General features: G+C 33.6%; 1 pseudogene; it reads right to left on the bottom strand.

The window, feature by feature from the left end:
• Positions 1-77733: 77733 nt before the first annotated feature.
• LOC122907479 lies at positions 77734-266755 on the bottom strand (annotated as a pseudogene).
• Positions 266756-288358: the final 21603 nt, after the last annotated feature.

Raw genomic sequence — 288358 nt, 5'->3', positions numbered from 1 at the left:
GGATCATAACACCCCACCAAGAATCTCCCAACTATCTTGATGTTAATGGCTGACCTAAAGACGACAATAATCAAGCCACAAGGGCAAGGCCTCCTCCCGCACCTTGTAGGCCCTCTTTAATATATGAAAACTCCGTTGAAACCTCCCTTCCCCTCACCTTCCCCCAACCGCAAGGTACATAACCTGCCATCCCTCACAACCCTGGGCAGCAGCTCTTCCTGCCCACGGATCCTGTCCCCGTGCTTTAATAAACCACCATTTTGCACCAAAGGTGTCTCAAGAATTCTTTCTTGGTCATCGGCTCCAGACCTCAGCCCACTGAACCTCACCTAGGTTCTAGAACTTCATCAGTAGTATCTTATGTCCAACATATATTATATGTATGTAGTACACTATAGTACATATACATATATATGTGGGTGTATACACACACACACACACACACACACACACACAAAACACGACTTGCTCGTATATGAGCAAATCTGTTGTTGGAGCAGTTGATGAGCATTAAAAAGTCATAAAAATTGAGAAAATATAGTTACTACATTTTTGATGGATAAGTCTTAAAAACATGTTCACTGAGTAAATCAGCTTCTGACTGGTTGATTTCTAAGTGGGAGCCTGACATTAATTGGTTGGTTTCATAGATTTAATAAATACTCCATTTATCTCCTCAATATTTATACTAATTTTTATGAAATCTCTCAAAGCTGCAATGTTTAATTTTTCAAAGTATTTTCACCATTATTGCTTCTTATTTTGAAAGAATACTAACTTTTATCTTATTATTCAGCCCCACTTTCAGGAAGCTAAAGAGAGGAGGACCATGACAAATTATTTCACTTTATACTATTCCCCCAACATTACTCACATAGGGAGTTTTTTAACAGTTGAAATCCTTTCTATTACATCATTAATCATAACTTAAGTTAAAGGAATTGGAAGAAACTGGGTGTTATACTGCCCATCCAAAGTTGCCTAAATTCTTAACATTCAGCGATCTCAGAAGTAGGATTCCATTTGAAATTTAAAGGTGGAGTATTACAATTGTCCTTTTCAGGTTTATGTTACACATTTTTGCCTTTATTCAGAGAGGACGTTTGAGAGATCATATATTTATCCACACTTCTTCAAAGCTGCAGTATCTAGTGTCTTAGGTAATACTAAACATGCCTTTCCATCCACAGTTTTAATGCAAAACAAAGAGGTCCTTAATATCCCATGAGTAAAATTCACTTTAGTACCTGCTCTGTAAGAGATCACCAATATGATATTTAACAAGGCTCCTGATTCTCTCCCACTGAAGCTGTGTAATTCTTTTTGCCAATTATCCACAGGAAGGAGATAGTCTAGTCACAGCATATCTTCCCAACCACCTTTTGGCTTTACAGTCTTCCCTTTTGACCATTTTATCTATACGTATAACTTGGTAATTTGGCAGCCTCAGGTTAGTCCCTAGTTACTTTCAGTTTTGACTAAATTTCTCACTGCCTATATTTTCCTTTTAGAACCATTAAATTTCCACTGATCTTCGACCTGTTATCTCCAAGTCATTTATGTGATTTTTCTCTTGTAAGTGATCACCCTGCTTGAGTGACCTCTCACTAGCCATGGTTTAGAAGCAACTCTGTCAACATAAGATTCTATCACCATTTTTCTCAGCCTCACACAGCAAAAATAAATAAGTAAATAAATAATCAATACTCTAACTATAATGTCTAGGTTTGGTTTAATTATTCTGTTCATAAATATACACATAAAAGGCTCAATAAAGAAAAAGGATAGAGCAGAAATATAGGAAAACAGCACAAGCAATCTTAAAACAGTTCCCAAAACTTTCAGGCAACCAAGTTGTATAATCAGATAAAACAAGCACATATCATCAATGTTTTCATCTGTAAACAAGAAGACAGACTTGTACTGGGTGCTGCCAGAGGGTTTCAAACTTTAAATACTTTCAACCACTAAGAACATTTAAGAAAGAGATCCATTCAAACCACACAAGTATATCAAGATAAGATTCTAAAAACTATACAAGTAACCCACAGGGAGACAAGAAAAGAGAAATGGATTAGAAAAGTAGAATGAACAAACAGAAACACAACTACATAAAATGGCAGATTTAATCTCTAACATAAAAATATCACCTTAAATGTAAACAGTTATACCAACTAAAAGGTAGAAAATGGCAGAATGGATTTAAAAACAAAACCAAACCAAAACCAAAAAACATGGTCCAAATACAAGCTGTTTACAAGAAACTCATTTCAAATTCAACACAGGTAAGCTGAAAGTATAAGATGAGAATTAAAAAGATATGCCATGCAAACTTTAATAAAAAACAAATAAGCAAAGCAGGAGTGGTTGCAATATTATTAGAACAGAATTTAGAGCAAAGAAAATCACTCCAGAAAAAAAGGGCATAATGTACTGAGATCCATTTGTCAGGAAAACTTAAGAATCAAGCATTATTTTTTTAAGACAGAAAATAGCTTGTTTTAAAACTTACATTTAGCTAGCATGGCTAATATATTCTTATCAAAGCATAAAATGAAGAAATTATTCAATATTGAAGAGTTAGGTAAAGACAGAAGAAGAGACACATTGAACATGAATAGAACAGAGACTTCAAAAACAGACCCACATTACTTTTCTTTTCTTTTCTTTTTTTTTTTTTTTTTTTTGACAAAGATCCAAAAGTATTTGAATTGAGAAAGAACGGCTTTTTCAACAAATACTGTTAGGGAAACTGGGCATCCAGAGGCCAAATAATAAATAAATAAATAAAAAGGGATAAAAGGAAAGTTATCTTTAACTAAACCATGCAACTTCTACAAAGTTAAATTAAAAGGGTCATGGAAATCTTCAGGATCTGGGATGAGGAAAAGAGTTTTAGAACTTGATACAACAAGCATGATACATCAAAGAAAATATAAACTGGACCTTATCAAAATTTAAAACTTTTGCTCTGCCAAAGATCCTGTTAAGAGTATAAAACAACATGTTAAAGACTGGCATAATGTATTTTCAAACCAACTGTCTGACAAATGACTAGTTTCAGATACATTAAGAAGTTTCAACTCAAGAAAAACAATAAAATCAGAAAATTTTAAGACACACAAATGGTCATCTCAAAATAGAGGATTTAGAGCTGGCAAGTAAGTACATGAAACAATGTTCAAGATTATTACCCATCACAGAAGTAGAAATTAAAACCAGAATGACCAAAAAAAAACAAAAACAAAAAAATAGTAATAATATCCAATGTTGAGGAAGCAGAGGCACTGGATCATATTGTTGGGAAAGTAAAACAGCACACTCTATAAAATGGTATTGAGACTCTTATAGAATTTCCATATATCCCAGTATATGTATAATTCATAATCTCAAACTAGAAATGCACCAAATATTATTTGAATGCTGAGTGGTTAAACAAACTAGGACTTCATATCATGAAATACTAAACAATAAAAAGGAACAAACTAGTGCTAATACACGGGAGCTTGCGTGAATCTGAGGAAATTATGATGAGTAAAGAAAACCAAAGTCAAAAACTTACTGTATGATTCCATTTATATGACATTCTTGGAACTACAAAATTATAGAAATACAGAGCAGATTAGTGTTGTTAGGGGTGAGCAGTGGGATAAGGGAGGGGAATGAGAGTAGATATGAAAGCTCAACAGTAGGAATCTGGGTAGTGGCTACATTTTATATTGAGTATGATGGTGGATACATGAACTATGCATGAGCTGAAAAAGCACAGATCTCAATACAAATGAACACACACATATGCACATAGGAGTACTAATAAAACTGGGAGATCTGAATAATAGATCGTATCAATGTCAATTACCTGGTTGCAACATTACACTATAGTTTTACAAAATGGTACCACTGGTAGAACAGGTAGAGCATGTACAATACATGATACTCTTGTATTACTTGTAACAACTGCATGTGAATCTACAAATATTATCTCAAAATTTTAAAAGTTTAAAAACTGTGGTTGTTAGAAATATTTTAAAGCTTAATATAATGGTATATTCCTTCATAGAGGACTTTCAATCTTTTTTCTGCTGTTTGCCTTTTAGCACTAGACATCTCAGAATACTTCAAACAAGTAAGGCATTGAAAAGATTTGGACTTGAAGGAACTCTACAAGTTATGTGTATTTCCAGTTCTCCTTCCTCATGGAGTAGAATTCTTTACCTTCCTAACCCAAACCAGGAACTTTACACTAGTGACCCTTCTTTTGTCAGACTGGACACCAACACCTTTTCCTGTAGGTTAGTGGTTCTAATGAGCAAGGGGCTAGGGAGAGGGAATGGTTTTTTGCTCCCACTACACAAACCTAGGGAACATTTGACAGTGTGTGTCCGCAGTTTGGTTACCACAGTTGGGATGACTACTGTCATCTAGTGGATAGTGAACAGGTTTTGGTACTAAACACCCTGCAAATCACAAGACATTCCTCACAACAAAGAATCATCTGGCCCAAATTATAAATAGTGCTGAGGTTCAGAAAACCTGAACTAGCCTCAGGAGGCTGATGTAAGGGATGCTAAGCCTTTCAGCCATATATTATAAAATTGGATAGTCTAGAGGGTATAAACCACTCTAAATATTACCCTCATCTGTTTAGACTCTATCATCTCTTAACTACTAGCCAGGTAAATAAATCTTCACTGTGTTGTTAACTCCCTGATGCCATGAAGCAGATGCAATTAGTCCAGAGTTTCTAGTTTTCTTTTTAGCATAGTTTCAAATTTTTCTCTACATTAATTCTAAGGTATCTGATACACTATCATGAGAACTGAAATCTATAAATACATTTTTTTATTTTAAAAGATCTTTTTTAGTCTTTATCAAGTCCTTATTGTTCATTTTAGAAAGTCTGTTTTATGTTGTGTCAAGTCTGTTCATTCTGTATATTGACTGTTATAAAATGCTTTACACTCAAAATATTCTAGAGTTTGCCTCTTATTCTTCAAATACATGTATTTGACATATTGTATTTATTATGTCCAATATCTAGAAGCTTTTGCTGATCCATCACAATTTTCCATTTCTTCTGTTGATTCTTACCCATGGTTACTTTTTTTGTTTGAGTACTTTCTTGATTGAAAACTGCCTACTTAACTTATAAATGATATGTAAAAATCCCAGAGGTTTAAAATAAAATGAATTTTTCAAAAAAGGATTAGTGCAAACATTTATCAAAGGCTATAGACACTATTGTTCTGTAACACTGCAAGTTAAATCTAAGCAGGAAGCTCAGAAATATACTACATGGATTTTAGTCTGTAAACAGTGGTCTTTATCATTGCTATAACTCAGACTGTGTGTGTGTGTGTGTGTGTGTGTGTGTGTGTGTGTGTATATATTCACACATAACACATACACTGCAAGAAGTTTAATTTGTATCTGGTTATCTTGTTTTCTAGATTTTATGGATATTTTATTTAGAACATTTAATATCAAGTGGGGATAAAATTATGAAACATTTCTTTTTGAGCTTGGACTCCACCTGAAAAATCATTCAAAATCTTTTAAAAAAAAAAAGTTATTATCAAGTGATCATAATTCACAAATGAAATGAAAACCATTTCCTTTGCTGAAAATATTTTAATTTTTTCTTTTCAAAATGGGTGTTAGAGAAGTTGTCATTTAGAGAAGAATAAAACAAAAGAACAAAAATATATTTCCTGAAAATTAGGTTACCATGAAATACCACCTTTGGATCTATTTTTGAGTAATTTGGAAACATACAATCTCAGAATTAACTGTTTGATTATAAGCAAAAGAAAAGTCCATTAACAAAAATTTATATATACATGAATATAAACAATATATATCCATACTCAACAAGAATTATGACTTTCCTCCTTTAAAATTATAACATGTTAGCATAATTTCAGTTCTGCACAGGTATGACCTGTGAGAGCTATTAATATTTAATTATGAAGGCTTTGTGGTTAACAACCTTTTTTTTTCTTTAATATTTATGTATTTGAGAGAGAAAGAGAGACCAAGTGAGAGAGAGAGCACGAAGAGGAGAGGGAGAAGCAGAGCCCCCCCCCCAGGAGGGAGCCTGATATGGGGTTCTAATCCAGGACCCTGGGATCATGACTTGAGCTGAAGGCAGACCCTTACTTCACTGAGCCACCCAGTTGCCCTGTGGCTAACAACTCTTAGTTATAATTTAAATAATGTGTATGGTTGATAGCTATACTTATGGTGAGCATAGCACAAAACACAAACTTGTTAAATCACTATGTTTATGTGTGAAATTATGTAAGGTAACATCGAAAAGGGAGGCTGGAAAGAGGTGGAATAGTAGGAGGACCCTAGGCTTGCCTTGTCACTAAAGCACAGCTAAATATGTATCAAATCATTCTGAGTAAACAAGAAAATATCTGAGGACTGATAGATGAACTGCACATCTAGAGGGAGAGAAGAGGCCACATTGTGGAAGGAAGGAAGTAAAGACATGATTTGGGGTAGAAAAGGATTCTAGGTCCTGAGGAGGGAAGGGAGTCCTAACCAGAGAGAAAGGAGAGAGGTGAGAGAACAGAGATGGGGAGCACACAGGGGATCGCACAAGAAAAACACTTCCTCAAAGCCACTGCATTGATTAGGAAAATGAGAAGGACTGATCATCGAGAGTTTTTACAACCAGTAGGACTCAAAGACTGGCGTTTAGAGGTCTGGGCTATAGCCGGAATTGAGCCTGGCAGGCACTGCAGTACTCTGCAGTACTCTGTAGAAGCCAAGGAGCAGGTGGCACAATTTAAGGATCCCTTGGGATCAGGGAAGAGGGTGCCCCCTTCTTGGAATGCATCCAGGAAAGGTGGCATTGCCTCTCTGGGGACAAGAGATGGTGGGTGCCATTTTTTTTCCCCATAGCTGCTGAGGGCAGCTACCAGGACACCAACTTATTGTTGAACTTTAAACCAAACTCCAAACTCCTGCAATGGTGTGATTGCCCTTCTGGGAAAAACCTGCACCAGCCACAGCATGGCAACACTCTCCCCGAGAGAACCATCATGGGTCTGCACCATACCAGGTACCTATATCTACAGTTTAAAAACTCAGCTTGCCTGCCTGGGATAAAACACAGGTGTACTCAGGACACCCCCTGTGGCTCCATGGATTAAAGCCTCTGCCTTCGGCTCAGGTCATGATCCCAGGGTCTTGGGATCAAGCCCTACATTAGGTTCCTTCCTCAACAGGGAGCCTGCTTCTCTCTTTGCCTCTGCCTGCCACTCTGCATGCTTGTGCTCGCTCTCTCTCTCTCACTCTCTCGGACAAATAAATAAAATCTTTAAAACGAAACAAAACAAAACACAGGTGTACTGCACTGCCAGGGCAGATAGGCCTGATACAGACAGGACAAAGGCAAGGATCTGAAGGACTCTTGGACACAGGAGGAGAGACCGTTCACCTTTCTGGGAGGGTTTCCCAGATAGAGGTATGAACTTCCCTCTTTGAAAATGAGGGAGATGGCTGGCAGCATTTCTCTACCCCCACACTCAGGATAAACTAACTTTAGTAAGCAGCACAGTACCAACAGTGGCAGCCCAAGCCACTTACACCAAACTCTCACCCGCACTCCTCAGATTCTTCTTTATTAGGGCAAGTGTGCCTGAGAGAACCAGAGCGGTGGACCCCTCCCCTATAAAACCAACATAAATGCTCCACATGCACCAAGGTTACTGACCATAGAGTGCTGCAAGGCTTTGGCTCTAGTGAAAAAGCAACAGGTCTCTTTTAACAAGCCGACCAAAGCACACCTCGTTAAAACTACACTCTGGCCAAGGTCCAGACACTCCCCATTACAGGCAACAAAAAACTCTGCAGACAACAGACTTGAGAGAAGGAGCAGACAAAACACAGTAGAAGAGTGCACAGAGAAAACACCAGAAACACTTCTTGAAGCAACAAGTCCTGGAGAGTACATGACCTCTTCTTAATAAAACCATTATATAACAGGAGCAGGAAATATAACAGATTTTCCTAATACAAAGAAGAAGACACAGTCCTAGAAAAAATGCCAAGACAGAGGAATTCATCCCAAATGAAAGGTCAGGGATCCTCTGAAAACATATATAAGTAATATGACTGATCAGAATTTAAAGCAACAATCATAAGGATACTAACTGGGATCCAGCAGAGCATAGAAGACACCAGGGAATCCCTTACCACTCAAAAAAATAACACCTAAAAACTAGCTAAGCCAAACAGAAAAACACTACAACTGAGATGCAAAACCAACTGGATATATGACTTCAGAAGAAGAGGGACAAGTAAGTAATACAGAAAATTAAATCATGGAAAATAATGAAGATGAAAAGGAGAGGGAAAGAAAAATCTTGGATCATGAATGTAGACTTAGGGAACTCATCAACTCCACAAAGCATAGTAACATTCATATCATAGGAGTCCCATAGGAAGAGAAGAAAAGATGGTTTATTTTAGCAAATTACAGCAGAAAACTTCAGTAATCTTGGGGGAAGAAAACAGACCTCCAAATCCAGAGGAACAGAAAAATCCCATCAAAATCAACAAACGCAGGACAACAACAAAACATACATCACAATAAAAGATGCAGCATATAGGGATAAGAAAAAAATCAGCAGCAAAAAAGAAGATATTCCTAAATTATAAGGGAAGACAAATAGGGTTAGCAACAGACCTGTCCACAGAAACTTGGTACGCCAGAAGAGAGTAGCGTGTTATATTCAAGATGCTGAATGGGAAAAAGATGCTGCCAGGTATACTTTATCCAGTAAGCTTTTCATTTAGAATGGAAGGAAAGATAGAGTTTCCCAGACAAACAGAAACTAAAAGAGTATGTGACCACTAAACTAGCCCTGAAAAAAATATTAAACAGGACTGAGTGCAAAAGACCAAAAGTGACAAAGATGAGAAAGGAACAGAGAATATTTCCATCCAGACATCTTACCAAATTCATATCTATTAACCCATACTATCAATGTAAATGGACTAAAAAAAAAAAACAAAACAAAAAAAAACAACCCATTCATATACTGCCTCTAAGACTCATTTGAGACCTAAGGACACCTGCAGATTGAAAGTGAGGGAATGGAGAACTATTGATCATGCTAATGAATGTCAAAAGAAAGCCAAAGTAGCCATAATTGTATCAGAGAAACTAGATTTGAAACCAAAGACTGTAACAAGAGAAGAGGATACTATGTCATAATAAAGGGGTCTATTCAACAAGAAGATATAACAATTAGGAATATATATGCCCCCAACTTAGAAGCACCCAAATATATAAAATAACAACAAACATAAATTCATTGATAAATAGGTAATAACAGTATGGGACTTTAACACACCAATTATAGCAATAGGTCATCGAAACAAAAAAATCAACAAGGAAAGAATGGCTTTGAATGATGCAGTGGACCAGATGGACTTAACAGAGAGATTCTGAACATTTCATCCTAAGACAGCAAAATAAACATTCTTTTCCAGTACACACGGGACATTTTCCAGAAGAGATCACATACTGGATCACATATCAGGCCTCAATAAGTACAAAATGACTGAGATCATACCATGCATATTTTCTGACCACAACACTATGAAACCTGAAGTCAACCACAAGAAAAAACTTGGAAAGACCATGAATACAGAGAGGTTAAAGAACACCCTACTAAGGAATGAATGAGTCATTCAGGAAATTAAAAAATAAACAAATAAATAAATAAAAACATGGAAACAAATAAAAAAAAAATGATGGTCCAAAACTTTTGAGATGCAGCAAAAGCAGTTTTAAGAAGGAAGTATATAGCAATAGAGGCCTACATCAAGATGCAAGGAAAGTCTCAGGCAGAGCACCTGGGTGGCTCAGTCAGTAAAGCGTCTGCCTTTGGCTCAGGTCATGAGCCCAGGGTCCTGAGACTGAGTCCCACACTGGGCTCCCTGCTCAGCAGGTAGCCTGCTTCTCCCTCTCTCTCTGCTACTCCCCCCTGCTTGTGCTCAAACTCTTTTTCTCTCAAATAAAATCTTCTTTAAAAAAGAGAAATAAGAAAAGTCTCAAATACACAACGTGAACATTACACCTAAAGGAGCTAGAAAAAATCAACAAGTGAAACCTAAAACCACCGTACGAAGAGAAATTATAAAGATTAGAGCAGAAATAGGGGCACCTGGGTGACTCAGTGGGTTGGGCCTCTGTTTTCAGCCCAGGTCATGATTTCAGAGTCCTGGTATCAAGCGCCGCGTCAGGCTCTCTGCTCAGTGGGGAGCCTTCTTCCTTCTCTCTCTCTGCCTACTTGTGATCTCTGTCTGTCAAATAAATAAATAAATAAAATCGTAAAAAAAAATTAGAGCAGAAATAAATGATACAGAAACAAACAAACATTAGAAGAGATCAATGAAACCCAGGAGCTGGTTCCTTGAAAAAATTTTAGAAATTGATAAATCCCTAGCCAGACTTAACAAAAAGAAAAAAGAAAGAACCCAAATAAATAAAATCATTAATGATAGAGGAGAGATCACAACCAACACCACAGAAATACAATTATCCAAGAATATTGTGAAAAATTATATGCTAACAAATTGGATATTTTGGAAGAAATGCATAAATTCCTAGAAACATATAAACTATCAAAACTGAAACAGGAAATATCAGGAAACTTGAACAGACTGATAACTACCAAAGAAATTGAATCAGTAATCAAAGACCTCCGAACAAACAAAAGTCCAAGGTCAGATGGCATTCCAGAGGAACTCTACCAAACATTTAAAAAAAGGTTAATACCTATTCTTCTCAAACTGTTCCAAAAAACAGAAATGGAAACAATATTTCAAAACTCATTCTACAAGGCCAGCATTATCTTAATTCTAATACCAAAGATCCCATATTAAAAAAGAGAACTTCAGGCCAATAACCCTGATGAACATGGATGCAAAAATTTTCAACAAAATACTAGCAAATCAAACAGTACATTAGAAGAATTATTCACAAAGACCAAGTGGGATTTATTCTTGTGTTGCAAAGGTTGTAGGGATTCACGATGCCTGGAGAGACAAAATCTGACTTGTATATATACCAACCCTGGATGGGACTAATAGAAAAGCAAAGGAGAAGTGCCCAGAATGATGGGCCTCTTTTGAAGTTTCTTGGCCGAAAGTGGCCAGACTCAACCCACTGAGCCACTCAGGCACCCCAAAAGTGGGCAGATTCTTACTGCGGCTCAAGGTTCTCATCTAGAGGGTAAACATTTAAATTTTGAAGAAAAACAGGCACCTGTGGTACTTCACAAACTCCTTGCCTTCTTGCCCTTATCACAGGCTGCCCCACATATTGTTGTCTTGATCATTAAGTTTACACATTCCTCCCTGTTTTGTGCTTGCATTTTGTTTATTGATAAGACCCTAACAAAGTGGAGACAAAGCTTGGCTCAAGGAATTTTGCCACTAGAGTGTCTGGTCTCTCTTTTCTCATACTAAATGTCTGGAGTGATCTTTTTATTCACCATCTCAAGGTTTGCTGACAAACCCGACAAAAGTGATTTAATATTCACAAATCAATAAATGTGATATACCACATTAATAAAACAAAGGATAAGAACCATATTCTCTATAGATGTAGAAAAATATTTGACAATGTATAGCACACATTCTTGATAAAAATTCTCAACAAGGTAATGATGGAGGGAACATATCTCAACATCATAAAGACCACATATGGAAGATCCACAGCTAATACAATCCTTAAAGGGGAAAAACTGAGAGCTTTTCCTCTATAGTCAGCAACAACACAAGGATGTCCACCCTCACCACCATTATTTAAGACAGTTCTGTAAGTCTTAGCCAAAGCAGTAAGACATCTTAATCAGGATGGCTCAGCTGGTTAAGTGTCTCCCTTTGGCTCAGGTCATGATCCCAGGGTTCTGGGATCATGTGGGAGCTCCACATCAGGCTCCATTCTCAGCAGGGAGCCTACTTCTCCCTCTCTCCCTCTGCTGCCCCCCCACCCCGCTTGTGCTCTCACTCTTTCTCCCTCTCTCTCTCTCAAATAAATCTATAAAAATAAAACCTTTAGAAACATTTTAATCTTAATGTGTGACAAGAAATCTCATATGTCTTATCCATGAAAGTTCTTTTTGCTTTCCCCCCAAAAGGTATTTGTTAAGGGTAGGTTTTAGAGTTGCAAGATATTTTAAGTTGTTTCATTAACTTAAAAATTCAAATTATAGCTCTAGGAATTTCACAGCAAATTATCAGTGCAACCTGAAGCCTCTGACTTTATGTGCAAAATATTCACACAAAACCTCTGAACATTCTTAAATACATTATTTCCGTAACGGTGCACTTACAAAAATTAAAATATATTTCAAAGAATTTTTTCAAAATATATTCTTCATATGTTAAATTATAAAAAAAAAAATTCTCTACCTCTCTGTCTTATTCATGTATCATAGTACATGAGTATTAAGTTTTAAAATTGTTAACTCAGTGATTTAGGTATCAAGACATACAAACATGTCCTTGTGCCCAGGAAAGAAAAAGGGCCTTCCTAGGATTTTTCCAATATACTGCTTTTAAGCATCACAATAGATTCCATCACCCTGACAGGTCTCTTCTACCTTGAGTGGAAGAGAGAGAACTAAGTGAGATAAGGGCGGGGGTGGGGGCGGCAAGCAGGGCACATATTCCTTTACGTGGTCACTGGAATGAATCATTAAGATAGTGTCAGAAACAACTTCACTCTCCAAGAACTAATGTTCAGAACTGGATGCTATTCAAGTTATTTAACATTGATTATAATTCCTTTGTTGACTCTGATGATGTCTAGAATAGTGACTTAAATCCTCTTGTTTCTCTGATTCTCAAGTTTATTTCATTCATGATATGGCATTTGAGCAATTCAAGGCAATCATTTTTTTTTTAAGATTTATTTATTTATTTGAAAGACACAGCACCCAAGCAGGGGGAGGAGAAGAGGAAGAGGATTTCTAGCAGGCTCCAATTACCTTCTGAGCACAGAGACTGATGGCAGGGTTTAATCTCACCACCCTACACTTAAAGAGATGAACAATTATCCAATGCAGCATATGATAAAGTAAATGTATAAACTACAAGTGCTAGAGATATTGTGGAAATTTGAGAAGTTGAGAATTGATCACTAGAGCATGCCAGGGAAGCAAGTCCTTAACCAGGTCTTGACAGACAGGAAGAATTCTGATAAGCGAAAAAACAAAACACAATTAAAAAAAAAAACTACAGAACGTTGTGGAAAAATGCTGAGCAGAAATAAATAGAAAATGAGAAAAGCAATTTGGTTAGAATTAAGGGACTTAGGGAAAATATAGTGTGAAATATATTAGGAAATGTGTAATGTAGTAGATTGTAATGGATTATCACCTTAACTTTATTTTTTTTTAATTTTATGCTATATGCAATAAAAACAGCTATTCTCCAGGGGTAAGAAAGATAAAACACTAAGAGGACTTATTGCAATAATTATGGGTACATAGTAATAAAAACTTGAACTGATTCTGGCATCAAAAGTTAGTGATAAAAACTTCTTTTAAAAAAAAAAGTAGAAATCATGGGAGGTCTCATTCCAACCTACTATTTATTCCTTTTAGATGATTCATTTAGGTAAATACATCTAAAAATACTATAAACATTGCAGTACACTATAAATACTGCAGGTTGTTCTATGCACTGAGTATATAATGACACACAGAGGGGGCATGGCTTCTGCACTTAAAAAATCCAGAAGAACAGACAGTTTGAAAACAAGCAAATAGATAGATGTTCAAATCATTTGTGCCTGCCATAGAGAAAATTTCCTGATTGACCCCCAGAAGAGATCTGAACCTTCCTGACATTAAAATAGAACACTGAACATATTTTGTTAACACATTTATCTCAAGGGTTTTTTTATTTATATTTCTGCCTGTCCAGCAAATGTGACCCCTTTATATAGAGAGATCTTACCACGGTGAATACAACAGAACTTAGCTCCATGTTTAATATTTTGATATGCATGAGTGGATGTGGGTATATGTACACATACTTACTTATATACATTGACATCCTTTTATTTTCATCGCTATCCTTATTCCCTTGAATAATGAAGTAGAAGTCAAAGTAATCAAGGATTACTTCTCAATTGTCCAATAAAGTTTCAAGTGTTCATGGGCATATGAATGGGTCTTTAAGTATCCTATTCAAGAAAGGACTCCCTATGGTATTCAAAGATTCTTCATAGTTCACTAAGAGCCATTCATTTATAGATTGTATTATGCCTACAGTTATTTTTTCTCCTATAATATGGCATACAAACAGAAAACACATTTCCAAAGATACCTCTTTTTCATATTTTCAACACAGAATGAACATAAAACCGTATCAGTCAACTTTCAGCTTCCATACTAATAGTATCTTTTTCTGGTCAGCATTCTTGCATCTCGATTTTACTCACAGGTCCTGTAACACTGTCCCCATTTCCATTTAGTTTTTTAAATTCACCTCAATCAATTTTACCTAATGATGATTTTTCTTATATAACCAAGAAAATGTGAGTAACTTGGCATTATCTCTATTAGCACTCCTTTCTACTTATTGAATTAACTAAATTCAAAACCACTTTCTCTTATCCTTTGGAGTATAAATTGTCAACTGTCAGACTCAAATGCTTCTTCTTGACTCTTCTTCCCTGGATTTTTTTATAACAAAGTACTGTACTTTATTTTTTAAAACCAAAGAAACCGTTGCTGCAAAAGTAATACCACTGAGTGGTTCAGAAGTTCCAGCTGAGTAGCAGTCTGGCTTGTTCTCGTGTTTTTTTCTTCTCCAGCTTCATACTGTCCATGGCACAGGGGAACCCACAATCACCATGAGGATACACAAGGAGCTATAGGCACTGAGAAGAAATTCTGAGAAGGCCACCACGGTGTCTTACTTCTCAGTGAGGGGAGCTGTGAATGGATTCTCCTCAGCCATAGGTTTGCTCTGGAATTGTACAGCCAACCTTCAGGGAATTTCTAAAATCTTGTGAAGTGCTCAGGAGGAACTTTCCCCTTCCAAAAATTGCCTTCTCTCCATCTCTACTTGGAGGCACAACCCAGGACTCCCTTTTTGTTGGGATCTGGAAAAAACCTGCACACCAGCTCAGAACGGCTTCAAGCAAGGCACACAGTTCCCTGAACTTCTTGGGCAGAGTGCTCTGTTGGTCCTTCCTTGTCTTAGCTTCTGATGGTTGCTGGCAATCCTTGACATCCCTTGGCTCATAGCTACAGACCTACAATTTCTGCCACTTCTTTCACATGGCCATCTTCCCTCAGTTTATGTGGGTGTCACTGCAGGTGCAAATCCCTCCTCATAAGAACACCAGTCACTAGAGGCACTAGTGGCTCAGTCAGTTAAGCACCTGACTTTGGCTCAGGTCATGATCCCAGGGTCCTCGGATTGAGCCCCAGACGGGGCTCCCTGCTCCTTGAGGAACCTGCTTCTCCCTCTCTCTCTGTCTGCTGCCCTCCCTGCTTATACGTCCTCTATCTCAAAATAAATAAATAAATAAATAAATAAAATCTTAAGGGGGGGGGGATGACACCAGCCACTAGATTCAAAGCCCACAACCATATTACTTTAAGTTAACAATATTTACAAAGACTTTGAATTTTGTCACTGTCATTTAAGTGTAAAACCTTTGTTGCCTCAGTGTCCTTCCACTACCCACTTCTCTTTGACTCTACCTAATTTCTCTGAGTCTGCTGCACACTCAACAGATTAAACATTTGCACCAAGAGGTAAGCCTCATGATGACATCTCCATTTTGCTCCAAGATAGCCCCTTCCTGTTGACCAACAACCAAACTATAATTTAAAGTGTGACCACATGCTACAATGCCATTCTGTCCTGACACCCAATGACAGCTGCTCCCTACCAGCTTTTTAACTCTCTCATGTGCACTCTGTGTGTGTGTGTTTGTGTGTATTTAGCTTGGGATACTACATGCTTTGAGGTTTAGGGTACCCAGTATTTGGTCCTCTGGGAATGCAGTACCTCCCTCATCCAGGACATGTGAGTATAAAACATCTTTTTTACTTTATACATCTCTCTGTGCTGTTCCTAGGTGTCTATACCAGGCTCAATTAAAAAAAAAATACACACACACACACACACATATATGTGTGTGTGTATATATATATATATATGTATATAAAATATATGTATGTAATATAATCATTCCTTACAAAATAGTCATCATCAGATAGTTGTCAGCCTTCCTATAAATTATGTTTATAATAAAAGCAGAGAGTAAATCAGAACTTATTAGATACAAATTATTATTGTATGTAATATAATCATTCCTTACAAAATAGTCATCATCAGATAGTTGTCAGCCTTCCTATAAATTATGTTTATAATAAAAGCAGAGAGTAAATCAGAACTTATTAGATACAAATTATTATTGACAATGTGGAGCAACATATCTGAAGAACGCTTTTCAGAGATCTAACATAAAATTTGAAGCAGAAAGAACTTGTATTTGAAGATCAGAATTCTCCGAATACAGACACATAACCCAAATAAGTTTCGAAAAATACCAAAAAACATAAATGAGAAGATACAGAAAATAAGCAAGAAAATCTAGAAGCCCAATAATGCTTAGTAATAAAAACAAATCTGATATAAAAGTTTCATGACTTCTTTAAAGGCATGCAGAGGCAGAGTGTTTTAAAACATCTTGCCACTTAATAAGAAATAATAATGTAGGTAATTTTAGTGTGGCAGCAAAATTAGTACAACACAAAGGGGTCTAATTAGAGGAAATAAATAAATAATTGGCTTAAATGTCAATATTTATGACATCATTAACATAGTCTGCTTAAATTGAAAAATGTAGAGGCCCACATTTTATTTACATGAATATGTCAACACTGTGAAAGACTTTCTTTCAGGAAAATAACAAATTCTCCCCTATCAATTAAATATTTGCACAATTCCACCGTTTGCTAGGAGTACTTAATAAAACATCAAGTCAATCAACATTACTTTCATTCTTGAAACTGTAAAAGAAAACTGTGCTCCTTTAATTACACTTAGCAAAAAGTTATTTCAAAAATATAATTTAGGGGCACCTGGGTGGCTCAGTCAGTTAAGCATCTGCCTTTGGATCAGGTCATGAGGGTCCTGGACTAAGCCCCTCAGTATCTCCTCTCTCTGTCATTCCCCCTGCTTGTACTCTTTCTATTTCAAAAAAATAAGTTTTTAAAAATGAATAAAATAATTCAAAAATCCATACATACAGTTTTGTTTGCAAGGGCATCCTTAACAAGGTAACATGGCGCAAACATCAGAAATTAATTGTTTCAAAGTTCTGAAAGGTAGAAATCAGAGATAAAGAAGGTTTATTTCTTCTGAGAATGGTGAACAACCTATTTTTTTTTTTTTTTTTACCTCACTTTTTTTCAGGTAACTAGCTGGTCATTTTTTGCTTTCCTTGGCTTGCAGATGCAACACCCCTATCTCTGCCTTTAGCTTCACATAGCATTCTCACTATGTATGTTGTCTTCCAACTTTCCATTTATAACAGATTTGTTTAATTATATGCATCCTAATGCACTCATTTTAACTTGTTTACATATGCAAAGACCATGCCTCCAACTAACATCTAATTCAGAGGTACAAAAGAGAGTGGTTAGGATTTCAACATATGAATTTGGGTTGGGCATAATTCAATCCATAACAAATATATTGTGTTAAATTTAATTAATCAAATTCACTTTAGATCTTTCAGGAATCATTCTTCATATGGCATTTTCCCTGCTATATTCTCACTAACTATTCTATCAATAACATTCCTTTAAAAATATTATTGCTTGAAATGCTGGAACACTGAAAAGAAATAAAATAAAATAAAATGGAAAAAAATATTATTGCTTGAATAATGTATCAATCAGGATTCACCACAGAAACAGAGCCAGGAGATTTTATCAATAAATGTATATCTAGATACCTATGTATGTGTGTGTGTGTGTGTATGTATCATTTACATATCTTTTATGGGAACTGCCTAATGAAACTTGAGATATGGTTCAGCAGAGTCTGTAGGCTACTGTCTTTTGTCTGATAATGTTGCCTGAGGTCCACAGCCATGTAGTTAGAAAGAGGAGATCATAGCAAGCTGCAGCCCTAAGTATAAGCTGTGTGAGGGTAGACAGAAACCTATGTCTGCACTTAATTGCCTGTGACCTTTATAAGAATAGTGTCTTGCAAAAGCAAGGGAATTTCCTAATGAATCTAAACCCACATACCCAACCCAGGAGTCAGGAAGTTGAAGGAGGACCCAGAGGAAGATAGAGTAACTACAAGCCGTACTGAGACTATGTCAGGGATAACTGACTAACCACGTATTATTTGTTTGTATAACAAAAGAACTTAAACATTTAAGGTACCAATTTTAATTTGGCAAACTTTCAATGCTCTGGACTACCTGCATTTTACTTAAAATCCTGCCCTTAGAAATTACTCTTCTATTTAATATTTCCAGAGCTCTAGTTGTCTTGGTCATTGTGTGATGTATTAGAGGCCACAGTGGTACTGTGGGTTATTTTATCACCAACTCATCCAGAAAAATTGGTCTGTTTCCAGCTGCAGCTCTGTACCCTGAACCTGTGGACACCAACTGTATAGATGAAATTGTATCTTAGGAAATTAGTGTTACCTTTTATCATCTTTTAATTTTGTTATTACCATAATAAATTTCTTTTTTTTTTAAAGATTTTATTTATTTATTTGACAGATCACAAGTAGGCAGAGAGGCAGGCAGAGAGAGAGAGGAGGAAGCGGGCTCCCTGCTCAGCAGAGAGCCCGATGTGGGGTTTGATCCCAGGACCCTGGGATCATGACCTGAGCCGAAGGCAGAGGCTTGAACCCACTGAGCCACCCAGGTGCCCCACCATAATAAATTTCTTATAACAGATTTAATTATAATTTTTAATAATTCTGGTTAATTTAATGTATTATAAAGTATTTTACATATATCCTGATTTTACCCTGATCTGGATTTTGAAGCAACTTAAGAATTAAGATAAAATGTTTAATTCCTAAAAAGATATTTGTGACCCCAGGTATGTTTCATACCAAGCAGCTGATCAGCAACAAAGTATGTGTGTGCTATAAAATGAGTGCTTCTCTTCTACCTTCCAAAATTCTGTGAGAATCTCCTTTGTGTCCCATTCTCACGAGAAACATGAAAAAAAGAAATGTAATAATTCATCCTTGCTAAACTGACATAGTAACAAAACCATCATACAGAATATTCTTTTGTATGTTAAGCTTTCCCTAGAGTTTGATTTTCAGTTTTTAAAAAATTTTCTACTCTAAATAATACTAATACAAGTTTAGTGATGTACAATTATTTCTAAGAATTCCTTAGAACTGCTTACAAAAAGAATTGTAGAATCAATTGATCCGCATAGTTTTTTTAAAAAGTCTTTTACATGTATTTTCAATATAAGAGCTCCCATTTTCAAAAACTATGAAGTATTTCAATATTTATATTTGCATAGGTGAAAATAAGGTTTTAATTTCAATTTTATTTTTATAAATATTTAATAACAGTTTTTCAAATATTTACTGGCATTTTGTATCAGTTCTATGATTAAGTTTTTCTTATTGGTTCAATAAGCTTATTGTTAAAAGTATCAATAAATTCCCAACATGTTTTTAAAATGTTTTAATTCATATTTTAATATTTTAACTAAACTGACAGGGGAAAAAAAAGAGAAGATCCATTTTACCTAACTCAGGAATGAAATCTGGAGCATTGTAATTCACTCCTCAGACATAGAAAGTATAATAAGGGAATAATAAAAACAAATTTATGCTCATGAATTGAACAACTGAGGTGAAATGAAAAAATTCTCTGAGATACATATTATCAAAATATATTAAAAAAGAAATATGGTTTGTAAATAGTCCTCCTTATTTAAAAAAATAGATCAGTAGTTTCAAATCACTGGTGACTTCCACTAAGCATTTATAAGGATGAAATACTATAATCTATTAAAAAAAATAGGAAGATAAAAACTTCCAACTTAGTTTAACTATCCTGAAATAAGACAAAGATAACACAAGAAAATAAAACTAATATCCAACAGAAACAAGGATGCAAAAATCCTCAAAAAATGTATCAATAATTTGAACCCTACAATATATAATAATACATCACAATCACGTATAATCTATCTCACAAATGCAAAGGTGATCCAACACTCAAAAATCAATGTATTTCATGTCACATGTTAAAAAAGGAAACATTATATTAATAAATGAAGAATATATATTTGATAAATATAATATTCTTTGATGTTAAAAACACCATGTAAGAAGTAGAAAGAAACCAATTCAATTTTATAAAAAAAATAGCTACATGGGGCGCCTGGGTGGCTCAATGGGTTAAAGCCTCTACCTTCAGCTCAGGTCATGATCCCAGGGTCCTGGGATTGAGCCCCGCATCGGGCTCTCTGCTCAGCGGGGAGCCTGCTTCCCCTCCTCCTCTCTCTGCCTGCCTCTCTGCCCACTTGCGATCTCTTGTCTGTCAAATAAATAAATAAAATCTTAAAAAAATAAAAATAAATAAATAAATAAATACAATAGCTACAAATGATCTGTACCAAACACCATACACAATATTAATAAATAATTTTCCTCCACTAGGCAAGGATGTTAACTCTCACCAGCCTTATTTATTGTCATATTGAAAGTTCTAGCATTTACAATAAGTCAAGAAGAATAATTCAATAGTGTTCACATTTTAAAGGAATAAATAAAATGCCTATTCAGACAACATGATTGTCAATATAGAAAATCCCAAGGCACCTATTAAAACAACAAACTCAGAATTAGTAAAGGAGTTGAACAATGTCACAAGACATAAGATCAATTTAGAAAAATCTATCATACTTTTGTTCATTAGCAGTGAAGATTGAAAACTAAAAGTATCATCATTTACCTGAGTTTCCCTCCAAAAGAAAAGTTTTAAATCAAATAAAATATGTGCAAAATATGTACACTGAAATCTGCAAATTACTGTTATAATACCTAATCAAGAGAAATAAATATAAGGACATATCATGTTAATGAATTAGAAAGACTCATTATAGTTAAGATGTCAAATATTCAAATCGATCTATAGACAATGTAATTCTAATCAAAATCATAGTATGATTCTTTGTAGAAATACATGCTAATCCTAAAATGTATATGGGAAGTAAATATAAGTAGATTATCCATAAAAGTTGTATGAAAGAACAGAGTTGGTGTACTCAAAGTGTTATAGGTGGAATACTATTTCCCTCACCTTCAAAAAAAAGACAAAAAATCTGAAATCATAACCCCTTCAGTACCTCAGAATATGACCATATCTGGAAATGCAGTCTTTACAAAAGTAACCAAGTTAAAATGAGGTCATTAGGTTGGTCCCAAGACAGTATGACTGGTGTCCTTATATAAAGAAGAAATATGGACATAAAGAAATACATAAAAGGAAGGTGATGTGAAGAGACACCAGGAGATGGCCATCTACAAGGCAAGGAAAGAGACCTGTAACAGAACCTGTCCTCATAGCCCTCATAAGGAAACAGCCCTGCTTTGATTTCAGATTTCTAGCCTCCAAAACTTGAGACAATAAATTTCTTTTGTTTTAGCTCCACAGTTTGTGGTACATAATTAAGACAGCTCTAGCAAATTACTGCACACAGTAACTGATTTTAAGAGTTTTTATAAAGTTATATCACTCATGATAGTATAATATTATTTAAAAAAAAACATGAAAAAAAATGAATTCAAAGGAAACAGAACAGAAAATACAGAAATAACCCACACAAATAGGCCTAATTTTTGACAAAAAAAGCAAGGGTAACCTAATGGAGAAAGGATGGTCTTCCATTAAATGGTGTTAGAAGAAAAGGACCAGTATATTTAAAAAGAAGATGAAGATTAAGACAGAAATAATAATGATAATGAAAGGAATTAGAAGAAGAAAGAGGAAGTGGAGGAGGAGAAGGAGAAACAGCTTGACTAACACTTCACACTATAGAAAATAACTTATAATGTGTCATATACATAAATATAAAACACTTAGGGGAAAATTTTTGTGATCTTGGATAGGACATAGTGTTCTTAGAATTAATATAAAAAAATCTTGCATTAAATGAAAAATAGGATAAATTTAACTTCATCAAAATTAAAAACATTTTCAGTAAAGAACAAAGTTAAGATATTTTAAAGACAACCCAGGGACTGGGGGGAAGAAAAAAAAAAAAAAAAAAAGAAAAAAAACTAACTTGCACACCACACAGCAAAGAACTTGTTTTCAGAATGGATAAAGAATTATCAAAACTCAACAGTAAGTAAACAAGCAATCCTACAAAAATTTGCAAATGATGGAACTAGAACACTCCACCACAGAAAATATGTGTATTACAGATATGCGCATGAAAAGACGCTAAACAGGGATGCCTGGAGTGGCTTGGTGAGTTAAAGCCTCTGCTTTGGCCCCAGTCATGATCCCAGAGTCCTGGGATCAAGCCCCGAATTGGGCTCTCTACTCGGCGGGGAGCCTGCTTCCTCCTCTCTCTCTGCCTACGTCTCTACCTACTTGTGAACTCTGTCTGTCAAATAAATAAATAACATCTTAAAAAAAAAGAAGCTAAACATTATTTGTCATTAGGTAAATAAAAATCAAAACCATGGTGGGACGCCTGGGTGGCTCAGTTGGTTGGACGACTGCCTCCGGCTCAGGGCGTGATCCTGGAGTCCCGGGATCGAGTCCCACATCAGGCTCCCAGCTCCATGGGGAGTCTGCTTTGCTCTCTGACCTTCTCCTCGCTCATGCTCTCTCTCACTGTCTCTCTCTCAAATAAATAAATAAAATCTTAAAAAAAAAAAAAAAAAAAAAAAAAAAAAACCATGGTGAGAGACCAGTAAACACCTATTAAAATAAGTAAAATAAAAAATACTGAGAAAACCAACTGTGGGCTAGCCCATGAAGTGATGAGATCACACAGATATTGCTGTAGAGGGTACAAATTGTATAGCCACATTGGAAAACTGAAACATACACTTACTTTTTGTCCCAACGATCATGCTTCTAAGTGATTATACCACACAAATAAAAACTCAGATTCAAATAAAAGCTTGTATACAAATGTATAATTTGCCATTAATTGTACTTTCCCTGAAAACAACCCAGTGACTAAATGGATAAACTATGATATGTTCACACAATGGAATACTACCCAGCAATAAAGAGAAACAACCTAATGTTTTATGCAACAACTGACAGATGACAAATAAATTATGCTAAGTAAAAGAACTAAGTCTCAAAAGATTGATTAACTGCCTGATCCCGTATCTGTGACATTCTGGAAAAGTCAAAAATAGGGAAACTATGAACAGATTAGTTCCATGGATTAAGAGTGGAAAAAAGATTTGACTATAAAGGAAAAACATGACAGAATTCTTTGGAGTGCTGGAATTATTCTGTATCGTTTTTGTAGTGTTTATTATAATATAATTATATGTACAAACTCATAGACCTACATACCAAAAACAAGAACTTATTTTAAGAAAATTGAAAATTTTAGTATTTTACTAATGAAAAAAATAATAGCAGAAGTCAAAAACATTTGAAATGTTCAAAATTAATCTTAATAAATAAGTAACATTAAATAATTTTTGACATTGTAGTCAATGTTTCTTTGTGCTGCTTGTAGGCTAGAATGTGTTTAAAATTAGGAAATCTCACAAACTTCGTGTGGATAACTATACATTCTTTAAAAATTTTTTTTGCAGCATCACTGTATTTAACATGACAAAAGAAATTACCTGTTGCCTGTTTCTCAGGAATACAGGATTGATACATAGTGTACTTTTATTATTTTCCTGCAAAGGGGCTCCACAATCTATTTAAGGGATTAAGAAAGTACTTATTAAAGTTAAATAAGAATTACTACAAAAGCACAAGCACCAATGAAACAGTCATTCCTAATGTACCTGTTGTGAGGTCAAATAATGTCACTTCACTTCACAATAACTACAGTCTAATACCAAACTAACAAATAAATTATATTTATTTCCTCAGAATATGATGCTTTGGCTGAACTATCAAATCATTTTAATATAGAGTTAAGCCCAGGAGAGCCATTTTTACATTGCTAAATCTAAAACTTAGAAACTATCATCATGTATTTATTTTTGCTGTGATTTAGTTTGCATATTGAAGTAAATAATACCAGATTGTTGAGCAAAAAGAAAATGTATTATGTTGTTCATCTTTTAAATACTAATGAATGTCAACTTGTGTTCTAATGATCCCTCTAAGGGAAGCCTATTGATCAAGAAAAGGCTGGCTAAAAGAAAAAAGAATCCCAAGGCAACAATTCTATGCTACTCATAAAGCAAATTATAATCAAACAGGTGATAGTTTGTTCCTTTTACAGAACACAGTTTTAATATATTGAACTTCATAACAATGGATTTATTTTTAAGAAAGTTCTGTTTATAGTGCTGTTTAATTTGGGGGACAGCACATAGTAAGAAATAACAAGTTTGGGGCAAAAGTCTATACAATGACATACTACTAGCTTAATGGGGCTAATTTTTGACGGCATTTCAATGTTTGTTACATTGTTCTAAAAATGAATAGAGTTAGCTGCTATATGAATGAAAAATTATAAAACTCAAGATCTAGGAAGAGACTATCTGTTTTTATTCAATTCATTTAAAAAAAATTCTTGATAACTTACAATAAGCCAGATGCTGACCAAGGAAGTTGGCATATATCAAAAACAAAAGCAATATAAACACCTACGACCATCTTACATTCTAGCACAGGTCAATAGACAATTAAAAATTAACCTAATAACTAAGAATATATTCTAAATACTAAGAAATAATACGAGCTAACAGGGAAAAAAAGGAAATTACAACAAAGTAAGGGAACTGAGAGGAATAAGTTTATTCTCTTTAAAAAGAGAGGTCATTATCAATATCATTAGCAAGGTATCTGAGCAAATATGTGAAGAATGTGATAAAGATGTAGGGAAAATAAACTTGATTTATTTATTTATTTACTAATTCCTAAGCCACAAATTCCTTTATAAATCTGGGGCCCCAAACAGTGATTTGACACATGGAAGAAAGTAAATAAATAAATAAATAAAAGATTGAAACAAACAGAAATTGAATCCTAGTAAATTGTTAAGACAAACTAATATTTTTTCAGAAACCACAGAATTAGAGATGAAACTCACTTATAAATTTTAAGAGTCTCATTTCTATGAGTCTTTCCATATGTAAGAAAGTGTCCTAGGGAATCACACTGTAAATGTTCTTAGTTACCAAAGTTGTGCAACATTCAAGGAAAGTCACACCAAGAAGTCCTATGAGGTGGGACTATATTGACCAGGGTGTTGGTAAAATGTTAATGAAATTCCTCTCTGATATTCCTTCTTCTGACAACAAATCTCAACAAGAAAAAGCCCAGGGAACATATAAGGGAATGATGCAGAGTAACTATTGGGACAAAAGAAAGGAGGGGATAGACAAAGTGATAAATAGATTTTTTCCAAAGAGCATCCTTGATTCATTCATAAGACAGAAGCATCTAGAACAACATCATTCTACACAGCATTCTATTTTAGACAGCATAAGAATTTTGTCAAAAAAAGAAACAATAGGGCGCCTGGGTGGCTCAGTGGGTTAAGCCACTGCCTTCAGCTCAGGTCATGATCTCAGGGTCCTGGGATCGAGTCCCGCATCGGGCTCTCTGCTCGGCAGGGAGCCTGCTTCCTCCTCTCTCTCTCTGCCTGCCTCTCTGCCCACTTGTGATCTCTTTCTGTCAAATAAATAAATAAAAATCTTAAAAAAAAAAAAAAAAAGAAACAATAACTAAATCAATATCACCAGTTCCTTCATCATTACTCAAAGCCCCAGATCACTACACAATCATTCAGATTTTCAGTTAATATATGAAGGAAGAATTTACAGCACCCAGGTAGAAATTGAAACTATGAAAGAATACATATTTTATTTATGTATTTATTTATTTGAGATAGCCTATGAGTTGGGGGTAGGGGACAGAAGGAGACAGAGAGAGAGAGAATATTAAGCTGAGCATGGCGCCCAATGCAGGGCTCAATCTCATGACCTTGAGATCATGACTTGAGCCAAAATCAAGAGTGAGACACTTAAGTGACTGAGCTATCCAACTCTGACAGAATACGTATGTTGGTTGGGGACAAATAGAAGAAGCCCATTTATTTAAGGATAAATATTACCCAATAAACGTGCTAAAAATATAACGAAGTATAGATAATAAAAGAATAACTAATAATAAAAAACATATAACACTCAGGTATTAGATAAGAAGAAATTATTTAAGGAAAATCATTTAAATTATTCCATGATTCAATCTGTAATTCCGGATATTCCTCTGATCTCTCTCACCCTTCTTATTCTTCTTCTTTTGTGAAGGCATCAACAATGCTTGAAGTATGTAGGTTATCAGAAAGTGCCTTTCCCTTCTACATATAACCTCTGAAATATGCTTCCAGGCTTGTGTGTCCTTTCTTTGCTTCTGGAACCCACTGGGGAAGAGTGTTGGGTAGATTTTCCTCGACACTGACACACTATCCCTTCTGTTTCCAAAGCATTAACGCAGCAGGTAAGTTAAGCACATACAAATTTATTTCTTTTATTTATTATTTGTAGGTAATCAAGGTGAGAAATTACAAAATAAAGAATCCAACTTTGGACTTCTCAGCCAATTTAAATTTGCATTTAATTCCATGGTACAGGGACTTAAAACTTGTAGGTTCCTCTAACCCTACGCTTCTCTAATCATTAATAGAGACAGATTCAGATATAGATATAGATAGATAGATAGATAGGTATAGATATGTACACACACATATATGGCATATGTTACCACGTAAGTGAGTGAAGTTGTCTTTTGTGCAAAATCAGAAATCTATATAATTTTCTGCATGTGGTAGTTTGAGCCTAAATAAGACCTAAATCAATCCTACTGAAAGAAAAACTCAGTTCAAATACTAAAAAGGAACTGAGCATTTTCTCTTTCACATTTCCTTTTAAGTTTTCACTTAAATTAAATAGTAGGACTGCTGTTTTCTTTTCTTTTTGACATAAGTAATGAGAACATAACTCAAGATACATATAATTAAGTTGTTGTTCCAAAAGAGTACAATTATAAAGCATATGAAGTAAAAACAATTCTATCAGGAAGGATGTGGAATTGCCCTTGGAAACATGAATTATGTTAAAAAGATTCTGCCAATTATCTGATAAACCCATGCAAATACGGGCATCACAATGAGTCACACTTACTTTATTTACTTTTCATAAGTGCCGATGCATGTGTGCCTATGTGATTTTAAATGTTTACAATAATTTAAAATTTATAAAACAACTATCTGTGTAAGCATTTTTGAATTAAGAAATTTAAAGGCCACTTGTAGACTCATAAAGCTCATAAACATTATTTTTGTGATAAATCCTTCTGATTGTTTCATAGTACCTTAACTATATCTTTAATTGTCAATGTGCTGTTATTATTGTACATATGACATATTATTATATGTAATGGATAGCTTTATCAAGTGCCTTTAGTGTCACTCATTAGAGTAAGTGGAATCACTTCACCAGAGTAAGGGCAGTGACAAAAGAAGAGGCACTCTGTGTTATTCTCAGGCACAAAATATAACAGGGAGCCAAACCCTCAGTAATAAGGTAACGAGTTTAATATGATATTTGAAAAATAACTGAATTTAATGCAAGAAAAGTTAATGATTTAAAAATATCAAAATTCTAGGGACACTTCGGTGGCTCAGTCAGTTAAGCATCTGCCTTTGGCTTGGATCATGTTTTCAGGGTCCTGGGATCATACCCTACACTGGCCTGCTGCTCAGTGGGGAGTCTGCTTTCTTCATCTCCCTCTGCCCCTTCCCTGCTCTCCCCACCCCCATGATCTCTCTTGCTCTCTCCCTCTCAAATAAATTTTTAAAAAAAATCTTTAAAAAAACTATCAAAAGTCTAAATAAACACAAATAATACCTTCAGTTGTACAACTTTTTCTCAATAGCTCCACCTTCATCTTGGCCCTAGGTAGGACACATTTTTCTTCCTCACTGACACTGGGATTGTCTATGACATCTGCTCTGTTAAGTGGGATGTTGGCATATGTGAAGTAAAGAGAGTATTTCAGTATGCCTGTATAATTTGGCTTGACCTCTTGCACTGGATGAGAAAAACACGCTCTGGAGAACTGGTGGTCTACAGGACAAATGGATAAAGATGACCTACTGGTTGGGATCAACATCAGTCAAACTGGGCCAAAATCAATTAAACCCTAATGGAATGTGAACTGACCTTAAGACAGCTGAATATGAATCACACAAAAATAACCTAGTTGTAAAGGCACATGAAAGTTGTACTTTATTGAACTTTCTTATCATTTAATAGTTGCAATATATACATGCATTTTTTATTACAATGCATTAATGGAGACAGGATTTACACCATGAGAAGATAGGTTAAGAATGGAGTAGGAGGGGGCACCTGGGTGGCTCAGTGGGTTAAGCCTCTGCCTTCAGCTCAGGTCATGATTTCAGGGTCCTGGGATGGAGCCCCGAATCAGGCTCTCTGCCAGAAGGGAGCCTGCTTCCCCCTCTCTGTCTACTTGTGATCTCTGTCAAATAAATAAATAGAACCTTTAAAAAAAGAAAAAGAATGGAGTAGGAGTAATACACTGAAAACTAAACAACCATACAAAGAGAGAAAATCAAAGTGAAAGAACAAGTCATCATAAGGTCTTGCAATTCTCAGCTGTCAACAGCATTTAAACAAGCAGAAAACGTCAAAACATTTGGTTTAATGAAAGATTTAATAGAATCACTTGAATATAAAAAGAAATATATGATCACAAGTGTGTACCTTCACAATTACTCAAAAAGCACATTTGTGTACCTGCCATCCAGGTCAAGACACAGAACATTATCAGCAGCTCAAAAGCTACTCTTCTTCTCAATCGTTAATATCTACCTCTTCACATAAAGTTCATAATACCACTTTCTATCATAATTTAGTAGTTTTGATCATTTGTGAACTTTATATCAGAGGACCAATACAGAGATCTTTTTTTTAATCCAACATTCACCCACATTTTTGGTTTTAGCATTATCTTGTACATATTTATTATTATTGTACATGTTATTATTACTCTATATATGTACTGCTACATAAGTTTATTCATTCATTTGTTACTGATAGACTTCTAGAATTTTTTTTCTATTCTGGTGCTATTCTCAACATTGGCATTAATACTGTTGTGCATGTCTTCTGTTCACACATGCATACATTTCTATGGATATTAACACAGGACAGAATGTGGTAGTGCATAAGGTATTTGTTTAAGCAACTGGAGTAGATATTGCCAAAACCACACTCAACAGTGTTGGATATGATCAACTAGAACATGAAAACATATGTATTAACAAATGCTTCCAACTTAATATGTACCAACATTTTAATTCCTAATTTCCTCTGACCCTATAATTTTAAATTGGGAATATTTTTGTAAGGAAATAAAAAGACAACTCTGCATAAAATAAATATGTGAATATATTTACATATCTATAATCTGCATATATAAATATGTTCAGGATATATTATGATAATAGAATATTAGAACAATTAAATAAACTATTAAATTTTATTATTCAATAATGAATTACTAAATTATTAAAAGATTAATTAAATAATTCTGTCTGCATGTGGAAGAAAAATGTCAAAAGTTTATTATCAATGAAAATGTTATAATTATAAAATAAAGGAAATTTTTATTTTTTTAAAGATTTTATTTATTTATTTGACAGAGAAAGACACAGTGAGAGAGGGAACACAAGCAGGTGGAGCAGGAGAGGGAAAAGCAGGCTTTCCACAGAAGGGAGCCCAAAGTGGGGCTCGATGTGGGCTCAATCCCAGGACCCTGGGATGATGACCTGAGCCAAAGGCAAGGCAGAGGCTTAACGACTGAGCCACACACCAAAAATGGGAATTTTTTTTTTCTTTTTCCAATTTATTTATTTTCAGAAAAACAGTATTCATTATTTTTTCACCACACCCAGTGCTCCATGCAAGCCGTGCCCTCTATAATACCCACCACCTGGTACCCCAACCTCCCACCCCTCCGCCACTTCAAACCCCTCAGATTGTTTTTCAGAGTCCATAGTCGTGTCCGAAATCTATAAAGAACTTAACAAACTCAACACCCAAAGAACAAATAATCCAATCAAGAAATGGGCAGAGGACATGAACAGACGTTTCTGCAAAGAAGACATCCAGATGGCCAACAGACACATGAAAAAGTGCTCCACATCACTCAGCATCAGGGAAATACAAATCAAAACCACAATGAGATATCACCTCACACTAGTCAGAATGGCTAAAATCAACAAGTCAGGAAATGACAGATGCTGGCGAGGATGCGGAGAAAGGGGAACCCTCCTACACTGTTGGTGGGAATGCAAGCTGGTGCAACCACTCTGGAAAACAGCATGGAGGTTCCTCAAAATGTTGAAAATAGAACTGCCCTATGACCCAGCAATTGCACTACTGGGTATTTACCCTAAAGATACAAATGTAGTAATCCAAAGGGGCACGTGCACCCGAATGTTTATAGCAGCAATGTCCACAATAGCCAAACTATGGAAAGAACCTAGATGTCCATCAACAGATGAATGGATAAAGAAGATGTGGTATATATACACAAAAATGGAATTTTTAAAGAAAACATACTAAGTGGCTTACTTTTGGTAAGTGCATGTATCACACATTTTCTGATAGTAAGATATTTGGGAAGATATACCTCTGATTTTTAAGAATCTTGAAAAAAGAAAGTGGGAGATTTAGAATAATTGTTTTAATTCTACGTTCTGTGCCATTTTATAATACTATATTTCAGTTATTTTTTTTTTTAAGATTTTATTTATTTATTTGACAGACAGAGATCACAAGTAGGCAGAGAGGCAGGCAGAGAGAGAGGAGGAAGCAGGCTCCCTGCTAAGCAGAAAGCCTGATGTGGGGCTCGATCCCAGGACCCTGCGATCATGACCTGAGCTGAAGGCAGAGGCTTTAACCCACTGAGCCACCCAGGTGCCCCTTCAGTTATATTATTACATATAACATTTACAACAGCTTAAATGTAAAGACATAATGTTTCTCATTGTTTTTTAAATGGTTTTTTAAAAATCTTTAAAATATCCTCTAATTTTTATTACATTTTATTACATTTCTTTTATACATTTCTTTTACACATTTATTACATTTCCTATCCAATATGAGTTTTTTAGAGATAAGGGATTCGTTCTTTTATCTACAATCCCTGGCAAGTATAAGGAGACTGAGTGAGAGATGTTATATTTTAGATTAAAATTTTTATTGAATTATCACTGATTTGGAAATCAGTGGATTAATTTAAGACTTTAGCATATGTAATTTTAAACCAAGCATCCAGCTGTGCCTAATAAACATTTGTTTAGTGAAGAGAACTTTGGGCTGATTACTTAATATCACAAGCCTTCAAGATTATGACTATAAAAAGAGAAATAATAATAACTGCCTTATAAAGTTATGGTAAGGATTAAAGATAATCTATATAAATTTCCTGTAGCATTGCATATATTGAATTGTTAGAAATTCAATGAATATTGAATTATATTGAATTATATTTTTCCTATTTCAATATAAATTACCCACTTGATCAAACAGAAATACAAATTAGATTAAGCTTACTTGGTCTCCTAATACTAGGTAACTAGATATTCTGGAAAAGACAACATATGGCATTTATTTAACTTTCGAGTTTTAGCTGATGTGATATATAGGTATGTATAAATTAAGAATATGCCTCAGTTAAGAGCTGGAAGGCATGAGCAGAGAAACCAGATTTATAAAGATGCAAAGATAGTGGTTACTTGGTAGGGGTCTCCTTGAATTCTAGGTGATTAAGTATAAATTCTCACTTTTAACTGAAAATCAACTGGAAAAACCAGAGCAGAGGAATTAATGAACAAAAACTGAAAAACTCTATTAAAGATGGTTCCACTCATTTCACTGACTTCCTCCATGCATGTTTAAGAAATGATGTTTTGGATATGGGTGAAACTATTCTGAAGCATAGACAAAAGGTGAAATTTACAACCTTCCTTCTTACAAACCAGTATACAAATGATAAAGATGCCTAACAAAAATAAGTAAAAATTACTGAAATAATTATATACATACATAGGTATTTTATAGATAAAACTATGTTTAAAAACTTACTGGCAAAATGAAGATAATACCTGTTTAACTCAATTATAAAAGCATATGCATATATATTATATACATATGTATTTGCATAGATATAATGATTGACAGACAAATTTTCAAAAACAAACCAGTATTTGCCAAAAAATAGCATTTGACAGAACAATATCATTCCTAAGTAAAAGAGAAGTTATATCAGAAGGTTGCTATGATATAAAACAAAAAATATACACTAGCATATTACAAGGTTTTATAAATCATAGCTATATTTCATGATATTAATTTCCTTAATAGATATTTTACTTACATCTTGAAATACTGAAATGTGAATTATATTAAGTATATTTTTTTCTAAAGCAATGCTCTTAAGTTTTCTAAGAATCTCCTATTGATTTCGTTAGGTTTTATTGCTTACTTGACACTTTTTTTTTTCCTCTCTTGCAGATTCAAGTTACCCCTACCAACCCAACTGTAGGAATTCATCAGGACCCTCTATGGGTACTCATATTCTTTCTATCAACTATAAAATAATGTAATTAAAAAGATATTGTTTAAAACTCTCAACTCCTAAATCCCATAAATTGCCTCTTTTTTAAATTCAAATTATGTACATCTGTCTTCAACTGCTTATATAACAACTCCACATAGATACATCATTGTTATTTCAGACTCATTTTGCTTAAAGGTAATGTTTCTTAATTCTGATCCTTACTTTTATTGGAATTCTGATCCTTATTTTTGTTGGATGGTAGCATCTAGGTTCTTTAAAAAGCTTACAGAGGCAATTATTCTTAAGGGTTGATGAGGTCTATATAAGTTAAGATAATTATAGTACTTTATTAGGAAGATTTAATAAGGCTTTTAATAGAATATATTTGTTTTATTTTCAATAATATATTCTAATAGTCTTGACAGTGAATATTTATGGTTAGTATGTCTAACAACTTGAAACTAACAATTATTAACTACTTGACTATATCACTTTAGGCTTAGAAGACTAATCATGCTTGACACACATAAGTAAGTCTGATCATGAAAAATAGCACTAAGATTTTAAGAGGCACATTTTACAATAGACTAGGATATAACCATATCATTTTTCTAACATTATGTTACAAAGAAGGAATTATTATAATACTCAAATAGGTTTAGTTATAGCTCCCAAATTTTAATATATATCGTGTAAATTAAACACACATGTGTTATCAAAGTTATTTAGTCACAAAGATGAATAATTTTTATTGTAATTCTGAAAAAAATGGTTAACAAGAGAATTATAGTATTAACACATGGCACAACTTTCTAGAGAAAATTAATTATCTCTCCTTCCTTCTCTCACCCTCCTTCTCTCACTTTTCCTTTCTCTTTCTCTCTTTTAAATTAATAGCCAGTGGTAAATCTTGAAGAATATCTGGATAGACCTCTGCTCTCTTTGCCATAAATAATACCTTTATCTACAAATACTCTTGTACGGTAGAGCATCCATTTGTATTGAGAAAAAAATGACACAGATGACTGGAATGATTCCTCACAAGTTATTTCCACCCCATCCCTGGAATTCCCTCTCTTTTTTAACTATACCCCTTATTTGACTCTCATTACTAATAATGGCTCAGTTATTAACACAATCCCATATCAACTTTCTACGAATTCAAGTGTCTTCTCAAAACATTTATGCAACTCAGAATATCTGAATAATGTAAAGAACACAGAATTATGTTAGTTTGAATTATAAAGCATATTACTGGCCAGAAAAAATTCTAAGAGGGAGAGTGTATATTTCAGAAAAAACATTCCTTCTCATTTTCAAAGCCTAATACTAAATGCCAATGTCCTCTGAAGCCATCTTTTGTTTTTCACTGCTTCTGAAAGTATAGTTTTTCTCTCTCATCTTCTCTCCCTTTTAGCTATTATTTTCTTCCACTGTGAACAGTAAATACATTGTTTGCCTCCTTTCAATAAATAACATATTAAAATCCTTCAAAGGAATTAATGCTTTTATTCATTTTCATAACTCATCTATACAAACCGCTTCTAGCCCATGGATACTAGCAAACTTACTATAAATTTTTATAGTATCAGAACGTATTTTAAATTTGTACTAGACCTATTGGTTTATTCTAATTCTAAATTCAACAACAAAAATATATAATTTGAATCCAAAGGGTTTAGATGATGTAGTAATGTCACTAAAGAAAGAAACTTTTAATATAAACTAGAAAATACAAAGAAAAAAAACCACACTAGAATTTGAGATATAACCAGTTGTGGACTTTGAAACTGTACTCTGCCTTGGAGACCTAACAAAGTAGGTTAAATTGCTTTGTTGATATTCATAGTCTTTAGTCCATGGACACAGAAAGTAACAACTCAAAAAACAAACAAAGCACTCTACTAAGGAAGGGTAAGTCTTTATTATGATGTTGGAAGCACTATTTCTTTCTGTTACTTAAAAACTACATGGTAATCTACTTTAGCATGCTGTTTGTAACAATAGCTTGAAAACCTGAAATGTCATAGATTATTTTCTACACCAAGTACTCTTCAAGACTTAACAGTTTTTCAAAGAATGATATATCTAATTGTTTAATGACAATGAAATTACATAACAACACATTTTCAAGCACCACAGTGCAAAGAAACTGCATTAAGATAGATTGTTGACAATGTAATAATAATAGTATGATTTCCTGTTAGCTAAGAAGTGCAATTAAACATTTTCAGACCAACTTGAATTCATCTATAGATGAACACTTGAGGATTCTGAATGTAATCAACCCACAGCAAAACGAAATCTCTCAACTGTCATGTAAGTGTAGAATAGAGTATAAAATAGAAATTCATAGGTAGGCACAGTACCAGAGAGGTACTAAAAAGGGGGATATGCCATTGAATGATCTAATGATAGTGACTTACATGGCTCTGCTTAAAGGAATGACTTGTTCACTACTCACTCACTTAGCTTATGTCAATCTGTCATTTGGCAAGTCCTGCCTGTGCACAGGAATCACATTTTACCTGCCTCACTCATATAGAAGCAGCCAGCCAATCATTATAAAACATTTGACAAAATTTTTTAATGCAAAAATACAGATTAAAAATAGGATAAAGGAAGATAAAACATGGAAGAAAGTTAAAATCAAAGAAAATAAGATTGAAAAATAACCTCACTTATGAGAAGCTAAGAGTAAAAGAAACCACATTAACAAGGTAACTTATGCACACATCCACAAAATAGGTTGATAGATCACTAAATAATTGTTGAAATTTTTTTCTACCATAGTTTCTCTCTCCCAACTTGACAGCATAAAAATCATTAATTTGGTATTTATGCTATCAAAGTGGTGACAGATTTTTTTTAATAACCAAAATAATGCTAACTACATATCCCTGAAAGTAGAACTAGAAAGATAAATAAGTGGCAAAGTAAAAATATACATATAAAAAGAGGGGTGCTCTATGTCTAACATTTAATTATAGAATAAGAAAAATAGAAATGAGGGGGAAAGTTCAAGGAAAAACTAAAATAAATTATCAAACAAAGGGAAATAAAATTTTAGACTTGAAAGAACAGTTAAATTCCAAAATCAATGAGTATAAAAACATACTCCATAATATACCATCAGAAAGCTTTAGAAACCTTAAAACAAAGAGGAGTTTCTTAAAAAGTGAGGAAATAGAGAGGAAAAAAGAAAGAACAAATATAAAATGCCTTAAAAAATCACATTTCTCAGTAGTCACTTTGGAAGTAGAAGACAATGAAGGTATTCATATTATTTCCTATTCAACAATGAAGAAAGAGATGACACAATTTCCTAAAAATCCATATTATACTTATCCACCCCCCTGCCAACCACCACAAAATTTTTTAAAGTGAACTCCTAAGGAATGTATTCCAATATGCCACCTATGAAAAAAGATATGGTACCCAAGAAATTGGCTACAGTAAAGGGTACAGTAAAGAGTAACAGGAAGTCCCAAGATGAAGGTAGTGGACATATCCATTATTAGACTGGGCCAGGCTTGGAGAAAACCTATCCAGACGAAAGCAGACATAGGAAAGCCTCCAAGAGCCATGCCACTAACTAAAAATGGGAAAACTACCTTATGGGTTATAATGTCTCCAGAGAAGACTTTAAATTTTGTTAAAAACTATGGAGAATAAATGATCAGAAAAAACTTAGTTACATCACTGGATAGAATTCAAAATTTAATTATGACTCATTAAGCTATGATATTCAATTACAAATAGCTTTAGTATAGTCAAAATTATCCTTAACTCTTCATTTAACCAATATTTTTACTGTAACTCCACTGACAGCATGGGAAGAGTACAAGTGGTATGTTTAGCTGTGTGGGTGAGTGAGACAGGTTTATCTTCATCTTCCATAAAAGAATTAGAATGCCAAAAGATAATGAAAAATTAATAAATTAATTTAATATTAATATAGTCAATGCTATTTTTGACAATATCAAAAGGTATTCCAAGAGGACTTGAGAGTTATGGTCTCTGGAGTATGTGAACTAGGGATAAAAACTAATGTAGTAAAGGACTCTTAATTTTTTATTATTGCTATCGTAAGTCTAATAGAACTATTTAATATTTTGTATTATTTTACTAGAAATATAAAAATAGACATAAATAAGCATTTAAACTTTATATTCATTAATTTGAAAAGTTACTATGGTCCAAACCTATAATGAATTGATTTAATTACTTGGTGTGTGTGTATGTGTGTGTGTGTGTGTGTGTGTGTGTGTGTGTGTGTATGTGTATAAAATCAATCTAACATCCCCTTCTCATGAAGTCTGATAGACAAATAAGGCCAAAGAGTCATCAGACAGAGACCACAGTATTATTCTACTCATGCATGGCTTATAACTGATCATAGCTGGAGTGCCGATCCTAAATATTAGCATCTGGTAGATACATCCTCCCAAATACAGTCAGAGAAACACAACTGCAAACCGTTATTTTTTGTAGGGATCTGCCCTTGTGAAAATATGCAGTGGAAGACAGAAACTGAACATCTTCTTGCTCTGTTTCTGTGCAATAGTCTGTCAACAAAAAAAAGGAAAGAGAATAACCAATTTTGTCTAGTTTATGATTCCCAATTTTTCAATAAGTAAAGCACTATTTTCTAGGGAAGAAAACTGAAGAAGGAAGATCAATGCCATGAGTGTTACATGACAAAAGCTTCTTTCACATAAAAAGTAATAATATGAGTGGAAAAGATACCAGGAGTAAGACTATACAACCAGAGAAGGAAATTTAAAGTTTTATACTTCTTTACCTACCCTTACCTCCTATTGCTCTTTTATATGTTGTCTTGGCATCCCTGATCTGAAGTGTATATTTTTACATTAGAAACCACAAAATAGTTATGAATTAATTAGGTAATTTCATTAGGCCTACTTGGCTCTCAAGGCTGACAATCCATTCACTATTCAATAGTCCATCCCCAAACATGATCAACTGCATAGTCCACTATATATCAGAGGTTCTACAATGATCCACAACCAAATAATATAAAGTTATTTCAATAACAAAAGTTGAATACAAAGATGTTCCAAATTTCAGTATAAATCCTTTGAATTTATGTAAAGATTTCTACGTGTATTTATTCAGGGAGAAATTGAAGGCTAATTTTATATTCCCTTAAAGTTCAAAATCAAAAAAATCAATTTCCAAAGGAAGTAAATTCTGCAATCACAAAAAATCACATTTTGTTTTGGAGAGTAAAATAGACTACAGATTTAAATTTATCTCCATTTTTTTATTCTTATTCTCCTCATCTGTCTGTGGAGATGTTCATATAAAATTTAGATCCTTTCATTTAATGTGGCTTGATGTTTCTTCCATAGGAGTGGGTTTTAGTTCTTCATAAACTAAAATGTTTTAGTCTCTCACATGCCCATTTTTTAGAGAACAAATAATTAACCAGATATACAAGATGGGCACATTACTAGGCCCATGCCCAATATGTTTTGAAGTCAAACCAATCCCTAGTTGCTTGAACAATTATTTGGTACTGAAAATCATTCAGTTTAGATTATCCTAATTCAAAAGTATTTTACAAATATAAATACAGAAATGAAAAGCAATCTGTATGACAATGGATATATAGAAAAAATCTTATTTAAAATTTCAAAAAGTTTATGCTAGTTTTTTTACTCATTGGTTAGAGTTTACAATTTATGAACTTAAACTTAGCTAGAACCTACCTGTCAACCTGCTATAGCTTATATAAGTCAAGTGGACATCTCAGCATAATGTCTTATTGCAGTAAAGAAACATGTACTCATCAAAACCTATACCTTCTTTCTAGGTATAGAGGTAAATTAAATTTCCCATTCTTACTTACAGTCCTGAGTGGCCATGTAGAAGGTATGTCACTCTCCGAATCAACCCATAAAAGCCTCCTATGTGATTTCCCTCTCTTCCTTTTCCCTCTATTTTCTAATGCCAGGAATGCAAGTGGACTCTGAATTCTTAACGGATAATGGAAACACAGGATGGAAGAAGCATAGATCACTTAAGTACTGAGTGGAAGGCTATATGCCAAATAAACATATTGAACTGTTGGACAATCAATGAAAGCAACAACAACATAACAGCAAACCTTCCATTTTGTTGTCCCTAAGATATCTGGATAGCTCATTCCAGCTTACACTGCATAATAGAGAAGAGAGGTGCTACCCCAATAAAATCTGAAATATGTGACATGGGTTTGGCAGTCCATAAACAAAAAGCAAGAAAACACATAAGTGTTTCCTCATTCTAGCAAAGATGTCACAAAGCACTTTTTATGTACTGCAAAAACATTGCATAAATATTATCTGTGATAAGTTGGAAAAAATATAATGAGCTGATTATATCTGTTAAGAGATCAACTATTTGTAAAGGATCACGGTAGTAAATATCTTCAGCTTTGCACATCATATGGTCTCTGTCACAACTACCCAACTCTACTGTTGTAATGAAAGTGTCAATAGACTATTTGTGAAAGAATACACATGGATGTATTTAGCCCACTACACTAGTTTAGTAACCCTCCCATAGGGCAAGTGTTTCCAATAACTCAGAGTGATCATAAATATTGAATGGGGAAAAGTGAAAGTCATAATCATCACAGAAGTACTGGAGCACAAAACAAATCAGTCAGGGTACAAAAATAAATGCTATTTACTTTCCACCTAGGCTACTGTGACAAGTAGTTTTATCATCATTGTAATTCAGAGATTGAAGCATGGGTAAATAATAAAAATAAAGCAGACCTTATGTCTAATAGAAAAGTTTGGTGGGTTGATTGACACGTGGAACTGACATGGAATGAACAGAGCACAAGGTACCTGGTTAATTTTTTCATTAACTGCATTGTCAGAAGAAAGACAAACCATAATAAAAGAAAACAAACAACCAAACAAAATCCAATTATTTGTGTTTTTAAACAATGTATGGGTTTTCAAACATATATCAGCCTATAGGTAGGCATCTACAACATCCGACACAAATAGAGACATGAAGATTAATAGAAAAGATGACGTGTCCCAAAAGGCAAAACTAGGGTCCAAGAACAATTAGTAAAGGAACCCATAAGGGATAAAAATTAGGGACTAATCAAAGAATTTTTATTTACCACTCCAAGCTGATATGGACCAATAGCTTTTATGTTGTCTCTCATTCCCGTTTTCCAAATTGCTTTTTGTTTTGTCTAGTTTCCTCTTTGTGAATTTCTGTCTCTATTGTTCTACTGTGCATAGGCTATGCGTGGGAATGGGACTTTGTGTGTCAGGTTAACAGGTTTTCTTTCTTTAGATCACAGGTCACAAGACAAAAAAAAAGCTTCATCTGTACATCATGGAAACGTCTGAAAATCACCCACAGATCCTGGACTTTAGTTGGATATGGTAAACACATATGACTTTGGGCTGTTTCTCTTGGAGAAAGGTGAGTAATTTTCATAGTTGAAAGAAGTGAAATCTTTGTCATCATGAGCAGACAGATGAGATACACGACAGATTTATGGGCATGTAAAAATGAGCCCTTCTTCCTCCCAGACACAGAGGTAGAGTATTTTCCAATCCTCCTCGCTACTTGGTATGGTCAGGTGACTGATTTAAAACCAAAATAAAGTGAATGGAAACAATAGTCACTTCTAGGACTAATCCATGCAATAAAATCCTCTTGCAAAGTCCTTCATGCTCTCTTTTCCTACCAAGTTTATAGGGTATCCATGAGAAGAGCCTGAGACTCTTAGGGGTAATGCTCCACAGCTGGAAGAAACCTAGATCCTTAAATCTATACAGAAAAGGCCACCCAGTGAATACAACTATCAAACCATTAAGAATGGAATGAAAACAATTTCTCTTATATTAAGTGAGGAGATATTTTGAATTTTGTGTCATAACAGTTTATCCTAAATAATATGCTTCACTTTCAGAAAGTATAATCTAAGACACATTTTTACAAGATTTAAAATACAAGCTAACTAGAGATGGCTTTCTTTGATATACACATATTTAACTTCCATTTTCACATTGCTCAAACTTAAATTTTGAGTTTTCCTATGCTCATAGCATAGTCTCTATTCTTGGGAGTAGACTTGTTTGTTTTTAAAGATTTTATTTATTTATTTTAATAGAGAGAAAGAGTAAGAGAGAGCCAGAGAAGAGGCAGAGGGAGAGACATAATCTCAAGCAGATTCCATGCTGAGCACAGAGCCCAATGCAGGGCTTAATCTCACAACTCTGAGATCATGACCTGAGCTGAAACCAAAATTATTTTCCACAGTGTTCATTACCAGTCTCCCTTCTGTAGAATTACTTAGGAAATTATCTTCTTTTTCTCCTCATTTTTAGCTCACGTAGAACACAGCTGAGCATGAAAATGAGAGTACCTTTTCTAAGATCCACAGGCAACCTTAAGGAGACTTGCACCTTTGGAAGGCCACATTTTCACTAAAAATAGCATGAGAGGGGTGCCTGGGTGGCTCAGTGGGTTAAAGCCTCTGCCTTCGGCTCAGGTCATGATCTCAGGGTCCTGGGATCGAGCCCCGCATCTGGCTCTCTGCTCAGCGGGAAGCCTGCTTCCTCCTTTCTCTCTCTGGCTGCCTCTCTGCCTACTTGTGATCTCTGTCTGTCAAATATATAAATAAAATCTTTAAAAAAAAAATAGCATGAGAGGGGGGCACCTGGGTGGCTCAGTCATTAAGTGTCTGCCTTCAGGTCAGGTCATCCCAGAGCTCAGGATGGAGCCCTACATTGGGCTCCATGCTCAATGGGAAGCCTGCTTCTCCCACTTCCCCTGCTTGTATTCCCTCTCTTGCTGTGTTTCTCTGTCAAATAAATAAAATTAAAAAAAAAAATAGCATGAGATGCATTTGCTCTCTAAGCATCGCTGATGCCTTGCGAGGTATGAGATGACATGAAATACTACGTTCAATGAAAACAAACACATTATCTTTTAAAATTAAATGGCTGCTTTAAAAATATAATCATGTCTTATGGTCACTTTAATAGCAACCTATATGGTTTACATGTGTAATAAAAATCCAAACTATATTATGTCCCAACTTCCCCTATCTTGCATGCATAGGCCCATTTAGGGAAACAAATGCACTGTTTTTGCCCTTCCCCAAGTACATTATGCTTTTCATACCTTTGAAATTCTTTTTTCTAAATAAGGAGGATATTGTTGAATTTTCTTGTAAAATATTATATATCCTTAAAGATCTAATTTAAACATCATCATTTTTTTTATCTTTCTCATCTATCTTCTCTAAGAAGTTCTCATTTATGAATCTCCTATTGAATCATGTATTTTTCATTTTGGTAATAAACACTTTATCAATAGTATTTATTTTCATTGCATTGGGTAAGTTCAAAAAATTCATAACTGAATCCATGCAAACATAATATAGCTCACCTTAAAAACATTAGCATTTCCAACATCTGAGACATACTGTGAAATCAATAAATGTTTTATATAGGATAAATTTGTGAATGATAATATTAAGCAGTCTGGTTTATCAACTGAATTGTGCTGGTTATGTAATCTTCAAGAAGATAAAAAATCAAACAAGTCATTTCAGGATAATAGTTATTTCCATTAAGAGAAACCAAGAATAAATTAACACAGATAACCTTTCTTTGATTGTTGGTCTCCTAATTTAAGTGGTTTTTTACAATTTTTTTTATTAGAGCGTTATGTTCAGACTCAAAATTTCCACCTATGTTGTATTATAAGTATAATTGCTTTTCCCTGATCTTATTTTGAATCTTACCATTAAATATGCTTCCTGATTATCTATAATTCAGTAAGTGGCAGTTCATTTTGTTGTTCCAGACTTTAAAACTTCAATTAATTCACTTACATACTGATTTTTTTTAATACAACATTAAGAATTGATTGTTCGCATTTTAAATTTGTACATCACCAATATACATCTTTAAATAACTGCTCTTACCAATAAATTTATTTTGTCAGAATAGAGCTTTCTCTTTATACTTAATGCACTAATATGCGTATACTTTCCATTATATTTTAAGAGATAAAGAAATGAATTACACAGGGAACACCATATTATCAATGTTGGTCCCTAAACAAATAACTAAATGCATGCTTTCTTTTTTTCTCAAGACTTAAACTGCCTGTTATCAAGGGGAAAAAAATAAACCATTGTAGGTAAAGAATAATCATAGATAAATTTATGTTTTGAAACTGCCAAGTCCTGTCAGAGGAAGGAAAGCCTATCTACATATTTGTCCTTGAACAGAGAAGTAGAGGTCATCATTTATTAATTCAAGAGATATTTCTGAGTGCCTAATATGCCCCAGACCTTTTTTTTATACTGATAAAAGAGGAGTTAGTAAACAGAATCAACTCTCTGTTCATGTTTCATGGACTTTGCACTTTAGACAGTGAGTGAGGAAATCAATAGATGCATGCAGACAGCTATATGCACACATACAAAATTACACATACATACACAATGTTACAGCGTCTAAGGGACTAAGGAGTATGAAGAAAAATAAGGTATAAAGTAAGAAATTTATCAAATACTCAGAGAGGGTTAGAAAGTTACATGATTCGTCTTACTTTAAAACAATGACTTTAGTTACCTTGTTTTGAGAACATTCTGCAGGGGGCAAAGGCTATAGATAGAAGACTAGTTAGGATACTACTGATAGAATCCATATGACAGACTACATGCAGTGAATTCATACAGTGTGGCAACTGTGCAGATGGCAAGGAATCATCATGTTCTATACATATGATGGATACAAAACTAATGAAATTTGCCAAAAAAGAGAATGAGAGAAAAACGATACTCTTAAAAATTTGATATAAGAATAGGAAAAATAGAGTTGCTATTAGGATGGCAGAAACTTAGAATGAATGACTATACAGAGGAAGAGCAAAATTTTAGTTTGTACATGTTAAGTTTGGAACATTTTTAGGAATCTCGTGAGTCAGGAACTGAATGCAGTTATACTAATATCACACCAAATGTGTTAATTAAGAAACACTGCTGGAGAAAATGGTACAAATGCCATAAAGGTAAAAGATAATGATCATTAAGAAAATATTTTAAATTTATGTATACTAAATTTAGAGAATGGAGTTCAGAGAATATTATCAATGAAATGCTGGCCAATATATGTATTAAATTTGAAATTATTGGTGATGATAAGGTTTTTTTGTTTTTTAAAGATTTTATTTATTTGTCAGAGAGAGAGAGGGAGAGAGAGCGAGCACAGGTAGACAGAACGGCAGGCAGAGGCAGAGGGAGAAGCAGGCTCCCTGCCAAGCAAGGAGCCCGATGTGGGACTCGATCCCAGGAGGCTGGGATCATGACCTGAGCCGAAGGCAGCTGCTTAACCAACTGAGCCACCCAGGCGTCCCTGATGATAAGGTTTTGATACAAAAGTAAGTTGCCAATGAAGGGAGAAACACAAAAATCTTAGAGGAGAAAAGGGCAATCAAATCAGAGCTTATAGTATTAAAACAGGTGCCATGACATTAGAACCCCCAAGAACTCTGACAAAAGCACAATTTGAGAGAATCACACTGAACCATTGTCTTAGAGGAGTGGTCAAAAAGGCTCCATACTACTGGCAAAGAGAAAAAGTTTTGAGTTATATTTCAATGACATCAAATTCAAAATTTAGTATTTTTAGATATGGGTATAGAAAACTAGTCTAGAAATGGCAAATGTGAATTAAGAGGAACCTAAACTACTTCCAGGCTCAGTAGGAGGTTTATGGGAGTTGTCCAAGAGAGGTTCAACCTCTAAGGAAGGCCAAGCTTCAACTAACTCAAGTGAGAAAAAGAAACCCTTACATAACCTGTTAGGGATATTGGTAAAGATTTCTGGTACATGGTGGTAACTGGTAAAATAGGTATGACAATAAAATGTAATTAACCTTAGGTCAGAAATTGGCCAGGCTCTGAACATTGATGGTAATGTTTTATGTAGTTTACCTGCCATGAATTAAAGAAGCTCTGAATCTTCACTTGACTGAATGATACTAATATGGAATCCAGGTATGAGGTAATTTTGCCTTGAACATCAAAATTCTGTTTTAGTGTCTGGTGGTGATGATGGTGGTGGTGGTGATAAAAATAACATTAGTCTGGTATTCTACCAAATTGTAATGCCACTGCTAATTGTTCACTTGGTGTATTCATGCCTTTCAGATGAAGAAACTCTCTAGAAGCCTGTCTTCTTAATGATGTGATTTTAAAACTGGGTATAGGTTAAGAACTCTAAAGCACAATACACATATCCTAGACTGAAAGATTAAGTAAATGGATAGCAGATGGTGGGAGTCAGGTTTTTCACTGAGTGGGATGTTACAGGTAACCAAGGCAAGAAGGCTAGAATGATCCGTATGGTAATACAGAAGACTTGGAGACATTAGTATAAACTCATGCTCAGCATAATATATACACAGATGTTTAGATACAGAAATAATTACAATTAAGTGTGTATAAGAAGTTAGTAAGCACACCTATAATTCCTTGCATCTTTAGTAGAATGGACCCAAAAGCAACAACAACCCCATAGCTGTGAGAACACTGCTCACCTGATTTCGAAAAACACTCTCCAGTAAAATAAATCAGGATTTCTTGGAGAAATGGCTGATTCGAGGATGGGGAGTAGAAATATACAGGATGAGCCTGAACAATCTTATTCTACCAAATAAATTTCAGATACTGCTGAAAAAAACAAAAAACAAAAAACAAAAGTGCCATACTAACAAGGGTAGGTCAAAGTGACATAGGAATCAAGTGACACAGGAAATTGAGAGCCAGATTTCAATTTCCAGAGCCAGAACAATTTGAGCCAAAGAATAAGTGAATTCGCATTAGTTTATAACCCAATTACAAAATACATATCTATGAGTGTCATGAATTGAATTGTGTCCTGTAAAAGGTATGTTCAAGTTCTAAACACTGGTACTTGTAAATGCAACCTTATTTGAAAATAACATCTCACAGGTGTAAGTAGTTAAGATCTCAAGATGATATCAAACTGGATTTAGGATGGGTCTTACTTCTAATGGAAATTATTATGGTGTCCTTAAAGAAGAAATATTACAAAGAGGCAGATAGAAACAGAGAAGAAAGTGATGTGGAGACTGAGGCAGAGACCAGAATGATACAACTACAAGCCTAGAAGCACCAAGGAATGTCAGGATCCACCAAAGGTGGAACAAGGAAGGAAGGAGTCTTCCCTAAAGGCTTCAGAGCTACTGTGCCTCTGCCCACACTTTGGTTTCAAACTTGTGGCCTTGGCTTGAGACAATACATGTCTGTTATTTTAAAATGCCAAGTCTGTGGGAATTTGTTACAGTAGTCCTAGGAAATGAATATAATTTTTCCACACTGACTAATAAATGAATAGAGAATATATACATGGGGAACTGTGGATGATTATCTTATACAAATTAACTCCAAATAATTTCTGCAAATATTTGTCCTTTGAAAAGCTGGAGCATAACTGTGGCCTGAAAAGTGGCACTTTTACAAAAGGCACAGTATGGAATTTTACCGTAGGGAAACTTGGCAAATGCTACAGCAGAGAAGTGATGAGGGTTAACATCAACAGTGATACAGTCATGTTGACAGTATGTACTGTATGTATGATGTGTTAAGAATGGTACTTTATCTCTGTGGTCTTCTTCCAAAAACTCCACAACCACAATATAGCCATGAGGAAAACATCAGTGAAATCTCAGCAGAGTAACACTCATTCTACAAAATAGGACCCTTAAGGTCATCAGAAAAAGAAAAATTTGTGACCCTGTCACTGTGTGGAGTCTAAGGAGACATGAATTAGAATTACATAAGTGGTATGCTTAATAAGATTCTGCAACATAAAAAGGACATTAGTTAAAAACTAAGAAAGCATAAATAAAGAATGTATGGATTTGGGTACATACATTGTGACAAATACAGTAAAAAGCAGCTGAGAGTGGGGTATATGAGTAATCTCTGTACAGCCACTATAATTTTTCTGTAAATCAAGTATCATACTGCATGGTGACAGAAGGTAGCTAGACTCCTGGTGAGTGTAGTATAGGATACAGAGATACTGAATCACTATGTTATACAGCTGAAACAAATATAATATTGTGTGACTCAAATGTCTTAGACTTAGGTGACCATCATTTCCACTCACAATGGGCACAAAGCCTTTTGTGATATATGTCTTAGTTATATCTGTGTCATAAATAGAAAGCAGTTTCCTCTATTGACCTTTTTTTTCTGTTTTGTAATCCCATCATTCTTCCTGCCACAGGGCACACTGCTTAAAAACACCCTTCCCTCCTTCACCTAATCAATTTTGAATCTTTCTTTTGAATCTGTCTTAGAAATCATCAGTTTCTTATGCAGGCTGTCCTTATTCATGTAAGAAGATAAATGCAAAAAAAATGATTTAGATTCATAGATTATATCTAATAGCAACGTAAACTCTAGCTAGATTTAAAAGTTTAATATAAAAATAGTTACCAAAGGATTCAGAAAATATATGTACAAACATGTTTAATAAAACTTTAATGATTATATACTCTGATGTGAGATACCTATCTATATATCTATATATCTTTATATATCTATGTCTATACATAGACATACATACACACACACACGCACACACACACAATTATTTTCAATGACAACAAATTTCTACTTTAAGACATTTTTCCCCCCATGGGCTTTTTGCACCAATTAAAGTTAATTAAATCAGCTGGTTTTTGTTTTCCTTTTTCCAGTTAATTGAAGGAAAACCTTGTCACATCAGTATTCTCACCCCACTTCTCATTAGTTGATAGTGAGTCCAGCTATCCATATATAATAGCACTGGAAGGAACATCTAAACCTCACAAATTCTAAGCTAGCATTTCTATAGAATTTATATTGCTTCATTCTAATCTAACTAATATTTCACTATACTTACTTCATCCCTTCTATTCTGGCCTATCCTGAAATGCCTCCATTTTTATCTGGTCTCCAGTAATTTGTTCTGGTCCCTAACAATGATCCAGTTGATCTCATCAAAATGACTTCACATCACTTGCCTTCTAAACCAGTGTGCTGTACTCTTAGTTGTAAAGAAAATGTGTATATGACTATGTGATGACTAATATTATATGTTAATATGTCTGAACCACAGGGTGTGTCCAAGTTAAACCTTACTTCTGGGTCTATGAAGTTGTTTCCATTGAGATTAGCATTTCAGTGAACTAAATAAAGTAGACTGCACTCCCCAGTGTGAGTGGGCATCATCCAATCCTTGAGGGCCTGAATAGAACAAAAGATAAAGAAATGAACAATTCACCTCTTTGTCTTCCTGCCTTCCTGCTTGAATCAAAACATAGGTCTTCTTCTGCCCTACCATGGGATTTACACCATCAGGACCCCTGGGTCCCAGGCCTCTGGATTCAGACTGGAATTACACCACTATTTTTCTGGGTCTCCAGCTTGCAGATGGCAGATTATAGGAATTCTCAGCCTTTATAACTGCATGAACCAATAACCAATTGTATATATCCATCCTATTGATTCTGATTCCTTGGAGAAACCTGATTAATACAAACTGCTTAATGTATCCAGAGTATGAAAAGATACTGTCAGACTATGTAAGCACATATGTTTAAGGCATTCAAAACTTCGATTTTATACTATACAGTGTCATAATACAACCTTCTGGAAAACTCTGGTTGGATATTTTCTCATATGAAACATATAGAAACATAACAAAATAGTATATACACAGTTTTCCACTTCCTAGGATCTCCAAATTAAGGATTTCTTGAAACTTCTAATTACATTTAATCCAGATAGACAAGCCAGATCAATGATCTCTTCAGAGAATTACATCAGTATCTTGCTGTATTGCTCTACCTTCCAAAACATTCCTTATCACAGACCAGAGAAAATGAATTCTTATTTTGTTGGGATAAAATTACAACAACAACAAATAAGCAAATATTCTCTTAAAAGGGGAGGTAATGGCATGATATCAGTTGTTGAAATTCTTCAAAATGTTTATATCATTTAATTTGTCTCAAAAGCTATAAAGAAGTAAATAAAAATGATAAATGCATATAAAATTTTGCTAGAATGAAAATAACATCATTTTGATAAATATTATCCATTTGTAGTAATCCACTTAAAATACTTCCATAAAGTAGATTATTGAAAACCAAAGAATGTTTATAAAGATTTTAAGTAATGTTGTGAGCATGATAGCATGCTTAACTTAGTTGAGAATAGATTTTTAATATAGACATAGATATAAATATCTAGATACTTTAAGTAATAGAATAAATTTTCATGATGATGCTCTCTGCATGATATTAGCAGTGTTCTAGTCTTCATTTTGATAATGCAATAAAAACTTCTAAAATATTCAAATAGTAAAGAACTTAATTTTCATTTTTTCCTCCTCTCCTCCACAATTTAAACTAATAATCTCTGATATTTATTATCAAAAAAATTTTTTTTAACCTTTGCACTTTAACCCATTATCATTTTCATTTTTCAAATCACGTTTTTTCTGAGCATATAGTACAAAATGTGACTGTAGGTTCAGGAAAAATGTCTTGTGTAGAAATACACATTTGGAAGTCATTAGCATCCATGACCTCTCTCTCTCTCTCTCTCATGACTTATCCAGTCTCACTGCCTCTATTTCCAAACTATACTTAGAATGCTATCAGCTCATATGTTTCTCCCTCTCTGGTTCAAGCCAGAAGCAATTCCTCACTCATTTACTATTCTTGCTCCTATGAAGGTCATTCTCAACACAGCAATTAAACCTCCCCTTATATATAAATGCAGACAAGGTCTCTCCTTCAATCAAACTCTGATTTCTGATGTTTCTCCAACTCACATTATATAAAAACTAAAGGTCCTCATTAAAACAATGATATCACTGGGCAAAGGCACTTTCCAATATAGCTTACAGTTATTACACTTTGACTCCTGTAAAGGTTTGTGGCCACAGCCTCAAGTTTTTTTCCCCATATAGAGAAGCTCTTTTGTTTCTTTAATGTATATATTAACATCTGAATTTTTTTAAAAAACCACTCAAAGTACATAAATACAAAGAAAATACATTTTAAAGTATAATTTACATGTTTCAATACATGTTGCAATTCTCAGTATCCAGAACAACATACACAAATCTCCTGAAAATTTTCTTGCCCAGCTGCCAACCTGGGATGGTATATAATGATCCCCTGCGATACTCTTAAAAAAATAAACTGAGTTTCCACAACACCCAATTAGAATCCACGGTTTTGAAGTGGGAATAAATCTAAATGTTCTAGGCTCTGTGTTCTCTCCCTCTGCATTTATTTTTATTTTTATTATTTTATAATTTTTTATTATTTTTATAAACATATAATGTATTTTTATCCCCGTCTCCTTCTGCATTTTTATTTGGAATACCTTTAAACTCCCTTCAGTTATTTATTTTTCTCAACTCATTACCTGCACCTTCCTATTAAGCTGCACTGATCACTAAAATCAGCATCTCCACTCTAAGTCTCAACATAACCTGTATAGATTCCCACATTTACCAACACAGCTCTCTGAACACCATATGTAGTTTGATTCCACAGTGCCGTTCAAGATATGTAGATCTTCAGTCCTGGACACATTTGCTTACTGGAATTATGAAACACACAAGGCATATAGCATGTTTTATTAAAAAGCAACTATCAAAAAAAAAAAGCAGCTATCAAATACTATCAACTACTGATACAGAGGACAGTGAATGCAAAAGATCTACAACTGCCATCACTTTTGAGTTGCTCATTTTGGGGTAACGTTATCTTTACATTGCCTGTGTTTTTCCAGGTGAACATATAAAATTAGGAGTGTTTTTGAAACGACTAACAAAAATATACTTTGGGAAGCTTCATTTACTAATCTTTCAGTTCTAAAATATATATAATATTATATAAAATAAAAGACAACAAGCTTGATTCAGATATACACACAGCGATATGATTTATAGGATATATTCAAATATGCATTACTCTTAATTTATATAAACACACTGGATATTAATCAGAATATATTAACTTGTTTTTTAGAGGTTTGATAGATTCTAAAATTTTATATTAGGTTATCCTATGTTGTCATTTCTAATTCGTATCACCTCATACTTCTGGTCTATATTATAATTGCCATCCTATTTGTGGCCAAAAATACATTTTCATTTAATTTATTAAATATTTCAAAGTTCTAAGTTACTAGTGTTATGCATTATTTGTCTTTTTCTCTCTTCTCTTTATGTCATTCACTTGAAATTTTTCACATTGGTAGCTACCAAAAGGTCTTTTTCCCATTTATTTTTATTAATAATACCTTACTTCTGCCCTAGCCTAATTAGCCTAAGACTATCAAGAACAAACTTCTAGCCTAAAAATGTAAAGTGTAAAGATGGAGATTTCAATCCAGAGGAACCAAGGGCTACCTCACAAAAACTTGGGGAAAATATAATTATAACTGGTTTTTAAGGAACGGTGAAGTTTAAATGAGATTTAAATAAAGCAAACTCACAGCAAAGCAGGTCTGTGGTTAAAGTCACCATCTGGTCTGGATGGCAAAGTGAACCCAAGATCTTTTTTCTTGGGAAACTACAAAGTTAAGGAAAAATATGGGAAGGCATATCCAGAAAACTTTTATCTCCAGCTTTGCACCTGGGTTATAAATTGAAGTGCTTCTCTGTGTCAAAGTGACTTAGATCTTCCAGCTAAGAATGGTATTGTAACTTAGATATCATTTCAAATGGCAAAATTCCTGATGGTCTGAGTTAAGAAAACAAATATTCTCAGAAAGAAAGCAGCAGTGAAAGGAGATTTTTTTAATGACACTTGGTAAATGCAGCATTGCTCTGGTTGATAGATGATTTCCTGTTAGCTTTTCACTTGGCTCTGTATCTACTATTTGAGTCTGTTGAATTATTTGGCATATTTTCATTTCTTTGTTAGAGATAACCATTAGTTTCTTACTTCTGGGTGACCAAATATCGCAACTTTAGTCATCATACTTACACAATTTGTTTTTAAGATAGCTATCCTATAATAATGATATATCTCCAATACTTTCTGAATTTTTATTAAGCCTACATGACATAGAATAAAAATAAATACAAGAACAATTGAGATAAGTCATTGAGAGGTATAAATAAATATTTTTAAAAATAGATCAGGAGATAAAGGTTTAAATTATATAATCAGAGTATCATATGGAAATGTAAATAAAAGTTACTGACATAAATGACCAGATTTAAAAGTACTTGCTTCTTTTTTTTTTCTATTGTTGTTTTCAGTTTCGATATTTTTAGGGTGATGCTCTAAATACCTTGATTAGGAGGGATAAGTCAGATATATGAATAGCATAAACCTTAACCCAATCTACTTAAAAAAATATGATGTTAGTAAAACTAAAGTATCTAGACCAGCTATCTACACTAAAAATTTCACTCAGGGCACCTGAGTGGCTTAGTAGTTAAGTATCTGCCTTTGGCTCAGGTCATAATCCCAGGATCTGGAATGGAGTCCAGCATGGAGCCCCACATCAAGTCCCACATCAAGCCCTGCATCAAGTCCCTGCATTGTGCTCCCTGCTCAGTGGGAAGCCTGCTTCTCCCTCTCCCACTCCCCCTCTTTGAGTTCCCTCTCTCACTGTCTCTCTCTGTCAAATAGATAAAATTTAAAGAAATAAAACAATAAAATATTTCACTCAATTTTCAAGTTTGTATTACCACTTTAATTCTAGTTAACAGAAACAAAATGAAACAGTGATGGGAAGTACTAGGAAAGGTTAAAATGAATATGTAAAATCCAGAATATGTGTGTAACTGGTATTCTGGCTGTGCTAACTATACATTAATCTCCTTAATCCCATTTATTTAAGGGAGATTTGAAGTAATTATTTCAAGACCTCAAGAGAAACCTCTCATTCTGTCTCTATAAAGGAAAAAGCGACATAGGAAACTTTCATATTAATAATACAGCCTACTGAAACTCATAATACATTTGTGCATTTCTCTAATTAAGAGCTTGATTTTATGAAGTTAATTTCTTTTTATAGCAGTTCGTTAGGACTCATAAAGTAGTTATTTTGCAACATTTGGAGAAATAACAAAAGTTCAATTTCTTGAGATTAGACTCATATTCCTACTGTTCATCTTCTGGTGAATGTTTTCTGAGATGTATTAATATGCAAAGTAACAATTATAATTTAATATTTTTAATTACAGCAGTTTTACAATTATGTAATTTTTATATTTGTCACTGGTAAATTTTAACCTTTTCTCTTTTCCCTATGATTATCAATATCTCGAAATAGAATTCTAAGTGTATATTTAAACAGTCATGAAGTGTTCTGAGGTGTTTCCGAAAACTTGTTGAACATACAACAAAATAATATTTAACTGTGTTAGGGAGAATCACAGTGCACCAAACCATTAATTTTGAATCAAGAGTCATTATATGTGCTATTAGATGAAAACTTTCTCTTTCATTTTTTTGAACCTAGATATGTCAGTGTCGTATTTCAAAATTATATAAGGCTCAGTCATGTAATACTACTTGAACCCTAAATTTCTTCTATAGCCTGTTCTATTTCTGTCAGTAGATTCAGCAAAACTATAAAGTACGTCATTAAGAAAAAAAAGAAAATCAAAATATTAACATTAATAACCTAATATACCCATCAACCCCTCTGTAGGTACTCATTTTAATTTTTTTCTGCATTATTCTTTTTGCATTACTTTTAGGGAAAAAATGAGAAGATATATTCATATGTTATTTCATTTTTCTTATACAAACTATACCGTACTATATATACATTTTTGCACTTACTATTTTCAATTAGCAATACATTGTAAATGTTGTCAAATTTCTTTTTAAGATTTTATTTATTTATTTGACGATCACAAGTAGGCAAAGAGACAGGCAGAGAGAGAGAGGAGGAAGCAGGCTCCCTGCTGAGCAGAGAGCCCGATGTAGGGCTCGATCCTTGGACCTTGGGATCATGACCTGAGCCGAAGGCAGAGGCTTTAACCCACTGAGCCACCCAGGTGCCCGAATGTTTTTTTTTTTTTTTTAATTTAAATTCAATTAGCCAACTTATAGTACATCATTAGTTTCAGATGTAGTGTTCAATAACTCATCAGTTTCATGTGCTCTTCAGATCATGTGCCCTATTTAATGCCCATCACCTAATTACTCCATTTCCTCACCCACCCCCTCCAGCAACCCTCAGTTTGTTTCCTATAGTTAAGAGTCTTTCATGGCTTTTCTCCTTCTCTGAAGACTTCCCATTCTGTTTTCCCTTCCTTCTCTTATGGTTCTCTGCCCTGTTTTTGATATTCCACAATGAATGAAACCATATGATAATTGTCTTTCTCTGAGTCCACAATAGCCAAACTGTGGAAAGGGCCAAGATGTCAATGTTTTTTATAATTACAACGGACTTTATTGTTCGCTAGAAGCATGGTTTATTTAATTAATTTTTCATGGAATACAAGTTGCTTACATATTTTATAACTATAAATAATGGTCCAATGAATAACTACTGCACATAAGTTAATGGACTGTTGAATGTGTATTTTCAGAATAATTTCCTAGAAGTGGGACTGCAGGTTCAACAGATGTATTTGCTACTATGTAATGGAAAATTTCCTTCATTAAGGGTTTTTATCAAGTAACAATACCAGAAGTTAATTCAGGAGAGTGCCTGTTTTGCCACAGCTTCTCCTAAACAAGACTTTATTTTTCTTGCCTAACTTTTCTTGTTTAGCAGGGTAGTTTTCATTACAGTTTTCATCTGTATTTTACTTATCCTTTTGTGAACTGGCTTTTCATGTATTTGTTTATTTATTTTGTATTTTTGGTTATTTTCCCTCAGTTTTACAGTTATATGTATATTTGCTAGTATTATACCTAAATTATCTCTGATTATTTGACAGTGCAACTTTAATGTAGATGCTATATGTTTTAATTCCTTCCCACTTAGATTTTTTTTTAATTTTTTTTATTTATTTGAGAGAAAAAGCAGAGGAAGGGAGAGAGAGAGTGTGTGCACAAAGGCATGAGTAGGAATAAGGGCAGAGGGAAAAGGAGAAGCAAACTCCCTGTCCCAGCAGGGAGCCCAATGCAGGACTGGATCCCAGGACCCTGAGACAACCAATGACCTGAGCCAAAGGCAGACCTTTAACTGACTGAGCCACCCAGGCACCACCCCCACTGCCACATAGATTCTTTTTAATTATGTACTAGATATATACAGTTGTAATTTTCGGAGAATTTCAATATGAATTTTTGAATCTACATTTTTTTATTTTTATCAAAATTATATGAAATATATAAATAAACTTAGAACTGGCATCTTTAGAATGTTTAATTCCTTCTCCAAGAATTACAGACGCCTTTCTGTATGTTTAAAGTCTACTCTTTTGTCTTTCTTTTCTTGTTCTTTTATATCTTCCTCAGAAAGATCTTGCCCATCTATTTTAGGTTTATTTCCAAGGATTTTATTTTCTCACTGGATATTGTAAATAATTATTATTTCAACAAGTTTACCTTCTAACTGGTTATTATGTGTGTCTATATGAACCTAATCTATGTTAATTTTTTTACCTTCTACCTTAGCAAACTGTTTATTTCTTTAGTTATACATATGACTGCTTCTGTTTCAATTATGTTTTACATTACCTGAAAATAGGGTGATACTCCTTCTTTTCTTATTCTAAAACTCTGATATTTCTTGTCTAATTGCATTTACTAATACCACCAATAGTGTTCATTGTAGAAGTAATGGACATCCTTGTCTTATTCCTAATCTTAGTAGAGGTATCACTTGTTTTTCTTTTTTGTTTGTTTGTTTTTGTTTTGTTTTTCAACTATAATCAAGACTCAGGCTTAAGGAATATGTTTTATCCTGTTAAGGAATAATCTTTCAATTCCTGTTCCCTGAATGTTACTATCAACAATGTATATTTAATTTTTTAGAGGTTTTTTTTAATAACTACAGAAAAATTATAAGTTGTCTTTTTTTCTTGATCATTTTTTATTGTGGTAAAATACACATAAAATTTACCATTTTAACTGTTTTTTAAGTGTACACTTTGGTGGCACTGAATACTTTTACATTAATAAGCAACCATTACCACCATCCATTTCTAGAACTTTTTCATCTTTCCAAGCCAAAACTCTGTACCCATTAAACACTATCTTCTCCCTCTCCCATTCCTTCACCCCCTGACAACCATCATTCTACTTCCAATCTCTATGAATCTGACTACTTTATATACTCATATAAGTATATATAGAATCATACAGTATTTTTCCCTTTGTGAAAGGTTAATTTTACTTAGCATAATGTTTCCAAGATTCATGCATGTTGAAGCATGTCAGAATTCCCTTCCTTTTTTAAGGTTAATATTCCATTGCATGTATAGCTCACGTTTTGCTTATGCAGTAAGTTTATCAATAGACACTTGAGTTTCTTCCACCACTACACTATAAACATGGATGTACAATTATCTATCCAATGTCCTCTTTTTATTTCTTTAGGGCATGTACACAAAAGTATACTTACTAGATTATATGATAGTTCCATGTTATTTTTTTTTTTTCAGGAATCACCATACTTTTTTCTACAGAGTCTGTACCACATTAATTTTCAAAAGCAATGGAAAGGTTTCCAACTTCTCCACATTCTTAACAATACTTATTTTCTCTCTCTTTTTTTTTTCTGGTTTTTGTGTTGTTTTCAATAATAGCCATACTAATGGGTGTGAAGTGTTATCGTGGTTTTGAATATGTCCTTGTTTACACCTACTATTATGATATAATCATATAATATGAAATATAATAATATTATATAATAGTAATGGATTACCAATATTAAAACAACATTGAAGCATAAGAGTAAATCTCACTTTATCAAGATAAAGATTTTCTTATGTGGAATTAGATTCTGTTTAATAATACTTCATTAATTTTCTATTTTTTTAAATATGTTTTGGCTGAAAACAGCTAATGTAGCTGAGGTGAAAAAATGTTTCTGGAGAGCAGCTGGCAAGAAAAATGAGCAAAACAAGAACAAAATCTTTTCTCTCATCTGCTCCCATACAGTTTCTCTCCCATCCCCCTACTAGCGTAACCTCCAGGAAGCCATCTCACAGTATCCTAGCCTCCTGTCACAGAACAGGGTATAGAAGCTTGGATTTAGGTCTGGAGGCCTTTTTTAAAAACTCTGAAAAACAATCTGAGGGGTTTGAAGTTGGGGGGGGTGGGAGGTTGGGGTACCAGGTGGTGGGTATTATAGAGGGCACGGCTTGCATGGAGCACTGGGTGTGGTGAAAAAAATAAAATAAAATAATGAATAATGTTAAAAAATATATATTTATTTTGCTACATTGTTTAATATTAATCGCACTTGATCAAAAAGGATATTCTTAGGATTTGTACTTCTCTAAGTTGCTAATGTGCTGTAATTACTGTGAAAATATTATGTGCATGTACAGTGAGAAGGAATAGGGAAGAGACTTTATGATGCTGTAGCGAAAAATATTAATTTTATAAACTTATATTCAATAATATCTTATTAATTGTTCATTACCTTCACTGGCATTAAAAATTTTATTAAAATTATTTTGATGTTGCTCTTTTGAGACATCTTTTTCATTGTATGTCCAAATATATTACTACTATTTCACAATTATATTGAAAAAAAAGAGAATTTCTCCGCTTAAGCATTAACAATGTTATAAGTTTATATCATGGAGCAAAAATAGAAATAGCCTGCTTTTATCAACTGCAAATGTACTATGTATGTTCATTTTGGTGCCATATATTTTTACTAAGGTAATTTTTACCTGATTCTTTGTAAAATCAGTTTTCTTCCAGTCCCTTTATTGAAGGTCAAAATGTTCAGTCTTTGTCTGAATTTCTCACAAATTTTAAATACTAACTCAATTTTAGTCATTTTTCAGTGGGCAGAAAAATAGAATAACTATGAAAAATCTTCAACTATCTAGAATTTAATTATACACTAACTGAAATTTAACAGGTTTTAGGCTTCTATCACTACTTGACCTGTATAAAAACAAGTCTTCATATTCTCTGTGGAATTTCTGATTTCTTTTTTAGTTTTCTGAAGAATTACACCTACACTTTCAAAGGTAAAAATTAAAAGATTTTCAATTTTTCTTTAGGAGTAAAAACATCTCCAAAATTTTGTGTTTCATTCTTACTAAAAGAGCCTAAAAGAACAAAAGAATAGACATATAGAAATAAAAAACACGTGAGTCACACTTAATATCACAGTTCATCTCTCCATTTAAGGAAAATATTCAGATTTAAATAATCTGATTTTTTAACTTCTTATACGTCAACGTAATTGTTCAAATAACTGCTCTAAAATATGTGTCAATAACAGTTGTCAGTAAAAAATTATTAATTTAAATTAAGTATTTACTTAATGTGTTTAATGAAGGCAGAATTCAAAGAGCTGTTTACAGGTTTAAAGGACCATAGGATTTGATGCAACACTGTGGTAGTCACTTCAGTAAAAAGCCATTATACCCATAGACCTAAAGGGGAAGACAATGGTGTTATGAGATTTGTGAGTCCAAAAAACAAGTGACCGGGTGACATTAATCAAACACAGTAATTGCTAGAACGATGGCGATACAAAGAGCAGGAAGGGGAATATATCTCTAATGTATTTCTCCATCTGTCTTCTAATATCCTGTTGAGGTTTTCTACATGCTGAACCCAAGGTAAAATTAGAGGTAAGGAAACCTACCATCATTATGTAACCGGTAGTGATTAGATTTAAGCCTAGATAATTCATTGTCAGTGCTGTTAATGTAAATGGTATTCTGTTTCTAATTTCAAATTCCATCTTGATCATTGTTGGTATATAGGAAAGTGATTGCCTTCGTTTAAATAGTCCCTTAAGGTGGTGAACCATGAGAGACTATGGACTCTGAAAAACAATCTGAGGGGAGTGAAGTGGTGGAGGGGTGGGAGGTTGGGGTACCAGGTGGTGGGTATTATCGAGGGCACGGCTTGCATGGAGCACTGGGTGTGGTGAAAAAATAATGAATACTGTTTTTCTGAAAATAAATAAATTGGAAAGAAAAATAGTCCCTTAAGGTTAAGCAACTACTGTTGAATTATACAATAAAATCTTTTTATTGCTCAAAAATGAGCATATAGATCTCCTATACTGTATAGTGTCTTTCGTTTTACTTTATCAAGTATGCCATGAAGAATCATTTCTGGTATACTGTTGCAAAAGCTTCTTCAACTTTCCATTCCTCCTCATGCTCAACCCTTTGCAAATAGAATTACTTTTTGTACCATCACATGGTAGAGGTAATTTTCTTCTCTGAATTTAAGCTATCCTCATGTCCTGCTTTGCCCAAGAGAATGTGATGGAAATACCATTGATTCTGACTTGAGCACAGACTTCAAGAGGCCTGGCACATTTTTTTCTAACTCTTCTTTATGAAGAACATAACCACCTCAGTAGAACCAAGTTTGGTGTATGCTCAAGGAGGATTGAGATCACATGGAGGAGAGCCAGATTCTCCTGCCAAACTATCTTAGATCAGTTATCAGCCTACCTATTCCCAAATAGAGCCCACCTAAATTCAGTACAGCCTCCAACTAATCTGCAGCACAGCAGAGATGTATGAGTAAGGCAAGCTAAAATCAGAATAACCATCCAGTTGATTATAATTGTGAAAAATAATAGATCCATATTGTTTTAAGCCACTAAATTTTGTTGTATATGGTGAGCAATGAAGTTCACCAGTCTCTATACTTATTTTGATTTTTTGGAGGGAAATTAATAATCAGAGATATTAAGAACAATAAAAAATCATACATTTAAGAGATTTTTTTTAGTGCAAACCACAATTCTTTCATTTATGCACACTGCATAAATGTGTAGCATTATGTATAAATGTATAACATTTATTATAACAATGGAGTATGATGGTTCAAACTGAAACAACTATTGTCTGTCTCAGTCATTGTTATAACTTTATCACAAAAGAGTATTTTCACTGCCTACATAATTCTAAATTGGCAATTATTTTAAACCAGTGTATTGAAGATAGGATTCCTTAGTCTCCTGGCTAGTGTTTTTTAGGACAAGTGAATCAGGGGCTTCCTGGGTGGCTCAGTGGGTTAAGCGTCTGCCTTCAGCTCAGGTTATGGTCTCGGGGTCCTGGGATTGAGTCCCGCATCGGGCTCTCTGCTAGGTAGGGAGCCTGCTCCTTCCTCTCTCTCTCTACTTGTGATCTCTCTCTGTCAAATAAATAAAATCTTTAAAAAAAAAAAAAAAGGACAAGTGAATCATCAATTACCTTTAAAAGCAATTGTTTCTTCTTTCTCAGTTTTAAAAGTTCTTCTCTTTGCCTTCATTTTGCTGTTATTGTTGTCTTATTGTTGTATACATGATAATTTATTTAATTTAACTTAATGTTAATAATGCTTTTCAGGTGTAAACTGTCCCCAAATGCTGGACTTACATGTCTATATTTCCAACTTCTGAATTTCATTCCACTAACACCGTGCAATCTTGTATGCTTCTAAGATAACTTTAAGCAAACATTTTCAAGTTTTGGGTTGGTTGGTTTGGTTTTTATAATAGTTCTCAAATGGGAGATTTGTTCCACATATCTTAACAATAATCAAATCAGTGGTTTCTATTATTAATTTTGTAATTTTCATTATTATAGAATACTTACTATATTCACTTGTAAACTCTAATAAGGCATATATAATGCATATAGAATTATAAAGCAAATTATGTACCATTCACCCAGCTCATTATTCTCCAGGAATTTTGCTTCTGTTTTCTTTCTAAACTACACAACTAGTCCTCTCTTTCCTACTCTAGGGTAAACATTATTCTGAATGTTGTGCTGATTACTTTTTCTATTACAGCTTTGATTCATAGTGATGTTTCCTTCAGACACATATTACTAAGTTATGCATGTCTTGAGACTTTGCATGAATAGTACCCTATTGTAGTATGCAGAACTATGGCACCTACATATGTCCAAACCATAATCCTTAGAGTCTGGAGAAAGAGACTTTGCAGATGTAATTAAAGTTACAATCTTAATCTGAGATGGGCAGGTTAATCTGGAACATCCTTGTGGGTTCAAATTAATTGTGTGAGACCTTGGAAGCAGTCCTTTCCCTGCGACAGTGAAGATGTGATGAGAGAAAGGTAAGTAAGATGTTATGCCCTTACCTATGCAGATGGAGAAAGGAAACTATGAGCCATGGAATGAGGCAATTTCCAAAACCTGGAAAAAGCAACAAAATAGATTCTCCCTTGAAGCACCCAGAATAAAATATAGCCCAGAAAATTCTTCGATTTAAACACAGTGAAGAATTTTAACTGTGTAGGGTGCCTGGATGGCTCAATTGTTAAGTGTCTGCCTTTGGATCAAGTCACAGTCCCAGGGTCCTGGGATGGAGCTCCCTGCTCAGAGGGAAGCCTGCTTCTCCTTTCCCCACTCTCCCTGCTTGTGTTCCCTCTCTCGCTGTGTCTCTCTGTCAAATAAATAAATAAAATCTTTAAAAAAGAATTTTTTTAACTGTGTAGAATTTCTAAGAAAAATAACTATAAGATTATTTGTGTTTTAATTCACTAAGTTTGTCATAATTTGTTATGGCAGCAAAGGAAGTTACATGGCTACTTTACATATTTTTCTACAACTTGTTCTCTTCATTCAAAGTTACTTTTTATAGGCATCCATTTTAACAAAACTACCATATTTCATTTTTTTAATACTGGTTTATTCTATTCCACTGCACAAATATACCACAATTTACCTATTTTCTTATTAATGGTTACTCTAATATCTTTTTTTTTTCTAGTATCTTTTTAATTTGATATTTTCTTTAAGTGGCTATTAGAATCAGCAAACCCACTTCTGGGTATTTATCCAAAAACCCTGAAATCAGGATCTTGAAGATATATTTGCACCGTCATGTTTATTGCAGCATTGTTCACCATAGCCAAGATGTGGGAACAATCTAGATATCCACCAATGGATGAAAGGATAAAGAAAATGTGGCAAATATTTACAGTGGAATATTAATCAGCCTTAAAAAGGAAAAAAATCCAGACCTATGCAGCAACATGGTTAAACCGAGATGACATTACGCTAAGTGAAATAAGCCAAATACTGCACTTATATGAGGCATTCATATAACAGAGTCAAATTAATAGAAGCAGAAAGTAGAATGGTAGTTACTAGGAGCTGAGGGGAACCAGGAATAAGAAGTTGTTATTCCATAAGTATATAGTTTCAGTTATGCAAGATGAATAAGTTCCAGAGAGCTACTGTACATCATACCTATAGTTAATAATACTATATTGTACACTTAAAATTTTGGTGAGAAAATAGATCTTGTGTTAAAAGTTCTAACCAAATTAAAATAAATTAAATTAAAGCAGATAGAGAATGCACTTTATGTGTTTTGTGGTACAGATAAGAAAGAATTCCAATACCTTCAAGGTGTATTTAGTAAGTCATTTTACTTAGTCGCAGTATAAGTATAATAAAGTTTTATGACATTCAATATGAAAGTAGAAATGTACATAATTAAAAGCAAATTAAAATAGAAATTAGTAACAAAGACAGATGTGGGTCACTATAGTTTTATAAAATAAAACCCGCTTATCACAATAAACCAAGAAGAGGATAAAATAAATATTACTTGAAATAAAAACTGGTAATTTCACTCATTAAAATCGTAAATTCATATATATACATATATATATAAAGGAAAATATTCACAAGCATATTTTATTTTTTCATGAATACAAGGTTAGTTTGAAAGTGTAGTTAACCACAATAACTGAAAAAAAAACTTACCATCTTAAGATAAGTAGAAAAATATCTTAACAAAGTCAACAGTGGTTCACAAAAAATACTTAAGAAATTTGGAATTTAAAGTAGAGAAAGATGATTTAAAGTAACTGGCCTACAGTCTATTTTTTTATTATTTTTAATAGGTGATGATGCAAAGCAACTGAATATAAACACCTTGTCAACTAAACCTCCTTCGAGTAAACAGATTAATGATATTTGCTAGAAAGGAGAAATCATGTCTCTGTTAACAACCTTAGCAGTGTTGTTAGCTAAGGATTTTCTAGAGTAAATAGAACACAGGAACTATGAGGTATGGCTTCTGAAGACAGTCATGCAAACAAACAAATCCCAGAGTTATAAAACAAAGTAGATACATAATTTAAATCTCCCAAAATAATCTTAAATATTAAGAAAAAAATTATAGAAGTTGATTATTGTATTATTTCTTAAAGCAATCACAATCTTGATGGTTTAACTATGACAGCAATTTATTTTCTCATCGCTCCTGAGGATAAAATTCCAAAATCTGTTCTACTGCGCTGAAATCAGTGTGATGAGCAGGGCCACAGTCCATGCTGAGCCTTTAGAGTAGGACATTTCTGCCCTAGTGGCTGTAGGCATTCCCTTGCCTATCGTCACATCACGCCAATCTGTCTCCATGTCTCTTCCTATTCTTCTGATCATGTCAAATCTTCTACTGCTTCCTTCTTAAAAGGATGCAAGTGATTACTCAGATAATCCAGGATGATTTCTTCATCTCAAAATTCTTAATTTAATTATCTCTTCAGTCCTTTTTTTCTCATATAAATTAATATTCACAGGTTCCAGGGATTTGGGCATAAATATTGTTTGGAGGGCCATTATTCAGTCTACCATACTGAGTTTACTTTATCTCATTATTTTAAAGGCTCTCATGTGAAGAAGCCTTCTTCAAAGACACGGGGTTGGCTATATATCCATTCATACAAAAGGAAATAAACACCTAACAGCATTCAGAAATATTAACTCCACATGAAGTGTGATATTAGATAGAAAACAATAAATATATAAATTTTCTAGATGATTTTATACACACACACTCCTCAGATAGGGAAAGCAAAAGTTTTTATAACAGGTCATCAAACCCAACAATCCTAAAAGAAAAGATTTACCAATTAGCTACCATTCACAATGGGAATCTCTGCCTATTAGAAAACAAACAAACAAACAAACAAAAACACCCTGAGTTAGAAAATAAGCCACAGAATGGAAAACGATATCAAAACTTATAACCAGTAAGGGTTGTTATTTTTCATATCCGGAACTCACAAATAAGTAACAAAATTTTAAATTGCCCAACCCATTATATAAATGGGCAAAATATTTAAACAACTAATGAAAAAAAAAGTATATAAATAAGCAAAAAACTTATTTATGGAAAGTTAAACCATACTACCCATCATAGAAATGCCAAATAAAACAAATATAAAACAACCACAATCACAGCTCTGCATAACTAAAATATAAAATCCCAAGAATACCAAATGTTGATACAGAAATGAGGCAACCAGAACTCTCATACACCGCTTTTAAGAGTGGAAAATATTTAAAATTCACCATAAAATGTTTATTTCTTATCTACTAAAGCTCAACATACACATGCACTAATAATAAGCACTTCTACCCCTGTATGTATACCTAACAAAGTTGCGTGCACATGCATACCAAATTTATGCACTTGACCCAAACTAAAACAAATCCAAATTCCAAACACATATAAAACAAAAAAATTATTATACTTTATTAATTCTAAAGAATACTATGGAACACTGTAAATAAAGGAGATTCAGCTACCAGGAACAGTAATGAATGGATCTCACGAATAATGAATGAAAAAAAGGAAACAGAATCATATATACTCTTACGGCCCATTTATATAAATTACAAAACCAGGCAAAACTAGCAGTATAAGTTAAAAATTGAAAACAGCACTTACCTTGGAAAAGATAATTTAGACAGTGACTAAATGGCACAAGGCAGGAGCTCTGAGAGATAAATACTATTCTTTCTATTAAGCTAGGTGGTGAAAGCAAGTTTGTATCCACATACAATGTATGTAACTTACTACCTGTATGTTATACTTACTATAAACTTTACAGAGGAATTTCATTTTATTTTATTTAACGTCTGATAATTTTTGTAGGAAGGATTTTCAGCATATTTATTCTGGCATTTACCCGTTTAATAAGACAATAAATACATTAAAGCTATGCATTTCTACTATAACATAGGAAGTAAAATGCTTGCATATGTGTATCTTCACCTCTCTTTCTGTCTCACATACACACACACACACACACACACACACCGATTTCTAATTTATTCCCCTCTGAAAACGGATTTTTTTTTTTACTATTTTTGCTTATTGTAAAATGTAAATTCTCTTTCAAGATAAAAGTGAAAAGAAACACTTGAGGGAGTAATTACAGAAAAAAAATCTCAATTTTGCAGGAAGGTAATTTATAATCTTAATTAACTCACATTTTCATAATGTTCCTATTGATTTCAGCCTGGACTCTCAGAAGCATAACACACAATAATAGTTCTAATTTACTTGCACATTTACATTTAACAAAAATATAATATATCTAACCTTATATCGCTAGTAAAGAGTCATGTCTGATTTTTATTTCTATGCAATACATTCTTCCAGGTAAAAATTGATTAAATGGGCTTGTAAGTTTTAATTATTCTGATATGTATTGAACTGAAGCTTGCTTTCACTTCCTTTTAAAACCACAAAACATGAAAGGGAAAATACATTCTTGAAGTAGTATTCAGAACAATTTAGCAAACACAGAATATTATTTTATGCTTGTAAGACACCACAAACAAATGTAAACTCATTTCTAACATAGCATAATGCAGTTCAATTACTCTACTTAGGACTAAGATGAGGATAAAGAAAACAGCAAACAATTTAAAGTATTAAATTACACACACTAAATCACAGAGCCCCTTATAAAGCACAATTCTCTCTGTGCCTGTCTCTGGAATTAAGTTAACCTACCCAAGAAAACAATTTTTTTTTTTTTTTCAGAAACACAAGGAATGCTAGTTTTTATTTCAAAAATTTTCATGGGCTTGAATTTTTGGTATTCTTTCTTTCTTCTTCTATAAAATGTTTGAGATAAATATGTATTATCTCCCTTTCATGGAAACGCCACCAAGACACTGATGTATATATATATATATTTTTTTTTTCCATAGTCAAGTAGGCAGAGAGGCAGGCAGAGAGAGAGGAACGAAAGCAGGCCCCCTGCTGAGCGGAGAGCCGGATGCGGGGCTCGATCCCCAGACCCCGGGATCACGACCCGAGCCAACAGCAGAGGCTTTAACCCACTGAGCCACCCAGGCGCCCCTGATGTGTAAATTTTACGTATAGTAACACCAAGTGTTCAAACTGGAATTCCAACCTCAGTATATTTAATCCCGAGTCCTTTGTGGTTGTTAAAATTTGTTTTCCAGCACCTGGGTGGCTCAGTCTGTTAAGTGTCTGCCTCTGGCTCAGGTCCCGATCCTGGGGTCCTGGGACTGAGTAAGGCTCAGCACAGAGTTTGCTTCTCCGTCTACAACCCTCCGCCCCATCCCATTCTCTCTCTCGTTCTCTCTTTCTCTCTCTCACAAAAATAATACAATAAAAATTTAATTTTAAAAAAACCATGATTTTCTTTGGTAAGCTGTTAATAAATTCCCAATTTGTCCACATTTCTGTCTTTGTGTGTAATTCACCTTAAAAAGATTAATTACGGAAGCCGCCTACCTTAAGATCCAGGAAGGCTCGTAGAAGTCTGCACAGCGTCCTCAAGAGAAAAGCCCAGGAACTGACGAAGGCCGCACCTCAGCCCAGAAGAGCCATGGACGCAAGGGCAGATGGCCGCCGACACAGCTCGCTCCCAGGCCTCAGCCCCCGGCAGATCTGTCTGTGCTTTTGTTCCTCGAGGCAGCAGCCTGCCTTCTCCCACTGACTCGAATGTGAGGGGCCCCTGACTGGGTCTCACTCTCCACTAGCTCTGAGTGACAAGAAAAGCCCTGTGTGTGGAGCTGGTCAGGTAGCAGTGCTGTCCCTGCTCTCACTCAGGCTGTGGGAAAGATGGCTCTGGTTTAGCTCCGCTCTGGACCTGTCGAAGGCTCGGCTCACCCGCGTGCTGCCCGCAAGGCGACGCTTCCAGTCACGACACCCTGGGAGTTGTTCGAGGAGCGCATCAGGATCACGTGACTACTGGTGGTCTCAAGTTAAATCCGGGCAATTTGCGGCTCCTTGCCCCCGCCCCTGTCTTGGACTATAGGCTCCGCCCCCCTAGCTTCTGTTGTGAACGTGCTTTGAAGGGCTTAGCCTTGGGAGAGCGAAGTGTTGAGCCGCCTGGCACACACAGGTGGCTGAAGCACGTTCCGTATTCTGCGTAAACTTTGAAGATTCTGGAAGGTGGTCAAGAATCTACTCACGAAAGATTCGCCTGCTAAAGTAAGTTCCCGTGCTCGTTACTGCCACCTCCTAGTCTAGACCGGTCTGGTTTTTTTCTTCAGTCTCTGCCCACTGTGTGTGGAGGCCATTTGTGAAGGGACAGAATCCCCTCATGCTGCCCGTCACCAGCAGGCAATGAGGCCAGGCAGATGGGGTAGGTGCCGCTGGGACCCTCCACCTCAGAGCTCACCCGAGTGACCTGTGACTGTCAATAAAGGTCCTCAAAAAAAAAAAAAAAAAAAAAAAGATTCAAAACAAAACAAAAATAACTCTTTCATCCTGTTTTTTTTAATAGAAAAGTTGGGGAAAATAATCGTTTCACCTCAGAAGTTTGTGGACACAATAAATACAGTTGACAGTGACATGTAAATGTTAAATTTATGAGTTCTAGAGAAAAAAAATAAATAAACAACGAAAACTTATTTCCAGTAAGTCTGGTGAGTAAAGGTCACTCAGAAGTCCCGTTCACTTCTAGTCTCTGTTTTATTTATAAGATTTGTGGCTTTGGGTGAGATATTTAACTTCTCTGGGAAATGTACCTAATGATAGGGTTGTTAAGAGTATAAAATTAATTAATATTTGCAACTTAAATTATGCCTGTAACAAGATAACTGCTATGTAGCAGTTATCATATATAAAGTGGGAGGAAAATAAAGCCTATTCTGTTTAGGAGGAGAAAAAAAAAAACATGGAAAAGGGCTGGGATCAGGGTCTTCTATCCATTTATACTGCCCTATGACCTAAGTTAAGGCATTATTCTCTGAGATCTAATTTCTGCATCTATGAGAAAACTACAATTTCAGAGGACTTTTAAGTTGGTTGTATTTAGTAATAATTTTTTAAAATGAAAGAATTAGAATGTTATTCAAGTTTGTCTCTGGTACCAATTTACTACTTTCCTACAGGTAAAAGGAACTTTTTAAAAAGTGGATAAAATCAATATTCAGCTATCCTATCAGAATGCTCTTACATGTTCAGTTTTCAGTTTCTTTCCTAATTAAACACTAATCTGACTGGGAGATTTAATATAAAAGGTAGGAGAGAAATAGAAACCTCATTATTTTACAAAACTCAGAAGACAGTGCAAAAGTGATAATCAGTAGACTAATTATATTAGTCATAATTAAAATGATGGTGAACTATAGCTAAATTATAGATCAAATAATTAATGATTTGCTTATAGAAAAAATGAATTGTTTTTAGATTGTGCTAATAGGAATGATATAAACTGCTATGGGTAAGGCAGTTACAGTCAGCTCTCATTCTTGCAGTAATTATCTTATAAAGTTGCTTTGGCACTGAGTGAATACTGAACTGTTTTTCCAGCAGGAAATGTAGGGTTAGATTACTGCAAGCTTTTGATCTTAACTTTATTTTTTAACCAACTAATCAGTGTATAACCTTATTTTATGTATTTTTTGTTAAAAAAAAACAAACTTAATTTTAATACATACTTTTATTCATTAACACTAACTCACTTCCTACAGTTCTATAACTCATGCCTCAAGCTTATGGTAGACATGTATTTTCTCTGTACGGTGCACCACAACCTTCTTAGGAACACTGGACAGTACTTTAGAACTGTATTTGGGGGCCTTTTTAAACAGTAAAACACCAAAAAAAAAAAAGAAAAAGAAAAGGAAATACACAGTAAAAATGTGGCATGATATAGACTACAGAAGGGACACTTGTGTACAGTATGAGGATCACCTTGTTCCACCTCATCTAGGAATACAGAATCAGGTGACTCAAATTTTTCAATAATGGGTATACCCTTGAATGACTAAAAAGGCACGAAGAACTCATTGTGGGTTAAGGGGGGATTGGAACAAGTGGGCAGATTTGCAAGTATGGGATCTGCTAACAATGAAATTGAACTATATTTTATACCATGTTCTGGTTCTCATTTCAGAGTTATTAAAAAAAAGATGCTGTTTCACTCTTGCCTAATTATAGATACTTTTTGGCAAATACAAACATAAAGCTAAGCCATTAACATAACATATATAGATAACTATAATACATAAACATAAAACTAAGTCAAAAATACTCATTACCTCTTCCAGCCATTTATGCCCAGGTCTTTAGATTTGTTATTTTGCCATTTTACTATGATGAACATTGACTCTCTTCCAAGAATTTTGTTTTGGTTCACACCTGTGAATTTCAGAATCTTAAGCTCCCTTCTATAGGAAGTCAATTATACATTGACTACCAGTTCTACAACTGACACATGATTTCTCAGAATGTACAGCCTCTATATAGAAGTTCCATGTAAAAGGGAGGAGAATTTATATGGTAGTCATGTAAACATCCATGCCATGGATTCCCCCACTCACATATGCCTTAAATTATTTCCTGCTTAATACATTTGATCTTTCAGCTTTATCATATGAATCTGGAAAATGAACCAGTTAGGCTATGGCACTTGCCATCTTCTGCCCACCCTTCTGCATTTGCTAATTCTTATGTATGAACAAATAAATACACACACAGAATACATACTTTCTGTGGGATGATTTTAATTATTAAATTTTATTACTTTAGTCATAATTATTGATTGATATGACTAAGTAAAAGACTCTATCATGAATATCATTTGGAAGTGATAATATAAATTTATGGCTACATTTGTCTAAAAAAGAAACTTAAGTCTTTCATTGAAAAGGCCTAAAAATAATCACCAAATCTATAAGAATGATATTCAGAGTGCTAAGATTGTGGTTTCCAAAAAATAGCATTTTAAAAAAGATTTGTTTACCTCAAGCTACTGAGAATATTCTACTATGTTAACTTAGAGAATCTATAAACCGTTCTGTTTCAGATTTGGACCTGCAATACTACTGAAAGTGATTTTTTTGTGTGTATAGTGTCAAGTGGGGTATTGATATATTTTTTCTCCCATGTCAATATTCATCTGATCATGTACACTTTAATGAAAACACTAATAGTCAAAAAAGACATGGCCAACAAGAAAATCTGTTTTTATATGACACGTGAGCTAATAAAAACTTTACATTTTTAAATAGTCGGAAAAAATTGGGGTGCCTGGGTGACTCAGTGAGTTAAAGCCTCTGCCTTCCACTCAGGTCATGGTCTCAGGGTCCTGGGATCCAGCCCTGCATCAGGCTCTCTGCTCAGCAGGGAGCTTGCTTCCCTTTCTCTCTCTGCCTGCCTCTCTGCTTACTTGTGATCTCTGTCAAATAAATAAATACAGTCTTTAAAACTAAATAAATAAATAGTTGGAAAAAATAAAAAGGATAATATAGGATGACATGAAAATTGTATGACTCAATTTCAGTGTTAATTAATAAAGTTTCATTGAAGCATAACCATGACCCTTTGTTGACATCTCATCTCTTGATGTTTTTAGGTAGAACTGAAGAGTTGCAATAGAGTCTTTGTGGTCTGCAAAAGCTAAAACAATTATTATTTGGCACCTCACAGAAAAACATTGCTGATTCTTGGGAAAATTTCATTTTGCTACTGGAGTTCAGTGTCACCTTTGACAAACATCAAGTGACTATATATGATAGGGTAATCTCTTGAACTCTCTAGGTGACCCATTATTCTATGGACTTATCTTCACATCAAAACCCCACTCAACTAATTATTAAAACTTACAAATATGCCTTGATATTTCAAAGTATAATTTCTCCAATTGTGTTGGACATAGCTATATTAGGCTCTTGCTGTTTTATATCTTTTATAAATTTTAGTATAAACAATAATTTCCCAACAATGTATCTCCTGGATTTTGATTAGGATTGCATTGAAGTATAGATCAATGGGGGAGAATATATATATTTATAATAATGAGATTTCCAATGCATAAATATCCTTTTATTGATTTAGTTTCCTTTTAAAATTTCTCTCAGTAATGTTTAAGAATTTAGGTGTATATCTTCTGTATCTTTTATTGTATTAGTGTATATATTTTATGTATCTTTATTTCATGATAATATGTTAACATATATATGTGTGTGCATGTGTATGGGAATTTATGTAGAAATTTCTTTGAATTTCCTACATACACAATATTGTTGCTTGTAAATATTGACCTTTTTTATTTTCTGATTCCAACACTAATAATTTTTATTTCATTCCCTTGCCTTTTTTGGAATAACTTTCTGGATTCAACATGTTGCCACTACTGCTTGGGGTGCCATATTAGCAAAATGAAACAACATTCCATGTCCTTTTAAATGTTCTCTTTGACCAGAAGGAGTATATCTAGGACACCAATCCCAAAATGCCAGGCCAGCTCTAGGCCTTCTCACTTCAAGCAATATTTACTATGTGGCACCAACCAGTCAGTTATTTTCTGTTTTTCTCTTCTTTATTCTTCATTCTTTTTCCTATAAAAGCTTTCTGCCTTCCACTCCATTTTGCAGTTATCCAAAAGAATTTTCACTTCATGAAATGTTAAATAAAGTTTATTTGTATGACCTAGATTATTTTCTTTTATCACTTTTAACAGCTTTTGCTGACAAGGAATGGGATCTGAAGCTGAGTGGGAATGGCTTGCAGGATGAGTTGCACAGGCCAGTAACCATGGAACCCTTTGAATTCACTTTTCATCTAATCTTTACCAAGGTCATGGGTAAGTGGCTATCAGATCTGAGCTCTGCCTCCTAGCGTGCAGCTCTCTGATGGAAACTTAATTTTAAAGATATATGTTTATATAAGGGGTGGCAGCCATTGTGTTATTCACAATGCCTTGAGTTAGGTAAATAGCATAAAAAGCTGGGGAAGATGGAGAAATAGATTAAGACCACAGATTTGGACTGTTTCGAACTTTAAAATCAAAATCTTAGTACGCATAGGTTGGACTATTAAAACCCATTGGGCATCCATCATTCTAAAGAAATCTTCAGGTTAAGTTCTAATAGATCTATTGTTAATGTAATCTTGGAAAATAAAGCTGCAAAATTGGTGGGCATGGATTAAGCACTTAAAAACTATTCAAGTGCACTCTACCAAATTCAGAGATTGCTGTGGTAGGATAAGTTGGTCATGTGATAAGTTAGATTGGTACTAGGTCACCTGTCAACCTTGAGAAAATTTCCATGTAATTAGGTACACCGTAAAACACCACAAAATCCCCACTTCAGCTTCACATCCCCCTTAGGTGTTAATTTGGTTCCAAGGAAGTTTAGCTGAAGAAATAGGGTCCACAAGTTTCAAAGAATTGAGCATGGCCCCTGCTTATTTTATGTTTAAGAATTATAGTCCCAGAATCTGTAGACATCTACAAAAATGGTAAAAATCTTACTAAGACAACCTAGAATTACAATAGTCTCTATGGGAAATGTTCCAATTAGATAAAATTGTTCATTTGAGAAGTTCACTTCAAAGCAAGGGTTTCCAAATCAAACAAACAGAATGGGATATTTATTTATTTTTATTTTTTTTTAAAGATTTTATTTATTTATCTGACAGACAGAGATCACAAGTAGGCAGAGAGGCAGACAGAGAGAGGAGGAAGCAGGCTCCCTGCCGAGCAGAGAGCCCGATGTGGGGCTCGATCCCAGGACCCTGAGATCATGACCTGAGCCGAAGGCAGCAGCTTAACCCACTGAGCCACCCAGGCGCCCCGGGATATTTATTTTAATTGGCATGCAGAAACTCCCCAAAGTCTCTAATATCCCAAAATAACTTCATCAAAAGATTCATTGTATAAGGCCAATGAAAAATTATATACACAAGAGGTACCTAAATATAGTCTTATAAGACTGATGTGACTCCTGCTACTCCCCTTTATCCTCTTTACCTGAGTATTCACAGCCTACTAATCCTCTGTCTGAATTACCTTTCTACTTCAAATAGACCACAAGGCCATAAACAAAGCCTGCCAAATTAATGGTCTTATAACTGCAACAGCTCCAAGGCCTTAAAGCTAAAACAACATCTAGGCCTCCCCTGTTTCATCCCTCTAGGGGTGCATCATCAGAGCACCGGACTAGAAATCAGTGTTTCACTTTCAATCAACTGTGACAAGGGAAAAAATAGTGTCCTTGAAAGTTTTGTGAAATTCTTCCACATCAACTCGAATGCCTCATATCTACACTCCAAGAAGGGTCCCCATTAAAAGCCCCTTCCAGCATTGATGGGACCTCAAGGGATTCTCCAGTAAACTTCTGCCAGTTATTCCCTTAAACAACCAAGGGGAAAGTAAAAATAATGGGAAATCTTGCCAAATTCTGGCAGATATCAAAGCTCTATGCTCTACTTTAAACCCCACTCACTCCGGAGTCTGCAAATGGGATCCTGACAGAAGCAAGTGAGGGGTAAGAATTCTTACCAGAGTTAGTTCTTTCAGATTTCTGCAATGCCTAGCCAAGAAAAGAGGGTAAATTTCATGATACTCATGCCTTTCCAAATCAGACTCCTGTGAATTTGGTTTTGGGTGCCATTGGTTATTGAGCCTTACTCTCTTAGGGAAAGTTATTGCCTTTTTGTTTGTCTCATTTTGTGTTCTGAAAATTTGACTTGCCTTTCTGCTTGCCTGAGACATGCAGGTTTTGGTTCTTGCATAGACAGGGAGCTCAACCAATAGGTTGAGGGCCCAAAATTATGGTCAGAGAGAAATGTGGGTTTAATTTCATTTGTGACTAGATATGACTAGAAAGAAATGTGGGTAGTACTCCACTTACCCTTCTGACTATCGCCAGCTCTCAGGGGGATTAGCTTAAGTCTTTTGTTTTTGGGAGGGACATGTCTTTGGGAGTGGATCTCAGGGGAATAGTATTATTCTCACCCTCTTAGGGAATGCCTCTTTCATCTATGGAGTAATTCAATACTTCCATGAATATTCATTTTTTGTAGTGGCTAAAACCTGGCAAGGTATTGGAAAGGACTTTTTAAAGGTAACTCTAGGGTCAAATGTCCAAATTGGAAGCTAGCCTTTAGATCCTGACAGGATATTGTTTAGGCCTTCTCCCCTGAGTTAAAGGAAACTATCTGCCCAAAGGGAAAGAAAAAAATTTCAAAGATAAACCACTCTAAACTTAGAAAATAATGAACTTTATGATTTCTGTCTTAGTCAGCAAACCAAAACTTGGGTAACTTCCATGTTTCTGTAAATACTCCACTTGACCAGAAATGCAAGATAGCCAGTAAGTCATTTACCAAATTCTAAGCCAGCTCTGGACCTTCTCACCTCAAACAAGGTTGACTGTGTGACCCTAGCCAATCTGATATTTTCTATTTTTTTCTCTTCCTTGGTCTTCCTTTTTTTTCCTATAAAAGCTTTCTGCCTTCCGTCTCAAAAGGGGATTGTTCACTTCATGAAAGTTTATTTCAATCACCTGAATTGTTTTCTTTATTTAACACCTTATTATTCTGACTATTATCTCCAGGGCATCACAGTGAGTATCTCTTTCTCATTCCTATATCAGGGCTAAAGTTTTCCATATGTTGATATTTTTTATTTGTTTTGTTGTAGGGACCATTTATGAAATTGAGAACTGGCCCTTCTATTCTTGTCTTTCTAGCAGCTTTAATCACAAGTTGATATATTTTTTTTTAAAGATTTTATTTATTTATTTGACAGAGAGAGATCACAAGCAGGCTGAGAGGCAGGCAGAGAGAGAGGAGGAAGCAGGCTCCCTGCTGAGCAGAGAGCCCGATGCGGGCCTCGATCCCAGGACCCTGAGATCATGACCTGAGCCGAAGGCAGCGGCTTAACCCACTGAGCCACCCAGGCGCCCCACAAGTTGATATTAATCTTAATACTAATTTTCCCCTATTACTATGCTTATGATTTTTCTCCTTTTTACATTAGTGTTGTGAATTATGTTTTTAAATATCACACATATATCTTGCAAAATAAGTTACCTAAACACAAAACCAAAATTATAAGATAATCAAGTAAATGAGTACAGAGAAATCTTGATACTTCTAATCATTGGTACCTTATTGCATTACACCTTAGGAATAGTTTCCTTAGCAGATGGAAGGTATGTAAGGTTTTAACATGTACTGATTTTAGGTCTTCCATATCAGACCTATGTACTGAGTTCTGTCTCTTTTTCTTATGTACCAGAGGTCATTTTTGTCATATTATCTGATTAATTTCTTAGATTTGTTAATAGATTACAATTAGTTACATAAAATAAGAAGAGCTGGTAGTTCTAATCCCTTAAAATGGTAAAATGCCAATTTACCTACGTGAGTAGGTGTTACCTGATAAGATTGGACAATGCAGGGATTATAAAGATGGTTCATAATACACCAAAAGACCCAGAATTAGTCTTGAGTTGTATTTTTTTAAAGATCACTAAGAGAATTTTTTTTGTAGATTATTCATGCACTCAAAAATAATTTTTAGGGGCGCCTGGGTGGCTCAGTGCGTTAAAGCCTCTGCTTTCGGCTCAGGTCATGGTCCCAGGGTCCTGGGATCGAGCCCCACATCGGGCTCTCTGCTCAGCAGGGAACCTGCTTCCCTCTCTCTCTATCTGCCTCTCTGCCTATTTGTGATCTCTGTCTGTCAAATAAATAAAATCTTTAAAAAAATAATAATAAAAAAAATTTAAAAATAATTTTTACACCGAGTTTGTACCCAGAACTCTTCTATTTACTAGGGATACAACAGTGGAAAAAAAATGACCCTTTCCTAGATCTTACAGTCTGGATATAGATATTATATATCTTTATTCATCTTTTACATCAAGCTTAAAACCTCAATATTATAATTTTAAATTCCAAATCATAAGTGTTACCATTTAATCAAAAGTTTTAAAAGATCAATCCATTCATTAAAAAAGGCACTTGTTTCAATATTAAACAAATAATGCCTTCTTTCTTATGTTCCTTAGAGAAATTTATAATCTCCAAACTTCCACATTCCACATTCTTCTTGCTTATTAAGTCCAAAAGGCTTGGATCAAATGAAAGGAGGCCTTATCAAATATTATTCATATATGAAAAAGCCCCAAAATATTTCTCAGATCTCAACACTGTAATATGATATAAAACCATACACATGCCAAGAGGTAACACAGATCAAACAACAATAGGCAGTCCTAATTTTGCATGGTCCATATATGTACAAATTGTGATTACCATGATTTAGTTATATAATACCATTCCCCCAACAACAGAGTTGATTTCAGTCACCACAAAATAGGCACTAAGTAACTGCATGAAAGATGTACTTGCTGCTAATTCTTCAGTCCATAGATCACTATATAAATAACATATGTACATCCAAATCCATGTTCAGTCTTACTACTTTTCTCAGTCTGTTGGTGTTTGTTACCATGCATCTGCTACTCAGTGTATGAACAGAAAACAAAGCGTGTAGTTTTGTCGTGTCTCTGTCTTTAAGTGATAAAGCCATGCACCGTTAAAAAAAAAAAAATGGGTAATTGAAAGAGGGAATTAATCGACAAATGTATGGCAGAGAAACAAAATGTGAAAATGCTGGAAGGTAAATTAGAATCTGTTATGAATAAAACCATAGAAGAAATAGCTGGCTATGGGGATACAAACATGTAGTCCTTTGAGAGACTTCTGATACGCACCCAGAGAAACTTAATTAAGCTAAACTTATTGGCATACAAGTGGTACATGATTGGGACAAAATGGTTGGACTTATCTCATAAGTGGTGCTTGAAAAAACTTAATATTAAAGAAATTTCATAGATGTTTTATAATACTGAAAGTGAAAAGGATAAAATCATGGAAGGTGATTCAAACTTTGAGTTTGACAACATGCTAACGCATAGAAAAAGATGTTCACTCTGTACGGTAAAATATATGTGAAGAAAAGGGCAAACATTGAACTGTATTTAAAGTTTTATGCAAGTAATAGAATAGTAATTAAATGATTGATATTTCCCATATTTTAAATTAAAAACATATATTTAGGGGCATCCGGGTGGCTCAATCAGTTAAGTGTTTTCCCTCGGCTCAAATCATGATCCCAGGGTCCTGGGACTGAGCTCCGCATTGGGTACCCTCCTTAGTGGGGAGTCTGCTTCTGCTCAGCCCTTCCCCTCTGTTCATGCTGTCTCCCTGGCTTGTTCTCTCTCTCTCAAATAAATCTTTAAAATATATTTAAATATTTATATATATAAATATATAGATTTTATATATCTATATATAGATTTTTTGTCTATATCTATATCTATGTCTATGTCTATATCTATATCTATATCTATATCTATATTTTTTAAACCTTGTCCCCTGTTCTGGCACAGAGCTCCTAAAACCCATAAACCCATAAACTGAGATTGTGTTAAGGAGGAAATTGGGGCCTCTAGATAGCCTCAGGATGGGGTTGGTAACAAGAGAGATCAAGTGTTTAGAGGAGTGGAGCTGTCTGCCCCAGCCACCAAAGTCCAAGGAGAGGAGAGAGGAGATAAAGATTGACACCTATAAAAACTCTGGATCCATGGAGGTTCGGAAAGCTTTCTGGATTGCTGAACACACTGAAATGCTGCCCTCATACCTTGTCCAGTGCATCTTTTCAATTAGCTGTTCCCAAGTTGTATCCTTTACACTAAACTGGGAAAGCATAAGTAAATTAAAGTAAATACAAATGAAAGTAAAATGTTTTCATAAAATATGGGGCTCAGTGGGTTAAAGCCTCTGCCTTCAGCTCAGGTCATGATCTCAGGGTCCTTGGATCGAGCCCCGCATCGGGCTCTCTGCTCAGTGGGGAGCCTGCTTCCTTCTCTCTCTCTCTCTCTCTGCCTATCTCTCTGCCTGCTTGTGATCTCTGTCTCTCTAATAAATAAATAAAATCTAAAAAAAAAAGTCTTCATAAAGTAAAATAAAATATTAGATATGAAAAGGAATAGAAAATATGACCTACTCAATGGGAAAAGATAGCAAAAGAGAAAATGTGAAGTAATTCAGATGTTGAAATTAGCACAAAGTGTGTTATAAATTATAATTATAAAATAAATTATAAATAAAATAAATTATAAAATAAAAATAAATATAAAATAAAAAAATAATAAAATAAATATAAATATAAAAATTATAAAATAAAAATTATAAATAAAATAAATTATTAAAAATTATAAATAATTTTTTAAGTATGAGGAAAATATAGTCCTAAGAAAAGAATAGATTGGGAATCTCAGTAAGAACAGTACAAACTTAAAAAATTAATGTGTTTATAAGTGAAAATTATATGAAATGAAAAATTCACTAGATGAATTTAATAGCAGATTATAGGTGATGGAAGATTAGGACAGTAAGGTTAAAGATAAATAAAATTAAATTACTGAACTAAATACCAAAGAGAAAAAACCTGACCAAAAAACTATTTATTTATTTATTTTTAAAGACTTTATTTATTTATTTGACAGAGATTACAACTAGGTGGAGAGGCAGACAGAGAGAGGGGAAGGGAAGCAGGCTCCCCGCTGAGCAGAGAGCCTGATGTGGGGCTCGATCCCAGGACCCTGGGATAGCGACCTGAGCCAAAGGCAGAGGCTTTAACCCACTGAGTCACCCAGGTGCCCCCATAAAAAATTTTAAAAATCCTCATTATTAAGTGGGGCATATCAACCTAACATACATGTAGTTTGAACCCCACAGGGAGAAGAAAGAAAAGGCAGAAGAGAAAAGTATTTGAAGTAATAGAAATGAAAAATTTTCCAAAATTAATGAAAACACACTTAAACCTCAAGCAAATTTACACAAAGAAAACCATACTTAAGTACAACATAGGCAAACTTCTCAAAACTAAAAACATAGAGTAAATCTTGAAATAGCGAAATAAAACAGATTACACAAAAGAAACAAAAATGTGATGACTGATCTTTCATTAAAAGCAAGAGAGACAAGAAGTCAATTGAAAAAGTTTTAAAGCACTAAAACAAAAATAAATATCAACACAGAATTCTACATTACTGAAAATATACCTCAATAATGAAGGTGAAATAAAGATATTTATAGATAAAAAGCAACTGAGAGAATTTCTTGCCAGCTACGTGAACAGTGGTTTTAGTTGTTACTGCTTGTCACCCATCTGACGCTCTGTCCTTGACCTGACCATTATTGCAAATAGTATGAACATTTATTCTGATTAGACAGAAAGTTTCATCCCCTTTCAGATAATAGTTACAGAGACAACCACAAATACTGATCCTGAAAGAGAAAAAAAAAAGGACTAAACATGATAAAAACAAGACCAGTTGTTAGAAATTTGGCTGATTAACTTAGGAGGTGAGAATCTTACGGTGAGTAGTGCTTGCTATTTAAGAATAGCAGTGACAGGGGCGCGTGGGTGGCTCAGTGGGTTAAAGCCTCTGCCTTTGACTCAGGTTATGATCCCAGGGTGCTGGGATCGAGCCCTGCATCTGGCTCTCCGCTCTGCAGGGAGCTTGCTTCCTCCTCTCTCTCTCTCTGCCTACCTGCGATCTCCCTCTGTCAAATAAATAAATAAAATCTTTAAAAAAAAAAAAAAAAAAGAATAGCAGTGACAGGCCTATCTCAAGGCTTAACCTGTCCTGCGTTCAGCTTTCATGCTGACCCTGATGTTTTTAAGATAATAGTAAAAGGTCTCTAAGTTTTGGGGAGTGAGTTCTGGTTGCTATAATGGAACTTTATTCCTCTTGAAGTGATTTCCTGTGTCTCTAGTTCACATGGGAAATCTTGAAGGAAAAATTGACTGATTTGGGGCTCTTACTGCTCTGTAATGGGTTTATGATATTAATGAAGGTCAACCACTAGAGAATGAGAAAATGAAGAAAGCTACCTAAATTCTTACATTCAACACCCTCCCTTAAAAACAACACTATCTCTTTTATTGAAACAGGGTGAAAAAATAAGTTATATAATCTTGATAGTGGATATTGGATACTCTGTATTAATGTATACTCCTCAAAGAAGATTGTATATGCGCCAGCACCACATCTTCAGAGGACTCTTATTTGTCCAAGCCAGAAAGCAAAATGGCTAAAGCTACTGAGTGAAAAAGTTGACAAGCCTTAAATAGATTGAACTTGATGCATGATATATAGCTTGAGGTAGGCTGAAAATATTAGAAAATAGTCTGGTTGATCCATAGGCTTCTGCCATACAACTAAAAATGGAATATATAATAAAAGCCTTGTTTAATGGCCGGGAGCAATTCTCTCCCTTCATGCCTCCTGATTCCTTGCTCACTCTACCTATATATCTTTCCATATATTTGGAAATATATGTTATTCCTACTTCTAGTGTAGTTCTTTGGAGAATTAACTATTCTTCAGTTGATGGTAAATGTGGTAAATTAAATTTCCCTGTCCAATTCATGAACCTGGAATTCAACCTTGGTCCCTCCAGCTCTGCCTCTTGAGTTATGACTTGCGTGGAATAATACAAGAATAAATTGTTGTGTTATTTTTCCTAAAAACTGTTCCAGGACATTTTCATTAATTCCTATTAATTAGATCACATCTTGGGTTTCATATTTTTGTTCTCATTCTATCTGATACTTGAATATACAGCTTTACTTTGAAATCTCTAGGTCCTCGATCCTTTCTGTGGCTTCTGGAAATAGTGAGAGTTAATGTCTTTGCTTATAATCAAAGTTAACTGAAACAAAACTCTTATCATTTTTTTCAGAACAAAACTTTTGTTCAGTGGCATAGAGTACAAATAATGTGCTAACATCAAATTACATAATTCTTTATAATTACTCCTTCTATATAATATGGTATATTCTGTTTCATGAAAATATCAATTTGCAAACTTTTAATGAAATTCTATTCCTTACAGTAATCTTTTATGTCCTTTTGTATAAACATATACTGCATCATTATGAAAGTTAAATGAAATAAATTCTTAATACAGGTTGACTCATTCAAAATTTACACTTTAAGAGAAGTATCAAAATTAATTCTTAAATAGAAATGTGTTACAATCATTCATCATTATTGTAGTGGTACAAAGGAGATATACAATGTAGCTTTGGCATTAGAAAGCTCTGGGTGTGACTAATGACTAAACTATTCACTTATTATATAACATTAGTCATTGAAATTAGACTGTCAGATTTTTTAAGTACTAAAATGGATAATTACAGGATTTACCCTTGCAGGTTTCTCTTATGAATCTTATGGAAATTAAATGAAACTATGTACTTAAAGCATTTACCTTAATACCTAGACAATTATGATTAGATGCTATATGTTGACTATTTTTATTATGTAGACAGGCCATTCCCCTTTACATCTCCATACCATATGGACATTGTGATTGATATTGACTTTATTCACCATAAATCATATTTGGAAAATGCAAGTACCATGAAGTTGAAGCTACAAAATGAAACTGAACAGAAAATTACTGACCACTTTTAGTTACTTCATGATCTACTTATTTTATATCACTCTATTTTTAAAATTTATTTAATTTATTTTCAGCATAACAGTATTCATTGTTTTTGCACCACACCCAGTGCTACATGCAATCCGTGCCCTCTCCAATACCCACCACCTGGTTCCCCCAACCTCTCCCCCCGCCCCTTCAAAACCCTCAGTTTGTTTTTCAGAGTCCATAGTCTCTCATGGTTCACCTCCCCTTCCAATTTCCCTCAACTCCCTTCTCCTCTCCATCTCCCCTTGTCCTCCATGCTATTTGTTATGCTCCACAAATAAGTGAAACCATATGATAATTGACTCTCTCTGCTTGACTTATTTCACTCAGCATAATCTCTTCCAGTCCCGTCCATGTTGCTACAAAAGTTGGGTATTCGTCTTTTCTGATGGAGGCATAATACTCCATAGTGTATATGGACCACATCTTCCTTATCCATTCGTCCTTTGAAGGGCATCTTGGTTCTTTCCACAGTTTGGCGACCGTGGCTATTGCTGCTATAAACATTGGGGTACAGATGGCCCTTCTTTTCACTACATCTGTATCTTTGGGGTAAATACCCAGTAGTGCAATTACAGGGTGATAGGGAAGCTCTATTTTTAATTTCTTGAGGAATCTCCACACTGTTCTCCAAAGAGGCTGCACCAACCTGCATTCCCACCAACAGTGTAAGAGGGTTCTCCTTTCTCCACATCCCCTCCAACACATGTTGTTTCCTGTCTTGCTAATTTTGGCCATTCTAACTGGTGTAAGGTAGTATCTCAATGTGGTTTTAATTTGAATCTCCCTGATGGCTAGTGATGATGAACATTTTTCACTCTTAATATTTGGAGATAATTACAGATATTCTTAGTGTTTCTTTTTACTAATCCTGTGTTGCACTCTGGAAATATGTGATATGGTTAAATGAACTCTTGTCACAAACTTTTCTTCCTCCTCCAGAGAAAGAGTTACTACTAAAAGCAGTTATTAATGACTTTGGGTATGTGTATGGTAAAATCCCGATTATCAAAGCTCTGTGACTCCTAACATTGGTCACTTGGTTGCTAAAACAGATTGTGTATTCATAAGTGGTAACTCTTATGGGGAAAAAAAGAAAAGGTTAGTTTTTGTTTAGAACAGAAAAAGTGTTTTTTTCCTTCTTTGATTTTTTTTTGCTATTTTTTATATTTATACCCATAGAAAAAAGACGAGGTTCTCATTTATATAACACATTAATTCAAGCTGATTTATTAAAGACTTACTGCTATCATGTATAAGATAATCATATCAGAAGTGCTAACCTTTTCAAGGAATGTAGTTTTTATTTTGAAGTAACTTGTGTTTTAGCATGAATATTTGTTTCTTTGTCTTAATTGGTGACTCACATAACTGAAAATAATTTATGTAACAATTCATTTTGCTGACTCTTTAGTAATACTTCTTAAACACCGTATACCATAAGATGTTTCAAAATAAATTCCATATATTTGATCTGTCAGCTTACTCTGTTTTATATGATAGCATTTCTACTTAATATAAAAGTACCATATTATCTTTGTTCTACAAACAGCAAATATAAGCAAAAGGATTAAATAATTTTCTAAAGGCAAAAAAAGGGGTCAATGTCAGCAATTGGATTACAGCTAAGTACACTTTGATTCCCAGGACTGGCTTAGGATGATTAAAAATGCCTCTTTTATCTGACTTCAATAATTAGTTAGAAGTTAGGTCTTCCAATTGAAAACTTAAAACCTGTTGTTTTGCTTATTCTAAGTAACACTAAGTTTCCCTAATTATTTAGTAAACTGAAGGTAACTTTGAAAGATAAGTTAATGTTTTTATTTGTCTAGATATTTTATATTTATATTCTCCTTTTCTCTTATTTCCACTTATATACTTTATCAACAAAACTTATCTCCATCATCAAAATATAGTCTGAAATCTTTTAGTCCACTCCTCCTCATGATACCTTCTTTAGCAAAGCATCACTTCATATGCATCACTTACATATATGAACTTACAACCCCTTTTGACCCATTTAACAACCAGAACATACTTTTCAAAAATTGTATTCAGTCCTACCATTTTGGGGCTTGAAACACTAGTATTCCTCAGTGCAGTTTTGCTTTAGGATTTCATTTTCACGTTAGGATTTTAACGTTTATGCTCTCCTTAAATTGGGCTTCTTCAGACTTAGACAATTTTTTTTTTTATACATCCAATGTCACCATGACCAATGCTGTGTATATTTAGAAGCTTTAACAATCATTCAGTACTATTAGCATGCTCTCTCACTTCCATCTCATGTTCCTGTTTAATTTTCCTCATAACGTTTATCACTATGTGCAACAAATGTATTTATTTCCTTGTTGATTCCTGTTCCCTCCACTCACACAGCAAAACCAGAAAACAGAAATTACACCTATCTTCTCCATCCTTGCATGTCTCCAGTATGTAGATGAGTAACTGAGAGATATCAATATCAAAATAGATATTTTGATGAAATTAATAGATATAGTCTGAGAAACACTAGAAAAATACACATTACCTGATGAATTGTCCCCCACTATGAGTACTAATCTCATTTTTATTTTTATCATACCATCCTTGGTTATCTCTTTTAAAAAAATCAATGGCCCATTAATAAGGAGAAAAAAATAAGTTGACAGCACAGAAAAAATAAATTGGCATATAGATCTAAGCTTATTTTTTTTAAAAAAGTCAGATGTGATAAGGAGGCATATTTAAATAATGAGAAAACCATGTTTCTTCTACAATTGTGATAAACACATATAAGTTCTAAGTACTACATTTAAACTCTATACATAGAGAAGAAACATAAAAAGTGTAAAGAGACCCAAACTTCATATATATTTGGAAAGATTCAGTCACACTGTAGAAATCACCTCTTTGTCTTTGTGATTATCTGTAATTGACATGTATTAGATAAAAACTGTAGTAAAAATTATTTCTGTGGTTCAACAAGATGACCTTTGGGTTTTTCCACCAATGGCATTGCATAAGTCAAACTTGATTCTGGAACACATAGCTAAAGGCAGTTACCATCTATCTCATTCTGCCTTTGATCCGAATACACAGAGGGGAGAATTATTTAAATTGTGTATAAATATAACATAATATAACCTTGACACACCATGACAAATTGACTTCATTTGGCCTGAATATTTTTTTTTAATTTTCCATTAAAAAAAAACAAACACTTAAGCAGATGTTTTATTTTTCAAAGAGGACAAAGGGAGCCAGTGGTAAGCATAGCAAAGGAAATACAAATAATCGATATCACTGTGTTAATGTTTCAGATAATTAACTCTGAATTCCTTTTTTCAAAATTTGAGCATGGAAAATAGCCATACCAAATTTCACAGTGCTATTCAGTTTCTTTAATCCTCACCAAGCCTAGTGCATGCTTGTAATAGATGGTTCCTCTTGTATCTCAGCTCCTCTAGATTCTCTCTTGTAACAGTGATTTTCCATAGGGAAAATAAAAGCCTCTCCTGAGTTTCAAGAATTTCTAGATATGTTCTTTGAAAGAATATGGAATGTCGCTTTGTGACCCTGCCTTTCTTGTAGGAGAAGCCCATTCAAATTTTTTTATGCATTAGCTCACATTTGAGCACATAATTCTTATTCTTGTCCTTAATGCAAAAAAAATCATTTGAATTGTATATTAAGGGAAGTGCAGATAAGTTATTAACTGTCAATTAGTACTTCTTCACTTAGAGTATAGACAGTGAATCCAGTGGTCATTCATATAAACCTCCGTATGAATTAAGCTAGGGGAGGGATTGCTTGATTGCTTTATATTTTTTAATCATTTTCATCAAACCAGCATTCATTGAGTACTTCACTATGTGTATGAAAGAATAAAACAATAATAACAAAAAGCTAAGACGTATCCTTTGCATTCATGGAATTCACACACAGAAAGAAAAGATTTCCAACAAGTGATGTTTGTAAACAAAAAATAATTGAGATACTTGAATTCAAGGGATAGATTCAGAGGATCTTTAAATAAGACATAAAGTGAAGGACAGCTGTTACAAAAGAACTGAAAGTTTTTCCTAGGCAAGTTAAAAGGTGATGAAAAATACTTAGATGCATATAACAGTTGATATAATAGGGATCCAAACACAGTTTAGCATATTTAACACAACAATAAGATAGGTGTAGCTCATATAGTACAAACAAACCAAGTTTTTAGTATATGTGCTGCCGAAGCGAGCACCAAACCAAGTTTTATAGACTGCAAAATAATATGCCTCATGGTTTACTTAGCAAATTACCATTAATAGATTTAAAACTGTTACATAATTTGCAAATTAATGTTTATTTACTTTTAAAACAGTATTATAAGTCTCCCAATATTCTTCTTGTTTAATTGTAAACACTTCTTCATTCTTCTGTAGCTTCCATTACTACACAATTTATAGAATAAACTTGTCAGATTCTATTAAAAAAAAAAAAGACCCCTACTTTATTTTCTTTGGTGAAGGCAGATTGTATTGCATTTTTAAAATTTTGTTTTAAGATTTTATTTGTTTGAGAGAGAGAGCACGAACAGGAAGGGGGTGCAGAGGGAGAAGCATATTCCCCGCAGAGCAGGGAGCCAAGTACAAGATACTCCCAGGACTCTGGGATCATGACCTGAGCCAAGGGCAGACATTTAACCAACTGATCCACCCAGGCACCCCTATATTGCAATTATATACCAATTTTGAAAGAATTGACATCACAATAATATTGAATTTTCCAATTTCTGAACATGCATATCCTTCTATTTGGGTTTTTATTTGTTTCTCTTATCAATGCTAATTTTTACTATGAAAGTCTTGAAAACTTGCATATATTTTCTTAAGTCTTTTCTAAATATTTTATGGTTTTTTACACTGATATAAAATGAATTTTTGAGATTACATTCCACTTTTCTTTAGTACACAAAAACATACCTTGATTTCTATATACTGGTTATTTTTTATGTATCCTTGTTAATGTAGTTTTTACTATAGGAAATTGTTTTTATAGATTCCTTAGGATTTCCCACATAAGCAGTAATATCAGAAAATACAAACAGTTGTACAACTTTCTGAATTATGCATAGATTTTTATTGTCTTATTATAATGGCTAGGACCTCCATTACACTACTAAGTAAAAGAAATGAAGATCAAAGTCCTTGCTTTGTGCCTTATGTTAGAGAGAACATGATCTCTGAGTTTAACACTCCTTTAGGAGCCCATAGGACAAACATGGATTTTTCTTTGCAGAAAATATAAAAATAAGCAATTAATTAAATAATAAGGATATACAGAGTTCAAAGTAATTCATATAAATATAACATAAAATCCTTATTATATAATGAAAATATGTATTTAAAATGCTTATTTCAAACACACACATAAAAGTACAGAATATAAAACATTTCAAAAATTTTCTGATATAGTTATCTATAAATGATGGTATCTACCATTTTTATTGATTTTTTTAATAGTTTTTATTCCCATTTTTTACTCCAGGAATCAAATAAAACTATTACTTTTATATTTATTAAATTTATTGTATTTATATTATATATTTTATATTATACTTATATTTACACTTAAATATATTTTTAAATGTTTATCTGAAAATATTTCCACTCTTCTGCCTCTTTTCCATTCTTCCCTAAGAAGATATGAAAGTGTTTTCATCAAGGCAATATTTTCTAAAGTATAGTATCTACAACTAAAATATTTGTTGATGTTCCTTCTCATTTGAGAGCACTTCTTGTTTCCACACAAAATTGTTCATCACCTGGAGCAGGAATAGTTAAACTCCATCTCAGAGTTTGATGGGTGTCATGAGAGTCTATGAATCTCCTAACAAAAGCTTCAAGATCCTGTGTGCAGATGGTTGCAAATTGTCAATTTCTTTAGTTGATGCCCATTGCTTCAATAAGACACTTAAGGGCGTTTTTATAGGTCTTTATATTTATGTTTGTGCTCATCTATACAGGTGCACAGAGAAAAACTTGTTTTGTTAACGTAGCTTACTCTGTACTCACCATGCACTTACTAAATTAAATGTTTGTTTAATATTCATTTTCTCACCATCCAAATGCTTCTTGAACTTATCTGTTTAGAAAATAATTTAAAGAAAAAAATCAGGGGTGCCTTGTTGACTCAGTCACTTTAGCATCTGCCTTTGGCTTAACTTATGATCCCAGGGTCCTGGGATGGAACCTAGCATCTGGCTCCCTGCTCAGTGGGGAGCCTGCTTCTCCCTTTCCTTCTGCCCCCCCCACACCCCCCACTTATGCTTTCTCCCTCCCTCGTTCTCGCTCTCAAAAAATAAATAAAATATTTTTTAAAACTTCAAAAACTTCTTTGACTTTCTAAACTGAATTTTTTCATTTTCTATAATGGGATTGAACTTCTTTAGAGCAAAGTAAATATTCAGTATTACAACAAAGTCAACTTGTTTCAAGCTTTGATCATATATGATATGGTAAAGCAATTCCCAATTAGAAATATAAACCTTATCTGATAACATCAAAATCATTCTTTTCTAGTAAAAACCAAAACTCACATTTTATATTTAAAATCAGGAAATTAAGGGAGTAAGAATATATTCATATCAATTAAACAGTTAAATACAGGAATAAGGAATGCACAGTTAAAGAGAGACAGAAATGAATTATAAGCTATCTATCACTTCTAGATTAAACTCTGGACAATATTTATATTACCTTTAAGAGGTAGTTGCATTATCAGATTTTATTTTGTTTTTGATAGTCAGAATATTACTTTTTTTAAAAATTTAATATGGATTTAAATGTAGTCTCAGGGTGCCTGGGTGGCTCAGTGGGTTAAGCCTCTGCCTTCGGCTCAGGTCATGCATGAACCCGTGGTCCTGGGATCGAGCCTCGAGTTCGGCTCTCTGCTCTGCCTGCTTCTCCCTCTCTCTCTGTCTGCTTGTGATCTCTGTCTGTCAAATAAATAAATTCTTAAAAAAAATGTAGTCTCAAAGAAAAAGAACTCTATTAACTAATTAAAAATCTCCTTTTCTCTTTGCCATCAGAAGAAAATAAAGTATTTTTTTATCAAAATACAGAAAGAACTACTTCTTCTATAGGTTAAAAGTTTCATTAAGAGTACCTCAGATCAAATTTGAGAGTATATCTAAAGTGATTTTCTTATATTCACAATTAAATGGAATTTTATGTAGAAGAGGCCATTGTTACTTTCTGTATCGTGCAAAATATTCATCCTGTAAGGCTAAGGCTGAACATATTTGAATAATCTCTATGACAAACCTTCTAAAATAGCATAAAACATTCAGGAAAATACCTTATTATGTTAAAACATACTACTTTGGAAAAATTTTACAAATGGCCACAATGGCATAAAAGCTTACACACACACATATTTGTCAGAGAATCCAGTGACAGAATAAATCAATTCTTTTAACATTTCAGCATCATTTTACATGCCAAAACATGAGGAAGCAACATAGTCTTCCCATAGGCTTACATTTATTTTGATCCACTCCATTGTAACATTGAAAATTGTTCTCACACAGAGTTTTGATAAAACCAAACCACTTGGTTTGCCAGATAAAGAATGTGAAATTAACAATCATGTCATCAAGCCACTGTGTTAGATACAGATTTCCTTGTCTTTAAATGACATGATAAATGTTTCCAGAACTTTTAATCCTGGCATTAGACAAACTAAACAGAAATTTCACTTTACTTAGCAGAAACTTTAATTATATAGAAGCTTTACTTAAAACACACAAAATAATGACAAAAATATTTTTTAAAAGAGAAGAGAGAGGAAGATTTTAGTTAGAATCATTGCTTGTGAGAGCCTAGGAGATACTTCCTGATTTCAAGAATGACCCGAAAGCACTGGACTGAGAAAATATATTGAAAACCTGTATTACCAATAATTTTATAGGTCTAGAAGATATAAAGAAGAAAAGCAAACACCAGTTTGTTTAAAAAATGGACAAATTAAAAAAAAATGGACAAATTACTTAAGAACAAATTATTCAAGAGGAGTAATCATGAGTGGCCAACACACATTAAAGATACTTAACCTCATTCATCAAGAGCATATAAATTATAACTACAGTGAGAAAACATTTTGTGTTCTCCAGATTTTTAAATACATAATTCTAGTTTAAACTTCTGATTGTGAGTTTTAGAAAAAGATGAAGATTATCAACATTGTGATGATTTAATTAAAATCTGGAAATGCTAGTGAAATTGAAATTTTTCTTACTCCTAATAAAATGTAACATAGTATAAAATGGAAAAATAAATTGTGTTCATACATTTAAATCTAAAAAGTACTGAAAATTAATTTACTCTAGCATCCACACAAAGGAATCTAAAAAATTAATTCTGAACAAAAGAAATGGCAAGACACATAAACTACAGAAGAATGATTTCCCTATTATAGGATCAAAAGTAGGCAAAGTTGCATATGATTTAGGGTTATACACATGTCTGGTAATATAAGAAGTAGAGCAAAGTATTTAAAATTTAATGATACTAATGTGGAATCAGATAGGGGTTATGATATAGGAAGGATAAAGAAATTTCTTCCAAGTTGCTAATGTTCAATATAGGACTGGGACATACATTATTATACTTTGATTTTTTTTCTTTTTTATTTAATAATAATTTTGGATTATTTTATTTTTCATCAAGATAAGTGTGCTCCTTAATCCCCCTCCACTATTTCTCTCATCCCGTTACCCACCTCCCCTCTGAATTATTTCACATACTATACTTTCTGTCTCTATCCATATTGTTGCAGATGGCAAGATTTAGTTCTTTTTTATGGCTGAATAATGCCATTATATGTATATATACCACTTCTTTTTCCATAGTTCAACTACTATAATTAATGCTGCAATAAAAACAGGTGTGCATTTATCCCTGTGAATTAGTGTTTTGTATATTTAGGGTCAATACCCGGGAGTGTGGTTCCTGGGTCATAGGGTAGTTCTATTTTTAATAAAATTAGAATTAATTATTATTAAAATTAATTATTAAAATAATTAATATTAGTTATATTAAATAGAATTCAATAGAATTTTTAATACCATTTTTAAGGAGCCTCCATACTGTTTTCTACAATGGCTGCACCAATTTGCATTCCTACTAAGAGTGCAAGAGGATTCCTTTTTTTCCGCATCTTCACCAACATTTGTTTCTTTTTGATTTTAGCATTTCTGACAAGTGTTAAGTATAATCTCACTATAGTTTTCATTTGTTCTTCCCTAATGATGAGTGGTGTTGAGCATCTTTTCATGTGTCTGTTAGCTTTCTGTAGGTCTTCTTTGAAGAAATGTCTGTTCATGTCTTCTGCTCATTTTTAATTGGATTATTATTCTTGGGAGGAATGGTGTTGAGTTTTATCAATTCCTTAAATATTTTGGATACTAACCCTTTATCAAATATGTCATTTGCAAATATCTTCTTCCATTTGTTAAGTTTCTTTTAGTTTAGTTAATTGTTTCTTTGCTGTGTGGAAACTTTATGTAATCCCAATAGTTTATTTTTGCTTTTATTTCTCTTATCTCAGGAGAAATATCTAGAAAAATATTGCTATGGCCAATATCAGAGAAATTACTCCCTGTGCTCTCTTCAATAATTTTTATGGTTTCAGGTCTCACATTTAGGTCTTTAATCCATTTAGAGTTTATTTTTGTGTATGGTGAAAGAAAGTGGTCCAGTTTCATTCTTTTGCAAGTGGCTGTCCAGTTTTCCCATCACCATTTGTTGAAGAGACTTCTCTTTCTCCCTTTGTATATTAATTCCCCCTTTGTCAAAGATTAATTAACTGTATAACCATGGGTTTATTTCTGGGTTTTCTGGTATAGTCCATCGATCTACATGTCTATTTTTATGCCAGTAACATACTATTTTAATTACTACCACTTTGTAATATAACTTGAAATCTGAAATTGTGATACCTCTAATTCTGTTTTTTCTTTTTCAAGATTGCTTTACTATTCAAGGTCTTTTGTGGTTCCATGCAAATTTTAGGATTATTTGTTCTACCAACAAAATGCTGTTGGCATTTTGATAGGGATGACATTAAATCTCTAGATAGCTTTGGGTAGTGTAGACATTTTAACAATAGTCTTCCAATCCATGAACATGGAATGTCTTTACATTTCTTTGTGTTGTCTTTAATTTCTTTCATCCGTCTTTAATAGTTTTCAGAATATGGGTCTTTCACCTCTTTGGTTAAGTTTATTCCTGGATAATTTATTGTTTTGGTGCGATTTTAAATGGGATTGTTTTCTAAATTTCACTTTCTGCTGCTTCATCATTAATGTATAGGAACTGAAGAGATTTCTGTACATTAATTTTTCATCCTGTGACATTATTAAATTCATTTAACAGTTCTGGTAATTTTTTGGTGGAGTCTTTCGGATTTTCTATATACAGTATGATGTAATCTGAGAGTTTTACCTCTTCCTTACCAATTTTTTAAAATTTTTACACTCTACCTATATACTATCAATTCTCATTTATTGTATTTATATTTGTTATATATAAACAAATAAATATTTTAAATCATTATTGTCTAAAATTCTCTGTGTTGTACCATCTTGTTATCTCTCCAATAATGGTGAATGAGCTGGCAATTTTATATAAATGGGCATAACTGGCATTATGTATGCACAACAAATTAATATCTTGCAGTATACAACTAATGATTCTTGTTCAACAAATATCTCTTTATTGGGTCTCATATTTTTAATCTGTGGTGAATTATGGAGTTGCAAATTTCTCAATTTTGACCTAATCCAGGATCTTAGATTTATGTCTAATTTCAGGGACTGTGGTGCTAGTATATAGAAGTTCATTTCCTAGGTATATCTGAAATAATTATTATTTTTACATCTTTAGTCACCAGAGGTTTTTGCCCACATTTATTTAGCATGATACCATGGTAGAGAATTGTCTAGGGGTGAATCTTCCTGGGAAGATATTACCAAGTTCACAACTGACATTGTACTTTTTATGTAAGCTGTTTTGTTGTGTGGTTACTCTAATGTTTCTTTTGACATACTAAAATATCAACTTTCAAAGATTTAGCTTTATATTTTAATCTTTTTTGTCTGCCTGGCTCATAAAAATGGTTGGCAGATTAAATTTGTTTCTGAATGAGCACATACATTGGACACCTATTATTCAAATATACAGTCAGCTTGGAAGAAGTCCATCTATTGACAACTGGATTCAATCTATATTTCACTCCTCATACTATGTAATCTTATATGTTACTGACCATTTCCATAAAGGTAATGTTATTTAAAACAGTTAAAAAAATGTCTAAAGCAGATATGGTAGAATAAGAGGTATAAAGATTGCCTTCAGTCTTTCTAGATGAAAATTATGGTTCTTTTTCAGAAAGTGAACTTTTCAATCAGCCTGACAGTGTATTTTATAGGATTCTAGACAGTTTTATTTAGCCCATTAGCTAAAAGTTCAAGTATATGAGTGTAAGTTTTTGTCTTGTCAACCAAACAAAATCAATGTTGCCCTGTATTCAGGCTAACACTCATTTTGTTTTTTATGGGAATTTAAAGTAGGAATAGTAACATTAATAGGACAATTTTAGAAGTAAAATTATCAGGAATACCTAAAGTCTGTAACTACCATAGTGGAGTTTTAATTTTAATTAAATAGAAAAATTACTGATGTTGCAAAAGTGTAAAATCTTACAAATACATAAATCATAGAAAGTGAGTTGACAGTGATAACTATGTTAATGCATTGGAAGTATAATTACTATAGGAGCTGTATCTCATGAAACATCAGGAATTACATCATAATTTTTCATTTCAAATTTTATTATAAAAACAGGATTTTAATTATGTTTAATTCATAATATACACAAATATGAGAATAAATGTATGTTTTGATGATAAGACAATAAACCAATATATACTTGATAAAGTTTCCAATAGAGCACATGTGTACTTATGGTATTTGCATAAAGTAACAGAAGAATAACTAGAAATAATGAATATCAAGATATATCTATAATAAAGATGAAAAGGCTATAACTCATTATTTTATCCCTCAGTAAAATGTAGATTTATTGTTCTAACTTATGAATTTATATTGCTATCACTAGTTTACTTCTATATTATTCCAAAGGAAATGATGCTTATCTATTAATTTTTTAAATACCGGTGTATGACCTCATTTGACTTGATGTTTAAATGTATAAAGAAGTACTCTAAAAGCTTTGAAGTGTTAAAATATTATGTCCTTTATATTTATTCAGTTATTTATTCAACCAATGTCATTATGCATATGGAAACACCAGTTACAAGATGAAGAGGTTGAAATGAATTATATTTTTCTTATATAATGAGAAAAAAAGAAATTTACTTTTATTCTAATTTTTATTCTATATTATAATTTTTACTCTAAACACAAAATTGAATATACTAGGCAATGGTACAAACACATCTCTATAACACAAATGCTTTAATGTGATGCAGAAAGATGTCAGTTTTCATTGGTTAAATACCATGATGTGAAGTAGAGCTAGATAATATAAAATTGTTTTTCAGTTATTTTGGATGAGAAATGAAGGTTGTTGCATAATAAAATAAGGTATACAGTTAGCTTTTTAAAAATTCATAAAATAGAAAATGAGAATTGATAATAGGACTAATAAAAATACAGTTAATATTTTTTAAGACTTTATTTCTTTATTCGAGAGAGAGAGAGGGAGGGAGCATGAGCAGGAGGGACAGAGGAAGAGGGAGAGAGAATCTCAAGTGGGCTCCACCCTGAGCACAGAGAATGATGCAGGGCTTGATCTCATGACATTGAGATCATGATCCTGAGATCACGATCTGAGCTGAAACCAAGTCTGATGCTTAACTGAATGTGCCATCCAGGCACCCCAAATTATAGTTAAGATTTGTAGTGAAGAAAAAAAAATAAACATCCGAGGTAGAGAGTACTAAATGGACTCAATAGAGAAAAATATAAGTACTTTAAAATAACCTAATTGTCTTCAAGAAGACAGTAACCTTTGAGTTAGGGAGTGAAAAATGAATGAATCATGTTTTTAAAATAGGACAGAAATTATGAGGCATGGGTATGATTCTGGATGAAAACTATATATGTCACTTGGAAATATATTTTTTCCACCTATTTATGCATTCACCACAAATCTGTTGAAAACTAGAATGAGTCAAAACTAATGATGTATGCTGGGGACACAATAAAGAATAAAACAAAATAATTTTCTGACTTCATAGAGGCATCTTCTAGTGAAGAGATCAACTAATAACCAAATAAAATGTAAGGATCAGAAAATTTAGATGGGCTAGAAAAGGTGTAAAACACAGATGCTATGATGGAGAATGAAGTTAAAAGTAGAGGGCAACACAAGTAATTCAGTTGGTTTGGGAAAGCCTTTCAGGGGAGGAAAAAAAATTGATTGAAATATGCCATGGGTAAACATGCCAGCCAAGTAAAATCTTAAGGAAAATATTTTCTTCAAAGGGAATTACCAATTTTAAGCCTGAACAATTAAATGGTAGGTGAATGGTGAAAGCAAACTTTGTCACTGGGGAATGGCAATTTGCTGGTGAAACTAGAATTACCTAAGTGGTAATGCATTAGTTGGAGATAGTATGAGTTCACACTTAGCTTGATATAAATGCATAGTTAAATATAGAAATAATTATACATCTGTGCATATGAACAAGTTAGTTGATACAATTCTTTGCTGTGTCGAATGGAAGAGCTTAAACAAGCAAACAGATGGGGGGGGCCTTTTATCAGGGAGCATTCATAGCATCCAGATCTTGGTTTCTAATATCATTATCCAATAAAAAACAACCAGGCCTCCTTAGTAAATGACTGATTCCAATATTGGGACAGTAAATATACAAGATGAGTATTGAGCATCTTGTAGTATCAGAAATTAAGTCCTCGAAAGAGAGAGGAAATGGGAGAAAGAAACAAAGGAAGTAAGTTAAGTTACAAGGGTGATGTGTTAAAGGGACACAAGAGTGAAGGACTTCCCAATATCAAAAGCTGGAACAATTTGATCAGCAAAATGAATTACTATTATTTATAACTCAAAGTACAAAATGAATATCCATGAGTCTATGCTGAAATAAATAAATGACAGGACAAATAATGAGAGAAAAAATAACTAAATCATTCTTGTAGAAAAATACCAAAATATGTGGTTATCTTGAGGGTGGAATATCCTTCTAAAGAATACAGCATGGATTGTTTCTTAAAAGTACATTTACAGTGCTTAAAGCTGACAAACACTATCTCAGCTGGGTGATCAAGGTCCATATCAACTATGATAAATCATATTGATATGCATTTGTGGTATGAAAATCATACTTCATCTCTTTGACCCTTCTCCCCCCCAAAAAACAAAGCCACTCTAATTGTAGAGAAAAGTAAACAAATCCATTAGAGAAATATCCTTCAGAATATCTGACCCTTCTCCCCCAGATTTTCAAGGTCACCCAAAACAAGTGTGAGAAACTGTTGTTGCCAAGTGGAGCATGAGTCATGATAACCAAATTTATCCTGGATTAAAGAAAGGCATTAAGTAAAACTAAGTATTCTGAACAAATTCTAAATTTAATTAATTATAAATATCAGTTTTAATATTGGTTCATTGATTATAATAAATTTACCATACTAATGTAAAATGTTAATAATAGGGGAAACAGGGTGAGTGAGTATATGAAAACTTATCATACAACCTTTTAAATTTTTCTGTAAATCTAAAATTGTTCTAAAACATGAAGACTAAAAATATTTCACTGGCTTGGGGCCCCTGAATGGCTCAGTTGGTTAAGTAGCAGACTTGATTTTAGCTCAGGTCATGATCTCTGGGTCCTGGGATGGATCCCTGCATTGGCCTCCATGCTTAGAGGGGAATTGGCGTAAAGATTCTCTTAATCTCACGAAACAAACTGTGGGTTGCTGGGGGGAGGGGGGTTGGGAGAAGGGGGGTAGGGTTATGGACATTGGGGAGGGTATGTGCTTTTGGGTAAATTGGAAGGGGAGGTGAACCATGAGAGACTATGGACTCTGAAAAACAATCTGAGGGGTTTGAAGTGGCGGGGGGTGTGGGAGGATGGGGTACCAGGTGGTGGGTATTATAGAGGGCACAGCTTGCATGGAGCACTGGGTATGGTGAAAAAATAATGAATACTGTTTTTCTGAAAATAAATAAATTGAAAAAAAAAAAGATTCTCTCTCTCCCCTTCCCTCTGCTCCTCCCGCCTCTCTCTCTCACACACACAAATAAATAATCTTTAAAAAAGTATTTCACAAGCTCTCCAACCTCCATTGCAGTTACTGGCAAGTATATGACAGTGTTCTTGCCAAACACTGTCCCAAACACAGAGAAGCCTTACTTCTCTGATATAAACATTACCCTTTCCTACATCTCTTCCATGTCCTTCTGTCCCTCTTCCTGGAATAAGTATGCAGTGCCTGGAAGAGCAGCAATTATATCACATGTAAACATGAGGTAACAAGCACAAAGACTGGCCAATATGCTGTACATGACAGAGCAGAAAGAATAAAAGGAAATACATCTTTTAAAATACCATGGAATCACTGCCCTATCCTTAGATTGCTACCTCCAGGCATTCTTTTGCACCAGATTCTTAGATATACTAAAGAAATTATAAGAATTGGTTGCCTTCACTAATAATTTCTATTTTAATAAAGAATATATCTCAATATACATTGAAAGGTATATATTTTTCTCTAGCTCATAAATGCCATAACACTGATATTTTATATTATAGCTCCATCTTTTTCACTAAAACACTTTAATATAGATTATATTAATTAGGGTACCAACACAGAGTTTGGTAATGGATTATAGTGTTTGCAAAACACACATTTCATACACTAATGACTTCAATTATTAAAGCAGAGAGTCATCAGCAAATAAACAAGATTGGTCATGTAACTACAGACTCAAATACCTTAATATACAACTGGATTATGAAAACAAGCAGCTGTACCAACAAGATAGGCAATCAAATTGACAAAGTGTGTCTCTGAATTAATGAAGTACGAGCCACTTGACACATTTAAATAAGTGCTGAAATGGTGAAACAAGTTGATTTGGATTATCACATTCATTCAGAGTAGACACAATTTAAATAAGATAAGTGTGTATCAACAGGCAAATACACAATTTTGTAGGTAACAGAGCATAAAAATAGACCTAGAAAACATATAAAAAGCAAAATATTTCATGTGTAATTAAATTTAACAAATAAACACTTGATATTTAGAAATAATACAAGTTAGACAGCAAATTGGCTGATATTTCAAAAATGTTAAAGTACATAATTCTCAGTAAAGACACAACCCAGTTCAGCACAACTTTATGATCAAGTACGGGTGAATACTAATACACCATAAACAATTACCAATAAGCAAGAATAATTAACTATCGGTGACTTTATTTGATTATTATATTCTTTCATCTGTTATAAAATGTGCATAAGTCTTTTAACTTAATGACCATGAAAGAAGCAAAGAGGACTTCATATAAGTAAAATACTTTATTTTTAATAGCTAATTAACAAGTATGGTATAGATTAGCAAACAACATAAGTAAGATTTGCTTTTATTTCTCACTATATCTAGTATTGCTCAAATGTATGGAGTATATATGAGTGTATGTGTGCTGTTTATGAACAGAAAAATCATCTGTATTTATCATCTTTCACCTACTTAAAAACAACAACAAAAAAATTGTAAGTAATTTTCAGTTTACGGAAATACGGAGAGTGAAACATAAAGAGAAATGCGTGGTTCCTATCTTTACCCCTAGCTAGTTAGTTCAAGAGACCCAATCATCTTACCTGTTCAAATCCATCTTTTGACCTCCATGCTTCTCTTCTTTCCAATAAATAGTTCAGTCTTAATCAAAATCATTATCTAAAACAAAAGACTGTATAATTCTCCTGCAAAAAATTTTGTTGCCTCACTGTGAACCTAATTCTTTTTCATTCTTTTCATACTATACTTTTTGGAAGAAAGCCACTATCAACCAGGTTTGAAGGGTAAGGAGTTATGCCCCACATCATTGAGAAAAGAGGACCTACTTAAATCACTTAAAATTGTTCATCACAAGTGATTTGCCCATTCCTCCTGATTTACTTGTTTATTCATTTATTTTTATCAATATAAACTTTCAGATACTGACTTTATCCCTTATATTAAGGATTAAAATCCAATATTAGTAAAAAAAAAATCCAATATTAGTTTATTTTGTTTTGGGTTTTTTGTTTTTAGGTTTGGTCCATTGGCCAATCTTATTGCCTCCTGTCTCCTTTTGACATACCCCCATCGGGGAGATGTCACTTCTTTTAAGCACTTCATTAATTTTTGGCAATACAAGACACTCTTGGCTCATCTTGAATATTTCCTCTTCCATTTTGATTACAAGCCATTTTTCCAAGGAGTCCTGATCCTTATTCAATAATGGTATTAGAACCCCAGATCTGGGTTCCATGTTGGCACATTGTTGTTGGAATGTCTTTGGTTCTAGGCTTCCCCACTTGAAAAAGCAACAAAATATGTGGGCATACACTATCCTGTGTATATATACATATTTATATTTCTACATTCGTATATATATATATATATATATATAGTTTATATAATCTTTATATATATAAAGGTAATATAAGTTCATTCTGGTGTCTTCAACTCTAAAATACTACCTTGGATAAATTTTGCCTTCCCCACTTACTTGTCTATAATATCCCATTCCAAAACTGAGAAGTCTTGCCCAAACCATCAAGCATCCACTTAATAATTTTTTCAGTTCCAGTATACATGTGTAGTGGATTCTGAATTGTTAACCTGTATACTCACAGACACAGCTTTATCAACTAATATATAGCTGCTATATATAGTTACTTTCCCACTCATCTCTAAAGTTACTTGGATCAGCACTTTTCCCTACCACTCCCCATATAAGGTTGTTTCATACATTTGAAAAGTTAGATTTTATTGTCACATTCTGAATTCTACTTGAGAGCTCCAAACTCCTAAACATTTTTTTTAATTTGTATATGTTTATTTTTATTTTTTTGTTCTTTATAGTTCTGTGGGTTTTAACAAATACATAATGTCATTTATCTACTATTATAATATCATGCACATACAGTATCACACATACCATATAATATCATACACATATCATAGTATAGTATCATACATATAGTATCATACACATACATATATAGTATAGTTTTGTCACTCTAAAAAAATCCTTTTTGCTTTATCTGTTATACACACTCATAAAAATACATAATTCCTTTAAGAAAAGGCAACTTACAATCTTATCCCATTAGAGTGATTTAAGATACATAGTTATTATGACAACAATGTGTTAATAAAAATTTAATTTTGGATTATTTTACTTTTTTTTCTGTTTTATATTGAGCCACTTAAATGTCCCTTTGATTTATGATGAAAATTGCTAGCATCATGCATAAGTTGAGGGAACACTAGTTTAGATGCAGGCAACCTCTCTCTAAATTGGCTCCATTAATAATCAGGTTGGTTGCCATGTCTGAGAACTAGTTTCACATTAGTACAACTTTGGAATAAGATACTGTTGATGACCAAGGGGGAGAAAAAAGGATATTGAAGATGCCTAAATGCAGAGAAGCAACTATCTTTTCTCTAAGGGGTAATATGCTGAGCTGTCATCCCAAAGTATTAATTTTATTAACAATGATTTTATTAACTTAATGACCATCTCAGTGGACCAAATTTTGGTTTCATTTATTCTGTTCTTGTTATCTGTTTAATTGATTACTTTATTTCTATTTATTTTATTTAGTTCATTTTTTACTCTTTATTAATTCCTTTCCTACACTTAATTTGCATTTTGTTGTTATTATTCTGTTTTATTGAATTGGAGGCTGAGATCATTCATTTGAGACATTATTTTTCCTAATAAAAACAATCAGCTCTATAACAGCAGCTCAAAAAGTTAGATACATTATGTTTTAATTTTTATTCCATTCAAAATATTTTCAAATTTAGTTTTTCTCTTCTTTGATATATGGACAATTTAAAAGTGTTATATTTACTTTACACAGTTACTATGTTTATTTTTATTGTTATTAATTGAATATAATTTTAGGATTGATACACATTTTTGGTAAATTGACTCCTTTGTCCCTAAAACCTTTTTTCCCTCTAAATCTTTTTCTGACATTTGTATATCCACTCCATCTTTCTTTTGATTACTGCTAGTTTTGCATAACTTTGTCTAATATTTTACTTAAAATTTACTTGGGTCTTTATCTTAAAGTCCATTTTTTAGGCAACATACAGTATGTCTTTTTTAATTTCATCCAATTTGAAAGTCTCTTCTTTCTAATTGGGTGTTCATATTATTTACATTTGTTTGATGTAGTTTTGCTTACTACCATTGTGGTGCTAATTTTCCATCTTTTCTTTTGTCCCTGTTCTTTCTTTTACTGGCTTGTTTTATTAACTTATTATATTTTTAATTCATTTTAGATATATTTTATTGCTATACTATTTCCTATGTTGGTGGTTACATTCAGGCGTCGAGTGTACATCTTTGACTTATTACAGTCTACTGTGACATTATACCATGTTAAACATGGTATAAAAACTTTACAATAGCCTACTTTAATTTTTTCTCTTATAGGTCTTTATATTATTATTTCATAGTTACATTTACATATTTTAACTCTGACAATTTTTTTTTACAAGGAAGTGTTTCATAGCTTTATTGTTGTTATGACAAAAAGGAGGGGACAATACAGAAATCTGTCAACAGAGTGTTGGTTGAATTACTTTGATATAATGGATATGTAGTTAGTTAATGCCACAAGACAATATCCACAATATCAAATGAAGCAGATCCAAAGAAATATGTGTACCAAGGTCCATTTCATAATAGATGTGAATAAAGTAAAAATGAAAATATGTGCATAAAACTATTAACAGGAATAAGATTTTAGGTATAGTGGATTAAATAATATGCACTCAAAATTCCTGTCCACCTGCAACCACAGAATGTGACCCATCTTTGAAAAAAGGGTCTTTTTGCACAGACAATTGGTCAAGATGAGGTCACACCAGCTTAAAAATTATTTTTGCTTAAAGTTAAACATCTTAAAATTAAATTAAAAGAAGAGGAAATATTTTTTTTATGTAAGTATCCACACAGTTGACATTTCCATTGTTCTTTGTTCATCCGCATGGATCCATAATTTCTTCTGCCTGAAAAAGGACTAACTTTATACTACTAATTCAGATCTGCTGAATTCTTTAAGCTTTTACATATCTCTAAAAAGTCCATTACTCTTTTGTTTTTAAAAATCTATTCTGCGGTTATAGTATTCTAGGTTGGCAGATTTTATTGTGTGTGCTTTATGATGCTGTTCTCCCATGCATTATTTCTCATTAGAATACTTCTGTGAATCGTATCTTTGTTCTTCCACAGTAACATAGCATGTCGTATTGGTTCTATTAAGATATTGTCTTCATCACTGGTTTTTGGCAATTTGATTATATCGTGCCTCCCCCCACCCACTCCCCCGGCCCCAGAGAGAAAGAGCATGTAAGGGGGGGGAGGGGCAGAGGGAGAGGAAGAAAATCTCAAGTGGACTCTGCACTGAGTGCATAGCCTTCCTCTGGGTTCAATCTCATAACTCAGATCATGACCCGAGTCGAAACCAAGAGCCAGTCACTTAACTGGCTGAGCCACGCAGGCGCTCCTACATTGTGCTTTTGTTGTAGTTTTGTTTAGGTCTCTTGTGCTTGGGGGTTGTTGAACTCTTAGAGCAGTTATTTATAGCGATTTCAAAACTGGAGTTTTTAGTTTCATTTTTTTCAAATATATTTCTGCTTCACTTCTTTTTTTGGAGACTTTAATTTCATAAACTTTAGTTTCCTTTAATTTGTCCCACATCTCAATGATTTTTTAAATTTTTTTATTCCTTTTTTTAATTTAATAATTTTACTGCATATTTCCAAATTACTTATATTTTCTTTCAAAATAACTGATCTGGTCTTAATGCCATCTGGTACACTTTTCATTTCATTCATTTGCTTCACATCTCTGTTAAAATAACTTTCTAGGCACAAAGAAAATAGAGCCACTTCTGCCTGGGGTGCCATGTCAGCAAACTAAAATTTAACCAACTTTCATGTCCCTGTAAGTGTCCTGCTTTACCAGAAACACAGAATATTCAGTCAGGTAATCCCCAAATAACAAGCCATCTCTGGGACTTCTCAACTCAAACAAGATTGGCTGTGTGGTCTCAGCCAAACAATACTTTGTTTGTCTCTTACTTGTTTTTTACTCTTTATCCTAAAAATCATCTTGCTTTCTGTTCTATTTTTCAGTTTTTGGAATGGAAACTGAACACTTCATGAAGTGTTAAAGTTTTTTTGTATCACCTAAATGGTCTTCATTAGTAATTTTTTTTAACCTCTCTCAAAGTTTGAGTTGAATCCTTCTTTTAGTCATACATGTCTCCACTAGCAAACAAATGACATATATTTATAAAAACAGTTTTAGTAGCCTTACCTGCTAATTTTAACATCTCTGTTAACACTAGATCAGTTTTGATTGATTGATATCATTCATGCTTCGGTTGCATATTCCTACTTTTTTTGTATCTCTTATACCTTTTAATCAGGAGAAAGACATTGTGAATTTCACATTTTTAGGTGCCGAATATTTTTTATTACATAAATATTTCTGAGTTTAGTTCTGTTATGCAGATCAGTTACTTGTAAACAGTAACTTATCTGCCTTTGAATCTTGATAGTAGTATTTCTTAGGGGGGACCAAAGCTTTGTTTAGTTTATTGTTCATTTTTCCCCACTATTGAGGACAGATACTTTATGAGGTTTTCTAGTATGGCTGGTTGGAAGATGAACTATTTAATATGCTAAGTGTGTGTCATACACTACTATTCTTAATCTTTTGAGTTGTGTTTCCCCAATCTTGGATAGCTTTCTCTCATATATGTGACATTTATTATTCTGATGAATACTTTTGAAGAATCATCTAAAAATCTATGGAATTCTCTCCCTGTGCTTCTTGCTCCTGTCCCATGAACCATATCCACCTTTGTTTCTCTGGACTCTTGGCCCTTTCTCCCAACTCAAGGAAGCCATTAGTATTTGCTGAGATTTCTTCTCCATTCTACAGTCTAGCAACTTTCTCAAATCAGTCAAGTGGGGCATTCATAAACTTCAGCATGTTTGCTTCCCATCTTTCATGGATCACTGTCCTTTATTTTTCCTGGCACAATATATAGAATACAATGTGTACTTCATTTACTTTGCTCATTTATTTTTCTACTGCTTCATATGGGAGAGTAACTATCTTTCCTATTCCTCTATCTTGGCCCAAAACAGAAGTTCCATGATGTACTTTATTCACACTGTTACACCAGTATGTCATACCACTCTGAAACTCATTGCAATAGGAAAAATATATATACTAATAATGTACCCAGGAGTGAATACATAGGGTGGGGGTCCATGAAGATGAAGGAGTATGCAGTATTTGGGGTGAATAAATGCTAAAACAGGCTTGAAGGATGAAGGAGGCATTAAGTGTAGCTTAGCAAACAAGTCAATGCCACTCTAAAATTCTACTTGGGTACTTCAATCCTGAGCAGGTTATTTAACCTATATAAGTGTTAGTTTTCTCAAGTGTAAAATTGGGATGAAAATAATGTTCAGCTCATTGAGTTGTTTGGAAGAATTATATGAGTTAACATGCAAAATGTCTGACATACTGCATTTGCTCAAAATATTGAAGTTCCCATTCATCTGCCATAAAGATTATTGCAGCGTGTGGGAAGAAATATCTTCTCAGCCATTTTTGCTGAAGGGAGAACTTAAATTGAACATACTTCCACCCCTGAGTGTAAATTCTCAACAGAAAACTGCAAAAGTATATTTAGGGAGTTTATAATAATTAAAAAAAAAAGAAAACTTCATTTCAGGTTTTATCTTGTAGAAACAGGATACCTCTGGCTCTTGTAAATTTTGTAAAGTTTTACAGATACATAAGGGATTTGGAGCTCCATAGTGGTGGAACAACAATTTATTCAGCTTCATATTTCAAGTAGAGAAATTCAAACCAGTGTTGACATTTTCTCCTTTTTAGTGCTTTAGCGAAAGTAGAATCAACCATTCACCTTTACTTTCCTTATATTTCTTATTCCCATCTCATCACTTGGTTTACAAACTTCCTTCAATAGACTACCAGCCTACCAGTTAGGATAGACAACCAATTCCAGAATCCTATTTTGAAGTTCTCCTCCCTGCAAGCATTCCATATAAAAAGTGCTTTGTTCTTCAAGTTTTAGTATATATTAAACAAAGTATACAGTTATCCATATTGTAAGGTAAACAGAATGGTTATTATCAGATTGAGAATGTCTAAGTAAAATAACATTAGAGTGCATGGAATTCTTCTAGCTTCCATAGTTATCCAACAAAGCATTTGCTGTGGAGGCAGAGATGACTATACTATGAAAAGAAATCGTACAGAAGAAAACATGAATCACTAATCCCAGGGAATGACCTTGAGGAGACTTTGAAGCTCAGCTATTGAAATTACACATTGAGGTTGTTGATATCAAGTGGAAGATTTGGAGTTGTTAGGTGGGGTGGAGTGCAAGGTAGGGAGATGTCATGGCCATCTTAAATAAAAGTTCTATTTTTCCTCAGTATAACTCTTGGCCTATTGGGGATTATTTAATGAAAACTTCCTCTTCAGGAAAAGTGATTAATTGGGTTTTACATGAGAACTTCAACAATTGTTGATAGTATTAGAGGTCCAATCCACTGGGAGCCAACAGGAAGAAATGACAGTCTTGGCTACAGAAGAAAAAGAGAGTCTAACACAATTAATATCACTACCAAGAAAAGCTCCAGGAAAGACAAGCAAAGACTTCAGGTAATTTCAGAATGAAAATTCTTAAGGCATTATCTGGGAATGGTTTCACAACAAGATAAATTTTGGGACCATGTTATGCTGGTCTTAATATTTCAAGGAAATCATATTGTAAGTTGGCTATACCAACTGGTATATCAGAGGAGGCTTATTCTAGGCTGTCTGCCCATATATGTGATATAAAATAAGAAAGAAAGAACTTTTCACTGTAAATAAACCCTGTCCTATGTGAGCTTCTCTCTTTCTTTTGTGGATAAGAAGTATTAATTCTGACCAACCAAATTTTGCTGTTCCTGCTGGAGACTGGCCAAACTGTATCCTTTCTTGGAGTAGTAAATTCTAATGAAAGACAGGAAATGTTCCACAGAATGTTCCATAGAATGTTCCTGGAAATGTTCCACAGAATGTTCCTGGAAATGGATAAGAGTGGCTGCATGGCACATGGAATCCACTAAAAATGGATAAGAACTGGAGCAATATTTTCTACTTTTAGAGTAGACAACCAACAGAATTATGTAATCACTCCAGTTATAGCTATCATTAGAGTTGCTCTTCTAGTGAGAGGGGCTAGTGGGTTTCTTCTTGAAAGATAAAGAGAAAAAACATTTGTGGTCATCCAGTTGTCTTTATTGCAACCAATATGAAACTCCCGGGCCATTAACTGGAGTTGGTTTTGGAACAGAAAATGGAGACAAGTGCTAAAAGCTGAGATATGGAAAAGGTCCTTTTGTATCAGAAAAATTATTCCCATTGTTTCTTCCTACTATGTTAGAAAACTCAAAAGCCTGGCCAATTCAGAGGATCCTTTGCCAGTGATACTAATATTCAGAGTATAAATATTTGAATACGTTCTGAAGAGGATAGGTAGACCAGCTAGACAGTGAAGGTTAAAAAGTCACCAGGCCATGTTGTCTTTGGGGGATGAGAAGCATGAAGCAACCAGTTAATACTATGTCGAAAAGTCGATTCCTTGTTAGCTACAGCTGGGAAAAGAATATGATTGCCTAATTATAATATCAGGAAATCACAGTACTGAAGAGAAAAAAAAATATGGTCACTTAGGTCTTTAATTTTATGTGCCTATGTCTGTTCCTGCATGAAACACAGGAACTTCATATAGACATAATGCATATGGCAAATAAAATATATCATAGGCCCATGTATACATGTAGAGGTTTTACAGTGGCTGTCTGAGAAGTGCAAGCTTGTCCATGTCCACAAATTATATGCTAATATCTTTCCAAAACCCGTGTCCTTACAGAGGCTTACAAGTAGCTTCTGTTTATGAGAACTGGTAGCTAAAACATTTACCACATGAATCCCTCATTTAGTACTAAATGCCTTCATGGAGCTTTTATCTTCCCAGTAAATTCAAATATGGATCCAGAGAGCTAATTAGAAATGGAAATACTGATCAATATTATTTCTCTAGTCGCTTTCCTCTAGGCTCATATCAATTGTGTTTCCTTCCATTTGCATTGGATCTTCAAATGGATATCCCTTTAACAACCAATCCTGGAAACAACCAATCAAAGGATCCAACTCTTTATCTGGGTCATTAACAAGAGCCTTTATATCCCAAAGGAAGTATATTTTACTAGATTTTCGGAATGACATATTTAGACAAAAAGCACTGACTAGGAGCTTAATGTGTTATACCAAACATATAATGCTATGTGTGGGGTGCCAACAGTTTGCCATAGTCATGGTGAATTACTGCTATACTGTTTTGAATTTTCCCATCTTATAAGTGAGCTATTCGCTTACAGAAAATCATGCTTTCTTATTAGGTAAAGCAATTTTATAGATAACACTCAACTGGAATATTGTTAAGGGGAAAAAAAAAAAAAACAGTAAGCAGGACCAATTCTGTAAGCAGTGGGTGAGCTGCTGCTCAATTTTTATGTGCTGTTTATCTTTTATTAAAAGTTAAACTTGGGGGTGCCTGCGTGACTCAGTGGGTTAAGCCTCTGCCTTCAGCTCAGGTCATGATCTCAGGGTCCTGGGATTGAGCCCGCATCGGGCAGGCTCTCTGCTCTGCAGGGAGTCTGCTTCATCCTCTCTCTCTCTCTCTGCCTGACTCTCTGCCTACTTGTGATCTCTGTCAAATAAATAAATAAAAATATTTAAAAAAAGAAGGTTAAACTTGGTCACTGATTGGATGTGTCATTTTTATTTCACAATAACTCTTCTCATACTCTATGCATGTTAGGCCCAGAAGCAACCAGTAGTATTATGGGGAAGTCCTATCAGAAGAATACAGTTTTTCCTTCAGTGAGGTAAAGTGGTTTCTCTAACATCCAGTAACAAGGATACTTGCCCTCAAAGGGTAGCAGAAGAAAGTCTTTCACTACAAATTCTGGGACCAGAAATCACAAATAACTTCCATCAGCTATGAGATGGCCTTAGAGGCATTGCAACTCCATAACTGGAACAGAGAGGACACCTGAAGGCAGAGACTGTTGTGCCAGTATTTGTACTCCAGTTTTCCGGACTACAAGTTGTAAGATCTCCATTAAATTTTGCCACTCAGCTAGTTAAACATTTTTCTCTCCATTTCCTTTTTTTTTTCTTTTCTTTTTTTTTTCTTTTTTAACAGAGCAAGCTATCTTCCAAGATAGGGAATGTACTGCTTCTGTGTCAATTCTACATTACAAATTTGGCTTGAGGTCATATCATTGACAAAATTCAAATTAAATCCAGAAACATAGTTCCAGTGCAGTCTTGTGAGTAAAAACAAAACAAAACAGATTTTAGGCTTTAATTCTCTAAAATTCAAGCAAAGTAACAAAGGAGATGGAAATAGAGGCTGAGTGCCAAAGCACAATATCCACAAGAATATTTTAATTACAATGCTGCTCATTCAACTTTAGTCTAAAGGAAAAACAATACTGTGTTTTGAAAGATTCTGGCACCCTCCTCCATGTCCTGGGAGAGTGTCTTAGGTAAGAGTCAGAGACTGGTGAATGGATCAACATGATAAATGTACTCCATTTTGTTGTTGTTGTTGTTCTGAGTTTTATTATTGTTCTGTGTTTTAATTCACAACATTAAGGAATTTCTAGCATCTTAGCTTCATTTATTGTGGAACAGTTTTGAGATATCTAGGTTTAGGCCATCAAATGAGCAAACAAGAAGCCCCACTTTTGGGTGTAAGAACAAGCACATTAAACTGTAAACTCTAAGAAGTTTATCTATAATGCTATACAAAATTATATTCTAGGTTCCATGGCCTAACACTAAAAGAATGTACTCAAATACACCATCCAAAATTTATAAAAATCATACAAAATTTCATGTGAAATTTCACTGCTACACAATATGAGAGAATTGGGGTGCCTGGGTGGCTCAGTGGGTTAAAGTCTCTGCCTTCGGCTCAGGTCATGATCCCAGGGTCCTGGGATCGAGCCCCACATCGGGCTCTCTGCTCAGTGGTGAGCCTGCTTCCCTTCCTCTCTCTCTCTCTCTGCCTGCTTCTCTGCCTACTTGTGATCTCTGTCTGTCAAATAAATAAACAAAATCTCAAAAAAAAAAAAAAGAATGTGAGAGAATGGATCTAATTATACTGGGATAGAGTCCAACTATAGGAAATTTGGAGAAGGTATGAGACTTAAGTGTTTGAAAATCCAACTTAGGAAGATGTGCTTTCCCTTTCAATGTTTGCCACATTCATTAGGAGAAGCTAGTATTACCCCTTATGTGAGGGGGAAAGTGTTGCACCTGCTGGGGAGGGAGAGGCAGAGAGAGCTGGGACTCATCAGATTCATCTAGCTCTCCCACATGCTTTTAAGTCAATTCTCATTGATTTCAAAGAAGTCAATCAAGGAAAGTCAATCAAGGAAACGCCTTAATTTTTATTTTTAAAGACCAACAAATCTAAGAATTCAAATGATATAATTTCACAACTTGAAAGTTTAACCTTTGAATTCTGGGTAACTTAGCCCTTGGGAAATTAGGATATAGTACCGATGTCCAATCAGAAAAAGTTACTCTTACAAAACCATACTTTGAATTAAATGTTCGGAACTTTAAATTTTTCTTTCTTTATTTAAAATCCCTAGTGTAATTACAAGTAGCCAACACGCACTAAATCATGATATTCTTCATGTCCCTCATACTGTTCTTTGACAGAACCTCTTCAGTTTCCTAAGATCTTCCGTTTGATAGGCAAATACAAACAGACATTAATTTTTAAAAACTCTGCATCTGCATGCCAAAGCCTACCAGATTCTCATCATTTAATGCTAGCTGGATCTTTAAATCTTTCAAACTCACAAAAACATAATAAATATCAGAATTTCATTAAATGAGGGTCTGTTACCTGTAGTAATCCATTTATGATCCCAGTCAGTCAGAGTCAGTGTTCATAGTTACAAAACCCATTATAGCTTGTTTAATATGGATCAACATTTATTACAAGATATAAGTTAACTATTAGATTGTTGAGAGGAAAAGAGTTTGGAGTCTAGTCAGGTAATAGCAACACTAGTGTTATAGGGTGCTAGTATTATAGAGTTCTATCAGCCATGACCCATTGATGGTGACCAGACCACATATGCTATAGCTCACCTAACTGACTCTGGCCATTATGTACATAACTACTGCCACAGTCCCTTGCAATAAACTGAACACTTTCCTGAAATAGATTCTGAATAGCACCTGCTTTCTCGGTTGTTTTAGGGTTAGATCAGGTCATGTGATTATACCTTTGTTGCCAAAGAAACTGCAGAAGTAAATATTTATCTTCTATTTCAAATATTCAGGAATGAAAATGTGACAGACTTTTCCCCATTTGAAGAACAATCAAAATATACAGAGTAGCATAAGTTATAAATGCCTGCTGCATATGGTAGTGAGATGCTAAGTTAAAAATAAATTTTAAATGTTTATTTTGTTGAGATAGTTGTTCACTATTCCAAAAAATGGCCATCTGAGTGGACTTAGAAACAAAAATTAAAGACAATTATTGATACCTATAATAAATAGCATCTGAAAATAAAGAATAAAATGGTTAACAACTCTATAGCTAGAGACAAAAAGAATATTCATAGACAAATGTCACTTCAAATTTATCTTTCATATATAAAAAATGTTTAAATTTGCTCAAAGTTAGAGAAATGTAGATCACAACTACACTAAGACAGTATTTTTCTTCCATCAGATTACCAAGTCCAAAAGTTATCTGACTTGGTAAGGCTGCAGGAAAACAGACACTCATGGTGAAAACTGCAAAATTGCACCACCCTGATGAAAGAGTTACAACTAAAGATACAACTTAACAGTAAAGATATACTTGTAAAATTATGAAAAGTCATACATATGGTTATTATTGTCAGTACTATTTGTAATAGTATGATTCTATAAGTAGCACAGTTGGCCATCATTAGGCTATGGGTTGAATACATTATACTAAATCTCATAATAGGGCGCCTGGGTGGCTCAGTGGGTTAAGCCGCTGCCTTCGGCTCAGGTCATGATCCCAGGGTCCTGGGATCGAGTCCCGCATCGGGCTCTCTGCTGAGCGGAGAGCCTGCTTTCCTCTCTCTCTCTCTCTCTGCCTGCCTCTATGCCTACTTGTGATCTCTGTCTGTCAAATAAATAAATAAAAAATCTTTAAAAAAAAAATCTCATAATAGGGTACTATACAGCATTAAAAAGGAAAGAAATATAATGTGCAAACATGGAGTGACCATTGGGATTTAACATTAAGGGGAAAACAAGAGTGGTAAAATTTTGTTTACCATGCTACTATTAAACAAGAAAATCTTTAATTTGACTTGCTAGCTATCATGGTACAAAATATAGTTTGGTGAAGGAACCTCTACATTTTGTAATGGAAGGGATTATATATGATCTTTTCCTATTTGGGGTTATGGTTGAACAGAGCATAAATGTGTAAAGTTTCACATGGTCAGAGCAGTAAGTTTGTGCAATTTTCTTAGTCTGAATATAGACAGCAGGAGAGAAACAGTTCTGCTACTATGTGGGAGCAGGTTATGGGGCTAGAGAAGGTCAGGTTTTAGTTGAACGAATGGAAAATTACTAAGAGTGAAGAATTTTCCAGAGACCCTGACAATAAGTATATATGTATGTGTGACACTGTGTGTGTGTGTGTGTGGTGTGTGTGTATTCACAAATATATCCTAATAATAAATAAATCCTAAAAATAATAAATATCCTAATAACAAATAATCCTTAAAAATAAGTAATAAATAAATAAATAATAAACACTCAGCAATATTTATATTTCTACTTATATTTAAAAAAAAGAACAATGGAAGGAAAAAGTAAGAATTAGAAAAAACATAAAAGTAAATAGATAAATAACATAATTAGATTGGAAGGGGTGTAAATAAAATAGAAGACACATTATTTTTGGGAACATAGTTTTATTAGCTCCGACTTTGTAACATGAATTATATTGCATAATTTTAATAAAAGTTTAATCTTAAAAGGAATCATTAAAATTAAATAAAATGAAATGAATAAATATAGATAATATTACAAGTGCTTTTAAAATAGTATAAAACAATATTTTGATTGTGCATTTTTAATTTTATAAAAACTGGGTACTAAATAAGTAAAATGTTTCTTAAAAGACTGTATTTCTGTAATAATAATGTCTGTATTAGTCCTTTATTTTTTATCTTGGGACATTATCCATGTACTATAAGATAAAGCATGAATAATTGTGCAGGTTATCATTGAAAACAGAGATTCTGGCATTCTGAAGAAGAACATACATATGGAAGACTTATGAAGTCATGTAAAAACTCTGTGGCCTTGAATAACATAGGAAGTATCAATGTTTCAGATATCTTATCCTTAAAACACATATTTTCTAGTTCTATCTTTTGAAAACTACTCAAAACCTTGTACAAGCCTAGAGCACCAAACATACCAAGCATTAATAATTAAGGTCAGCAATTACTATGTCCCACTCTAGGTAGCCAACCCACCTATTGAAATATAGATAGAATTATACTTGGTGATTCCAAAATACATCTTGAATATAGATAGAATTATACTTGATGATTCCAAAATACATCTTGATGGTGGTTATCACAGGCTACTTATCTCTGATATTTGACTAATTGACTATATGTCAAGAAACCTTTCTCAGTCAAAGAAACCTCTCACTGGCCATTCAGGGACAATATGAGTATCAACAAGAATAATCACTGCTATGTGTTAAACTTATATTAAATATGTTTAAATCCATGAGTTCTTAAAAATCAACCAGCCAATCCATGAGTTCTTATCATACGTCAAAAGATTTTAATTGGTTCTCCCCATCTTTGGAGAATGAAAGAAAATTTAATAAAATTCTACAAGATAAAAAAAATCAAGAGTTTATCATGCCTTTTATTCAATATCTTGATCTTTTAACCAAATAGTTCATGAACGAAAGTTTCTTTTATAGAAATATACTGAAGAATATGACAAAATGAAAAGTAGAATTAGAATATAAACATTTTGTAACTCCTGATGAGTTAATGGATCCAGGCAAAGATCATCAATGGCTAATACAACAGAGTGATATTCAGGCATATACCTCCTAGTGGAAGTATACAGGTTCACTCCTATCAAACAATTAGACATCTGTTGTTATCCACAGACTGGTAATTCCAGAATTTTCCTACAAAAGGGAGTTATGAGCAGTTATCTGTTTAGAAGAGTGCCTTAGGGATGCTGGGAGACTTATGTTGAAACTGCTTAGCAGGCTTACTATTTGAAAGAATTTACAAAAGTGGTGATGATGCTTTTAAGTTGAGAAAGACTTGTCTACCAGTGTCATTTGCCATCACTTGTAACTGTTGTCTTTACATTTATTTTATGAACATCTAAAACATAAGTATATCCTTGCCTGGAAAAAGGAAATAGATACTGCTTTTTTTTTTTCCACATTATTACTCAAATAAGTGTGTTTTTCCTTAAGAGACAAGGTTAAAAAAAAGAAGAAAAAGAAGAAGCAGCAGCAAGGTGCTGTGACTATCTGGTGTCAGGTTTGGCCAGCAAATCCTGAGACTGCGAATGAAAAGATTACTCCAGACATCTTAGTACAAGAACCAATGAAGACACAAGAAAAAATGTTCATCATCATTAGCCCTCAGGGAGATTCAAATTAAAACCACATTGAGATATCACCTTACACCAGTTAGAATGGCCAAAATTAACAAAACAGGAAACAACATGTGTTGGAGAGGATGTGGAGAAAGGGGAACCCTCTTACACTGTTGGTGGCAATGCAGGTTGGTGCAGCCTCTTTGGAGAACAGTGTGGAGATTCCTCAAGAAATTAAAAATAGAGCTTCCCTATGACCCTGCAATTGCACTCCTGGGTATTTACCCCAAAGACACAGATGTCGTGAAAAGAAGGGCCATCTGTACCCCAATGTTTATAGCAGCAGTGGCCACGGTCGCCAAACTATGGAAAGAACCAAGATGCCCTTCAACGGATGGATGGATAAGGAAGATGTGGTCCATATACACTATGGAGTAGTATGCCTCCATCAGAAAGGATGAATACCCAACTTTTGTAGCAACATGGACGGGACTGGAAGAGATTATGCTGAGTGAAATAAGTCAAGCAGAGAGAGTCAATTATCATATGGTTTCACTTATTTGTGGAGCATAACAAATAGCATGGAGGACAAGGGGCGTTAGAGAGGAGAAGGGAATTTGGGTAAATTGGAAGGGGAGGTGGACCATGAGAGACTATGGACTCTGAAAAACAATCTGAGGGTCTTGAAGGGGCGGGGGTGGGAGGTTGGGATACCAGGTGGTGGGTATTATAGAGGGCATGGCTTGCATGGAGCACTGGGTGTGGTGAAAAAATAATGAATAATGTTTTTCTGAAAATAAATAAATTGAAAAAAAAAAAAAAGAAAGAAAGGAGAGGCCTGGGGTCCACCAGATGATCTAGTGGTGAAAGACCTAAGCCCAGCTTTGTCTCACCTTTATTGGGTGTTCTTATCACTACACCAAGTGTAAGCACAAAAAAGGGAGGAAAGTGTAACCTTCATGATCAGGACAATAATAAATGGGGCAATGTGTGATAAGGGCAAGCACTGCTTGCAATATGCATGCAAAGAAAGGTTGCAAGGAGTTTATGAAATACGTGACCACTATAGGTGTCTGTTTTTTTTTTCAAATTTAGACATTTACTCCCTAGATGAGAGCCTTGCACCTCAGTAAGAATCGGGCTGCTTTCAGCCAAGAAACTTCAAAGGAGGCCCAGCATTCCAGGGACTCCTTTTATTTTCAGTTGGTCTCATCCAGGGAGCCATATACAAGTCAGATTTTATTTATCCAGGCATTGTGAATTTCCACAGTTTGGCTTATATGCATTGTATAGGGTGTGAAATATGAAAAAAAATTTACCTCATTCTATTGCTTCTGGGCTGTAGAATGAGAAGTAGTATTGACTAGAGCTAGATATTATGCCTTCATAACCAGGTGTCCCTTCTTACTAGCTGTGTGACTAGTAGAAAAATTAATTAACTCTTTTCTTGTTCTTCATTTGTATTCCTGTAATGAAGATAATAATAGTATTTCCCATTGTTGACTTACAGTAAGGATAAAATGAGTTAATAAGTAAAAAGTTCCGGCCCATAGGGAATGTTTGAAGTTATTCATTGCCATTAGAAGTTGTTAGAAGATGCTCTTCAAAGAAATTCAAGGTAGTGAGCACATGAGATAGGGGGAAAATCACGAGCAAACTTGAGAGCTCTCAAAGAAGTTCATAAAACTCATTGACCAGAGAAAAGGGTAGCATGCAGAAGTTGTTTGTCTCTCTGCTCTCTCCCAAAGTGGTTTATGCAATCCAGACTTTGTTTAGATTTGCATCTTTAAATCAGAGATATTTTTGCTTCCCCTTGTATTTCTTCAAAACTACCAGGGGCCTGGGGCACCTGGATGGCTCAGTGGTTTAAGCCTCTGCCTTCAGCTCGGGTCATGATCTCGGGGTCCTGGGATCGAGCCCCCTTTCGGGCTCTCTGCTCGGCAGGGAGCCTGCTTCCCCCTCTCTCTCTGCCTGCCTCTCTGCCTACTTGTGATCTCTCTCTGACTATCAAATAAATAAATAAAAATCTTAAAAAAAAAAAAAAACTACCAGGGGCCTATCATAGAAAATTAAAATTGAATGATTTTTTTTTAATTGAACAATTTTATCTTTTAAGAGAAAACATTTAGGAAATGTAACTTTTAGTGCAGAAAAATAATCAATGGATATTGCAAAAATATAGTGCCACATACAACATAAAAATTTTCAAGTTTTCTTTAAAAATAGGATATTTACATAGACTTATATGTTATTTATATATACATGATAGAAAATTTCAAATTTATATCTAATATGAAATTGTTAAATTGACATCTGCCTGTACCTGAAAGTCTGTTCATATCTCTGAACATCTACATTTAGAAAGAAAATACTTTACAATATTCCCCTATCATAGATGGTAACTTAAAACTGTAGGAAGCAATTACAATTATTTCAATTAAACTATCCAAATCACTGTGCAATATAATAAATTCTACAGAGAGCAGCATACATCACCATAGGATATGTATGTGTGTTTTTTTTTTTTTTTGAATACTAAATTGCCTCATTTTCATGCTGCAGGTTTGCTGACTATGGCTGTAATTAATCTCCTAATGATTAACAAAGAAAGACACTTTTTGATGTCAAATAAATGAGAATAATAGCTTCCATGAATTTTGTGAAAATCAATTTATTAAGTGGGTCCATAACATCTTGGAACACTTCCACTAGTATAAGTGAATGAATTCCAGCAATGAACTATTTCCAATGAAGACAAGATTTACACAGGAAAATACTCCTTGAATCTTATCTTTTATACAGTGGGGGTGACTATAAAGTTAAATGTATAGCATAGTTTAAAGTGAAATTGTGAAGAATGAGGTTAAAATAGGACTAAAAAAGGTGAAGGGCATATCTGATAATGTGATATCATTTTCAGACATAGAATACTTAACTCCCAGAAGCTACTTTAAAGAGAAATGCTTAATAATCCTTAAAATTCACTTTTACATAGTGTTATATAGTTATGCACTTTGCAGTAATACTTCTTTCTCATATTAATATATAACAGAAGATAAAAATGTTATGTAGCACTTTTCCACAGAGTACTGAAAGATACAGAGTGACATTAAAAGACAGAGTTGTATTTTATGAACTACTATTCATTATAATAATTACATGCATATTGCTTCAGAAGTAATAGGGAAAGTAGTGGTGTTTTTAGGTATTATTTATTAGTAACTAATGTGGGCCATAGAACAATTCAAGGTTCTCCGTGAGTGGCTTTATTTCATTCTCCAGGCTCAACTCTCCTATTCCTGCCACATACATTTTGCATTGTCATTCTCAATTAAGTCCAGTTTGCTATACATGTCTCTTTATGTAACCTTGAACTTTGCTCATGTTCTTCCTTTTCCTGAATATGCTTCTCCCTTCTTCCTTGTTCCCCATATTAGGACTAGCAAATCAGTACTTCATTTTTCTGATTCATCTCTAGACAATATTGTGTCCTTTCCCTACCAGGGAAGAATTGATTATATTCTCTTTTGGACTACCACAATGCAACAATTCAGATTTTATTTTGGCAGTTGTAAAACATTATCAACCGATAATTTGACAAATCTGTCTCCTCATTTGAAACATGATTATCTGTTGCCATGTTGCTAGTATTGAGCTTGTTTAATGCATGCCATGGTTTAACTAGTATTGTCTGTAGGATTATTAATGGATTTTCTTTTAAGATTCAGATGTCAGGTTCCTTTGATTTGATCAGTCTTATAAACAGATTAGGGATAATTTAAGATATACCAGTGCACTATGAAAGTTATATATTTCATCTATTCTAATCTAACCTTGAGGATATATGTAACAGATAATGTTGAAGTATCATATGCTCCAGAGAACTAACCAATAAAACTTTCTGCAGTTGGAAAAGTTCTACATCTTTGGTACCCTATAATATGATAACCATTATTTATATGTAGCAACTGAGCATTTGAAATCACTGTATAAAAAAGTGAGTTTTTGGTTTTATTTTATTTTAATTAATTTATATTTAATTTAAATAATCACATATAACTAGCTTCTAAAACTTAGCATCACTCTTGAATTAGCATATAATTAAAATTCATATATTTACAGTGGTGTACAAATACTCACTATGCATCTTTATGTATTGACATTTAATTAAATAAATGGGTGTTTTCCAGCAATATTGCTGTGCACTGGGAATTCAGAGATAGTATGATACAGTCTCAGAACTATAGACATTTTTACTTTTCCAAGGAGAAGTTGTGATAATATCTACTTCAAACTTTATGCATATTTGAATAATAAATATTTGTCTATTATTCTCCCTCACCAAAACACAGTATTTTCAGAGAAAGGAAAGGAGAGTGAGAAAAACAATACTCTTCATGGAGCAGGAGAATAAATATGAAAAATAGAGTGAAGATGTAGATAAAAGAATAAAATGAGGGCGCCTGGGTGGTTCAGTGGGTTAAAGCCTCTGCCTTCGACTCAGGTCATGGTCCCAGGGTCCTGGGATCGAGGCCCGCATTGGGCTCTCTGCTCAGCAGGGAGCCTGCTTCCTCCTCTCTATCTGCCTGCCTCTCTGCCTACTTGTGCCTCTCTCTCTGCCTCTCTGCCTACTCTCTCTCTGTGTCAAAAAAAAAAAAAGAATAAAATGATTCAAAATGAATTTAATAGGAAATATAGTAGATAGAAAACCTAGATAATGCTGGGATGATGAGTATTTTAAGAAATTTAAGAAAGTTTAGTTTTCTGAATTTAATAAACACACTTAAGATTTCACATTATATATATTTTGATCTATTTGGTTCATTTCAATGTTATCCCTTCTAGAGTGTGTGCATGGTGAACATCAGAGATTACATCTGCCTTCTTCAGAATGCCTTTAAACCTAGAATAGCACTTGACCCATAGGAAGTCCTCAGTAAATTTTAGGTAAAAAACTGAATTATTTGCTGAGTTTTGATCAATATCATAAAAAATAAATCCACATAAAAGCATATTGATGAAAATAAATAACATAAGAGACAATAAGTACTGGAAGCAACTTAAAATTATAGATCATTTACATGGCAGCAACAATGGCATAATTCTCATCAACAGTAGGAAGTAAGAGTAGCAAAAGAGATACCTTTCAAATGACAAGGTAAACTAATAACCAGCGTCAACAAGTTGTTTGTTGGTATAAGAAAGTCAGCATCAACAATATCATTTTCATTTTCTTACTTATGGGCTACTTTCTTTTTGAATTTTGTATGTTTTTCCCAATGTCTTAATACATGTGATATGAGCATGTGTATGTGTGTTTATGAGTGTTTTCATAAATTATGTAGTTATTTTTTGCTTAAGGAACTGAGAAAATTCAAAAACATGGTGTTGTTATTGGAAAGAAAAAAGAACAAACTATACTTAAAACTCTCTTAGTATTTCATTTCAATAAAAATAATTTAAGTGAATTGTGGCAATATATATTCTATGATATCTAAATGGAATTACATGGATCTTAGAATGTCATTAATCTTTAAATTTTTTTTCAATTTGTTTAGAATATTTTATAATTAGGGTGCCTGGGTATATAACCTATAATAGTAGGTTAAGCATCTGCCTTTGGCTCAGGCCATGTTCCCAGAGTCCTGGGATTGAATCCTGCATCAGCCTCCTTGCTCAGTGAGGAACCTGCTTCTCCCTCTGCCTTCTGTTTCCCCTTATCTCTCTTTCTTGCTCTGACAAATAAATAAATTAAATCTTTAAAAAATTAAAAAAAATTATAATTAAAAGTGAAATAAAATTAAGTCTGTGATGTAAAACCTTAATTTGTGGCACCGTCATATATTCCTAAAAACATAAAATGAGCATTGTGTGCACCAGTGTATGAATTAACATGAATTTACAAATTTTATTGCACTCTAATACCATGAATCACTGAAAATATTCAAGGTAAGTTATTCCCTATTATTAATATTTTATTAATATTATTAATATTAATAGTTCTTCACATACTTATTGTTACACCAGTCTTCTTTAAGTAAATGCTAATTTATGCAATTTAAAAACCAAACCTTAGGAGTATCTAAAGTGCTATTTCTAATAACTTTCATTAGAAGCTGCATTTAAAACCATTTGAGATATGCATATCTGCATTTCTTTGAGTTTAGAAACAATGCCATTAAATTGGCATATTCACTCTCATTAATTTATATTTGAACACAACATAGCAAGTATCTAATTATAGTTTGATTCCAATCTTTATAAAATATATACATGTTTATTCCTGTTGGTTCTTTTCACCAATTTTACAAATTTCATTGTTTTACTCTTTTCAAAGCAGATCTTGCTGATTTTTTTCTAGGAAAGATTTTATTCCAGCACTGAGTCATATTAAAATATGAAAAAGTTTAAGTTGGCAAGGAACATATGAAATCAGCAAAGTTGAGAGAAAGATAGTAGTATTGGGGGAATTTGAGAAAATGCTGCTTATCCAGCATTGTCACTGTGGCTGCCTAGAGGCTAGTTTAATTAGGCTACAATTCATATGGCTGAAAGTAGTTTTGTAATTACCTTCAAATGACCAAACGATATAGAATTCTAAGGAGAGCTGCATATTCTCAGTAATGAACCAATTTGCAATTCTAGATATTTTATCTAAGGCATTTATTGAGCAAACAATATTTAAATATATGCTACTTCAATTCTATATCCATGTAAATAGTTGAATTTTAGGAACTTATTTCAGAATACATAGAACATGTAAAAAGATTTTAAAAATAAAGCATATCAATTTTTAAAAACCTGTTTTGCTTAAAGTAGAGGTACTACATCTAAAACCTAGAAATATAACCATTAACTAAGTTTCAGACTGTGCCACGAGAATTTACTTTCTTAAGTATGGAAAGCATAATTAAAATTAAAATACTTACCTTAAAAAATTAAATAATATTTAATTAAAATTAAATAAAAATTAATTAAAAGTAAGGAAATGTAAATACTTGCTTTTCTGATTCAGTATTTATAGTCAATTCTTTGTTAACAAAGTAACTAAAAAATCATATCTTCTTGATAGCACTTTTTCTCTTTATCTGTATTTTTGCTTAAAGTAGAGGTACTACATCTAAAACCTAGAAATATAACCATTAACTAAGTTTCAGACTGTGCATTTATTTATTTATTTATTTATTTTATTAAGTCACAAGGGATATGTGTGACTTTCATGGGTTAATGCATAATCTCAGACCTGAGACATAACTTCTATATTACATAGAAGTAAAGTCAACAAGCCTTTAGGCAAAAAATGTGGTGTGGGGTTCTTTTTAACTAATCTAAAATACCATCTTACCTAGGGTAATATCAAGAGAAAAATTGATAGGCTCTAATACAAAATATTTTTGAAACATTATGAAGAATAAAAGACAGCTAAATGTACATTTTTTTATATTTCAAAAGTGGAGTTTTAAGAGAAAAAAGCAGCAACTTCTTATAAATATCCAGAAAAATTATAAAAATGTGATTTGGAAATAGAAACAAAAGCTGAAAGAGTAATAATTTGTCATATTTTCTATTAAATACTTTAATTATTATTTATAGATTCTAAGAATATTAATTCAATCCTCACAGCTGAGTTAACTATTATTATGTTTCATTTAAAAAAAAAATTGGGACACCTGGGTGGCTGTTGGTTAAGTGTCCAACTCTTGGTTTCGGCTCAGGTCATGATCTCATTGTTGTGAGGTAGAGTACCATATCAGGCTCCATGCTCAGCAGGGAATCTCCTTTAAGATTCTCTCCTTTCCTCCCCCGACTTACATGCTCTCCCCATCTCTCTCTAAAATAAATAAATAAGCCTAAAAAAAAAAAAAAAAAACAAAACCCTGAGATAAAGAAGTTGAATGACCTGCCAAGGTACTCATTGGTAGCACAACTGGAAACAAAATTCTACCCTAGACAAACTTAATTAATTTGAAAATCCATTTTAAAATATTATGAAAGCAGCCATAATCCAAGACTAACAGAATTAAATTTTTAAAATGTACATGTATGAGAAAAATTAGTTTTTCACCTGTGTCTTTATCCTGAATAATTTTTGCCATGAACACATCATGTAGTTGTTAGTGAACTAAAATATATAAAATTCAGACAAAGAAACAATTGTAACAAACTAAAACAAACCCAAAACTCTTAAAGTTAATACATCAAGTACAGAGAATAAAAAGATTGTTGGCTAGAGCTATCGTGGCCCATAAGGCAGGAGAATATATTGAAGGGCTCCATAAGGAAGGTCAGTTTAAACAAGTTTTCTTTCTAAGATGTTTGTTACAGTACCTAGCTATGTATATACAATAAAAAAATATTTTTTTATGTGGGACCCTAACATGAACCTAAGTGTAAGATGAACTGGAACAATTATTTCATTTTTTAAAATTTTTTTACAGTAAACCAAGATAGGAGGAGAAAAACAAGGGAAAGGGAAATGGGGAAGAACAGCAAGAGAAAAGGAATAAAAAGGAGAAGGAGAACAGAAGTAGAAGGAAAAGAAGGGGGAAGAAGAAGAAACGTAGTAGGAAAAGGGCTGGGATGGGGGAAAAAAGGAAAGGAGAACAAGAAGTTGGAAGAAAAGTAGAAAAGGAAAGAGGAAAAGAAGACAGTTGAGACAAAAGAGAGGGAACAAGAATTACCATTTCATGCAGTAATTAAAGCAAGAAGACTTTCCTTTCTCAATTCATCAAGTAAAAGAAGTTTCCAACCTGTTTGCGTATTTCTTGCACAAAGATAAAGGAAAAAAATGGCTAGCAGAATACCTTTCTCATATTCACTATTTTAAAGCAATCTCAGCCCTCAAAAAAGAAAATCATCTAATGAAACTCTTCATGATACTAATAGTCATCAATCTAGTCTACTTAGAATGTTGAGAGTAGGGGCGCCTAGGTGGCTCAGTGGGTTAAAGCCTCTGCCTTCGGCTCAGATCATGATCCCAGGGTTCTGGGATCGAGTCCCGCATCGGGCTCTCTGCTCAGCAGGGAGCCTGCTTCCTCTTCTCTCTCTCTCTCTCTCTCTGCCCGCCTTTCTGCCTACTTGTGATCTCTGTCTGGCAAATAAATAAATAAAATCTTAAAAAAAATGTTGAGAGTAAAACTGAAAAACCTGATACATATAAAAGGAAAATACAAAAAATAGAGAAACATTAGAATCTAAAAAGAAAGTACAAAAAAGGAAACTAAAATAAAATAAAATGCAGTGTGTGTGTGTGTGTGTGTGTGTGTGTACTCTCTGCAGTGAACTATAGTCCAGCACAAAGCCAGAAGCCAGGCATCTATCTTGATCTATCTATATGATCCCTTTGGGACTTGGAGGCAAAGAGAAATGAAACAAATAAATACACTATTGATGCTCCCTGCTTTGCAAGTGGGTTACTTTTGCTTTTGACACATAAATATTGTGTTTTTGACAAAATCTGTAAAATCTTGGCAAGATAACTTTTTCTTTTTCCTGTGAGGAAAAGTCACAAACTCTTTACTGTTCTCTGCAAATATGTTATAACAATGATACTGGGTCTGAATCCACTGACTGATCAATGAACAAATTAAAAAGAAAGCACTGAAAGTATATTTTGGCAGTTGAAGGAGTAAAAAATAGGCTACATTTAGTCTATTAGAACTGTTTTAAATTTTGTCTTAGAAATTAAAAGTATCATTAAAATCATCAAAAATAATGACATGAACTTACATAGTAAAAATTATGTAGATGGCACAAGTTTGAACACACAAACTTGCTTATAAAAATGAATGAAAAAAATTAACTATTAATTCAAGGAGGGAGCTAAGATGGCAGAGTAGTAGAAGGACCCTAGGCTTGTCTTGTCCCTAAAACACAGCTAGATAAGTATCAAATCATTCTGAGTACCCAAGACGTGAAGACTAATATAACAAACTGCACAAATAGAAGAACACATTAAGGAAGGTAGGAGGTATGGAGAGATGGTTTGAGGGAGAAAGAGATCATGGGTGACGCAGAGGGGAGTGATCTCTGGTCACAGAGAGAGACAAGAAAGGCAGAGAGAAGAGCACACAGGGGGTTGCACAAGAAAAACGCTTCCCTAAAATCATTGACAAGGAAAATGAGAGAGGTTGATTTTCCCGAGTTTTTGCAACCAATGGAACTTAAAGACTGGAGCCTTAGAGGTCGGCAGCATTGCTGTATGTAGCCCTGAAAGTGCTGCAGTGCTCCTGGAGAGAAGGCATGCAGGTAACCCCAGGGACCTATCACTCAGTCTGAGGATTGCCTGAGATGCACTGGGAGACACTTTTCCCTCTTCTTGGAGCACATCGGCAAAGGTGGCATTGCCTCTTCAGGTACAAAAGAGCCAGCGGGTGCCATTTCCCACCCCTGCCCCCCACCTCTCAGCGTGGGCACTGAGACACCTGCTGAGAGCAGCTAACCCAGTTGCTGCCAAGTTTAGTGTGCTTTGCTTCACATTCCATGTTCCGCAAACCAGTACAGCTGCCCTTCTGGGTCAAACTTTCATCAATCCCAATGCAGCAAGACCCTCCTCCAGATGACCAGCTCAGGTCCCTGCCACAACAGGTCCTTAAAGTTTGGAGTTGTAAAACTTAGCTGGCCTACCTGGGATAGAGCTCAGAGTGCACTGTGCTGCAACAGGCAAAGCAACCCACATATAGACAGTCTGAAACAGCAATCTGAAAAAAAAGCCTAGGATGAAAGAGGGTAATTATCTGCTCTTCAGGGAGGGCTTCCCTGACAGCAGCAAACACAAACTTCCCTCTCCAGGGACAAAAGATCTGGCTGGAACTATTTCCTTCCCCTGCCCTTCAGATTAATCCAACTTCAATAAACAGCACAGCATCAAAACTGGTTGCCTAACCTACTTACGTATCCCCACCCCACCCCCACCCCCACCCTGGGCTGTGTTGGAGCTGCTTTTCTTGGGCAACTCAGAAGTTTTCTTGGGTGCCTCAGAAGCAATACAGCTGGCCCCTCCCCCAGAAGATCAGCACAAAACCACACACACAGCATATCTACTAACCATGGAGTTTCATAAAGCTTCGGTTCTAGTGGAAATAGCATCAGATCTCTTTTAACAATCACACCAGAGCACATCTAGTTAAAATTTCCCACACTCTGGCCCTGGTCCAAACACTTCCTACTGCAGGCAAGGAGAACTCTTCAGATGACTGACCTGAGGGAAAGAACAGCCAAACATTGTAGCAGAGTTCAAATACCACACACCAGAGACACTTCCTGAAGCTCAAAGCCCTGGACACTATATGACATCTTCATAAAGTCATTACTCTCAGGAACAGGAAACATAACGGGCTTTCCTAACACACAGAAGAAGACACAGACTTAGACATAGTGCCAAGATGGAGAAATTCATCAAAAGAAATAACAAAAAAAGATCATGACCAAAGATCTAATCAAAATAGATATAAGTGATGGTGTGTCTGGGTGACTCAGTTGATTAAGCATCTGCCTTCATTCGGCTCAGGTCATGGTCTTGGGGTCCTGGGATCGAGCCCTGTGTTGGGCTCTCTGCTCAGCAGGGAGTCTGCTTCCCCCCTCCCCGCCCCCACCTGCCTCTCTGCCTACTTGTGATCTCTGTCTGTCAAATAAATAAATAAAGTCTTTTTAAAAAATAGATATAAGTGATATGGCTGATCCAGAATTTAAAGCAATAATTATAAGATTACTCACTGGGCTTGAGAAGGGCAGGGAACGCATCAGAACTAAAAGAACTGTAAGTAAATCAGGTCAAAATGAAAAATGCAATAACAGATTCAAAACTGACTGGATGTAATGACATCAAAGATGAAAGAAGCACAGGAATGAATAAGTGATAATGCAAAATAGATTTATGGAAAATAATGAAGCTGAACAAAAGAAGGGAAGAAAATCTTGGGTCACAGAAGTTGACTTAATAACATTCATATTGAGGAATCCCAGAAGAATAAAAGAAAGAAAAAGGGACAGGATTATTTAAGGAAATTATAGCTGAAATCTTCCCTAATCTATGGAAGGAAATGCACGTCTAAATCCAGGAGGCACAGACAACTGCTGTTCAAATCAACAAAAGCAGGCCAACACTGACACATATTGTAGTTAAATTTGCAAAATATAAAGATAAAGGAAAAAAATCTGAAAAGGAGCGGACAAAAGAAGTTCCTAACCTACAAGAAAAGACCAATAAGAATTTAGCAGTAGATTTCTCCACAGAAACTTGTCAGGCCATAAGAGAATGACGTGTTATATTCAATATTCAATGTGCTCAATGGGAAGAATATACAGACAAGAATATTCAATTCAGCAAGGTTATCATTCAGAATAGAAGGAGAGACAGAGTTTTCCAGACAAGCAAAAACTCAAAAATACCTGACCACTAAATCAGCCATACAATAAATTTTAAAGGGGACTCTCTGAGTAGGAAAAACCAAAAGCAGCAATGATTAGAAAGTAAACAATGTCAAAACAAGTAATAACATGGTACTAAATTCTTATCTCTCAATAATTACTCTGAATATAAATGGACTAAATGCTCCAACCAAAGGATGTTAGAATGTCAAGAATGGGTAAAAAAAAAAAAAAAAAAAGACATATCTGTATGCTGCCTACAAGAGACTCATTGTTGATCTAAAGTAACCTGAAAATTGAAAGTGAGGGTAAGGAAAAATATTTATCATGGAAATGAACATCAAAAGAAAGCCAGAGTAGCCATACTTAAAACAGAAAAAGTACATTTTAAACCAAAGACTGTAACAAAAGATGATAAAGGGCACTATATCATAGTGAAGGGTCTACCCAACAAGAAGATGTAACAATGATAAATATTTATGCCCCCAACGTGAGAGCATGCAAATATACAAAACAATTAGTAACAGACAAAAATGTACTCATAAATAAAATGTAATAATAGTAGCAGACTTTTATATCCCACTTATAGCAATGGACAGATCATCTAAGCAGAAAATCAAGGAAACAATGGGTTTGAATGACACACTGGACCAGATGGACTTAACAGATACATTGAGAACACTTCATCCTAAAGCAACAGAATACACATTCTTTTCAAATGCATATGGGACATTTTGCAGAAGATATCACATACTGGGTCAAAAATCAAGCCTCAATAAATAAAAAAAGATTGAGATCATACCATGCGTATTTTCCAGCCACAATACTATGAAACTTGAAGTCAACCACAAGAAAAAATTTGGAAAGACCACGAATATTTCGAGGCTTAAGATATTCCTACTAAAGAATGAATGGGTCAACCAGGAAATTAAAATGAATAGAATTACATGGAAACAAATGAAAATGAAAACATGATGGTCCAAATCCTTTGGGATGCAGCAAGAGCAGTCATAAGAGGGAAGTATATAGCAATATAGACCCAAATAAATAATGAACAGGAGCAATAACAACCAACACCACAGAAATATAAATAATTATAGGATAATATTATGAAAAATTATATACAACAAATTGGACATTTTAGAAGAAATGTATAAATTTTAGAAACATGTAAACTACCAAAACTAAAATGGGAAGAAATAGAAAACTTGAACAAATCCATACCCAGCAAAGAAATTGAATCAGTAATCAAAAATCTTCCAACAACAAAAGTTCATGGCCATGTGGTTTCCCAAAGAATTCTACCATTTAAAAGAGTTAATACCTATTCTTCTCAAGCTATCCCACAGAGTAGAAATGGAAGGAAAACTTCCAAACTCATTCTATAAGGTCAGCATTACCGATTCCAAACCAAATCAGCATTACGGATTCCAAAGCAAAGACTCCACTAAAAAAGAGAACTACAGGCCAATATCCCTGATGAACATGGATCCAAAAATTGCTAAAATACTAGCAAACTGAATTCAATAGTACATTAAAATAGTTATTCACCATGACCCAGTGGGATTTATTCCTGGGTCGCAAGGGTGGTTCAGTATTTGCAAATCAATCAACATGATACACCACATTAATTAAAGGATGATTCTCTCAATATATGCAGAAAAAGCATTTGACAAAATACAGCATTGATTCTTAATAAAAACCCTCAACAAAGTAGGAATAGAGGGAGCTTACCTGAAATTCATAAAGCCCGTATATGAAAAACCCATAGCTAACATCATCTTCAAAGAGGAAAAACAGAGCTTTTCTTCTGTGATCTGGAACAAGACAGGGATATACACTCTCACCACTGTTATTTAACATAGTACTGGAAGTCTTAACCTCAACAATCAGATAACAAAAAGAAAAGGCATCCAAATCAGCAAGGAAAAAGTCAAAGTTTTGCTATCCGTACATGACATGATATTCAATGTAGAAAACCCAAAAGACTACCAAAAATTTGCTAGAACTGATGCACGAATTCAGTAAAGTTGCAGGATACAAAATGACTGTACAGAAATCTGTTGCATTTCTTTATACCAATATAAAGCAGCAGAAAGAAATCAGGGATTCTAGTCTATTTACAATTGCACCAAAATCCATGATACCTAAGAATAAACCTAACCAAAGAGGTGAAAGATCTGTACTCTCAAAACTATAGAACACTTATAAAAGAAATTGAAGATGTGCAACAAAATGGAAAAATTGGAGCAAATATTGTTAAGTCTGTACTATGCAAAGCAATTGACACATTTAATGCAGTCCCTATCAAAATATCACCAATATTCTTCACAGAGCCAGAACAAACTATTGTAAAATTTGTATGGAACCACAAAAGACCTGAACAGGTCTTTTTCTTGAAAAAGAAAAGCAAAGCTGGAGGCGTCATGGTTCTAGACTTCTAGCTATATGACAAAGCTGTACTCATCAAGACAGTTGGTATTGGCACATAAAAAGACACATAGATCAGTGGAACAGAATAGAAAATGCAGAAATGGATCCACAAATATATGGCCAACTAATCTTTGACAAAGCAGGAAAGAATATCCAATGGGGAAAAGACAGTCTCTTCAATAAATGGTGTGGGAAAAACTGGAAAGCCAACATGCAAAAGGATGAAATTTACCACTTTCTTACACCACACACAAAAATAAATTCAAAATTGATGAAATAACAAAATGTGAGGCAAGAAACCATCAAAATTCTAGAGAATACAGGCAACAACCTCTTTGAACTCAGCTGTAGCAACTTCTTATTAGACATGTCTCCTGAGGCAAGGGAAACAAAAGCAAAAATGAACTTTTGGGACTTAATCAAGATAAAAGTTTCTGCACAGTGAAGAAAACAATCAACAAAACCAAAAGGCAGTCTTTGGAATGGGAGAAGATATTTGCAAATGACATATCTGATAAAGGGTTAGTGTCTAAAATCTAGAAAGAACTTACCAAACTCAATACCCCAAAAGCAAATAATGCAGTTAAGAAATGGACAGAAGACATGAATAGACATTTTTCTAAACAAGGCATATAGATGACCACCAGATGAAAAATACTCAAATTTCTCATCATCAGGCAAATACAAATCAGTACTATAATGAGAGATCATCTCACACCTGTCAGAATGGCTAAATTTAACAACACAGAGAACAACAGATGTTGGTGACTATGCAGAGAAAGAGGAACCCCTTACACTAATGGTGGGAATACAAACTGATACAGCCACTTCAGAAAACAGTATGGATGTTCCTCTAAAAGTTAAAAATAGAGCTGTCCCAGCATCCAGCAACTGCATTCTTGGTATTTACCCAAAGGATATAAAAATACTGATTCAAAGGGATATGTACACCATGACATTTTCCAGCAGCATTATCAGCTAGAGCCAAATTATGGAAAGAGCCCAAATGTCCATTAACTGATGAATACATAAAGAGGATACTTACTGAGTATTGTCATGTTCTAAGTTTTGTGCTGGAGAGAAGGGCCCCATTTGAAAAGAGACAAATATGACATCATGAAACATAAATCAAGCAAGAATACTAATAAATATATAACTCAATAACACTTTTCTTGTAGGAATAAATGCACTAATCATAAAAAGTACTAAAAATAAAACGTGATGAGAAATAAAATTTAAGATTTAATCAGTGATATTTTGTCATAAACATCAATAGTATCATCACCAGAAGAAAACAGGATGATGAGAATGAATATAGAAGTAATGTTCATAGGGGCTACCTAATTAAACAATGTTTGAAATCCAATCCCAGTGTCAAAAGATATAATCCAAATGTATTATTAGAGGCACTAAGAACAGAATACATAGTATATATTTTTTAAAAAGTTTATTTAAAAGAAAATCAAACTCTTCCAAAACATAAATAAAAAGAACATTGCAAAATCTTGTTTTAGGGGACTGTCTTCTCTGATCTGAATGAATTGTGCTTTACAGAGTGATATGTAAATGCATTTTCTAAATTCCTCTGGGTTAAATATCTGTGAGGGACAGGATCTTCCTGAAATAACATCAGAATTTGAAGATGTTGAAGACACCTCATCACATTTGTATCTTCTGTAGTTATCACTGTAATCGCATTGGTAAATGTTTAAAGATATTTTTGAACAAGTCAACAATTCAAAATCAACCTTTTTGGTGAAATGAATATGCAATCGTTTGTCTTTCCATTAAAATATGTTTCTTTTAAGGTTATTGCTGCTGTAAATGCCTATTGCAGAAGATAAATGTTATGAATCATGAAATAATACACATTTACTTAATAAAAAGAATGATTTGTGTCAGACACTAAGTTTATGTTTTGCAGATCTAGAGCATATACATCACTGATAACTTCGGTTATCATTAAATCCCAGGTGATGCCTGTGTTCTGATCCATGGACCACACTGAGTAGCAATGTGTGAAGGAATAAAACTAGTGTTTATATAGGGCATTCTATTAGTAGTCTAAATATGTTACTATAGGAACTGTTATCTCTATTTTCTTGCCTTCTGACAAAAAATTAAACTTCTGATCCCATGTGGCAACTTTGGTGACTTTCCACATCTCAGGGCTTAGGCAATGGCTGTGTCAAATCTGATTGCTTTACCAAGTGATGAGTAGAGACAATGGCATTGATCATTTCTCCCATCACTGATATCTAAAGTGGTGAAAGAATGAATTCTGTGCTTTCCCTGTACAAGTGAATTGTTTCTTTGTTAGAGAACAACATGCATACACTTTTTGAAAGGAGTTTCTTCACATAATGAGAAGATGTAAAAAAGAAGCTAGTTGGTGATAGTGTTCTTTCAGATTTAACTTCTTACCTATGTGAGAAATATATTCACTGTTTATCTCAAAAAGTACTCAATTAGACCGTTAAAATCCAGAACAAACTGGAGGTCTAACATTAATTTTTATTTTAAAATTATTTTTAATGATATGCTTTTTCAGAATAATTACAAAGAACAAAACTAGGAGAAATGTTAGATCAAATATGATACTGAACACATATGAAAACCAGGAAATATACTAACACTAAGTGATTTTAAAGAAATAACTAAGGAATTTCTTTTTTTTTTTTTTTAAGATTTTATTTATTTATTTGTCAGAGAGAGAGAGAGAGCGAGCACAGGCAGACAGAGTGGAAGGCAGAGTCAGAGGGAGAAGCAGGCTCCCTGCGGAGCAAGGAGCCCGATGTGGGACTCGATCCCAGGATGCTGGGATCATGACCTGAGCCGAAGGCAGCTGCTTAACCAACTGAGCCACCCAGGCGTCCCTAACTAAGGAATTTCTAATTAAGGAATGTCTTTTAGACATTAGGAATAGCAAAGGAATGTCTTTTAGAAGACAAATATTTCTAAATCCACACATAGAGCCACCCAGGCATCCCTAACTAAGGAATTTCTAATTAAGGAATGTCTTTTAGACATTAGGAATAGCAAAGGAATGTCTTTTAGAAGACAAATATTTCTAAATCCACACATAGAGCCACCCAGGCATCCCTAACTAAGGAATTTCTAATTAAGGAATGTCTTTTAGACATTAGGAATAGCAAAGGAATGTCTTTTAGAAGACAAATATTTCTAAATCCACACAAGTAGAATTCTCAACAAGAAAAGAGAGAGATTACATATCAACCCAGTATTATCAATTCACTTATGCTAATCTTTAAGAATGTAGTAAAATAAAGATCTTTTGCAAACAAAAAATAACAGATTTTACTTAGCAAGCCTTCACTTGAAAGATGTGAATTTTTCGCAAAGAAGAGATTGAAACTTACAAAGACTATATTAGGTTGATGATAGTAAATTTATGAAGTTTTCACTAAATGACATCGATGAAAACTGTAAGATTAGTGTTATTTAGACAATTAGAGAGTTTATAGAACTGGAAAAATATTTTATACTTTATTTGAAAAAATTACTCTGCAATCTATGGATTGAAAGAAGTAAACTATTTTCTATTTTTGTTAAAACAAGTATACAATTTCAATTATTGGTAAGTGCAACTTTATAAAAAGCAACTAGAAAAGAGAGGAAACTCAGAGGAGACAGAGTTTGGCATGTATTGAATAAATGAGTAAATGGGAACACAAAAACAAAGATATGGATTCCTTACACATGAGAGGGAAAGGTAGCTGAAGATAGAAGTTTGAAATGAGAAAGGAAACTCAAATGGGTAAGTGCTAGAATGGCTAAAATTTGAATTAATTGTTGTAAATGGAAAAAATACCCATTAATAATGAGTTAGACCAACATTCATTCCCCTTCTTTATGAAACTACTGAAATATTTTAGGGGAAAATTTCCAACTGAAACAGCTGTAAAGACCTAACTTATTTAGTATAATACCATCTCTAATGTAAAGGCTATGGAAAAAAATGAGCAATAGTGGAATTAATTATGAGGAGATAAGAGAAATATTAGCAGAAAGCTACTAAGAAGAAAAGTTATTCTTTTGTGAGTGTATGTATTATAATTGCTTGATATTGTATTTTTGGAATTATATAGAAATCATCCTTTGCCTCCCCATGGCACTGGTTACATGAACATATGATTTCAGTTGTCTTGTGAAGGAGAACAAGTTTTAAGATGATGATGCTACAAATATGGAGTTTCATTGCATTGTTGAATCCAATGTACTTTGATGCTAAACTACCTCTAGTGTAGCCTCATATAGTTTTGGACTTTGAGTAACCATATAGATCACAGCTCAACCACTGACCTGAGTTGGACATGGAGAATGAGCAAAGTGTGTATTTATTTTAAGCCACTAATATTTTGAGTTTATTTGATACTGCGGCATGATCTGAAATTGCCTGATTTATATAGACATTGGTCTCAGGAATAGAGTGCCATCTCAAGCTAAAATGTGTGACACAAGCTTATCATTTGGGAGTGGAGGAAACAATTTGCACAGCCTGGAAAAATGCCACTTTTGAGCAGTAGCAGAATATTTGGTAACACCGTGTTTCTGAAAATCTTGTGAGGCTGATTGCATGTCCAATTATTGTGTAGCTCTAGGGGAAGAGTTCAAAAACAGAACATTAGTGTTTTTGATTGTTATTGACTGAATTTTATCTGGTATTACCAGAAAGAGATAAGTAAAGAATTTGATTGCTGAAAAGCAAAAAATGAAGAGAAGTAAAAACATTCTGGAATTCTGGACCTTGATGTTATGAGGCTCAAACTGTAGGAGATAATTGATAAGGGTTTTAAGAGGCAACACCCTATCAAAACTCAGCATTTTAAAAAAGATAAAAATAAGAGTGTAGTCTTCCCATTTATTTCCAAAATTTCCAAAGGATCCAAGTAAAGATCAGATTAAGGATATGGAGGAGAGTTAAACCTCAAAATTGACTTAGAGAAAAATCAGTCTATAGCTTTTCTCTAGAACCCAGATTTCTACTTACAAGCTTAAACCTTAAAGACAGTTGAGAGAGAGAAAGGAGGAATATATGTGTGTGTGTATAATGTGTATACATATTATATATATAATTGTATATTCATAAATCATATATTACATATGTGTATGTCAGATATGGAAAATTGTATCTTAATAAGAACTGTAAAAATCTTAATGCTTTATTCTAAAACAAGTGCAAACCTGGAATAACAACAGCGAAATTTTAAAAATTTTGTTACTTGACACTTTTGCCCCTTTAAATTCCTCTAATTGAACATGAGTTCAAAAGTTGAACAGGGGCATCTGGGTGGTGCAGTTGGTTGAACATCTGACTCTTGGTTTCAGCTCAGGTTGTGATCAGGGTCTGCAGGGTCATGAGATCAGGCCCTGTACTGGGCTACAAATTTAACACAGAGTTGACGAGACTCTCCCACTTCCTCTGACCACCCTCCCCCACTCTCTCTGTCTCTGTCTCTCCTAAATAAATAAATCTTTGGGGGAAAAATTTTGAACAAATCCAAGATAGGCACATTCCTTCAAGGGAAGCCAAGAAGAATAGGTTAAAGAAGAATTTCCTTGAGTGTACAGATAGGACCATAGGAAACAATACACCATGAAACAAATCCTATAGAGCAGAGTTAGAGTTTAATTAATAAATACTCACCAGCACTATTGTAGGTCCTGGTTATAATGCCTAGTCAACAGAATTTTAGAAATGCTATAGTCTTGTGACTGTTGAGGGTCTTCTATTCCTCCCTTTCTGATAATGAGAATTCAATACAGATATCCAGACATTTCACTAATATTGGGAATTAGTAGAAGAAAAGTAATTTATCCTTTAGTTCATAGTTTGTTCAGATGAAGAGCCACAGCCGAACCTGCTACTGAACTTACTAAACAGCACATCAGCATTCTAAAATTTGAGCTGATAGAGTGAATGCATTTTTAGGTGGTTTGTTCTGAGGATGATTTATTGTGTATAATGTGTTAAAAGAAAAAGAAATGTACAAAGACATGAAAAGCAAGTACTATGCACCAGATAATCTGTTTGACACTCTTCATTAGTAAGTCCTTTTTCATTTAAGTCCTTTGGCATTGAATCCCAATGAAATATGAGGCAATGTGGTTGTATGGTACTCTAAAGCTTATTATCCCTCACACAGTGTATTCTGAGGTCGCATATTGAGATGCTGGAATTGTAATGAATCCATCTATCTGAGTCTCTGGGTGACTTCATAGTATAAAGGATAGTCCATAGTTCATGGTCCATAGTTCATACACTGGGCACACAACTGGGGAGAGAAATGAGTACTTAATCCACTGAAAGTTTGGGGGATGGGGTTCTCCATAGCATAACGTAGATTACCTGGTATAATAAGCACTTGATTGACTAAGGAATATGTATATTGAAAGACAAATTAGTGATCTATGCTCATGTTCTATTATGTTCTGAAATCAATCCCTTTTCCTAAACCCTGTACAGGGATAACCATTGTGTGGGTACCAGTACTGATATCTGAGAAAAACCATGCTGAATATAGGTGAAATTGTGAAGTAATTGGAATTATGAGCTGATTTAAGATGTGAACTAAATATCAGAATGAAGTACAGATCTGACAAAGGATAGTTGGTACTTGTTAGCCTTAAGCACCATCAACTCTACCTAATATTCATATTTTTATTAGAAATTATATGAAATAACTTAATATAAAATACCACTCTAAAAATTTGGAAAATATTAGATAAGTCACTTGCAAAAAGCAAACAAACAAAAAAACCCTGTTACTCTACTCAAATAAAAATGTCTCTGCTTTCACTGTTCATATTTTATTTATAAATATACTTTTCATGTTGTCATTTTCATAGGAAATTCTTTATAAGTGTGATGGATTTGTCATATTCCAGAAACCAGATATATAATAATTCTCATAAAATATTTTTTTGGAGCTAAAGGGGTGGCATACAATTGTTCAGCTATATATATATATATATATATATATATATACACACACACACATATGTATATATGCATATATGTATACAATTTTGTATATATATAATTTTGTATATATGTATATATATAATTTTGTGTATATATATATATATAACTTTGCTGAAAATCACTATCAGAAAATATTCACATGATTCATGTTACCTTCTTAAATTAATTAAAAATACCACTATATGTTATGATTACTATAACATATCAGTAAACTGCTTTCTAAAGAAGAAAGCTATTCATGATATAGCTGTTCATGCTGGTGTGTCTTTTTTAGATTTTTTCTTTTATTGACAATATATTGACCTACTTTTGAAGATAACATTTTATCAAGTCCTAATAATCTGAAACTGAATCTATTTGTCATTTGTCCCTTCCTGTCCCTTTCTCTTTTTACACACACACACACACACACACACACACACACTCACTAATTGTCTTATCTTTCTCCTTCCTTTCTACCCATCTTCCCTTCTTTCCTTTCTTTCTTATTTCTTTAATCTTCTTTTTTAATTTCTTCAATCTGTGAATACAAAAAAGCCTTATATTCATTATATTTATCTAAATAAATATGCCTGCTACATAAGCCTGCTGCAATCCTGGTTAAAATTAGTTACTGAGAAGAAAAAGCCAGGCGTATGTTTTGTAAATGGTACCTCTTTATATATCTTTAACTATAACAAAACTCATTAGGATTTTGTTATTGTTGTTGTTGTTTTTTCCCTCTATGTGTCTAGCTAGTGCTCCTTGCAAAATAGGGCTTGGATTCAGATAATTTATTTAGAAAAACAATCACATGTATCAGATATGGGGGAGCTTGGCCAGGAAAAAAAAAAAAAAAAAAAAAAAGGTCAGTGGAGTCAGTTAATCCAAGAGTAAGCTACTGCTCTCAGTTATCAGGAGGCAAGCCTGCAGATGAAACTCTCAGGAGCTATGTGAAAGCAAACCAGAATCCATTGGATAATTTTGGCTCTTGACCTCCATTAACTGGGAATTGTTTCAAAGAGTTTAAGCGTGCTGTACATAATAGTTATGAGTACATACAAAATATATTTAAGATCTGTTTATCTTTTCATTAATGTTTTTAATTAACTCTTGGAAAAATTGAAAATAGTATATATGACAATGATATAAACTTTGTAAATAAGATGAATAATGTTTTAAGTTTAAAAGAAGTAGCCAATGGAAATTTTATTTTTACAAAATATTTCAGAAATATTCTACATGAAGAAGTCAGAGAAATTAATGCATCCGTCCTTTAATGATTCAAGGGCTATATATTATAAAATGATATTTAACTAATAAGAGATTTAGTACTCTTTATCTCCTAAGTGTACTTTAATATACCACAATTTTTTTTTTAATTTTTGTTTTTTATTTTTTGGAAAGAGCAGTCTTTTTAAAGTCAATTTAAACTAACTCCTCACGATTTTCCCTTGACATATTTATTGGTTCCTATTTCACTCCTAGTATAACAAATCAAAATGGCCTGAATCAGAGATTCAGTATAAATCACTCTTATCTCACATTAGTATACATAATCCTGTTTGTTTTAATATCAAAAGCAGGGGCATCTAATTATGATTCTTAACATGAAATAATTTGAATTAGAAGAGTAATTAAATAATTATGTTTGTTGATTTCACCCATCCATGAAATAATCCAAACACAATATGTATATTCATTTCCCAGGTTTCTAAATAAATAATGACTGGAGAGATAACAACAAAAAAAAATGTTGACAACTTAAATGTGATTAAATAGAGTTAAAGGATAATGTGTATACAATTTGTTGCAAACCAGGTAATACTATGAAGCCTAATTCTAAAACTATGAGACTATATTTACAAATGATTAAGTCACAAATTATATTCAATCACATATTGTTCATAATAATACAAATGCTCTGTATATACCACTTTCTTTAATACACCTGTATATTTTCTAAAACACACAACATTAAAATCTGAATTATGAATTTTAAATAACCCCCAATCAGATAAATACTGTTTGTAAAGTTAAAAAATAAGACCAAATATAGCTCTTGATATTTAAGTATGAGTCTTGTATGGACAGAGGAAAGGGTGCAAACATATTGCCCTTCATCTATTTAGTTGTTAGAATTTTGTGCCAATTGTACATTAGGAGAATAACCTTTTTTCAGAAGTATTTAATAGATTTTGAATAACATGTTGACTTACCATTTGGAATATGAAAGTAATAAAAGTAATGGTTTTCTTCACATAATGAACACATAGTTATTAACTGTATTTATAAATAAATTCCAATTCTTGTTCAAATATTTCTTGGACAAGATGCTACCTTTAAACTAATGAACCTAAACATGATGTGCAGTTAGAATATACTGTTTGCCTTACATGTAGTAATGTGAGGTACAGCATACCAAGTTTGAGACAACCATACTTAGTCTAGTTATGGGCAAGAATAAGAAGTTGATATCCACTATTACTACTATGATTTAATTATTTCCTGGAAGTTACACCAATTCACATTAGAAGAGAAGAAAATTTTCATTATCATCACTTGACATAATAGTCTACCTTTCAAACTTAGAGAAATCAATTAAAAATCTATTACACCTAGAAATAAGATTCACTAAAGTGCCTACTTACAAAGTAAAAATACAAAAATCAATATTTATATGTTATTCATCCTTTAGATATCAATTTAAATATCATCCTCCACAAAATTTCAAGTAAATGCTGAATCACTTTCACACTTTCCACTTTTTTTTCAAAATGTTATCATATGGTAATATTATTGTTTATGTAAGGGTTTCATAAAAATTATAAATTTAATATTTTAAACAAAATACTCAATTTATAAATGTGACCAAGTGTTTCTAAAGTTTACCTGAAAGAATAATTAGTGCAAATAGTCAAAAAGATTTCTGTAAAGGAAAATGAGAAGTGAATGGTTGCAACACAGTCAATTAAGGGTATTACTACCTTAACTACTTTAGAATAGTGTGATACTGACTCAGGAACATCAAAATATCTCACCTAGTAAAAACAATTATATAAGGGGGTGCCTGGGTGGCTCAGTGGGTTAAAGCCTCTGCCTTCGGCTCAGGTCATGATTCCAGAGTCCCAGGATCGAGCCCCACATCGGGCTCTCTGCTCAGCAGGGAGCCCACTTCCCTCTCTCTCTGCCTGCCTCTCTGCCCACTTGTGATCTCTGTCTGTCAAATAAATAAATAAAAATCTTTTAAAAAATTATATAATCATGATGATATTTATCATATTACATATATTATATATGATCTACATTATATATTATATACTATCTATACTGTATGTATTTATCACAATTATATAAAATGTGAGTATAAATAAGTGAGAAATAATACTGCCTTTAATTTCACTTCCTTAATTTTTAAATATAAATTATTTTTCCTTAATAATATAACATACAGATTTTTCCCAAGCCTATAAATGAAAACAAATAGTTTTAAATAAAGTGTCAGATTTAAAGTGTGACATAGTTTTCTCACTAATTTGGAAATCCAAATTGATATTAAACTCATTCTGGTCAATTTTTACCTATTTCTGTCAACTCACCATCTTGTGTCATCTGTCCAGTTATGATTGAAATACCAGCAATAGTGTTATGAGTTATCACTGGTGTATAGGTGGGACGTGATTACTCAAATGTAATGGCAGGTGAAAATTCAGGGCACAGAGCTAGTATCTCTTGCCATGTTTCACACACGGACGTAGGCACACACAGATACACACACACACAGCATGACCATCGAGGTACTGATCAAGGTCAAAAGCATTATCACCACTCCTTTAATACATACACGAGTAAAACAGTTCTCCCCAGAAACTTCTTACTATTTTTTACACATTTTTTTCTCTGCAATAGTCATAATAGATTAATCTTAAGAAAAAAGCCAAAGGAAAAAAAGAAAGAAAAAGAAAAAAGCCTGTATTTTTTGCACATTCAGAACCTTGGCAAGAAAAAAACATTTTTTTTTACCTTATCTGAAGTATTGCAAAATTTACCTTCAATGGGAATTAGACAGTTTTTTTTTTCATTTTTTTTTCTCCAGCAGGGCCTCAAAGATCATTTTAAGTTGCAGTGACACTATTTTGTACAAGCTTAAAGCTGTCTTTAAGAACCAAAACCTCTTAAAAACATAATATATACCCATAGACAGACTTTGGGTGGTCTCCATCTCCTATGTCATTGACAAGCCATACCACTCACTTCTTTTTGCTTTATTTTCTAATATTCAGGCTTTATGTAATTTTTCTTTGCACATTTGCACAACCCTGTACAGTAAAAAATAAATACAGTGAATTATGTAATGGCTTTCAAAACCTCTGCCCAAAATTAACAAATGCCCTTTCTGACCATATTTAATGAGAAAAAGCAAGTCACATGACCAAACCTACATGGTAGGGACAGTGCATTTATATCTTGTGCCTGAAAATTAGAAGCAATAACAATAACAACATAGAGTTGGATAAGCATTAAACAAAGTGATGAAGAAAAAAATGAGTTGAATTGGTCCTGGTGCTTAGCATACACAATATGAGTCTAATTTGTTTTTTATGATATTTCATATTTCCTGAATTTTGTTTATTTATTAATTTTATCAATGAATCATCATTTTTTTGGTTTTAATCCTCTATTATTTTAACTTTCCTACTTTCCCCCCTAGTTTTATCAAGGTATAATGGACAAATACAACTTGCATATATTTAAGATGTATAATTTGATGATTTGCTATACATGTACTTTGTGAAATTATCACCACAATCAAGATACTTAATATATGCACCATCTCATATAGTTGTGTGTGTGTGTGTGTGTGTGTGTGTGTGTGTGTGTGTGGTGTGGTGTGTGTGGTGAGAACCCTTCAGATAGACTCTCAGCAAATTTTAACATTTTAACCTTACACATCAGAGCTCCAGTAGTTTTTCATTTGCATAACTGAAATTTCATACTCTTTAACCAGTATTTCCCACCCCCCCCCTTGTTCAGCCACTGACAACCACCTTTTCACTTTCTGCTTCTATGAGTGTTTTAGAGTCCATGTGTTCCAAATCAGGTCGTGCAGTATTGCATGTCTTTCTGTGTGTGGCCTATTTCACCTAGCATAATGACTCCCAGGTTCATCTATATTGTTTTTGGAAATTGCAGGATTTCCTTTTTAAAAATAATTAATTTTTGATATATAATTGATATAAAATATTGTATCAAATTTATGTGTTCAACTTAATGATTGAAGATACCTCTTTGAGGTCCTGATTTCATTTGTTTGACTATATATCTGGAAGTGAGATTGCTGAATAATAAGGTAGTTCTATTTTTAATTTTTGAGGAACCTCCATCGTTTTTCATGATAGCTATACCAATTTACATTATCTCCAGTTATGTTAAAGTACTCCCTTTTCTTCACATCCTTGCCAACAGTTTTTCTTTGTCTTTTTTATAATAACTATTTTTCTAGACATGAAGTGATACCTCCTTGTGATTTTGATTTGCATTTACTTGTAAGTAGTGAAATTGAGCATTTTTTCAGGTCAGCTGTTTCTCCGGTGATTTTCCGCTTTGGTGATCTATACCTTATTGTAAGTGGGGTATTGAAATTCCTTCATTATTGTATTGTTGTCAAATTCTGCCTTCAGATCCAGCAATATTTGCTTTATATATTTAGGTGCTCTGATGTTGGAAGCATATGTACTTATAATCACTGTATCTTCCAGTTGAATTGACCTTTTTATAATTATATAATTAGCTTCTTTGTCTCCAGAGACAGTTTTAGACTAAAGTCTATTTTTCTTCATAGATTTTATCTATCTTGGTGATAGCTTTTCACAGACTCACAGAACTGATAAGGGAATCTTCATGATTATGGTCTATGCTTAGGGACTCTAAGAAATAGGAGTTATTTGGATTGGGTTGACATATTTTCTATTATATACAACTATAGAAACAACTATAGAAATAGCTTGTATGCAGCCTGTGGGTCCTCATATCACCATTGAATTTTGTAGTCCATGTATTTGAGGGTGGTTAGTTTGACAGTCTCTTATATTTACAGTTCTGATTTTTCGAGCTCTATGTAAGGACATTAAGTATAGTGTTTTTAAAAACCTACAATCATTAATCAGGTCCACAAATGGATAAATAGTTTTGCATTCACTCTAAAGTTATAGGTAAAGTTATAGGTGACTTGATTCTAATGTCAGAGAACTTCAGTTTGTAAGTTTGAAGATAATGTCAGACTATCATTCTAATATCTCTTTGCCAACAAGTTGTTCCAGGTTAGTAGTACCAACTTAGGAGGTATTTTACAATGTGACTAATTGTGTAGAACATAAGATTTTGGTCATATTAATTGCGAGTCCATATTTCTAATGGAGAAAATTTTAAAACAGCATCATTAAGGTTATTTACACTTACAGAAATTAATGGAATGTTTAAAAAATATAACATAGATTCAAATTGAAAAATGCATTTTTTCTCACTGTGGATCAAATTTTATGTATTTTTCTCTCAAATCTTCTTTTTTTTTTACCTGTCCAAGACTATTGGGTTTTTTTGGTTTGTTTTTTATTATGTTCAGTTAGCCAGCATATAGTACATCATAAGTTTTTGTTGTAGTGTTCAATGATTCATTAGTTGCATATAACACCCAGTGCTCATCACAACACATACCCTCCTTAATACCCATCACCTGACCACCCTACCCTCCTACCACCCTCCATTCTTGTATCTTAATAAATATTCTCATATTTCTGTTTTATCATAAAAGTTTTTAAATTGTCATCCTGCTTTGAATTTTCTCTCATAGCCTCAAGCTGCACCTGACTAAATATAACTTTATCTTTATGAAAAGCTTTGTAGTTCAACTGAGGCTAGGAAATGCAGCCTTGCAAAATCATACTTTGTACAACTTTTTATTTACAAGTACTGATAGAGATTGATGGAAAACTAGATACATACACAGATACATAGATACACAGAGCCCTCCAAAAAACTGATAGTTAAAAATGCATGGACTTATGCATTTTTAAAAACTAAGAATTTTTAGGGATTATAATTTTAGGCTTTTAAAATCTTCTATTTATTTTCAACTTGGAACACTTGTCTAAATATCAGCCAAAATATTTATTTACTATGACATATATAATTTATGAAAGACAAAATACTTTCATTTTCTCTTCTTAGAAAAATAATGCAGATTTTTTTTTCAGATTTTACACTTAATTTATAAATGATATGTGAATTTTTTCTGTTGAACCAGTTATTACAATGTGCAGATAATGTGGGCTGAATCAAATAAAGGACAAGAATTCTTTATGTGAATCAAAACTGGATTTCAAACCCTCTCTCTACCACAAAAACTATCATCCAATGCATATTATTAGGGAATTTGCCTAAAAAATCTAAAAAAATATATGAATTTATAACTTTTAGTTTATACCATTTACCTATAACATACTAGGCATGTATTAAACTACAAATTTAAAAAAAATTAGAATATTAGCTCAAATATATTCTAAACCTAAATTCAATTGCAGTAATAGTAAAAAGATAATAAAATAAATTATAAAAATAATAAAAAGACTCATGGAAATACATTTTACTACCTAATTGTTTTTATATTCTGTACTTGTCATTTATGATTAATAGAAAACAATAACCAGCAAATTAGATCAACAGTCAGAAAACTACGGTCCACAGGTCAAGTCCATTCCATTGTTTGTTTATGTATCTCCTGTAAACTTAGAAACATTTTTTTACATTTTTAATTTTTTTTGAGATTCTGTCTATTTACTTGTCAGAGAGAGAGAGAGAGAGCACACACGTGAGTGCACAAGCAGCAGGGAGAGCAGCAGGCAGCAGGAGAAGCAGGCTCCCTGCTGAGCAAGGAGCCCAGTGCGGGACTCCATCCCAGCCCCTGGGATCATGACCTGAGCTGAAGGCAGACACTTAACTGACTGAGCCACCAGACATCTCACATTTTTAAATGTTGTTTAAGAAAGAGGGAGAACATAACTCACTACTCCTTAAGTGTCAGCTGTGTATAATGACTTCCCTCTAAGAGCACAATATGGAAATCGGAAAAAGAGTAATTTCACAGTGGGGAAAGCTGACAAACAGTACCTTAGCTAAGTAATCAAGGTCAGCATATATAACCATAAGTCATGTAAGTAGTGTATGGCTTGATGAAAATGGTACCTCACCTCTGTGATCGTGCATTCCCAAATCACTATAACTAATCTAATAATGAGAAAAATATTAGACAAATTATACTACAGGAGCATATTTAAAATACTTCAAACCTTTCAAAGTCATGAAAAACAAGAAAAGTCTGAGGAACTGTAATAGCTAAAGAGGAGCCTAATAAGATGCAAAAAGTAATTACGTATTATCCTGGATGGGATCATGAAGCAGAAAAAAGATATTAGGAAAGACTAAGAAAATGTGAATTGTTACGGACTTCAGTCATTATGTGTCAACACTGGCTCATTAATTATAACAAACATACCTTATTAATGTAAAATACTAGTAATGAGAAAAATTTTGTGTAGAGAGTATGTGGAAATTCTGTACTATCTGCTCATATTTTCTTTAACTCTAAAATAATTCTAAGAAAAAAAATACTATTAATAATAATCATTAAAGTAGAACATATGACAGAAGATGTATTTAACCCACAAAATCTAAAATGTTTATCATCTTGCCCTTTACAGAAAATGTTTGCTTATATCTGATTTAGATTTTTTATGCATTTTTTATTTAAATTCAGCTAATTAACAAATAACGTATTCTTGGTTTTAAAGGTACAGACCTGTGATTCATGAGTCTTATATTATACCCACTGCTCATTACATTACTTGCCCTCCTTAATGTCTGATTTAGATTTTTAAAAATTCTACATTTTTTCTGTCAGGTATGATAAGTTATAGTACAATAATAAACAACCCTAAACCTCAGTAATGTACTGAAATTTAGGAAGAAATAAAATCCCAGTTTTTTCCATAAATAATACAATTTTATTCAAGCTGCATTTTTATTGATATAACTATAGTATATTAAAATTATATTTTGAATGTCTCATTTGCCCACCAGACAATCAAGTCTTAGGAAGAAGAGACTATGCCTGTTTATATCTCCATTACCAAGTGTACTGCCTGAAACATGGAATTCATGAAAAAATACGTATTGAACAGAACTAAAGTAAGATAAAATTTTAGGAAAACATGACTTCTCAGCAGCAGGATGTGAAATCATACTGAAATCTGTCTTACCTGTAGTGGAGGAGAGCCTTCAGAGAATGAAATAGAAACAAGTGCTCTGGGGTCACCTGGGTGGCTCAGTCAGTTAAGCGTCTGACTCTGGATTTCAGCATAGGTCATGATCTCAGGGTCCTAAAAATTAAGGCTCACATGGGGCTCTGCACTCAGCAGGGAATTTGGTAGAGGTTGTCTCTCTCCTTCTCCCTCTGCCCCTCTCCCCCCTCCTCTCTCTCTCTCAAATAAATAAATCTTTTTTTTTTTTTAAAGCAAGTACTGTAGGAAGAAATTAATTGCATCAGTTTTATAGAGTTCAGTATTAAAGTGTGTGGAAACCAGTTTTTGGAACAGTTAAAAAGACAACCTATTAGCTCTGTGACTTTGAGTTGCACTTTTTTTTGTGCACCTCATTTTCATCATGTTTTAAACATAAGTAACAATATTTACTATATAAAAATGTGCTGAATACATGAATTTAATCCATGTAATCTCCACAAGCATGTCTAAAACACAGCAGAAATCAAATAAGTAAATTTTATTACACTGTAAAGCTATGGTAATTTCTAACATTTTTATAAAATCTCCTGGCTAAGCTAAATATTTTATATTTAATCTTATAATGGGTGGGTCATATTTGTTGAAATAAGTTTAAACAATACTTTGACAGAGAAATTATTATATATAATCTTATATTTTTACATGTAACAATTTTATACTATACTAGTATCTTCAAACAAATCTGAACTATAAATATATTCCTCAAAACATAGAATAATAGTATTCTCATATTATTTGATTTGCTGACATTTATTTCCAAAGAATATTCTTTTTTTTTTTTTTTTTTTTTTTTTAATTTGACAGAGATCACAAGTAGGCAGAGAGGCAGGCAGAAAGAGAGGAGGGGAAGCAGGCTCCCTGCTGACCAGAAAGCAAGATAAAGGCCTCCATCCCAGGACCTTGAGATCATGACCTGAGCTGAAGGCAGAGGCTTGACCCGCTGAGCCATCCAGGTGCCAAGAGCATTCTTTTTTATGGAAGAGCTATAGATCCCGAAAAACAAAGCTTTCTAATTCTCATTCATACCTTCCTCAAAAATTGATTTGAGAATTATGTTATGTGTCAAACTTTCTTCTTTAACAGATTTGCATATATATTTCCAATAAAAGTATTTGACATGGCATCAAGTCCCAAATTGTTATAGATTTGCTCCTAAACTGTAACAACTATAGATATATTTCTTTTTGAAACAGTCACTAATATTCTAATAAATCTCTATTTTAAAAAGTTACATTTCTTCATTTTTATATTACTATTTCAGGAAAGTATTACAGCATAACTTTCAAGGTAATACTTGTTTCTTAAATAACCTAAAATTGTACCCCTTACAATAGAGTTTCAAAAACTAAAAAAAAAAAAAAAAAAGCTAAAACACAAATACATATAATTCTATAATATATTATTTATATAAAAACTAAGTGGTATTAATTACTGCATTTATGTTTACTCAGTTATGCATGTGTAAAACCAAAACATTTTGAAATATTTTTAAAATCATATTGGGAAAATGAATATTTCTGAAATGATTCATAATAACATATAGTAATTGATTTCTCTAGCACATTTCTAGCACTCTGCTCACTATAAACACTTTACACTTTCAGGGAAAAAAAAACCTTTTTCCTATACAATAATTTTGTACAAATAAATTCTACTCAACTGGATCTGATACATAAAGTATCACTTCATTGAGTTTTATGTTTGGACATTTATTGAGAAGAAAATTATATTTTATCAAAGAGAGTGAGAGAGTGTATGAAAGAGAAAAATCCTAAACATTTAAAAGATCTTTCAGATATACAGTTATGATCTGTAGTGTGTGTGTGTTATTTTTATTATTTATTATCATTTTAAAAGAAAAAATTAGGTAACATTGAAGAATTATTAATTTTTAAGTTAATGAGTAGGGAATTTTAGACTTCAAATATATATGTACATGATTGAATTACTTATTTTTGTTGTCAAATATTTATTGTGCTTGTTTTTCTGAATTTGAAAGACAATGAAATAGAATAATTTTTTCATCATTAGTCATATGGTCTGATCTTATAATCATATTTTGGCTACCTACCAAAAATAAATAAATAAGCAAAGGTGGAAAATAAGGAAAGAAGGGAAAGTGGTAAAAATGCTCTATTGGAAAAAGGCCTGAGACCTGAGTTATAGAAGAATTTTAACCACCTTGCCATTAAACTTCCTAGCTTTTCCCAAAGTAATTAGCAGACTTGAAGTTATATGCAATGTCATTTGGCACTAAACTTCATTTTTAAATTTCATTTTTATTAGTTAAACAAGTTATGCCACTTATTTATGGTAGAATACAAGTAGAAAACCCCCAACCCGCAACCGAGATTTCCTTCAGTAGGTGCATGGATAAATAAATCATTGTACATCCCAGGAATGGAATTCACACTAAAAAGAAGTGAGTAATCAAGTCACATAAAATACAGATATGAAGGAAACTTAAATTCATGTTACTAAATAAAAGAAACCAATCTGAAAAGGCTACATACTGTATGATTCCAAATACATGGTGTTCTGGAAAAGGCAAAACTATGGAGACAGTGAAAGACTAGTGGTTTAGAGTGGGGTAGGGAGGAATAAAAAGATCACTTTTTTGTGGTTTGGAGTGGGGTAGGGAGGAATAGGAAGAGGATTTTTAGTGCAGTGAAAATACACAGTAGAATGTTGTATGATCGAAATATAACATTATATAATTGCCCAGACTGATAGAATAGATAACATCAGATAAAGGACTAGTGTCCAAAATCTATAAAGAACTTAACAAACTCAACACCCAAAGAACAAATAATCCAATCAAGAAATGGGCAGAGGACATGAACAGACGTTTCTGCAAAGAAGACATCCAGATGGCCAACAGACACATGAAAAAGTGCTCCATATCACTCGGCATCAGGGAAATACAAATCAAAACCACAATGAGATATCACCTCACACCAGTCAGAATGGCTAAAATCAACAAGTCAGGAAATGACAGATGCTGGCGAGGATGCGGAGAAAGGGGAACCCTCCTACACTGTTGGTGGGAATGCAAGCTGGTGCAACCACTCTGGAAAACAGCATGGAGGTTCCTCAAAATGTTGAAAATAGAACTGCCCTATGACCCAGCAATTGCACTACTGGGAATTTACCCTAAAGATACAAACGTAGTGATCCAAAGGGGCACGTGCACCCGAATGTTTATAGCAGCAATGTCCACAATAGCCAAACTATGGAAAGAACCTAGATGTCCATCAACAGATGAATGGATAAAGAAGAGGTGGTATATATACACAATGGAATACTATGCAGCCATCAAAAGAAACGAAATCTTGCCATTTGCGACAACATGGATGGAACTAGAGCGTATCATGCTTAGCGAAATAAGTCAAGCAGAGAAAGACAGATATCATATGATCTCCCTGATATGAGGAAGTGGTGGTGCAACATGGGGGCTTAAGTGGGTAGGAGAAGAATCCATGAAACAAGATGGAATAGGGAGGGAGACAAACCATAAGTGACTCTTAATCTCACGAAACAAACTGTGGGTTGCTGGAGGGAGGGGGGTTGGGAGAAGGGGCGTAGGGTTATGGACATTGGGGAGGGTATGTGCTTTTGGGTAAATTGGAAGGGGAGATGAACCATGAGAGACTATGGACTCTGAAAAACAATCTGAGGGGTTTGAAGTGGCGGGGGGGTGGGAGGTTGGGGTACCAGGTGGTGGGTATTATAGAGGGCACAGCTTGCATGGAGCACTGGGTGTGGTGAAAAAATAATGAATACTGTTTTTCTGAAAATAAATAAACTGGAAAAAAAATAAAATAAAATCTATTTAAAAGAAAAAAAAAACACAGAGAGTGAACTGTAATTTAAACTATAGACCTACATCAGTGTAGGTTTATCAGTTGTAAAAACTGTACCACTCTGGTGGGGGATTATGATAATGAAGGAGGCTATGCACGTGTGGGGGCAGGACTGTATGGCAAATCTCTGACCATTCCCTCAATTTTGCTGTGAATCTAAAAATTGCCTAAAAAATAGTCATGAAAAAAAAATCCAGGATTCCAGGTAACTTTAGATCTTAGTGTAATATCTAAATCTCAAACAAAAGTTAACTTTTGTACTGCAAATCAATAGAAAAGACTGATGAAATTTGGTTGAAATAAATAAAATAGGGAATTAGATGAAAATAATCAAAACTAAAACTTGTTTCTAGAGTAATAGTTTTAATATTGCTCATGAGACCTTATTTAGCTTTTTCACAATTATGAGGTTATGAATTATGCAAATCACCATCTAAAACTGTAAAATTTTTAGAAAACATATTGTGAAGAACATTGCCTAAAAAGAACCAATTATTATTTAGAAAATATTTTATGGTATTGTTGCAAAATACTATAACAATTTAAGTGTCTACTGATTTTCAAATTATATACCATAAGATCTATGATTATTATCCTGATTAGTTTCACATTTGCACTGAATTCACACAAATAAAACATCTACTTCATACACTTCTATAGTAACTCTTGTCCAGAGAACCTAATAACCATCACTTTGAAAAATTCAAATTCACTCCATATATTTTCTCACTTTAGAGTTTCTTAGTTTTGGCCAAGTAGAAAATTCTATATTTTCAATTCTTTTACTCTTGGTTTCTGTGTGTGCCACTCAAATGTTAGTTTCAAATTGTCTTCATTCCTACTATCCTCAGTAAATACTTAAAAATCTAAAATGCTAAGAACCTGATTCTTGTACACAATGGATATTAGTGACTATTCATTAGAGTTGTGGTGTATCAATTATATTTGAGTATTATGTGACATCTGTTAGCTTACTGATTCTTATTGAGTAAACTTTAAATATACTGTGCAGAAGAGATTCTTGTAATAATGCAATGTTTCTTACAAAATAAATAGTCAATAAATGATTACTGAAGTGAATGGATTAAGCTACAAAATTGTATGATTCAGCTCCTTACTACTACTACATGCTAGATTTTTATTTACAGGGGTGTAGCTTGTTTAGCATACAGTTTTCCAAAAAGTTTTTTATTTCCCTTTTGTTTTATTAAAGCCTTCATGTACTATGGATGGAAAATTATTCTCTTAATATATAATTGTATCATATCCATATTGCCCTATTTTCCAGGTCATGCAACTGGAGAATTAAGCTGTGTGATATAACTACCAAAAACTAAAATCTTGTATTTGCAAAAGCTATTTCATCATTGATAATAAACATATCTAAAATAAATGCAGAAATATAAATCAGCATCTAAATTATATTATTTTCTATGAAAATAGTTGTTTTACTGAGTTTTCTTGAACCACATAAATACTAAATTAAATTATTCTGAAACTCCTAGCAATTTTCAACTCACTCAATGTTATATTCTAAACATACAAGAAACTTGTAAAACTATTGGGGGAAAAAAAATCTAAGATTGAATAACTAAATGTAAAATGCCAAACTGTGTTTCTCTTCATATTTAATTTTACCTGCTATTGTAGATATTTCACCATTTTGATCTGTTCACATCAAATCACAGTGAAAAAATTTTCAGTCATCTACAGTAAATCTAATTAAGTGAAACAGGATATATTTCATACAGACTCAGAGATAATACAGTTGGATGTGCATTGATGTTTTGGAGTTTCTGATGGAAATTTGTTTTAAGCAGGTTGCAGTAATCCAATTGCATTTTGACAAGTTACTACTAAATGTCACTCAGGGATATTTTAAAATATTTTTTCAACTTCAGGAATAAAATTTTTAAGTTAAAAAAAGGATAATATGTATCTTTTATGTCAAAACCATTTGCTCTAAATTTAAGAAAACTGTTTCACAGAGGGAATAAGTAATGTGCTTAGTCACCTTAGTCACATAGCTAATGGAGATGTGAAATTGAAAAGTAATTTTTTGATGTGACTATTTTAACGTGTATTGCTTTGCAGCAAAGAAACCATATGAAGAGGAATTTGGGAGTGGAGATGAGTCCCTTAAAAACAAGGTTAAGGGAACTTTTCCAGAAAAGAATCATGACTTAGAAACTCTTTTTATTTTTCCTGAGTCTCTACTCTAAGGACTTTGTCATTAGATTCTTATATATCCATCAATCTAAGATTAAAGGAAGCCATGTCTTACTGGTAATGACTGAATGAGTAATAGCATTGACTTTTCTTATCTAATTATTGGAGATGGTTCTGAGCTCATTGCCTCAAAGAAGGAGTTAGCAGGTTATTTAGTGGAACTGAAGGGATATTATACTGTAAATTCTTTTTAGAAAGTTTTAAGAGAATTTCCTCAATATCTTTTAACTCCCTACAGGCTTAGATAATGTTTAAGAAGTAAAAGAACTTTTGGACATAATATGGAGGCAGCATTTCAGAATTGAAATACATTATGGATGTTAAGAAGTACAATTTAAAAACAGCCAGCAAAGCCAGATGCAAAATCAATAGACTCCTCAGAACATACATATATAGGTTAAATGTCAATTTATAAAGTCATTCATAAGAATATGTTAAATGTTTTTCCTCAAGATCTGTGCCATGTGAAAGAAAATAATGATAAATAAATCAGATTCTTTGTACAAGTAATCATCCATTCCAAATTAATTGAGTCTTTAGTATATGATAATTTTTATATACTAGTTTCACAATAATAAATAATATGCAATCCTGCCCCAGTTATTTCAAAATATGTAGAGAAATGTACATTTAAAAGTCCATGTGTTTAAGGAGAGCATGTAACATAATGAGCACTGGGTATTATTAGATTGGTAAATCACTGAACTTCACCTCTGAAACTAATAATACATTACATATTAATTAATTGAATTTTAATTAAAAAAATAAAGAAAGTAAATAAATTGAAGGCCCTAAGCAGCCCCCTTTGAAAAAGTCCACATATTATAATAAGAAACTAATTAAAGAAAATAATTTATAAAGATGCAGAATAATAGATAATTCTTTAGATGGGTTTTAAAGAAACAATATGAATTTTCCAAGAATGTAATAGGACAATAGAAATAGAATTTCAGTGACAGTGGTGCAAAATGCACATTTGCAGTTGGCTAGCAGAAAGCCTGGAGATTTAGAAAACTGCGTGGATAGATTCTGACATTTTAAGAGGAGGCCCTTTGTGGAGAGAGTTATGAGATCTTTGCCATCTAAACATTGGAGAGACTTGATACAAGGTATACAGATTTTAATACAGTGAATGAGAATAAGATTTTTGGGATGCTAAAAAGAAGCTGGATTAAAAGGATGATATAATTCTGTAACTAAAAAGACTTTGACCAGTTAAAAATGGAGCAAGTGGCTTAATGAATAAAATATAAAATTCCAAATTGTCCTATGACTTCCTAAGCCCTTTTCCTAGGCTGTTTGTGATTCAAAGGTACTACCATTTTACAACATCCTGTCTTTCTGCCAACTTCACAGTCCAGTCAGTTCCTATACTGATCAGGGGCTGTTTGTATCCAATTTGTTTTCATTGGTCAAATTGTTAAACAGATTGTTGCCAGATAGCCCTGTCAAGTGGTGTCATAGAAGCCAGTTGCTGTGATTATCCCAGATGTCTCTTTTTAGCGCCAAGTGTTATGCTTTTTGTGTGTGTTTGTTTTTGCAATACAAGTATCATTTTATAAAGTCTGCTGAAATATATCTGTATTTTTTAACTCACAGATATAAGTTGAACTATTCTGTAAATGTCTGACACTGCATAATACAAATAAGATAACTTACATAATGAGATCATAGAATAAATGTTCTATCACTTACTGATTCCCTATTTCCTCCATCTTTCACATGTATCTGTAAACTTACTTCTATAATATAAGCAAAGTACTTGTATTTGAGGATTTTCACTTTTCATTTCATTTTTTTCAAAAAGGGGATCATTGAAAGCTTTATATGCTATAAATTATAAAATATTATTGAATAAAAATAATGATTATTTAAATAAATAAAGAGTTAAACACTGTGTCGATTGATTAGGAGTCTCAATAATGTTAATATGCACATATCCATGTTGTCTCCAAATTATTTTGTAGGTTGAATAAAATATCAAAAAATTCAAGTTATTTTTTAGACAACTCAGAAAGATGCTGATTCTAAAATTTATATTCAGGGAGCATTTCTAACTACTTCTGTTATGGTGCTGCCTGATTCAAATTAATTTTTGTTTGAATAAATTCTTAAAATTTTTAATATGCTTCTGTTTATCATTTAGTAGTTGGTGTCAGAAACAGAGCCAAAAGAGATCTGCAAGGCCTTCAGAAGCAATTGCAGTGAGCAACTAGGTGCAGGTTCCTGTTGAACCCCTTCAGCTCACTGCTTTCTCACTATCTCTCATGGTCCTGGATAAGTCCCTCTGGGATACTGGATCCTGATTCTGTAGCTTTTGAACTCTGAACTTTATTTGACCACTTCTTTTTCAGGACTTGGTCAGGAAAATAGAATTGGACTGGATCCAACTTAAAAACCAGCTGAGGTTAGACTGGGCCTGACTTAGAAATCAGAGTAGGTCTGGGTCATACGGTGTCTCACTTTATCAGGTCTGGGTCAAGTGTGAGACTTCAGTTGAATAAAATTTTGTTTTAAGATTGAACAAGTAGGTTAAACTTACCAAAGATAATCTTGAATTATAGTGGCCACAGTGGAGAGTTTTTAACCTAGATATTTAACCTAAATAAGCTTATCCATATATGAGGTACACTAGACAAAAAGGGATCTCAGCCAGACATTCATTATAAAGAGAAGAGGAAAAAAAAATACTTTCCTCTTGTACAGTTTCTGGTGAACACCATGAGACCTGCTGGTATACTTAACTCACTCTGGAATCTGCAGACTGCATCCTATGAAAACTGGCAGGAGACAGAAAAGAATAGGAATTCTTACCAAAGTCTGCTTTCCCATTTGTGGTGTTTGGTCAAGAGAGAAATGAAGGTGATGTTACATCCTTTTCCTTCTTTACCAAAATCAGACTGGCAGGAAAAAAAAAAATTTGTTCTTAATCCCTTCTCTCCACTAAACCTTGGGACTATATCCTGCCATTAAAAATGTCTCCTCTGAGGAAGTAGTGATGCAACATGGGGGCTTAAGTGGGTAGGAGAAGAATCCATGAAACAAGATGGGATTGGGAGGGAGACAAACCATAAGTGACTCTTAATCTCACGAAACAAACTGTGGGTTGCTGGGGAGAAGGGGGTTGGGAGAAGGGGGGTAGGGTTATAGACATTGGGGAGGGTATGTGCTTTTGGGTAAATTGGAAGGGGTGGTGAACCATGAGAGACTATGGACTCTGAAAAACAATCTGAGGGGTTTGAAGTGGCGGAGGGGTGGGAGGTTGGGGTACCAGGTGGTGGGTATTATAGAGGGCACGGCTTGCATGGAGCACTGGGTGTGGTGAAAAAATAATGAATACTGTTTGTCTGAAAATAAATAAATTGGAAAAAAAAAACTACAAAAAAAAAAAAATGTCTCCTCTGAGATCTTAGAACTGCACACCAACCAGAGATCCAAAATTAAAATTGACTGTGGAGTTTCCTCTCCAGCAGACAGCATCCAGTGGTAGATGACTTTCACAGGATCATGGATCAAGATCTTCATCTCCAATATGAAAACTTTATTCCTTTTGCCTATTTGCTACTTGTTTTTTTTTTTTCTCTCTCTCTTAATGTACAAGACAACGATGCTTCTGAACTCTAACAAATATTGCTGAATCTACTGCTAAAATCATAAATGCACAGCAAAAGTCCCTAGATTTTCTTGCTAAGGTGATCTTAAATAATAGAATTGCTCTAGATTACTTACTGGCCAAACAAGAAAGAGTCTGTGCCATAACAAATACTTCTTGCTATACCTGGATCAACACCTCTGGTATTTTACCAAATACAAGAAATTGACTAAAAAAGCCACTTGAGTAAAACAGATTGATGTCCCTTCAGGTACATTCTTTGATGTATTTTGTATCATATGGTTTGGTTCATAAAGGCCTTGGCTAAGGAATATACTTTAGTCTCCTGGTCTTATCCTCCTAAGAGTTATCCTTGTACCCTCCTGGCTGCTATGTTCTCTCAGAGGTCTTAAATTCATGTTCACAGCCACTAACACTACAGCAGAGACCTCACTGTGCTTGGATAAACAGAAACAAATGGACAATGAGATGAATGGCAAAACAAATTCTTCCAGGGATCTGACAGCATAATCTATGAATTTCACAATGTGACAAGAACAGTTTCTATCTGATGGTGACTGAGAGTGGGGCTAATACCAAATTTTTGATCAATTTCTCATACATGAAAGGATGATCAAAATTAAAGAATTGTTAAATTAAACAAGGAGGCCATTAGACTGATACAGTTCTAATGCTGTTGCGGCCTATGTAAGCAAACCAAAAAAATTGACCCATAAATGTCTAAGGTTACAGAATCAAAATATAGGATAGGAACAACCAATCACAAACAACCAATTAAGCTTTAAGATTAAGTCATTCAGTGATTTCCTTACTTCACCTTTTCACTACAAAAATCTCTCCCTAAGCTTATTTTGGTGGAGTGCACCTAACCACTTCTGATTTTTCACAGCCCAATTTTAATCAATATTTTTTTCAAATAAACTTTTGAAATAAATAAATAAATATATATATATATATATATATATATTCAAACACAAAGATATGAAACCAAAATAATTTTTAAGAGACTAACAAATGTGTATTCAAGCACCTTATTTTAGGCTTACTATATGATTATAATAATCAATTGGTGTCTAGTTAATCCATAGACACATGGATCAGCAGAACAGAAGGATTAGAAATAGAGTTATACATACGTGATCACTTGATTCTTTTATGAAAGTTATAAGATAATTCAGTTAGGAAAGGATAGTCTTTCAACAAATTACACAAATTCAAGAGCAAAAAAAAGTGAATTTTACCACATACCTTGCATTAAATATGAAAATTGTCTTGAACTGGATAATGTGCATAAATATAAAACCAAATACTATAAAACTTCCTGGAATAAATGGGAAAACAATCCAATTTCTTGAGTTAAGCAAAATTGTCTTATATGAGGCATTAATCAAAGGAAAAAAGAAAGAAGTGACCAATTCTCAGGAATGAATGAGGTGGCATTAGTACTGATCCCAAGGATATTAAAATAGTAACACGTGCATATATTTATTTGTTTTGTTAGCTGTACAGACCTATAAATACTAAAACCCCAATGCCAGTAGGCAAACCTAGTACCTAGAATCTTGATGTTTAATACCATTCTTTTTTGGTAATACTTCTTTTAAAAGACTCATTTATTTAATTTTAGAGCCCAGCACAGGGCTTTATCTCAGAAGCCTGAGATCAAGACCTGAACTGAAACAAAGAGTCACTCAACCAAGTCACCCAGGCAGCACTCTAATACCATCTTTTAATGAAAGAAAATCAGTGTGTTCCTTAGAAAATTGGTTACTAGTAGAACTGGTGCAGAAAATGCACATAAGCCTGGACCATCATATAGTGACGAAGGAATATGTTCTTTCCACCTCTTTTTCTGTCTTTCTCTCTCTCTCTCTTTCTCTCTCTCTCTCTCTCTCTCTCACACACACACACACACACACACATGCAACAATGGAGGTATATCAAAGGGACAGAGGAGGCAAATGAAAAAGTAATTTTTGAGAATAATATAATTAAGAAATATTGGATCATAACCAGTAGTATAAAGTAAAAATATTTACGAGATCGTACGGTATAATTAGGGAGAAAAGACAAAGTATTATGCTGAAGAATTTCAAATAGTTTGTGTAGATACTCTGTTACTCAAGGAGTACTACTATTATGCAACTAAAGACTTCCTTCCAAAGACTACAGTATAGAAAGAGAGAAAACAAGAGTGAGTTTATGTCACAAAAACCTGATAAGAACTATCTCGGCCAGGTGATCATCCTTTATATTAACAGTTATGTCATGTTGATAGCATATATTCCTTTTTTTTTTAAAGCTTTTATTTGTTTATCAGAGAGAGACAGGGAGAGAGAGCAAGCACAGGCAGACAGAATGGCAGGCAGAGGCAGAGGGAGAAGCAGGCTCCCTGCTGAGCAAGGAGCCCGACGTGGGACTCGATCCCAGGACGCTGGGATCATGACCTGAGCCGAAGGCAGCTGTTTAACCAACTGAGCCACCCAGGCGTCCCGACAGCATATATTTTTGATATGATATGATTAAAATGACACTTCATCTCTGTGATCTTTCTTCCACAAACTAATAAACCTAGTCCAACCATAAGAAAAATATCAAAGAAATCTCATTAGAAGGAGATTCCACAAAATATTTGAGTGAACAGGACTTCTCAAACTTAATAAGGCCATCAAAAATAAGGAAAGTCTCAGAAAGTGTCAAGGCCAAGAGGAGGCTAAGGAGATATGATAGGTACATCAGAGAGTCAAAATAAGAACATTATTTTTTAAAATTTCACCTCATTCAGGTGACCAGCTTTCAGCTTCTCCTCATACAACACTCTTCTCTGTTTTCTATTTTGATGATTAGCTGTTTTATTTTAAACATAAAAATGAAGGCATATGTGGCTACAAAAATTGCAGGGAACAAACAGCCAAGAAAAGCTTTATTCAGAGTTATTACAGTAGAGGAAAAAAGAGCAGAACTCAGTCTAAACTTGACTCCACTGGGGAGATAAAAGTTTTTATTTATTATTATTATTATTATTATTATTTTAAGTGGCTGGGTAAGGGCATACCAAATGCCATCTCTGTTTACTAGTTGGCTCTATCTTAAAAAAAAACAACTTAAACTTTTACTTCTTTCTGACAGGAGGTGATTTTACAACTTGAGCAAGGTTCGACTCCTAACCTTCCACAGAAGCAGAAAGTGGTGCTATCTTCCTTGATGATGACATTTTAAAGACCTGGTCCCCAAGTCTTTGAAAAGAGATAGTTGTGGGTTGTAAGACTGGCAAAAGGTTTTTAAAAGTATTTACATCTCAAAGGGGCAGTGAAAGGGTTTACAATTACAACTTCTCTAAAGTAAATGATCCAGTAAAAAGATCCTACAGTCAGGAGAAGCCTGTCTAAAGTTTATCATACTGAAAGGAATACTAAAGATATAGTAGTCATATATGTAAATATAAATATATATGTATATATAAATGTATAAATAAATATATACAGACATTTTTATATATTTGCTCACTTTAAAAATAGAAACAAGTACACTGCCAAAACAGTTCATGTTTATCTAGACATTTAGGGATAATAAATAAATAATAAATCTATTTCTTAATCACAATTTAATAAAATATTTAAATTCCATACTAACATGAATATACGCAAATATCTATATCTGTAGTATCCATAAATATATATCTATATATGTGAATATACACATTAAACATAAATATAAAAATATGAATAAATTTGTATACATATATATATAATCATATATGTATAATATTTGTAACTATATTAGCTAAAATGATTTTCTACTGCTGTCTCCAGCTCTAATCCATTAGCAGCACTTGGGCAGTACAGCCTTATCTCCTTGCTTTTCTGTAATCTCCCATTCTAGTAGTGAGAAACATGGCTCCCACTTTCTGCCTTCAGTTGACTCAGTTGTTGAATCACAGCATTTATATATAGTGTTATCATAATTGTTAACCCATACCCTTGTGGGGAAAAAATTTTTATCAACTAGAATGTTAATTTTTCCTGCAATATCATATAGAATACTTTTACCCCTACAAAATATCTCCTTTGTGTTAGTCATTCAGTGTCCCCACACTTCCCTCAACTTATTTTGCTAGGTCTGCCACAACACAATACCACAGACTAGATGGTTTAAAAAAATGGCAGTTTGTTGTTTAATGGCTCTGGAGTTTTGTAGTCCAAGATCAAGGTGCCAGAACAATTGGTTTCCTTTGAGGTCACTCTCCTTGGCTTTCAGATAGCCATTCTCTTGCTACCCCTTTACATGGTCTTCTCTCTGAATATGCACACTTCTCATATCTCTTTGTGTCTTCATCTCCTCTTAAAAGAACACCACTTAAATTGGATTAGGGCTCACTCTAAAAACCTCATTTTAACTTACCTTTGTAAAAATATCTTACATTATAGTTTCATTCTCAGGTACTATGAGTTTAGGGCTTCAACATGAATTTTGGGAGATAGAGTTCAGCCCGTAACAACAGGTAAATCTATAGTGACCCATGACATTTTTATCTTGGCTATAATTTTGCCTTTTCCAGTATGTCCTAAAACTGGTACTATATATGGTGTAGCCTTTATAAACTGTCTTCTTTCATTTACCAATATAGATTTAATATTCATGCATGTCTTCTAATGGCTCTAGAACTAATTTATTTTTATTATTGAATAATATTTAATTGTACGAATGTACCTCAGTTTGTTTTAATGTGTGTGCTGCCAAAGAGAGCACTGTACCTCAGTTTGTTAATCTGTTCACCTATTCAAGGTTATCTTGGTTGCATCAGGTTTTTGATGAGTATGAATGAAATCTCTCTATACATTTGTATGTGTAGGGGCCTGCTTAGCCAGAGCGACTCCATCTTGGTTAAACAGCCATTTTGTTGTTTATGCAGTAAAACTTAAGCTGACCCTGCCACCCCACCTCCCAGGGGAACTTACTTAAAAGCAAGTCTGGGAAACCAGTAAAATATGGTCAACCAGTCCCTGATAACAGAGCCCAAATACAGGGACAGGTCAGGTCAGGTGGAGATAACAGAGCCCAGAATGCAAGGATAAGTCAGGCCAGGTGGAGACATCCAATCAGTAAAGCACACATACTATCTCCCTAACCACCAAAGAACATAAACCCTGCCTTTTGGGCGCCAAACTACGGCGCCAGTTCTGACCAGAGTGATAGCTACTGCAGGGTAAATTGTAATTCAGTAGGCCACCTGCTTGTGACCTAACATGACTATGCAACTTTCTCTGTATGTTACACTCTCATTGGCCAGGCTCAACCACATGGCCTTTGCTCTATAAAAGCTAGTCTGTGAGGCTGGGGGTGGTCGCTCTCTCCATAAGAGACAGCCCCAGCCGGTTGGTTTGATTCTCGGTGCTGGTGTGAAATGAAGCTTTGCGTGACCTTTGCTTTGTATCAGTCTCACTCCTTTGATCACGTACCCCATCAGTATGCAGGGTTTTTTTTGTTGTTGTTGTTCGTTTTTTGGGGTCTTTTTGTTGTTGTTGTTTCGGATTTTTTTGTCTTATGTGCATCTGTTGTAAATCAGTTGGGCGCATACCTAGAAATGTGATTGCTTGGTGTGATCTTCCTTTCCCATCTGTATACCTTAATGAAATTTGTCATGCTCAATGCACAGGAGCAACTGCTTAATTTTAATAGGCAAGGTATCTGTATAGAGTACATGTTGTTATAAACTTAGTAAGTGATGATTTTTTTGGAAACTAGTAAACAACACATGATTATTTTCTTAACAGTGAGAACCATCTGTGCACAGTATTTATTTTGTTAATTAATTTATTTTGTTAGCATCTTCTTATGATCCAGAAATTATTTTAAAATGAACTCATAATATCTTTCTGTATTTTTATATTCAGGGTACAATTCTAAATTTATTTTTTCTTGATATCACAAAAATAGTGCTTTTAAAAATATTTGACACCACCATGCTCATTCATTCTAGATCCATTGTTTTCATTCCAGAACACTGCAGTTATACCAGGGCTACCCTTTATTATTCTATCTGGTTTGGTCCTTTCAGTCTTATATTCCATGCGTTAACCTTTTATAGTTAACTTCCATATTTTAGTTAAGCATCTCTTCAAGTGACAGTCCTAAGAGAACCCAAGCAGTGTCTGAAAATATCCTTACTTAGCTTTCACATGTCACTAATAATGTGATAGAACACAGGATTCTAAATTCAAAATAATCGTTTAGCTGAATTTTAAGCTAATACTTATTGCTCTTTAGTACCCTGCATTAATTATGAGAAACTCTTTTTAGGTTATGTCTGTTTCTCTATTGAATGTCTCTTTATACTTGATGATAACAAAATTTCACAAATATAGTACTGTGAGTGTGCAGTTTAACAATCTGTTTCTGTTTGTGCATTTAAACAATCCATTCTATTGGGAATTTGAGCTGTTCAATCTGAGAAAGAAATCACATCAAAACAATAAAGCAGAAATTTTTTATTGTTTTTATTTTGTTTAAGAGTTCCAGGATTCCAAGATTTACTCAACCATACCCATTGTATAAGTGGACCTTTATTCCTTATAACAAAGGATGTATATATTCCATTTCTGTTAGCTTTTATAAATTCCCAAAGTCTGTGAGCAAAATTTTTCTGTAAAATATTCACATTTAACACTAGCTTAGCAACAAAAAAGTTAAGCCCCAAGAGTATCCTGTCACTGCTCCATTCACTGCTCCCATTAAGCATAATTAGCCTTTAAAAACTGTATTCAAGGGATATCTGGGTGGCTCAGTCAGTTAAGCATCAGACTCTTGATTTTGGCCTAAGTCATGATCTCAGGGTTATGAGATGGAGTCCTGTATCTGCTCCTTGCTGGGGGTGGAGCCCACTTGAGATTCTATGTCTTCCCCTCCCTCTGCCCCTCCTCTACTGTGTACTTCATCTCCCTCTTTCTCTCTAAGTTAAAAAAAAAAAAAAAAAAAAGGACCTGTATTTGAGCAAAAAATTGCTGTTGAGTATTTTTTTTTTCCATCTTTAGGACTCTAAGGAGAAAGATATATTGCCAGAGGGGCGGGATCAGAAAGAATGGGCACAATAGGTGAAGAGGAGTGGGAAATACAGTCTCCCTGTTGTGGAATGAACGAGTCACAGAGATAAAAGGTAAAACATAGGGAATATAGTCAATGGTATTATAACAGTGTTGTGTGGTGACAGATGGTAGCTATTCTTTTGAGGAACATAGCGTAATATATAAAGTTTTTGAATCACCATGATGTACACATGAAACTAATGTAACATTGTGTTTCAATCATACTTCAATTAAAAAAAAAAATGAGAGATTTCTACTGGTTAGGGAAAAGACAGAAGTCTTCCGGGACCCAGAGCAGTGGGGATAAATAAGCAAAAAAATAAAAATAAAAATAAAAATAAATCAGTTCTGAAGAGGACAGAAAGAACTGAAGATACAAATGATCGAAAATAAGGAAACACTTCCCATTCTACCAAACCCCCTCCTTTTTTAACCCTATAAAAGCCTTGGATCCTTACCATACACTGTTTTCACAAAAGTTCTGTCTTTGAATACTAATTGCAAAACACGAGATACAAATTAATTACATGTTTCAAGTTGTTCATGCCATTATTTTTTATTTATAATTTATTTTATATTATTAAGCTAAATCTGGCAACATCTTGTGACAAAAGTGCAAATTCAGGTACTTTTCTTCACTTAAATTTAGTAAAAGAGCAGACGTAGTATTTAGAATCAGAATACCTCTTCTCCAACTCTTTATCTCTATCTCTATTGCTATTAATATGAGTGCCTTATTTAAGCCATTTATCATCTGAGAACTAGTTTCTCTAATTTTTTTTTTAAAGATTTCTCTAATTATTTGAGAAAGAGAGAAAGCATGAGTAAGAGGGTCAGGGAGAGAGGAAGAGAAGATCTCAAGCAAACACTGCTGAACGCAGAACCTGACGCTGGGTTCAGTTTTACAACCCTGAGACCACAATCTGTGCCAAAAGCCAAGAGGCGGATGCTTAACCAACTGCACCACCCAGATGGCCCAGGAATCCACTTTTTTTTTTTTTTTTTTTTAAGGTAGGCTCCAAGCCCAATGTGGGGCTTGAACTACCACCCTGAGGTCAAAAGTTGTGTGCTCTACAGACTGAGCCAGTCATGCACAAGATTCTCTACTTTTAAAAATTATAGTAATGATTCCAAAATCTATCATTTTGAAAATAAAGTGACTTAGTGCAGAATTTATAAACTTCATTAGGTTATCATAAAGAATCAGGAATCTATATAATTGTAGAGAATTTCAATAATGAAAGACCTATTGTTATAAGAAAAATTTTCCTTTAAAGTCATTAGGGAGAAAAACTATATTTGCAGATATAAATGACTTATAAAGAAATACTTAATTATTAACATAGTACCTGTTATTTGAAATATGTCCCGTATTTATTTAAATGTATTATGACTTCAAAATTGACTTAGAATTTTATGCTTTATTGATATAATAATCATGTAATATGTAAAAGGTGAAAGTTCAATAAAGTTTTAAAAAATCTTTATTCTTCTATGAAAAACTAAAAAAGCCTAGATAGTTGCATCATCAGAATGGTGTTTCCAAGAAACGTTTACCCCACTGTTAAATTCATTAAATTGCTATGTTATATACGTTAACATTGAAAACCTCAAAATTTCAAAAAAATCATAAAATCATAAGTGATATTGTTAAGAAATTACATTTTGACTTACATCTTTGGTGAATGATTACAACCTAAGGATACTTCATAAAACTACATCTAAATATATTTGATATGTTAATTTAATCAAATAAAGTTTTATAACTAGTTATTTGAGCAGTGATTTAAAAAATAATTATTATAAGCTGTATGTTAACACAGTTTTATATATATCGAAGTATATCCTGAAGAAACAGTTTTCTTGAGTCATCAATGCTATTTGTCTCTGAAACAGAACTTTTTCCTCTTAATTCAACACTCAGCAGTACTGTGAACATATTGATCTGTAATCAACTGCTGACACAGTTATTTGGCTTAAGCCATATATTTACTGAACTGCAAACACAGCATTATGACAGGCATATATAAAACAGTTTTCTAGTACACACAAAAACTCATTGCAAACACTTTATCTAAGTGACAATTTTATCTGCAGTTTTCTTTCTTCAATTTGTTCAGGAAAGGGTGTATATGTTAGTCACCATAAAAATAGCATATTGCTATAAATCATCTCCTGGAACAAAATTAGTTTTATATTTCCTCATTTGTAATAAGGATCTTAATAAATTTTAAAAGCCTGTGAATAGCACATATTCAATATAGCTTGACTATAGAGGATTAGCATTTTGAGTGTTAATTTATCAGCAATATATAAAAATTGTGGGGCAGTATTTCATATATTGCAGGTTTTTAAAATTTAATAAATATTGTAAAAATTATTATAGTTAAATACTTTATAGTGCTTTTGATATATGAAGTCACCATTTTTCAATATTTTAGCATATCACTAAGCAAATATAATGAAAATTATTAAATGTATAAACATGATAGTTTTAAGAGATTGTATTTACACAGTGTCTTACTTTATGTTATGGCTATTTTCTGAAGTTTGTAACTAGAGGTGCAAAGTCTATTTCTGTCTTGTGCCAACACCATGCTTGCTGCTTGAGTTTAACAAAGTAAAGAGAATATTTATACATCTAGTATATGATGACTTTTATGATATATATACATGAAACATTATATATATACATATATGTGTGAGTGTGTGTGTGTGTGTGTGTATATATATATATGAGAAACAATATTGGTGTAGACAGATTATCAGACAACAGTGCATTGCCAAATACACACATGAAGTCAAACAATTACACTGTTTTTTTCAGCACAGAAAAATGGTTTTATTTCAGGGCACCAAGCAAGGGGAAAGGAGATTTCTTTTTTTTTTTTTAAAGATTTTATTTATTTATTTGACAGAGAGAGATCACAAGCAGGCAGAGAGGCAGACAAAGAGAGAGGAGGAAGCAGGCTCCCTGCTGAGCAGAGAGCCCGATGCGGGCCTCGATCCCAGGACCCTGAGATCATGACCTGAGCCGAAGGCAACGGCTTAACCCACTGAGCCACCCAGGCGCCCGGAAAGGAGATTTCTAACAAACGTCTCTGTTGGGTTAGATGTATTTAAGGGTAGGGGGTCAGGATGTGAAATATACTGAATGGCTATAGAGATAAGGGAAGGAAACACCCTTTCTGGGCATGCACATTCAGGAATCATGCCACTTCATGGAAGGCATGATCAAAAAATGGGCCAGCAAGCAACAAATGAAGGAAATCTCTGGGTGTATCCTCACAGAGGTTACTTTCCTTTACTGGGTCCCTTCTGCTCAACTGTAAGAACTCTTTCTTCCCAGTTTATTCATCTTAATTCCTCTTATTGATTCTGGACCAACTTTCTACAAACCAGGCTTATAAACCAATCAAGGGAACAGAGTTTTCTTAGGACATGATGGCCAAGCATTTGTCAACTTAAATGTATTGGTTTCAGACATACTTGCTTTTTTTTTTTTTTTTTTTTTTTTTTTTTAAATTCCTTCATAGTCATGGAAGACCTTCCAAAAGAAGAGCCATAGGTTTTGGGTTTTACTTTGAAATTCCATTTGTATAATGCAGAGAAGTATGTGGCATCATCAAGGAGGAAGACCATCCTCTGCCTATGGTTCTTCTACTTGGACTTAGAATCAAATTGCCATGAGACAGATTAACAGAAAAAAAATCAAATTTAATAGACTTACATATGGAGAATCCATACAGATATGAGATTTCAAAGACAATGAGGCAACAAACCAGAAGCTTGTATGAGCTTTGTATCTGAGGATACACAGAAGAGAAAGCTCATTAGCCAGAAGGTGAAAGGAAATGTTTGGAAAAACAAGGTTAACCTCCTAAGCAGGTAAGTTCCTTAGATAAAAGGGAGTCTCTGTTAATAGCTCTCTTCCTGTTATAGGCTTTCCTTTCCAATGTAAATTTAGGCAGTTCATTGGGAGGGATCTGCTGGGCTTTGTTTAATTTGAACTTAAAACAATCTTTATGCCATCCTGCGGCAGCATGTCCTGGGTCCCTCCAATGTAAATCAGGAAATGAATGTTTGAGATTACTGAAATAATTGACATAATATTTTCAGCATTTCCAGGTCCTAACTGACCATGTTTTCTACTATCTATGCTTTCAACTCAAACAAGTACCTTATTGGGAAATGCCCTATAATGCAGTAGCCCATAATTTCAAATGACATATGTAAGACAGTACTCTAAAGAGTGCTTCTTTCAGGAATGACAATAAGTGCTCCTTCATTGGGGGATGTGATACATAAGGAATATCAAAAGGGAATTATTTCAGAAGAAAACACTCACAATGTAGATAATTATACGCTTAAAAAATTCCTGTCCAGGAAAAAAAAAAAAAAAAATCCTGACCAGTTGGCCGAAAAATATGGGAACTTCTTAGAAACCAGAGACAAAATGAATCCCAACTTCAGAGATGTGAGTGGACACTGAACCTGGGGTAACTGTAAATCTCTACTATGAATCTCTACTCCCTTGAAACTGCATTTAATGCAGCACATGGTTGGTGTAGGATGTGTTGCATGGAAAAACAGATGAAGCCTAGCACTCAAGTAAATGACACATAATCCAAAGATTCTAAAGGTGAACATATTTCATGGGTAAATAAGGAAAACAAAACACTCCACCAAGAGCCATCATTACCTTGTTTCTAGGTGGAAGTTGGAAGGAGGGAAAATAAAAATTTTCCTGCAAATTCACAATTACAAACTTATATTCACCTGAATGAACCTAACATGATTTGAATGACCCAAATTTCAAAGTGAAGTCCTAGTTTAAATGGATTCAATTTATAAGTACTTCATGTAATTTGCAACAGCAAACATAAATAATTTTTTGAGATATAATATATTCCCAGAGATCTTTAAGCACACCAACTAAAACATTACATAATAAAAAATAAATTTAAGAATTCATTTAAAACTATCATGTCCAAAAATCAGAAGTAATACAAATCATAGATAAATAAGCATATAGCAAAACCAGGTGCCAAAGAATAAAGGTAACGGAAAAATTTTGATGCTACATTTAAAATACAAATGTGGAAGTACCTAGGTGGCTCAGTGCATTAAGCCTCTGCCTTTGGCTCAGGTCAGGGTCTCAGGGTCCTGGGATTGAGCCCTGCAGCCGGCTCTCTGCTCAACAGGGAGCCTGCTTCCCCTTCTCTCTATCTCTCTGCCTACTTGTGTTCTCTCTGTCAAATAAATAAATGTAAAAGATCTTTAAAAAAATAAAATACAAATGTGTGGGGCACCTGGTGGCTCAGTCAGTTAAGCATCCAACTCTTGATATCAGCTCATGTCTTGATCTCAGGCTTGTGAGTTCAAGCCCCATCTTGGGCTCCATCCTGGGCATGAAGCCTACTTAAAACTAAAATAAAAAATAAAATACATGTGTGCAATATGTTCAAAAAATAGAAGTGAACATCAGAAATGTGAAGATGATGCAACATACAATATAACAAAAAGAAAAAGCAGAACTTAAAGGACAGCAAATACATTTCTAGAAATTAAAAATATAAGAATTTCAAATAAATTTCAAAGAAATTAAATTAATTTCAAAGAAACTTAAAAATATGAGAAAGAAGATTAGACACTAATACATGGTTTAAACTGGAGATTGACCACAAATTGAAATGAAATTGGTAAGCCTGATAATACAACTAAACATAAATAAACATAATGATGTCTATGTAAAGAAAATTAACACGAAGAAGTTAAACATAATGATGTAAATTGTAAAGAAAAAATTGTAACTATTAAACAGAGAGCAAAAAAAATTAAAAAAATTAAAAAAAAATAAAAAAAATAAACAGAGAGCCAAAGGCCCAGAGGATTTTAAATATCTAATCAGATTGCTGAAAAAAGCATATAGAGAATTGGGAGGATATGGTATTAAAAAAAAAATAGTCAAGTGCGGCGTCTGGGTGGCTCAGTGGGTTAAAGCCTCTACCTTCAGTTCAGGTCATCATCCCAGGGTCTTGGGATCGAGCCCCACATCAGGCTCTCTGCTCCATGGGGAGCCTGCTTCCTTTTCTCTCTCTGCCTATCTCCTCTGCCTACTTGTGATCTCTGTCAAATAAATAAATAAAAATCTTAAAAAAAAATAGTAAGGTATGTATATTCCAGAATTGTTAAAAATCGCAAATCAAGATCAAAATCTCAAATAATTTTGAGAAAATATTTGTTTATGTTTAGAGAAGGAGAGAGAAAGAGAGAGCAACAGTGGTGGTCGGGGGAGAGGGAGAGGCAAATAGAGAATCAAGCAGGCTCCAGTCTCAGTTCAGAGCCCAAGAAGGGTGCTAGGTCTCCTGACTCTGAGGTCAGGACCTGCACCTAAATCAAGAGTCTGATGTTTAACTAACTGAGGCATCCAGGTACCCATTAAGGAAGTTTACATTAAAGAACTCATCTAAACTTGTCAATGAATATTTAAAAGATGATATAATTAAATAAAATTTAAATTAATTTGGGGGATGTGGCAGTGCAACTGTAGACATTTAAAGATGAAAATGTATCTTAAATGGGGATTCCTAAAAGAAAGCCTCACAAAACTGTTGCCTGACCTTCATCAGAATGCATTATTGAAATTCATGGCATTTCTGAATGCGGGAAGTCTTTCTTTACCAAACAGCTAGAAAGGGGAAGTAATGCAAATCTGCTCTTCATCCTGTTTAATATGGCAAGCAAAATGGGAACCTTTAGAATTGCCTAAACCCATTCAAGTTGTTAATTTAAAACAATATAGGATACCTGGGAGGTTGTGAGGGGAGTGGCAATCAGGAAATTTCAGCTAATTAAGTAGTCAGAACTAATTATAGGAAATGTCATTACGTACACCACAGTGACTATACCCTCTGGGAGAAACCAGTTATTGGCACTCATCATCTGCTGGAATTTGATGCAGTTTCTTGACACATGCCATTTGAAAAGGATTTATTGGTTTGTTACTGAATTTTCATTGAAACGTCTTTGATTACAGAAGAATATACATATTGTAAGCTGAAACAACCCTCATGTCTTGGGTTGTAACAAATTCCATTCCCACAGAAATGGAAATGCAAATTTCTTTCATTATGTAGAAACAATGTATTGAAGAATACACAATGTTGGTGACCCCTGGAGTAACAGGGACTAAATGAATTGGTGGTCACTGCCCTTTTGGCTGAGTCAACCTTAGATCCCCCTTCAGGAGTTACTCTGTCTCAGCCAAAGAGACACCGACCATGAACAGTTACTGGATGATGCCAAACAGTAAGCTTGGCTTACAGAAGGTAGATCAAAGGTGGTTAACTGGTACTGGATCTGAAAAGCAATTGCACTCAAAGAGTTGATGGTTGTTTTTTTAATGGAAAGGGAAAAAACATTCACACAGTGGGCATAATTAAGATTGATGTTTCTTGAGGCATTAAGAAGAATAGATAGCAACAATATAATGATGTAGAGGTTTTTTTAGTGATTCTTAAGGAGTAGCTACTGGATTAATGAAAATGCAAGGTGTTTTGTTATGGTGAACTTTATGGCATTGTAAAGAGAGAATCAAATAGAAATAGAGAAAATCAAATAAACATTTTGATGGCCATTAAATTTAGAAGATAGAAACCAAGTGGAGCATTTATTCACTGTTTGGAAGTTGTCCCCCGGGGACATAACTAACCATACAAACATTCAAAAAATGAATTTATGGGTAAAAAAAACCAATGTATTACATACATAGTTTTTGTCAAAGCTCACAATATAACTAACAATTGTTCTATTTACTAAGAAGATCATTAGTGAAGAAAGCAGCTACAGATTACCTGGATAAGATCCTAGTCAGACCACACAGCTGGCAGAAAGCTCATATAGAAATCCATTTCAGTGTAACAAGACAGTATAAATAGTACATAGGGCTATGCCCAAAGTGATATAAGATCCAGTTTTAACTGAACTTATTAATTTATTCCCCAATCCAGGACTATATGTGTTAAAAACTAGGGCTACTCTTGTTTAGAAAGCCAAAATTACTAATGTGATTCAAACCAATACGTTTTGCAATGACTTTAGTCCAACTCATAATTGGTAACTGCTATGTGGTGTGTATTTCTGCTGTAATTGATTAAATTATTTTGATTGATTTAACAAAACAAAATGTATAGTATACTTTGATGACTAAATGAACTGGGCGATTGAATTTAAATCCCCACATTCTATTCTTCTAATGGAAGCTGATTAGCCAAACAAGGAGATAAAGTTAGTTAACAATCATTTTTACTTGTAGGGACGCCTGGGTGCCTCAGTCTGTTGAGCATCGGATTCTTGGTTTCTGTTGAGGTCATGATCTCTGGGTTATGGGATCCAGCCCTGCATCAGGCCCCATGCTCAGGGGGTTTTCTGCTTGGGATTCTCTCTCCCTCTCCCTCTGCCCCACCCCACCCCTTGTGAGTGCACCCTCTTTCTGACTTGCTGGAAAAGGCAAATAAATCTTGGGCCTCTTGGGTGCCAGTTAAGCGTCTTACTCATGGTTTCACCTCAGATCTTGATCTCAGGGTCCTGAGCCTGTCTTGGGCTCTGAGCTCAATGAGGAGTCCGCTTGAGATTCTCTCCCTCTGCCCCTCCCACTGCGTGCTCACTTGAGCGCACGCTCTCTCTCTCTCTTATAAGTAAGTAAATAAATAAATATTTTTATTTGAAAAATATTTTAAGATTTTATTTATTTGAGAGAGAGATTGGAAGTACAAGGAGGCAGAGTGACAGGGAGAAGGAAAGGGAGAAGCAGGCTCCCCATGAAGCAGGGAACCTGGTTCAGAACTGGATCCCAGAACCTTGGGATCATGATCTGAGCCGAAGGCAGATACTTAACCGACAGAGCCACCCAGGTGCTCATAATTGAAAAAAAATCTTTAAAAACCCAATCATTTAATTATATATTAAATCAACTTGTCATAAAGTTCAAATTTCTGTGGTGGAAGGAAATTTATTTTCTTTAAAGATTTTATTTATTTGAGGGAGAGTGAGAGCTAGAGAGAGAGAGCACACAGAGGGAGAGGGGAGGAGAGAGAAGCACACTCCCCATTGAGCAGGAAACCTGATGTGGGGCTCTATCTCAGGACCCTGGAATCATGACCTGAGCCCAAGGCAGACACTTAACTGTATGAGCCACCCAGGTGTCCCTGGAAGGAAGTTTAAAAGAGCAGTCAATTTGGGGCATGGTTATGAAACCAATGTGCTTAAATATTTATTTGGTAAACTTAAATGTATCTTTATTTTAAGATTTTATTTATTTATTTGACAGAGAGAGAGCACGAACAGGGAGAACAGTAAGCAAAAGGAAAGGGAGAAGCAGGCTCTCCATTGACCATGGAGCCCAACATGGGGCTTGATCCCAGGCCTCTGGGACCATGACTTGAGCTGAAGGCAGACACCCAGTGGACTGAACCACCAGGTGCACCTTAAATGTATTTTTAAAGAAATAGCTGCACTCCATTGGAAGATGCAAATAATTAGTATGTGTCCTATTATTTATTTTGTTCTATAAATACTGTGTAAGGATCCAGGGAAGGCTGCCCCAAGATGGGTCACTTTGGTCTAAGGATTATTTTGAGTTAAAAATAATCAAAACTCGGCAGATGCAGAATAAGCTCTCTGCCTGCTCATCATCTGCCTAATTTACATTGGAAAGGAGACTCTCCTTTACCTTAGGAACCTACCTTCCTGATAGAGCAACCTGGTTTTTCCAAACATCTTTCACTTTCTTGTTAATGAGCTTTCTCTCCTATGTATCTGAAGCCCCTTACTTATCTCCTTAGCTCACACAAGCTTCCTGTTTGTTACCTCATTATCTTTGAAATTCCAGGTTTGTATGGATTCCTCATACATAAGCCTATTAAATTTGATTTTCTCCTATTAGATCTGTCTCATGAGAATTTGGCTCTAGGTCCAGCTAGAAGAAACATAAGGCAGAGGAAAGTCTTTATCCCCAAGTGCCAAATATGCAGAAAAAAAATAACAAACAATTCAGAAACAGAATCGGCAAGATGGACTATGTAGAGCAGAGTTAATTTACAAGTCGACTGGGACAGTGTTCTTATTTCCAGTGATTCTTCAGAGATTGCTACTGAGTCTTGGTCAAGATAAGGGCCAGTTGGTTAACTAATGGTATATCATGAGCTATTTAAAATTCAAAACTTCCCTGGCAGCACACTCAGAGCATGATTGCTTATTGATAGATTACCTATGGTATAACTGATGAGAATGAGCCATATTATAAAATACGATAGGCAAAAAAAAGAGAAATAATTGGTTAATAGGTATGTAAAAATGCATAGTTGTGATTGTTTCAGCTTTCTATAACTTTTCAAAAGCCTGAGAGATACTTTGTATATTTTACCAGTAATGATTTCACATTCCACCTGCTCACCTCACTCCACAGTTACAGTGACTTTGTTCTCTTATTGCTGGTTTAGTATTCACTAGGACATTAGTAAGCATTGATGGCATATTTTCATTAAATTGTCTTGAAAATAATGTGTGAACCAGCTTTCTTGATCACAAGCTTCTTGTTTCACTGTATCTTTACTTACTACTTCTGCTCAATTTGTTAATTTGTATTATTCAACTACAACAATTATTGGTATATAAGGCCATAATTCTCCTTTGTGGGGATATATGCTTTCATTTAATCAATTTGATCCTTTTAACCCTTTACACTGCATTCCTTACAATTATTTTCTTATAGATTACCTATCTCACTACTTGTAGTTTATGCATGTTCAAATCTTTCCTGTAGGTAGAAAGGCTTTGTTTTATTTACATTTCTTACTCGGTTCTTATATCAGGCTCCGTTCTAATCCTTTATTTAATTTCAGGTTATGTTTCTTTTTGATTTCATTTATTTAATCATGTCATTATTTAAATCAATATTTTCCCAAATATTAAAACTTCTATTTTTCACATTTCCTATAAAAACTATTTTCTAAAAATACAGTTATATATTAGATCAAGAAACTTGCATAGTGAGCTCATAGGTATCATAATATGAAAAAAGGCAGAATAGAAGAAATAAATATTTTTTTCATACCACATAGAATATATATTTTCTCTTTGATACATTGTTCCTTGGGATTATAAAGTTCATTTAAACTTTATATTTATTTTGAAGAACCTCTAATTGATAACATACATAAGCCTGATATTGGCTTAAATGGATCAAAGGAATAAAAATCTGTTATTTGGGGATGGGCTTCTGAAATTCAATGTAGGCCGTTTACCATCAACGGTTAAATGAGATGAGTTGGGAAGATATTCAGTCTTTTTTTCTCTCCCTTCTTCCTTCTCTACATCCATCCCTTTCTACCTTTTGCCTTCCTTCTTTCTTCCAATTTTAAAATTCAGCCTACAAATTCAGGAATTTAATCCTTGTATAAATACCATTTTTTTTTCCTTGTGCATCTTGAGTGCACAAGATCTTTGAATGAAAAAGTGTATGCAGAGGTCCTCCATCCTGTTCCAAGTAGCATTTCCAGAACTATTTCCTGAATGTATGCAGTAAAAAGAGATATGACCAAGAAACAATATAACACTGAAGAAAATATTGACATGTAATATGTATAGGAGCTAGAAGTACATTATGTGCATATGTGTTGTGGTTATTAAAATTACCTACCAGCTCTTGCCTCACATGAGCATATGCTTTTTTTTCCTCAGAGATTCAATGAAAAGTTTCATTCTCAATTTTATTTCGTTTTAAAGTTAGCTTGCAATTTAAAAAATTCCCCAAATGTAGAACAACACCATTTCTTTTTAAAGATTTTTTTATTTACTTGAGAGAGAGAGCATGAGAGGGGAGAGGGTCAGAGGAAGAAGCAGACTCTCCATTGATCAGGGAGCCTGATGTGGGACTCAATCCTGAGCCGAAGGCAGTTGCTCAACAAATTGAGCCAACCAGATGCCCCTACACTATTTGTTTAATTCATGGTTTTGAGAGTGGATGATGGTCTGGGACGAACTAGGCATTTATGCCTATTTTGGCCAGGATTGCTGAACTTGGCTGAGCTCATTCCTGGGTTATCATGGGGTGAGGGACTGGCTTGTCTATGATGGTTCTGCTAAGATAGTTCTCATCTTCTTACTGAGTTCTCATCTTCTTATTCCCATCCTCTTATAGCCCACGTTCATTTAAGTAAAATGCTTCTGTGTTTTAATGGCCAAATGAAGTCACAATACCAGTCCAGATTTTTAGGAATGGGGACTAAATTTATCCTGTTAAGGTGAAAATTACATGAGCATGGCATTATGTGAGGAGGAAATTATGGTTATTTCAGAATATGTCATATATCTTACACTGTTTTTCTTCACCAATCACTTTTTTTAGTATATCAATTATATTAGACTGAATTTTTAAAAAATTAGTATTTAAATCAATTCTTAAAATATGAAAAAAAGTTTTCTCATAACAGGGAGTCTTCATACCAAAATATTATGTTAAAATTATTCATGTGTTCCTAATGGCAACGTATCCTAATTACAAGGAAAGTAAATTAGTAATATTTTAAATCTACTATAGTGGTAAACATAATTATGCAATTGTTCTTAATTTTAAGTTTGTAGATGGCTTCTGAGTCTTGGTAAAACTCTTGAGAGAGGAGATAAACATTTTTATGCATGTGCATTTTCAGAGTAAATGGCCCATGGTCAATCAAATTTTTAAGAATCTCCTACACGGAGTACACAGGTGTTATAGGGAATATTTTTTACTCCTTGAAAAAAAAATTTATCTCAATATCAGTTGATTCATAATTTATATGTAGATTTTACTTTTACCACAATTTTAGTACCCCATACCTTTAATTGATCATTATTTACTTGTAGCTGTTAATACCTTACTTACTAGATATTAAAGATACTATAAAAATCTAAGAAAGGTATTATGATAGTAGCAGACTGATATTATGACTAGTATAATATCTACCTAAAAGGTATCATATTTTTGGCTTTCTATCTGATGACAGATACAAAGTTTTTCCTAAACTAAAAGATTGATCAAGATCTGCTTTGCATTAGAGCCTTTAAAATTGTAAAGAATCAAAGCCTGATGGCATATGGGTTACCTGCTGAGGTATTCAAGGGTGCTGATGAGATAATACTGCAGTGACAACGAGTCTTTTTGCTCTACATATGTAATAACTGACAAGAAGAGATTGCAGAACTGCTGTAGGCATCATTATCTTTGTGATAAGAAGGTAAATATATCTGTGGTTATCCGCCAATTATCTTAGAAACTAAGAAATGGAAAACAAGTGAATGAATTTCATGTGTAATTCCTAAATTTAGATTTAAAATTATTTAGTCAAGGGACGCCTGGGTGGCTCAGTTGGTTGGACGACTGCCTCCGGCTCAGGGCGTGATCCTGGAGTCCCGGGATCGAGTCCCACATCAGGCTCCCAGCTCCATGGGGAGTCTGCTTTGCTCTCTGACCTTCTCCTCGCTCATGCTCTCTCTCACTGTCTCTCTCTCTCAAATAAATAAATAAAATCTTTAAAAAAAAATTAAAAAAAAAAATAAAATTATTTAGTCAAGTTTCACAGACTCTATCAAACCTATGTGAAAATTTTAATGAGTAAAATGTGAACATAGAAAACAAGACAGATATATACTATGAATAATCTTATAGTAAATCATTTTTAAAGTAAAAATGAAGTTTAGTTATTCTGTGTACTACCCTCCTTTTGAAATATTTTCAAAAAAATATAGAATATAGGGAATATATAGGAACATACGAAAGAATTTCAAACAAAGTTGAATGCATTAACCTTACTGCACTTTAAATGTGCACTGAGATTTCAGTGCTGAAGTGCAAATATTCAGTATAATTTTATTTTAAAAAATATATGTAAGTTCCAAAGATATGTTAGATCTGTTTCATATTAGTGAGTGTAAAAGACCATTGTTAAACATTCGGGAATTCTCTTGAGATAATTGGTTTTGTGTTAGTTGTTTGCAGTTGGCTTTGGTAGGGGTATTTTATGTTTACCATGAAAAATAACAGTGACACAAATCAGAATTTCGTTTGTTTTCTCTTCCAAAGAAGGTTCTTAAACATTTACCAGCTTATTAGTCCTTGTAAATAAATGTTAGTAATATATCAAATGTCTTTTAAAATTGTCTTTCTCCACTATTGCTCTATATTTTCTAATTTTTGAAGTGTTTTTAATTTAAAAATTTATGGTCATATTAGAAAAGCACATTTTAAAAGTTTGAAACAAATATAACAAATACATAAATTGAAATATATATATATTTTTAAAGATTTATTTATATATTTATTTGACAGAAAGAGACACAGCGAGAGAGGGAGCACAAGCCGGGGGAGTGGGAGAGGGAGAAGCAGGCTTCCAGCCAAGCAGGGAGCCCAATGCAGGGCTCGATCCCAAAACCCAGGGATCATGACCTGAGCTGAAGGCAGACATTTAATGCCTGAGCCACCCAGGCACTCCAAAATTGAAATATATTTTTAATATCAGGTGAAAATATCCTATGATAACTTTAATTCTTTTTAAATCATTTTTTTCCTAATGCGTCTATAAAAGAAATGTTAGAGATTCAAGTGACTAGTACTTAAAGACCAGCTTTAAGTAGAGGAGCAAATTTGGAAAAGTTCATCATGTAGTTAAAAGAAAGAAGACACTTTTTATCATACTTAAAGTGGAAAAAATAATATCACATATCTGAAACACATCACTGGTGAGAGGTATCTCACATTTATAAATTAGTCATGTCCTATGTAGTCTATAACAGATAGCTTCTTTATTGTTAGTGACACTGATATAAAAAAATGCTTTCAGATATACTTGTACCATTTACTTTGCAAGTTCAGACAGTGTCGTGACACAGAAGTAAAGGAAGTATATTTTTACAAACGAAACTAGGGTTATTAGTCATACTCCATCGGTAGCAAGGAAAACAAAGATTTTCCATCAAAATAAATTGATCCATATATGCTATTTTTTATATTTTTATATATTTTTAATTTGGTTTCCTAATATTTTGTCTAAGATATTTGCACATAAGTTTATGATGTTATTGACAGTGTGTACCCTTTCCATGAAAAAATATTTTATTCGTATATAGAGAAGTTTATGAGTATTTGAGATCATCTCTTTTTAGGTTGTATGTTTTTGCTATGAGACATTTTGTCCTTTTTTAATTGAAATTGTTTAATTCCCAGGTTGATTTATTTATGGTTATGAAAATTTTCATTTATTTTTGAGTCAGGTATGTTAAATGAATCTTCTTAAATTTTACTATTTTTATCCAAATTTTAATAGTGATTATTTCTTAATCACTGGCTTTCATATTGCATGCATATTTAGAAATATCTTTCCTTCATACCTCAGTTATCTTAAAAACCTATACCACATTGCTAAATTCAACCTAATAGAATATAAGGAATGTCAGCAATACATAAAAGGCATAATAAGAATTATAATTTAGAAAATACTTTCATAGGAATATGTGCTATAACTATACTATGGAAATTCAGACATGAGAACATTTTAATATTTTGTGTAAGGAGAAATAGAAACTCTGTACCCTGTCCCTCTATAAAAAAATCAGTGGTAATGTTGTGAACATCAGATGAGTTTAACTGATAGTTATTTGAGGAAGACCAATTTAACTTTCTTTTTTTTTTTTTTTAAAGATTTTATTTATTTATTTGACAGAGAGAAATCACAAGTAGATGGAGAGGCAGGCAGAGAGAGAGGAGGAAGCAGGATCCCTGCTGAGCAGAGAGCCCGATGCGGTACTCGATCCCAGGACTCTGAGATCATGACCTGAGCCAAAGGCAGCGGCTTAACCCACTGAGCCACCCAGGCGCCCCGACCAATTTAACTTTCTAATATAACATATTTTTTCTGCCAGTATACTTACATTTTATGTTTCATCCAAACAATACCCTCTCAGTCCCCATCACACTGTGCTATACATAACAGATTATTCATTTTACTCTTACATTCTCCTTACATAAGTGTACTCAGATTAAGCCGTTGCCAAAATATAAATTTTCACGGGTAGGGATATAGTTTGTTGTTCTCTATAATGCTGCTACATGGCCAACTTACTTAAGGATCCTGCAAATTATAATTAGCCAATACATACTTTCATACTTAGGTAAATTTTATCTCTTTGGTACTTTCTGACCTGTACTTATATTAAAATTCTTTAATGTTCCTTGCCTCTAATCATTAGGAAAATTTTCATAGAGTTTTGAAAATCTATTTACATTTGTTGAAACAATTTCTACTTCTCAAAATATTTCTCTGTACTCTTATAACAAAATTAATTTTGTTCTGGGCCAGTAGCTTTACAACTACATTATCAAAGGTACATTAAAGGTATGTACTATGGTGAGTGCTGTGAAGTGTGTAAACCTGGTGATTCACAGACCTGTACCCCTGGGGATAAAATACATTATATGTTTATAAAAAAATTTTAAAATTTTTAAAAAAAATTTAAAAAGGTACATTAAAAAATAAGGTTAATCTTCAAAGAAAGATACTTTAAAATTCAAGATATAGTATGAGTCTTTAACAATAATTATTTAAACTAACACAAAGAAAATATTCACAAGGAACAACATAAATCTCTGAGATATTATAATATTATTATTTTTGTCATATTTTTGTTATTGAATGTGAAATATTTTTACTGCTGCTGGGTTTATCTGACCTTTAAAGCACTCACCGTGACTCAGGCAACCATTCATTGTTAAATAAAGTAAGGGATGTTATAATAGTAAAAAACAGTGATTCATACATCTTTATAGTAGAACTTCAAGATGTTTGTCTTTCTCAAAATAAGCCTTTTTCCTCTGCAATAAAATAATACTAGTCCTTGTCAGAAAAGAAAAATGTAGTCCTCAGAGTTACACAAAAAAATAACCCTCTGGGAAAAACATGTTTAAGCTATGTGCTGATTTATTTTCAGTGACTGCTCTTATGATGTAATATTTTAAAAAGCACTTTCAGTTAATCGATAAATCATTTTAAAATACTCTAATAAATATATGATCCAGTTTAAATCAGTGAAAAATATGATGTGGTCACTGATACAACATAGAAGGTCAATGCAACTGAAATATTGGAAGTATTAACACATTTATTGCTTGAGGTAAATTATGGTTTCTGGGTGATTGTTTTATGCTTTGTCCTTTTTTTTTGACAGAAATAATTATTAGATAAACTTGTATCTACTGCCTGAGGACAGAATAATATCACTTTTATTTTTATCCATGGAATTTTCATATTTGTTCAGTGTGTTCTATTTCTTGGTTGACAATGATAAGTCCCTATTTGCATGCCAAATTAATGGTCCTAGATGACTGCTAGATAACCACACTTGTTATCAATGAATTGACTATGGGGGGGGAGCTTTCTTATGAAGGTTATTTCTATAATTACTCAAATTGCAAGGACTACTGTCAATTAAAAATTTAAATAAGAATGTTTTCAATTTTCCTACCAAAATGAAAAGTGTGAATGTATTGCTATATTTATAGACAATATAGCATTTCATGGACTTACAAATATACTAATGGGTATGTACAATTCTATCCACCTTAGCTACTGTCTGCAAATTTTAAGTTGTCTGTACTCTCAATTTTATATCCCCTTCTCTCCTTTTCCCCTGAGTCCATTATAGCCGATCTTTTAACTCTAAAACACAAGTAAATCATGTTTGTTAAGGTCATCAACTTCCATCTTTCCAAATGCAATGGCTATTTCTCAGCTCTATTTTTCTCTCCATTTAGAAAAATGTTCTTCACTTGACTTCAGAGCAAGTCTTACACTCCATGCCAACTCAATGGCCATTCCATCTCAGTTCTTTGCTAGGTCTTCTTCCTTTTTAAGGTCTTCAACTACTAGAAAAAGTCAATGTTTAATCCGTGCGCCTCTTCTTTGTCTACACTAGCTTCCTAGGTGAAATTATTTATATGCTTTAATATGGCTTTGATGTGTGCTTTTGAATCCAAATTTAGACTCAGAATTGCATACTGGATGTTGAATAGATCTCTAACAGTATGTTTAAACTCATACATTTGTTCCCCCTACTAATCTCTTCTTGATTACTCATTTGCTGTGTTTGCAAATGAACATGTTACATAAATTGAACTTGTTACATGAATTTAATGATTGGCATTTAATAAAATATTCCAGGTCTTTCTCTCTCTTTTCTTATGTACACACACTCCACCACACAAAATTGAAAATGAAGAAGACAAAAAAAAATAGATTACCAGGAAAATAATAATAGTAATTATATTACAAATAATGATCTTGATGAAATAAAGTCAGGGAGTTTATGTTAGGAAAATCCTTACTTTAAGTCTATTAATAAAAATGATATGGTGATAGCTGGAAGTAAACAAAAATAACAGCTGTTGAATACCTAATATATGGCAGACATTCTTTTAAACATACAATGTGGTTAAGTTTATTCTTGAAACAGCCAAATGAGGAAGGCAGACATAATCATACTCTGTATTTTTTCAGGCCATTTAGACTCTCCTATAATACATAGAGTAGCTACAATTAATAAATGAAATACAATATATATTATACCAACTCAAAATTTTGTCTCTGTGACAGTTACTTGGGTCAAAGGAGAAATGTAGATTTCTTTCAACGGAAGACCATCTCTAACCACAGCTTTATTAAGTTTTGGTCTGGGAAGCATATAGAAATGGAAAATAGAATGGTGGCTGCCAGAGGATGAGATTCAGGGAGAAGGGAGATGAGGAGTTGTAATACCATGGCTATAAAGTTACAGTTATACAAAATGAATAAATCCTAGAGGTTTGCTGTAGAACACAGTGTCAATAGTTAACAACAATCAGTATTGTGCACTTAAAAAGCCAAGAGAGTATTTGAAGAAGTACATTAATTAATTTACTTGTAGTAATTATTTCATTATGTATATGAATATTAAATCATCATGTTATGTACCTTAAATTATGTATGATTTTTATTTTTAAAAGTTTTATCATAAAAAATCTGAGAGGTTAGAGCTCAGAGTAAGTGGTATTACCACTAAACAAAACCAAAACAAACCAAAAGACTCAAACGGACACAAGAAAACTTTCGGATGTGATTGATATGTTTATTGCCTTGAATGTGGGGGTGGCATCATAAATATATTCCTATCTCCAAACTCACCAAATTCCATACCCTACATACTTAAAAATTAAAATATCAACTATAATCTCGAAAAGATGTAAAAATAAAAAAAAACCTACCAGATAACATGATTTTTACTTTCTTCTAAAAGGAAGAAAATGCAACAGGTTTTTAAGGAGATACTTTTCTCTTACCATTATCATTTCATGTAAACTAATCATATTAACATTAAAACTTCCCATATAAAAAGTTTATGAAAAAGTCTACCTAGTTAATACAAAACTGAAAACTATGAAAAGATTATAGTCTCTTGAAATCTTGGGAGCAAAGTGGGCAAAAGAAATTTCACTTCTTTAATACACTTAACTGCTCTATCCATGTTAATATGTTAAGCAGTTAATGCATGCTCAATTCTTTACTCAGACAGTCCTCTATAATCTTTAAAATACTTAAAAGAGTCATGTAAGTATTCTGAGCCACTGATTCCAAAAGTATATTAAATGATATATAGTACACAGCAATTTTCATGGGACTACAATAGACCTTCCTTTATCCACTTAGGAATATATTATTTTTACTCAGGAAAAAAATACTACATATAATCCATAATTTATGGGAATGGACAGACACAGACATTAGGGAGAACATCAAAAAGAAGGATGGATCAAGTTAGGAAGAGCTCCAGAGAAAAGTAAACAAATCTATCAAGTCCCAGTTTAACCTATTAAGAAGGTACATGTATCACTTTTAAGAATATGTGTGTAGTTACTCTGCCTGTAGAAAGGAATATATAATTACAAAGAGTCTGCTCAAGGAAAATTGCCCATAGTCATTAAGAGAAAAACTCTAACACAAATAAGGGACAACATCTATGCAGACTTTGTAAAGCAAAATGGTATGATATTTAGAAAAAAGATAGCCAAAGTTGGAGAAAGAGGTACTAGGATAGACATATTTTCGCTGTTGTTTAAGTGAAAATGAATTGTGCAAGTTAAGCAGAAATAAAGATCTGGAAATGGAAGGCCAAGTGCCAATCAATACAATTTCCAGAAATGTAAATGTATATAGTAACATGGTAAACTGTATATTTTCTATTTGAGTAGCCATTTGGGGGAAAAAATGGTTGTGCTTTTTATTTGGATCTAAGTCAATCTCTGATATTGATGGTTGATAGATAGATAGGTAGATAGGAAGAAATAGATACATATTAACTGAATTCATTCCCTCTGTATTTTCTGTTGTTAGTAATTCACATAACTATGGTAGAACTATCAAAACTAAGAAATTACCGGTATTATATTGACTTTTAGCAGTGCTTAACCCATGACCTTTTCATGGCCTTGATACTTTGGAAGACTATTCACCAGGTGCCTTGGAAAATGTCCCTCAATTTGGGTTTGTCTTATGTTTACTGTGATAAAGGCCACGGATTTCTTTGGAGGTATATACATCATAGTTAATGTGCCCTTCCTAACACATTATATCAGGGGACACATAGTATTGATATGTCTCATCACCACTAATATTGATCTTGATACCATGTTTAAGGTTGGTACCTGTCACAATGTTCAGTACAAAGTCACTGTTTTCCCTCTGTGCTATTCAACAAATATTTTGGAGGAGACATATTGAAGCTTTGAAAATATATCATTTATAAAACTAATTTTAGAATTCTTATTAATCTTGCCTATGGAAATTATTTCTGTGCTGTTCTAATGACTATTTAATTTCATTTATTACTTCAACTTTTAATAATTGAAATTTTTCTGTAAGTAAAAGTTCTCTTCCCTATTTATTTATTCAAACATTTATTTACAGTAATATGAACATCTTTATATTTATTATATATTTTATTCTTTGGTTATATTCCACACTATCATTCCTACCATTTTTATTGTTTGCTTAAATGTTTTCAGTTTGGGACACTGAAAGCTCTTTCATGCTGAAATATATACATGACATTTTCTATATGTTCATACTAATATCTGTAATTATAAGCCAGAACCTCCAATGTTCATTACTATTCTACTCAGAGAGAATAATAATAGAATAATTAATTGAATAGAATAATAGAATAATAATGTAGTAATCTATGTGTAATATGTCTGATTTTGTTTCTGATTTTCATTTCCCTAGTAACTGATGCTGCTGCACATTTTTATATACTTATATATTACCCATATATATTTTTGAATAAAATGTCTGTATTTGTCCATTTTGAAAATTATAAAGTCTAAAAATTCTTTGCCAAACCCAGAGTTAAATAAAATTTTGCCTCTACTTCCTTCCTTCTGAAAATCTTGTATTTATACTATTTACATTTAGTTCTTAAGTCCATTTGAATTAATTTTATATAACAAATAACATGATATGAGGTTTATTTTTCTTTTTTTAACATTTTTTTAAAGATTTTACTTATTTATTTGAGAGAGAGACAGAGAGAGAGAGAATGAGTAGGAGGGAAGGAAACAGGCAGAGGAAGAAGCAGACTCCCCATTGAGCAGGGAGCTGGATGCAAGTTCAATCCCAAGACGCTGGTATCATGACCTAAGCCAAAGTAAGATGCTTAACCAACTGAGCCACCTATGCACCCCCTGAAGTTTATTTTTCTCTGTGGTTTTCCAGCAGAGTGAAAATGACCAAATGCTGCCATTTTCCATTAATTAGCTTTTGTACATTAGCCAAAAATCAGTTGTTATATTTCTGTAGATCTGTTTTGAAGTTCCATAATCTGTTCCATTGATCCCTATTTCTGTGATTCTACCAATACCCTATGTCTTGATTACTGTACCTTTATGGTGAATCTTAAAATTGGGTAGTGGGGGGTCCATCCATTTTGTTCTTCTGTTTTAAAAGTTTCTAGTTTGTTTCCCTTGTCATATAAATTTTAGGATCAGATTGTGAATATCTACAAAAAACTTTCTGGGATTTTGCTTGGGATGGCAATTGAATCCATAGATAAAATTGGGGAACATTACCATCTTATCAATAGAGTTTTATAATTATTGCACTGAGCGTGTTTCTTACTTTATTTAAGTCGTCTTTTGTTTCCATCATTGATATTTTATGTTATTCAGTATATGGATCTTGTCTATATGTTTGATTTATTATGAGGGGTTTTCTGGGGGTATTAATTGATTTTTTTTGTTGTTGTTATTTTAATTTGTAAGTATTTTGAATTAGGCTTGAATTCCCTAGGGTCCTTTTGAGTGAGGTTTCCACCCAATAAGTATAACAGCCAGCCTGGTCTCAGTTTGCTGTTAGGGAAAAGACAGGCCATGATAATAATTAGTCAGATGGATCTTGATTTTTTTTTTTTTGAATTTTCAAAATTGGTCCATATGTGTTCCTGCTACTTTTGTCCCAATATCACTCAAGAGGCAGCTTCAAAAAGATGACCCTCTTCCTAGAATGGTTGCATTCAGTCTTCAAACTGCCTTACTAAGTTGTATAGATTAGATGGTAAGGAAGGTAAGATGCAAAAACATATTTATTTATTTATTTATTTAGGTGGCTATTTCAACACTCAACCATACCAGATTCCTGTGCATAGTGGGGAGGGTAGAGCTCCACTAAATACCTTTAGTATCATCCCATTGTTGAGTGACTTTTGTGATAATGGAAACACTATTATTACAGCAAATATTCTGAGACACATAAACATGGCTTGGAATACTTTTAAGAGCAATAGTGGTATGGTCAGAGCCAGATGAGGGTAACCTGAAAAAATGTCAACAATAGTAAGGCACAACAGATAGCTCAAGTCTACACAGTCAATCCATCAGTAGCAGATAGGGACCATTCCTTGTATAATGTGGTCTCTTCCACTCTATGTTAAACAGGTCAGCTTTTGGTAGATGAACAAATTTCCCATGCAGTGGCAGCCTCCACATCATAAACAAAGAGTGCTTTACTTTCTACTTAGTAGAAATGGTGATGGATGTTTCATGATGATGGATTTAGGCAGCAATAGTGGTAACCTAGGTGGTGCAGGCTGGATCAGCAGGTTTGATTTCAGAACCATCAGGGAATGAGCCTTTGGGTTGGGCATCTCCAACAGTTGTCTAGACAATTTGATCAATTACTGTAATTGAAATCTCTGAGTTTATGACCCTAACAGGGGTCTCTTTAATCTGATAGTCCTTATAGTATTCCAAATGTCAGAATAAATAACTCAGTTGTTGGCAGCAGCTTAAAACTCTATGACTGTAACAAGGTTCATCAAGAAAGTATTGGCTAGAGCTTTCACAGCCTTGAGTCTGTCTACCAATGAAAGTGACCACTTACATTTTGGGTTATGCAGAACTGATGGTGACTTGAATAGTTGCGGCAGCCCAATGGATACTATCATGTTTTTGTTAATCTAAAGCACCAGTGAACTAGACCCAGGCATTTCCAGGAATTTCTTTGGCTTCAGAACCAAATTAAGCCAGCAGCTTTTTATCTGAGCTATGAGAGATAAAGATTCCCCTAAAAGGCTTGGCTGCCAATTTTTTGTTTAAAGTAAGGCCAATCTTGTTCTGTTCTTAAGTTTACCATTTCCATTTCACAAGCTAAGATTTTTTGGCCTCTCATACCTTGTTAGTTATAGTTTTCCAATCCAAATATGTAAATATCAGGCCTAAAGTTCTTAATGTCTCAATGGATCCCTTGCTGTTTTGAAGAACCTGAAAATAACTAATAGGTGCTTTTGAAAAGGAATTAAACTGACAGCCAAGTTAGGGAGACCAGGAGTCCAAAATCCCAAGTACTGCCTCTAGAAATATGTCGCAACTCTTTCTCCAGAGCTCCAATTAGCAAAAAAAAAAAAAAGAGAGAGAGAGATAGAGAGAGAAAGAAAAAATAGTTACAAAGACATGTACTATCTCTAATATCCAATGGACTGAGTAATGTTGTTTGCCTGTGTGTGTGTGTGTGTGTGTGTGTGTGTATGTGTGTGAATAAGGGCTAAAGAAATGTTAGTTTTTATTTGATTGTTGTTAAGAATTGAGAATTGTAAATCTGCCCATATAGATCCAAGATACTTTACTTCGCAAGCAGAAGAAGGTTCTTTGATTTTGTCAGGATTTTTCGGCCACCCCAGCTTAACGACTTTGATAATGGCATACTCAGGACAGTTGGAATGAGGATTCTGACTTGTCAAAAAAAGACCATCTATATAGTGAAAACTTCAGACCATGGACACAGACTTTCATACTAAAATATACACAGGTAGAAAGTGGCAAAGAAATTTGTCCCACTAGGACTTCTCTATCTGCAGCTCTTCCTCCTCTGGGATGTTTACCTCTGGTACTTTTGGGATAAGGATGGACATGCGCATAGTACAACAAATCATACTGTGTATTCAAACACAGAAGCAATAAAATCAGTGCATTCAATTGACCCTTAGGGCTCCACCTACAAACCCTTACCTTCCCTTCTGGTTGTGAATCCAGCACAAAACACATCAGTTGGATCTGGATGACACTTCTGCCCGCAGAAATAGGCTGAATGGTGACTTTCATGCCTCTGTCTAATACAACCATAAAAGTTTTGATACCTCTCTGACCTCTGTACCACCCCAAGATTACCAACTTACTAGAAAAGTGCCATGTCTTCAGTCCTCATTGGGACAGGAAGACCTTATCCCCAACCCTATGTTTTTTCCTAAAGCAACCGAGATTAAGGTAGAGGTCCAGGGAGGGATCACAGGTCATAGAGAAAGACAGCAACTCTCTAACAAAGTAAACAAGACACATTTACTTTCATTTTCAAGCAATATGAGTGCTGCTCACAGTTCCCCCTAAACAGATTTTTAATTTGAAGCGCCTAAAGTTAAATACCAACTTTGGGCACTCCCTCACTTAGAAGCCGCAGACACACTGCTTTTTGGGTGGGCTTGCTGCCTAACTGACACATCCTCTGGCTACCCCAGGATAACATTCCTTTTTCTTCCCAACCCCCAAAGAAGAATAAACAAAAATCAAAGCAATATTTAGGCAGCTTGTTTGCTTTGCTTTGCTTTTCCTTCCTTCTCTTATAGTAAGAATACTTAACATAAAATCTGTCTTATTAAGAAATTTTAAGTGTATAAGACATTATTATTGACTATAGGTACCATACTGAAGAATAAACATTTAGAACTTATTCATCTTGCTTATCTAAAACTTTTTCTTGGTGACTGCTAATTCCCCAATCCCCCCTTCCTCCAGCCGTTGGCAATCACCATTCCATTCTTTGATTCTATTAATTTAACTACCTTAGATTCTCATATAAATGGAATCATTTCCACTACAAATAGCAGTATTTTTCTGTAACTGGCTTATTTTTCTTTATGTGATGTCCTCAAGATTCGTCCTTGCTATCATATAATACAGAATTTTCTTTTTTTAAAAGACCAACTAGTTTCCTTTGTGTGTATATGACACATTTCTTTATTAATTCATCTGTGGACAGACATTTATGTTGTTTTGACATCTTGGCTATTGTGAATAGTGCTGCAATGATCATGGAAGTGCTACTATCTCTTTGAGATTCTAATTTCAATTCCTTTGGATAAATTACACAACACTATTGATGAAAATACAAGATGGCTCAGCTACTACGGGGATTCCTGAAATCACTCAAAATGGAACTACTATATGTTCCAGCACTCTAGCTTCTGAGTATTCATCCAAAATAATGAGACAGATTGTTTCAATTGTCTTTATTTTCACTCAGCTTCTAAGCTTCATTAACAGATAAGATGCATGCTCTTCAGTGGGAGCCCTTACTCTCCACACACAAGAGTACTTTGTTTTTCAGAAGTCATGTCCCATCCTCATCACCAAAAGCTGTCAGGAACTGGGATGGGTTCCAGATTTTACCCCACTTTTCAAGCTAAGATTATGTCATCCCAGTTTCATGGATAGTAGAAGACACCTAAAGACTTCTATGTCAGAGCAAAGGACTTATCCCTCATACTGCACAACAAACAGTATCCCCAATATTTTATACACAGTTGCAAGCAAACTTGTCAATTCTTTACCCCAAAAGGAAGAGATTGTCTTTATTGCACTGGACAACAAACAAAATCTGATCTCTCCATGGAATCAACTATTTCTAACCTCCTAGTCTATTTGCTATGCAGGCATGCTTACAAAGATCAAGACTGTCAGTTCTTTTGCTTGCAAGATTTGAAGAAATGCGAGAGACCAAAGGAGTATCGTCCTAAAACAAGATGTATCTCACACATAGACACACTCTTTCCATTGCAACCCATTAAGGGATTCCAGCAAACAAAGAACTAGCCATTTTGGCCTACCATGTGATATCTCTGAGATGCTGAGTATGTTTCAGAATTCCGTGTGGCAATGATGAAGACTTTATTCAGCCTGAATCATCGTTTAGTTTCTCCCTTCACCAGATCATACTTTCTTCCTTACTCTTTTCAGGTGTTGATGCCTAATCTTTAAAATATATATATACCATTATCATGCTTAATATCGCCTTCTAGAAATCTCCTTCCAGGACAGGGAAGTGTTTCTGCTCTTATCATTGAGTGTCCTTCGTTGCTGCTATAGGCCTTTGAGCCTATATGCTCTCTCTATTAAGCCTGTTACCACTCTACTATCCACTTTCTATTTTTCAGAATTCAACGGTATTACTTATTTTTCATTGTTTTCTCTTTAGATAATTTGGTTTTGTATTATAATATATATATTTCTTTACTCCTTGTTGACTTATTTCCTGTTATTATTTGTTTGAAGAAAAAGAGGCAATAGTACATGTAACTACCTGCTATGTTTAACTAGGTATTTTGTGTTCAGTTAGCCACCATCATTAGTTTTTGATGTAGTGCTAAAATGCATTTTTTCAACATCTTCTTAACTCTCTGTAGTTCACACAAATGGACTTTCTTGAGGTCAGATGTAAAATGAATTTATATTGTTGCCAACAATAAATATCTTTCAAGGAGATTTTCTTCTTACATTTTGTGGGACCCTCCTCCTTACATATTATAAAATAATTGAATTGAGTTATATTTGGGTTTATTTTCCTATTTTATTTTTTAACTGTTCTCTGTTCCTTGTCTGTACCAGAAGATTCCTTGGATTGTGTTTATCATTAGATAGAGCATGCCTGCATTCAGGAGAATCTGGCCTTTCTGAACTGTCGTGCTGCAACTGTGGTCTCAGGCTTTCTGGTTTAAGAGTTGCTGATACGAAACTATAGCAAACACTAACTTGAGATTCTATGCATTTGTGAAAATGCAACAAAAATGAGATATAGAAATGAGGTTTTCACTCACAGTCTCTCAATTTTTAATGTTAAAAGCTATTTGTAAAATAACATTTAAATAACCAAGCTGGAATGAATCATTTTAAATAAGACCTGTAATTTATTCAATTTTTTTTTAAGATTTATTTATTTATTTGAGAGAAAGAGAGTGCATGAGCAGGATGGGCTGAAGGAGAGGAAGAGACAATCTTAGCAGATTCCACACTGAGCACAGAGTCAAATGTAGGGCTCTACCTCATGAACCTGAGATCACAACCTGAGCTGAAACGAAGAGTTGGATACTTAAGTGACTGCACTACTCAGGCACCCCTATGTATGTTTGTTTGTTTTTTTTTTTTTAAGAATTTACATATCCTTAATAACAAACTGTGGAATAAATAGATATTTTATATCTGTCTAACTATATCTCATTATATATACATGGATAATATACTGTAATATACATACACACACTATATATACATATATATGTTGTGATGATAAATAACTTTGAATGACATGACATGAATAAAATTGAAACCGTGAACATCTATATAATTAAAATACTTGCACAAGCATTTTATTGGTTCATTTGGTAACTTCCTTGTGGCAATCCTTTTCTGTTAATCTTTTCTTTTTAATGTGTCTCAGAAATTCAGTTCCTGTTTATGTCTAAACTGTGTTGAATTCTCTACTGTCACTTTATTACTGACAATGAAAACAAAATGGTAAATAAGCAGGAGGAGCATCACTTTTGTACTGAAATAATTTACAGTTAAAATTATATGTAATTCTTTCTGAATAGAGTATTCCTGGAAAGCAGGTTTTTTCCTTTCAGCATTTAGAATATATCAAGCCATTCTCTTTTGACCTGTGAAGTTTCTGCTGAAAAATCAACTGATAGCCTTATGAGATTTCCTTTGTATGTAATTGTCTTCTTTGCCTCACAACCTTTAAAATAATTTATCACTTTTTTTTTTTTTGCCATTTTAATTACTCTGTGTTTTGGTGTCAACCTCCTTGTGAATTTGTTGGGGAATCTCTGTGCTTTCTGAATCTGGATCTCTGTTTACCTCCCCAGATTCAGGAAATTATCAGCTATTATTTCTTCAAATACATTCAGCACACCCCTTTCTCTCCCTTCTCCTTCTGGGATCCCTTTAATGCGAATGTTATTATGTTTGATGGAATCACTGTGTTCTCTAAGTCTATTTTCATTAGGCAGTATTTGTCTCTTACCTGCTCAGCTAACCGCATTTTGCAATTGATTGAAAAACCTATGCTGTCACCTTTCATCTCTCTATTCAGAGAAATCCATGCTATTTTTAGATAACAGTTAAGAAACAAATAATCTAAAAGTTGCCCACAAAAGAAAACTACTAAGAGCAAAGACACTGTGACTTATCTGACTTGCATTAATCTACCTCTAAGATTTAACAGAAAAATATAGTCATAAATTATGTATTAACTCTGAAATTTTATTGTCAACAGTTGCAATTAATAATACATTATTTTCATTTCAAATACACATAAAATTAGTAATAGCCTCAAAAATATAATACCACAAAAGTTTCAACACCATTTTACATGTACAATCATAGCACATACTTCAAAAGTCTATTTTACCTCTGTCTTTTAACTGAAGTTCTAAGTAAGTTACTCTGCCAGACTATCATGAAATTACAATGCTCTTCTTAGAACAATGATGTTTTAAAAGTCAAGCAGTAAATTACAGTCTCAGGAAATTTCCAAATTTAGCATCTTGCACAAATAATCAGCAACATTTAGGTTCAATAAAGAACAATGTGAGAGCTAAAAAATGAAGAGATGTCAAAATGATGGGTAAGCCCCTAGACACCTACACTATTTTTATTTTTAGTCATTTTAAAAAAGATAAAGTGTCACTAAGATTAGATTTCTTTTTCAGGCAGCTTTCTTTTCTTGCATTAGTTGGATATTCCAGACACTTCTGAAATATATTTTAAGATTTTGTTCTTTGTAATGCAAATAAGGATGCTCTTATACAGAATAAGTTTTCATCAATTAATTAGTTATCAAGATGATTTTTTTCCAGGAGGTATTTGCTTATCATATTTGTATATGTTATTTGATTTATATTTGACCTTTATTATGTGCCTCTTAGGTCTTGTGGTATATTTTAATTTCTATTGATACTAACATAATTGAAGAAGGAATTAAACAGAAACCAATAATAAACCATACCCTTTGATAAATAACCTAGGTTCTCATTTCAATCACCTTTGTTCCTCTCTTGCAATACCATTCATTTAGCAAGAGAAAATACTGCCAATATTATAATTTCTCATCTAACATCCAAACCTTTGCAGCAATTCAGGGAAGTAAAGGAGATAAAAACCCTTAGAATTAAAAAAAAAAAAAAAAAAAGACTAGTAATAGCATTTGGATTCAAATACTGAGTCCCAAAGAAGGTAGAGAACAAACCTGGAGATGAAAACATGTAACAAATTTTAGCCCTTATGGACAGAAACATTATTATGTTGGTCTCATACCAGAGTAGTATTTGCTCCCTTACATTCTCCTTAGTTCCTCTTCAAAAAATAAACAAATAAGTAAATCTTGTTCATAGGTCAAGTTTTCTTTTATCTTTTTTATACTGTGCATTGAAGAAATTTCTAATGATTTCCTGTGAATATTTTAAATGCTAAAAATTTTAACATGCTAATATTTAAGTATTTAATAACAATAACAAGCAATCCAGAAAGTAAAGTGGGTGCAGAAAATAATTATATTAATATTATAAAATAACTTCCCATTTTATTATTTCTATAATATTTGTTAAATTGTACTCACGTGAATAAATTGCATGACATTTTATCATCTAGTTATTGTTATTTTCCACCAAAGTAAACAGACACTAGTTATTCATATTTGATGTTAAACCATCATCTGAATTTCTCATAATTTATCTTTTTTACCCAATGGATTACTAAATATATAGATATATAACTAAATATATACAGAAAAAAAGAAGCAAAGTATTATATCTATTCTAATTATAAATGAGATTTAAGATTTCCACTTAATTAAATTATATATAATGTAGAAAAGCGAATATAATATATCCAGCGGTATATAGAAAAATATGATGCATATTTGAATATTTAAAATAAACTACTGTCTTCAAACATAGTAGAAACTAACTAGAAGAAAACAGGTCTATAAATTGGATAATGGTCCATTTAGCTTCTGAAATGAGCAGCACATATTCCCAAGCAATGGGTCTAAGGGAAGAGAATTTAGTGGGAAAACTCTTTTGGTTGCTGCCAGCTAAAGGGCTCTGGTTGACATTTGTTGGTGGCTTTTTGGACGTTCCAAATTTCAGTTCCCTTTGTTATTTTCAATGGCTACCCCAGCCTTGTTATTTTGGTTGTGATAATTCTGTCAGTATCATCTGATTCCACACATTCATCTACCAGAGCACAGGATTAGATTTATTTATGATTATATATCTCATTTCACCTCATGGAAGATTGATAGATGGTTAATTTGGAGTCCTTTGAGTTATTGAGAAAATAAAAATCGCATTTTTAAAAAGATTTTATTTATTTGTTTTTTGGGGAGAGAGATGAGAGAGAGAGAGAGAGAGAGAGGAAACACAAGCAAGGAGAGGGGCAGAAGGAGAAGCAGACTCCCAACTAAGCAGGGAGCCCAATCCCGGGCTATATCCCAGGACCACTAGATCATGACCTGAGTTAAAGCAGGCACTTAACCTATGGAGCCACCCTGCCTTTTGTTTTATATAAGAGTAAGGATGCTCATGGCCCAAGTAGTTGCTAGCATAGTCTGGCAAACAAGGAAGGAGATCATGCCAAGACTAGAGTACAAACCTCTTATAGGACATAGAAATTGATCTAGACCTTGAATAATTAGTTACACTTAAGTAGATACTTATTGCATTAAATAAGTTAATAAGCCAAAATTACTCTCTCAGAGTAATGGTACAACTAAGAATTTGCATTGATTACTTATAAAACTCACTCTGTCCCTTAATTAATCAATATATTAAATGACTAAAAAATAATGTAATGAAGGATAAAATTTACAAAGCAACAGTTGTTTATAAGCTAAGTATTCTCAACAGTTATCTTTATGGTAAAAAAAAAAAAAAAAAAAAAAAAAAGGAAAGGAGAGAGCCTGTTGTCTACAGAGGTAAATAAAAGCCACAAGATTTAGAAATATATAACAAACTAAAGTTGTCTTTTATTAATATACAATAAAATTAATGAGAGAGGGGTGCCTGGGTGGCTCAGTTGATGAAGCATCTGCCTTCAGCTCAGGTCATGATCTCAGGGTCCTGGGATCAAGCCCCACATCAGGCTTCCTGCTCTGGGAGGAATTTACTTCCCCCTCTCTATGCCTGCTGCTCCTCCTGCTTGTGTGTTCTCTCTCTCTTTCTGTCAAATACATAAATAAAATCTTTAAACAAAATTAACAAGAGGAAAAAATAAATATTATGAAGAATAGAGAAAAGGAAAGCAAATTGGAAAAGAAGCAACTAAAAGTTACATGAGACACAATAAAGGAAAGAACTAATGAAATTACTGTTAGATCTTTAGGTATTAGCCAAAACAGGTTAAGTAAGATATGTGTAAAAAAGGGTAAGAAGATCTAATACACATATAACAGTAGTTCAAAAAAGAATTAATTGATAGCATAAAAGAAGAGTAACTTGAAGAGATAATGGAGCTGGAATATAAGTGAATCATCAGATGTAAGGACCATGCCAAATTCCAGACCTATACTAGATTTAACTAAACCACAAAAATATCTCTAACCAAAATTTCACACAGTATTTTTAAAGTTGTCCTCCCAAGTTCTGAACTCTTAAAAAAAAAAAAAAAAGAAAGAAAGAAAGAAAAGGAAATAAAACTTTGTAGAGAGAATGGAGACATGTGAAGTGCACCTGCTACTTTTCTCTGAGCACTAATTCATTTTTAGCAGATGAATCACTTGGTTTATGAAATATATAATATTACAGCACTTTAAATCAAACTTTGCAAGATTTCTTTTTTTAAAAAAAAATTTTTTAAGAGACAGAGTGAACGAGCAAGAGAACCTGAATGGGGGAGAGGCAGAGGGAGAAGCAGACTCCTTGCTGAGCAGGGAGCCCAGGGTGATTACTAGATTGTAGGGTACTTCTTTTTTTAAAAAATTTTTTATTAACATATAATGTATTATTAGCCCTACGGGTACAGATCTGTGAATTGTCAGGCTTACACACTTCACAGTTCTATTTTTTTAAGTTTTTGAAGAAGCTCTATACTGTCTTCCACAATGGCTGTATCAGTTTGCATTCCCACCAACAGCACAGGTTTCCTTTTTCTCCATATCCTTTCCAACACTTACTCTTTCTTATATTTGGATTTTAGCCAACCTGACAGCTGTGAAGTGATACCTCATTGTAATTTTGATTTGCATTTGATGATGAGTGATGTGGAACATCTTTTCATGTGTCTGTTGGTCATTGGTCTTTGTAGAAATCTCTGTTCATGTTTTCTGCCCATTTTTAATTGGATTATTTGGGGATTTTTAGTGTTGCATTGTGTAAGTTCTTAGTATATTTTGGATACTAATGCTTTATCAGATATCTCATTTACAAATATCTTATCCCATTCAATAGGTTTCTTTTAGGTTTTTTTTCCCATTATTTCCTTTGCTGTGTAGAAGCTATTTCTTTTTTTATTTTTAAGATTTATTTATGTATTTTTGAGAGAGAGAGTGGGACGAGGGATGGGGGAGAGGGAGAGAATCTCAAGCAGATTCCCTGCTGAGCATGGAGTCCAGTGTGGGGCTCAGTCTCATGACCCGTGAGATCATGACCTGAGCCCAGATCACAAATTGGAAGGTTAACCAACCGAGCCACATAGGTGCCCCATTTTTAAAAATATTTATTTATCTATTTTAGGGAGGGAGGGAGAGAGAGAAAAAGCACAAATGGGGGGAGGGGAAAAGCTTTTTATTGTGTTGGTGTCCCAATAGTTTATTTTTGCTTTTGTTTTCCTTGCCTCAGGAGACATATCTAGAAAGATGTTTCTGTGGTTGATATCACAGAAATTAGGTTGATATCACAGAAATTAATGCCCATGCTTTCTTCTGGGACTTATGGTTTCATGTCACATATTTAGGTCCTTAGTCCATTTTGAGTTTATTTTTGTGTGTGGAATAAGAAAGTGGTCCAGTTTCATTCTTTTGTATGTACCTGTCCAGTTTTCCCAACGCCATTTGTTGAAGAGACCATTTGTCTCTTTAAATAGTTATATTAATTATCTTGATTATTATAATCTTCTAAAGTTTTGACTCTAAAAAATATACCAAATTTGTCCACATTTATAAATATATATATATATAAATGAATTTAATTGCAACTAAGGTTACCAAGACCATCACCTTTACATAATATTCATATTTTTCTGAAATTTTATATGTATCAAAAAACTTTACAATTTTGAATTTACAAATTTACTATTATGAATGCTCTCAAATTAAATATAAATATACTTGGAAAAATAATGATCAATTGAAAACATATATACTTTGTCTTAAATATTTTATTAAATAACTTCCTATCTCATATATAAAAGTATCTAATTCATATATTGTTTAATAAATTTCTTCTACTGGGCATTATCATTTCACAAACACTCTGGTCATGGCCAGAGCATTATTCAATATCTCAGAGCTCCCTCATGCTCTGTACCTGTCTCTAAATATCCACCAAGGTAACAACTATCCTGATGTCTTCACACTGCAGATTAGTTTTACATGTTTTTTATGCTTTATGTACATTTAATCATACAGTATGTACTCTTTGTGCTTGGCTTCTTTTCCAAACAGTTGTATTTGGAAAATGCACTCATATTTTTGCAGATTCTGTAGTTTGTTTAATTTCTGGATTTTACTTTCTTTTATGATAATATTTTTTAAGATTTAGTCTACTAAATCAGTCTAAATCAGCCATACTCACTGCCTGAAACTAAAGACTATCTGCAATAAGGTGGGAAAGGACAACCATTCGCTTTCATGACTATTCAAAATAATACTTTAGCAACTGAAAGAAAACTACAGTTCTCCTTTGCAAGAATTTTCCCTTAAGATTTCCTCTAATGCTTTAACAGTGTTAAAATATACACATATAAAGCAATTCACTGCAGCATTTCCTTTAATCACAAAAGATTGGAAAGAACTAAATTATAATAGTTAGTAGGTTATTGAAAAAAAATAGCTTATATCCATGCAATGTTCTTCTCCACAAAAATAAAAAAAAAGGGGGGTGGGGGAGAAAAGAAAGAGTAAGGTGTATGTTTATGAATGGATGAATGGAGAGATAGATCGATATATATAGACGTAGATACAAAAAAGTAAAAAAATGAAGAATAAAGAAACAAAAACAAAAATAAAAATATCATAAAAACTCAAGAAGTTATTAATTTAAAAAAGAAAAAATGTGCCTTCAGTCTAAAGATATAAAAAAACTCTAAAAATAACCTTAAACTTTACTTTGTAGTATTATTTTTCACAGTGCTATTAATTTAGTATTTCTAAAAAAAACTTTCTGTGTATCGTAGAGTGATGTTGGGGTAGTTTCCTCACTGTTGGAGAAGAGTAATACAAATATGGAATATGAAAAGGCTTGTCAGAGTTTTGATGCTATATTGGGGATGGGTTCTTCATTATAAATTCATGAGTTTAATACCCACATGCATGCATATTTGTGTATGTATAAACATACATGTATAATTGTGTGTGCATATATTTCATAGCTGAAAAAGGGCCTAAAATCAATGACTCCCAGTAGTATTAATAGTAATGAGAATACCTAGACCCTGACTGGATTTCCAAATACCATTCCTTAACATAGAAAACCAAAGTACCTTGGAGAGATAACTAATGAATTTAGGTCTCAGACAGAGAAAGTCCAAACTATAAATGCAGCATCCTGTAGTGCCAGAAAGTAAGTCAGTCAAAAAATTGTGGGGCATTGCCAAAATATACATGAGTTCGATTGAAGGGGCTTCGTCTAACCAAAACAAATAGTGAGAATTTCAGATTATAACTTACTGATTTAAAAAGATATCTTTGAGTCCATACAGATAAAAATAAATGAAAACAGATAAATAATAAATGGATGATATGGACATACATATGTAAAAGAGAAATAACAGCTTCAATTACATCAGAATATCAGCTAACTATTAAAGGATTAAGAGAAAATGATGTTAAAACAGCTGTTTTTGAAACCATGGTAATACAAATTTATTTACACATTAATTATCTTTGGATGTTAAAACTTGTGGATTGAAGATGAATGAAGAGAAATATACTTACATAGTTCTGAAACAAGTACCTATATTTGGAGACAGAGTAAATGATTAAGAAAACATCAAAATTTAAAGGCCAGGTAATCTGGTGAGGAGTATAAATTTAAGGATAATCTTGTAAGTTTTATTTAGGTTTGAAATGATCTCAAAATACAAATTTTATAAAATCACTTTGCAAAGTTTTACTCTTCTTTAGAACCCAGGGTCTAATACTGAATAATATTCTAATACTGAAAAAAAGTAAACAAAAACACATTTCCAAGACAAGTTACTTGGACACAATCCAAATTAAAATACTAAATCAGGGATTGTGATTTGAAATATGCAAGAACATGAGATGGATTTTTCATTTATACTCTTGGGATGATGTTGTAGGACGGTTTTCTAATAGGTGTAAGCTATATTGATGACTGGCTCCCTGAGAACAGCAGTGATTTTCACACATTTGAATGATTAATATTTGCACTAAAACTACAGGTTCAATAACACACTCAGTTAATTTTGTGCTCCACAGGATTTTAGATTTACTTTACACCATAGTTTCTTTGATTTATTTTCTACTAATGGCAGTTTGTGTCATCAAATTTAATAAAATAGTTCAGCTAGATAGGCTCCTCCTCTAGTATATGTACTTTAGGAAGAATTTATTAAAAACCATATCTAACTGCCCTCAAATATAGTTTCAAAATTCTGAATGTCACATAAGTAATTATTTTATTTAAATTCTATAATTCTTCAGAGGCTTGTGTATTTTTTTAAAAACTTGTCTCATGCTCAGTAATGTCACTTTTTCATTTATCTTTACTAATCCACCACTTTTTCATATACAAACTGGATTCTATGTTACTTTCCCTTACAATTTTCAAAATCATTATACTCCCCCATAATTACCTAATAAAATATTCACATTTGATTTATGTATAATAAGATCAACACAGTTATTTGTATGTAATAGACTCTGGGCATTTGAGAATTTAATATTTCCCCTTTCCTTTTTAACTCTTTTGAGAGTTAAAAAGATGAGATATCCTTATTTATAATTTGTAATGACACTTTAAACTGAATAATGTAGAGCATAAATTTGGGAGGTGTATGCTAGATACTTAACTGATCATTTATTTGCATATTGCCTTTCTATTATTTTACAGTTCTAATTACTAATTGATACATTTTTCTTCTATTTAGTCCCCCCAAAATGGCCAATGGATTGCACTTTTTATCTAGTAATAAGAAAACTAAGAAAAATAAAATGTCACTTGTTCTATACAATAAGAGGGAGAGAAGAGCTTGGACTCAAGTTCTGCAGGTGAACTTGAAGAAGCAGACTCCTTGCTGAGCAGGGAGCCCAGTGTGATTACTAGATTGTAGGGTACTTCTTTTTTTTTTTTATTAACATATTATGTATTATTTGTCCTAGGGGTACAGGTCTGTGAATCGTCAGGCTTTTACACACTTCGCAGTTCTATTTTTTTAAGTTTTTGAAGAAGCTCTATACTGTCTTCCACAGTGGCTGCATCAATTTGCATTCCTATCAACAGTGCAGGTTTCCTTTTTCTCCATATCCTTGCCAACACTTACTCTTTCTTATATTTTGGATTAATATACTAATATAATATAATAATTAATATACTAATTATTAGTATAGTACATTAATATCAGGATTCTGAGTCCAGATTTCTTTAGGGACTTTATACTACATTACTATCAAACAGGCAAAACTCCAGCTATTACCTATTCTCTACTAAAGATCCTCCCCATATTGCTCTGGGCTGCCTTTTCTCTAATAAAATATTTTTATTTCTACTTCCTGAATGTGTTTACTATATACTATTACCATTATATGAGTTAAAATTTTGTATGTACTCTCACTGTAAATTTGTTTTATATCTTATTTTGAAATCTGTCTTTATCGAAAAAAGACACTTCCAAACAATTCCTCTCATGACTTTGAGCAATATATTTTCCTCTGAAACTGTCAAAACTGTCCCAGGTTATCAACCAGGACTATGTTACTAATTTCATCAAAGCTTAGATCTCATATTCATGGTCTTCCTTAATATCCTAATATGGAAATCACCCTGGAAGATTTGAGGATAAAGCAAATAATTCATCTGTTTTTTTACTTAAGGATGATCTTTATAGTAGCCAAAGTAGCTGGAGTGATTTCAAACAACATAATTTCCTGATTCTTGATGGAGTGTCATACAGTCAGGAAATGAACATCCTGAATATAGTTGGTTCTATAATGTATATTCAGAATAAAACATAAACTGTCAAAGAAAAGTTCTTCTCTTATTGCTACATTTTTCAAATTTCACAGACTCAGCTTTGGTCTATCTTCCCCTCAATACTATAATTTTCCATTTTGGAAGAGATATATTAGCTAGAAGAATGATGTCTTTAAGGATGTTCTAAAAAATTATCCTTTCTAAACATCCTTTAATTGTTAGCTATTGCTGATAAACAGATTAGTCTCAAACTGATGAATTGAAAACAATAACCATTTATTATCTCTCCCAAATTTATCAGCAGCCAAACAAGTCTGCTGATCTTGACTATGCTCATTTGTGAAAAAGCAGTCAGCTGTTGGGTGGACTGGGAACCTGGACTACGATGGCCTTGACTGGGATGACTAGGCTTTATTCCACAGTCTTCCATTCACCAGGAGACTAGATCAGGGTTTGTTTTTTGTTTGTTGTGGTGGTGGTGGTGGTGGTTGTCATAGCATTGTCAGGGTTCCAAGGAAGAAAGCAATAACATAAAACCAATTTTTAAATCTCTCCTTAAATCAAATTTGCTACTCTCTACTGGCCAAAGAATCTCCCAAGTCTAAATTCATCATTAGTAAGGTATGGTATACAGAAATAGTAGGGACATATGAAACATTGAGGCCATTTTTTGGAATTAAAATCCATCACTAGACATCCTTTTTTAAATTCTTACTGATAATGTATTAAGTTCTGATCACTGTACTCTGATGATGAGCTCTTTTAGCTTGGCTACTATTACAGATTTGAATTGACTCATTTGTATCTATAGAATTAGAATTTTACTACTCAAAATTATTTGAGATCATGTAGATATTATACCTCTAAACATGTAATAAACTGCTCCAATGTTTTCTGCTGGACCACAAAGAGGCAAATAAACCAGTTTTGGAGTAGGAGTTAGGAAGACAGGAAGATTCTATAGTTGACTCTGGTCTATATAGCATTGATTGGCATTCCAGATAAACAGGGGAGACAGTTGAAGAACTAAGATCACCAAAACTTTTTAAAAATTAAAAGTGAGTGTTCAACTACAAAAAAAAATTAAAAATGAACAAGGAATCCAAGAAAAAATTACTCTTCCCTTCATAATACTTTGGAATGAGAACAGGCTAAATTCTCTTATTTAAATGACCAATTTATCTACATGAAGAGTAAGATGACATGGCATCCCAGCTCAGAAAAATGAATGGCAACCTTTCTTGTTTTTGTATAAAGTGCTAAGTTGGGAATAAGGCTTTGAAAACAATTAAAAATGGAAGTTACTGGTTTTGACTTTTATTACCTTTCTTAATGCAGAAGTTTTCTTTTTTATCTCCTTTTGGACCTCTAAGAATTTTAGGACAATCAGCTACATATTTTGTTACTTGGGGCTATTCCCAGTTAAGCATCATTACTTATACTTTCACCTAAAATACAGAAACCCTAACTAGCAACTACACAAAAAGAAATTATCATCATATAAAATGAAAAAATGGTTATAGAAGATACTTCTAACAATATTAAGAGTATGGAGAATGAAATTATCTAGCATTGCTTAATTCTAGAATATTTTTGGCAGCAGTGGGTGATGATCTCAGAATAAATTATCAATTCTGTTTTTACCCACATCAAACATGTAAAATCTTGTTCATTAGTTCCTTAATCTTCTCATCTTCATTTTTTTTAAACTTCTAGAGTTTATCAATAAACCAAACTTATGACGGTAGCCTAAACCTTATCACAAGAAGTAACTAATCTAGTTATGAAATATTAAATTAAATATTTTTAATATTTTATATAAATTAATAATTAATAAATTTTAATATTATTAAATATTAAATTAAAACTCTCTGGTCATTAAAAAGACATTCTATTGTTCCAAACTGTAAACTAAATTATTTACACAAAATCTATCACTTTATCAAGCCACTTAATGCAGTTCTAACCCTCTGGGTTATATCTCAATGTTCTTACCTCCACCTGCCTTAACTTGCCCTCCCCTGCTCTTTTGAGGTAGTGCAATGTATCATTTACTCAACTCCTTTGGCAGAATTTTTAGTAACTGCCTGTACTATTGTGCCTGGTTTGCATGACTGATGAAACCCACATGCTGGATACTTGAACTATTTTCTTCTTTCACCTAAACCCTGCTACTTTCCACTCTATACAAAATCATAGGGCTATGAAAATAAGTCCCTGTAAAGAAAACATGATTTCCAACCTCTGTTGAATACACAGTATATTCTAGCAAACCTCATTCTTCTGGATTATCTATGAGACATATCAGTTATTTCAAAAGTTTTCTTTCTAGTTTAATGTATCTCTGTGTAAGTTTCCTGAGTCTCATAATCCGTATCTGTAGAACAGAGGTGCTAATAGTGACCTTAGTGTTAATTCTAAAGAGGTATTTGTGAGATTTTATACATAGTAGCATTTGGGGGAGGGAGGGCTGAATTTATATTCAAGATAAAATTTTAACAAATACATTGGGTGTGAAGATGAGACTTTGTCGAGTCAGATGGATGCACCTAAGTTATACAAATATAGAGACACTTCTAATTCAGAAGACAATAGGAAGTATAATACGAAGAGTGAGGATAAAAAAGAGAAGGTGGATCTGGAAGCAGGGAGAAGTCAAGCATTACAAAGACAGTTGGAAGTTTCCTTAGTGATTAGGTCGGTTAAGAAAACATGACTAGTGGGGATACCTGGGTCACTCGTTCAGTTAAGTATCTGCCTTCAGCTCAGGTAATGATCCCAGAGTCCGGAGACTGAGTCCCTCATGGGGCTCCCTGCTCAGCAGGGAACCTTCTCTCTCTCTTACTCTCCCTCTGTGCTTTCTCTCTCTCCCCCACTCTCTCTCTTTCTCTCTCTCTAAAATAAAATCTTAAAAAAGAAAACATGAATAACAATAATATCTAATTTTGAATTTTAAACATTTTGTGTTTCTATGAGGTACTGTAGAGCCTAAACAAGGTATAAAGCAAAGATGTGAGAATTAAGCATTAGAAAGCCCTATATACCAAGACTTAACACCTAACAACATCAGGGCCTTGGAAACAAATTACCTAAACTCTATGAATCAAAGAAGAAAATGGAAGTAAGTATGTATTAAGTAAATTTGAAGGCCATACAAACTTTACTTAATTTGATCTAATGACTGAACATAAACTAGTGAGAGTAAAAATATATATATATATATATATATTTTTTTACTACTGAGAGTAAAAGCTAGTAAAAGTAAAAAATCTACTCATTAAAGGTTAATTTATAGTTCTGTTAAGAAGAACACACGTGCTATTTGTTAGTTTACATAACACTTATGACTTTATTACATAACCACAAGGAGAAAATATTAATTATTTGCCCATTAACTTTAAAGCTAAGAAAACTGAAATAAAGGAATAACTTGTAGCAGGTCAAAATATTGTTTGCTTATTAATGCTTTTAGGAGGTAAAAATATTTCAAAAAAAATAAAATCAACAATAGGCAGGTAAACAGGTAAATAAGTAATAAATTCATTACCTTTCCTTTTATGCAAGTTTGTTATATTGTGTTTTTGCTGCTTGACAAACATAAGTGCAAACTGCTCATGCTGTGGAATCAAGGTGACAGTTTCAATTATCTTTTGCTTGATTTCTTGACTGTTGCTTCAAGAGAAACTTATGCAACACAGATTAAAAATCATTAAAAATTCCTTTTTTATAATTCTTAATTTGCTTAAGTAGTGATCACTTTTAGAAATTTTAACAATAGATTGAATGTCATAAAAATGTAATCGTGATTAATATTAATGGAGAATTGAAAAAACTGTTTAAGAAACTAATTCAGGGTCACAGACTTTTGATTAAAAAAATGATTATATAGGGGCATCTGGGTGGCACAGATGGTTAAGTGGCCAACTCTTGGTTTCAGCTCAAGTCATTATCTCAGAGTAATGAGTTTGAGCCCACATTGCACTCTGCACCCAGCACAGAGTCTGCTTAAGTTATACAGTTTTATATATATAGTTATATAGTAAGCAATTGACATACACAGGTTGTAATCCCAAATGATTTGCTTATAGAAGTCACAACATTAACTACAATGTTATACTGCAAGTAAATTGCTCACATCAGTCCATCAGAAACCTTTATCAGGCTCTGTTGTCCTGCCAGAAACAACTACCTTATATTTGAAACAAATAGTATTTTTTTCTTTCTCTTTCCCTCTTTCCTTCTCCCCTGCCTCCAATTAACCAATACTTACACAATTTTATTAACTTTGGCTTTTGATATACTTAGGTTGTTTGTTAAATACTGGCCAATCAAAAATCTATTATCTTGGTGTAGGTAGAAAAGTAAAATAGCTGAGTAGGCCTCCATTTTCTCTAGTGTGCTTTAATATAATGTGCTTATTTAAAATATGTTAAATGACATTCTTATTTATATTCAGCAGATATTTTCTGTACTTACTAAATACTTAAAATTATTAGTCATTCTTAAGTGAATCCATATGATATTATTTTAAAAGATTCGTGTATCATTTTTTATTCTTCCTTGGTTATGTACTCATGTATCTCTTTTTTTTTTTTTAAGATTTTATTCATTTATTTGTGAGAGAGAGAGAGAGGGAATGAGCATGCACAAGCCAGGGGAAGGGCAGAGGGCAAGAAAGAGGGAGAAACAGACTCCCTGCTGAATGGGGAACCCAACAGGGGGCTCGGTCCCAGGACCCTGAGATTATGACCTGAGCCAAAGTCAGACACTTAACCAGCTGAGCCACCCAGGCACCCCTTGTGTCTATTCATGTCTACTTTTAATATATACTTTATTGTTGTGAGAGAAATCTCTTAAGATACATTTCACTTTGGATTGTTCTCCTTTATTTTAACACTGGGGCTATTTAGAGTTGTCAAGATTTTTTTTTTTTTTTTGGAAGGCTCTTTACAGTTAGAGCAAATAGTGATTAATTTTTTTTCTGTGAAATTTTGTTATTTGATTTCTCAAGTTTTCATCAGCCTTCATGTACAGTTGCTTAATCATCCAAAACACTTGATGTCACAACTACTTTGGGTCAGTTTTTCCGGCAGTACCATTACCCCATCTCAAAATTTGTCAAAAGCTGATCACCTTCTAGAAGAATGTAAGTGTTGCAGTTTTCTGCTTATAGTTACTCAAAGGTATTCATAAACTCTAATTCAGCACTCTAAAATAATACATGAATTTGCTTTGGTCAAGAATAAATATTATTCTCTACTTCCACTGAAGTTATCTTTTAAAAATATAGTGAATTTTTACTTCTTTTTCAGATTCATTTTACATATAATAGCTCTTCTGTTTTATGTCATCATTGTTAAACAATGCCAGTGAATTTGTTTATTCACTTGTTTGCTTCTTGGTCAGCAAATAACAGCCAGGGTAATATACAAACTTGACTAAGTCTATGCATTGTATTTATGTATCAAGGATATGTTGAATGATTCAAATTGGTTTGAGAAATAGAAATGTTAAATGTTCAACTAAATGAGATAATAAACAATGCTTGTTCCTGGAATAATCCAGTGGACACGAAATAAACAGAAGCTATTGTTTAAGCTTTTTAGCTTCTGTATAATTTAAGGAAATCTGATTTTTGTGCATTAATATTGCCATATATCCCTATAGGTTATACCATTTAACAGCTCAATATTTTAAAATAAATGTAGTACTTCCCAACTGATGAAAGGTTTCTAAGAGGAATGTTTTCAGGACTATGTATGTATAGAGATATAGAGATATAATTTAGTTCATTTCTAGTATTTGATTAAGGTAATTAAACTCAAGGGCTTATGTCTCCATAAGTCACCAAGTTGGATCCCATTACCTTTTTATTTTCATGTTTATACACCCAGTAAATGCAGGCTTTCTGTAAAAATATGAATTGGAAGATTCCCTCTACAATGAAAAAATATTTTTATTAATACATACAATTTATAAATATGCATATAGAATTGTTAACATCCTCACATCATTTGCTATGCTGGATATTGTGAATAATGTTAATAATATTAATTAAAGTTAGTAAGATAATCTTAGTGTGCATTTACCTGAGTATCAGGGAGGTTGACCCTCTTTATTCATAGTGATCATGATTATGGCTTTCATGAATTGGCATTTTATGCATTTTGGTCATTTTACTTTCTATTCATTTTCTTTCTCACTCACTTGTGGGATCTCTGAAAAATGAAAGTTTTATTACAAGCCATTTGGAAGCCAAAATAAGACAGTTGTGAACTGTCCTTTCTAAGGCTATTTGCTATGTTTAAAAAATCCATTTTTTGTAAATATTCATGAATTTCAAAACAGAAATAGAAATTGTTTCATTAATATACAATACTGGGAATCTTGCTAAGGATCATTCATATAACTTCTAATATGTACCCTCCTCCCTCCAAAAAATTTGATTTCTAAAATATATGTGGTTAACATGAGTTCAGATAAGAGAATTAAGCTCATTAAAAAATAAGAAATAAATACTAAGTTTATTAATTTTTTCTGACATTGATGTTTTCATTTTTGTTTCTTTTTTTACTTAATATGGATATCAGTATTTTAGTAAAATATTTTCTAACAGACTATTTTATTCATTACTAAAACAAATCAAACTTGGTTAGGATTTTTAAAACCTTTCAATTGAAGTATTTATACACAAACACATGTATGTAAGTATAAACATTTAATTTTTTAATTCTTCATAGAGGTTATATATATAAGAGTATAACTCATTAATTTTCACAAACTAAGCATGCATAATTTGCATCCAGATCATGAAAGAATATTACCATAGTGCTAATATCCCAGAAGTGCCCCTTTGCTCCCTTCTAAACAACAGTCACTCCATCAATCCTGCCTTCTTTTTAAAGATTTTATTTATTTGAGAGAGAGAGTGAAATAGAGAGAGAGAGAGAGAGAGAAAGTGCAAGCAAAAGAATGGGGGGGGGGCAGAAAGAAAGAGAGAAGCATATTTCCTGCTGAGTGGGGAGCCTGACACAAGGCATCATTCCAAGACCCTGGGATCATGACCTGAGCCAAAAGCAGACACTTAACTTACTGAGCCACTAAGCACCCCCTGTCTTCTAATAACAAAGTGCAGTTTGGGTAATGATTACATTTTGAAAAATGGTACTATGCCTTCTACCCTCTTGCATCTGTGTTTATAAGATTTGATGTTTTTGTAATTTATCTGTTCTCACATGTATAATTGGAATTTATTTCCATTAATTATGTAATACTTCACTGTGGAACCCATTGTATGAACATACAATAAATTTTATTGGAAAACAGTTTGGGATAATCTACAAAAGTTGAAGATGTACATATTCTATAAATTAAATTCTATATTAATTGTAAAATGAACAGAAATATACATATGTGCTCAAGAATATGTATATTTTAGAATTGGATGTTGTAAAATAGCTGTTAGTATCTTTGAGTACCACATAAAAATTAATGATTAGGATCTGGTTGTAGTAGCTCTTTTTCTAAATTACTAAAGTTACGATGATTTAGTTCAATAAACTAGGGAAAGTTTTATTTTTTAATTCTCTTTCTCTTTCTGTCTTTCTCTTGAACCAGATTAAATGCCATTCTGATTGTGTGTCTGTTGCTTGAAAGATTGGTAGAGTTCAAGGCCTTTGGCTAAGATCAAGTGTGGAAAGATCTGGGATCAGTGCTTATAAAACTTTCTCAATTAGTTTAATAGAAATTGTCCTCTTTCATTTCTGCCTCTTCTGATGTTAATTTTTGTATTTTTTCCCCTAGAGAATCATGAAATTCATATATGTATGTTAAACAAAGAAATATTTTTAATAAAATTTTTTTTCATGGTTATTTAAGATTTTTTCCCATTCTCCTTTAGAAATTTGTCAGTTTTGGCCTTTGTTATTTTCTGATTTAGTAAATCGATGGGATATCTAATTTAGATATAATTTTTTAACCTAGTTCTTTGATTTATTTTATAATTCTATGTATTTTTCTCCATAGTAGTACTTTATTTGGATCTAAGTTTATTTCTATCATTTCCTGTATTTGGGAATTTCATCATTTCTCTGACTAATGCTTTTTTTTTAATGTCCCTTTTCTGTGCCACAACAAACTTAGAAGCATGTCTCACTATAAAAGTTCCATTAAATTGACAGCTGGAATTTTAAACAAGCATATGAAAGATACTGCAGTAAGGAGTGAATTGCTTTCAAAGCAAATGTCTCTTGAGAAGGGCAAATATATGCATGCATATGCATGTGTGTGTGTGCGTGCGCATGTGCGCACACATATATTATCACTGAATCATGATATACCTACCATGACTTATGTGCAGGCATGTGATATAGACCTTAATATCACCATGCCCACTGTACAATAAAAACATTCATGGTAGGGATGTTAGCTAAAGTTGTTAAGTGTTAGAACCAAGATTTAGACCAATCTTGCAATGTGACTATTAGCTAGAATTCATATTTTCATTCAGTTTGTTGAAGAGAACCGAATATACTTAAGAAATGATTTATTTGCTTTTCTGCATGTTATATTGGTATAGAAAAAATAAGTTATTTCCAGAACTCAAAAGTCTTAACACATATTTGAGCCCTAAAAGATAAATATGTGCACCTGAAAATATAAATGTAAATTAAAGTTTAAATAACAATTTGTAGAATGATAGAAGACAAATATAGGAGCAAATATGCTCAAACTGGATTCAGACCACAAAATGAATTCAAAACCTAAATTTTCCATTCATTATTTTTTATTTGACAACTATCTTTAGTGCCTCTTATTTGTGTGGCACTTTTTTTTGGCACTGGAATTCAATAATGAGTAGCAAAGAAAAACCTCCTCCTTCACTTTCTAGTGTGAAGAAAGATGGACAGTGAATAAATAAATACATAGTATATCAAATGACAATCAGTGCTATGAAGGAAGATAAAGCAGGGTAAATGTATAAAGATAGCAAGGATTCTATTTTATGTAAAGTTAAAGATGTTGTTCTGGTGAAGTGACATTTGAGCAAAGTCCTGGAGAAGGTTGAGGGACAAGGTAAATAGATATCTAGTAGAAGAGTGTTTTAGGCAGCGCTACCATAGTACATTGATACTGTAGGGAGGGTCAGCCTGTGATCAGATTTTGGTCCTTTCATTTGCTCTTTTACCTTGGCGAGGTTCATAACTTTCTCTGCATTAGTTTTTCCCGATATACAGTACACCTGTGGGTTTATTTGATTATCAACAGATGAATAACTTAAAGCTCTGCATCTAGCACATACTAAGTACTCTGGAACTTAATTAGTTGCTACTCTTGGCAGAGTAAGCAGCAAGAGCTAACAACCCTAGAGCAGGAATATGTTTTTCAAGGATCAGTAAGGAAGCTAGTGGCAGAAAATGGGATCAGAAGTAGATGGATAGGAAAGAGACTAGGAATGAAGATAGAAAGGTTGCAGAGAAGCAGATCGTTCAGAGTCTGGAAAGCCAAGGTAAGGATTTGGATTTAACTTTGACTATTAAAGAAAAAACACAGGGAAATTTTAAGTAGGAGTATGACATGATCTTTTCAGCTTTACGCATATGTGAATGGTTTCACTGTGTCTTCAGTAACTGGAGTTCAATGTAGGTTCAATGTGTCTGACATCTGTTATCAAAAAATCCACAAACTTCAGTTCTTTTTATCTGATAGGGACTCGGTATTAGTAGTAGCTCTGTGTAGGGCTGTTTAAGTGATAAAATTATATAAGCCATATACTAAGCCAAAATTCTGTGTTACCAGGCTTTCTTGGCTGTGGCAATGTTCATGGATCACTGCTTTGGTTATCAGTTGCTGAATGCATCTCAAAATTTAGTGACTTAAAACAATAATGCATTATTATCTAGGCTCAACTGGGCAGCTCTGTTGTTTTTCCTTTGGGTCTTTTAGGTAGTTGTAATCAGATGCTGACTGGGATATCCAAGGTGATTCTACATATTTGCCTCGCTCTGAGGCAGAAAGGGCTGGAAATTTAGGATCACCTAGGATGTTGAAATGGCTTGATCTTTTTCCACATAGTCTCAGGGCCTCTTCCTCTCCATTTGGTTTCTCAATGCACTCTATCCACGTTTTTCTTCTTACTGGGCAGCTCAAGGCTTCCAAAAGTCCAAAATCTACCTGTCATGCCTTAAGATTTTGTCCAAAGTTGGCTGTGTGTTACTTCTGTTGTCTCTATGGCTTAAATGAGTCTCAGGCCAGATCAGTTTCACTGTGACAAGAGACCACAAAAAGAACTGAACACTAGGGGTTGCACTTCATTAGGGACCATCTTGGGACAAGAGCTACCACAGTGACCATGCACCCCACTTTCTTTTCCTTCCTCAGAGCATATTTAGAAACTCCATATTCATTAATCCTAGGATTATAGAACACTGAGGAGGAAGTTGAATGCCCAAAAGTATTATATCATTTTATTTTATTTATTTCTCTTATTTTAGTTCTCTTATTTTATTTTATTTTATGTTTGCATGTACTTGCAGGACACATTTTTTGATGGTTAAATAAACTAAAAAATAAATGAAAGCTATGTCAAAAAGCTGTTGGTAAATGTACACAAATTATTACAAAATGATCAGAAAATTACAAAATAATTTAAAAATGTAATTACTTATATTTGTCTCCCCTATTCTGCTCCTTCAAAATGCATGTGCATTATGCATATATCAGCACCAGGCTGTACATTAAAGACCATCTGCTTAAAATTATCTTTTACGGCAACTAAAATAAAGTCAGAATTGAGAAAAGCAACATGGTTATTCTTTTTTATGCTATATATTAGTTGCAGAAAATTTTAGAGTCAATACGTCCTTTCTTATCTGTTGAAATTACCTAATGCACAGAGGTATAATCTAATTTTAATTTTTCAAGATGCTAGCTTTTATTTGCAAGCATAAAATGGTGCCCTGGTTCCCTGAAAGAACTTTTTTTTCCACCTTTTATAGGAAAAAAAAAAGATATCAAAACGGTCTTGCAAGAAAGTTCATGAGCCCAGCTTGCCAAATTACTATATCAAATAATAATAATGAACCTTTTTATGATCACCTGCAGTGAGCTACTTGTGCCAGAGAACAGCTACATAAACGCGTTCTCTTCCTGATGCGCTTGAATAAAAGAAAACTGCTATCTTCAATTCCTCATCAGAAGACCACTGCTGACTAATCTGATGAAGGAAGGAAGTCTGTAGAGGAAAGCTGATTGAAAAGGTAAAGTACTCCATAGGATATAATATTTCCTTTAAATGTCAGGAGAGAGACTAACACATTTATTTTTCTTGTGGACCAATATGGGAAAATGGGAGCGAATTGTAACTGATCTAGACATTCTATTTTTACCATAAAAATTAGAGGTTTGCTTTTTGACTGATTTCAGTAAAGCCATTTTGTTCTGAAAGCTAAAATGCTTATACCTTGACCTAAGTTTATTGTAATACATTAGTAATATTAGCAAAAACTCTAATTATTCATGGCATAACTTATAATGAAAAAATAAGTAAAATAAAATGTGTGTCAGAAGAGTAATGGGATTTATAAAGTATTTAAAATAGTTGAGATATTAATGATATTAGAATTTTTATTGACATTATTATGGGGAAAGCATATTTATATTATAAAATAAAATAAAATGGAGCCTAATCTTGAAGACCCCCTAAACAGACAAAATCCAGGTAAGCCACATAAGCAAAATTTAATCTAGCTCATATCACGAACATAAGAAAAATATTTCTCTTAAATGCCTCTGATAATCGTAAATGAAACTTAAGTAATTTCCTAAAATGATATAAGATAATCATATTTATCTCTCTCACTGCTTCTGGACACCTTCCATGGTAATAAGCAGTCATTAGAGATAAACAGCTTTCTCATTTCTACATTATAAGTCTTCCTATAAGGTCATACCTCTGATTTTCATACCAGTTTCAGGTTTGAAATCTCCCTGTTTGTGAATTTGTTCCCTGTCCGATATAATACTCAAATCAAGAAAAAGTTTCTGAATTTTTTTTGGAATAGATGTATAGTCAGTGTATATTCTAGAAGTATATACTTTTTTGTATTTGCCCTTTGATTAACCTAAAGGCTAAAATATAGTAAAGGGAATTTTTAAATACTCATAAGCAAATTTAAGAAAAAAACTATAAGTATATTTTACTGATATGTATGGTTTATTAAAAAAAAGTAAATTTGCTCTGAGTTATGAAATCATGTCAATTTTATTTTTTCTCATTACTAACCACAAACACTTGAAAATTCAGAGACTACTTTTCTTAGCACCTTCCAAAATACTACTGAATCAAGAGTCACATAAACTCTGTCAAAGTAAGTTTATCTGTTATATATAACCATATAGTAGCTTATTGCTAGATATAAAATAAAATTTCTATCATAGAATGGCAATTCATCATAGCAATCTAGTTTTCCCAGCACCATTTATTGAAGAGACAATCTTTTCCCAATTGTATATTCTTCCTTCTTCGTCATAGATTAATTGATTACATAAGCATGAGTTTATTTCTGGACTCTCAATTGTATTCCATTGATGTACATGTTTATTTTTGTGCCAGTGCCACACATTTTTAAATTATTATAGCTTTGAAGAGTATCTTGAAATCTGGTATTGTGATACTACCAGTTTTGTTCTTTTTTCTCATAATTATTTGGCTATTTGGGTCTTTTGTGGTACCATACAAATTTTAGGATGATTTGTTATAGTTTTGTGAAAAATTCTGTTGGTATTTTAGTAGAGATTGAAATGAATATATAGATTGCCTTGGGTATATTAGGTGCTTATGGGAGAATTGTATATTCCCTGCTTCCTATTATCATGTAACAGAGTAAAATGGAAATGAACAACATTGATATTGCTCAATATAATAATAAATGCAAGAGAAACAGGAGTTGAAATATGTGAGTAGAATTAGAGACCATTCTTGGAAGCCAAACCAAATCAGAGGAAGAGTTGAGAACCCTTCATCCCTTCACTGAACTTGGTATTCAAATCCTTGAGAAGCCCTAGTCCTTACTGGTGTGACTCTACTTTTCTCATTATACTCTGAGCCATATTTGCTGAGATATTCAGTTGTCTTCTGAGGTGCTCAGGTGCATTTTGGGCACCTGATGGAGTAGGCATTCTCTTCTAAGATGTTTTCAAGGAACATATAAAAAACAGGGTATTTCTTTCTGTGCTTGCATGTGTGTGTGTAGTCTTATTTTTTTTTTTTTTAATTCAGAAGTACTGGTCTTCTTACTGAAAGAATTTTTATAATGGTAAGGCATTCTGAACCCAAAAAGCAGCCCTTTTGCTTAGACTTTTTCTTACCCTAAAGGATATGTATAGCTCACTCCAGGTCTCACCCTAATTCCAAGGAGAGGAAGGCGATCTGCCTAAATTCATAGATTCAAAGATGCAGTTAAATCTAGCTAAACTCATAATCTGTGATGTGATTCTTATACCCAGAGGTTTCCCTCTTTCACATATACACAGAGAGGCATATCCTTCAGAAGGTGCATAAGCCCATCTTTGTCCTGGTTGGGTGGATTTATCACAAAGAGCTTCTCCATTTCATACCCAGATTAATTTTTTTTTCATAACAGCCCCACTAGAAACAAGATCCATGGTGAAAACCGTTTTTAATCTGTTTTTCATTGCTGTCACTCCAGAACTTAGAATAGTGCTTCATGCATGATAATTTCTCGATAGTCATTAATTGAAAAGATTGATGAAGACATGTCTCAAAACTGAACTTAAAATGATCCATTATTGGGGTGTAGAAGAAATGTCAACAGAGAGGATTCTATGAGCTTGGAATCAAAGAATCTTTCAGAAAACAGTTATTAGAGCTTTTTTGGCCATTAATATTTATTTAAAATTCATGTTTATCATTTTACAATTACTTATATGCCTTTATTTCACTCTTAACAAAACTCTCCTTGTGTATGAATTCCTCTAGCATCTACTATCTCATAAACATTCAGACTACTCAAGTATATCCTGCATTAGAGAATGTCATCATTCACCTTTACTCAAAGTACAAAGTGCTTGAAAATTGTATTCACTCCTTCACCATCCCACTTCTCCATACAAACTACTCACTCATGCTTTCTGTATTTGGATTATTGACAAATATAACACATTAATCCAAGAGCCCCAGTTCTTAAACTGAGTCTCTGAACCTTTAATTGAACCTGGTCTGGATTTTAAAATGACCTCAAATCCAAATGTTGACAGCGCCGCTGTGTGCATAGATGGGTAAAGTTTGCATATTGGTTCATCAAATCCTGTGAAATTCTGATTGGCAGAATTTTGTGTGGAATTTGGGATATATTTCAGAGAAGGGCAATCTTCACAGAATATGCATTCAGCATTATCATATCATATCAATTTCACTCCCCCAAAAAAGTGTTTGTATCAACTATCACCCTAGGAGGCCCAATTATCATGCTATATAAACATGTACAATTTATCGGTAAAGACTTTACTATTTATACTCATTCTGAATGCTGTTTTATTCAGATAACTCAGAGATTTCAACAATACAGAGAACATTAATCTAACCATTAACTTAATTACTGAGGGGGCCATATGAATATACATGAAATGATTCATATCTTTGTGGGGTTTGATGGGATAGTTTCTACTTTTATGCCATGTCCTTTCACTCAACAAAGAAAGAAGAAAGAAAATTGGATACAAATCCAAAATATTTTTATATATAAACACACACAAATTTCTTCTTAGCTAATTTATCTATCATTGTAGGAGTTAATTTTTTTTTAAGATTTTATTTATTTATTTGACAGACAGAGATCATAAGTAGGTAGAAAGGCAGGCCGAGAGGGAAGAGGGGAAGCAGGCTCCCTGCTGAGCAGAAAGCCCCATGTGGGGCTCGATCCCAGGACTCTGGGATCACGACCTGAGCTGAAGGCAGAGGCTTTAACCCACTGAGCCACCCAGGTGCCCTGTTGGAGTTAATTCTTAATGTTTTTTGTTTTTTTTTCCTACAGTCACTCTCTTTGAGCTTTTTAAACTCTATTCAAAGGAGACTTGAAACCCCATAAAGGAAGTCAAAACTCACTATATATTCTTGAAATTTTGGTTAATAAACCACCTTACCATGCATTGGGCTGTCATTTTTAATCTGTACCTCTCCAGATGTGGAAAAACAAAAATTACTGGAAACGAAGTATAAGAAGTGTAATTTCAGTTCATTTTCAGTTCTTTTATTTGGAATAAATTCAGAATGGGTCTGAGTTATAAACAATATTATGCAACTGATAAGTGTTTTTAACAGGTATTTTAAAAAGCAAACATATGTTTTTAAGCAAATTAAAAGTGAACACTTTTTTTTTTAAAGATTTTATTTATTTATTTGACAGACAGAGATACAAGTAGGCAGAGAGGCAGTCAGAGAGAGAGAGAGGAGAAAGCAGGCTCCCTGCCAAGCAGAGAGCCCGATGCAGGGCTCGATCGCAGGACCTTGGGATCATGACCTGAGCCGAAGACAGAGGCTTTAACCCACTGAGCCACCCAGGCACCCTAAAAGTGAACACATTTGACATAGAGCTCTTTTTCTTTTAACTAGCTAAACATATGATTAGCATTTTAAGTCATCTGTGTTGAAAACAGGTGACTAAATGAAAATTATGTTTAATAGGTAAACTAGAGGGGGGCATCTGGGTGTCTCTGTTAGTTAAGCATCTGCCTTCTGCTCAGGGCATAATCCTAGGGTCCTCTTTCTCCCTTTACCTCTCCCTTGGCTTGTTCTCTGAATCAATCTCTCTCTCTCTCACTCACCCCCTCTCTCAAATAAATAAATAAATAAAATCTTAAAAACAAAACAAAACAGGTAAACTAGGTTTTGTCTACATAGCCAAGATTGGTATCTATGATAGTCCTGAAATAGTTGGCCTAGAGTAAAATGGAAGGATAAAGATTTGCCTATATTAGCCCTTGTCTTTATTGTAGGTAAGAGGACATTCTACTTCATCAAGATTCAAATAGTTTGGATTAACATCTTCCTCCATTCTCTACCTGTCAATTTCCCTGTTCCTACTATCCACTAAATTTGTCTTTAATCTTTAATATGTCAGAAAAAAAGTCTAAGATATAGTCAATTCTTCATGAACACTGAAATGCTAGCATTATTATTATGTTTGTTTACTTAAATTTGCATATGCTCTGTAGATACATGAATAAATGAAGAATATATCAAAAAAGGATTTGAATTTAATAAACATGCAACCAAAATAATATCATGCTTCTTTAAAATCTGAGCCCTCCAAAATATGTATCAAAGTGAATAACAGTAATGCAAAAGTATTTTGTGAAAATAAATGGGGGATAGAATACCTATTTAAAATAGAAATTAAAAAGTTAAAATATGGTGAAATTATTTTTAACTCAATTAAGCATGTAACTTTCCTTTTCAAATGATAGTTCATATTGAGTGCATAGTAATAGGATGTCTTTCAATCATCCTAGAATTCTACATTTGTACTTTTATGGTAATTTCATGTTAACCTATGATCCTATCAATTATATTATTTTCCTTCAAATTATTAAGCTAATTTGCTAAAGGAATATTAAATGTTACTTTGGGTTAATTAATTAAATTATAATAAGAAGAAAGTTTAAAGACTCCTGTGAATAACCAAACATATTTTCAAATTAGAACCTTAATTAAAATGCTATGGTCTAGTAATTACAAACTCATTAGTTAAATCCCCCATAGTGTTTTATAATTATTTTGAAGTTATCATATTTATTTCTGTACTTCATATTTTCCCCTCATGTCCTTCATTTAGTGTAGAAAAAAATAAGAACACCATGCTTCCATTGAATTGATACCATGCCCAACATATAGGTCATATAGCGGATTTTTTTTTAATAAGCCACCTAATTTTCAGCAACAGAATCACTCTAAGTAATTTTAGAATATCAACTAATTATTTGGACAAAACCTTCAAAACCATTAATTAATGAATAGCAAAATAGTTGCCATCAGCGAAGGAGATCTAGACTAGGACTAGTAAATCAGAACTTAGTGTTTTACTGCCAGTTAATTTGTTCTCTTCCTTTTCCTCTCTGGCTCTCTCTGTCTAGTTACCAGTCTCTATCTATAGCTCAATTTTTTTCTTATTTGAGTTAGAGTAATGATGGTGTTTGACTCTAATTCAGCTCAGCCGGAAAAAAACAAAACAAAACAAAAACAACCATTAATTTATTCAATAAACTACTTGGAAACTAGGTGAAGATTCAAATTTACCACTCACCTATGTAGCCCATGAACTCAATTTGTTGGAGTTGGTTGATGCTTTACTTTTAAAACAAATGGGCACCTAAACCACAACCAAAGAATTTGAATAAAGAAAAATATTTAATAAAACATCCTTCCAATAACTTCATAAATTAACTTATTCTTAGGAAAAAAAGTCTAATTTTGATGGTTATAGCCTTTGAAAGTGAGTTTGAACTCTTTAACTTACTATCCCGTGGGTACTGCTAAAGTCATTTAAACTCTCTGAGACATAGCTCTTTGCCTTATAATGGAAAATGGTTAACCAGTCAGCCCCTCGTCCAACCAATAAAAGATGGAAAATGTAAAAAGTTTAGGTTTATGGTATGTGTTTGTGTGTGTGTGCATGTGTTTGTGTGTGTGCTTTCACACATGCATAAGGGAGATAATTGATATGTTGTATTTTTATTTGCTAATACTTTATTGGAAATGCTCCTGACCCATCCAGTTAGCTGTTGGGTTTCAATAAAATTGAAATGATTAGATTTACATTTTGGAAGGGATATAAAAAGAGAGTGAGGATAAAATAAAAATAATATTAAAAGTTATAATAATGAAAACAATAGTGATGATTAAGTCTGAGAGTAGACTCTCTCTCAATAACTTTAATATTTTCATAAGGGAAATAATAATACTATACAGTGAGGATACCAGAAATATAAGTACAGAACTGTAGGAGGGGAGACATGAGTGTCCTAGTATGATTTCACTTAAGTAGTAAAACTTGTGTGTGTATGATCATTTTATACAATGACAATAAAAATTAGATACTTAGGAAAAATCTACCAAGATACATACACTTGTTTAAGAGAGACACACATGTGTTTCCTGAAAAACATTAGAAAATAGGTCAGTATATTGAACATAAAAATCAGTTAATATTTTTAATATCATAGAAATTTCAAATTTCTTAAGTCTATGTAGTAAATAATACTTCAGCCTGAATAATCTAATTTATTATAAAGCTAGAGTAATTAAGACAACATTATCTGGCAAAGTTAAGTCAATGGTACAGAAAATAAAACCAGAACTTAATGCACTAGCTTATATAAATATGAAATATGACAGGTGTCTAATGAAAATTAGAATTTCAGGTTTCTAAGAAAATACAGCTGTCTAATAAATATTACTAGTACAATTGGCTATCTATGAACTAAATACTACCTTACATTATATTTTTAAAGTCAATTACAAATAGATGAATGATACAATGACAAAAATAAAATGTTGAATATCCTCTACAAAACCTTGGATAACTTACTTAAGATCTCAAGGTAGGTTTTCTCCAAGTAAATGTATCTTAAAATACAAACTTTTCATTGATGCATACTTTTGATTGGTAGCTTCTTATATTGATATCTAGAGCTTTATTCTTTAAAAAGTCTGTTAGAGAAGCAAAGGAATATTTCAAATATTAGAATTAGATATTTATAAAACATTGTTTCTGGAATATAAAGAACAACAAATCAACTAGAACATAAACTAATAAAAAGGTAGAAAAAACATTTAAATAGGAAGAAACATCTATGGAAATAACAAATAACTATATGAAAAATTATAAACTATATTAACAATCAGATAAATGCAAATAACATACTCAGTTATTATCACTTTATACTCACAATTTTATTAGATTTTAGGTTTGATGCCACCAAGTCTTGCTGAGGAATTGGAGTAACAGTTACAATTACTTATTGCCAGTGCAAATTTAAATGATTGTAATCATTTCATAGAAGCATTTGACATTATCTAGTCACATTGAGGATACAAGGTTAATAATTCCACTACTTAGAAACAGTATAAATGAATCCTTTTACATTTTGACGAAGAGACATGTATTAGAATGCTTATGGCATGCAGTAACAAATAATGTCACTGCCCATCAAGATTAGAATAGATGTATCCACACTATAAATATCAGATAGTAATGATATTCTCATCAAGCGGAATGAATCAAAACAATTTTGAACACAAGATAAGTAAGTCATAAAAAATACACTAAATATTATTTCATGTCATCCAAGATGAAAGACATAGGATGCACAAGTATGTCATATAACTATAAGGAGAATAAGGGTTGACTAACAGTATCTTTCACGTGGAAAAGAGGTAAGTAGAAGCAGTATAGAGGGAGCAACAAAGATTCAGGTAATATATTTTTCCTGTGATACAAAAATTTTTCCTGTGATACAAAATTTTAGTAAAAATCAAGTTATTAAAATGCGAAAATCATGATTACAGCTGCATTTAGGAGGAAATATGGGGTATAACTGAGAAAAGTCTCAAATGTGCTCAAATATTTCTTAAGCTAAGTCATAAGGATTTGCATATTCATTTTATTTATTTACTTAATATAAATACATCTCTGTGATCTGTCAAAAGTATATATTCTTAGTAGATTATATAGGATTAGCTATAGCTTTCATATTCAGAATAACTAAATTAGTTTCTCCTATCACCACATTGTGAGTGAAATTTCTCACTATTTTTGTTTCTTTCTATGTATTCTCTCCCTGTTTAAGTATTCAGTTTCACATACTCTTGTGTGTTTTTAATATTGGTTTGAAAATAAACACAAATGGCTATTTTTTTTCATGTTTCCAAGTGTGAAAATTAAGTGAAAAGTGAACTTTTCCCTCAATATTGGTTCTTTTGGGGCACCTGGGTGGTTCAGTGGGTTAAAGCCTTTGCCTTCGGCTTGGGTCATGATCCTGGGGTCCTGGGATGGAGCCCCTCATTGGGCTCTCTGCTCAGTGGGGAGCCTGCTTCCCTTCCTCTCTCTCTGCCTGCCTCTCTGCCTACTTGTGATCTCTGTCTGTCAAATAAATAAATAAAATCTAAAAAAAATAAACTAGCGTAAAATCAAATCCACAAGGCAAGACTATAAGAAATCACCTCACTGTCTCAAACAGAGAAGAGTTGGAAAGTAGGGAAAAACCAACATAATAAAACTGAGAAATTTTACAACCACAAGTCATATGTGAGTTTGCTACCCAAGTATGAAATAACCTCAGATCCAACAATCCTGGAGGCAAGGAATTATTTTAAAATGGTCTTTGGATGTTAGGAAACCAGGTACCTACGAAAGCAAACAAAATTCTCTCTAGAGGACTTCTTTCTTCCAAGAATTGCCACAGGTAAAGTTTGATCACACATGATCATACAATAAAAAAAATCTCAGAACGCATGGGAAAATAAGGTCCCACCATGGAGCGCTGGCAGAAATAATAACCAGAGAAAGTGTTATGGAATCATCAGATACAGAATAAAATGCTCGCTCTCTCTCTCTCTCCCTTCCTCACACACACACACATAAGCAGTTGAGATACTCTTTCATATGTGTGCCAAAATAAGTTACCTGGAAAAAAAAGTGTTTATAGCAGCAAATGCATTGGAAATGGGAAATACAGCTCAGTGTGCATTAACAGCTTGTTTCTTCTTGCTAATGACAACCACGTATCTTTCCTCAGCCATCCTTCTCATCCTTTTATTGCACCCTCCCTCCATGATTACAGGAGGGGATTGGTATAAGGAATCTTGGGAATTGTGAATATTGTATCAAAAATTTTATTTCCTAATGCCTCAAACACCATCAGGAAAACATTTGCTTTCTTACAAGCTAAGGACTGAGCATAAGTTAAGGAAAACAATGGGTTCCGAATAATAGAGTCAAAATATTTGAGCAAATAATAGCTGTGATATTTGAACAAATAATAGGTATGATGGGGTATAGCTTTGATGTGGTCTTATCACAAGGGGATCTACATTTATCATCACAACCTGCTTTTCAGAAAGAGGAGGATAAATAAAGTTGTGGTCAGGGATGAGTAATTTGGAAATGTGTCCTGTGTATGGCCTGGTATGGCATCTCTGGGAGTAAATCCTATAAGTACTGTTCAGGAAAATGATTTTAGATCTCACACACACACACAAAAAAGGATTACAGAATCAAAAATGTCTGAACACGGGACGCCTGGGTGGCTCAGTTGGTTAAGCGGCTGCCTTCGGCTCAGGTCATGATCCCAGCATTGTGGGATCAAGTCCCACATTGGGCTCCTTGCTCGGCGGGGAGCCTGCTTCTCCCTCTGCCTCTCCAGGCCTCTCTGCCTGTGCTCGCTCGCTCTCTCTCTCTTCCTCTATCCCTGACAAATAAATAAATAAAATCTTAAAAAAAAAAAAAAATTTGTCTGAACACATGAGGGGTGCCTGGGTGGCTCAGTGGGTTAAAGCCTCTGCCTGCGGCTCAGGTCATGATCCCAGGGTTCCGGGATCAAGGCCCGTATCGGGCTCTCTGCTCAGCAGGGAGCCTGTTTCCCCTCCTCCCTCTCTGCCTGCCTCTCTGCATATTTGTGATCTCTGTCTGTCAAATAAATAAATAAAATCTTAAAAAAAAAATCTGAACACATGAAAGGGTTAACTACTCTGTGAATGAGACCTTTCTTTCCTTTTTTTTTAAGATTTTACTATTTATTTATTTATTTATTTATTCTTTTCTTTTCAGTGTTCCAGAATTTATTGTTTCTACACTACACCCAGTACTCCATGCAATACGTGCCCTCCATAATACCCACCACCAGGAAGATTTTATTACTTATTTGAGAAAGAAAGAGCAGAGGGGAGGGGCAGATGGAAAGAATCTCAAGCAGACTCCCTTCTGAGCATGGAGCCTGAGGCCATGCTTGATCTCACAACCCCTCTGATCACTGAACTGAAACCAAGAGTCAGAGTCACAACTGACTGAGCCATCATTGCACCCTGAGGTCTTTTTAATATTTAAAATTAGTAAGCTATGAATGTACATTTGACATTTTCTTTCTCCTAAGTGTTAGTGATAAATTTTAGATTATACCCAAGGGGTTATTTTTTTTAAATCTAAATAAATATATATATATTTATATTTATATATATATGTTTTCATTTTTAATTTTAGTGTATTTTGAGTAGAGATAATTATCAGAGTATTAAATTTCTCCTTAAGGAGTATATTTTCTGGTTTTATTTATCATATATAAGTTAATATAATTAATATATTTTTCTGGTATTTGTATTATGTATAGATGTGTTTCTTTATATAGACATGATGTATGTTTATGAATAGTTGTTTGTGTAGTATGCTATAGTGTATTGGCTTGTGGTTGTATTTTTGCTTTCTTTCAGTTTTATGTTTCTGCTTGATTTGATTCATGATATCTTTTTGAAATGAGTACATCTCAACTTTTAATTTGGCAACTTTGCCTTTAAACAACATTTAACAGTTTTTATTGCTGATGTGTCCTTCCCTGAGAAGGCTAGTTCTACTTTCTCAGAAGAAACTTTTCTTTTTAATCTTTTTGAAGATATGAATCACACAATTTCTATGTTCCTGTCCTACTCGGAACAATAAATCTAGTTCAAAGACAGTTATTTCTTCAATGCTTTAAGGTAGCCTTCTTATATATCTTTCAATAGCCCTTTTTTCTTTTCTTCCTTTTTTTTTTTTTTTTAACTGCTTTGGCTTCGTGCTTCTTATGTGTCTTTCTCTGCTGTGGAAAAGCATCACCAGAAATTTTTTTTTCCCCCTCTTTAACAGTCTCTTTGAAACCCTCTCAATTGGTTGGTGTTGGAAGAGTTTTATTCCATTCCTCACAAGTTTTCCTTCCTGCTATGTTGCTGTTACTAAAAACAGTTTTGTTGTCCAATGTAGGCCTTTATTTTTCTTTTCTTTTCTTTCTTTCTTTCCCCCTTTTTTTCCTTCCTTCCTCTTTTTCTTGGCTAGGTTTTATTTAAGAATAGGTAAAAATTGGATCTGAATTTTATGTTCTCATTTTTTCTCAGAATTAGGGAAGAGAAAGAGTAGAAACCTTATGGCCGTTATGATCTTGCAAATAATTCAAATATTATACTAGAGAAGACAAGGAATTTAATTTTTTTTTAATTTATAGAGAAAGGTTATACTCCATATAATCATGGCTGAAAATATCATGCTATATTCAGGAAGAATACTCCTTCTGAAAGTCTGGTACACAGTGTCGCATAATGTCCCAATCTCAACGTATAAATGACCTGGCATGTCACTGAACATTATATAGATTCTTAGGAGGCATCTCTGTATAACCACCCTTTGATTATTTTATGTCAACGTATCACCTTTTTCTTCTATGTTCCAGAAAACTAGTACAAAAATAAATTCAGGGAAGCAGAAACTTCACTGACTTGAGACTGAACTCAAGCAATATTATGAAGTTTCGATATACTAAAAAAAAAAAAAAATCTTATCTACCTATACTAATAAAAAAAATCTTATCTTATCTTATCTTATCTTATCTACCAATATGTTTTGGAAACCAAAAGAGACAACCAATTGAAGAAATTATGATATCAAAGATTTTTAGAAATTGTGTTACTTAAGTGGCACAAGAAGAAAAACAAAGATAAGGTAGACAAGGGAGTTATCTCTAATTCTGAGATACTAAGGAGTTTCTGATGTTGATTATACAAACAACTAAAATTGTTTAAAGGGCAGCTGCAATAAAAAGCTAAACTACTATTCAGTAGATATGACTAGATTAAATATAGTTTTCAATTTCTGTGTTTCTTTAATACTTTTCCTTATATATTTTCTACAGCTTTCAATATGCCATAACGATTTTAAAGTAAAAGTATCATCCAAGAAAAAATTTATAATACAAGGAATCAAGCATGTATTTTTGCATTTAGCAATTTGTTAACATCTTTAAAATAATAAATTATTATAGAAGTAAAAATATTCAAAAAAATACAGAATATTCTACCAAGAACTCACAATAAAGCTGAGGCTAATTTAAGCATCTATATCTCAAGTCTTTTTTGTTGTTGTTGTTGTTGTTTATTGTGACTATAGAACATTTGCTCCTGGCATCTAGTGAACAAAGGCCAAAAATACTGCTAGATGTTTTATAATGCCTAGGACTGTTGCCACAAGGAAATGTATAGCACAAAATTTTACTAGTGCTAAATTTAGAAACTTGGATGTATATTAATTTAGAAATGAAATAATGGAGAAAAAGAAGAGAGAGGAGTAGAAAAATGATATAGCACAGTGGAAAAGTAAGAGGAAGAAAAGGAGTAAAAAGGAAGGGAAAGGAGAAGTAAGGTGAGGACAAAGAAAAGAGGGAGAGAGAAAAAGAAGGGAAGGAAGACTAGTGATGAGGGAGAAATGAGACATTTGGTTGATATATTAAGGAAGGAATCAAAGGCATTTTCCAATTGATTTTCAGGTTTCTTTCTTAGCCTCCCTATATTTGGAAAATATTCCATTCCAATCATGGTCTAATAGAGGTCCTTTATGTGATTATCTTCAGATTTCTGAAAACTATGAACCATTGCATTTTTCCCTAGACTATCAAAATCTTGAAGCATGAGTTATACACCTGAAACCAATTATAATTATTTATCATTTACAGATGGGTGAGAAAAAAAAAAGCTTCCTAGTAATCATGAGTGTTCAGTTTTTTACAAAAATATTAGGAAAATATCCAAATTGGCACATTTAGGAATTCTTTCCTGAATATTTTTCCCAATGTAATTAATGTGACTAATAATTGTATTTAAAGATTTAAATTTCAGATGAGGAATTAGTGAGTGTATTTCATACAGCATTACTTGTGTCTATTATTGACAGTTTCCTGTTAATGGAAAACTAAATTAGTTCTCTTGTAATCTGGGAGCAACTGCTATTTGGTTAAAATATTACTATGAATCAACAGAGAGAGAGAGAGAGAGAGAGAGAGAGAGAGAGAATGGGATGGGGAGGGGCAGAGGGAGAGAATCTCAAGTAGACTCCCCCCTGAGCACAGAGCCCAAAGTGGTGCTAAATCTCAGGGCTCTGAACACATGACCTGAGCCAAAATCAAGAGCCAGTTGCTTAACCTGCTGAGCCACCCAGGCTCCCCTGGCCTGTTCTGAAATTTAGATTGGATTAGCATTAGATATTATTTTCTGACTCTTAATTTTATGTAAATTATCATAAAAGTGATGTTCTTTCAGAATTAATGTTTGTCAGGAGTAGTAAGCTTGGACTGCATTTTTCTTCTTGAATGCAGTCTCCTCTCAATAAGGAGGCTCTTCTTCCTAGAACTACACACACAGGGAAAACTGTAATCCCTAAATCCAAACCAAATTTCTAACAGCCTTTCACTTACTACACCTTTGCTCAATGACAATAGTGACTCACTTACTTTAACTGTTTGTTTTATTTCTGATAATGAAATAGAGTACATGCAAATATTTATTGGAATATTAAGGAAACTGTAGGTAGGATGCCCATATACAGAAAATATATAATAGGGGCGCCTGGGTGGCTCAGTGGGTTAAGCCGCTGCCTTCGGCTCAGGTCATGATCTCGGGATCCTGGGATCGAGTCCCGCATCGGGCTCTCTGCTCAGCAGGGAGCCTACTTCCCTCTCTCTCTCTGCCTGCCTCTCCATCTACTTGTGATTTCTCTCTGTCAAATAAATAAATAAAATCTTTAAAAAATATATATATATAATAAAACATATTTTAAGTAGGTGCAATAGTTATAAAGTAGATTCAAAATAATGTAATGCCCTATTTTAGTGAGAAAAAAATGGACTTTGATTCAACTAATTAAACTTCAAAAGTAATGTTTTCCTCAGATGAATTAGGGACGAAAAGCCTATCTTGCAGTGTCTTTTGAAGTTTAATTAAAATAATTTGCCTTTAGTATCTAATGTTGTAGCAATATGTCACAATTTTCCAACATAAGGCCATTGTCCCTCATTAATCATTAGTTTGACTTGCTCTCTCTCTCTCTCAGTACCTATCTATATCTAGATCTGTATCTTTTGAGGTTATCTGTACCTAGAGTCTGTATCTGTTGAAAAGGAAAAAAGAGGGAAAAAGAAGAGAAAGTCAAATTCATGAGAAAAATATGTGTTTAAATAATTAATCAATAGACATTTCTTGATAGCAAATCAAACCATAAGAAAAATGTAATCTTTATCTAAGGCATGTATAATTGATTGGAGGAAGCCGGGCATTTACAAATGGAATGATATTTCTAGGCATTAAATAATGACTTGCAGGTTGGAGTCATATAATTTCTCAAGGTTTTTTTGAGGTTGAGGATATTCAGCGCACCACTAGGGATTGATATGCACTTTGTTCACAGAAACACAGCCAAAGTAGTTTCTGATATTTGTCATCATTTAACATTTCCCTTTATTATGATGATAATTAATAGTCACTAATTTTGATTCCTGGAAGCATAAGAAATTCAAGTTAGAAGGGTGCTTTAAGGTCAACTTGTCCAATACATTCATTTTGCCAATAGGGAAAGTTAAATACTTTCATTTAATTTTGGAAAATTGAGAATTAAGGTCAGACTTATAGAACTCCATAATTGCACTCCCACATCAATTGGTGTGCTTCTATTACTCTATAATTCTTTTCTCCTCATATTTCTTCCTCCTTAGTTTTTCTTTTGTTTCCTTCTCCCACACTTCTTTCACAACTCACTACAGTACTCTTTTCTGAATCTAGAATAGCCTTATGCTACAAATATATTTCTCAAATTGTTATATTCTTTCTTTCTCTACTAATGCTGTATTAATAGTGATTCCACAGGAAAGAAATAGAAAAAAATTCTATATGTATTTATTCATGTAGCATTTTAACAATTGTTTGATTAAATAGGAGTCCAATTTCTAATTAATAAATATATAAAAGTATAGAATTACTCGACATAAACTAATCTTGAACAGAATGCCATTGCTCTGTTTTTAGTAATTGTAGATATTATAATCTTGGTTGTATTAGTCAACTACTATTTTAATTATTTTATATATCTCTATATTAGAAACCTGAAATGATTCTTTGTATTTAAAGTTAATAAAGGGCTTTTTTTTAAATAAAAATTGTGTATTAAAATATTGCATTATAATAAATCCTATGTGATACTACACATTGAAATGAAAATACCCCGAAAATATCTTTGACTATAAATATATGTCATAATACTAAGATTGTGCAATAGTTTTATGGTTATAGCTTCTGTTCCTTTTTATTAACATAGAGGAAGGAATCTTGGATAGAAGAATCTTTTCTAACTATTAGGGATTTAGGTAAATTGTCTCAAACCCCCCAATTTGACTTATGAGAACATAGAGATAACCACAAGATTTCAATTAATTAAGAGTTCCTTCTTCCCTATGATCATGAGTGTTTCTTGACCTGTGTGTAAGAAGCCCATTTCAGTTCCATCTTAACCACCTACTGGACAAACTCAACTGTCTTACTCGTTCCTACAAAAATCCAATTATCAAAATAATTAAAAGGTATTATAAAACTGTCATTTTTAATGTGTTACTGTTAAAGGATCATATCACATAGGCTAGTCCATGGCTCTCTGACTTGAAAATCCCATAAGATTGTGCCTCCTTTCTGTTACCTTCTCTCTATTATCTCCCTAACATCTCTGGCTAGGCTTGAGTTTCTTTTATTATAAGCTTCTGGTGCCAAGTACTGAGGGTATAATATTTCTACCGTTACATTAAAGAAAAGTCTGGCATGAAACCTTAAACAGATTACAATGAATAGTCAGAGTTATCATTTATCATGGAGCATTCTTCTGGGTCCTATTGAAACACCAACATTTTTCATTAGATTCAAATATCTCCCATTGAATTACTTTTTTATGCAGAATCTTTCTCTGATCTTCTGTATAAGAACTTGCACTATCTTCCTTCTAAAACAGCTCTAATATATTTTTGTTAAATTATTTCTCAGCATTTGGGTTTTATCATATACATATTACAAATATTACTTACCAGTGGAACTGGCTTTTTCTATCTCTTCCTTATGGTTTTATTGATAATGTATGTGCTTTAAGGCCTTTTTTATCCTCTGTATCATCAGCATTCTCCGAACACTATCAATGAGGGGCTGTTTTGAAAACCTTTTGGCAGAAGGAGTCCTTTCCTGGTTGAAATGTCATCTAAAAAATTCATTCTGTCATTAATTTTTCTTTTTAATATTATTTTTCTTTTTAAAAATATTTAATACTGTGCTTCACTCAAAAATATTCCTCTTTGGATGCTACATAACTTGTGTCAAATCACTACTCCAATTAGGAGCTAAAACAAAATTTTAATTTTTAATGTAGTCCACCGCATTGTTAAGTTTATCAAATAGTTCTTCATAACATTAATATTAAGTTAACACTTCGCAAGTACATGGTACTTTTTCAAAGATATTTTTTGTCTTTAATTCCTGTTTTGTCTAAGTTGTTGACCCTGTATAACCAAGGTCTTTAGTGACCTAAATGTTTCCAAATCCCATGGGCATAATTTAGTCTTAATTTTGCTTGCTTTATTTTGTTTTATTTTTGCTTCTACAGCAATAAATGCTCTTGATCATTCTTTCCCTTATGGAATAATGAAATATTATTTTCCCCTGAGTTCCATGCATGGCATCCTATTTTTCTTACACTTTTTTTTTACTCTTATCTTAGCTACTTTTGAGAATTCCTTATCATTTATTCTTCTTTTAGCTAACCCTGAATTGTTGAGACCAACCAACATTAAATTTTAATTTTATTCGTTTCCAATTCTAAAAACTTTTTAGGCAATATCATCTACCCCGTTTTCTTTTCAATTATCATCCAAATTATGTGTCTTCCGATTCTTTGTCTACCTCACAGCCATTTAATCCCATTTAATAAATAGATATCCAAAATATCCAAAATAAATTTTCTCTTTGGGAATTTTTGTGTTTTTTTTTAGTACAGTAGACTTTGTAGAAGTCGCTGTCACCCATGCATTACCCCAAATATACATAAACATGAGTTATTCCTAATATCTCTCTCCTTATCTCTTTCCCTACATACATTTACCAATTGCCACATTATTCATCTCATAATTAGATTTTCAAATATGTTAATTATTTATATCACAAACAAAATCTGTTTAGTAGTGTGTACTGTCTTCACTTCACTAGAACACTGCAACAGCCTCTAAATTCTTTTACTTTCTATTGGTATTTCCTTTATTAAAACAAATTTTAAGTTCTCCAGACAGAGCTACATATCACACTACATTCCTTTGCATCATTCCATTGCTTCCTTTTGAATTTAGAGGAGAACCCAGAATCCTTGTTTTTAACTCTGTCATATTTTCCTTCATAGTCTCCCATCTTTAACTACTCTTACATTCTTTTGGTTTTTGAAAGATTTTCTAGCAGATGTTTTAATGTAGCATGTTCTTCCTTAGGTCCTAGGCTTTTGACATGTCGTTCCTTCTTTGTGGAACCACTCCCATATTTGCTACATCTGACTAACTCATACTCATTTCAAGTTTCAATATGAGTAAACCTTCCTTGGAGAGGTTTTTCCTACAGTCTTTCTTTTTTAAAGATTTTATTTATTTATTTGAAAGAGACCATGAGCAGGGGGAGTGACAGAGGGAGAAGCAGACTCCTGACTGAGCATGGAACCCAATGCCAGGTTCCATCCCAGGACACTAGGATCATGACCTGACCCAAAGGCAGATGCTTAATCAACTGAGCCACCCAAACATCACTTCCCTCAGTCTGGTTGATCCCCTGTAGACATACACTTCACATGTGAGTATGTCATCTTTATATTAAGCAAATATATTTTAACTCCTGATTTATGCTTCTTTAATTAAGTGTGAACTATATGAGATCAGAAATCATGTCTGCCTGTTAACAGCCAAAAGACCTAGTAGATAAGTTGAAATTTTGTTACAATTTGTGCAATCAATAAAAATAACTATGTATATTTAAGCACTTCTTCTTGAAATATTATAAAATAGTTTTAGAAGTAGAGACTTCTTTTTAAGTAATAATAAACAATCATCTATTACTATCAATTTAGTGATATATATCTATTTTAATATATTTATATTAAGATCAAAGATCAGTCTCCTGATACAAGAAACCTTGTGAGTTTCATTCTTAAGCAGTAATAGAATGGTTTCTGTTTTTCATGTAATCAGTTTAAAGTACCATTAAATAAATCATCCCTTTCCTAAATAGTTAATGGTCAGAGGATATGGAAGTGGATATGGTGTGTTTTAACAGATGAATTTAGAGTCACAGAGCTCCTGTAAACTAACAGTACTCTTAAAACCAAATATACCCATTAATTAATTAACTAATTAATTAATTACATTTTAAAAAGATTTTATTTATTTATTTGACAGAAAGATCACAAGTAGGCAGAGAGGAAAGAAGTGGGGGGGGGATGCAGGCTCCCTGCTGAGCAGAGAGCCCAAAGTGGGACTCATCCCAGGACCCTGAGATCATGACCTGAGCTGAAGACAGAGGCTTAACCCACTGAGCCACCCAGGCACCCCCACCCATTAATTTATTAAATGACTAATATCTAGTTTTAAGAGCTTATTACTGTATCCAGTGTTGTTTTGTGCATTTTAGATCTCCTAGTCACTCCTCTATATCCTGTGAGATAGTTACTAAGGTTTCTTATATTTTTATATTTTTCCTTTTTTATTTTATAATTGAGAAAACTGGAGTGTGGAGATAGAATATTAACCTTCCCATGGTTACATATAATAAATGGCATCTTTCAGGGATGGCAATAAATCTGTTGAATATTAAATCCCATGTTTTTAATTTGTTTATTTACTTTTATGATGCAAAGTAGCATTTTCAATATAAAGATTTTCAAGAGGAGGAAAATTTCTATTCTCTTAGGAAAAGCCAAGGTTTTAAAACTTATAATAACAGTCATTGTAGGTGAAGAATCATTGTAAAATTTGGATAAATTGGACACTATTTCAAGTTTTAATACTGATAGCTGTTTCCCTACGCAATTAAGGGCCAGAAGAATATGGCTCTTTAAACACTGTAAATTCTTGAATACACTGAAAAACATGTCCTGAGAACCTCTTATTGAGATCTCAGAACAAGGAGATAATTATGGTATAAAATTCTGATATCTAATAAATAGCTAATAAATAGGCACTAACAATATCAGTTAAATGACATTTAATGTGTATAATATCTCTGTAGACAGCAGAACTTATTCTCTTCAAATTAGAGAAATGACTTGTAGAACATTTAAGCAATGTAATCAAGATCAACATATGATAATATTTTCAGATTTGATCCTGAGGGTGAAATACTCCAAAGTTTAGTTCTTTTTCTTACACTGGGCATCTTCACACAAAGTCGATACAGATAATCACAAAAAAATTATTTTACCATCTAGCCTAAACTATCAAGGAAATAACAAATCTAAGTAAATAGCATTATGGTTGTCAGTAATTAATTATGTGACCTCTAGGAATTTATTTTTTAGTCGCTATTTCCACATCTGAGAAAGGAGGAGTCTGGACTCTATTGGAAGTTCTCTTCTTGTTTGAATGCTCTAGTTTATAAGCCATCTACATAATTATGAGTGATTAGTGAAAATGGATATTTAGCTTATATACGATTGAAGAGTAAATCCCACTTCCAGTTAAGGAACAATCCTTCTATAAATGTTTCTACTGCTGTCTATTCTTGATTATCTTTCTTTTTCTGATTTCATTATTTTCTACTTTGCTCTGTTGTGCTACCAACTGCTGACAACTGCAGTGTCACTATCTTATTTTTTGACCTCCAGTTAGAAATCATTTCCCTCAAAACCCATTGTAATCTTTATATGGTAAGAACTTGACATTTTAATTTATTTAAATATTGACTTCACTGTATGTCGATAGAGGTCCAAAAGAACCTCTGTTAGAGCAATCAATCAACAAGTGAATGATGTTGCTGAGAGACCCACCATTCAATATATTATAGCCATCATGTGTTACTAGATATCCCCTACATCTTTCTTGGAGTTAAATATAGTTATTTTACTTATAGAAACTACCTGCTAGTTTTATAACATTCACGGAGCTTAAAAGACTTTAAGCATACTCTTCAGAGAATTGGTAAAATATATTTAATGACAGAAGAAAAATATTTTTACTTATCTTAATATACAACTAATTATTAACTACTTCATATACATGTCCAATCATTATTTTTTTTAAAGATTTTATTTATTTATTTGACAGAGAGAGATCACAAGTAGGCAGAGAGGCAGGCAGAGAGAGAGGAGGAAGCAGGCTCCCTGCTGAGCAGAGAGCCCGACGCGGGACTCGATCCCAGGACCCTGGGATCATGTACATGTCCAATCATTATTATTTTTTTTATGAAATGAATTAAAGTTAGATTGCATGGCACACACTTTTTATTTTTAAACCTCTATATTCAAACTCTACCTATATCTCACTATATAAACATAAAACTTTTAACTATTATTTAACGAAATAAAATAAAATCTTTCATTTTTGTTTACTTAATCATTTACAAGTTTGAATGAAAAGTAAAAACAATACATCTAAGCTTTCATTATAGATTTTGAAAGCAGACATTTTTCTTTGTGTATTCCTTACTTTCAATGTGAACATTTAAGGTTCTTGTGAAATATCTGCACTGATTAAGAATGATAAAAAAAAAAAAAAGAATGATAAAAATAAATGATTTAGTATTGCTTGTAAAAACTAGTGCTTTTCCTTTCTCCTCATTAATGGTATATGATGATGTGAGAGAACTTTATTTTATAAGCCTACCACAGTATTACCTTTAAAAAAAATCATAACTAAATTTCTTGGGGCTTTGTTACTATGGAAATTTGTCTCTTTTGGGAAAATTCTGTCATTCCAGATACAACTATTTATCACATTTCATAGAAAAATGGAAGAAGCTTAGTAATATTTTGTAGTATCAAGCACAAATAAGCTGAACACATTCTCACTCTAACATCCAGTATTGGATAGACATGTGCATGCTACTTTCTGAAACCACCTTTTATTCTCAAATGTTACAAATGTACATTTGTAGAACACCCAGGAGTATTTCCAGTATTTTCTTAGATGCTAGTTTGTTTGTTTTTTTTTAAACAGCAACTAAATATAGAAAACATAATTAATTTGGCATATAAACATACAGATAAAGAGTAGATTAGTAATGTCTTAGTCTTTGAATCCATTCTTTTTTACTGTGATAGATTAACTTCATTCAGAGGGATCCTTATTTATGTTTAGCTATTAAGGTATTAGGAACAGACTCTTGTTTGGCTCATGTGTGCGTGTTTGCGTGTCTGTGTGTGTGTTTTAAAAAATGAAAAAGCAGTCTTCTATCAATCCCTAATGCCATTAAGAGATATAACATTCAGCCATCAGAGTCAACAGATACTTTTTAAGTGTCTATCAGTCACTATAACAACATCTGGAATATAGTATTAAAAATACATTCATATGCACAATAAAACCTTTTTCTGGACTTTAATTTCAAGTAAGAGAAGTAGGAAGACATGGAAAAAGTTGTTAAACACAAAGAAAAGAACCTCATATATTATATAAAGGTAATATGTGGTATAGTGAAAAAATTAATCAAAAAGTGATATGGGGAGTATTGGGAGATAATTTTAAAAGGATTATCAGGAAGATCTCACTGGTTTTTAAATATAGCCTGATAGCAGTGAAGATGAATATCATAGAAATCTTTAGCCAAAACATCAATACCAGAAAAAGGAAAGAACCAAGACAAAGAACCCCAGAAAGTTCAAGAAACAGCACAGCACGATTACATGAAGCAGAATAGATTGGGTAAGAAAAAGGGTGAAAAACTAAGATGACATGGGGTGTTATGGCTGTTATGTAAGTCATTTCAGTATTTATTCTGAATGTACTGAATTGGGAAGCAGAGCAAGCATGGTCTGAAAAAATTTAAAATTATGTATCTTGAGGGCACCTGGGTGGCTCAGTCGGTTAAAAACGTCTACCTTCAGTTCCGGTCATAATCCCAGGATCCTGGGTTGGAATCCTACATCAGGCTCCCTGTTCTGCAGGGATCTTGCTTCTCCCTCTGCCTCTCTCTGTCTCTGTCTCTCTGTCTCTCATGCATAAATAAATTTTTAAAAATCTTTAAAAATTATGTATCTCAAAATAGGAACCGAGAATATTATGATGAAGATCAATAAGAAAGTCATTATATGTCAGGTGGTGGACAATGAACTGAGTCATAGTGATTTGGGTGGAGGGGGAAGTCAGAAGAGATCAGAGAAGGGTTAGAGTCTGGGTCATGAGAGATGGACAGAAAGTCTTGGCAGCATCCAAAAACAGATATCATGGGCATAATATCATTTTGGCACAACCATAACGGGCTTTAGAGGGAGTGGGGAATAAACCAAGTGCTTGCAAATAAAAACTGAAATTAGTCCCTGAGTTATTGTGAAAGCAGTTTACAGTGATTCACACATGAGCTGCCTAAAATACAACTTTGTTTATTCCAAGTATCTTAGAACCTAATTTCAATTTGTTTTATTTTTAATAAAGAGAAGGTAGTAAACACTACTATTTAAAAGATCAAGTTTGATCCCTTTCAAAGCTGTTTATTGTTGATGTTAAGTCCCAGAAAAAAAGTTTAATAGACTCAAAATCTGATTTTGAAGGTAAGATTATTTCAGAAATTTAGTACATTTGTTATTTCATCTCATTGTATTAAGATTATTTTGAAGTCATTCAAAAGTGGAATAAAGTAAATCATTTGTTGATTTTCACTGATTATAAATGATGCATTTACTCTTATGGATACAAATTATCAACTTTCATTCTGATTAATATTTCTAAAGCTATTTATTTTATGTGGAAGTACTAAATAAATCATTCACAAAGGTGTTCCTGTTAAGTAAAAGCCTAGAAACCAAATAAATTTGCATAGTATCTAATCTGTAGTAAAACAAATTGCTAAGAATTAGGATGCAAGCTCAAATAAATTATATACTGTGTTTAATATTACAATTAAAGAATCACACAAGAAGTGATCCATTGGTTAAATTGTATGCACTTATAATAAGATAACACTTGACATTAAAACTCATGTATTACTAATTCCTAACTCTTAGAATTTATAAAAACATTAGGATAAAGCTTAAACTTTTCTTATTTAAATATAAACTCTCAAGTTAGTGTAATAATAATTCTAGAACTGATAAATATTTGAGTTACTTTTTTTGCAATTTTAAGTCATTAGTACAATGATTATTCTGTCAATCATACTAGTAGTGGTAGTGTGTCTATTTTGATTTTCTTTTTTAGGATTTTATACTTGGCTTTGGCCATTTCCTAAAGGCTATGTGATGTAAAAGGTAAATACCATTACCAAGAAATACTCATTTTCTTTGAAAAAACTGATGGTATTTTGATAGGGATTGCATTAAGTGTGTAGATTGCTTTAGGTAGCATAGACATTTTCACAATATTTGTTCTTCCAATTCCTGAGCATGGAATGTTTTTCTATTTCTTTGTGTCTTCCTCCGTTTCTTTCATGAGTACTTTATAGTTTTCTGATTACAGATTCTTTGCCTCTTTGGTTAGGTTTATTCCTAGGTATGTTATGGTTTTGGGTGCAGTTGTAAATGGGATTAACTCCTTAATCTCTCTTTCATCTGTCTTGCTGTTGGTGTATAGAAATGCAACTGATTTCTGAGCATTGATTTTATATCCGGACACTTTACTGAATTCCTGTATGAATTCTAGCAGTTTTGGAGTGGAGTCTTTTGGGTTTTCCACATAAAGTATCATATTATATACAAAGAGTGAGGTTTGACTTCTTTGCTGATTTGTATGTTTCATTTCTTTTTATGTCTGATTGCTGAGGCTAGGACTTCTAGTACTATGTTGCATAGCAGTGGTAATGGTGGACAGCCCTGCCGTGTTCCTGACCTTAGCAGAAAAAATGAAATAATACTCAAAATTTATATGGAATCAGAAAAGACCCCGAATAGCCAGAGGAATGTTCAAAAAGAAAACCAAAGTTGGCGGCGTCACAATTCCAGACTTCAAGCTCTATTACAAAGCTGTAATCATCAGGAAAGTATGGTATTGGCACAAAAACAGACACATAGATCAGTGGAACAGAATAGAGAGCCCAGAAATGGACCCTCGACTCTATGGTCAACTAATCTTTGACAAAGCAGGAAAGAATGTCCAATGGAAAAAAGACAGTCTCTTCAACAAAGGGTATTGGGAAAATTGGACAGCCACATGCAGAAGAATAAAACTGGACCATCTCGTTACACAACACTCAAAAACGGAAATTTCTTATTTTTTATTTCAATTTCAAAATACAATAAAGTTAGTTAAGGTCATCATTTTCTAATAAATTAGTTTTTCAAGGCATAGTATATTTCATAAAATATTTTGGAAGTTTAGATTTTCTAAAGTTCAGTTTTACAAAACATTTTATAACTCATGTGTCTCATATTCACGACTAGCCAAAGACAAAATTAGATTCTGTATGTATTAACCATATACTGTCAGATTTTGCATCTGTATAACTCACATTCTGCAAGATTCAAGCCCCTGTAATACTGTGGTTGTCATTTGCTTGTTGTCATTTTTGTCATTGTTTCAGGAGAATAGGAGTTAATTCTTCTTTAAATGTTTGGTAGAATTCCCCTGGGAAGCCGTCTGGCCCTGGGCTGTTGTTTGGAGATTTCTGATGACTGTTTCAATCTCCTTACTGGTTATGGGTCCGTTCAGGTTTTCTCTGTCTTCCTGGTTCAGTTGTGGTAATTTATATGTCTCTAGGAATGCATCCATTTCTTCCAGATTGTCAAATTTGCTGGTGTAGAGTTGCTCATAATATGTTCTTATAATTGTTTGTATTACTTTGTGTTGGTTGTGATCTCTCCTCTTTCATTCATGATTTTATTAATTTGGGTCCTTTCTCTTCTCTTTTTGAGAAGTCTGGACAGGAGTTTATCAATCTTATTAATTCTTTCAAAGAACCAGCTCCTAGTTTCATTGATTTGTTCTATTGGTTTTTTGGTTTCTGTTTCATTGATTTCTGCTCTGATCTTTATGATTTCTCTTCTCCTGCTGGGGTTGGGCTTTCTTTGTTGTTCTTTCTCCAGCTCCTTTAGGTGTAGGTTTAGGTTGCGTATTTGAGACCTTTCTTATTTCTTGAAAAAAGCTTGTATCGCTATATATTTTCCTTTCAGGACTGCTTTTGCTGTGCCCACAGATTTTGAACTATTGTGTTTTCCTTATCAATTGTTTCCATGATTTTTTTTCAGTTCTTCTTTAATTTCCTGGTTAACCCATTCATTCTTTAGAAGGATGCTCTTTAGTCTCCATGTATTTGGGTTCTTTCCAAACTTCCTCTTGTGAATACTTCAGAGCACTGTGGTCTGAAAATATGCAGGGAATGATCCCAATCTGTTGATACCAATTGGACCTGATTTATGACCCAGGATGTGATCTCTTCTGGAGAATGTTCCATGTGCACTAGATTGTGTATTCTGTTGCTTTGGGATGGAATGTTCTGAATATATCTGTGATGTCCATCTGGTCCAGTGTGTCATTTAAGGTCTTTATTTCCTTGTTGATCTTTTGCTTGGATGATCTGTCCATTTCAGTGAGGGGAGTTTAAAGTCCCCTACTATTTTTGTATTATTGTAGATGTGTTTCATGGATTTTGTTATTAATTGGTTTATATAGTTGGCTGCTCCCATGTTAGGGACATAGATATTTAAAATTGTTAGATCTTCTTGTTGGATAGACCCTTTGAGTATGATATAGTGTCCTTCCTCATCTCTTATTATAGTCTTTGGCTTAAAATCTAATTGATCTGATATAAGGATTGCCACCCCAGCTTTCTTCTGAGTCCATTAGTATGGTAAATTGTTTTCCACCCCCTCACTTTAAATCTGGAGGTGTCTTCGGGTCTAAAATGAGTTTCTTGTAGGCAGCATATTGATGGGTTTTGTTTTTTTATCCATTCTGATACACTGTGTATTTTGATTTGGGCATTTAGCCCATTAATATTCAGGGTAACTATTGAGAGATATGAATTTAGTGCCATTGTATTGCCTGAAAGTTGACTGTTACTGTATATTGTCTCTGTTCCTTCTGATCTACTACTTTTAGGGTCTATCTTTGCTTAGAGGACCCCTTTCAATATTTCCTATAGAGCTGATTTGGTGTTTGCAAATTCTTTCTATTTTTGTTTTTCCCGGAAGCTTTTAATCTCTCCTTCTATTTTCAATGATAGCCTAGTTGGATATAGTATTCTTGGCTGCATGTTTTACTCATTTAGTGCTCTGAATATACCATGCCAGTTCTCTCTGGCCTGCCAGGACTCTGTGGATAAGTCTGCTGCCAATCTAATATTTTTACCATTGTATGTTAAAGACTTCTTTTCCCGGGCTGCTTTCAGGATTTTCTCTTTGTTGCTAAGACTTGTAAATTTTACTATTAGGTCATGGGGTGTGGACCTATTCTTGTTGATTTTGAGGGGGGTTCTCTGCATCTCCTGGATTTTTATGCTTGTTCCCTTTGCCATATTAGGGAAATTCTCTACAATAATTCTCTCCAATATACCTTCTGCTCCCCTCTCTCGTTCTTCTTCTTCTGGAATCCCAATTATTCTAATGTTGTTTTGTCTTATGGTGTCACTTATCTCTCAAATTCTCCCCCCGCCATCCAATAGCTGTTTGTACCTCTTTTGCTCAGCTTCTTTCTTCTCTGCATTTTGTCTTCTATATCACTAATTCTTTCTTCTGCCTCATTTATCCTAGCAGTAAGAGCCTCCATTTTTTATTGCACCTCATTAATAGCTTTTTTAAATTTCAACTTGATTAGATATTAATTCTTTTATTTCTCCAGAGAGGGCTTTTATTTCTCTGAACAGGTTTCTCTAATATCTTCCATGCCTTTTTTGAGCTCAGCTAGCACCTTGAGAATCCTCATTCTGAAATCTAGATCTGACATATTACCAATGTCCATACTGATTAGGTCTCTAGCCTTTGGTACTGCCTCTTGTTCTTTTTTTTTTGTGGTGAGTTTTTCCTGCCTTGTCATTTTATTCAGATAAGAATATATGAAGGAGTGAATAAAATACTAAAAGGGTGGCAAAGACCCCAGGAAAATGTGTTTTAACCAAATCAGAAGAGACCCCAAATTGCGAGGGGAAGAGAGGGGGTAAAAAAAAGTTCATAAAAAAATTTTAAAAAGGAAAATATGTATATTAGACTGGTGAATAGAACAGTCACACACTTAATTTGGGGAGTATTTTGGTCTCTTAGAAGAAACTACCTCCCAAATTTTTAAAGAATGAAAAATACACACACACACACACACACACACACACACACAATAAGGCTACACACAATCACAGTGAAGGGATGGAATATGACTATAAAGATGATTTTTTTAAAAAGATTCTAAAAAAGGAGTTGATAAGATAAGTTGGTTGGGAGAATAAAGAAAAAAGAAAGAAAGAAAAAGAAAGTGGAGAGAATTTACTCAGGCTGGAGACTAGAACAAAACCCTGTGCTAGACTCAGGGTATATTTTGATCTATTAGAATAAGTTGTTTCCCAAATTATTTTGGAGGAAAAATCCCTATGTGTATACATAAAATAAATTTAGATACAATGAAGGATAAAATATGACTATAATAATGAAGGTTTAAATAAGATTTTTTTTTAAAAAAATGAATGGTATTGTTAAGATAAACTAGTTAAAAATGTTAAAAGAGAAAAGAGTAAAAGTTAAAAAACAATTTTAGCATAAAAAATAAAATTAAATAAAATTAATTAACTTTTCAAGACTAAAGAATCATGGGGAGAAAGCCATGAATTCCATGCTTTGCTTTCTCCTCCTCTGGAATTCCATTGTTCTCCTTGGTAAGTGAACTTGGTCTGGGCTGGATTTCTTGCTGATTTTCTGGGGGAAGGGCCTGTTGTAGTGATTCTCAAGTGTCTTTGCCTAAGGAGGAATTGCACAGCCCTTACCAGGGGCTAGACTAAGTAATCCTCTTGGGTTTACTTTTGGGAGATTTTGTCCCCTGAATGCTTTCTGTAGAACTCTGGAGGACAGGAATGAAAATGGCAGCCTCCCAGTGTTTGACTGCCTGGAGAAGCCGAGAGCTCAGGGCCCTACTCCTCTGTGCACCCTCGGAGAAAGGTGCTCAATCACTCCCATCTCCCTGGCCTCCAGCCGCATTCCAAGCTCACCCCGCCTGTGACCAAGCGTCTCTGTCTCTGGCACACAGCCCCGCCTTGAGTCTCCAAACCCAGCATATCCCTGCACACTTCCATGGGTCTCTCCCTGGATCTTGTGGGGTCTCTGCTCACTGAGCAGTGGTCTAACTGTGCCATGGATCACAGTTTAAGGTAACTCCGAGTTCAGAGCTCACTCCTTGGCTCTGTCTCTGTAGCCAGCTTCACCGCTCTAATATCTGTGAGCTCTGTGACACTCAGACATCCCTGATCCTTCTGTGACCCTGCAGGACCTGAGACCACGCTGTCCCCACGTGGGCTTCACCCCAGCTTAGCCTCTGGAGCAATGTCCCTCAGTGGAGCAGACTTTTACAAGTTCTGATTTTGTGCTCCATTGCTCTGCCACTTGCTGGGAGCTGGCTCCTACCACCGCGGTCTATCTTTCCGTCGCTTTGGATTTGCTTGTCTGCAGGTCCTACCTTTCAGAAAGTGGTCAATTTTGTGTTTCTAGAATTGCTGCTCTTTTTCTCTTTGATCTCCTATTGGAATTGTTGGTTTTTGGAATGGTTTGATAAGCTATCTAGCTGATCTCCTGCTACCTTATGTCATCTCAGCCTGCTACTTCTCTGCCATCTTGATTCCTCCCCTCTCTTCTCCTTCTTTTTAAATACTTTACTCCATTTCTGAATTTTAAGCAATACTAAAAAGTTGAAAATAACCTAAATATTCAATGATAAAATGATTTGGAGTAGTTTATATACCTAACAATAAGTAATAGGTTGATTAAATTATAGTTAGTTATAAAACAGTATCCAAATTGTAATGTTATTGGGACCCCTGGGTGGCTCAGTGGGTTAAGCCTCTGCCTTCAACTCAGGTCTTGATCTCAGTATCCTGGGATCAAGCCCTGCATCAGGCTCTCTGCTCAGTGGGCAGCCTGCTACCTCCTTTCTCTCTGCCTGCTTCTCCACCTACTTGAGATTTCTGTCAAATAAAATTTTAATAAAATAAAATAAATTGTAATGTTATTTTTAAAAAGGATAACAATAATATGTCTGCAGTCAAATGCTCTGCCACTGAGCTATATATACCTCCAACAATAATATGTCTGAATGAGAGACACAACTGTGATTAATAGCAAGAACTTCATGGGCTTCCCTTTAAACACTGGCCTTTTTCTCACTAATTAATTTCAATCAAATTATTAAACTTTTTGTACCACAGTTTCCATTTGTAAAATGGGTGGAATGATGAATAATAATATATCTAAGCTTTAGAACATCACTTGTCCTAAAAATTTAGAAAGCACTAAGAATTTGCTATCATATATAACAGTAAATACAAGTAAACATTTAGGCATAGAAAGGACATTGAAGGGTTGCATGGATGGCTCAGTCAGTTAAGTGTCTGCCTTTGGCTCAGGTCATGACCCCAGAGTCCTGGGATCAAGCCCCACATCGGGCTCCTTGGTCAATGGGAGCCTGTTCTCCCTCTCCCTCTTCCCTCTGCCTTCTACTTCTCCTGCTTATGCTCTCTCTCTCTCTGTCAAAAATAAATAAAATCTTTTTTTAAAAAAAAATTAATGTGGCTGTCCCTAAATGAATGGGATTTATGCCATCTTGCTTATTCCTTTAAAGTATTTCAAATAACAAATTTTTTATAACCAGAAAAGTAATGAAGTTTAGGAATAAGTCATTGATTATATACTAATAAGAAGATGTGATATATATAGATAGATAGATACACATGCACATACACACACACACACACACACACACACATAATGGAATATCACTTGGCTATAAAAGCAGAATGAAATCTTGCCATTTATAATGACATGGATGTACCAGAGAGATAATGTTAAGAAAATAAGTCAGTCAGAGGAAGACAAATACCATATGACTTCACTCATATGTGGAATTTAAGAAACAAAACAAACGAGCATGGAGGAGAAAAGAGGGAGAGAGAGAGAGAAACCAAGAAACAGACTCTTTACTATAGAGAACAAATTATTACCAGAGAGGAAGTGAGTGGGAGGATGGGTGAAATAATTGATGAATACATTTGTGATGAGCATCAGGTAGTGTATGCAAGTGTTGAATCACTATATTATACACCTGAAACTAAGATTACACTGTATAACACGCATTTAAATAAAAATGTGAAAATAAAAAAATTAAAGAATTTTATATATTTAATGCACATATATATTAAACTTTATATTTTATATAACAATTCAATGTTTACTATTATTTAGTTTAAACTAGGACACTTAAAGCTAAGTACAATAATACAAAAATAGAAAAAGTACTTAATTTTCACAACATAAAGTAAATGAGCACATTTCTAATACCATTTATTCTAAGACAGAATAATGTTATTTTTTATTGTGTATCAAACTAATTTCATATTGTTTACATGACTCTATTTAAGGTTTACTCATCGATATTTTAGAAATTTTCTTAAAACAATTTTTTCCTTATAATGTGCAAGATTAATAGTAAATCAATTGGAGAAACAAGGAAAAAACTATTAAAGGTCTCTTTATGTCAAGAAACTTACAGCAGGGGCACTTGGGTGGCTCAGTGGGTTAACCTCTGCCTTCGGCTCAGGTCATGGTCTCAGGGTCCTGGGATCAAGCCCCACATCAGGCTCTCTGCTCAGCCAGGAGCCTGCTTCACCCTCTCCTTCTGCCTGCCTCTCTGCCTACTTGTGATTTCTCTCTCTGTGTCAACTAAATAAATAAAATCTTTAAGAAAAGAGAAAAAAAAGGAAACTTATAGCTTACCTTTATGTGTAATTAGACAATAGTATATTAGTCACCACAAAGAAGAGGAAAATGATAATATAGCCATAGTAAATTAATTAACATTTATTGAATTCATAAGTTATAATAACATATCTATGGTTAAATTGATAGATGTGTACTGACAAAGAGGCTGCAGTTACATGGGAAATAAAGGGAATTTATTTGACTGTTTTATAGCTACAAGTTCATAGAAAGCAATCAGACATTTTTCCCTCTCCATCATTCTCTCTTTATATTCCTAACTTTTGAAGTTTGTAGGATAATAAAAATTAATTTGCACTGGATTGCTTACAATTAATCCACTCCAAAAGAATTGTCTATAAATTTTATGCCTGTCTTTTTTAAGAGAAAGTAACAAATAGAATTTTTCTACTTTGAAACACATCACTACATCTCTGTTTCAAGAAGAATGCTTCAGTCTGCAATTACTATATTCATTTCTTCATTCCTTCATAAAATGTCTAGTGCTTGATTATTCACTTGATTTTCAGACCCAGTATTTTTCTTGAAAAAAAATCACAAAAGCATATGACATTATCCACACTTTGAATAGCTCAGAGGTAGTTACCTAATTATAGTAATACTAGCAGAAGGAGTGTAGGGAGAGAGAACTCAAACTTTTGCAGCACCTACTATATGACAGGCACTCTGTTCAGATTTACAAATACTCTTTTATATATCCTTCATAAGTAAGTGATGGGTTACTATTCTAAATGTATAAATGTGGAAACTAAAAGAATAAAGGATAATAACCTTCCTCAAATCACAGATCTAGTAAGTTGCCACTCTGAGTTTTGATAGCACATTCACTTAATAGCAAAAATGAGCAAACTAAGAAAACACCATTGTCACAGTATTTAATACATTCCTATTCTATTTTCTTTTTTTTTTTAATTTATTTGAGCTTATGTGGAATAATTGACAAGTACTCTTTTAACCCATACATGATCTTTAACATCTTTTTCTAAGGAGCTTTGTAATTATTAGTCATAACCTTTAATGTGATAACTGATTAATGTATTATTTATATTTTTATCTACATATTACTAATTTTATGTAATCCGAGTCAGCATATTGTGAGATATTTCATCTTTCTTGTGCCTACTTACATTAACTAGAGTATAGGAATAGATTCAGGGGGGAAAAAACAACAAAAACAACACATGTTGAAAGTAATCCTAACAAAGTAATAGGTGATTTAAAATGTGAAAATGTTAGCTTTTAAACAGCTTCTCTACCTATTTTAACATCATCAGCTCTATTATGAAGCTTAACCAATGATGATACAATACATTCAGTTGAGAAAGAAGGCATCAATTTTGAATTCATGAAGAAAGGTATTTAAATATGAATTTGTATCCAGTATCTTTAAATGAAAGTCTTCTGTAAGGGATGTTTCTTGGAAAACAACTAGGACTCATGGACTAGTGCTTTTGTAATCCTTCACCAGGTCATTTTTCAGTGGTACTGATCATGGGATGAGAGGCAGGAGAAGTCAAGTCTTCTTTCAACTATCTGTTATCAATTCTATTTGAGAGGTAAGAATTTCAACTCCATGACAGAGAGAATATTACAGACACTGGCATCTTTTATAACTAATCTTTCTGTCACCTTATATTTAAAGTCCCTTAAAAGCAGAATAAAAGTTTCGTTTTTAATGAAATTCTCCTGTGAACAATTTCTATCATTTTTAGTTTGTATAAAATCCCATTATTTGACTTTTATTTTACAGAATCTTTTTCCTGGCTATAGACTTCAAGCTGTTAAGTTTGTCATTGTTGTTTTCCAACACTTTAGAGGTATAATTTCATTTTTCTCTTGATTTCTGTCATTTCTGCTATTAATCTAGTTGTCAATGCTATTTTTCCTCTAATTATCTATTCCTTCAATTTTATCAATGTTCTGATATCATTTTCTTCATATTTTTTGTTCGGAATTCACTGAGCTTTGAAAATTAATGTTTTATTTTTTTCATCATTTTCAAGATATTTTCACATATTATTTTTTGTATTAATGCTTTTAAGTCATTCTCAGTTTCCTCACTCCTTAGGATTCCCATTATATTCACATTAAACTTTTGTTAACATTGTTTTTCAAATAACTAGTCATTTTCTGCTCTTTAATTCTCTTATCTCTTTATACTTCAGTTTTAATATATCCTAATGACTGTCTTCAATTTCACTAATCCTTTCTTCTATTATGACAAATCTGTTGTTAAATGAATACATTACATTTTTTTAAAAATTACTTTTTTTAAAACTATAGTCAAGCTAATTAACTATCTTCTCACATACTTACCAATTTTTGTGTGTGAGGAAGAGCACCTGAAATCTACTCTATTATTAAATTTTTGGTATTCAGTACAGTACTATTAACTATGGTCTTCATGCTTTATGTCAGATCTATAAATATTCATCTTATATAATTGCAACTTTGTACTCTTTAATGAATATCTCCCATATCCCCTACCTCCTGTCACTTGATAACCACCATTATTAATTTTAGTTGTATTTTCTATTCTAATTTTTCTGTTTGACTCTTTCATGTACATTTCCATTATCTTATGAACTTCTCAATTCATTGTTGTTCCTTGAACATGTTTTTCAGTTTTTTGAAAGACTCTTTGATATATCCAATATTTAGATGACCTTGGTTATTTTCATATATTGCTACTTTTTCCTTTTTTTTGGTTATTCCTTTCTTTTTTTTCCATCATTGGTCCTCTCTCTTGGCATCATAGTGAGTTCTTTTTTTTTTTAATTCAATTAGCCATCAGATTAGTTTCATACATCATTAGTTTCAGATGTAATATTGAGTAATTTATCTGTTGCTTATAATACCCAGTGCTCAGCACATCATGTGCCCTCCTTAATGCCCATCACCCAATTACCCCATTTCCCCATCTACCTCCCCTCCAGCAGCCCTCAGATGGTTTCCTGTAGTTAAGAGTTTCATGATTTTTCCTCCTGTTCTGATGACTTCTCATTCAGTTTTCCCTTTCTTCCCCTATGATCATCTACACTGTTTCTTATATTCCACATGTGAGTGAAACAGTATGATAATTGCCTTTCTCTGCTTGACTTATTTCACTCAACATAATACCTTCCAGCCAATCCATATAGATGCAAATGGTAAGTATTCCTCCTTTCTGATGGCTGAATAATATTCCATTGTATATGTATATACCATATCCTCTTTATCCATTCATCTGTTGATGGACCTCTCTGCTCTTTCCATGGTTTGCTGTTGTGGACATTGATGCTATGAACATTGGGGTGCAGGTGCCCCTTTGGATCACTACATTTGTATCTTTGGAGTAAATACGTAGTAGTGAAATTGCTGGGTTATAAGGTAGCTCTATTTTTCACTTCTTGAGGAATTTACATACTGTTTTCCAGAGTGGCTATACCAACTGGCATTCCCACCAACAGTGTGAGACAGTTCCCCTTTCTCTGTATCCTCACCAACATTTCTTGCTTTCTCTCTTATTAATTTCAGCCATTCTTACTGGTGTAAGTTGGTATCTCATTGTGGTTTTGATTTGTATTTCCCTGATGTCAACTGATATGGAACATTTTTTCATTTGTCTCTTGGCCATTTGTATGCATTATTTGGAGAAATGTCTGTTCTTGTCTTCTGCCCATTTCCTAACTAGATTATTTGTTTTTTGGGTGTTGAGTTTAGTAAGTTCTTTATAGATCTTGGATACTCCCTCTTTATCTGTTACGTCATTTGCAAAAATATTCTCCCATTCCATAGGTTGCTTTTAGTTTTGTTGACTATTTCCTTTGCTGTGCAGAAGTGTTTGTCTTGATGAAGTGCCAATAGTTCATTTTTGCTTTTGTTCCCTTGCTTCTGGAGACTTGTCTAGCAAGAAGTTGCTGCAGCTGAGGTTGAAGAGGTTGCTGCCTCTGTTCTCCTCTAGGATTTTGATGGATTCCTATCTGAAATTTAGGTGTTTCATCCATTTGAGTTTATCTTTGTGTATGGTATAAGAAAATGATCCAGTTTCATTCTTCTACATGTGGCTGTATAATTTTTCCAACACCATTTATTGAAGAGACTCTCTTTTTTTTTTCCCATTAGAAATCCAGTTTTCCAGTTTTGTAGATTAGTTGACCATAGCACAGGGGGTCCATTTCTTCATTCTCTATTCTATTTTATTGATCTATGTGTTTGTTTTTATACCAGTGCCATACTTCTTGATGATTACAGCTTTGTAATATAGCTTGAAGTCTAGTGTTGTGATGCTACCAGCTTTGGTTTTCTTTTTCAACCTTCCTCTATTTGAGGTCTTTTCTAATTCCATACAAATATTAGGATTATTTGTTCCAGCTTTGTGAAAAATGTTGATGTCATTTTTAAATGGATTGCATTGAATGTGTAGATTGCTCTGGGTAGCATAGACATTTTCATAATATTTATTATTCCAATACATGAACATGGAATGTTTTTCCATTTCTTATCCATTTCTTCCTCAATTTTTTCCATAAGTGTTCTGTAGTTTTTGGAGTATAGATCTTTTATATCTTTGATTAGGTTTATTCCTAGGTATCTTATGGTTTTTGGAGCAATTGTAAATGGTATTGATTCTTAGATTTCTCTTTCCTCTGCCTTATTGCTAGTGTATAGAAATGCATCTGATTTGTGGCCATTGATTTTATATCCTGCTACTTTCCTGAATTCCTGTATGAGTTCTAGCAATTTGGGAGTGGAATCTTTTGGGTTTTCCACATAAAGTATCATGTCATCTGTGAATATGAGTTTGACTTCTCTGCCAATTTGAATGCCTTTTATTTCCTTTTGTTGTTTGATTGCTGAGGCTAGGACTTCTAGTACTATGTTGAACAGCAGTGGTGAGAGTGGGGATAAATTTTGTCTTTCTGATTTTAAGAGAAAAGCTCTCGGGTTTTCCCTATTGAGAATGTTACTTGCTGTGGGCTTTTCAAAGATTACTTTTATGATATTGAGGTATGTTCCCTCTATCCCTACACTGTGGAGAGGTTTAATCAAGAGAGTATGCTGTATTTTGTCAATGGTTTTCTGAATCAATTGAGAGGATCATATGGCTCTTGTCCTTCCTTTTATTAATGTGATGTATCCCATTGATTGATTTGCAGATGTTGAACTTCCCTTGCATCCCAGAAATAAATCCCATTTGGTTATGGTGAATAACCCTTTTAATGTACTGTTGGATCCTATTAGCCAGTATCTTGGTGAGAATTTTGGCATCCAGCTCATCAGCGATATTGGTCTGTAGTACTTTTTTGGGGGAGTCTTTGTCTAACTTTGGGAATAAGGTAAATACTGGCCTCATAGAACAAGTTTCCAAGTTTTCCTTCTGTTTCTGTTTTTTGAAATAGCTTCAGAGGAATAGTTAGTTCTTAGTTCTTAGTTAGTTCTTAGTTCTTCTTTAAATGTTGGGTAGAATTCCCCTAGGAACCCATCTGGCCTTAGAGTCTTGTTTATTGTGAGGTTTTTGATTGCTTCGTCAATTTCCTTTCTGGTTATGGGTCTGTTCAGGTTTTCTATTTCTTCTGGTTTCAGCTTTGGTAGTTTATAAGGTACCAGGAATGCATCCATTTCTTCCAGATTGCTTAATTTGTTGGCATATAGTTGCTCATAATATGTTCTTAAAATTGTTTGTATGTCTTTGGTGTTGGTCATGACCTCTCCTCTTCCATTCATGATTTTATTAATTTGGGTCCTCTCTGATAAGTCTGGCAAGGGATTTATTGATCTTATTAATTCTTTCAAAGAACCAGCTTCAAATTTCATTGATCTGTTCTACTATTCTTTTGGTTTCTATTCCACTGATTTCCTCTCTCTTCTTTATTATTTCTCATCTTCTGCTTGATTTAGGCTTTATTTGCTGTTCTTTCTCCAGCTCCTTTAGAGGTAAGGTTAGCTTGTGTATATGAGACTGCTAATTTTTTGAGAAAGACTTGTATGTGCTATGCAATTCCCTCTTAGGACTGCCTTTACTGTATCCAGAAGGTTTTGAACAGTTGTGTTTTCATTTGTTTCCATGAAAATTTTAAACTTTTTTTTTATTTTCCTGGTTAACCCATTCATTCTTTAACAGATGCCCATTTACCTCCAAGTGTTTGAGTTCCTTCCAAATTTCCTCTTGTAATTGAGTTCACGTTTCAAAAAATTGTGGCCTGAAAATATGCAGGGATTAATCCCAGTCTTTTGGTACTGGTTGAGACATGACTTTCCTGTCCTTAACCCCTTATCAAGGCATCCGGACTTTAAAGGAGGCACAAGTCAGGGCCTGGTTTGACCACGACTCCAAACATACCGTGACCTCCAACACCCTCCTCATCCCTTATTAAGTCTTATGATATATATAATATATAACATAATATATCATATAATATATCCTATATATTACATTTCTTATTATATACACTTTGGTTTAAAGTCTAATTTGTCTCATATGACGATTGCTACTCCAGCTTTTTTTTAATGTCCATTGGTATGATAAATGATTATATCCCCTCACTTTCAATCTGGAGTTGTCTTTAGGTCTTCTTGTGGTCTCTTATAGACAGCATGGGTCTTGCTTTTTTATACTATCTGATACTTGTGTCTCTTGACTGGGGCATTTAGCCTATTTACTATTGAACGATACAAATTTAGTGTCATTGTATTACCTATAAAGTCCCTGTCTCTGTAGATTGTCTCTGTTTCTTTCTGGGCTGTGTTACTTTTGGGTTCTCTTTTGCTTACAGGATCCCCTCTAGTATTTCTTACAGGGCTGGTTTTGTGATCATAAATTCTTTTAGTTTCTATTTGTCTGCAAGCTCCTTATCTCTCTTTCCATTCTGAGTGACAGCCTTGCTGGATAAAGTATTCTTGGCTGCATATTTTCTCATTTAGTACCCTGAATATATCATGCCAGCCATTTTTTTTCTTACATCTCAGGCTTAATTCATAGGTGTTCAGAATGATTTGGTATTTATCTAGCTAAATTCAAGGGACCAGATGAAATGACGTCCCCTATTCTTCCACCATCTTGCCTCCATCCATCCTAGTGAACTTTGATTGGCTGTTGTATTTTTTGTATAAAAAGTTATTAATTCTCAGGCTTTAGTAGGATGATAGGATAATGGAAAATAATCATGAGATTTAACAAAAGTTTTATGCTCTGTCTTGATTATTTGTGTTGGCCAATTTATTTTTTCTGCCTCTAGAAATTTCTTTTCTTCTAGAGGTCAGCCCTTTCAGCTTCTCATTGGAAAGAAAGTTTCTGGAATTACCAGCAATCTTGGAATCTGCCACCTATGAACTAAATTCTGCCTCCTCAGAACAGCAAGACTGCTGAAATCTGTGCTCAAGGTTTATTCTCTAAGACGGTGTTTTGACTGTTGTTGTTGTTGTTTTTTTTTTTCCCTTATTTTCTTAGGTTTGTCTTATACCTCCCTAGTATAGGAGTCAAGTCCTGAAATGAAATTGCACTTGAAATTTTAGTCACACTTCTGGAGGCCCCTTCAAGTCCTAATTGTCTTGGGAACTCTAAATTCCAACTTTTTTTTTTTTTTTTCCAAACTCCTATCAGATTGCTGCAGGTCTTAGTTACCCCTTCTCATTTACCTATATTCTCTATTCTCTAAACTACACATCAGCAAAAGCCTTGATCAAAAATGTGAAGTAGGATGTGGAAGTCATTGTGGTACTCCAATGTTTTCTCTGGGTTCTTAGACCCTTAAGTCATAAGTGGCTTCGATTTTCTCTGAGACTCTCAGTTATTTCATATATTTAATCCAGATCTTAATCTGGATTGATCATTTGGGGTGGATTGCTCATCTAATACTAGCTCTTTTTTCATGGCTGAAAGCATAATTTTCTTGAACCCAAATTTTTGTCACCTGAAACCTTTGAGGTTGCTGAAATATCTTCTAACCTCTTCAGAGTCACAGGGCAATTTAGGTTGAAGGCAAATAATATTAATACAGTCAGAGATTAATTTGAGTTTGGAGAACATCATTTATAAGACCTGATTCGTTTCCAGTTGCCATTATTTCTAGTTCTTAGACCTACAGATCTCAACTGAAAGCCTAGGGTGTAGCCTATGTTGGTGTGACAAGGACTTCAATTTTTGTCTCTGCTATAGAGTGAAACTACAGAATGCTGTGATTCATTCACAGATTCCTACCCACCAACTTTGATTTGCTTCAAGTTGAAAAGTGGCTCTGAATTTAATGCTTATCTCTTCATAATTCCATGCCCAAATCTGAGGGTTTTTATCTCTCAAATAACTTTGAGGATAGATAGAAAGATAGATAGATAGATAGACAGACAGATAGATAGATAGATAGATAGATATTTTTGACTTATGATGAGATTATGTCCCAATAAACACATTATAAATTGAAAGTATCATGAATTTAACATGCATTTAATTCATCTATTAATTAGTTTGTTTTAGTTAGTTTCTTAGTATCAAACATGCATTTAATTCATCTATTCTACAAACATTGTAACTTAGCCTAGCCTAACTTAAATGTGCTCTGAACAATTACATTAACCTGTAGCTGGGCAACATCATCTAACCCAAAGCCTATTTTATAATATGGTGTTGAAAATATCATGTAATTTATTGACTCCTATACTGTAAGTCAAAACCAGCATGGCTGGGTACCCATTTTGTATGGGTACAAAATGATTGTAAGTGTGTGGGTTTTTACCCTCACATGGCTGACTGGGAGCTGTGGTTTCCTGCTGCTGCTTAGCATCATGAGAGAATATTTACCACATATTTCTAGCCCAGGAAAAGAGCAAAATTCAAAATCCAAAGTACAGTCTCCACTGAATGTGCATCGCTTTTTAAGGACTGTAAATAAAAAAATTCATAAGTCTGGGGCACCTGGGTGGCTCAGTGGGTTGAGCCTCTGCCTTCGGCTCAGGTCATGATCTCAGGGTTCTGGGATCGAGCCCCGCATTGGGCTCTTTGCTCAGCAGGGAGCCTGCTTCCCCCTCTCTCTGCCTGCCTCTCTGCCTACTTGTGATCTTTCTCTATCTCTGTCAAATAAATAAAATAAAATAAAATTCATAAGTCAACTATTATAAATCAGGTATCGTGTGTGTGTGTGTGTTATTAATATTTGATCCAGCACACATCAGTTTTTCTCAGAAGGAAGTTTGTCAAATATGAGGTAGTTCTCCATAGGTAGAAACAGAACTCACTACAGCCACTTTTGAATAAACACTGCAATTACTATAGCTAATTTAAACTTCAAAGATTTGCATCTTGAATTTCAACTAAATAATAGTGTTCATCTCTCAAGCTTACAGGATAAAATTATTTTGACACATAATGAACAGAATAAATGGTATTGGAGACTTTTTATTTCATACCACCAGCATTACAGAAACTTGGTTACAATTTGTTATCTACAATATCCTTTCAACAAATTAAGCACATCCTTCTTTCAGTTAGAAGTCATCTTTTTTTCATGAAAACACGTGGATAACAAATAATTCTAATTTAACAAATTATAAGCATATTATGCAATATCAGAATTCTGTAATAGTATTACTTTGGCACATTTTTCATTAAAGGAAATATTTTTTATTTCCTATGAAAAGTATGATTAGGAAACATGCAAATATATTTTGTATCTTGGCCTCAAATGAAATAGAATTACAACACTGTTAAGGAGGAATTGAAATATGTTTATTTTCGTCCCGGATGTACAGTTGAAAATTATAAGAAGAAAATATATATGTTTGTGTTTCAGAAGAGATACACTCTGGTACTTCCATAATTGTCAAGCTCTTCCTAAAGAACTCTAAGGGGAAATTATGATTCTCATTCATATTGCCGAGATTTTATCACAGGTTTTGTTTACATCTGTTAATATGCAGCTAGTGGTATTTAGCATTGAAGTTGCAGATCAGGAATGTAGAATTTCAGGGCTGGATCATTGCCTTCACTTTTTTCAGATTTTAAGATTTACCTTGTACTGGTAGATCAGTGTGACCTACCTTAACAAGTTCCTGAACCCCCTTCCACAATAGATGTGTTTCCATTCTTTACAATTATTTTTAAAAAAAAACAGTTACTGTTTATTAGCTACATATAACATTCAGGACTTCTTTAAAGGCCTTCAAATCTGCTAGCACACTTTCTCCTCAAAATAGCTCTAGAAAGTATTATTACCCTTTTTAGAGTTTTGTAGAGATTGAGCCATTGACAGTAAGGTTTGGGTCATATAGCTCATAAGTGATTAATCCATGATTCAAAATCAGACAGTTTAGCTTGAGGCCAGGGTCTTAACTAGGACATTTAAAAGCCTACTTTGATTATTTACCGAATTGTCTATTTAAACTATGTGTGAAATTGGCTATTTCCTTTGCTAGATGATAAACATCTCTGTTTTATGGTATACTAATTTAGATCCCTCAATGACAAGCAACAGAAGTGTACCCTATTAACAGAAGAAAATAGTGAATTTATTGAATGGGTATATAATACCTCAAATAATTTAAGTGTGATTTGAAGAACATTATGTCAGAAATGGCAATAACTAGGGCATCAGTAGGATCTAATTAACAAGTATTAGTGGAGAATTTCTTTAGAATATGCAGAGCTATCTATTTCCTGTTCTGTGTGGTTGTTCAACATTCAAATTTCAGTGAGAACTCACATGACTGACCTGTTTTGGCTTAAAAAGGAGCAGGAAGAAAGTTAATTGTACTAGCAAGATTGTGTCTGTGAGAAAAGTCTTATTTCCAAAGCAGTTTTGTGATGCTATTTCCAGAAAGATGAGTAATGGATACTGGGAAGGCAAAAGTACCTAGGATTCAATTCATAAAGCAAATGCTTCACCACAGAATATGAAGAACCATTTGATGATAGTTGTATGCTATACATAAGAAATTATCACCTAAAGTTATTCACTTGTTAGGCTAACCAGAGTGTGTTTCCCTTATTAGATAATTATTTCTTTTAATATACACAATTTAAAGTTGTATTTTTAATATCTTTATATCTCCTACAATCTCCATTTTATAATCAGTAAACTATAATAATAAAAATGACAACCATTAAAAATGTCTTCATTTACTGTTTATTTAACATTTTCACGGTGCCTGGGTGGCTCAGTCAGTTAAGCTCCTAACTCTTGGTTTTGGCTCAGATAGTAATCTTGTGGTCATGGGACTGAGTCCCGTATTGGGCTCTGTGCTAACCTCAGTGTCTGCTTTATATTCTCTCTCTCTCTCTCCTTCTTGTGCTCTCTCTTTTTTCCAAATAAATAAATTAAATATTTTTAAAAAACAAAAATAGCAATATTTTCATTGGTCATATAACTCATGTTGGACACTGAAGTGAGATAATTTCTAAAAAGACACAGAAGACATTATATTCTATTAAGAGCTTTTTAAAATATTTTTAATAATTTGTAATGGTTTGCAGTATGAGATTCATGACTTGAAATTATAAAACAAAACAATTGATAGTTTGAGAAAAATTGATCTCCATGCAAGTGAAAAATTAATTGTTTACTAATTATTTTAAAATTATATCAATTCACTGTACTCAAAAATAATGAGATTATGGGAATTTGAAATTTATATAAAACTCCCATGAGTAGCACATATTACTGCAATTTCAATTATTTTATGCATTATAATTGTGTAATTTATCATCCTATACAGGAAATTTTTGAGTCTGAAAGTGAGTGCTATTAATATTTACTCTTGGGTCACAGATCCTTTAGTGGCCCTAAAGAAGGTAAGATTTTTATAAGTCACAGGAAGGGATTTAAGATAGAGGACTGTGAAAGGCTAAATATATGAAATTAAAGAGAACATTGGCATAGTCCAAGAATAGAGAACATTATCAAGGCTAAAAATACTGATAGTAATAAAATTAGTGTTGGAGAATAGAAAGAACCTAATGTAAGAAGCTAGTATGTGAATCTGGAAGACTTAGATAGTTCTTCCGTCTCATTATCCATTTAGGAACTGTCATCATTGTTAATATTCTTCATTACGTTCTGTGTGTATGAGTCCACTAAGTAAAATTTCATAACCCTTTTGCATTGGACAGCTATATGTTTTTGATGCATATGATTTATAGCAATTTAATATCTGTGTTGTCTATTAATGTTATATAATAGTCAGGAATCAGTGAGAAGCTAATTGGACCAAAATGTATCCTTGGTAGCAAGATTTTAAGACACCTTGATGAAAAAGTTTTAGAGTGTCTATACCTAAGTGTTAAGCAAAGATACTATTTACATATATGTTCTTCCCAGTACCTCTTCTCACAGCTTGCAATGGCTAAGGCTAGTTAGTTGTTAAGTCAGTATGAGAAAGGAAAACCCTGAAAGGTGTTTCATGAAAGGAGACAGTGTCAACTCAAATTCATTTAAAAAAAAAAAAAAAAAAAGTTCTCTTTAGAATTGAGTCCCTGAGATTAGTAAAGTTTCCTAGGAATCCAGTAGTCAGAGTAAAGGAGTAACAGGGGCTGTAGAGCAAAAGAAGCATGACTTAAAATAAGAATAATACTTTGGCATATATGTGAAAATTTAAATTTAAGATAAATCATAAAGAATCTTGTTCCACATTCAAAGAATTTTTTAAAATATCAGGAGACACCTGTCCATCTCTTGGAGCTTCAGTAGAATACTGACAGGATGAAAATCATACTTAAAAAATATTACTTTGGCAGCAGTATAATGGGCATATTGAATGGGGAAGCAGGGAGTTGAAGCCAGAATGAAGAATTAGAGGATCATTCATAGATCGAGTCATTTTAAACTGTTGTTTCTGAGTATGCAAAATGTTCAAATACTGGCACTTTCCTATGATTAAACCTAATTGTATTTCTAGATATAATGCAATTGGGTAATAAAGTGATGTTTTGGAGACAGTAGAATAATAGAGATAGATGTAAAAAAAATTGCCAATTTCAGGAATCTTGTTTCAGTAAAGTAACAGCATGACTCTAACTGCTTTTTGGAGCTTCCTAGGTATAAATAGAACATCTTTGAAAATAGTTTTGTTTACTAAGTACTAAGATAAGCCCAATATACTCTTAGTATCTTATGTAGATGAGTTCATGGAATTATTATAATAACCTTAAGAGATAGGTACTCATTCAATAAGTTAGGAAACAGATGCACTGAGAATATTTCCAACTTGTCCAAGGTAACACAGTTAGTAAGAATAAAACGCAGGACCAGTATTTGAATCCCAGGTGAATCTATAGTTCATACTTAGAATAGCTAAAATACACTGGATTAAATTTCCAAAACATCTTTTCCACATACAGCACTAATTGCATGTCTATTTACAAGTAAAAACAATAATTAAAAATAGGACTTATATTCAATAAAATTGAAAAGTAGATGAAATCTGATTTTTATTCCTAGAAATTATTCTCAGCAATATTATTCAAGATCACTAAATCTTATTAAAGTCTGTAACATATTCTTTCTCATTTCAGACTCTACCACTGTGATAAACACATAAATTAATTAAAACTATATTTTTAATGTTCGAAATGGCTTCCTTTGTTTCTTTATGGTGAATATTTGCTTTATAACTTGGATTTGCTGGCCTAAATCTAAAGAAGTAATCAATTTAGAAACTTGAGAAAACATATCCACATGTCACATTGGAATAAAATTCACAAATCTTACAATAAAGATGACTGATACGTCCTTGTAAATTCTACCCCCTAATATTGAACTTTCTCGATTGTAAAACCAGTCTTTGTAAGTATATAATAATAAAATTTGAGGGATAACAAAAGGAAAGAAAAAAATAGGGAAAAACATAAACAAAATTTTCAGTTATTATAGAATTTAGCCATTCTAATGTCTTATGAAACAAATTAATAAAAATCAGGTATAATATATATGTGAAGCAGATTTATAGCTAGAAAATTCATAAACATTTTTAACTTGAAAACAAATTTCAAAAGTTAATCTTTAATCAGATATAGAAACAACAGTGTCTGTAAGAATATCAAGAAAAAAATTTCTCCTAGTAAAAACAGTATTACCACTTCTTTTTGAATTATTAAATTCATGTCTCAAAAGCTCCAGTTTATATGGATAATGTAAACATTTGAGGTACCCTCACACACATTTACTTTTTTATTTTATTCATTTGGTCTCTCTCTACCCCAATCCTGCCAAATGACTTAAGATTTTTGAGAACAAGTATTTTGTTTTGTTTAATGGTATGTCTGCAACATCCAGAAAATTGAATGGCACATAGCTGGAAATTAAAAAATAATGGCTGAATACATATAAAATAAAATTATCCCAATCTTGATTTTATAAATGAAGAAAAAATTAAGGATATAGACTTCTCCTAATGATACAGAGCTATTAGTATAGCGATAGTATTTGAACTCATTTCTCCTGCTTTTAAATCCCAAATCCTATCAATAAATATAATTGTCCATCCATTGATTATTTCTCATTTAAAGGTTTAAGATGTGTTTTTCAATGTGAAAGGAATGTCTAGTTAATGAAAACATTCAAAGGAAAAAGGGAAATGATTCTAAGGTGTATTTTCTGGGTAATTTTGTTTGTTTTACTTCTAGAGCAGATTCCATAGTAACTGAGAACTCAAGAGTCATCTAAATAAATCATCCTAAATTAAAGTATATAGCATTTAAATACTGAAAAAGAGAAACCCTTGAAGTTTTTTGAAGTGACAAGTGGAACATCATTTCCAGCAATAGGTTTCCTGTAAGTGCAAAGCCTTTCTGTTTCATCACTGCTAAATTGCAACAAAGGCTCTTATAATATAAAACTCAAATAAGAAAGTATTTGAGACAATGAACTGTAGTTTTAGTAGGAAACTTAGAGTGAATTGGATGTATTTTAAACACTTATAAACAATGAAAAGGGAGAATTATAGATGCAGTGCAATTTGCTGTGCAAAGTTTAAACAATGTGACTAAATTATATGCAAAATGAGCATATTTTGAAAGGAAATAACAAATGCTGTTCTGAATGGGAGTACCCTGCTCATATTTTGGGAAAATTTCTATAGTTTTTTAATAAAGTAGATTCTTTACCACCTGCTAAGTTAAACATTACCATATTATTTTACTATAGATAGAAAAAATTTAAAAAGCAAAGCTAATATTCAACATCTTTTTTGAATATTTTCCATACTAATTTTAATTAAAATGTTTGTAATTACTACTATTGTGAACTATAGTTTAAAAATTACTTCTAAGTTTAGATCATACATTACCCATAAGAATGTGTGTTTTATATTATTATGAATCTTATGAATAAATAGAAATGCATTTTAGTCAAAATTCCAAATCTTGGGTAATAGAGAATATTAAAATATCATGATCAAATTTATTTTCTAAAGCCACATTTTCATATTTCTTGGAATAATATTATGATGATTTCAAGTGATAATTATATAGTTGCATTAAAATAAAAATGTTTTTTTTGTTTTTTAATTACCTTAAAAAGACTTTTACTATTCTCAAGTTTAGCTGGCTGAACAAAATAAGTTATTTTGTGGATTAATCAGTAGAAAATGTGAAGTTTTAAACCACCTCTTTCTTGTGTTGTTTTTCCTATAGTTATATAACTTAGAAAGTTGAAACATATTTTGTCTGGTGATAGATGTAGGAATGGAGGGAGGAAGGGTATCATAAGAGGCAGAGATAATATTTTTGCCATTTGCAATTACATGCAAAAGGAAAAACAAATATTATTTTTATAATTTTTGTCAAACCATGCCTGGTTCTTTTTGTTCAGATAAAACCTAAAAATATCAGCCCTGTGATTTTACTGGAGTGCATCTTCAGGACACGGCCACTTTTTTCTTCTATGTCATGTGTTTTAGGAAATAATAATAGCTAATACTTATTGAATGGTTACTATGTCTAAGGTATTTTCTTAAGCTTTTCATATAGTTGAAAGAATTTAAACCACATAAGAACCATATTCAATGGAAATGATTTATTTCCCCAAGTTTCTCATGAGGGTAGTAAATACCTTTCTCTTGATCACACTGATTGCACGGCAGAATGAAGTTAAGAATTAATGTCAGGAATTTCAAAACCAAATGGTTAATGAACACCTATCCCAAGATATCTTGAAGCATTAAGATGAATATTTCTATTGTCAATGCTCTTTTGTAACTGCTCTTTAATATTTTATATGAATATAAATTTATTTTAAAATGTGGATTTCTCTGAGAAGCTTCAAACATTTTTTTAGTATTCTACTTTGATGCCAGCAATTTAATCATGATATCACATTTTGAAACATTATTATTATTTCTGGCACATTTAAAAATTATTTTCTATTTTATTCATTACTTTACTTACCAAATAACGCCGGACTACATTGTCCTTGTAAAAATTTAAACATTAAAAATAAGATTAGTGTCCCCTTGAACAGGTTCCCAAGCTCAAATAACCAGTTTTACATTTTTTATTTCAATGTTTTTCTTTCTTCCGATTCTCAAATTTTTATAGGCTCTATGAAAATATATATTAGTATTTTTCATATGTATGTTTATATATGGTGGTGTACTCTAAATGTGTCTAGAATTTAATTGTCCTGTTTGTTGTTTTGCAACATTATAATAAGTCATTTCTATCCCTTATATTCTGGTATAGTTTTTCATTGCTATGTCGTATTCAGTCGTATACAGTTTACTTTTTCAATCCCCAACTGCTCTTTTCTTTTTTATTTCCTCTGCCACAAACAACACTGCAGTGTTTTCTTATGCATCCATGCTTAAGTTTGGTGCACTCATGTAAGTTAAATGCTAAGAAGTGGCATTGCTGTCTTACAGGATTTTATATGGTTGAGGATAAATTATACCCACATATTACTGTGATAATTTTTATTCACATTATATATTAATAATAAATGTTTTCCAAACTTTTGAGTGTGATACTAATTACAGTTTGAAGGATATAAATTTTTCTTTACTTTGTATATGCTTGCATTTTTTAATTAAATGACATGGGCTTTTTTTTTTCCTGTCTGATTTTATTTATTTGTTGCCTTTAGAAAATCACATTTTTTACTGAATTCAGGCTCAGAGGTAGAAACTCTCAGAGAGGAAAGCCTCTGTCTCTCAGCATTCTGTCCCTGGTGTTTTTCTTTGGCCTCTATCATTCTTCTGGCCAAAAGTTTAGCATACTCTGTAGCTTCTTCCTTATTTTTCTTAGTACTCTGTTTTTGCAGAGCATTATACCATCGTTTTCATTGGTGGACAAGTGGAGTAACAAGATGCTGAATCTTGGACTTTTTTGTTTAGGGCATCCTCACAACATACTGTCAGACATCATCTTCTTAAGAGAGACTGAAAAATTTGTGGATTCTGCTAGCTCTTTGGGACCCCAAGCTATGAGGCACAATAGTATCGATGAGTCCAGGAACGTCCTTCTCCCCTTTTTTACAGTGGCCAAGTTGAGAACACTGAGAATAGCATCTCCATGGAAACCCTGAGAAGATATGTGCTTTCTTTCTCCAGTCCTTCATGGTCTGTAGCAGGCATGCCCCTTACTCAGCAGGAGGTGAACGTGGTCATGGATCAGGACACTCTGCTTCATGAGGAAGACTTGTTTTTTATTGCCACCAATGATTTGACCACATAACCTTCCATTCTTCACCTACAGCCTTAGCAGCAACCTTCTGTGGCCATAGCTTCTAATTTTGTGTTCATAATCCACTTCAATGAGTTTCTGGCAGCCAGTAGATGGGAAAGCTTTATCCTAAAGCCCCCCTGTTGCATCTGAGGTGCCATGAAAAAGAGACATGCCTGGGCTTCTTTTTTAATATATTTTGAAACCAATATGCATTTCTACAAACCACTCATTCATATATTTTGCTTAACTTCCTTTAAGGATTTTGTTTCCTTTTTTGTTTTGCGGAAATATTTGATACATTCGGTATAGAACTTTCATATATTTGTTGGACATACTTTCTTCTAGGTTTTCAGTTATATTTATTCTATTTGTATAATATCTTTTGAAGTATAGAAGTATTGATTATTTGATTTGTTGGTTTTCTTTAGTCAAATTGATCATTTTTTTATGTTTTTATGAGAGCAGAGGTAAATAACATCTCTCATGTTTACAAATTCCTACTATTATTACTAGACCCCAGAACAAATAAAACACACAAAAAGTATTCTCATGAATAAAATAATGTATGCATTATCCTATCTTTTTATAGTTTACATTTTTCCAAATCTTTATTTTTTAATTAATTTGATTTTATTTTTGCAAACAGTGTGAAATAAGATCACTTTCCCCAAATAGATATCTAGTCTTCTCAGGTAATTTTATGAATAAAAAATCATTTCCCTATAGATTGATAATACCATTATACATAATTTCATTTGTCAAAGAAAAATTACACTGTAGAAGTTATTCAGGCAAGGAATGCTTAAAGAGGGAGGCTTATTTGGAAAAGGGGGTAAGGGAATAGGGAGAGAAATTGAATCCAACCTCCACTGAAACAAAAGGCGTAAGTTTTTTTTTTTTTTTTTAAAGATTTTATTTATTTATTTGACAGAGAGAGATCACAAGTAGGCAGAGAGGCAGGCAGAGAGAGAGAGGAGGAAACAGGCTCCCCGCTGAGCAGAGAGCCCGATGCGGGACTCGATCCCAGGATCCTGAGATCATGACCTGAGCCGAAGGCAGCGGCTCAACCCACTGAGCCACCCAGGCGCCCCAAGGCGTAAGTTTTTAAGCCCTCGGTTGAGCTAGTGGAAAAGAACTAGAGAAAGATTTGTCAATGTAATTAGGTCAATATGCTTGCTAATTGGTGCTTATTGAAATAAGGCTCTTATCCTCCCACAGAGACTGAGCAATAGGAGCTGTAGCTTTCTTGATGAATACACTTCAGAAGGATACCTCCCAAGTTCTTGAGAAAGGCATTCCTTGGTTGTGAAATTTGGAAGAAAAACAAAAGAGAAAAGAGAGAGAGATAGAAAAAACAACTGGGAAATGTTTACATCTCAAGGAGCAAAGAAAGTATTTACAATTTTAAGTTTTCTAACATAAACATTATGAGAAAAAGTAGGTCAGGAGCCTAGAGTTGAGAAGAAATCTGTGTAGTCAAGTTGAAGAGAAGGCTACAGCTATCTTGGTTACATTATATATTAAATCTCTTTCTGGACTTTATGCTTTCACATTAATAAAAGTGCTCATTTTGGAACCACTTCTCATTTAATTGCAGTTGCTTGCTGATGTTTCATTATCCAGACATTAGAAATTTCTTTTTGTTGTCTTCTTTTTATCAAACTTCTCGATTTTTTTTTTCAATTTTCATGTTGACATGAATTTAACTCCAACTTATCAGGTTCTGTGAAAGATTATGTTGAGCTACGCATTGAGTGTAAAAGACACTGATACTTACCTATACAAATTCCATTCTTCTTTCAACCTTGCTAAAAGCCCACCATTTTGTTCAGTGCAATAATATACTCAGCTAAAAAGAAAAGGCAAAACATTTGTCAGTGTCAGATAAATGGTAGCCAGTGATTAGTAAATGAAATTCCACTGAAAATATCTGGGATAATTTTCTTTCTTTTTTTTCTTTTTTGTTTTAAAGATTTTATTTATTTACTTGACAGACAGAGATCACAAGTAGACAGAGAGGTAGGCAGAGAGAGAGAGGAAGAAGCAGGCTCTCTGCTGAACAGAGAGCCCAATGTGGGGCTTGATCCCATGACTCTGAGATCATGACCTGAGCTGAAGGCAGAGGCTTAACCCACTGAGCCACTCAGGTGCCCCTGGGATAATTTTCTTGATGTGGGTTCTACTGCTTCCTCATCATTACTACTACTACTACTACTACTACTACTTCTTCTTCTTCTTCTTCTTCTTCTTCTTCTTCTTCTTCTTCTTCTTCTTCTTTTTTTGCTAGGAAGGCAGGAGAGAGAAGTTGTTGGAATGAACATCAGCAACCAGAATGGAACCATCCAATGATTAACACCAATACAACTATGCCATGTTCCCAGCTGATAACCTAAAAACTACTTACACTCTAATCAAAATCAAACCCTTCCATAATGGCCCTAGGTTCTAGCTACTTTCATCTGCATTAGGACATCCATGAAAAAAGCACTCTTTTTCGCTACAACATTACAAGGTTAGTTTTTACTAGAAACTATATATATTTTCCCCCAGCTATAGTTGTAATTATTTGATTTCCTTTGAGCAAAACATACTTCAAAAGATAAAATAATTATGTAATATTTAAAAGCATCAATTATTGGACGCCTGGGTGGCTCAGTTGGTTGGACGACTGCCTTCGGCTCAGTTCGTGATCCTGGAGTCCCGGGATCGAGTCCCACATCAGGCTCCCAGCTCCATGGGGAGTCTGCTTCGCTCTCTGACCTTCTCCTTTCTCATGCTCTCTCTCACTGTCTCTCTCTCTCAAATAAATAAATAAAATCTTTAAAAAAAAAAAAAAGCATCAATTATTTCCCCATTCCTGCCTAGTTCAAATCAATCTTTCTAACTTTTCTAACTCCACCACATTACAAATACTGTGTAATATATAAAAATATCAATTAATACTACTAAAACCAAAAGTCAATTCTTAATCCTTACTTTTTGCGTAGTATCTCAGAAACATTTGACACAGTCCCTCAATCTGTCCTTTTCATTTCTTCTTCAGGTCATTATTCTCTTAATTTTCCTTTCAATTCAATGGATACTTTTAAAAAAATACTTGTATTAGTTCTTCTCTTCTGTATAAACATATATTGCTAGACTGTTTCAGGGCTCCATTCTTAATCCTTCCTTCTTTTGCATGTATTCCCTTGGAGTTAAATTTCTGTACAGACTTTAAATGACATCTATATAATCATGACCTCCATCCATCCAAACTTTGCTTAATAGAATGTCAAAATGAACTCTTGACCTACCCTGCCATGACCCAGCATCCTGTCTCAGTTGATGACAACTCTGTCCTTCAAAGTGATTATGAAACAATTTGGAGTTACTGATATTTCTAACCTACATTTACATAACCAACAACCAGTCCTCAAAAAGATTCTGTTTATTTTCAAAATATGCTTAAGCAAAGATTAATACAAGAGAAAGATAGAAGGAAACTGGGACAGATCTTTTCATGGAGCAGCTTTACTAACCCACATAGGCTTTGTCCAAAAATTTTGAATGAATAAAATAAACTCTGATTTTGTTATGTTATTGTGAACACATATATATGTCATATACCATCAAATTTAATCCTAAGTGATACAGAGAATTATTTTTTGTATAATATTCAGTACATTCTTCCATGAACTTCTTATATATCTCCCTGTGTCCTTTAGTAATATATTCATACTTTTCTTTATTATGTTCTAGTACAAATCTTATAAAATTATCCTTGCAAATTTTGTAGATGTTGTCGTGATTGCTAAAACATAGATTTTCTCCTATAATTTTTTGTTAGACTTTTTAAAAGTTATTAATAGTATACTAGTAATGTCCTAGTCATTGTTTTGCTTTGGCTTGGTCTTTCAGGGTAATATTGAGTGGAAGTCATGATAGTAGTATTTATATAAATTAACTTCAAAAATATTAAGTCTGTTACAAATTATGATGCTTCCCTTATTAAGACTTCATCAAATTGAGGTTTTTTGACTAACTAGTTATATGTTTTATTTTCTTTAATTAATCTGGCCTACTTTGAATAAGCTTTCTGTATTTTAAGATAATCATAACTTATCTTCTTTAACTGTTGGTATGGTAAATGCACATTCCTACCATTCTCTGAGTGTCTTTTGTTCCCAGTAGGACCTCAATCACAAAAGTCTCATGGAGAATTTAAGTATGCTTACGTTATCTTGGGTTGATGTCTTCTTTTTTTACCCAACCATATTGTCATGTAAGCCTAGTGTGTAAGCATTCTGGTCCTCTTCCTACTCATGTATTCTACTCTTCCTTTAAGAGTGGAACAGTGTAAGGAAACTTAAGAAATATGTGGTGGCTTGGACTAGAACTTAATCTCATCCCAATTCACTCTTTGGAAATACTATTTTCTTTAAGCAGATGTCCTCATTGAAAACTAAAAATTTAGAAAATTAGGAACAGATTAAGAATTTTGTCTGAATTCCTTCTTGTTATAATATATTCATGTAATATCCATGTAATTGTAGTCACATTTTGAAGGCTGCTGATTCTAGACTAGTGCTAATGGTAGACTAAATTACAACATTAGATTGTTCTTGTTTTCTAGGCTACATTTATGGGATTAGCCTGCACAATATTTCTTTATCTGCCTCATCCTTACTATGTCATTCTGGATCCATCATTCCAAAATTTTCATGCTGGTTACCAAACATATGAGACCATCCTGTCTTATAAGTCTGAATATAAAAGTAACAGTGCATGTTTGAGTATATGTGTGTCACATGACTAAAAGAAATGTTTTTGTTTTTACTACGAAATCCTAGTAGAATTTTTAATGATTTTACTATTAATAAATTGAAAAATTAAGATTTTGTTCTCAATTTAATAAATTAGTCTTTAATATTTACATTAGGCAATATTTAAAAATCTTTACACTTTCTACTCAGCTATAATAAACATACATATTTGAGTTTACTTCAATGAGAAATTCAAGGATTTCCTAATACAACCTTGCTGAGCTATTTTCTCATTGGTGCATGGTGCCTCTTACAAAGCCAGTGGTCTTTTTTTTTTTAATTTTTGATTTTTATTAACATATAATGTATTATTAGCCCAAGGGGTACAGGTCTGTGAGTCTCCAGGTTTACACACTTCATAGCACTTACCTTTCCCAATGTTCATAACCCCAACACCCTCTCCCTATCCCATTCCCCTGGCAACCCTCAGTTTGTTTTGTGAGATTAAGAGTCTCTTATGGTTGGGAGCCTGGGTGGCTCAGTGGGTTAAGCCGCTGCCTTCAGCTCAGGTCATGATCTCAGGGTCCTGGGATCGAGTCCCGCATCGGGCTCTCTGCTCAGCAGGGAGCCTGCTTCCTCCTCTCTCTCTCTGCCTGCCTCTCTGCCTACTTGTGATCTTTCTCTGTCAAATAAATAAAATCTTTAAAAAAAAAAAAAGAGTCTCTTATGGTTTATCTCCCTCCCGATTCCATCTGGTTTCATTTATTCTTTTCTACCCCCCAGCCCCCCCACTTTGCCTCTCAACTTCCTCATATCAGGGAGACCATATGATAATTGTCTAATTGTCTTTCTCTGATTGACTTATTTTGCTAAGCATAATACCCTATAGTTCCATCCATGTTGTCGAAAATGGCAAATTTCAATTTTGATGGCTGCATAGTATTCCAGTGTGTGTGTGTGTGTGTGTGTGTGTGTGTGTGTGTGTCTATTCTTTATTCATCCATCTGTTGATGGATATCTAGGTTCTTTTCCTAGTTTGGCTATTGTGGACATTGCTGCTATAAACATTCAAGTACACACACCCCTTTGGATCACTGCGTTTGTATCTTTAGGGTAAAAACCCAGTAGTGCAATTGGTGGGTCATAGGGTAATGCTGTTTTCAGCTTTTTTTTTTTTTTTTAAAAGATTTTATTTATTTATTTGACAGAGAGAAATCACAAGTAGATGGAGAGGCAGGCAGAGACAGAGAGAGGGAAGCAGGCTCCCTGCTGAGCAGAGAGCCCGATGCGGGACTCGATCCCAGGACCCTGAGATCATGACCTGAGCCGAAGGCAGCGGCTTAACCGACTGAGTCACCCAGGCTCCCTGTTTTCAGCTTTTTGAGGAACCTCCATGCTGTTTTCCAGAGTGGTTGTACCAGCTTGCATTCCCACCAACAGTGTAGGAGGATTACCCTTTCCCCGCATCCTCGCCAGCATCTGTCATTTCCTGACTTGTTCATTTTAGCCATTCTGACTGGTGTGAGGTGATACCTCATGGTGGTTTTGATTTGTTTTCCCTGATGCTGAGTGATATGGAGCACTTTTTCATGTGTTTGTTGGCTATGTGGATGTCTTCTTTGCAGAAATTTCTGTTCATGTCCTCTGCCCATTTCTTGATTGGATTATTTGTTCTTTGGGTATTGAGTTTGATAAGCTCTTTATATATAGATTTAAGATACTAGCCCTTTATTTGATATGTCCTTTGCAAATATCTTCTCCCATTCTGTCAGTTGTCTTTTGGTTTTGTTAACTGTTTCCTTTGCTGTGCAAAAGCTTTTGATCTTGATGAAGTCCCAATAGTTCTTTTTTGCCCTTGCTTCCCTTGCCTTTGGCGATGTTCCTAAAAAGAGGTTGCTGTGGCTGAGGTCAAAGAGGTTGCTGTCTGAGTTCCGCTCAAGGATTTGTATGGATTCCTTTTTCACATTGAGGTCCTTTATCCATTTTGAGTCTATTTTCATGTGTGGTGAAAGGAAGTAGTCCAGTTTCATTTTTCTGCATGTGGTTGTCCAGTTTTCCCAACACCATTTGTTGAAGAGGCTCTCTTTTTTCCACTGGACATTCTTTCCTGCTTTGTCAAACATTAGTTGGCCATAGAGTTGAGGGTCTATTTCTGAGCTCTCTATTCTGTTCCATTGATCTATGTGTCTGTTTTTGTGACAGTACCATACTGTCTTGATGATGACAGATTTGTAATAAAGCTTGAAGTCTGGAATCGTGATGCCACAGCTTTGGCTTTCTTTTTCAATATTCCTCTGGCTATTCGAGGTCTTTTCTAGTTCCAGATAAATTTTAGGATTATTTGTTCTATTTCTTTGAAAAAAATGGATGGGATTTTGATAGGGATTGCATTAAATGTGTAGATTGCTTTAGATAGCATAGACATTTTCACAACAATTGTTCTTTCAATCCAGGAGCATGGAATATTTTTCCATTTCTTTGTGTCTTCCTCAGTTTCTTTCATGAGTACTTTATACTTTTCTGAGTATAGATTTTTTTGTCTCTTTGGTTAGGTGTATCCCTAGGTATCTTATGGTTTTGGGTGCAATTGTAAATGGGATGGACTCCTTAATTTCTCTTTCTTCTGTCTTGTTGTTGGAGTAAAGAAATGCAACTGATTATTGTGCATTGATTTTATATCCTGACACTTTACCGAATTCCTGTACAAGTTCTAGCAGATTTGGAGTGGAGTCTTTTGGGTTTCCCACATATAGTAACATATCATCTGCAAAGAGTGATAGTTTGACTTCTTCTTTGCCAATTTGGATGCCTTTAATTTCTTTTTGTTGTCTGATTGCTGAGGCTAGGACTTCTAGTACTATGTTGAATAGCCGTGGTGATAATGACATCCCTGCCATGTTCCTGACCTTAGTGGAAAACTTCTCATTTATTCTCCAGTGAGAATATTTGTGCTGGGTTTTTCATAGATGGCTTTGATGATATTGAGGTATGTACTCTCTATCCCTACACTCTGAAGAGTTTTGATCAGGAAAGGGTGTTGTACTTTGTCAAATGCTTTTTCAGCATCTATTGAGAGTATCATATGGTTCTTGTTCTTTCTTTTATTAATGTAGTGTATCACGTTGATTGATTTGCGGATGTTGAACCAAACTTGCAGCCCTGGAATAAATCCCACTTGGTCATGGTGAATAATCCTTTTAATGTATTTTTGGATCCTATTGGCTAGTATTTTGGTGAGAATCTTCACATCTGTGTTTATCAAGGATATTGGTCTGTTTTTCTCTATTTTGTAGGGATCCTTGTCTGGTTTTGGGATCAAAAACCAGAGGTTTTTGAGGTTTTGGCCTCATAAAATGAGTTTGGAAGTTTTCCTTCCATTGTTTTTGTTTGTTTGTTAGTTTGTTTGTTTTCCCAATTTATTTATTTTCAGAAAAACATTATTCATTATTTTTTCACCACACCCAGTGCTCCATGCAAGCCATGCCCTCTATAATACCCACCACCTGGTATCCCAACCTCCCACCCCCCCGCCACTTCAAACCCCCCAGACTGTTTTTCAGAGTCCATAGTCTCTCACGGTTCACCTCCCCTTCCAATTTACCCAAATTCCCTACTCCTCTCTAACGCCCCTTGTCCTCCATGCTATTTGTTATGCTCCACAAATAAGTGAAACCATATGATAATTGACTCTCTCTGCTTGACTGATTTCACTCAGCATAATCTCTTCCAGTCCCGTCCATGTTGCTACAAAAGTTGGGTATTCATCCTTTCTGATGGAGGCATAATACTCCATAGTGTATATGGATCACATCTTTCTTATCCATTCATCCGTTGAAGGGCATCTTGGTTCTTTCCATAGTTTGGCGACTGTGGCCATTGCTGCTATAAACATTGGGGTACAGATGGCCCTTTTTTGTATTTTTTTTAACAGTTTCAGGAGAATAGGAATTTGTTCTTCTTTAAATGTTTGGTAGAATTCCCCTGGGAAGCCATCTGGCCCTGGGAATTTGTTTGTTTGGAGATTTTTGATGACTCTTTCAATCTCCTTACTGGTAATTGGTCTGTTCAGGTTTTCTCTGTCTTCCTCTTTCAGTTGTGATAGTTTATGTGTCTCTAGGAATGCATCCATTTCTTCCAGATTGTCAAATTTGCTGGCATAGAGTTGCTCATAATATATTCTTATAATTGTTTGTATTACTTTGGTGTTGGTTGTGATCTCTCCTCTTTCATTCATGATTTTATTAATTTGGGTCCTTTCTCTCTCTCTCTCTCTTTTTTTTTTTCGAAGTCTGGCCAGGAGTTTATCAATCTTATTAATTCTTTCAAAGAACCAGCTCCTAGTTTCATTGATTTGTTTATTGATTTTTGGTTTCTGTTTCATTGATTTCTGCTCTGATCTTTATGATTTCTCTTCTCCTGCTGGGTTTAGGCTTTCTTAGCTGTTCTTTCTCCAGCTTCTTTAGATGTAGGTTTAGTTTGTGTATTTGAGACCTTTCTTATTTCTTGAGAAAGGCTTATATCACTATATATTTTCCTCTCAGGACTGCTTTCGCTATGTCCCATAGATTTTGAACCATTGTGTTTTCCTTATCATTTGTTTCCATGAATTTTTTTCAATTCTTCTTTAATTTCCTGGTTGATCCATTCATTCTTTAGAAGGATGCTCTTTAGTCTCCATATATATGGGATCTTTCCTAATTTCCTCTTGTGATTGAGTTCTAACTTCAGAGCATTGCAATCTGAAAATATGCAGGAAATGATCCCAATCTTTTGATAGCATTTGAGACCTGCTTTGTGATCCAGGATGTGATATATTCTAGAGAACGTTCCATAAAGCCAGTGGTCTTACACTTTTGAAAGTCATGTGCTTTCAAAAGTGAATAGGTCACTTAGTAATTTGCTTTTCTTTACTTTCAGTATCTTTTTCTTAAACTAGCACTTCCTATATTGATTATGGCTTTAAAACAACAGACCATTCATTTGTCAGGAATTCAAACCACTCCGAAGAAAGAATATTGGAATATCTAAATTCCAGTTAAATGCACTGCTGCACTCTAATCCTATATTTGAGAAACTAGGAATAAGAACCATGGGCTGTGACCTAAAAGATGCTTTGATTGACAAAGCATGGCCTTCCCTCTATTTTTAAACATATAACTGGAATGAAAAGATACTGTAATTGTAATCAATTTGTGCTTGAGAAAAGAAACATACTTAGAGGTAAATGTTATTTAAACAGATTTTTTTCAGGGAGGGAATTTGTATATTTAGAATTTTTTTAGTTTGATGAAGATAATATAGCAATCTATTTTTGTTTTAAGCCATGTATTTAAAGTCTTTCATAAAAGTTCTGTTTCTGTCAATGGAAAATGAGGTAGCTGAACCCAGTTTGCTTCTTTTATTACTGGAGACTTCAAATGAATTACCACAGGGACAACAATGCCAAATAACTGATGCAAAGTGAGAATCATTGGATGAGACGTAGTGAGTGAGCTGCCCAAGAATTAATATCAAAAAGAGAGAAACTGTTAAAGAATATTTTATTTAATGGTAAATTATTAATTTGAAATATAATTGACAATTTAAAGTCCAATTAGTTTTGAACATCAATGCCTAATATTTAAATTAAGAAGAAACATACATTTTAAAAATAGAATACTTCTAATATTTTTTATATGTTACTCTGGCAAATTGCTGCAGAATAGCTTTAGAAAATTGTGTGGGGTTTTTTTGCCAGCATACTTTCATTTTTTATTTTTTTATAAACATATAATATATTTTTATCCCCCGGGGTACAGGTCTGTGAATCGCCAGGTTTACATACTTCACAGCACTCACATAGCACATACCCTCCCCAATGTCCATAACCCCACCCCCCTCTCCCAACCCCCCTCCCCCCAGCAACCCTCAGTTTGTTTTGTGAGATTAAGAGTCACTTATGGTTTGTCTCCCTCCCAATCCCATCTTGTTTCATTTATTCTTCTCTTACCCGCTTAAGCCCCCATGTTACATCACCACTTCCTCATATCAGGGAGATCATATGATAGTTGTCTTTCTACTATGCAGCCATCAAAAGAAATGAAATCTTGCCATTTGCGACAATGTGAATGGAACTAGAGTGTGTCATGCTTAGCGAAATAAGTCAAGCGTAGAAAATTGTTTTGAGTTAACTTTGTAAATAAATTATTTTTGTTACCTCACTTGAAAAATTCTAAGGGGCACAAATCTTAAAATTTAGTCACATACGATTTGATATGATCACCACAAAAAACCATGTAGCTCATGTTTCTTGCTAAGAGATGAAATTTGTCTCATTAAAGGTTCTGGACTAATAATTAGAACAGAATTAGACTGTTTGCTCTGCCTAATCAGTCAACCCCTTACCTTCCTTATCCATTGCTTCCTTGGCTAACTTGTCTTGTAGTTTTGAAAATATCCATACCCAGGAATAATGAATCTGAAAATAGGTAGTGTTTCCAGTATTACATTTAGCAATAAAAAAGATTTCAATGGCTTCTTCTCTGGTAATGTATCTGAATGAAATGTCTGTGTGGGTGTGTATGTTTAACTTTTTACCTTATTCTTTCAACAATCCCAAATAATAATTTGTTCGAAGAAAAGGAGAACTATGATAAATGTTCTTTTACATTACATTGTAATAAACCCAGTATATTATAATATTTTATCAATTCAATATAGTCATAACAAGCTATCACTATTTAGTTGAACTCCACACATTTATTTACCACCAACATCATGCTAGATGATTTTTTTTTTAAGATTTTGTTTATTTGACAGAGAGAGAGAGCACAAGCAGGGGGAGCTGCAAGCAGAGGAAGAAGCAGTCTCCCTGCTGAGCAGGGAGTCCAATGTGGGGCTCGATCCCAGGACCCTGGGATCATGACCTGAGCCAAAGGCAGATGCCTAACCACTGAACCATCCAGGACCCCCAGTGATGGATGATGGGTTTCTAAACTGTTTCTTGGTGACTGGCTGAATTGACAAGTTGTTAATGCACTTGTTCCCTCACTTCTATAACCACCACAGCACTCCTACTCTTATCTATTTTATATACAAGGAGTTTAAAAAAAATTGTGACTATATTTTTGTGACAATAAGAAATTTAGAAATTATTTTCATGCTATTGTAAGATGGTTTTATAAAATTTTCCTATTATGGAAAGAGTTTATTGGAGCATTGTGGATAGCAAAGAGTAAAGAAATGTTGACTACAACAACCAAAGATATTTAGATACAGCTGTATAATAATTTTGATTAAGTAATTTTAAGGTTCTCAGAGTTCTGTTATGTTTTATGAACTATGATTTAAAGTTTTCATATTTACAATGAGTGACTTTCAAAGTTTCATCCATGAGCTTCTTTTTTGTAGATACATTTAAATATTGTGATGGCTGAGTATATGCAAACCATTGTTTCTCTGTGGAAAGAAAGAGTGTTTACTTACAAACGTTTCTATTGAAAATCAATGTGATAAATTATATGTGAGTATAATCACACTGTAAATTAATTAAATAATGTAAGAATGTGAAAAACTACTTGCATTTTCCAGAATGGAATTCCCAAGTGCTTCTTTAGAAATATTTTGGATTAAAAACAAGAATTTGGCTAACCAAATGTGATTAGATACAGACGTTTTCAAAATTTACAGCAGTCACTTCCATTGGAACTATAAATCTTAAAAATGACCAATGCCAATACCTCTTTAACTATAGATTTTTCAGGGAAAATTTTTTATTTTTACATTTTTTATAGGACTTATATTTTGTCCGTAAAATGAGGAGCATGGCTCTTATTTTACATTATTCTGAATAAAATTATTTGAAGAATTAAAAATTATTTTTTAAGTTTTTATTTAAATTCCAGTTACTTAACATATAGTATAACATATAAGTGTCTCTTTTTTTTTTTTTAGATTTAAAAAAATTTTTTTTTTCATTTTTGACAGAGAGTTCATAAGTAGGCAGAAAGGCAGGCAGAGAGAGGGAAGCAGCTCCCTGCTGAGAAGAGAGCCAGATTCGGGGCTCCATCCAGGACCCTAAGATCATGCCCTGGGCCAAAGGCAGAGGCTTAACCCATTGAGCCACCCAGGTGCCCCATGTAACATATAAGTGTCTCTTATAGCATCCTATATTGATGGGAAATAAGTCATTCTTGAAAGTCCTAATAATTTATTATTGTGAAAACTTTGTTGTGATAAAACCCTAGGTTTGATCCCAACTTTGACATGAATTAATGCACTTGTGATATCCTTGGGTCACATAAATCCACTGAGCCTGTTTTTTTGGTAAGATAAAAAGTGTTTTATGGTTTTTATTTCACTTGATTTTTTGTGAGAATCAAATGATGCCAATACAAATGATTTTTTTTCCCTTACTTGAAACTAAAATTCAGCTTGATCGGTATAAATATCCCTAGTGTGTCCTATTATTTCAGCTAGGAATTCAGGGATATGCAACACACACACACACACACACACACACACACACACTTCTTTGAATTATGATTACTTTCAAACATTGATAGCAGGGTCCATCCTAATTACAAGCATCAAACAGAGAGATTATTGGGAACTAGTAGTTTCCAATATGATTCTCTTCAAAAAAGAACATTGACCCTTTTTCTTCTGTACTAATGTTGAAGATTCCCTGGTATCTGTGTTCGTATTTGGGGATGGAGTGAGAATAGAGTAGGGGAAGGCTTACCTTATACTCAAATCTGCTTAACACATACTATTTTATATTTGATCCCCAAATTATTTTACTTTTGTGTTTTTTATATTTACACTCAGTCTTTTATTAATGACTGTTTCTAGTTCTAAAATTGTTGAGCCCAAAGAGCGGTTCCACTATATGCATATCTACACAATGTGAACACAACCGTTATGCCACCATGGGAGAGGCCTTGGCATTGAACCTGGTCCTTCATCTCATAGCCTCTCTCCACTTTGGTTAATTACTCCCAATAATTCATTGTTATTTTTCCTATACTCATCTTTGCAAGATTATCTCAAGTATCAGAGACATTTTAATAATTTAAAACTTAAAGAGAGAAATAATTCAAAATTATTCCTTTTAGGAGTTTGCTTTTATATGATGCAAGTCTATCAGCACCTCCCCTACAACTTTGATCTCTATCGACCAAATGGTGAAGGGATGGGGCAATATTTACAAGGCAAAAATGCCCCTGCTCCATGTATTTTTGAAGAGAATTTAAATAAATTGTCAGCTACCTATTTATTTTTCTTCTCTGGAGTTATTTAGAACTTTTAAACAACAGAAATATGGAAGCCTTTGTTTATAACCTGCTTTTTTCCCCAAAAAGGCATATAAATAAATTAGAAAAAAAATCAGTAAGGTTAAAAAATAGATTAGATGTATGGTGCATTAAAGAAAAATAAGAAAAACCAGAGGTAGTGTTAGTATGCAAATACAACAGTCATAAAACATTCTACACATTTGCCAAAATGAACCACAAATTTGATTGTAAAATTCCTGACTGCCAAAGCTAAGATCCACATAGAGATTTAGAATGTCCCTATGGGCTAACAACAAACAGTTCCTCAAGAGAAGCACAGGTCTCCTGATACTAAGACAGAAATAAATGTCTCCTGTGGGCCCCATAATGAAAGAATCTTAGAAGAGGAAGAGATATTAGTGTGCAGCCGGTCCAAGAGCCTATTCAGTTCCTGGACTTATTGTGCTCTGGCCTTTCTAAAACATATCTCTATTTGAATGCGTTCATTGACAGAAAGCTCAGCATTCTGAGGTATTTCATTATTTAGCAGACAATTTCTAGTTTTTAAAAATGTATTTCTTTTGTTTAGCCTCCTCCTATGTATAATCCTTTCATCATAATTTTAATTCTCTGGAGCAAAGTAGAACAAGAGTACTCTATATTCTGGTTTTAAATAATTTAAGAATAGCTGCCACTGCTCCCTTACTCATGCATACATTCATTAAAAATATGTATTGTGTTTCTAAAATTTACTCTATGAAAAGTTTGGTGGATATAATTGTGAACATTGAAAAACACGGTTTTTACTTCAACTAGGTTTACAAAAGAAAAAGAAAATATTTTTTTCACAAAATCTCTTCCTTGGGCTGAATATCACAGGTCTACCTTTTGAAGCACTCTTCGTCCCTCACTGCCATGCTCTGTGCCTTGGCAGCTGACTTGATTGGAACATATAAATGGATCCCTTGCCTTAGGGATTCTGGATGGTGGGGGCTCATACAGTGGTGGACAATAAAAAGAGAGGATTGAGGTCAATTATTGATTCCTTCAGTCAACTCCCTGTGAGAACACCATCAGCTGGCTTCATCCATCAACCAAAGGTCATAGCTTCTGCAAGGCAGCTTTGTTTCCAGTGTTTCATAGCCTATCTGTTTGCCTCGAATCCCCTATCTTCATAGTTCCCAATGTCCCTGGTGGTTTTCCTGCACTTTGAGCAGCTTTTAGAATTTAGAAAAAAAATCTCCTAAAATTACTTATTTATTTTATTTGTTTAGTCCTAGGACAGGGACAAATTACAAAACCAGCAATAATGCCTAGCATGTAGTAAAGACATATAGGAGGTGCTGAATAAAGAGTTTAGGGGAAAAAAAAAAACAAACAAAAAACCTGAAACTTGAAAGTACAGATTTCGTTATATTCTAAGCCTTTACCTCCTCCTTCTCTTCCCCCTTCTTTTCCTCCTTCTCCTTGTCTTCTTTTTCCTCCTCCCTTTGCTCTCTTTCTCTCTACACACACATAACCACACACCTATATGCATTACACTGAGAAACTTTGTGATGCTTAGAATGCCAATATTTGTAATTTATATATTAACAGGCAATTATTTATGTGCTTCTTCATTGAACAAATGTCCTTTTTATTGATATTAATACATTATAAAGAAAGTTTGAAAAGTTTAAAATTAAAGTAACAGAACTAGTTCATGTAGTCATAAATATAATCATCTTTAAATCCTGGTTTCAATTTTTCTGGGAATACTTCAATTTGTCAAGGTTAGGCTTAAAGTGTGATGTCTAAATTCTGTAATATATATGTACTAAAAACACAGTAATGGTTCTTTCATTGTCTTCAGGTGGGTGCATTTTGTAATTAATTGTCTAAAATACTTATTTTTATTAACTTTCATAAAGATAGCCATACATGAAAATAGGAAAAGTTACTGATGAAGATTCTTCAGTTTTTCTCCCCAAATATTCAAATTACATTTTAGTTGCCTAATCTTAACAGGTAAAGTGATTGTAATAAATAATCAGCAAATCAATTTCTTGATAGAATATTTATATTTGATGAAAACATGTTCATTCAGTGAATGAAATCACATTATAAAACACATCTAATGCAAATATTTCTGTTTCCTGTAATTGTAGATACCTGATTTGTCATGATGTATACTATATGTTTGGTGTATACACTGAGTTTGGTACATATTAAGTGTTTGATAAATATTTTATAACCTATTGATTAAGGAAGGATACATTTGTTAAATGATTGTCATGCATTATGGAGGTTATTAAAAACATGAACTGTTCCTTGAAATAAGAGGAGACTTACTAGTATACTATAATTTTGCCTACCATCTTATTAATTTGGAAATGCAGAACACATGGGGAACAACACATGTATACTTTTGAGTGAGTAGTAAGAGTGCAAAACAAAACAAAATTACACTCAGAAATTGATAATTTTTTTTAAAGATTTTATTTATTTATTTGACAGAGAGAGATCACAAGTAGGCAGAGAGGCAGGCAGAGAGAGAGAGGAGGAAGCAGGCTCCCTGCTGAGCAGAGAGCCCGATGTGGGACTCGATCCCAGGACCCTGAGATCAGGGCCTGTGCCGAAGGCAGCGGCTTAACCCACTGAGCCACCCAGGCGCCCCAGAAATTGATAATTTTATTGAAGAGAAAAATAAGAGAGAATACCAGTGTTGTTTTCTGTAAGAAAGTTGGAGGTACATCAGGAATTATGGATATAAACTTATGAAAAAATTGGAAAGTTTTACCAGATTCAAAACATTTAATTGTGACTACCCTCTATTTTCCCATAAAAATTTTGTTACCATCTAGTTCACAGCAGAAACAAATGACTGGACAAGCAACAGCTTCCTCAGCCTCCTCTGCAGTTTCCCAAGATGGTTTAATCACAAATATGGAGGAGGGCATAGCAGTATTCTTATAAAATAAAGCAGGCTACAACTTTGGAGAATGGCAAATGGAATCTTGGAAGATAAGACCATAGCCTAGTCGTGTCTCAAGTCTTGATCAAATGTGTTCAAAGGCCACAACTTTTTGCACTTTATGTGATTTTTTTCCCCAAGCATATATGATAGCCCACTTGTATTCTTGCTTGCTTAATCCACTTGGGTAGGGGTTTTCTAATATTTGTAATTAGAAGCATTATAGTTTATATTTGTGATGACTTTATTATAAACTTTAACAAAATAAAAAGTAACACTTTTTTTTTAATTTTATTTATTTATTTGACAGAGAGAAATCACAAGTAGATGGAGAGGCAGGCAGAGAGAGAGAGGGAAGCAGGCTCCCTGCTGAGCAGAGAGCCTGATGCGGGACTCGATCCCAGGACCCTGAGATCATGACCCGAGCCGAAGGCAGCGGCCCAACCCACTGAGCCACCCAGGCGCCTTAACAGTTAGGTTTACATGATCACTTTTGAGCCCCTGAGGTTAATTCTACTCAAACATTATAGCTTCTATAAAAGGAGAATGACTTGTGTTAAGGATAACTGGGGTCTGTATAAATTTATTAGCCAAATCCATATTGCTGGTAAGTCATATGTCTTGATAAATACTACTTTCTTAAATGCCAGGCATTTACTAGTATGACTGGAATCTGACCACACAACAGTGTGGATTAGAACCAGGCATAGATTTTGTCCCTTTGCATTTGGAATTTGTCTTGGTGCTTTAGTCATTTCCCTATCACTCAGATTAAATAGCTCATATTTTCTTCAAATTTAACTTGTCTTGGAGTGTGGGGACAAAGTAATATAATTTACGTCTCTTAAGAAATGTAAGCATGATTTTTAGGTAGAGAATTTTTAATATAAGTTGCTTATGAGAGACTTGGCATGTCAGGATTTACTTAAATCTAATCCGCTAAAATTCTCACCTCCATATCTCAACTGGCACCAACTTCACATTTCATGATACTTTCCTCCATCTGGAAGAGCCCAATGTGGCCTAGCTCCATATACCAGTTGAAAAAGTGTGTTAGGTACTAATAGTACATGAGTACTTAACATTATTTAGTTAATTCTTGAAAACCATCCATGCTCTAAAACTACCCACATATACCAATATGTAATATGTGATCCAAGAACTGTGTAGAAAAAGGAGTTATTTTGGGAGCAGAAAAGCCTTTCCCCAGTATCTTGAAATAATACTAATTTGAAAAAATCTATTATGATAGCTCATGAGCTCAACCCTTTTACGTAGGAAACTGCTTTTGAAGTGGGTAAAATATATTTTCTAACTTTGGGTAGAACTAAAAATTTAAGAATCTGAAGAAAGCTATTTTATGAACAGTTATTTTATGACACAGATTTGATTCTGGATGAGAAGTGAATGAATGTAGAGAAGATAAGTTCACTCATGAAGAGTAATTTCTGGAAGTATTTGGATAGAGTTGAGCTACTTTTTTCAGTGGAGTGACCACTTCACTAAAAGATTGAGCCAGAGAGGATATACAGACTCTTTTTTTATGAAGTAAGATGGTATGTTGAGATTGGTAGCATCCTATAGCATTCTTGTTATAAAGATAACTATATAATTTAACTTATTAAAACACTAAATAAATTAAAAGTCACAATCATAGCGGACATTTATTCCCTGTTTTAATAAAATATTTACTTAGGCTTTTCTCTTTCACTTTGGGGTCTTACTATGAGAGAGTAGAGCAAGTGTATTTGATAGACACGCTCAAACTTCCTTCTTAAAAGCAATCTTGTTAAGGAGGGTTTTTTTTTTTAATTAATTTATTTATTTATTTGACAGAGAGAGATCACAAGTAGGCAGAGAGGCAGGCAGAGAGAGAGAGAGAGGAGGAAGCAGGCTCCCTGCTGAGCAGAGAGCTCGATGCGGGGCTCGATCCCAGGACCCTAAGATCATGACCTGAGCCGAAGGCAGCGGGTTAATCCACTGAGCCACCCAGGCGCCCCATTATGGAGGGTTTTAATAAGTGATACCACCTAGGGGCGCCTGGGTGGCTCAGTGGGTTAAGCCTCTGCCTTCAGCCCAGATCATGATCTCAGGGTCCTGGAATCAAGCAGGGTCCTGGATAAGCAGGGAGCCTGCCTCTCTCTCTCTCACTCCTCCTCTCTGCCAAAAAACAAACAAACAAACAAACAAAAAACAACTTAAAAAAAAAGTGACACTGCCTATTCATAGAAAATTATTTAACTTCCTTTCCAACTATAATTTACTCTTAAGCATAAGAGCCCTGATTTTTTTCTTTTTTCTGTAGGTTAGTAAATAAATTAAAAGATCTTTTTTTCTTTCATTTTCTCATTTTTCCCTTTAAGACACCAGGTTTTTTATGATAATATCTGGAAAGAAAAAATTGAGGCTTTTTGTAGAAAATATATTAATTCTTACAAATAGAAAAATAGTAGCATAAACTACAAACAGCTGATAGAGTCTTTAGGATGGCTGAACAAACCTATTTAAAGTTGTGTTTTAAGGAATGCTTCCCAGAACCATGTCACAGAGTTTTGTCACAAAGATATTACTCTCTCTTCTATGATCAGAAAGCCCCTAGATGATATTCCCAAGTGCCATAGTACGAAGCTAAGATATATAAGGTGGCCAGTTCCTGGTTAAAAACTAGGTGTGGTTTTTCTGGCCTGACTATAGGCAATTACAGAGGCTTCACCTGTGGGTCCTGTGAAAAAGCTGAGTGGTTCACACTAGGCTTGGTGCACAGCCCGAACCCCAACCTCTATAAAACTGTTAAGAGTCTTTTGTCTGGGGTCCCTTCACAGATAAACAACCCATGAATGCCCTGATCCATCTGACCCTCGACCTGTGCAGGATTCCACAGGGCAAAATGGAAAAGAGGGAGCCAGCACTTTCTCTAGCTTTAGACTCTTGCTTATATTATCTCAATAAGTGATAAAGAGACTTAATTCTCATTTTTGGCTTGTGGATCTAATTGGTTCCTCTGACACCTGATAGCTCAGCTTGCTCTTTCCCAGCTCAGCTGAGCTCCTGACAATATGGAAATCACCAAAAATGGAACCTGTTAGTGCAGAAGTGTGTAATACTAGTTACATTCTGTTATCAGCACAATCACTGACTCAAATCTAGCCTCTCAGCTCTCATGAAACAGAAGTCTGAACACTGAGACATCCACTAATGCTGACGCTGAAACCCCTAAAACCTGAACACCGTTGGTGAATTGAAACAAAAGCCAAGCAGACGTCTGGCCTCTGCATCACGTTCACTTTCCAGATCTTGTGACTACATCTGATTGGCTAAGCCTCCAATGCACCAGACTCCTAACTCCAAAATAGTCTTGGAAACGTAGTTTCTACATTAAATTTCAGGGTAAAACATTAGGAAGAGAATGGAATAGATATAACAAAACCTATCCAGCACAAATTGTTGCTGATAACATCCTCACAAAAACATTTTTCACATTTAATCTTCAAAATAATATTGCTTGACTGAAAAAACGATTTCCAAAGTAATGAAATTGCACTCAATGTTTCAACCCTGAGTGAAGATTATTCCTCACTTACTTAATTCAATCAAAATCCTATCTACACATATAATGTACTATAGATAATTTACGCTGTAGAACATACTAATGGAATGAGGTGATAGCTCTTGCCATGAAAGTCTTTCAACTTTCACTTCATTTTTGAGAATAGTCTCATTGAACTTAAAAATCCAAGTTGAAAAAAAAATAGTTGTTTCTTTAAAAATGTTCTACTCTATTCTGGTCTATGTTCCTTGGGGGTGAATTCAATAATAATTTTTATCATTTCCTTTTATGTGTTATATCTTCCTTACTGTGCTCATAGTTATTTTGAAAATGTTTTCTTTATATTTTCTTTATATCTGTGACATGTTCAAAAGTGGTTTTCTATAGATTTATCATACTGGCTGTTTTTTCACTATAGTTCTTGGACCTGAGGATTGAATTTACAAAAACTTTGTGCACTGCACCCCTAACCACCCCCCCCAAAAAAAACCACATTAACCAAAAAAAATATTTCTTTTCTTTCCTTCTAGGTGTGTAATTACACTTAGGCTTACTATAACTCCACATTGAGGCTCTGCTTATTTTTTTACAATTTTTTTTTTCTTTGTGGGATTCCATTGGTACACCTGTTTTCAGGTTGGGTAATATATACAAACCTGTCTTCAATGTCAAGGATTTTTTTTTTAAAGATTTTATTTATTTATCAGAGAGAGAAAGGGAGAGAGAGCGAGCACAGGCAGACAGAATGGCAGGCAGAGGCAGAGGGAGAAGCAGGCTCCCTGCGGAGCAAGGAGTCCGATGTGGGACTTGATCCCAGGATGCTGGGATCATGACCCGAGCCGAAGGCAGCTGCTTAACCAACTGAGCCACCCAGGCATCCCAAAGTCAAGGATCTTTTTATTGTTACAAAGTATATAGTAATTTTTTAAAATTTTTCAGCTTCTATAGATATTTTTTCAGTTTGCATGAAACTTTAGTAGAGTTTACATACTGCTGAAATTCTCTAACTTTTCATTCATTGTATCCATCTTCATTTGAATCATGCAAAATACTTTTAACAAACATTTTAGAGTATTTTAACTAATTGCTAATTCCAATATAAATACTTTTTTTTAATTTTTTCTACTTCTGTTGATTGTTTTCCTCTTTTTATTATGGGTCATATTTCCCACTTTGTGGAAATCATATTTTTAGTCATGTATATTTTCATGATGTATAGGTAAGAATTCTGGATTCTGTTATCTTTGTTGAAAAGTGTTAGGCTTATTCAGACAGGTAGCGAAATTTCTGGTACATCAACTTAATGCTGCAAGGTCTTTCTTTTGGGCATTATCCAATAGTATAACCATTTTGATTTTGCCTTTAGGCCTAGGATGCACCTCCTTAAAGTTAGATTGTCTGGAGTTTCAATAATAAGTCCAAGGTGTTCATCAAAGTCCTCTAAATTGGCAGTAATTGAAATTCAGACTCTCTTTCTCAAACTTTCCACAGCTATTAAATTTATACATATCACTTTTAGCCTGCAAGGTGTTAATTTCTGCTATATTCCGTAAAGTCTCACTTTGTAAATGTATGATTTGAAAACCAGCAAATTTGAATTGAGTTTGACATGTTTTCATTTCTGAGTGGCTTCCTCTTTTCTGGCACCTTCCCTGTGTTTCTCAGCAGTTTTGTCAGCTCTGATTCCAACTTCTGAATCCTCCAACTGATGAAGCTGTGTCTTTGTCTTGTACTCTTATCTCCTGTGTTCCTTATGAACTAAGGAGATCTCTGAAGTAATATGCCAGTTAAACATGGAGTACCCCTAGTTTTCTCTGCTCATTTGAAATGATATAACCTCTCTAATTTTCTGCCTGTTTTTGTTTGCTTTCCTATGCCCTCAAATTTTTGTTTAATTTAACCTGAAGTTTATAAGTATTGTCAAGAAGAGAGATAGTTTGATGTAATTTGGGTTTGGTTTTTTTTTTTCTTTATTTATAAAAGAGAACAATTTTTTAAAAACCTTCTAATAACACTGGAAATATCTCATTAATGATATTTGTCAATGTTTCAGCTACTATATATTTTATATTATCATAAAAAATAAAGATGATAGAATGTTGATATGAATGAGATATAGGAAAGTCTAGGGCACCTCTTTCAATGATAAATCTTCAGATTTCTGAAACCTACAAAAGAATATCATTTTTCTTCTACCTTTAAAAGATATAAATTATGCTCTGATTTGTACAAAAATACTCATTTTGCCCACTTAAAATATATATGCAAATTATTATTTTTTTTAAAGATTTTATTTATTTATTTGACAGAGAACACAAGTAGGCAGAGAGGCAGGCAGAGAGAGAAGCAGGCTCTGCACTGAGCAGAGAGCCCGATGCGGGGCTCGACCCCAGGACCCCGGGATCATGACCCGGGCCGAAGGCTGAGGCTTTAACCCACTGAGCCGCCCAGGCGCCTCATGATTTTCATTTTTAATGAATAGTGTGTTTTGTTTTCAAAAGGAATCATTCTAGTATGATTAAAATGTTAGTTTATAAAATATAACATAAATTTAAATTTTTTTGGAGGCAGCAAGACAAAGAGATAAACACTTGTTAAATGTTAAATTGTTTGGTAATTATTATATCTCTCTGGTGTTTGTTTTCATCTAAAAAATGGAAATTTTCTTAAGATTATTATGAGACAGCACTAGGATATTAAGTGTCTTTTTATTGCATGTCACCGAGTATATCCTTCATAAGTAAATTTTAGCCTTTTCCTAATTAAGTCAGAATCATTTATAGGAATATACAAAATCGTATTACATGACTAAAACTGTATGAATTTATGTGTGTTTAAAAATAACCATTTTAAAATTCTTGCTTGAAATTTTTTTAAACCATATTTTCCATTAATTAACATGGCACTGTTTGACCCTTGGTAGTTCTTTGAATTATTACTTTGTTTTCAGAATAAGAATTTGTACATGACTAATGCAATAAACAAGTTGACTTCAGCCAGATTTTTAAAAAATTGCTCACTTAAGAATCTTTTGTTTATCGGGCTCCTGGGTGGCTCAATGGGTTGAAGCCTCTGCCTTCAGCTTTGGTCATGATCCCAGAGTCCTAGGAGCGAGCCACGCATAGGGCCCTCTGCTGAGCAGGGAATATGCTTCCTTCTTTCTCTCTGCCTGACTCTCTGCCTGCTTGTGATCTCTGTCAAATAAATAAATAAATTCTTTTTTAAAAAAAAGAATCTTGTTTATCATTATAACATTCCTTATGAAAAATACATTAGCATTTTAACTGACAGTTAAGAAATAAATATTCTCTCTATTGCTTTAATTCATCTCAAAGTTTTTGATCCATTTTACCATCTATAAATATTTAAATTTCTTGTGACCTCTTTCTTCCAATAATTTATTATTTATACATGATAAACTGTTCTATTATCTATCATTGTGAAACAAATATGCATACTTTTTTCGAGGTAACTGAGTCAGCTTGTACTAATCAATAAGCATCATATTAATCATTGCCAAAAAAGAACAGTATTAAATCCAAGAGCAGTGTAATTTATTTGAAAGAGCCTAGAAATATGAATTAACTAGCACTGATTGTTTCTGCAAATTCAATTGAAGAATATTAAATTTATCAAAATTTTTTATAAGATGTAAAGAAACTTTTATGTTTGGTGACATTAAGTGATTTGCTCAATTACCTAATGGAAGTTGTGCAACCAGGTTTTAAATCCAAACCTGTCTATGAAATCTGTTATTCAAAGAAAATCTGTTAAAAGGTATATAATAAAAAACAAACAAACAAACACAAAAAACCTCCTTCAAGCTCATGCATCCCATTCATCTAGCTGTTGCCCAAAGTTCCTAAGCAAAGACTACTGAGAAGGTCCAACTCATTCTCTGTTGTTCTATCCTCCACTTCCATTTTTTAATCTACCATAAAAAGGTTTCCAGTCACACTTCTCTAGGATTACTGATCTCTCCAGTTCTAATTATTAGACCATATTTAACATCTAAGATATTTTTATCTGTTACAGAAAAAAAAACAACCAATTAACCAAATAAACAAAAAACATTACTTACTTCTGTTTATACTAATCATTTTTGTGAATTTTCAAAAATTTTTATTTTCTAATCCCTCTCCACACTTCCCATGCCTACTTAACAAGGAGTTTGGAGCCAAATAGCTGCTGTTGTAAGTGAAGTAACACAATAGAGGTAGAGGTAGGTAGGCAGGTAGGTAGGTAGGTAGGTCAGAGGTAGGCCCTGTCAATATTTTGGCTTGTTCCTCCAATCGAATGCTCGTTGCCACAATTCCAGATAACATATCCATATTCAACTCCAGAACAGATCACATTGTTTGTATGTTATCCCTTTATTCAAGTATGCAAAACCTCTCTCATGAAAACTCCCCAAACAATTTTCCTTTATATATCATTGACCACAGCTGGGTTATATGGTCATTCATTGCTTCACTGGAGAATAGGATTCTAATTTTGCCTTATATCCTCAAACTAAGATTCCCTTAGCAAAGAAGAAGGTGGGAAAATGTTATTAGGTAGATAGTTAAGACTCTTCTCTACAATAAAATTATTTTTAGACTTTATCTTATTAATATTTGTTTACATTATTGAAAGTCTCTCATTTTATGGGCTATGATCCCAGATTCTCCTTCCTTCCACTTCTCTGGTTGTTCTTTATAATTTGCATTGTATTCTTATTTCTTTTTCAAATCTAATGTATTTCCTCTTCAAAAATTCAATCTTAGATTCTCTCCTAATTAATCACAGGAGTTTCAAGGTTCCATTTTCGTATGCTCAATTTCTAATATTTGTATTTCCAGTTCACTCTCTTCTATTCATTACCTCCCTTAGACTCTGGAAAGAATATCTGCTGACATGGGCCCCAGGCTAAAGAGGCCCACCCCTACCTCTTTCTCTCTTTCTCTCTCTCTCTTTCACATACACACATGCACATGCACACACACACACACACACACACACACCCTACAGCACACAGAATCAAGAATAAAGAATAAAATATTTCTTTCCATTCATTGCTAAGTCATGGAAAAAAATGCTGACTGCTTAAGAATTCTGTGGAGAGAGCGAGGGTACACCACTGCCACTATCAGAGACAGAGTCTGCTTCAGAGTTCAGGGAGAATTTAATTGGCAGAAGTGAAAAGATATTTAATTTACTTTTTCAAGTCTTTCCACTTAGACTGCATGAATTCAGTGATACTTGTATAATAAAGTATTGTTTTCCAATAGTGTGAAGTATCAATTTCCTTGTTTCTCCTTCTTTTCACATCTTGGTTCCAGTGGCATTCTGTTAACATGACATTTACAACCATTGACCATGATGGCTGAGTAGGGTTTTAGAATATTAAATAATTACTATCAGTATAGCTAGATACCTAGTTAAATTCACATAGCATATTTGAAGAGTGATACCAATACATTTTTTGACAAGTGGGTAATATTGAATACTAGAATTATGAATAATTATAATTCAATAAATATGTAATATAATACAATCATATTTTTCAAAAAAATAACTAAAATTTTAACGCTATTTAATCTACTTAAAATGATTATCTTTGGAATTATGTTCATGGCTCTAAGAGAGATGATAATGAAAAATGAGTTTTTCAGCAGCAACCAAATTTGAACTAAAAGTCCAGAATCTCTTTCTTTATCTAGCAATATGTAGTTTATATTTGTCACTTTGAGACACAGGATCAACAAATAGTTATTACAGTTTTTACAACAAACTGAAGATTATATAGGATATTTTCTGATGTCTATATTTTGAATATCTTTCTGACCACATTATTATCTTAACTTGTAGCTATTCTCAAACATTCAATGAGAATACTGATTAATTATTGTTGATGCAATAGAATTTACTTTAAATAAGATGCTACTAAATTAAATAATTCAGAGAAATAATGTTGCCCTTCATAATTATATATATATGTATATATGTATATATACATACTTGTACATATATTTTCAGATATGGGTGGATAGGAACAAATAGATGAAGTTGGTGAAAGGGTACAAACTTCTAGTTATATGATAAGTAATTTGAGGACTCATGTACAGTAAGATGACTATAATTAACAACTCTGTATTGTATACATGAAAGTTGCTAAGAGAGTAGATCTTAAATGTTCTTATCACATACATATATGTGTATTGCTGGATGTGTTAAGTAGCCTTACTGTGGTCATCATTTTGTAGTATATATGCACATTAAATTGTCACACTATGCTTCTTAAGCTTATACAATGTTATATGTTTATTATATCTTAATAAGGTAGGAAAAAATTCCTTTGCCTTCACAGGTTTGCAAGCTTTTGACTATGTAACCAAAGATTACAACATATTCCTCCTATTTTTCTGTTGTGAAGATATGGTTGCCCAGGCAGGAGGATATTTGTAAATTTTTAGTTAGCATGTTATATTTAGACCTCTGTTTGGATTTTTGCTTCAGATGAAAGTATAGAGAAACACATTTCCTAAAGAATGTTCCTCTTACAAAACATAAACATAAAAGTGAGTTTATGTTCTTCCTTTCCAAACTTGCTTTTCCTTTTATGTATCTTAACTCAGTGAATGGGACCATGATTCACCTAGTTGACTGAGTCTGAAACACTGGATTCATTTGAGTGGTGCACCATTTATCATGCCTTCTCAATGATTCAAAGACATTGCTCCAACAGTTTTCCCTTCTCACTCTCCTACATCTTAATTTTTTTTATTATCCACTTTATCACTCTCATCGGTACAAAAGCGTGCTTCTTTTTCATATTCTACTGGAAAGAAGCCTTTCTCCTGACTGCACTTCCTTGTTTTAGGTATCACTCCATTACTTTGCTCCCTATTGCAATAAATCTTCTTGAAAGAATCATTTATCTTTCCTGACATGAATTCTTCTCTTCCCAACACCTCTTAACCTTATCACCATTTACTTGTTCTTGGTTTTTGCTTCTCTACTGTTACTTTCAAATATATTGTTGATTTCTATTATGTTGATTGCATTTATTTTTTTTCTCCCAATTTATTTATTTTCAGAAAAACAGTATTCATTATTTTTTCACCACACCCAGTGCTCCATGCAAGCTGTGCCCTCTATAATACCCACCACCTGGTACCCCAACCTCCCACCCCCCCGCCACTTCAAACCCCTCAGACTGTTTTTCAGAGTCCATAGTCTCTCATGGTTCACCTCCCCTTCCAATTTACCCAAATTCCCTACTACTCTCTAACGCCCCTTGTCCTCCATGCTATTGGTTATGCTCCACAAATGAG

This window comes from Neovison vison, chromosome 5, assembly GCF_020171115.1.
Source record: "Neovison vison isolate M4711 chromosome 5, ASM_NN_V1, whole genome shotgun sequence".
NCBI lineage: Eukaryota > Metazoa > Chordata > Mammalia > Carnivora > Mustelidae > Neogale > Neogale vison.
This window is presented reverse-complemented; position numbering and strand designations above follow the sequence as displayed.